At 35.9% G+C, this 266,106-nt stretch overlaps 4 protein-coding genes and 1 long non-coding RNA gene across 5 annotated transcripts; 2 read left to right on the top strand and 3 right to left on the bottom strand.

Moving 5' to 3' along the window:
• Positions 1 to 5,630: 5,630 nt before the first annotated feature.
• On the bottom strand, positions 5,631 to 10,549 carry LOC128998663 (uncharacterized). The gene is made up of 3 exons (XR_008491228.1): positions 10,318 to 10,549; positions 8,578 to 8,713; positions 5,631 to 5,827 (listed from the first exon to the last, which is right to left on the bottom strand). It is a non-coding gene; the product is annotated as an uncharacterized LOC128998663 (long non-coding RNA).
• A 2,208-nt stretch (positions 10,550 to 12,757) lies between these two features.
• LOC128998627 (uncharacterized) lies at positions 12,758 to 33,537 on the bottom strand. The gene is made up of 7 exons (XM_054424847.1): positions 33,425 to 33,537; positions 29,639 to 29,790; positions 19,467 to 19,628; positions 16,943 to 17,079; positions 15,858 to 15,931; positions 14,364 to 14,450; positions 12,758 to 13,090 (listed from the first exon to the last, which is right to left on the bottom strand). Exons 2-7 carry the CDS (start codon positions 29,786 to 29,788, stop codon positions 12,903 to 12,905), a joined length of 798 nt encoding a protein of 265 aa, XP_054280822.1. The 5' UTR covers positions 29,789 to 29,790; positions 33,425 to 33,537; the 3' UTR covers positions 12,758 to 12,902.
• Positions 33,538 to 39,463: 5,926 nt separating this feature from the next.
• LOC128997735 (endoribonuclease Dcr-1) lies at positions 39,464 to 149,415 on the top strand. Its single transcript, XM_054423384.1, is given in 36 exon segments — positions 39,464 to 39,589; positions 43,692 to 43,762; positions 44,209 to 44,324; positions 47,011 to 47,161; positions 48,335 to 48,460; positions 50,350 to 50,531; positions 53,447 to 53,682; positions 55,328 to 55,454; positions 70,062 to 70,707; positions 73,226 to 73,356; positions 75,406 to 75,637; positions 77,542 to 77,681; positions 84,626 to 84,767; positions 90,308 to 90,418; positions 93,138 to 93,248; positions 95,574 to 95,753; positions 108,443 to 108,656; positions 110,594 to 110,769; positions 111,281 to 111,331; positions 111,333 to 111,377; positions 111,380 to 111,462; positions 112,177 to 112,430; positions 113,706 to 114,010; positions 115,105 to 115,235; positions 116,856 to 117,009; positions 118,561 to 118,861; positions 120,418 to 120,653; positions 122,171 to 122,309; positions 122,965 to 123,053; positions 124,850 to 124,985; positions 126,547 to 126,665; positions 132,813 to 133,044; positions 135,472 to 135,692; positions 140,881 to 141,046; positions 143,399 to 143,474; positions 146,073 to 149,415. Coding segments are annotated over 36 exon segments (6,036 nt in total). The 5' UTR covers positions 39,464 to 39,570; the 3' UTR covers positions 146,260 to 149,415.
• Positions 149,416 to 161,789: 12,374 nt separating this feature from the next.
• Positions 161,790 to 170,537, bottom strand: LOC128997776 (uncharacterized). The gene is made up of 2 exons (XM_054423457.1): positions 170,449 to 170,537; positions 161,790 to 162,674 (listed from the first exon to the last, which is right to left on the bottom strand). The coding sequence occupies exon 2, from the start codon at positions 162,601 to 162,603 to the stop codon at positions 161,800 to 161,802; it is 804 nt and encodes a 267-aa protein (XP_054279432.1). The 5' UTR covers positions 162,604 to 162,674; positions 170,449 to 170,537; the 3' UTR covers positions 161,790 to 161,799.
• A 68,166-nt stretch (positions 170,538 to 238,703) lies between these two features.
• LOC128998445 (peroxisomal membrane protein 11C) lies at positions 238,704 to 260,291 on the top strand. Its single transcript, XM_054424574.1, has 4 exons — positions 238,704 to 239,238; positions 242,374 to 242,552; positions 252,192 to 252,260; positions 259,222 to 260,291. The coding sequence occupies exons 1-4, from the start codon at positions 239,023 to 239,025 to the stop codon at positions 259,427 to 259,429; spliced, it is 672 nt and encodes a 223-aa protein (XP_054280549.1). The 5' UTR covers positions 238,704 to 239,022; the 3' UTR covers positions 259,430 to 260,291.
• The last annotated feature ends 5,815 nt before the right edge of the window (positions 260,292 to 266,106 follow it).

The raw sequence follows: 266,106 nt of genomic DNA, 5'->3' as shown, positions 1-266,106 counted from the left end.
AAGACATCAGTTCCTCATACAGATCGACTTTTTGTCCAGCATATCACATCGACCGATAAGACAACAATTTCCGTGATGTAAATTTTACAAACGTGTCCGTGGTCACATTACCAAAGGCGCTAGTTTCCTTCACATAAAACTACAGTTGGTTTATTTTTTGTTGTTTTTTTATATTTAGTGATTGGCCCTTTTAAAGTGGGCCTTCTCAAATCAAATCAAATCAAATCAAAACATCCTTTATGCATTATGTACAAAATATACATGAATAGTGTCAATTCCTAAGAATACCAACATAAAAATAATATAAATAAATAAGCCGTACAACACTCAACGGAAAAAGTCATTGAGCTTAGCAACACTTGTTACATAAAAACTTAAATAAACTTTTTTTAAATTACCTGAGGGAAGATGCAGACTTAATGCAATCAGGCAGGTTGTTATAAAATTTAATACCAGAGTAGTGGGGCGAAAGTTCAAAGGTAGAAGATTTGTGTTTGGGATATGTAAGGCAGTCTTTGTGTCTTGTGTCATAATTGTGGTTGTCTGAACTAACAGAAAATTTAGAGATGTTTTGTTTCATAAAAAAAATTAGTAAATTATAGATGTTAAGACTAGGAAAAGTAAGAATGTTATTGATTTTAAATATATCTTCACATGAATCTCTACTTTTGAGAGAATAAATTATTCCAATGATTCATTTTTGCAATTTAAATACCTTTTTCTTTTTGTCAGAATTGCCCCAAAAAATGATTCCATAATTAAGAATAGGATAAACATACCCATAGTACACCATCATAAGAGTGGAGACATCTACTGCTCTAGATAAAATAAGGATTGAAAAATAAGCTTTGTTCAACTTTTTTATAACTTCTGCAACGTGAGTTTTCCAGTTTAATTTATTGTCTAAAGTTATCCCAAAAAATCTGGTACATTCAGAAAAACAGCATGGTATAGTGGTGTTATTATATTGGAAATTTTTTTGAAAGTTGATTAAAAGTGACTTAGAGTGATTCAATAATAGCCCATTAGCTTGAAACTAAATTTCTAGCTTATAGAATTCTTGTTTTATCAGTTGTGGAAACGTTGATTTGTCAGGATGGGTAAATATTGCAGAAGTGTCGTCAGCAAACATTACTAATTTGGAATCTAAGGCCATAGGCAAGTCATTTATATAAATCAAAAAGAGCAAGGGTCCAAGAATAGACCCTTGCGGAACACCTTCTGTGATGAATTCATAATCGGACTTAAGCCCCAGTGACTGCAGCCTTATACACTGTTTTCTATGTGATAAAAAAGAAACCAACAATTTAACAGTCCTACTCGATATACCATAAAACTGCAACTTACGGATCAGGATATCATGATTTACAGTTCCCTTCTCAGTTCCCTAGTATATATGAATAATGTTTTTGTGTTTTTTATTACTTTTGTAACTATAAACATAAAACGTGATCACAAAACATTTGTTAACTACTGTTTTAAATCATAATCACTAGCATACGTTTTGAGAAAACACAGATTCGTGTTTTAGGCATACAGTAATATGAATGCAAAACGCGTGTTGATTGAAGTAACACATGTGTCGGCTGTTCCTTTAGCTTTCAGCATTTACTAAAATCCCAGCGACCCAGAACAGCTACAAACCATTGAAAACTAGAGGAAAACGAACTTCAAGATCCTCTTCGTAGAACGTGCTCACTGCTAGAAGGGAATAAATCTGGAATGTTTTTGGAAATATTCGATTAAAATTCCAACCAGGCTAAGGGAAATTCGCCTAATTTGCAGATTTGCTGGTGTGGGGTTATAATCAATGCAGTTTTCCAATATAAACCACAGACTGCTTGACCTTACTGATTAATTGACTAAAGATAATACCTTGTATATTTAAAAGAGTTTCCCCTTTTGTCTAGTTTTAGATATTATATTGTTGGACCACCACAGATCAAGTATCAAAACGCCGCAGAAGTTGCCAAGGGATTAGAATGAAAATCTTTCATCGAAGCAAAACACACTTAACAGTGGTTTGACTCCAATTTATAAATCGCAATCCTAGAAAAAAATAAAATGCTCAGCATTTTAATTAATTTCTTCCACAAACACCCTTTAGACGACGTAGAAATTGAGTCGTCTAAACAAGTCAAGTTCCTTTGTTTAATATTGGACGAAACCCCTCGATTTCATGACCATATCGAGAGTATTTTGTATGCATGAGGTTGGGTCTGGAAACGTTATCTTAACACAACTTTTAATTTTGTCGATCAGAATGAAATTTTAATAGTAAATTATTATCATTTTCCCTAATTTGGTCCAAGCAATGTCCACTAGGGGATGCGAAAATAAAAGAACTCGTTTTTTCTTTAGATTTCAAAAGAGAGAAATCGCAACTGTCTTCAAAATCAGTGGAAAAACTTCTTGTAAAGGATTATTTTAGTTTGTGCACTTTAACTGGTCCTTGCCATCGATGTATAATCAATGGTCCTTGCATACACCCCTGAAACTCTTTTTAATAACTTCTCAATTTGTACAGGCTCCAGATCTTGCCCTATACCAAAGCATGCAACCACCTTAAAAGCATAACATATATCATAACAGAATAATACTCTTCAATGCTTTGCCAAATCATCGAAAAATTTAAAACATTATTACTAAAAACCCTTCAGAAAATTACCAGTATCTAAATGCTACTACCGTATCCATGAATTTATTGCTCTTGGCATTCACAGTCATAAGTGCATTTTATAGGAAGTTTTATTTAATGTAAGTTGGTTGAGAAAGATTTGTTAAGACACATTTGCTATGTAAGATGAGATAATTAATTTTCCAAAAATAATAATCACAATAGTACACAGTGGTTAAAGAAAAGGAATACAAATGAAAAAATACACACAAAGACTGCCCATCTGCGTGTGGGCACAGAAAACATATGTTTTCTGTGGTGTGGGGGAGTCTTCGTTGTCGCACACCACTTCGCAAAAGACACAATTGTGTTTGGTGAAAATAATAAATTAACTTAAACAGAAGTTAAAAGACTTAAGTAAATACATAAAATTACTAGTAAAAATTAGAAGAGAAGATAAGTGAGGGAAAGCTAATAATAGAACATGATGAAAAATGAAATACAATTTTATGAGGGTATCAGTACTGAAGTTATTTACAGAAAACGTCTGATAATATTATTAGACATAAAATTGTTCTTCGGCACCATCATCGCTCAGTTCGAGAAGCCAACGTCTTTCTGCTGAAAACTGTGACACTGTCTCCCTCCCATTATCTTAGTTGTAGTTGGTTAACTGACAAAGCCAATGCATTTATGTAAAATTCTGGCCTAATAAATAATTTATGAACTTATTATTGACCACCTGCGTACGAATCAAAAGTATTACTCACAAACACAAGCGTTGTCTTTTCTACAACCAAGTCATAACAACCTGTTCATTTAGCGCTGTTTAATACCCTGTAAAGATGTTTACCTACGACCGTTTTCAGTAGCCGTTTCAGTAGAGTTCTTAGAATTGAAAAGTATCTCATAACAGCATTGTTTACTTTCATAACCGCATAGTTTTACTCATAACAACACGGGTAACGGACCAATGAAGTCCAAGCATTGGGAGAGAAAAAGTAAAATTGTAATGATTCGAACTTCAACTAATCAGCTGTTCAGGCCAATTTAATTGTTGAGTGCTGCAATGTTTCGTTGCATCACAGTGGATAGCCTAGGGTTCACTACGATACTCGGACAGAATACGATTGAATCGATCTATCGAGAGTCTGCAATTACACTATCGATATTGAATTGTGTACACTATCGATATCGGAAAATCGGATTCGAGTTTGTTGTTGGATCTGAGTCTGAGTATTGAGTTTTCAATTTCAATCGGATTCAAATCATCTACTCAATCCTCCTCTACAAACTAACTGTATGCCTACGTACGTACAGTAGTTTCTGAGTTTCTGCTGACTTTATGTAAACTCAAAATGTGCTACCGGTATCTAAGACAATAAAACAATAATAATTATTGTTTCAAATTACTGTACAAGAATATACAGATTTTTGTCTGCTGTGCTTTTTAGGATTTGACAGGAGAAAATATTAGTATATTGGCTAGTACAGCATATTTTTTTCTCTAGCCCAGGATCCAGGGGGGGGGCAAATGCCCCCCCAAATGATGCCCCTGTACCTAGTGTTTTAAATTTTGAACAAAATGGTACAACTCCCACCTGTAAAAGTTACAATTACTTTCCCATTATATAACAAAAAATCAGATTTTTAAAAAACAACCGGTTCTAATTAAATTTGGTCTGTTATGGTCCTAAAAATATAAAAATAAGGTGTAGGCCTATAATAATTCTAAACAAAATAATAGAACCCCCATTGTTGGTTTGAATTTTAATTTGTAATTGCTGTAACAGTTGCAGTTCAAGTAAAAAGCCTTTAGCACCATCTGTTCATTCAATTCATATACAGTAGAACCTTGATAACAAGTCGACCTTGATAACAAGGGTTATTTTCAAATCCCCTTGAAATTATTTTACCCCTAATCATATGTTATTGCAAACCTCGATAAGAAGTCAACCTTGATAACAAGTCTTATTTTATAATCCTTATAAGAGTCTTGTTATCAAGGTTCTACTGTAAATTATAGCCTATACCGTAGATAAAACATACTCCCTTAGACTTGTGCTGCTTAGTTTAGTCTATGCCTATACACATGTAGGTAATTCAAAGTCAAAATTAAGAGTCAAAATAATCCAATTATGATGAAATTTTTAACAAACAAGTAAATCAACGTTTGTTGTAGCGTTCCGTTCGTGAACCAGCATGATCGGACTATGAGTAGAGGTAAAAATGGGGTTTCCTCATGTTTGACCTTATAAAAACTTCAAACATCTTTGTAAATAATTCATTGGATGTTAAGAAAAAAAATTATCAACCTATATTGCAGATAGCTAAATGGTTACCAGTAAGTTGAAAAATAAAAAAAACTTGAAAATAACTTGTTATTTTGACGAAGGTAATCAAGGTGAAGTGTGTTCTTCCCTGTATCTTATAACGCTATATCAGCAAACATACAAATTTTAAAACGAAAACAAATCTTACATTGATTGAAATGGGTGATGAGTATACTACACTTTTCAGTACCGGTACCTACCAAGCTTACATGGCAATTAAATATTCTTTAAAGATTTTATTGAAGGAAAGACTTATTTCAAATAATTATATTCCCACTTGGTGTGAACAATTTAAGCTTTGTTGACTGATAGGCCTACTATGATTAGTGCACTTTATAATCGAGCTTCAACTTTATACTTGACTGTGTGGTAATTTATAATAGAATATATATAAAAGATAAATAAAATATATAACTAAGATGTTTTTGTAAATAATTTAAATTATATATAGTTAACACAAAACAATAAGAGAGTGTTTTAGTATTTGTTTTGATAGAAGAAGTAAAATATCAATTGGGTTATCCCAATCGAGAGGGCTCTCAATTAATTATTTAGTTTTTATTATTATATAAAATTGTTTTTCTATCATTTGTGTTCACTTATTTACATTAAGTTTCTCTATAACCTCTACAGAGAGGACAAGAACACAAGAATGCAATACAAGAATACAAGAGTACTTTATTTTACAATTTTTAAGATTGAATAAGGCATCAATACAATATGTTATCGATTAAAAATCTTTGTTGATTGGAATCCTTGCAGTAGAAAGATGATTTAACTTGTAACGTAGTCACTCTAGTTGCTGCCAAGACAATTATTCATCAATGCTGTAGAAAGGTCTAAGTAACAGCCCCTGTGATGTTCCTTCTTCAGTCTTCTAGAACAGAGAAACTTTACATGTTATTTAAATAAGGAGGCTAGTCTAGGATGAATGAACAATAAATTCTCCTCGGCTAGAATGCAATGTTAAAACTTTAACGTGTCTATTTGGGTTGAATGGAGCATGTTCTCGAGAAATTAACATTTGCAGACAAACTAATGCTAAAATTCATTGAACATCCACAACATTTTATTTACTTGTATTTAAGTACGAGTTAGATAGCAGTTTAATAAATTAACATAATTTAATTAAAATGTACCTTTTGACCAGATTAATTTCTACCTCAAATCATGGTTTTCTCAGTAATTAACAGTTTCAACTTCATTTTTTTTATGAACAACGACAGCTTATGGTTTACAAAAAATATAACCCATACCTATTTTAAAATCAAGACTAATGCAGGTTTATTTTAGCAACAGCAATGGTTTATCTGTATTAACACGTTCGCTGCTGAGCACTAGATGCCGGGACGGCGCCAGTTGCTGAACTAACGCTCGGCCGCTGCGTGACATTGCCACCGATACACTGAATTACAATAAAAACAACAGTAGTTATACTGGATGGCAATGTTCTGCAATACAACTGGCTTTGGATATAGTACTAAGTGATTCTGATAGATAGCAGCACTACCCAGGTTACAGTCGTTAAAGTAGTATCGCTATCTAGCAGGAAAGAGGTAAAACAAAGCCCTGTTCCAAACGACCCTGGTGGTGATTTGGAAAAACTATATTTTTTATTGTCAGAAAAGTACGTCCCCACGAGCTGCAAAGAAATATAGAACGCTTGTGACGTGCTGGCTTATCCATAGCAACGTTAAACAACAATGAACGGTGACGTTCTGGAACGTTCTTAGCTCCTGGCGCCGTGGCCCGGCTGACGTTCCGGAACGTCCGTAGCAGCGAACGTGTTAAGGTCGATTCACTCACATCAGTCCAGTCACAGTTCCGTTACAGTCCAGTTACAGTCCAGTCACAGTTGCATCCGCGATTTCTCAGTCAATTGTCCGTCAGTTGGTTTCAGTCAGTCTTCCGTCTCTAAAATTCACAGTAATTTATAGTCAAAATTTTAAAGTTATAAACCTATATTCTATCAAATTATCATTGTCCATATTGTTGATTGTTACAAACAGTACTCAAAATACAAACGCAACCATTTAAATAACAATAACACTATTTTCTAACCTCAAACAGTTCCGTCAGGCGTCCGAACAATCTAAAAGTATCGTTGGAAAGAAATCCGAAATTGACTGACGGATGCCAGCAGAGTGACTGACGGGACTGCAACGGATGAGTGTAGATAGTGCAATAGAAAATCCATCAAAGAATATTTTTGTTAACTGTGACGTGCCTGAAGTGACTTTACTGTGACGTGCCGTAACTGATGTGTGTGAATCGACCTTTAGGCTTTTAGCAACAGCAATGGTTTATCTGTATTAGGCCTAAGCCTAATTTTAATTTTAAATAGTGGCAGATGCTTTTATTTATGATCACATTACCTTAATCAAATATATTTGCATGAAATTTGTTAAAGCTTATATATGCCTATTCTACCAATTTTGCTGTCCCGTTATATCTTATCTTCCAACTAAATTAATTCTCAATTTTTCCCACATTAAAATACTATAATGCAGTGGGCGGTTCCAAGGGGTGGAGGGCTATAGAAGCAAGAGCCCCTCCATTAGAATCTGACTCTGGAAATATAGGTTTAAACATAAATTTTGTCATAAATAGGTGACAGAGGTTTTGGAACACAGTTCTAGACGTAAAAACAGTTAAAAATACCCCCGCCGCAGCAAACCTGCAGACTAAGCGAATTTCCATTTGACTGATTGGATTTACACTGAAATGTCTACTTAAAAATATAACATTTATTCCAGATTTAAATAGAACTAGTTTAACAAGTACTTAGGTTTGCTGCATCAGGGAGGGTAAAACTGTTTTTTGTCAAATGTGAATAGTTAGTAAGAAATAAAAACATTTTCCAAATTTGATCAAAATATGTTCACAAACAAGCAAAAACTACAACAGTTTAAACTTATTCTCCATAAGAATAACATGGGAATTTTAAATTTACAATTTTTTGGAATTTTCTCTGTAACCATTAGGCGCATAATAACGCTTCAATATACTAAATTATTTGTTTTTTTAAGCTCTACAAAATGGTTTGGAAAGAAATTGCTAAATTTGATGTTTTTTGGGTCAAAAATGGGAAAAACCTTTTTTTACCCCATAAAACCCCCCATAAACCCCCGTTCTCATGGTCCGATCATGCTGGATCGCGAACTCGTTCGAATAAACGTACGTTTACACGTTTGTACCAAATTTCGTCAAAATCGGATCATTTTTGCTGGAGTTATCGTGCTGACGGACACACATATATATATATAAATATATAAATATATATATATTATATATATATATATATATATATATGAATTTGAACGGATGGTGTTTTTGGCCTCTAGGGACCTCAAAACGAAAAAAAAATCGGTCCCGCGTCCAGGTCTTACCATGAGTACTACGGTAATAGCTTATTCCCTATATGGGAAATTCGCTAAAAAATAAAAATAGCAGATTTTCTTAAGGGGAACCCCTGAAACCCCCTCCTAATGTTAATCACCCCTGTTAGCCCTTCACAACGTTCTAATCTAGAACCACCACTAATATGACAACCCCTACATGGGATCAGAGGCTGTATAGAAAATGTTACTACTATAAATAAACAATTTAAACAAATAAATGTCTTACCTGTTCACCGCTGGATTTATTTATTACGTAATAGAGAGATCTGTGACCACACTCCAATGCATTTTACGAATGTTGGTTAGAGGTACGCAAACTTGAAATCTGACTAGGCCTAGAGTCGGTTGATCAGGGTATGAACCTGCAAAAACATTAAAAAGCATTAAGTCAATCAATTTCAAAACATCAATCTACAATTCCAAAGAGAAAAGCTAAGATATTATCGATGGAATAACTTATTAAGTTACTTACAGTATTACATAATGGAATAAACTTATTACATAATATAGCCTAAGCTATCGAATAAACTTAAAATATAGTAAGTTTAATCAATAGCCCATTAAGTTATGTAGGCCTATAAGTTATTGAATTTCAATATTGATTTTACATGTTAGCTTATGAGGATTCTTAAGTAGATTATCGCCATTACAGGTAACTTATATATAGTAGGTCCTAAGTAGCTAATAAAACTTACAAAAAAAGGATAAGTTTACAATTACAAATTGAGGTCCAAGTGTAAATTTATTTGTTTAAAAACAATTACTAGATATAGCCTACTTATCAACTCTTGTGTATACAATTTACATACAGTAGGCCTTGTTTGTAATTATCTTTAACTACCATACCGGTAACTTAAAAAGCTAAGCCAAAGTGAAATGTTAGGGTACTTTGGTATTATGCGGAGGCCAATTATTTTAGAGTGATATTTTACTGGAGAGTCCAAAAATAACTACATACTGTAATAGGAAAAAACCTGCTTTAATTGACTGACTGTCCAGATTTGACATGATTACAATTAGCGGCCTTTGAGTTCTGTCTCCCAGAAAAAAAGGCAGCGATGTCGGGGAGGATTGAGTTAAATGCGTCGCTGCCGCTATACTCCGCCAAGTAACTTAGGTATACAGCACGCTGCGTCATGTTAGGTTGGATTATCAAATATGTTTATAAAACTTTCCTCGTTTCGTTATGAATTGAACTATACCAATTGAGTCATACTTTCGCCCGCCAAATACCCCAGATACAGGTGGTAACAGGTGATGCATGCTCCGGTCAATGACCTGGCTAAGTACTTGAGGGGATATGGCGTGCAAAAGTAATTTATGACTCATCTGGTATTGTAAGAAAACCCAACCTAACATAACTGCGCTGTGTAAGGGTGGCCTCCGGATAATACTAAAGTACCGTACCCAAGTTAACCCCACAGCACGTGTATACGAGTCTTTTTGAAAAGCATAAGTAACTTAAATAAATAAGTTATTTAAGTCATAAGTTATCAAGTGAAAACTTCTACTGATAGGCCAATGATAGAAATATCAAACTAAATTTTCATCTGATAGCAAGTTAGGCCTAGGCTATAAGTTAGGTTCTCTACAGACTTGTAGGCTACCTATCAATTCAATCGCTCTAACAACTGCAAAAAATTTCAACTAACCAGCATCTTAGGAAGCGACTTAAGCTTTCATAACTTTAATGTTCTTAAGAAACCAATTAACTCTTACTGATTATCGGATAATCCTAAAAATGTTTTCAAACTTCATCAAGTCCCTACGTTAACCTTATTAGGTACAATTACCTTACCGCCACCCCTCAGAATCTTCTGATTAATACTTTCTAGGCTTAGAGGTTAATAATCTAATCTATTTAATTGTAGTCAATTATCAAATCAAGGAGACAATAACATGAATGGATTTATTAGGTAATAGCCACGAATACTTTAAAGTATTCGTGGTAATAACATATTTCTACCTGTACTTCTCGTGGAAAAAGCAAATCCATTTGATCTTGATGCCAGACAAACATAAGTTACCTAATTGGTCAAATTCTTCCTTTGACCTTACATAGCCCGAAATTTCCTTGACGTATAACAATTTAAATCTGTTAAGCTTCCATCTCTTTTAAAATTAATTCCATTTTAAAATCTAATTTACGTGTATCGTGTACCTGGCCACCTCCAACAACTATTAACTAAGTCACACAAGACAATGTCAACAATAAACAACGTAACGTACATAACACACGTAAACGTAAACAAACACAAACATAGGAAGGATAAGGATACGATTATTCCGTCGTCATAGAACCGATTCGATTTCAGTAAGAAAGAAATATCGCAGAATCACGATAGATCGATTCAATCGTATTCTGTCCGAGTATCGTAGTGAACCCTAGGCTATCCCATCACAGTCGGTGGTAATGAGAGGTTATAAACAAAAACATAACCTCTCTTAGAAAATAATGGAAAGTAAATTTTAGTAATAAAACACCGTCATAGGTAAAGTAGTGTACGCAACTTGCGTAAATAGTGTTAACGACACAAGTAGAAAATTTAAGGTACAAGCCTTACTATTTTGTAATTGAGACATCCTTAATTATTTAGTATAATGTAGATTAATAAATGTACACAGATAATTTGTGTCTTGAAACGTATTAATTATTTTCGTATTATTTTTGTCGTATCACACACTCATTATTTTACTTCAACAATAAATAACGCACCATAACAACCCGGTATCGAGTACACTGTAATACATTTTCGTCCAATGACAGTGTTTTTTCTATCTAAAGACACTAAATCTAGAACAGTCATATGCTATGTAACTCGTCCAGACAATTATTTTCCGATAAAAAAATTACATTAAATTAGGAAGCCGATTCTGTTGAGGCACCACTCTTATGTAATCCTGAAACTTATTTAATTTAACATAATAAATAATACTGTTTGAATATAATGAACTATACAGGGTGTTCAAAAAGGTAGGGACATAATTTACATAGTGATATATTGGGTCAAAATAAAGATTAAAACTTTTTCTAAAATAAATTCGTTAACCAGATATCCACTATTTAGATTTTTTATATGCACATTTTTATCTTTGGATTGATCCAACCGATCTTTATGAAACTTGGTATATATGTTAAGGTATAAGCGAATTTTTGAACACCCTGTATAATTCAAAATATTCTCATTCAGGGAATCAGGATACATTCAATAGCAAGAGCCAGATTTGGCTCTTTTGAAAGCGATTTCACTTAGAAATAGCGCTGGTATTCCATGATGTATTAATTATTGTACAAACATACATCTTATAATATATTTTTTAACCTGATGGTCCATCAGTGTCAGTTCCCATAGGTACAGTACCAACAGATTGCGATGACGTTGGCATTTTTCGTCGTGTACAATGTTTTTGTTTAAAGTTCTTTTTTGATGATCAATAGTTTATGGTATTAAATAAATTATTGCAGACACTTAGTTGCAGACACTATTGTTTCACGATTAGTAAAAAGGAAGTATTTACAAGGTTCACTCCGCCATGTATTCTCCCCTGAGTCAAAAGATGGCAATCGTGTTTGTAACTCAGATTGCAGCTATGGGAAATCACACATTATTAGGTACTGATCAAGGATATTAGAACCGAAACGGCATGGGTCATAAACACAAACAAATAACGTCACTGACCCGAATATTGATAATCTTAACATCTGGTTTGGCATTTTTTACAGTTCCATCTAAACAATAATACAAACGTGTTATCTTTCGGGCCAGTTACTTCATTTCTTAATGTTTACGATAAATCTCTTTCCTATCAGAATTATTTAAGCCAATATTTTAAGTAAGATTAACTGAGTAAAAGTATCTACTTACTCCTGTAAAGCCAATAACGTGCTATTACCAAAAAATTATCCAATACTATTTTCGATTGTTAATAAACATGTTGTAGAACATAAAACGGTTGGTAAACGTGTAGTTATCCCGTTCAGGGAGGTCCTCGTTAATCTTGGTCACCACTCCCTTTCGTCCAAAAGAGATATTCAAGATGCACTTTTTCTTTTTAAGCTTATAAACAATCATCTTGACTCTCATCTCCTAGTGCTCTCTTATTTCGCAGTTTCCTTGGAACACGGTTGTGGGACCTCTTTTGAGTCCCATACAGTTGAGGACCTGCTGAATTCCACCCTCAAACTCCTAGATATTTTTAAGACCTCTTTGCCACTGCCCTTAAGAATTGTGCATGAACTAGTAACGCCCCAATCCCCCATAAAAGATTTAGCCATCTTTATACTTGTTTGTAATTTTAAATGGCCTGTCCTATAAAATCGATAAAATAAAATAAACATCTTGCTACCAAGGTGTCACTATAATCCAATCAAAAACCACTAAAAAGGGTGAATTAAACAACGTACATAGTGTTTAAATATTTTATTTATCTAAAAATGTTACCTCATAACTTAATCACAGACGATATAAAATTAAACTGTCTTTGTGGTATGGAAACACATTTTCGAACATTTATTCACTTGATGGTGGATGGAGTTGTGTGGGATCAGGATTATTGGTTGTTAGGTACAAGTGTGTTACCCAGTACAGTACACAAACTGGCATTCTCTTGTGGTAGTTCGATGAACTTCTTGCAGGGGTAGAGGTTCTGGACGAACTCCAGGGCTGAGCTCAAACACTGCTGGGCCGCTGGGAGGAGGTTGGACACGACGTGGATGGGACCACTGTCAACCTGGCAACCTGGAGAAATATACATTATCAATTCACTTCTTTCATATAAAAATAATAATTTTGTATGAAAGTGATTAAGTGATTTTTTAGGAACAGCTGTCAAAATTCCTGAAACTATTGTGGATTTGCTAGGGATTGAACCCGTATCTCCTGCATGACATTCCGAAACACAAAACTCTTAAGAAACACAACCCAAATCGAAGCGTTGAATACAAAAGGTTTAATGGGCTACATAGCTTATTTATTTGAGTTTTTACTTGTTGGTAGATTGGTAGATTGGTTTATATCGTTGGTTGTATGTAATAAAATACGACTCCACTTCCCGCAATAATTGATATCAGCAAACTGACACGGAAATTCTCCCATTTGCAAGCTTCTGTTACCATAAAATTGAACATCCTACTACTTTTATGAACAACAAAATTTGAAAACTATTATACTAGGTAAACAGAGTTTTTACTATGTGTTTTTAACGGCGAAAATAAAGGCATTGCAGTAACTTTGGAACCGTATTTTTTTGCGTTCGGGGTTGTGTAATTTTGTTTCAGTTTAAACGCACTCCAACATACTAAATTCCAATCAAAATCGTCTTTAAAAATTGAATAAAAAATCCATCAATTCATGGAGAAACCATGGTTTAGTATCCACATATCAAATTTCATCAAAATCCGACCCCAGGAGTCTGTAGTTTTGTTGCTCTGTACACATCCACACACCCAGAGGCACACAGGCATCACTTCGAAAACCACCCATTGAGTTCAGTTGACCCAAAAAATGCATTACCATAAAGCAAGGTTTCTAATCACACAAATCCAGTATTTTCATCAATTATTTATGGCCGAAAATTAAGACGTAAACATAAATACAGCAGTTTCATTGTTAGACATTTCTCATTGTTTTTAGAAATGGTATACTGGTTCAACATTTTATCTATAATTTAAATAGGCCTATAGTTTTACAAGATATTTTAAGTATATTTTTTAGCTCGAACACTGAGCCATAAGAGTGCTACCCCTGCTCATTGATGTTTTAAAGTACTTCTGTGATATAGGTTGAAGATAGATTGGCATGTAAAAAAGAGAGGACCTAGATGTTATGGATGTGATGCATAATTGATTAAAAAATGAATTATATTGAATATCCATTCGAAGAAATACTATCACAATTGACAAATAGTAAAATAATAAATAAACAAAAGTTTAAAAATCGATGTTGATAATCATGTCATAAAAGATATTCAAGAACCTTGCTACTAAATAGGTAATATGTACAAAATACTTACATGGGTTTTCGAAACACCTCTGGAAAACATAAACACCGCAGAGGATGTCAGCGTAAATGATCTCGAACTTGAATCTGCATCCAGATCCTATTGCAGAAATGTTAAATATAAGTAATATTTATATATGAACATAAAATTGGTATCTTAGAAGGACACCATTGATTTGTTTATACATCAGATCAATTAAATTAAATTTATCATCATAATAATTGGGTGGACTTCCGTATCTGTTGGCACAAACAACCGAATGAAAATATCGATTATTCGATTGTTTCATTCGATATATCGTTTGGACGCTAACTAACCAAACGATATATCGAATAATCGATATATTGATCGATATTTTCATTCGGTTGTTTGTGTCAACCGATACAGAAGTCTGCCCTCATAATTTAATAAGTGCAATGGCATTCAGACATTCAACTTAATTTCAGTGTTTAACAAAAATAGTAAGCGGAATTTATTGGAGAAAATTAAAAATAGCATCATTTAGAAGTAATTTTCAGTTTGATTTTAGAATAAAATATGAAACACACTTTCTTGAAACTTGGTATATGAATCTTAACTTGCTTATGGAACTAGTATTGCCCTAATTTATTGTTCTTAATCGAGATGTAAAATTTGACAAAACCGTTATAATTGGTTGTGTAACCCTAGAATGCAGAATGTCACGGTAAGGAAAATCAGATTGCACTCAAATGGCATTTCTATTTCCTCAACAATTTCCACAGGTTTTTGAGGTTTTATTTTAGGCTCAAATTTACCATTAGTAATGAGGGATTTTATCTTGGGCATTTTAAGCTTTATTGTTATCTTATGATAAAATTTTGCCTACACCTTTTTTGTAACGTTTAACTACGGTGCAAAGTATGTTATGCAAGCTAGTATCCATATAAAGATTTGATGATTTTATAAAGTGCTACAAGTCTCAAAATAAACAATTTTGAAACTCATAGGTAAACTAACTCTTAGGACACTTGGTGTATTGAACTGTTTTACAATACGAATAATAAAATACGTTGTATAACAAGTCCAAAATGACAAATATCTTTGTTGAGTATATTTTGTGGTAAAGTTTTGACTAATTGACTAACTGTTAAGTGTTTAAAAGCCTAGGAACAAAAATTTGGGATGTACGACTTTTTGAAAGATTCACATTCAAAATTTGAAAACAATGATGGGTTTGATACAAGACTAATAATTTAATGTTAACTTACTAATTGTCATGCGTAATAAATTAGTTTTCACCTATGAATAAATCGTATTGGTTTTATGAGGGTCTACCATTTGACCGACATGTCAATTGGTCGACGAGCCAGTTGACCGACATTTCAAATAGATAGCTTACTCTAGTCTAAACGTACATGCCAAAAGTATACACTCTATTTTCTTTTGTTCATTATGGTGGTTTATGTTTCTTACACTTTTGTCTTTACATAAACTTGTGCGTTATGTTAAACACTTATAATACATGTTATTGAACAAAAATCTCACCAATGGCTGTGAACTGGTAAGCATCGTTGATGCATTCGATCTCATACTGCCTCTGTTCTACAGTTCCATCTTGGCTAGAACACACCAGATCTAACACTAATAACGTTAAAATTATATTTAGTATTACATAGCTAAATAATAATTGGCAAAATGTTATCATTTATCCGATCAACGTTCAAAGAAGACAGGGCTTAAAATTCTATAGAGTTGCTTTTTTGAATGATTTTTTGTCTCAACACCTAGCAACAACTAGGTGGATAGCTGAGTTATTGTGCTCTCCTAGTATTCAGAAGGTCACTGGTTCGATCCTGAGAAAAGCCGGAAGTTTTTTAAGGTTCGAAACTAGACCCAGCTGGCCTTAATCATTCGGCTTTTAATAAATAATCCTGACTGATGAAGGCTACTCTTAGTCTTCTTAGACACTGTTCAATGTACTGTAAATATGTACTAAAAGAATAATGAGTGTTTGAAATGAAATGAAATGAAATTAGCACTCTTTATATTTTTTATCAAAGTAAATTCCATGTCTATAAGATTGATCGGTTCTTGTTTAATGTGTTATGTTGAAATCATCATAGCTATATATACAAGTTAAAATAATTAAGTCATAATCTATAATGTATCATGTACTAGTACGTTACTAGTCCAGACAAGAGGACGAATGTAAGTTGAAGTTGAGTGCGGGATTACCATACGAGTCCGTTAAACACATTTTGGACGAATAACGTACGAGATTTTTCACCACACTACTCTAAACTAACCTAACAGTAAAAATAAACTGTACAAATCTGTCATATATTCCCAAAGACTAAATGACTAACAATTACTACTCGTAACATAAGAAATTATGTTTTTTCATAACCACTCATTGTCAAATATAATCAGCTGGTTTCCGGTAAAAACTCATTACAGTACAACAGTACGTAATGAAACCTAGTTGACTAAGCAGGTGGTAAACAGCTGTTTTTCGGTCTAAATACCTGTGTGGAAAGTTCGTTAAAACAGCATAGTGTATAGGGAAAACACATTTTTCATAAGTTGAAATGATATTTTTTGGCGATACAGTTGAATAAAATGTAACTTACTATGTTATGATCTGGCCGAATGTGAAGAGAGAGGCCAGATCCAGAAGAGGAACGAAGAGGAAACATACGTTGTCGATGTACGCTCCCTGTGGGCAGTCCTCTACGTACTGGACGTAGAAGAAGGGGTTGAGCGCCAGCTGGAGACAACAACGGAACAATGTTAGTAAATAATACACACTCAAAAACAATCGATTGTCACTGGGAGCGAATTGTTGTTGTTGGCGATTGTCAGGACACCATATTATAGTACACACACAGAAATAAAACATGGAACAATAAGAACAAAAACGCATTAGCATTCTTCCAGGTAGAGAACGAAGAGAAATAGGTTGAGCACATCCTTAAGAGAATAATGGCACAGAAAATATAGTTTAGTGCTTAGACAGCTGAAGAAAATAATGGGACAGTGATACAGTATTCAGAAGAAAATCAAAGAAAATTATTTACAAAAGAAATTTTGAACAACCCTTCATATACTGGATGAGGATGAAGATGTAATCACCTTCTGAAGATAATAATGTCATAAACTTAATGTAAAAGAATATTCAAAGATGATTCTTTCGGGTGAAAAATGGGAACAGTCTTCGAAACATTGGAAGTAGAAGAAGGGGTTAAGCGCCAGCTGGAGACAACAACGGAGCAATGTCAGTAACACACACAAAAATAAATCATATGGAACAATAAATCCCTTAAACTGGTGACAAGTTGAAGGGGAGATACAACTAGCCGTAGGTACAACTAGACGTAGGTACAAGTAGGCGTAGGTACAACTAGTCGTAGGTACAAGTAGTCGTAGGTACAAGTAATCGTAGGTACAACTAGTCGTAGGTACAAATAGACGCAGCCGTATGAGGTACAAGTAGACGGTGGCGTACCCGACTGGTTGTACCTGCAGATTTTTAAGAGGTACAACTAGACGTAGAGACAACTAGACGTCCGCACCATCATCAAGTTGTACCTACAGCTTTGGACGAGGTACAACTAGACGCCTGTCACCAAAATGCAGCAGGTACAACTAGACGCCGGTACAAGTAGACATCGCCCCAACAATAAGAACGAAAACTCATTCAGTGACAACCCGTCCAACAGCATTCAATCAGCTAAAGGATGAAGTGAAATAGGTTGAGCGGTGTTCTTCTCTCCTTAAGAGAATAATGGCACAGTGTCGATGTACACATGAAAACAAGATATAACCATTTATAAAATAACTGTACTACATGTACTTGGTGACGATAAATGGCTTAGACAGCTGAAGAAAATAATAGGACAATGATATTCACAAGAAAAAACAAAGATAATTATTTACAACAAAATTGGATCTCTTGATATTACCGGACGAGGATGAAGAGGATGTCACCTTCTGAAGATAATAATTTCGTGAAGTTAATGGATAAGAATATTCAAAGATAATTCTTTTGGGTGAAAAATGGAAACAATCTTCGAAATTTTGGAAGTAGATGAAGGGTTTGAGTGCCAACTGTTGTTATTGTACAAGGAAATCAAACAGTAGAAATAACCTTCCTCGAGCTAGATCAAGAAGAATATGCTGAGTGCGTTCTGGTTATATTCATTAATGACACATTGTTAATGTTGAAGAAAGGGGTTCAGTGTAGGTGTTGTAGCCTGAATTCAGTACTAGTTTGAGATCAAAATAACTCCACATGAGACGGTACGTTTGACTACAACAAAACCATTCTTTGCGTTGGCACATTTTAATCATCTATGGAACATTCATGATACACAGATACGTAATACTTCGTCTATTCCACGAACTACTTCTTCTTGTTCTTGAGGCTGCTTAGGCATGTTCATAAGGTTGACCTTAAGGTTAAGCAGGCTCATGTCCCCCCTGACGTATCAGCTGTAGAACTAAGTTTAATTTATGACCACGAAAATTCATATAAGAGAGGGACCAATACAACGTACGAAACGATTTTGTTGTAGGTACAAGAAAATCTAAGATGATTATTTCGAGTTGTAAATGTGAACATTCCTCCTGGTTTTAGACTAATAGACTTAATAGAATGATTGTTGTACCAGCCAAAAGTGCATGGTAGTTTTGTCATAAAATAACTAACACACAGCCATTCAATTTAGTACATTTGATTTGATAAAAAATGGCTTATTTATCATTGAAGTTAACTTAATTCTCTACATTTAATTAATAAACTAACTAACTCAACAATGAACAAACTATATTTTACATAACATTTTCAAGTTATTGCGGAATATGCTGATGATTAAAATTAATCTTGTTGGTTATGTTAAGTATTATAAACTGTTATCTCAACTAAATGAGCCCATGGATCCGTAGAATAGTAGAACCCAGAGTAGAACCACTGTTTCAATTCACCCGCCATCAATATGTGAAAAAATAAATGCGATATCAAATGATCCGATAGATATATTATTTAATTATAATTATAAAATATTATTTTACTAACACATCAGAAGTAAGCAAAGTCATAAAAATAATCTAAGAGCTTAAGTTTATGTTTACTGTTTACATTATTGGAAAACTTACCTCTAAAATAGAGAGATCTTCCGGCACTGCGCAACTTCTCTCGACGCAGAGTTCGCAGCATTCGGGGCCCTCACAAACGGGGCATTTCTGGCCCGGGGGAGGGGCAGGGGGCCCTGGCAGTGGGGGCCCAGAAATGTACTGCTGTACGGGCTGTTCTACCACCTGCAGCATTTGATATATTGAAAATCACACATCTTTAATAAACAATAAATGCTGAATTGTATTGATTTCGTCCAAATGAACAGCTGATTGAAGCTTGCCTAGTATTATTAATAAAAGGTTAAATACCTGTAGTACTGTCAGTGATCCTGGATTGAGGTCAGTGACCCAGGTATCGAACCTAAAGGTTCATTTTTCCGTCTCTTACCATCAGTTAAAACCATCCAGTAATGTGTTTTAACTGATTACAACAGCTTGAAAATGAACCTTTAGGTTCGAAACCTGGGTCACTGACCTAAATCCAGGATCACTCACAGTACTACAGGTATTTAACCTTTTATTAGTACAATACGTGATCCAGAGGCTAAACATGTCTTAATATTATTGTTTTATTATTGTTTGGGAAGTTTCTACACCAGTATAAAGTGTTAAGGAAAACCAACTACTTTTAAAGAACGTAGCTTAAACCCATTAGTTTGAAGAGAGGTCAGGGGTCGAACTCGTCATCCTTTTATCTAATTCCGAACCACCAACCTCTAAAAGCGTCACCAAAACATGATTTCAGCTGATTACAGTTTGAGGTTGTTACATACCTCCATATTTCACAGACAGCTCTTGTGTTTTTAGTTATTCAGCATTTGGAAATAAGGTAAACAGTGTATCAAGATATCAACGAGGCAAAGTTTTGTTCAGGATCATAAAAGAAAGAAATACCACATAAATTTGGGAAAAGTAGACAAAAGGCAGTCAATAACGCTTCAGGATTTGGAACCATCCATTTTGGACTATTTTATATGTAATCAAGTGTGATGTAATTAATAAATTAACGATGCAGGATTATACCTAGCTGAGGATAGTAATGTTTACAAAATTTTACAGGTACCCTACAGGTGGATGTTTCAACATAATTACATTACAACCAATATAGACATCGTTTTATATTTTTTCCTAATGCCTGAAATATTTGTAACAATCTTGATTTTTTTAAATGCGTGCATAATTATCTAACTTTAGCTCTCTATTTTCCACATTTTATTTAGATTTATGCAAATCTCCCTGGTAGGTCCAATTACTTATATAAATTTTATTTTTGGAATGTCAAAACACATAAAATTGTCATGTTGTATTTATTCATTGTAATGGATTTTCATGATAAAAGTGATGGTAATTTATTTATAACATCTTGTAGCCCCTTGGACATAGTAGCATTGATTTATATAGTCAATGATAGTAGTGCATTCGGATAAATATGCATTGGATGTGGGATCAACGTATTTTTCTCAGTTTCAAATTGTCAGGGAATCTGGGTATCCGAGGGATTGTATAATGCTTGACATCAAATCTGAAGGCTGCTAGTTCGATTCCAAGCGAGATCATAACTTGATTCAGATGCCATTTTCGTAATTGGGTTACCAATTAATGATTTTATCTAACATAGGTCTACGTTAGATAGTGACATGTCCTGGGTTTGGACCGTTTCCTTGCAAAACATTTAAAATGCCACTGGCCTACAAACTGTCCGCGAGAGTAAAGAAGTCCCTTGAGCCAGAGCGAACGCAGCTATGTTTGGAGGTTATCGCACACTATTTGCAGGCGCTAAGCATCTGCGCGCCTCGCCTCGATGTCTGTAAACAACTGTTGTAAACATAATTACTCATATCATATCTTTGTTTTGGTAAGTGGATTATCATCATGTGGTCACGTCATTTGATTCAGTGCAGTCTCGTGTGTTCGCGTAGTGAGTTCGTTTTGTTTTGGACGGTCCTTGTAGCTATGGATTTAAGAAAACGTGGTGCTACTATACATAGTGGAGAGAGGGATTTAATTAGACGGGTGATCGAGTGTTGTGACAACGAATGTAAAGACAAAAGGTTATTAGTGCCGATAGAAAAGGCAACAGAACGTGCCGCAAACTATTGTAAAGTGTCAGAAAAAACTATTAAACGAATTAGAAAAGCCGGCAAACAAACACCGGATGAAAAACTCTGTACACCCGGGAAAAAACGCAAGAAGGCTGACCACCATAAAGTACAAATAGATAGCTTTGATAGGCGTGTAATCGTAGATGTAATACGCGATTTTTACACGAACAAAACAATTGTCCCTACATGTAAAAAACTATTACCTGTTTTGAGAGAAAGAATAAATTTTAAATGGAGCGAATGGACACTTCGACGTCTCTTAAAAGATATGGGGTTCAAGTGGAAGAAATGTGGTTCCAAAAGAAAATGTTTGATTGAAAGGCCCGACATTGTAAGTAAGACAAAATATACAGTGTCCCACGAAGAGGTTCACACGTTTGATTTTACAAAACTAACCTATTCATTCACCAAAATACAGAGCAGTTTCATAATTTTAAGTTTACAATAATTGTATAAATAAATGTTTGAAATATTTTTAACAATTCCCTATTCGTACCATATGTAAAACATGGCAGCATATTAAATATTTTACCAATTTTCTTCCTATACAAATTACTTTCTTAAATTATTAACTGATTTGTTTTCTGCATTGTAGATTGGCCACTAATTGTTGAACAGCTGTTTTGTTGAATAATATTGCTCAAGTCCTGAAAATATAACATACCCAACGAATTAAAGTTATACCGTTGAACTTACCCTCTCACGTGCAGTTTTTCTAAAACTGTTATCGAGGAATAACTTCTAACTTCTAAACTAACTGTTGAACAAAAGGTAAGGTGTTGTGCGATCATTTAGTAAAGTTACAGAAGCAGTTAGAAAAATTTAGGTTGATTACACATGAGTTAGTCCACATCTAGCAATAACGAAGTGGACAAATATTTTGTTAGAAAATGGTACTGTCGTAAAAACATTTGTTTAATTGTTTCTGGAACGACACCTAAAGCAATATTATTTGCACAACTCTTTAACTTTTTCTTGTACATTAAAACTAATTCCTCGATCTTTAGTTTAATTTAAACTGCACTTGAGAGGGTTAAGTTAAACTTTTATGGTTCAAGCGATATTCTTCAATCAGCTGTTCAACAATATGTGTCAAAACTGCAACGCAGTACATAAACAAATAGAATAAAAACTCAGGAAAGTAATTTTACAAGAATAAAATTGGTAAATGTTTAATATGCCACCATATTGTTTCTACGAATGACAAAAAGCTGAAATTTTCACAAAATATTTTCAAACCATATTTAATAAGATTGTCTACAGTTTAAAAGTGTATAGTTCATAAATGGATAGAAATCGAAAAACTTCTAGTTTTCGTGGGACACCCTGTACACAGACTGCAAAAACATGCACAATCTGTATCATTGGTGTAAATATTATAAACAATGTCTCTCTATGAACATAGTGACAAAAAGATGGTCCATTTATTTTACTTATCTACAAATAAGTTCTTGACTACACCATTAAACATCTCCGCTTGTCTTTTTGACTCTACCATCTTCGACTAGATACAATACCATATCAAGCAAAATAGAATTTAAAAATCAACACAATCTATGGGTAATTTAACCATAAGATCCTTGAGCAATACGCACTTCAGCGGGTTAAAATATATGGCATACTTCTGCATCAACCGGACTACAAGGTAACTATAGACCGAGACAGGGTAGTAATTCAATGTTGTTTGCAAAGGAAAATTTATTGAGTAGGTGTTGTCATAGACAAAAAGAATTAAATATAGTCTGTCAGCCGTGCTTTGGTTACCATGGTTACCATAGGTTCTAGCGCACACCACTGGGAGCACCATGTAGTTACGGCCTACGCACTACGTAACTACACGGCGCTCCCAGCGGTGTGCGCCAGAACCTATGGTAACCATGGTAACCAAAGCACGGCTGACAGTCTATATTTAATTCTTTTTGTCTATGGTATTGTTACTATAACAAATTATTTGTTCGGATGCAAGCGTATATCATTTTTTGAATGATATAGCCTTAAAATTTGCCATATTCATTTGAGAATAGATGTTAGTGAAGCTCATTTAATAAGGTGTAGACTGTAATACTTTTATTAGAAAATTCTGGCAAAGTGACTACCTACTTAAGAGGTTCGTCAGATTCTTTGTTGCAAGGGAGGTGCCCACCTAGGAACATAAATATCACGAGGAACCACCCTCAGTGTACAACCATGCCATGGTGTCCCGGTATATCCGAGCCCCATTAGCTTCGAATTACCAAATGGCCCAATTATCCCCCGGAGGAGTCCTCCAATGTATGAATATGATATCGAGTGCCTAAATACACCAGCTCGTAAGACGGTTAGTCCTTCTAAATCCGTATTTCTATGACTAACAAGATACATGTTTCCTACCTGTGTGTCATGTACAATGGAGAAAACATTCTCGGAGAAACATTGTAAAAGGTTTGATAAAAATGTTCTCTTTTCAATAAAGTGACTGTATCATGCGGGCAACTAGTATGATCATTTCGATAAGCCTGGCCTGGCTGTATGGATTTTAGCCTTAAATCCATCGCTATTAGGATGCTATTTTTTACTTAGAAATGTTAAACTCCTGAAAGGAGTATTGTTGCACTGGAACAATGTAGCGCATCGATCGAAAAAACAACATTTATGCGGGTGGTTTTGATTAAACAAAAAAGAATTACAGCAATAACATCTGTAATAATACAGGGTGATTTGTACTCAGTGTGACAAAATTTTTTTGATGTAAGTACAAAGTAAATGAAGTGTGATGATGCATATCACATGTTCCAAGTCTCAAAATTAGCGTCCCAAAAAATTATTTTATGTTTTTCAAAAATAACCATGCTTTTAAACTTAATACAGCGATTTCTCAATTACCTGTATATGGATTTGAGTAGATAATGTCATTTTCGTGTTCTACATTAAATTTTGAACAAGAATAATGGAAAATGACGGAGGATCAGTTGTAAAAACTCCATTGTAAATAGATTCAAAGATAAAAATTAAGATATTTGATAAAAATTGTAAAAACAATGGTCTATTGCATTTTTCACACCCTGTATACAAGAAAGTGTCGGAATATGTTAAAAACTGCGCCATTTTATAAGCTTTCCAACCATATGCTACACTATTGAGGTTTAGATATTTTTTTGTTTGTTTAGTGGTTTGAATACCAGAAAACAGGGAACTTTTAGCGAATTTCCCTATAGGGAAGTAGCTATTACCGTAGGTGGCATGGTAAGACCTAAGCCCGGGAGCGATTTACTTTTTCATTTTGATGTCCCCAGAGTTCAAAAACACCATTCGTTCAAATTTTTATATATGTATATATATATATATATATATATAGATTTATATATATATATATGTGTCCGTGAACGCGATAACTTGAGTAATTTTTGTCCGATTTTGATGAAATTTGGTTTAAAGGTGTAAAGCGGGATAAACTTGAATGAGTTCGCGAACCAGCATGATCGGACAATGGGAACAGGGCTTTACGGGGGGTTTTATGGGGTAAAAATTGGTTTTTCTCACTTATGACCCTCAAAACACAAAGTTTCCCAATTTCTCTTTATACCTTTTTAAAGAGCTTAAAAAACAAATAATTTAATATATAAAAGTATTTTTGTACGGTTATTGGTAACGGAGAAATTTTAAAAAGTTGTAAATTTAAAATTCCCATGTTATTCTTATGGAGAATATTGTAAAATGTTGTAGTTTGGTTGTTTATGGAAATATTTTGATCAAACTTGGCAAACTTATTTATTTTGTACTAAGCTATTAATATTTTACTAAAAAAAACACTTTATTAGTTTCCTTGTAGCAGCAAACCTAGGTACTCGACCTATAATGTCATTTAAATATATTTAATTGAAAATCAATTCAGACAAATGGAAATTCGCATAGTTGTCAGGTTTGCTGCGACGGGGGTATTTTACTGTTTTTACTGTTCAAGCTGAATCAAAAATACAACTTTTGCTTAATACATGCCGACTTTCGATGTTTTAAATGTTAAAGACACCATGCTTTGTAGTCTTCAAACCATTAAAGCGTACATAAGCAGACATAAACCTCAATAGTGTAGCATATCGTTGGAAAGCTTATAAAATGGCGCAGTTTTTAACATATTCCGACACTTTCTTGTATACAGGGTGTGAAAAATGCAATAGACTATTGTTTTTAAAATTTTTATCAAACATTTTAATTTTTATCTTTGAATCTATTTACAATGGAGTTTTTACAACTGATCCTCCGTCATTTTCTATTATTCTTGTTCAAAATTTAATGTAGAACACGAAAATTACATTATCTACTCAAATCCATATATACAGGTAATTGAGAAATCGCTGTATTAAGTTTAAAAACATGGTTATTTTTGAAAAACATAAAATAATTTTTTGGGAAGCTAATTTTTAGACTTGGAACATTTGATATGCATCATCACACTTCATTTACTTTGTACTTACACCAAAAAAATTTTGTCACACTGAGTACAAATCACCCTGTATAAGTATTTAACAAAAACAGACAAACTGGTATGTCACTAGTTAGTTTGCGTGGCTGACCTTGCTGTCTCTAAAGCAAAGATAAGGATGCAGCTGCGAATGAGTCATGTGCAGGGAACGAAAGATTTGTCTACTTTACTGGTTATTTCACAGCCTTTCAGCAACGATAAGTACACTTAACATTTGCAATAGCATTTGCAATAGCAAAGCTTAACACATTTAGAACGTAATAAAATGTTAAATTATAATTACTATCTACTATTGACCTTATACCATGTTAGGGTTTCTACATCAGCCAATACTGTATACGGTTATTTATTCTGTTTCCTTGTTCAACCAGCTAGGCACGTAATTTTCTTTTTTCTACTGTACTAGAATTTAATGAATCTTTTTGAGCAAATTCGTGCTATAAAAAATAATATGTTTTTAAAATAAAAAGCATGTGAGTATTATAGTGTCCATTACAAATTTTTACCAGTTATTTTAACAACTTTAATAGTGGCATTTTGAGCGTGGGTTGGGATGACTATTGGAGGAGATCTTCTTGAAATTATCCGTAGACACTTCGAGACTCTGTATAAGTTAGCATACTAGTCACAATATTTCATATTTTGGAAATGGAATGTTATATGGATCAAATGAATTCTTCACATGAATGTATAACATAATATGCGTAACGAAATCATTGCATATGCGACAGTTTGGATTTTATCGTTCTATCTAGGGACAGTTAAAACGGCTCTTAGCACACACCTGAAGGTCGATACACACACAGTTCACGTCACAGTTCAGTCACATCAGGCAGGTCACAGTCACAAAAGTTTATTCGTTAATGGTTTTTATTTTGTGCTACCACAGTCATCCGGAGCAGTTCCGTCAGTCAATTTCAGATTTCCCACCGATACATTTGGATTGTTCGGACGCCTGACGGATGCTGACGGTCGTGTATATGTTTGATAATAAAAAAAACAATAATTTGTTATTTAAATAAGTGTGTGTATATTTTAAGTACTGTTTGTATCAATCATCACAATGGACGGTGAAAAATTGATAGAATATTGTGTGTTTATGAACAAATGTTTGACAATAACCTAACTTTGAATAGAATGATGGAACACTGACTGAAACCAACTGACGGACTGTTGGCTGGAATTGCGGATGCGTCTAAGACTGAACTGAGACTGAACTGTGACTGGACTGATGTGTGGTGGTGTGAATCGACCTTAATACTTCCGTTTATTTTTAAGCGTCCAGCTAAACAGTAATCACTATAGTAGAAAATACATGTTCGAGTATATCGGAAGGATATTAGTTCACTCGTCCTACATCACTAGACGTTCTGAATCCCTTTTAACTATAATATGTGGTCTACATTACGTATCACTTTCCTAAACGAATTTTGCCACGGATAAACAATTTTTTTACCAATCAAACAAATAAGCAACCCCTCCAACCCAGTTGGGATCATGATGGAAATCGGGATTTCGGGTGGGGGTGGGTAATTATCGAAAAGAAATGGTAATTTGTGGGAATGCGGGCTAATTCTTAACAGAAAACGGGACTTTCCCTGATGTGGGGAAATTTAGTCAATGTCAACTGAAATTCTAGAGGATTTTTAGAATTGGGTGGATTTGATTATTAAACTCGGAATTAAGTGGGGTCTTTATGATAGAGGATATTTCATTAGAAAACAAATGTCGATTGGTAAATTTGTAACACGTGACTAAATGGAGCTTTGTCCTTTTATTATCGGTCACGGCACAGAGAACATTCTCTGTGGTGCCTGTGGTATGCATATACAGTTATAAAAGATAGCAATTACATGATAATAGTGTAATGAAGTGATTAGGAAGGCCAAGGAATTGAGAAAAAACACTTAAAACAAAAACTGAAGCACCGGAGACGGTGCTCTGTAAAATCCCCCAGAGAAATTAGTTATTCTCTATTAAAATTTTGAGACGCCAAGACATAATTGACACATTAACTTAAAAGACCATGTATTAGGTAATAAAGACATTTGGTCTGTCTTGACACATAAAATGCTGTTATTATAATTGTTCGATACATTAAAATTAATAAAATAAATCATGATTAAAAACGTATAGTCCAGTCAATGAATGATCCAAAAGTAGGTGTAGAGTGCGTGAGCAGGTAACTAAGCGATTCCTTCAGAAACTTGTTCAGGGGGCTTAGGGTGTTAACATACCAAAAGTCCTGACTCCTAGGTGGTGAGCCAGGGGGTGGAGGGGGAAAAAGGGGGGGAGAAAGGTACGCATTTTGGGTTTTTTGATTATATCTCAAAAACTATCAACTTTTTGTATACTATAGTAAATTATAAAATTGAAGAAGATTAAATTTTTTTACAAGAAAAGTATATAATGTGTTTATTTTGGTTCAACAGATTACGAGTTATAACTTATTTAATTAATATCTTATCAAAATACTCCTTCCATAAGAAATACATGTAAATTAGTATGCGAAATGGAGCGAATCCAATTACGCCCAAAGGAAATATAACTGATATTCTGGAAATCTTGACAAAATTTCCAGTAATTTGTCACTTTAATCATGAAATTTTGTCAAAGATTAAAGCGAGGGTGAGCGTTTAAAAACGGGATGATTTGAGGTTTTTTTTATATTTCCAATAAAAAAACACCAAAACTCGACATTTTGTTACCTCGCCCTCGCCTTAATTTTGGATCAATTTTAATGATTAAAGTGTCAAATTACTGGAAATTTTGTCAAGATTTCCAGAATATCAGTTATATTTCATTTGGGCGGATAGGATTCGCCCCATTTCGCATACTCATTTACATGTATTTCTTATGGAAGAAGATTTTAATAAGATATCAATTAAATAAGTTATAACTCGTAATCTGTTGAACCAAAATAAACACATTATATACTTTTCTTGTAGAAAATTTAATCTTCTTCAATTTTATAATTTACTATAGTATACAAAAAGTTGATAGTTTTCGAGATATAATCAAAAAACCCAAAATGCGTACCTTTCTCCCCCCCTTTTTCCCCCCTCCACCCACTGGCTCACCACCTAGGAGTCAGGACTTTTGGTATGTTAACACCCTAAGCCCCCTGAACAAGTTTCTGAAGGAATCGCTTAGTTACCAACTCACGCACTCTACACCTCATTCCTTGACTGGACTAGTAGGGAGAATATTTATTTATTTATTACTTTATTATTGCATGCTGAGACATACTACTATAACTAACTATTAACTATGTGCGTGCTTTTGGTGGGAAATGTTTTTACTCACAACCTGTAGTGTGAGAATCAAGAAGGGTGTGTGTAACTGCATTTTACACCTCCTAATCAAAAATAAATGAAAAGAAATTGTTTAAATTACTCCCCGCCCCCTATTCAGTTAAAAAACACACCCGTTTAAATTACTCCCCGCCCCCTATTCAGTTTAAAAACACCCCCTCTACTCAGTTGGACAGACACAGACCTGGGATTGGTTGTTACATTACTTCAGATCAAGTCAAGTGACCTAAGCCATTAGGGCTCGTGTCGTTTCAGCCATTCAATTATTTTTAGGACTTATTAATTAGGTGTTACCATATCTATATTTGGTTACATTACCTGTTCGACGACGACTTGGGGAGCGCTGACGACGTACGGTGACGGCTGTTGGTAGCTACGGTAGAAGGGGTAGCCAAATGGAGCCGGAATGCCGTAAGGGTCCGCTGTAGCGCTAACGGCCACTGCAGCGACCCACACCAACCAAATCATCCCTACAACAACGGATATCACAATAATGTAACCAGCATCCCATCTATGTAGACCAGATGTTGCCAATAGCCTTCTCTAATACAAGGCCGTGGCGAGACCGAAGTGGCAACGTCGCAATCCTGGCCTACCGAAACAGCTGTAACAATCGTCTGCTATTATCACGACAGTAGGCCGGCGAGTGCGACGTTGCCATATGTTCGCCACGGCCTTGTTTTAGAGGAGACGATGCAATTGTTCATTAAAATAGAGCCGAGTCGAAATAGTCGCCGTCGTGAAGTTCCAATCCCAGTGGTCCAGAGAGCTGAAACGCTGAAACCCTACTGGACTGAGGCTGTTTTAAGACTAACCTTTTCCCCCAAAGTGTGTTGTCACCTCAAATTCTATTTCCTCCCTAGTTTTTGTTACTAAGATAATTCACGTCACCCGAAAAATATATAGTTTACATTTACAATGTCGTCCATTCAGTTTGGCTTTGTTAAAAAGTTGGCATATTTGAAATCTATCTCAAACTTGGCAAATCTATTTATTTTATACTAAGCTATTATTATTTTACTAAAAAGAAAACACACTTAATTGCCCTCCCTGTAGGCAGCAAACCCAGGTACTAGTTTAAATGTTATTTGAATAGATTTAATTGAAAATCAAATCAGGCAAATGGGAATTCGCTTAGTCTGCAGGTTTGCTGCGGCGGTGGTATTATTTTTATGAATACGGCGTTTGGGTTTTTCTTAAGCGGTAAAATATGTAGAATACTTTGCCCATCTATAGAGCTTATACTGTGATTCTTTCTTCTCCAAATGTGATAGTATTGGGCCCGGCTCTTTTAACTGTTAATAAGAAACTAAGTGTGAGGATCCATTCTAAAATACAATACAAAATTCTAAAACCGTATTAAGTTGTTATAAATCATAGAGCATAGAGCTTTTCGTGTTAAATATATTTATAATGTGTGTTTAATTTATGACACTATTTCTGGTACTTACAGAAAAAGTTACTTGAAGGTTTACATCCCATTGTAAATCATTAAAAGGGTTCATAATAACTTTTTAACTCTTAAAAGGGTTAACGTCTAAATTTAGATAGACTACTTAAATGAAAGCTAAAATGACACATTAGTAAAATTAAAATTCATTATTATTTATAACTTGAAAACTAAGATTATCTTATGAACCTTATAAAAACAAGAAGGATTGGTGAAACTGTGAAAGACTAGCTGCAAAAAAGGTAAAAAATACATCTTCTAATAGTGGTACTATATCAGTAATGCATGATTTGATTGAAATGTCTTTACATATTAGCAAGATTGCTTCCCTTGCTACCAAAGCTCGTTCAAAATGTAATAAAATACATTCTAATGTACAAAATTCGTTGTTTTCACCTTCGACGTCTCTAAATCATTTACAACAACACAATTGTATTTCTTAATTCATCTTTCTGAATATTTGAAGTAACTAATTATTAGTCAGGTGAAATGGCTCAAACTATAAAATAGATACTCATATATTAAATAATCAATCAGAGGGGCGAAACCAAAATGTTATGTTTTACAAAAGCGTGGAAACGACAGACAAATCTACTTCCTTCAAAATCCTTTTTAATTTTCTTCCACTAAGAAAAAATAAAATTGATAAAAAAATATTTTTTCACTTAATATTTTTTTGAAATAGAAATAAACTTGGTTATGAAATTAAAAGATGGTAAAACTGTATAATTGCCTTTCTAAATTTCTAAATTTAACCCCGAAGTGGTTATTATGAATACGTTTTAAATTTATCAATCGTTTAACTCTTCTTTATCTGTTGCTGACAAGATATCCTAGACCCAGATTTTATTCATCCAGGACCCTCAGCAACAGAATCTCAAATCCCGAACCCCCCTTTAATTTTTGAAGAAGAAGAAATGCTCAAAAAGTTCTATTTCTTCTATTAAAGATGATCTAGTAATTATCAAGTAAAATTATCTAGTGTCCTTAAATGGAGGGTCAATGTCATTGCCTCTTTGGATTTATTATAATTCTGAGGAAGGAAATAAAATAGTATAGCTTTTTGGGGTATAGTTTTTTGTCTTTCCACCAAATTTTTATTTATACAGTTTGAACGAATGTCAACTACGCTACGCTTTTAAAAATTAGTTTACCTTTCATTAAATATATGCTTGGCTCAAAATAAGCCGGGTTTTAACATCCGTATTAAAAAAATACACACATTATTTATCTTCACGTTTGTTCATAATTAGTGAAAAGATTGTATTAAACATTTTTCCAACGTAATAAGAAAAATCTAGCACTTTTGTAGTGTACTAGGTAAGGACTTCATTTAGATTTAATCGTGATTAATGAATACTATAGTTTAAAGACCCTAGAGACGATGAAGAGCTGGTGTTTTAAAATATATATTACACAATCCAAACACAGACTGTTTAAAATTTAGATCGTCAAAAACTTTTAAGATTATGATGGCAATTTTAATTAGGCTACTGTCATACTTACGAAATAATTATAAATGTTTGGCGTTAGTGACGTAATTTCTCTGTCGGGATATTGGTAACCAACTACTTATCTTCAAGTAAAAATCACTGTTAGAACTACATTTTCGCAGATTGGAGCAAGAATCTAACACAAGTAAAATATCCAAGTCTACTAGAAATTAATAATATACGTATTTTGAATCACGATGTCTTTTTAAAGAACCAATCAAAATTAATAAAAATGAAATAAATAAGCGTTCCGAAAAAATATTAATTCCAATACATTGCACCTTAATTGTTTTGTTAAAAATATGACCTTACTTGTTAACTTTTGATATATTTTTAGAATTTTTTTAATTTAAATAATTCGATAATTTTACCTTGAAGCTGCATTTTATTACATCTTGAACGCGCTTTGGTTGCAAGCGAAGTAATCTTGATAATATTTAAAGACATTTCAATCAAATCATGAATTACAGTAGTACCACTATTAGAAAATGTATTTTTTACCATTACCATATATTTTTAACCGTTGTACCAATGTTTAAAATAATAAATCATGTTCAACATGTGGCAAGCTGGCTTCAAAATTGAAATTTACAATAATTATCGTGTTCCATAGATTCTTTCGTTTTGAAATCCTAATATGTTTATTGAGATAACAGTCAAATGTGGTTTCATTAATGTATATTCCATAAAGATTTTATGTCATCTCGATTTCCAATAAATATATTCACAATACTATTCAAGTAATGTTTTTTAATACTCGGTCGCTATTGACTATTTCTATTTGGCATTATATACATATAAATTACTAGATTGGTCTTTGGAAAGTTTATTGACCGAAAGCAGGTTAGGTTTGATATATCATTTAGAATTTCCAATTTCAACATTACTTCGAAACTTGCTTCCATTGCGTTATAATTTTATCATCACCAAAACTCTAAAACTAAAAAGTATTACTTACGTTGACAAAAACCCCACTGCATTTAACACAGGTTCAAAACATCAATGAAATGTAAACAAACCGGACGATTTGAATATCCACTATATTATGTGGATGAAGACCACCTGATCTATCAGGCTGATACCATAGTTCACCTTCGGATCTAATCCTTTCTTCTTCACCTTGATTACGATTTCACTATAGGGGTAAACATAAAGCCTTACCTTTATCTAATTTTGGCTGATCAACAGAAAATCCTCAACTTGCACCGTGACACGTTTCAGAAAACAGCAGCAAGAGTGTTAATTCCCAGGCAATAAATTGTGTAAACTACGATAGTGTTATTGATAAAGTGTGAAGCAAAAACCATAAATGGCCACAAAACTGTCAGATTGACGATAACACTAGCACAGCGGTACTCGACGGTGGTCGTGCAAGAACTGACTACGAGCTTGCTAATGTATTTACAATCGCAAAAATATTAGACCTTATACAGGGTGAATAAAAAGTCAAGACCCACCCTTATATTTTTCTAAGTAAATATACAGAGATGTCCTTTTGGTGGTCGTGCAATCTTAGCAGGAAGTTTCATTTTATGATTTTGAAATTTTTGAGTGCCTGGTTTTCACCATTCTTTAAGTTTTTGTAAACACTTCAAAATGAGGTGTCACTTAATGGGAGCTTAAATTTAAAATTTTTGAGTGGCCCTCCAAATCACCCCCAAAGTTGATCTTTAGTTGCCCCCAAAGTCTCCCCTTTTGGGGGGCACTCAAAATTTTGAAAACCATAAAATGAAACTTCCTGACAAGGCTGCATGACCATCCAAAGGATCCAAAGGATCTGCTCTCTTTGTGTTGTTATTTACTTAGGAACAAATTAGAGGGAGGGAAATTACTTTTTACTATACAAGAAAATAAATGTAGCAGTAACGTAATGAAACTTTTGACGGGCTACCATTTTGGATAGAAAAGAGATAGCAAACTCTGGTTTTCACAATTCTTTAAGTTTTGTCAACACTTCAAAATGAGGTGTCACTTAATGGGAGTTAAAATTTAAAATTTTTGAGTTGCCCTCCAAATCCCCCCCCCCCTTTTGGGGGACACTCAAAAATTTCAAATTCATAAAATGAAACTTCCTGCTAAGATTGCACGACCACTAAAAGGATATCAACGATACGTATAAAAATATTAGAGAGGGGGGCTTGACTTTTTATTCACCCTGTATATTGGATACAGTGAAAACAGTAATATAGAGGAAATTGAATCGCTTAAGGGGCCTGTATATTTTTATTTGTACAAAAGTAGACCTACATCGCAATTGGGCTTTGACCAACCGGTTAGCCTTATTACAAAGGTTTTAGGCAGGGGTGTTTGGTGAGATATTAAGCCTGAACTCCTGGTTAAAAGGTGCGCAGTTTGACCACTAAAGAGCTCAGTAGTGTAAAGATGTGCCAAGTAGCCAAAATTCATATGTATATTAAAACTATTAACTTTTTAATGGGTTACGCCAGGAAAACCAAACTTTGCACACCCCTATATAGCATAAAAGTGCACTTTTTTGTTGGCATCCCAATTTCGTCCGAAACACCTAAATTTGTTATTTTGGGAGCAGCTTCAAACATCTTTAACGTAATTCTCCATCAAGTGACACCTAATTTTAAAGGCCATCAGTTTAAAAGAATATCGGTGGACACCAGGGGTCCCTTTTACATCCCAACCCAATACAAAATGGCGGTAGTTTGTAGTTTTCAGGGATTACATTTAACAGTTTTGAGGTGCCCAAATATGCTCCATTTTGGTTTCCCAGGGGAAATTGTGATACCAACCAAAAAGTACACAGTTTTTTTTATGGAGTAATAAACTTTCCTGGTACAATTCAATAAAATCTTAATATGGGATATCATTGTATATTTTAAAGTGGGATATTTAAAGGTTGATGAAAATTTAAGCTGATGCCATTTTGTATTGGATTGAGATAAGGGACCTCTAGTTTTCACCGGTATTCTTTTAAACTAATGCCCTTCAAAATTAGGTGTCACTTGATGGGTCGTTACAACTAAAACTTTTGAGCTACCCCAAAAATAACCCATTTGGGTTTTCCGACGAAATTGGGATACAGTACCAACAAAAAAGCGCATTTTATTCTAAATAGACATTGGTTAGCACAGAGTTTGGTTTTCCCGGTGTAACCCATTAAAAAATTAATATGTCCAGAATTGTTATTAACCCTGTATTGAGTAGGAGGTAATGCCAGCTCTAGGCCACAAAAAGAGGAACCAAGTACAATAACAAAAATATTGAGTTGTGAAACGAAAACCACATAAATTTTTACAAAATTCCACTTTACAAAATGCTTTTTAAAAATTAGCGAAAGTTGTATATTTTCACGTGCATGGACTTGCGGAAAAGCAAGATCGGGTAATAAAAACGGGGTGTTATGGGTTTTTATTATTTCAATTTTTCATGTTTATCGCTAAAACATGAAAATGTCCGATTTATATTTGCCATTGAGTGGATATTTAATAGACAAATAATTTTGTATATTGAAGTGTTGTTGTTTAATAGTTACGGAGAAAATTCATAAAACCAATGTTCATTAAAATTGTCATTATATTCTTGTGGAAGTTAACTGATGTAGTTTAGTTGTTTCAGATATATTTTTATCAAAATCACCAAAATCAAAACTCTTCTTTCCTGTAGCAGCAAACCTAAGTACTCGTTAAATCTAGTGTTATTTGAGTATGGAATGTCCCTAACATATTTAAGGAAATATTTAATATAGATACAGTCAGGAAAATGGAGGCTTGCGGTGGCGGATGTGATTGTGTAAATAATTTCGTAAATGGTGCGTCAGTAACAACAACAACAACATTCAGGTTTGCCTGAAAAGTGCTCAAGTGTTGTCTTCCCCCAACATAAAAAGCCCATCTTGCTTGGCATCTCCATATAGCTCTTTGTGTCCGGCTTGGAAACCGCGTTGCATCGGACTGCGTCACACGACTATAACAATAATCCCGCTCACTGGGTCGAAAAATCCCGTTTTATCCCGCATCCTGTTTTAATCCCGCTCGTGGTCTAAACATCCCGTTTTCGGGAAAATAATTCCGCTTATGGAAACGCGTTCTACGACACATTCTCTCAAATAAGAAAATGTCCTCTTCACGCATTGTACCTGTATGTGCATAAACTACAGCTTGACGCTTATTGATCATCTATTTCATGCTGTATTTATATTGATCTCACTCTTGTATGCACTATTTTTTAAATATGTTTGTGTTAGTATTTATATTTATATTTTATGTCATTTTATTATATTCTATAATTTAACTGTAAATATTTTGTATTGTTAACCATATAGCTAGTTTTTCTTATAATTATTTTCTTATTGTTAATGTAAAAATTGTTAATGAAAGAATGTATTGTGTTATTCTTATTGTAAAGTGGCTATGCTGTTGTGAAATAAATAAATACATTAAATAACTTTTGGACCTAAATTTATATAGCATTGGGGGTTGTACTATTTTGTTTAGAGCTAAAAGAAACATAACATACTGAATTTTATATTAGATTTTCCTTTGTTGTTACCTGAGTTTTTGCAGATATAAAAGTTGTTATTTTATTGTTGTATACATAACTCGTGCAACAACGAAGGCGAATCAAATACCGGTATACAGGGTGTGTTAATAAAGTTCCAAGACTGGTCTCATGAAAAGAAATGTATTGGGAATTTGTGTGCACCGGATAAAAAAATCTTCAAAATAGTTTCCTTCTAAGTCGACACACCGCGGCCAACGAGTTCCCACTGTCGGAAAGGCTTCCTGGAAAGAATCTATTGGAATGATGTTCAGAATCTTCGTTGAGACCATTTGAACTGATATGATGGTGCATAACCGATTCCCTTTCAAGTCCTTCTTCATTCGGGAGAACAAAGGTAAGTCACTGGGGCCGAGGCCTAGGCGGTAGGGTGGCTGTGGAAGCGTTGCCATGTTGTTTTGGGATACAATTTAGGTGACTAAGCACGTTCGGTACAATTTGCTGGCACTGACCTTCCTCGTCACCAATTCTTCAGAAACAATTTTAAACACTGTACTATAGTTCAAATTCATTCCATCAGCGATTAATCTAATGCCAAGCGTTGGTCACTGTTCAAAACTTCTGCACTTTGGCCGTATTTTCTTGCTCGCAGGCCTTCCAGCAGGATCATCGTCTTAGAGTCCCTCTTTAAACCACTTGTGCCTCATGAAAAACATGGCACGTGACATTACGTCACTTTGTTGGCTTTTTGAAGCAACTGAAGAGTTTCCACTCCGTTATTGACACGGCATTTTGTGGAACAACACTGCTCCTGAAAAGGCTGAATTTTTAGTCTTACGATGTTTAGACGTCATCATTAAAACACACTCTAACTTTGAGCATAATGCATCCACTCTAGCGTCTCGATGGCGATCGGAGAGGGTTTGGTCTTTTACCTGAGACCCCCTTCAACCCAGCAAGGGCAACGTGAACGGTCGGGAAGATCACGGGAAAATAACTAGTCTTGAGATTTATTCAAACACCCTGTAATTCAAGGTCTTGAAACTGGGATAGCAAAATACAAATTTTTAATCAAAATTGTTCTAGTAGTTTTTTTTAAATCTAATTTTTCATTATTGTATTTTATAGAATACAAAAATAACCATTTAACATCATAATGACAAAATTAAAAAAAAGGCTTGAGATGCCATAGATTAGTGTTCACATACATATAGGGACCAAAGCTGAGATTTCCACCCACACATCAAGCTCAACAATTACAATACATACTGTAATATGAATGTAATAGCATACTACCACTATAATGGAATAATAGGAGACAATGGAGATATTCCATTCAGCAGACTCTATCAAACTAAAAGCTATCCTCCGAGCATTGATCAACAATAAGCAATCATGATCCATCAAGAGCCAATATGAAATATTAAAATAATTTTATCATTTTAAACTTAGCACTACTCTGAAATAATTTGCAGGGGAAAACGACTAAACCCAACCAGACCATGTAGACAAATGTGGATCAATGGTTACAAAAAAAAAGAATCACAGGACGCTTTCAACGGTACCCCTTTGCGATAAGACCCCTAAAAATATAGTGGTGCTTACAATAGAAAAGGCAGCGTGTTGTCTCGTCCTTGGTAATTCGAAAACGCTAAAACTGGTATTTCTATATATTCGGGAAAGTAAAACAAATCATCGCAAATGAAAGAGTATGAATGAGTGGCATGATAAATTCGCCATCATGTTAGTGAATTATGCCCGCAAAAGGAGCTTAGGTTTCCGTTCTATCAGAAACGATAACATATTTTACATCTATTTTATCACAAACTCTCCATCATTTTAAAATAATAAGAATGGTTTGTAACATCTAGTGGTGGTCCCAGGGAGGGATTGGTGGATGGATCCCCCCAAAATATCAGGATGGACCCTGATTTTTGGGACTGGACATTTTTAGGCATTACATTTTACCAGGTAGGATGGGGGCATCCCCCAAAACTGTATCCTGAAGCCGCAACTGGTAACATTTATCATTACCAATAATAGTGTTGGATAAAAATAGTACAGTTTAAAATAGTGTAACCGTTGAGAGAAATTGATAGATCCTCCCTCCTCAAACCTTCAAACTTAGGTTTCTTCAAACGTTTTTTTACGCAGCTTAGGTATCCAGTACAAACTATGGTCTCAAGCAAAGGAGGAGGTAGTAAGGTAGGTAACGTAATATATAATGACATTTAGGCTGTAGGTATAAAGAAGGGTAGAAAATAATTTCATACTGCAGTAACATGCGTTTAACAACAACATTATGGCAATTATTTTATTGTAATTCAATTTATTTGTCCAATCATACTGGAATAACAAATCCCGAAACCATTCATTGACAAGCTTAGTTGACTCTGTGTTAAAATGTTGGAGAATACAAACATCGATTTTTACGACGTTTTTAGTTTGGATATACTCGTTCATATACTACAATATGAATATGTAATTTTATGTCCTAAAAAAATTTGATTGAGTTCTAGGAATCGTATAATTTCCATACTTTTAAACCCACATAAATATATACTAAGTAGTAAAATAATGTTTGGATTTTAGCTTCCTGTTTACTGGTTCAAGCCTGCCTCTAAAAGAAAAAAAAATTAAGAAAAAAGTTTGCAGCGAGCGAAGAGCGAAGAAGAGATCAGATGAGAAAAAAAATCAAAATGGCTTGAAGCAAACACAATAACAACAAACACGATCGTCTAACGAACATTAAATCTTCTGTGAAGAATAGTTTAATTTTGTATTTCGTAATGAACAATAATTGTTATATTTTAAAAATTAACGATTGCTAAATTTGTATGTACTTATCTGCCAGAGGTATGTTTCCATAGAATTTTACAAGCTTCTTACTTGTGTATCAATCGCTGTCTGTCTACCGGTTTTAGTTTCAAACTCACCAATCGTGTATTTCGTTATTTTATTTATATTTAACAAGTTAGTTTTGATGAAACTGTTTTACTGTACCCTTTTGGTATCGAGGGGCTGTAAACAATTTACTAGATAAAGGTTTTGTGGGCTAGGTCAACTACTTTGAAAACGGGAGCCAAACTGCATCTAGGTTAAACTCACTTTCAGGTTAGGTTTTAAAGAGGTAGAACCTCGAAGTTAGTGAAGTCATGGTAATATTGTGATAGGCCTAGTCTAGATGGATTTATTCAATAGGTTAACCATTTTCCTCCTAACCGCAATGATAAAATAGCCCCTCACCCTGGTATTGTTTAGAACGTAGGCTTTATTAATCTTGGTAGGCCTAGGCCTAGCTTTTTAATGTAAGACTAAATTACTTAAGTAATTCCCGTCACAGCTCAATAAACAATAAACATTTATTGAGCTGTGACGGGAATTACGTAAGTAATTTAGTCTTACATTATGTCCAACAGCTCAGGGGCTACACACATGGATTTAAATTCTAGCTTTTTAATCAAGTAATTGTTCATAAGTTGGGTAAGCCTGCAGTATGTTTCAGCCGTTTTTGTTTTCTGGTAGAACTGGACGCCGAATGTCTGATTGTGTGTGATGGGCATGTCCCACTTTGCCCAAACAAGTAGAATTGGTAGCTCAATTAATTGTAGCCTATAGTCTAGCTAGTAGGCCTAAATGTCCAATGTGTTTTGTTTAACTTAATAACACAATTTCTGGTGCCTGTATAAGTTAACTAAGTCAGGAATATTATTTCTCCAAATGTCAAGTAGGCCTGCATTTGAAGTGAACTTTCTAAGTAGGTAGCCTACCGGTAACTTAATACATTGATTTTCATAGATGAAAGTGCTCCCTAATGTGTTTAATTAGGCCTACCATTCTTTAAATACCGCTGTGTCGCTAATAACCAGATGATCCTGATAGCCTGGGCTGTGTAAATGTATAAGCAGGCTGTAACATCTATCTTGGATTGGGAAAGGCTCGTCTCCAAGGTTCCCTCAGAAAATTGTCCACATCCAGAGCTTATTAAACGAGATAGCCTGGCGACGTCTTTAGCGAAGAAACTGGCTGCTCTGCTTGTCATGGGGCATTGATTCTTTTGGATTACTCAAGCGTAAGCCAAACTTTGGCTACTGAGCCCCGTCGCCACTGGCGGAAAGATTCTGGCTACTGGCCACTTGGTTTGGTAGCCAGTGTGTCGCCAGGCTACTCGTGTAATAAGGCTCTAACTAGGAGTTGGTTGCCAAGAGTCTCTGTTGTACTAATCTCTTAAACCAGGCATTGTTCGACTGCTTGATTTGTTGCTTGTGTCTTACTGGGAAACTGTTCAAGGATTTTGCAAGTCTGCGTCTCTGTAGACTACATCCAGATGGATAGGCTACTTTAACAACACTAGCCTCAAATGCTTAGGCACAATACTTACTACCCTATACCCGATTAATACACCCCGCTAGGAGTAAACTAGACATTGACCTGTTGATAAATGGTTTTAGGTTCTCAGACACGTGCGATTATCATAGCAGAGGTCCTCAATACAACATGTGATAGAATTTGACATCTGGGTACGATTCTCAGTATGCATGTACTTACTTATTTGAATACTCGGTAGGCCTATCTTCATCCTTGACCAACATTGTTGGATAGTTTGTCTATTTAGTCTACACTCTTTTTTTAAAAAGTATATGCAACTAAGTTATAACCTATATTCACAATTTAAGCAGCACTGGCAGATGTGATGATTTAAATTACTTTTGATCAAGGTACACAGAGCATATATCAAGCCTAACAGCGAGCGATGAATAAGAGTTCAATGTGTGACCCAGCCTGCGGCGAGCCTACTCTATGAGTCCCATATGGCTCGTCACACACTGCCTCCGGTCCGGTTTATTCTGATCCGGCGTTTTTCGCCGGATCCGGCAAATTTCCACACACTGCATCAGGCGTTCCAGTTCCGGCGACCAGTCTGCGAGGACAGCGGATACTGTCAGTTGAAAAAGTGTTTAAATAATCAACAACTAGTCGGTTAGGCCTATAACCAAATTTAATTTTAACAATGAGTGACAGTGACGATGATATCATAGTAGGGTTAGTAGTAGGCCTATTAAATTGATCACTTATTTCTTCCCAAATATTTTCCTCAATAACTAATTGTAGTAGCCCTCGTGGCCCGGGTCGTATAGCATAGGGTGCTCCTGCACTTGCACAATCAATTTCTCTTCTAATGACATTTTGTAACAAAACTTACAGGGTATAAACAATCACCAAAAAACCACGTCTGCTGCTATGTGGTGAGTAAAAGTCACCTGCGCATGCGCGAGCCCTCCGGCGCCGGAAGCTTGCCTGAAGCCTAGATCGCTTCTCGACCGAAATAATTTTACCGGAGAGCACCTGACGCACCGGACCTAATGCAAAGTGGTCACTTCCATTTGAATTAATGGTTTTTGAATTTACCTGATCCGGCATGCCTGATCCGATTTCACCGGACCGGACGCAGTGTGTGACGAGCCTAATTGTACTGCATGCTTCTCACATTGTTTTTCAAGATGGTTGAAGTGCTTAGTACGTATTGGCTGTAAATTGTGGGAATGCCAAGCTCCATTAAAATAGTCCTTCAGTGGTCAGTTATGCCTGAGAATGAAATTATTAAAGCCTTCTTCTGTAGCAGCAGCACATTCTAGGTTATGTGGCTATGTCCCCACCTCACCAAACCATAGTTGATGTGAATATGGAAAAATGAGTGGTAAACCGTGAGCACGTAGGGATGAGTGATGTGGTGTTTTAACTTATCATTAGACATACGATCCTGCAAAGCCTCCTCAGGGTGAAAACAAAGTGTAGCAGCAAGGCTAGAGTGTAGTGGAGAGGGTGGCTGAGAGTTTTTTACCCCGATGGTAGCAGCGCTTCACATGCACATAAGAGCACTGCGTAGCGAGTTAAGAGGCTGGATTACAGTAATTTTGAATATATAGTACTGTTAAATAAAACCTAATTTATCCTAGTGGGGGAAATGTATAGATTTTCAAAAAAAAAATAAATAGGTGATGGCGAAAATTGTTAAATAGGCCTACAGCAAAATGGTCATTCATTATGCTATACAACTGCTTAAATATTTAAAATAATAAAGTTGCACAACATTTCTAAAAACAGCTTATCATGAAAAATAGTAATTAAATTGTTTACTGGATAAGTTCCATATTTTTAACTTATAGTCTCATTTGAGCGGAGATTAGATTGTAGTCAGTCCACCTTTTGACAGAAATAACTGCACGTTATCAATTTAAATATATTGTTATAGGGTTATTCATGGTCCCAAACAGAACGGATGTGATGAAATAAAACTACAATTCAAACCATATATGTTATGAGTTTGGCCACTGAAGCTCGATCCTCGACTAAACACTCAAAATCTCGGTAGAACATCCTAGAGAGGCTAGCTTGTCAGCGGAACCAGTTACGCTCTCCGTTTCACTATGTTCTGGTGCACCGACGATCGTGTATTATTTTATACCCACTCATCTAAGCCATACCCTCAATGTGATAGACCAGTTTAGCTTGGAATCGACCAAGCAGTTTGACTGCCTCAATATCTATACTTTGCTGGAGGGTTACGTCATGGATTGATTTTTTTTCTTTGTTGATTTTGAGACGGTTCCGTACAAATCGCTCCTTGATTTTATCCAGATAGGTTGCCTCTGCTTGTAGATCAAATAGGTTTCTGTGTCTTGTCAAAAATGTTATTTGGTCTTTGGTGCTTTAGGTTTTGTGTTCTCAAGTTTCTGCTGCTGCTTTGTTAAATTGTACTCCCCTGCAGACTTGGCCAAATAGCACTTTTGCATTAGGCTAATATATTAACAATAGTTGGATTAATACTCTAAAGAATATTAGTCTACTTGGTGGGTCTACTTGCTAAGCCTTACATGAAGCCAAATTGTAGGATTAAAGTGACCAACTGAAGAAATATATGAACAACTAATCATTACAGTACCTTCCTCTGTTTCAGACGAAAGAGTAATGGCGTATCACTATGCAGATAACGTACATACCAAATTCTTTACTCCCAAAGAATATCAGGTAAGATGAATGTTAATTGTGTAAATTAAATGGCATATAACCTTGATTGATAAAACCTCAAACCAATCAAAATTGGTGAAGACGTTTGTTACTGATCAGCGCATATTTGCGGGGTTGGTCAATTAGGCCTTGAATACAAACCAATAAAAAAATTTGACACTAATAGATTGTGGACGAACACTTGTTACCTCTGTCTTGGTCTGAGATATGTTATTATTTACAACTCATTCTGTGATCACTATATCATCTAGGCCTACATTGTTTTACATTCATAATCCGAAGGATTGGTTCATAAAAAATAAGTAATTAAGGTTTTAGTACACGATTAAGTTAGAAACTGTGCTGCACCTGCAGTTTTAATTTTGTGTACACCAATTTTAATTGTTTGAAGGTAAATTATTTCAAAATAAATTTCATTCAACAAACGTACTGCTTGTCATTTTCAGGTGGAGCTGCTGGCAGCTGCCAAAGAACGTAACATTATTGTCTGCCTCGGGAGTGGGCCTAACAAAGTGTTCATCTCCCTAAAACTAATCCAAGAACTTGCCAACACCATCAGAAGGTGAGTATTACCTTTGAATATTAATACAACTAGACATTCCATCTCCATGTTAAATTTGTAGCCAGCTTTTTGACCGAAATCGTCTTAGTTGATGTGAGCCACCGACAGATTGCGCTGATCTAAATTACTGATTTATGTTGACTACACAATATTTTTACCAAATCAAACCAATGGAATTACTTATTATGAGCTATAGCAACTGTTAAGACCCATCAACTTGGCCAGCACTAAAAAATAAGGTAGAAAATAGAGTTTTAGTCACTAGCGCATTCTGTGACTGGCTCACACAACTTCGTTAATTTTTAACAAAAAATTGGCTACAGCTGGTCCATATAGATGGGACGTCTACTTCAGTATCCAATAGTCAATGGTATCATCCTAACATGTTTTATTATCTCACCATTTTCGAATTATGTTGATACCGTACCTATTTAGTTGAAATTCACCTATAAATGTAAAATATCAAAGCCAATATCAATTCAAATCAAACTACCAGTATAACTTATTCATGCATTACACAATTTACATCATGGGGTCAATATATTTTCCATATAAAATATATACAAGTAATAATATAACGTAAATAATTATAATTAAATAGGTTTTTAAACACAATACTGTAAGAGATAGACCTACAGTAGACTTTGGACTGGATTCAGGAGTAGGCTAATCACGCTGCATATTAATTACAACCACAAAATAATTTAAGTAAAAGATATATTTTGTAAGTTAAATGTAGGCTTTGTTATACAGCGAGGACCCAAGTTCATGGTGTCTACTCTCCGGGAAATTCGGGAAAACCGGGAAACCTCCGGGAATTTTATCTTACCTTGAAATGTCCTGGAAAACTCCAGGAATCCACCCAAACCTTCGGGAATCCGGAGCCCAGTCATCGGAATCGTCGCCTAACCGAAACACTACCGCTTTTGTTGCCACGATCGCGGGAAACGATTATCGGTGTTGCCGAAACCGCAAGATATGCTCACGGGTATTGCCGCGATCGCGAGTGACGATTATCGGTGTCGCTGAAACCACGAGATATGCCTACGGGTGTTGCCGCGATCGCGGAACACGATTGTCGATGTTGCTAAAACCGCAAGATATGCTCACGGGTATTGCCGCGATTGCGGGAGACGATTATCGGTGTCGCCGAAACCACGTGAGATGCCTACGGGTGTTGCCGCGATCGCGGGAAACGATTATCGGTGTTGCTAAAACCGCAAGATATGCTCACGGGTATTGCCGCGATCGCCAGAGACGATTATCGGTGTCGCCGAAACCACGTGAGATGCCTACGGGTATTGCCGCGATCGCGAGAGACGATTATCGGTGTCGCCGAAACCACGTGAGATGCCTACGGGTGTTGCCGCGATCGCGGGAAACGATTATCGGTGTTGCTAAACCCGCAAGATATGCTCACGGGTATTTCCGCGATCGCGGGAGACGATTATCGGTGTCGCCGAAACCACGTGAGATGCCTACGGGTGTTGCTGCGATCGCGGGAAACGATTATCGGTGTTGCTAAAACCGCAAGATATGCTCACGGGTATTGCCGCGATCGCGGGAGACGATTATCGGTGTTGCCGAAACCGCAAGATATGCTCACGGGTATTGCCGCGATCGCGAGAGACGATTATCGGTGTCGCCGAAACCACGTGAGATGCCTACGGTGTTGCCGCGATCGCGGGAAACGATTATCGGTGTTGCTAAAACCGCAAGATATGCTCACGGGTATTGCCGCGATCGCCAGAGACGATTATCGGTGTCGCCGAAACCACGTGAGATGCCTACGGGTATTGCCGCGATCGCGAGAGACGATTATCGGTGTCGCCGAAACCACGTGAGATGCCTACGGGTGTTGCCGCGATCGTTGACGGTGTGACGTTTTGTCGCTGATGTTGAAGATACTGCAAGATATGCTCACTGATATTCCCACAATCGCGGGAGATGATAACTGGTGTCGCCTTACCTACCAGTTATACTGTTTTATTATGTTGTATAAAATATTATTCTTTGGAAATGTTTTGTTTCAAATAATAATAATCATTATTAATAATAATAATAGCTTAATAATAATCATTTTCATTTATTAGCTGGTTGCGATTAGTTAAACGGGTTCCGATAGTAGCTCCTTAAAATTCAGGAATTTGTCTTGAATTCTCCTGGAAAACTCCTTGAATTTTTCAAACCAGGTTTAGTAGACACCATGAAGTTGTTTAATATGAGGAGACCCATTATCTTGCAGGCACACTGTAGAGTTGCAGTTGCTTGCTTCACAGACCACAGATAAGGGACAACCAAAGAGTTTATAAGTTACATTTCCTGCATTTTAATTTTTGTCACTAATTGTTTTTTAAATATACATGTGTGAAAAAAAGTTCTATTTCTACACTATATTAAAGCTTACTATATTAAGAAAAATATGCCCATCCAAAGACATTGTTAGTTATTTTCCGGGAATTTTAGGTTAGGTTTGCATTATCCATGAGTTTGACTATCCACAATAACTCAATCACTCATTATCGTGGCATAGTTGGGAGTATACTGTAGTTTCTAAACTATTAACAACTTTAAAACTTGAATTTAAAATTATTCACATCACCTTAGATTTTATTAATCACTAGTAAAATCTGTAGCTTGTTTACAACTTATCCTGTATAATATATTTTATGTTCTATCCATCTAGACCAATTGACAGAGGGGGCAAGAGAACGGTTTTTATCACAAACACAGCGAGCTCTGTTGAACAGACAGCCCTAACGATCCGCCATCTAACCGACCTCTGTGTGGGAGAGTATGCCGACCACAGTGCGCTGATAGATCTAGCACACCACCAAGTGAGTTATACTTTTTCCCTGTAAATATTTTAAGTGATATTTAGATCATAGACACTATGCTCTAGCCTGTAACCGTTACATTAGACCTACTCCAGGCTAGGTTTTGAGGGTCTTGATGTTATCACATAGGCTAGCTAAAGGCAATCAGTGATTGGCAGGATTTTAACCCGGGATCTTGGGGACCAAAGCCCAACGCTCAATTTTTTTTGTATCCTAGGATGCTCAGCACGAGCCTGGGATTGTTTATCACATTACTTTAGGCTAGATCTAGGAGTTGCAGCATTATCTCTTAGATAAAATCCTTTGGGGATTTAGTGGGATTTGAACCCGGGACTTCGGAGACCGAAATCCCGCGCTCTAACCACTAGACCAGCTCGCCCCACGCTCTACTCTGAGACATTTTGTCACTTTTACATGTGTACATGCATATACATTTCATTTTATTCGTTAATACATTCAGTCTTAAGGGTAAATATATATATAATCTCAAGGAATAAATTACAGGCATTATAAATAAATAATAAGAATCGAGCGACGAGCAAATAGACCAGCTCACTCGCATGCGAGTTACAATATACCTGCAGGGGATGTTTTTGGAAGTGTGTGCTGGGTTATCTAGAATAAGGACAACACATTAAAACTAAAACAATGTTACATCTTACTCCTCTGTGATACTACCAAGTTGCACAGTTCACCTCCAGAGTCGCAAGAACACTAATGAAAGGCTCTAAATAATGAAACTTTGTAATCATCTCCATTATCCCTTTCCTTGCTGTAACAATAAACTCTGTACTAATAATAGAATTCAGTAGGAAACCACCCAAGCTGCATTTGAGCAACAGCATTTCATCAATTCTTGCCAAAACGAATGAAAACCATTTACTGTAGTGAATATGTGTGGCGTTAGGCGTGTAGGTGTTAGGTATGTAGGTGTTAGGCATGTAGATGTTAGACTTTAAGTTCCGGCAAGGAACTCGTTTAGTAATTGAGTAACACAGTGAAACACTGATTTAAAAGACTACAATCAGTATATATTTCTTCCTCTCAATAAAATTACTCAACTCATGTCAAAGACCTATAATACATAAATCATTGGATTTCCTCGAGAAAAGCTAAATAACTTAAGTGACATTTTGTGAAAGCCAAAATCGATTCAAATTTTATTTATTTCAGGTGCTTGTGATGACTAGTGAGGTTGCGCTTGAACACCTGTCCAGCCATAGTTTGAAGGTGTCGGACATAAACTTGTTGGTGTTGGATGACTGCCACCATGCAATTGGGGACCACCCTATGAGAAATGTAAGTAAAATAGAAATTTATTTTGCATAATTTTATGATTTTGATTGAACCTAATTTTATTTTAATCAAAATTATTAGCCACATAGCTGTAGTTATGTAAGACTGTATTAATTACACATGTATTCCCTCTAAAAAGTTAAATATCAGTTGAATTCTGTAGGCCTTGTGTAAGTCATCATAAGCAGGTACTGTTTAAGTTTTACAGTTGGTGGTAGGCCTGTTATATGTTAAAGCAATGGCTAACTAGCCTGAATGTATGTAGCCTACAGTGGAAGACACTCTATAACAAGCCGCCCTTGATAGCAAGAGTCATTTTCAAATACTATTAATTTCATATGACCCTTAAATACATGTTATTGCTAACCTCGATAAGAAGTCAATCTTTAAAAGTCTTACATAATCATCCCCATGAAAGAGTTGTTATCGAGGTTCTACTGTAATAGTTATAATAGAAACTCTCAGCGTCAAAATCTAACAGCGACACTAAAAAAGTGATTAACCTCACAGAACAAATCAGGTGTACACCGCTCACTTGATGAGTAGTCCGGTTGGAGACGGTGTGCAATGCACCGTTACAACAGCTGGTGAATCTAGCTCACTGGTCGTCCTACCCAGGTCCAACCATTGGGCTGCATTTCGCCTATTGTATGCTGTTTAACTTATGTTTCTCGTAAAACTGACTATGCATCAGGCCGTGGTCGGGCTTCTGCACTGTTGTCCTTAACCTTTAAGGCGTGGTCGTGAATGTATCAACTTGTCTTTCATGTATTATTATTATTGTAATTTTCATTACGGTACCATAACGCCTGAGTGTTCAAATATGTTTATTTTGTTAAAACTATCTGACAATGTCATTGACTAAAAAACTCATCTTGTACAGGCTGATTGTGACGTTAAACATCCAAAAGTGTGCATATTTCAACTTATATAAGTAATAAACTGTTACATCTGAGGTACTCATCTGTAATTATTGTGTACCGGTATTCCATAACTAGCTACAGGCTTAAGTATATAATTATAGTATCTTCGTTAAAGTGCCAAGAGCTTTGGAAATTCGGTGGTACCCTGTATGTTGATAGACTGCACGCCGCTTCTATAAACAGATTTAGTGTAAAAAATTGGTACTTAAATTGTATTTACACATTTACACACAGCTATTTTAGCTTCAAAGGCCAACCGCTTCAGCCCAGTTCCAAGGAAAGAAACTGACTGCATTTTGATCATAACTTGATCATTTGTACAACTCAAGATTTTATTGATTCTTCCGTACACTGGGGTTTAGTTTTCTTACAAACGAGTTTAAATCCAAACAAAAATTTCATTTTAATTTCCTGCAGCTACCACCCCTGTCTGTACTCTTATGGTGCACACCAAGCCTTTGGAAGCTGAACTTTTTTTAGTTGTGTTTAGCTTTAGGAAAGATAGATAAATAAATAAATATTGTCTTTATTTAGCCAGTATAAATCACATAAAGTTATTTTTACATAAAAACTCTTGTAAAATACATACAAATAAAAGTAAAATACATGTTCCATTAGAAAAATTGTAGTCACAGAAATATTTCTTTCACATTTTCCTTTGAATGCTTTACAGATATTTTGTTTTATCTCTATTCTCAAAAAATTCCAAACCAAAATGAACTTTGTTTAAATGCGCTCAGGCTTTAGGTTGTGTTCACCAGTATCAGTTTATCTTATATACAGTTGTTACAGTATTTTTGTGTTATATCTATTATTTATGACCATAGCTTAGAAACGGAAAAAGTTAATGGTTTTAATAATAGTCTTAAAGTTTTGAACATGGTTAACAACTAAGAAAACTTATTAAGGCTTTTTAATTCAGGAAAAAATATTTTCTGTGGTGGTTGTAATTGATTTCCTCTGTTCCAGGTGATGAGACTGTTCGGCCAAAAGGATGAGTTCGGCAGTGTCAAGGTTCTGGGCCTCACATCGCCTCTTATGCCAGGACCCGGCGGAGCCGAGCCAGGGAGACTAGAGGCGGAAATCAAAATACTAGAGGCCACTCTTCACAGCAGTGTTGAAACTGCTAGTGATTTAATCTCCATCATTAGGTAACAAACTACATCCAGAGTTCCGACTGATTTAATTGTCAACTCTTTGACGGCCACGACCCTCTATAGTGTTGAGTGCCATGTGATTGTTGGATACCATGAGCCAATTTGACTGTTTTGCATTAACTGACTTATTTTCTTGTATTTTATTTTGATGAAACTCACACCATTATGTTTGTGGTGGATTCTGCTGTTATAGAAGAATATTCTTTTTGGTTTAAACTTTTATATAGTATACACTGAATCTCACATAATTTTGCAATGAATATTTCACAAACTTTTGGCTAGGATAGCTCAGCCTACAATGTATGGGTAAAATTCCAGGGTCTGTGATAAGGCAACCATTATGCCAGAAGCCGGGTCTAACCGGTATAGGGCTGGCTCAAGACAAGGGCACCGCAAACGTAATGTAGCCATTTTAGGGAAAATCATTTTTTGCAGCAAAGACTCAGTAACACAATTTAAGTAAAAACAAGTCACCAAACAAACGTGTAATAATCATCACCAGACCTACGCCGATTCTCCTCTCTCCTAGGGGGTCTTTGCTGACTACGCAACTTGTGTTTAGTACTAATTATCCAATAGTTAGGCCCAGAGTTCCTAAAAGAATGTGGGTGACACGACAACTTGCTAAATTAAACCACAACACCCGTTATTACCAGGTGGGGTCTAATCGGCCACTATAATCCAATACACAACTCTAATGCCCAAGCTAACAATCAAACAGTTCACTCAATATACAATAATACCATATAATAATGTAAGTATACTCAGTGCCGTATTTAGGGTACTTGCGGCCCTGGGCCAAATTACTTGAGCTGCCCTCCCTCCCCTGTGGTGGAAATTCCTTGAAATCGCGGAAGTAATCGAGAATATCTCTTATGCATCAAGGGGACATCATCAATGACACCCGTGATCGTGAATGAAATCGTGGACATCTCTCCTAAATCAAGTCAAAGCTATCATAGGTATCCGTGAGCGCGGCAAAATCATGAACATTCCCCCAAAAAAGGGACATTATCACCGTCACCCTTGACCGCAGTAAAATCGTGAACATCTCCCGCGGGCCGCAATCACGGGGACATCATCATCGACACTCGCGGTCGCGGAAATGTCGTGTTAAAACATCCACCGTGGACTGCGATCATGAGTGTATCATTGTCACCCACGGCCGTGCTGAAATCGTAAACATCCCCCTCGGGAAGCCATTACAGGGACATCCTCATTGGCACCCCCAGCCACGGCAAAATCGAGAACATCTCCAGTGGCCCGTGGGCCGCAATCATGGAAACATTATTATGGTCACCTGTGATCGTGGCAAACTGATGGTTAAGAAAATTATTTTTTTATTTAAAAAAAGTTTTTTTTAATCCTCTGCGGCCCCCTTTTGCTTGCGGCCCTAGGCCGTGGCTAGTGGTAAATCCGGCACTGAGTATACTATATGCAGAGTGACTAAACTACTAAACACCTAGTAGCTGGTCCCAATAAATACCAAGTGAAAGTAAATAAATACTAAATGCCACTTGCACTATTATTAAATCATTGAGCTACTTAGTAGCAGTGTGATAAATATAATATGTTCCAAACACTAACTAAATATATCCAATATCTGCTACTACAATATCCAAGCTACCAAGATAACATTTTGGATGAACAAAGAAGCTGTTCAGGTTAAATTAAGACAATAATAAATTTAACCAATAAAAACACTACTACTACTAATTAATCAACATGCCATTGATCAGCTGGGCTTCTATTTAATAGGCTAATAAAATATCTACAAGCCTACAGGCCACTTGCGGTCAACTATACATGCCAAATCCGGTAGCCTAGGTTTGTCGGGCCTCAGAGCTACCAGTAAAACATTTAACTCGTGGCACAACACAACGCAAAATAATCCTCAAAGACAATAAAATACAATATATGCGCGTCGGTACTTGCCAAGAACCATCAGGAATATACTTTAATATTATTCCTGACACCTGAAAATCCTAGCTACCGTCAGGCTTAGACCAGCAAACAGCATGGTTACAACTGTAACCCTTGTAATAAAATCAGGTAAAATTCTCTAGATATTATTGTACGACACTGATGCCAAAATATTAGGGAAAGTCATCAATCACCACCAGCGGGTCTCTACCTAACTTAAACTCAAACCACTCTGTACGGTTGGTTACACCACCGACGTCACTATAATGTCCACTGTCCACCAGCACTTGTCGACGTCTCCACCAGACACAAACTCACTGCCCCAAATCCACGACTCGGGGGTCTCGACCCAACTTAAACTCCAACCACTCTGTACGGTTGGTTACCCCACTGACGTCACTATAATGTCCACTGTCCATTAGCAACAGGCTCCCCAAAATATTTCAAATACAATTTTAAATTTGTGTCTCAGGATAGTTCACAAAAAATGTCTCGTTCTTCTTCGATCACATTGCGTATACCTCATCATGTGACCACAGGTTATGGCAGGGCTTTTGTTGTTACCGCTTGTTGTCTGTGGAACGGCCTACCCCTGCACATTAATACACTTGAAAAACATTCCCAGTTTGTGGTAGCACAGAAGAAGCTCTGCTTTGAGCTGATGGTCTCAGCTGGCGTGTCCTAGGGCTACTGTTTCTTTGCGCATTTGATGATGCCTGCATGCGAGAGTGTGTAAATGTGTTTTTTTGGTAAATTTGCATGTTTTTTCCTTCTTTTTTTCTGAGAAATGTACTTAAATTGTTAAATATGTTTATGTTTAGATAGATGTTTAAGTAATCCAATTGTATTATTATTTCTATATACTTATGAATGTCAGGTTAAGTGTAAGAAAGGGCCATGTGGCCCTAACTTTGCCTGAAAAATAAACAATTTTTCGTTTAATTTTTTTCATCATACAATGAATAAGGAATCATAATTTTGTTCAGGTACTGTGCGAAACCCAAAGAAATCATTTTGGAATGTGGAGATTATGAGCTCACAGACCTAGGCCTCATCCTCCAAGAGCATCTGGTTGAAATAAAAGAATTTCTGGACGACCATCGCTATGACCCGTCTGAAATCTATGAAGATCTTTTCGAAGAGTGTTGGTTGGAACAACCAAACCCAAAAGATGATCCAATGAAAATCCTCGCAGACTATCAATACATCCTCACCACAATGGGTAAGGTGATGTTTTCTAGAAGATAATGTTCAAAAACCATCCACCCTGTATGGTTGCCATTAGTTTGATAAACCTTTGTTAGGCCCAGTGATTGATTTATAAAATTTTAGGTAATGGAACTTTTGCAGTACAACCTCAATATAACACTGTACCATAAACTCCCTGAAATACAGAATTTTTGAACTTAGACTACTTATTGGTGACAAGTCAAAGTCAATGATGTATGTACGTAATATATGATTGACACTGTTAAATATGAGACTGTGTACTGATCACGATTGAAAAGTATTTGATTCGATAACTTCATTTGTTAATATTTCATAGAGAATCTATTTTAGACTTTTGGTTGGATTTAGGTTTTGGTCTTTTACACTTTTTTAATCTGAGGGAGGGGGTCACTGTATTTAACCTAAACTTGTTCTCATCCATCAAAAGAAGGCATTCAGGTGCCTAGTTGGCATTAGGCAATAAGACTGCTGCCTGTAAGGAATAAAAAATGGACAATAGCGTCCTAACAAACCAGTGATAGGGACCTACACAATCAAAACACCAAACTTGCTTCATATTTCACCATTTCATTCCATAAGTAAACAGAGAAAAAAAACCATCCAGTAAAGGAGCTGCATACTTTAAATTCATCCCAGAACACCTCAAGCAAGAGACCTATTCAACAAGCTTCAAGAAAAAACTTACAGACTAACTGTTGGAAATACCCTCCTACACCGAGACAAAGCTATTTAAAAGATAAAGCAGGAAAAATTTTTGTAAAATGTAACCAACAAATTACTTGTAAATATCTTATGACACTTGTACTGTTCTCTTTGAGAAATGAATAATAATATTATCGTTTAAATTAGTAGTTCATTTTTAAACTTTGACTGAATTTTTTATTTTCTCCAGTATATCTAATCAATACCGGTAACTTTTATTCGCTCCCTCTGACATTAAGAATATATAAAATATTCTCAACTATAACAACTTTAAGTTGACTTTGTGTAGCGGTTAGCTACAACTTGTGATGATTTGGTCGATTGATTGGGTGTTACGACATTATCATTCACATTGAAACCCCCCCCCCAAATTCCCCTTAAATTCCCAAATCCCTTAAATTTAACCATAGGATACAGCTTACCACAAATCATAGTCCCAACGAGCCAGCTTTGATGATTACCAACACTATTTAAATAATTTTTACTATGGAAATACTATTACATTTCAATGAATATACCAAATTACAGACCAAGGTGACTGGACACAATGAGAAGCATTAATTAAAAAAATATTTCTATGGAAATGCTGACACTAGAAATTAAATTGGACATTGTTAATAATTGAACCTGAAAAAGAATAATTGATTAAATTTACAGTAACTTAGGATTTAAGCACCCTACCTCACATTATAGTTACTCCATCGTCTAGTAGTGTGTCATGTTCACTGTGCTGAGGTTCCCCCAAGACTCAGACTTCGTCCCTTGACTCACCTGATGTGCTCCCGCGCATGCAAGCACATTGTCTTGTCTTGGATTGAACAATGGCTTGGCTTAGAACTTAAACTATTGATACCTTTTTGGCGGGACATTGGAGTGGTTTAGGAGGTTGAGCTCCACATTTGTTAGAGATATTACAATTCTATTATTGTTTACAGGTCCGTGGTGTGCTGATAAAGCCGCCTTAGTTCTGCTCATACAAATAGAGAAGTTAAAGCCCAAAGTGGGACAAGAGCGGAATTTCCTTCTGCTTTGCATGGTGTCGACATTTCTAGTCAAAATCAGGTATGCCAATCATGTCAGTTTGTAAAGGTTGAGGTTATAATAGGGTTGAACACCATTTAAGACAATTTAGGGAAATACAACTGTGCCAATTAGTTATAACACAACTGTTATATTATCATTACTATAGGATGACCACATATTCCCAAACTATATCTTTAAAGCCGTATCTATTTATTTTATTTATTTATTTATTTACAGAATGCCATTACATCATAATATGACAGGACATTTGTCAATGCATTATAATACTTAAATCTAAATAGTAAAAAATCTAAATAAAATAATTTCAACACTTAACACTCCCAATTTCCACTAAAAAATTAATTTAAAGAATACAATGTTTTTGTCAGTAACCATTCTTTACATTTTTGTTTGAACTTTTTTGGATTTGTGATGTTTTTTAAATGATCAGGAATCAAGTTATACAATTTTGGTCTAATATTGAGGTGGTGCTTCAAATAGTGATAATCTATGGCTAGTCGGCTTAATTAGGTTCTTATGTCTAGTGTTATACCTATGGTTTGTGTGACCCTCCCTGAAAATGGACAAATTGTTGAATACCCAAAATAATGCTTCTAAAATATACAGGTCTTAAAATGTCAAAACACTAAAAGCCTGAAGGATGATTTTGCATGGACTTCTTAGGGGTACTTTAGCTATGATTCTAAGTGCCTTCTTTTTGAAGGCTAAATATCTTCTTACCATGGCAAGAATTTCCCCAGACAAGTATCCCGTGGGACATTAAAGATGAAAAATATGAATGATAAACTGTTAATTGAGTTTTAGTATCTGTAACTTGAGAAATTGTTTTGAGAGAAAATATTGCTGAAGAAAGTTTTTTCCGTAGTTTGTCAATGTGAGGAAGCCAGTCAAGAATTTTGTTAATATGAATACCCAAAAAATTGACTGTCTCCTCAGGCATTAACTGATGATTTGTAAAAGTGGTCTGTTTTAAACTATTTCTATGATCTGATCGAAAATTAACTACTTGAGTCTTGTCCATGTTCAAGGAGAGCCCATTTACTCTAAACCAGTCACTTAACCCTCTATCTGGCGCTGGTCGATTTTCGACCACTAAAACGTGAGTTCTCAGTGGCGCTGGTCTATTATAGACCAAGAGGACATGGGTCGGGTTTTTCTATTATTAAAATATGAAAGCCGTTTTAAAACACAATAAATCTTATACCATTAGAAAGATGAGATTCTGAGGATTCATTTTCATGCATAAAACATTATTGAGTGAGTATTATGTAGCGAGAAACATAGTTTGAAAAACTAGAGAGTTCAAAATAGATTTTGGCGGTGGAAAGTTTTGGTCACCTGACTACAAAAACAGCTGTTTTTGGTGATTGTCAATTAAATTGTATACAATATTAGTACATATTCTGAAACTAAAATAAATTCCCTACAATTCCCTCTGAATCTATAAGGTTGATTGTACAAATTTTACTTGTTTTTAAAAATGTCATAAAAACTATGTTTTTGTAAAAAAATCTTCAAAATTTTACATTCCAACGTCAATTTCTCTGAAATTTTAGAATTCAACTAAATATAACTATATATTTTCAAAAAGATCTTTTATTACCTATTGTACAGTATCATCTTATTTTTTGTTGATGAATTCTATTATTTCCTACGTGACCAAAAGAAATTTGGTAGTTTTTCAAAAAAGAAAATATGTATGTAGAATTTATTTTTTTATAATTTTATTTTTATGAGTATTTAAAATAGCCTACATTGGTATTTCTACGTAGGGAAACATATTTCACACAACCTTTACATTTAGATAAAATGTGTAAAAAAATTATTTTGTAGTTTTCTTGTGGGTTGCTTTTGAAATTTATAATTTGCATAATCCAAAAATTAGCAAACCTTTTGCTACTACGCCTAAACGCATTGCTAAGAAAAAAATATTTTTATATTCTAAATATACCACTGAAACAGAAAATATATATATGTGTGTACTTATATTCACAAATAAATGTTCTGTGGCAAAATATATGATACCACTACAAAAGCGCCAAAATATACCCGCCACTGGCCAATAAAATGACCGCCAGATCTAGGGTTAAAGCGGCCAATTCTGTATCTACTGTGTGCTGAATGGATTCAACATTGGGTCCCTTACATAACAGCATTGTGTCATCAGCATATTAAAATATGTATATCAATCTTTGACACGTTTGGTAGGTCATTTACATAAATAAGAAATAGACAGGGGCCCAATATTGATCCCTGAGGCACCCCTACTTCAACTTTTTCCCAATTAGAATTTATAGTATGTCCAAATTTGATAATTTTAATCCTTTGATATCTATCCCTCAAGTATGTAGAAAACCAATTTAGTAACATGTTCTTTTATCAAAATATGTCTATTATTAATTTTATTTTGTATACCAAGAAGACATCTCACTTATAAGAATCAGCTGTAATTTTCTAAACTCAAATGGAACACAGTTGTATGAGCTATTTACAGAGTGTGTTCCGGTCTAAACTTAATGTTCTCCTTTACTGGATAAGAATAGGGAATAGGGGATAGGAGATTAATAAAACACAAAGACAAAAAGACAGAGTTTGTTAAACTACACTTAGCTCCCGTTAAACTCAAGTATTTATTTAAAAAAAAAATACAACATTTAACGAAAGTATGTGTAATAAATTGTCGGTAGCACACATAGAAACTGGTTGATGGATAGAAATGTACTTAGTCCTCAGTCAGTCCTTTTAACAACTTTTGACTTCCTTGTTTCTGGTTTAAGTCTTCACTAATTACTTCTATTTTACTAGTAACATTGAGTATACATGTATAATAGGGGTCCTATAATGCTGATACAGTAAAACCTCGTTAACAAGACTCTCATGGGTATTATTAAATAAGACTTAGACTTGTTATCAAGTTTGATTTCTTATCAAGGTTTTTAATAACATGTGATTAGGGGTAGAATAAATTGTTGGGGGTTTAAAAATGAACACTTGTTAACATGGTTTACTTGTTATCAAGGGTCTTGTTATCGAGGTTCCAATGTAAGGCTTTGTTGACGTTCTAAGTATTACAATTTTACTTATTTTCTCTCAATTCTTGGACCTCATTGTTCCAAACTTGTACTGTAAAGTAACAAAACAATACTGTAACATAAGTAAATAATACTGTGAAGTGAATCTTTTCAATTTGGAGAACTGAATTAATAAGGCTAGGTTTAAAAACAGTCGGTAATTATTCCGTATAGGTGCCTCCAAATGAATTTTTAATTTTGATATCCTACTTTATAGTTTTTTACCTCCTGAATCCAAATATACCATTATTTTTCACAGCTGATGAATATTTCTCAAGATATCGCCGTAATAATATACAACATTACAATAAACAAGCTAGGATTTACAAGTGGAATGAACTAGGCCTATGTGTTAAGTAAACCAACCAGCTGATTGTTTTCAATCATAGTCAAGCAAATGGAAGTGACAAATTAGCTAACTCTGATTCTGCAATATGAAAATCACCTGATAAAGTTACACTTACACTTTCTAAGACCAATAAGTTAATAATGTATTAATGTTACCAGTATTTTATCCTTATTAATGATTTATTAATTTATATTTCGCCGTTTAGAAATTACATGATAAAATGGTGCTATTCTAACATAACATAACCTAACCAAACCTCTAGAATGTGTAAGCAAACTCCTTTTGATGCCAGAAAAGGCATGTCAGGGTGATAGGTCGTGCTTTATGTGAATTGGTGACTGCATTAAGTCTTTTGAAGGTAGGTTAGATTAGGAAGGTAAAGTTTAGGTTATAATGTATCGAGTTGTTAGTTTATGTTGCCTGCAGACTGTTTTTGTAAAATTAAAATCCTGAGAAAAACACTTCAAATTGCATTTTTGAAATAGTAATTTGGAGTGTTTTTTCTACATGTAATTAGTCCACCAGTCAATCTATATCTCCATAATGTGACAAAATTCCTATTATAGTGAACATTAAGTTATTTGACTACAGAATCACTTGAAATGTTATCCATCCTATCTTGTTTATTGTAATGTTAAGTATGTTTCTACGGCGATATCTTGAGAAATATTCATCAGCGGTGAAAAATAATGGTATATTTGGATTCAGGAGGTAAAAAACTATAAAGTAGGATATCAAAATTAAAAATTTGTTTGGAGGCACCTATACAGAATAAATACCAAACAGTCTTATCACTGAGGATGTGCATTGTGAATTTTAAATCCTGTGTATATCTGTTGGGTCTGAACCCACTTTGAAACTCTTCCATTTTGTATTCCATCTGCCTTCTAAGTCTTGATTCTGGAATACACTTTCCCTGACACTGAAAGGAGCGATATCCCCCGGTGATTACTGCACTGCCTGTTATCCCCTTTTACTACAGTAATGGTTATCATTATTTTATTCCATTTCACAAATCCCAAGCCCAAAACCCCACACTACACTAAATTTGGAACAATACCTTCCACCGATAATATACTGGATTGAAGCATAAAACTGGCACAATACGCGGCAATCAGACACAATGTTCCCCGTGCATGGCTGAGCTCCTAGTGCTCAGAAATACACTTGTATCGGTCTGGCGCTCCTCCACCACCTAACGCGTGGACCTTGCCCACACCCTTTATTTGGGACAAACGTGTTTTTTTATTGATAAAAACTGTTGTATCTTTGTTGATACTTGCTCGATTCAAATGCGGGGTTCACCGTTGCACTTGTCATGAAATTACGGAAGTTTTGATATAGTTTAGGGTCATTTAAAACCTCATTGTAACATTCTTAAAACAAGAAAAGGATCTAACTTATTTTATTGTTACCTTTTAATTTTGAAACACCATTTTTGTTACAATTGTTTGAATTCACTTTATTTACTAAATTCAAACCACTCTGTACCAAAAATAAATCCTTATTCAGGAGAATTAAAATTGAGTTAATGCCAAATGGGTTTTAAAAGTTTAAATGGAATAAAATATTAGTTAGAATAAAGAAATGGCTTTTTTGAATGAATTAATTTGAATGCACTATGTGAATCATTTTATTAAAAACGGAATAAAAAATAGGTTACAGAAAAACCGGAACGTCAATATGGGAGGTTTGTTTTACCCTTCATAAGATTAATCCAAATTAGTTAGGTTTTCCATTATAATTTTAATAATAATATTACAAAGGAAACATTTTGTTGATCCTGTTGTAAACATGGCAGGCCAGAAGAATTCCAAAACTATTTTCAGAGGTCATGAAGATGTAGTCCAGCTGGGGGAACCCCCACTTGAAGTTTTGATCAAAGTTATTGAATGTCTATTCTTTAAAATAAATCCACACCAAAAGGCAAAATTTAAAACTCTCAACAAAAATCTAAGCTCTACTGGCCTTGGGCAAAAACTACTTAAATTAATACTTAAAAAATCACTAGAACTATTTCTTAAATTAGTATTATAACAAAATACATTTTTTATGATTAAATGGTTTTATTTGTATAAAACACGTTTTTTCCATAACCTATTCTAAGCCTTATAATGCTTGTTTGGTACTTAACCCTTTTACCGCCACGGACGAATGCAACATTGCGCGTGAAGGCCGCCGAGCGCTAAGTCAGCTGACCGCGCGAAGGTCGCCGACCCGTCAGCTGGCGCGACGCCTAAAAACCGCCGCTGTAAAATCGACTGATTTGATGACATCTGTTAAAACGGTCATAACTCAGCTGAAACAATAGCTAGAGCTATGATCTTTTTTTTATTTTGTTCGTATTTATTTGTTCTTTATGTCTATGTATAATTTGTAAACCATATACATTGTTTTTTTATTGTTACTGTAAGAAAAATCTAAAATTTAAAAAATATTTATATAAAATTTTGATTTTAAAATTTTAAAACGAACATTTGTATTATGTTTCCACACAATAACTATAACTTTTCTTAAACCTTATTATCTTATGAGAGTACAGTTAAAATTTTAAGCCAAAATATTTACAAATAAAAAAAATATAACAGAAAAAGAAAAACTTGTTTATTTTTGACAAAACTTGAATTTTGTAAAACATTGGTAGTTTCGTATTGTTGGGTGACAATAATACCATTTAGGTTCTTACAGTGCAATTATTAGTGTTCAAAATAACATTTAAATTAAATTACATATAAAAAACACTGTTTATAACAATTACTTGTAACTGTAACCCAGAAAAAACATTAAAAAATAAAGTTATATCGTAAGCCTACCTTTATTGCTGCTGTCCCAATGATCCAATGTGCACAGAAAATTAGTTTTTGGTTACACAGTCAAAACATTAAAAATATACAATAGTTAAAAATAACACTTTTATATAATATTTACACATATTTACAACACGGTGTTTTGTTTTTGTTTACGGTTTACACTTGTGGCGTGGGAGGCAAGCCACGTGACATCCGGCTTTGCAGTTCACACACACCGTTTTGCTACGCCTTCTCTTCCCTTCTGGGTCGTTCTTCCCGCTACAGACCGAACATATCTTCTCCTTTGCACCATCGAGCCTTTCTACCCCAAATCCTTTCTTATTCATAGGTCCATCACCACCCCCGCCTAAATTTACCCCAGCATTTTTAACAGAGAGCCATTCTTCAGCTAATTGGTCGATTACTGCAATTTGGAACTGCAGGCGGTCCACTGGTCTGTCAGTATTCAATTTATATAGGACGTATGCATTTAGCATCATTCGGCCGAAAATGTTAAAAATCACCTTTTTCCAGTGCTTCATGCATCGTCTTTCGTCAAGGTAAGTATAAAGCATCTGGTCTGTTCCATCAATGCCGCCCATGCCATGATTATACTCATGTACAATTTGGGGTTTGTTCTTTATTAATATCCTCCCACTTCTACGGATTGTGTATCGTACATTTCTTGCCACTGATTTAGTTGAAAGGACAATAAACTGAGATTTGTTTGTTGCCTTTTCTCTGTAGGCCATTAGCAAAAGGGGTCCTTTCCGTACGTATACCTTTTTCCCAACTGGGTATTTCCCACGCAATTGATTGGGGATTCCTTTGCGATCAATTCGAACTGTGCCAGTTACATTAGTTGAGTTTGAAAAAAGGTATCTTGCAAGTTTTTTCGTTACGAAAAAATTGTCCAAAAACATGTGGAAGCCCTTATGTAACAAGTTGGCCATTTCTAGGAGTTTTACAACGACAGTGTATCCTAACCCAAACTGGTCAATCCTAGCCCGTTCAGTTTCATATCTGGCCCCCTTGTAACAATAAAATTGGTAGCAGTACTTGGTGTCGGCGTCACAAAGGACCCAAAGTTTGATACCCCATTTATGGTGTTTTTTTTTGGGATGTACTGCGTTAATGAGATCCTCTTTTTAGTTCCCACCAAAGATTCGTCAATTGATAGTTTTTCATATGGTGTGAAATGCGTTCGGAAAACTCTGTTACAATGGTCTATTAAACACTGAAACCGACCACATGGGTCGTAGTTTGGGTCCCCAAGCTTTGGTAAGGTGTTTTTGTCAACAATGTGGAAGAACTTGAGCAAAATTTCAAACCTGTTCCGGCTAAACATCTTACTAAACCATGGGGTACTTGATGATGATGCGGTAAACCAGTACGATTCTATTGTTGGTTTTCGAATGACGCCCATGTTTAAGATCACAGCAATAAATCCTTTCATCTCCTCTAGTGTAACATTTACCCAGGATCTTAGGCGGCTTTTAGGGGACAGGTTGCCTTGTTGAGACCTTAAAAATTCGTTTGCATATTTGTTAGTTTCCAAAACAAAAGTGTTTAGTAAGACATTTGTAAAGAACAAATAAAAATATGACAAAGGACGTGAGTTACGGGGTGGACAGTGTTTTGGTCCAGACAACTCAGCAAAGTTGAAAGTTGCGGGAAATTCATGATCGTTACCGTCTTCAACCTCCTCCCATTCACTACTGTCAGAATCGTGATTATTCCTGGGCCCTACAGGCTGGGGCCTTCGAACACGACCCCTCCCCTGACTACGTCTGCCCCTCGGTTCCCGATTTACGTGTCCGTTAAGCATTTGTGGAGTATTATTAGGTCTGGGCATTGGGGGATCATCAGGATCGCTATCATCAGAACTACTATAACTCACAGTAGGCTCGTGAACATCAGTTTGGTTGAAATTATGTTGTACAACCGTTTCTCTGGTTGAAGGCCCTGGAGCATTTATATCTAAATCTAAAACCCTAGGCCTATTCCTATCTGTTAAAAATCTAAAAGGATTGGGTCTTTCAGCTGGATCGTAGGTTGGGTCCTCGTCTGTGTCGTCAAAGATTTCATCTGAGGAAGAGGACAGGTCATCTAATGAGTTCACCTCACCATCGTCACTAGCGACGTCGTATCCACTTGCTAGAATTTCGTTTACTATAGCGTTTTCACTAAGTGGTGACGGCGGACACGGTCTTTTACTCATTTTACACCAAAAACGTACACAAAACTAGACTCTAAATAATGTTTTCCGCACTAAATAAAGTAAACTAACATCACAACATGTAATAGTAAACAAAACCTCATTGCAGACTGTTTGGCGCCAGTAAAAGCCGCGACAGACTGCGTGGCGCCAATCGCCAGTCTGCTCATGGCACGGCCCACTTGATCGATGTCATTTGTGTTGTTGGGATACTATAATAAAAGCTTTAGATAATTTACGCTGCGGAACCAACTAGAATGGTCCTTAGGTTTTATAGTAATATGAAGTTTACGAGTATATTAGTAAAAATAACAGCGCAATATCAAAAATACGCCGAGCCGATCTGATCGGCCGGTGGCGGGGTTCGCTCGACATTGCAGAGCCGATGAGATCGGCCCGTGGCGGACTTCGAATACAATGTTTAGGCCGATGAGATCGGCCCTTGGCGGTCTTCACAACATATCGTAAGGCCGATCTAATCGGCCCGTGGCGGTAAAAGGGTTAATCGGAATAAATATGACAATGGTCAAGTTTGCTGATAGTAGCCTATTTTATTAGTTAAATAATTAACTCCTGTTAAATCTGAATAACCTAACTTCAGACTCCTATACAACAATAAGTGTGTATGCTAAATTAAACTAATTAATCATTAGCGAAGATAACAGATTTATAAATTAAAAAAGTGACAGCAACAAACCCTGTTTAGTATAGTATAGAATATAATCTACAACCGAAACATTTTGGCATAAAAAATCCATACCATGATCTCCTCCGCAGTTTCATGGAGATTACTACTATGTAAATTAATTGAAAACCAACCAACTGTAAACAGAGATATAGCACGTTTTAGAAGTAATTTGTAAGAGACACCTCAGACGTTAGGTGGTGGGGGGAGAGCCGGGCGGCTGGACCAAAAACCCAGCACATAGCACCCCCCATTTGTAGTACAGTCCAACCTCAGTATAACAAATCTGAAGGGACCAAACTGAAAATTCGTTATATCAAGGATTTCGTTAAAACGAGGTTCGTTATATAGAGGTTAGGTTTGCAGGAATTTCGCTAAGTCGAGGTTCAGAACCAGCGTCGGTCAATATAGGTCGGGATTTGACCTCATTAAAATACAGCACAATTAAAGTAGCATAGGCTACAATACTTTACAGTACAGTGTTTACGTTGTACAGTAGAACCTAAATTATCCGGCATAATAAAGGGGAGGGATCTTGAATATTGCGCAATCATGACAATGGCATTGACCTTGGTACAGTTAAAAACTGTAAGTTTAAAATCACAGCTTGTTCTAACCCTCCTAAAACCTAGCCAAACACTGTATTGCGTAGTCATAAACCATGTATAGAACAAAACAAAACAGTAGAAAGTTTTGTAAGCTACTGCTCGCGATAGGCCGGTAGGCTACTTAAGCACGGGTCACACTAGGCTGGCATCAGCGGCGAATTGAAAGAAGCCGCGACTGTCAGCTTAATGTGACCACAAAATTCGCAGCTGACACTGAGCTGACTCAGCCTGGATTGGTGAGCCGGAGATGCTGGTGCCAGCTGCTGATCACCATCGGCTGGCGAACAGCCTAGTGTGACCCGTGCTTTACAGTACAGTACTGATTTATCACAAAAGAGGAATGTCAATAATAATCATTAACTATAGCATTGGTGTTGCTAGTTGAAACAAATCGTATTGAAAACAATAAATTATTAGATAAGTCATTATAAAAGTGTATAATCATAGCCAACTTAAGGATAATAAAAACACTCGTAAAAGGAATGTTAAAATAACGATGTTGCTATTATTTCTCTTTGGTTTTGTTTTTATATTCTTTCTTAGGTTTCTCTTTATCCAAAAATTGTACAATTCACCATAGTTATCCCATATCGCCCAATCAGAGCTGACTAAACATTTCGTCGTCATCAGTCCTCAGTGAATGAAATCAGTTCTCAGTTCTCAGTTGCAACATAGCGCGCGCAGCGACAGCAGACAAAGATGTAAAACGGAGCAGACGAATGTTAGCGCAAGCGATGACGTGACCTTTCCATTTCATTTGATAAAGAAACAGATTTTCCCAAAACAATAATTGGGTGGGGGATTTGTTATATCGAGGGAAAGACGTAGACAATTCGTTATGCAGAGGTTAAATTAGCAATGTAGAGGTTCTGACAATGATAAATTTGTTATATTGAGGTGTCTTATTTTAGCCAAAATCACGAAAAATTTGTTAAATCAAGGTCGTTGTTATGGTTTGTTCGTTATGTAGAGGTAAAATATACATTGTGTCTTATGGAGAGTTCTAGGGGATTAAAAAACATTCGTTATATCAAGGAATTCGTTATATCGAGGTTCGTTATATCAAGGTTAGACTGTAATGGAGATCGATGTACTGAGCTCACACTGAAGCATGGCTGTTGTTATGGGAGGAGGACGACATTTCCAGCCCCGCGCCAGTGGTGCAAGAACGGCGGAACGAGAATTCCCGTCCCCCGCACTCAACGTGTTACTATGCAATTTTAAAAATTTTGTTGGATAATGAGGTTACGTAACGTTATTTTAGGGATATCTGTTGACCAAGCTTGATCCGCCTCCTGGTTTATCAAAGTTCTACTGTGCTTAAACATTAAAATGTTTCAAATTCATCTCTTTTAGATGCTTTACTATACATAGAAAATATACGTACTCTATAATAGAAAATATACAATTTTTAAAAACTTGTTTAGTCAGCGAGTGTGTTAGCTCTTTTTTAATGTAATTTCGGTAATCCCGATAATTTGATCATCCGAATGTGGTCCGTTCCAAAATAATCCGGATTATTGACGTTCTACTGTAGATTGATAATTTCTAAAAGTAATAGGGTAGGTCTGATTCTGTCAATTTGCCTGCTAAATGCTAACATAACCATGTGCTTGCTAAGCTTGCTTCATATTACTTTTTGAAACAAATCGTGAGCTTATCTAAGCCCTTGAAACAAATCGTGAGCTTATCTAAGCCCTTGAAACAAATCATGAGCTTATCTAAGCCCATTTTAGACCTTTGTTTATCAAAACTAGGATATTGACTGTCATTAACCCGTACATATATGTATGTTTATTTGATGTTAAATTAAAATTAGGAGACTTGGATGTTAGAAAAGATTTCCATTCTCATTACACTAGATCTAACTCTCTACTTGAAATTCCGTCCATAGATGAAGTAAATGTGCCAGTAACCATATAATCATGAGCTTAAGGCCCAGCGCAAACGGTGTGACTGTTTTACAAACTGTCGTTGCAAACCAGTTGCGCGTGCAACCGTTTTGTGACCTCGGCAATGTATTGCAGTGGGGAGGCGCACACGACGCAATTGGTTGTATGCGATTTCAAAAAAAGTTTGAAACCAGTCACATACAACCGTAGGCCTGACGTTGCAGTTGCGTTGCAGAGTTCAGTTGCACGAGACCACGGGGTGTTTTTGTGGTATTTGGTGGTGTTTTGACGGCCGTATAGTGTTTTTAGTGTTTATAATTTCCTATCCGACTAGCTGTAGCTGCTACACACAGCCTAGTACTAACATTCTTGCTCAAATAAGGGTGAACCCAATGCTCTCTCAGTACCGCTGTCTTCTGTATTGATTATAGCTAATAACGTCTTCTAAGTCTATGTCTGACGTAGTAAGCGCATTTAAGGCCTTAAAACAACGTTAACTGCACTAAATTGACACTCCAATAATTACACAATAGACGCGACTGTAGTTGTAAAACAGTCACACCGTGTGTGGACAGAAGTTTTGTTTCAGTTGCAAACTGGTTTCAGACACAACTGGTTTGCAACAATTGTTGTAAAACAGTCACACCGTGTGCGCTGGGCCTAAAGGTTATAAACATATGGAAATTTTAAATTTAATTTATTAAATTATTTCTCTTTACGAACAATAGAAAACGTTCGCTGACCCCTCATAGAAATAAAAAGTAAAGATGATCGCAAGATCCCAGGTTAAAGTCACGTTCTCATGGGCAAAGACCTGGCTGAGAACAAGCCAGGCATAGATTGAATTTCGATCTGGAATGCATCGTAGAAGAAATTGTAACCGATGGGAACAATCGACGAGAAACAATATTGTTCCCATCGATTCCAAGAAATTATACATGCATAGAGAAATTATTTTACTTACGGTCAGCACCACGCCCTCTGGAGGCTGGACATGAGGGGAGAAGCCAATGAGGACGATGATCGGAGATATTCCACCGATGATTGGAGGGTAGGCGTTTCCCGAAGTCATCGGGGGAAGAACCAAACATTGAAGGAGGGAAAGGAGGTCTTGGAGACGAAAATTGTGAATCAGTCTTGGAGAGGTCTGAAGAAGTAGAACTTCAAAGAAGAAACCGTCGGGAGTCCCGGATCGAGTAGGGACAGTGACTTAGCAGGTTAGTCTGAAGCGCCTGTTAAGATACCGACCAGACTCGAGACCACGAGGACACAACAACCCCACGGCTATCTTCAAGACCCAAGGCCACCAGGACACTACCACGCTACCAAGGACCAAAGCGAGGACCCGAAGAGGACGGCCCAGGACGAGCGACCGACGATGAGAGGAAGGACTACGCTTGGATCAACCCTTGTGCCCGGGCGAGCAACCCCGGAGTCTACGCCCGCACCAAAGGAACGCCCCGGGGAACCTTTCAATTGTCGCCCAACTGCCTCGTCTTGTGGTATGTCAAAATATCTTCACTCATTTGGTCCTAGTGTGCACAACGTAAATGTGAGGGAAAAACTCCATAAAATATAACAAAACCTATATATAAATGAAATAAATAAACTATAAGAAAGATAAAGTAAATTTAAGTAAACATATATAATTAGAGTAAATGAAGTAGAATTACGTTAAAGTTCATATAAATATTAACCCTTAATTAAACTAAAAGGGGTCAACCTAAACTAGAGCCATTTGAAGTTTGAATAAACAGGATTCAAATCGAATCCAAATTAAATAAACCTATTAGTTGGACTACATATAGACGTGTATATAATAAAAGAGACAATTTCAAATATGTATAAATAATTAAAAATCAGGGTGTTAAACACGTATTTTAAATGTTTGTTTAGTTTGTATATAATATCAGAAGGATGAACTAACTTGTATGTAAATATCGGTTTGATTTAGGATAGGACATTGCAAGTGTTTACAACTTATATTTTAAATACATTTAAGTGTCAAGGGAAATATTTCATTTCATATCATTATACAGATAATAAACTCATAACATAGGGTGTAAATATTCAATCATATAATTTCAATTGTATTTGTGTTTTTGCTATTCTCAATTATTATTATATCGCTGTGTAACAATTATTTACTCTTTATTAACTCTTTATATTATGTCCTTATTTTATGTGTGCACATTTAGTTAGACTTATTAAATCATAGTATCATACTGCACTGGTGTTCACTTATTCCACGATCCTAGAGGTCCTCCATTTAGAGAGTACTCTACCCTAGCTACATTTTTCCCCCTTTGAAGTAAGTTTTGTTTGGTGAAAGTTTTTCGTAAGTTTCTTTTACCTCTACAGAGGAGTAGAGGCCAGAGAGCTTTACAAGGTATTCAATGTGTTGCACTCTGAGTCAAGAGCATTGCCTGAGTTGGTTTTTAAAGATAGGCTATACAACTGGTTTTTTGAACATCCTTTTTATGTCATTAAAGAGTTTTTTTTTTTTATAAAAGTTGTTAAGTTTTGATATTTTAATAGTTTATTTAGTATATTCTCCACCCAGTCTATAGCCTTCTTTTTACTTTTAAATTTTTACCTGTTGTTGTCTGTGATATTAGCTTAAATCTAGTCAGACTGGTTACCATAATATGTGACCATGTCTATTGCAAAATTGTTTTACTTAAGGACAATAAAGAATTTATGATTTATGATTTCTGATCTCTCGGCACCTGTGGTGTTCTAGTTTTTTTTTATAGAAACAGTAATATTTTCAGTAAAATTGCATTTAGTCTGCAGGCAGTAGCTTTACAATTCTACCTCGTGATAGTACAATTCTACCTCGTGATAGAACAATTCAAACACTGTATGATATTTGTTCCACAATTTAGTTTGTTCATCATTTCAAAAGAATGTGTAGTGGAAAGATTTTAGCCAGGTAAAGTAGGATAAGTCTACCGATGGTTTTGTAAATCCTCAGTTTTTCTACGGGTAACTTAATTTTCTTTGATTTCAGGGCCCTTTTTGATTCCATGCAAGAAGATATTGATGAAAAGGATAAAATTCATAAGTATTCCTCACCGAAGATTTTAAGATTAATAGAAATTGTGAAGAACTTTAAACCAAAAGAAAATGTAAATGTGGCCAATTCTGATGATGTAAATAAGCAGCTGTGTGATGAAAGTAATGCTAAAACCAAAGAAAACACAACTAACGAAGAATCCAGTGATATCAAAAACTTGGCTGAATCGTCAATTGTTAGTAAAGAAGCTGAAAGTAGGACTCTAAACTGTGATCTTATTAGTGTAGATAATGTAGGCAGCATAAAGAATTTAGAGATAAATAGTGAAAGAGTTGACAATAAAATTGACACTCAGAGTAAAGAGTTGACAAATGGAATAAGCTCTACAGAAGAACTGAATAATGGACCAATCTGTAGATCAGAATTGAAAGACAAGAATAAAGTGAATCAGGATGAACCGGAGTCAGTTTTCAAGGGTGGACGCTGGAGAGGAAAAGGAAGGGGATGGAAGTTCCAGAAAAGGAGTAACGCTGGAAATCGGAACAATAAAACTAATTCTCAAGAAGATGCTGAAAACATGTGTGCTATTATTTTTGTAGAAGATTCGTTTACAGCAAAAATTCTCTTCTATCTGTTTAACGTAAGTACTTATTTGAAAGGTCTGAATTTAATATGTGGAGTTGAGGTTAACATTCTTAGAGCCGCTTTCCCCAAATTTATTTCAACTCGGATCTTGGTTTTAGCTCTAGATGCACACCCAAGATTCACTTTCTCAAAAATACTTTCTCAGTTTAAACTAAGTTCAAGTTGACCCTCCAGGTGAAGTTGGTTACCTGGCGATCTATGGTTGAACCAGGAGAGAAGAATAATAACTTAAACTTTCATTGGCTGACTCTTCATTCTCATCTTTGTATGTTTACAAACAACCTAAAATGAATCAAAAATTTCAACTGAAACAAAATTGTGAATGAGAAGCTAGATTGATACTGTATTTTGCTATGGAATGTCTTAAAGTTTTGATAAATGTCTAGTAGGCCTATAGGATTTGTTTTAGATCAGTATCGTGGCCTCACAAAAAACTGTTAGCCACAGGCTTGCAACTAGGGGTCTCAATCCCAGGCCTTCAATCCAATCCCGGGATTTCGGGATTCGTCTCAGCCAATCCCGGGATATATAATATAAAATTTTTTAACTTTTTAGCCATTTTAAATGAGCGAGAAGTCTACTCGTTGAGTACTTTAATGTTTTAAACTGGCCTTACCAGTGTTACACTGCGCAATGTTTCCGTTTTCTAAGTAAATAAATATTACCACGCTGAACTTTCATCGCCCGTATTTCTTATTTACAGTGTATAAATGTTGATATGTCACTCAAAGAATATAATAAATACATTTGAAAAAATCACGAGCAACCGCACTCGCACGTAGCCTAGATACGTCACGCTAATAGATAGATTAAAGATAGCTAAGAGAAAAAGATAAAATGGGAAGAATCACGAGTAGCAGCGTTAAAATGTTATTTTGACTGACAGCAATAAAACAATATAAGATACTGTAAAACAATAAACCATCTGCTTATGTAGTAGCGTGTGTATGAAAAACGTAATTTTAGATTGTAAGAAATTTAATCACCACACTTATAACCAAATACGAAGATAAAGCTATAGACCCTAAATATAAGCAATCTTAATACTGTAATGAGATGATAATCGTGTGTTAATAGTTATATTTTATGGCATCAATGAAAATAATACTTAAATTTCCGATTGCAATGTTATGTTTGCTACACGCATTGCGTTGTTTACGTTTAATGTCAACAGTAAAACTAAAAATAACTTGTAGGCCTACTGTAATTAAGTTCTAACTAATGTAATAACATTTACAGAAAGTAAATCCAAATCGTCTAAAAACTTAAACATATATTTAGGCCTACATTCGTTCGCCTATTGATTTTAATGATAATTAAATTTTCCAATCAAAAAGATCATTAGGCCTACTTATCCCATTTTGTATAATCGTCCTAAAAATAAAGAGTATATGTGTTTCAGGTGTTATTGGACAATTTTTATTAGTTTTCCTCAAGAAAAAAGTCCTCAAATTCACAAAAAAATCAATATAAACATAGGATTTGCAATCCCGTTAATCCCGGGATTAAAAGTCACCAATCCCGGGATTTCTAGGTATCAAAAATCGGCCGGGATCGCGGGATTGAGACCCCAACTTGCAACTGTAGAAAAAACCAGGCATTATAAGTGTTAATTTGTTTTGATTTAATCAGCAAATGTAAAGTAGGAAAGAAATACAAATTAATGTTGAGGCCTATAACCATCAACTTATTTTTATGGTCATATTGTGTCATTTTCAGTTGCATTAGAATTAACGTACCTGTAGTTTTAGTAACTTATGAGTCTATTGAGTAGTGATATTAATTTTTGCTTGCAAATAAAATGGAATTGGCTGGATTTTGAACTCATAAAAGAACCATCAAGGTAGTCTTGGTGTCTTGGATATAATTAGACATTGAATATCAACAAAACATTTAGGCCTACTTCTTTTTCCTTAACTAGTTTAGCCTTTGATTCCCTAATATTTTATTTTAAGTGATTTCAAAGACTTTGGGCCTAAAGTATAAGTTAGAACTTAACACAAGTTGTTAAATTGACAGTAGCCTACGAGTGTGTATTTCAATGTCAGCATTATTGTGTGACTGAGACAAAATAAACTAAATAAATAACAGTCAAAACATCCAAAACACAGAAAAATAACCAGATAACTTCAAAGTAGAGCTAACATTTCACAAAAATGGCACAAATCAGCGTTGCCAACACAGTTGCTTGCAAAGAGAATCCAGGTTAAACTAAACACAACACAAATCAGTGGGGAATGCCATCCTTGGTTTAAACTGCAGTTTACAGCTAACTGAGATTACACTCATCTATGTTTGGGCCGTTTGGGGAAAGCCCCATCATTCATTAACAATATATTTGATTTATTGGCATTGTAATAATACAATCAATACAAAACAGGAAATTATTGCCTCCTTTCTATTGCATTAGGTTTATCTCTAAGTAAAATTTACTGCTGTAATTAATACTGGGAAGATTTTGCATTACTGACGATTCTGTAATTTTAACTCGAGATTTCATATGAACTTTTCAGGAATTGAAGAAATGTGATCCTGATTTTTCATTCGTCTCACCACAGTTCACTGTATGCAAGGTTTTGGACCCTGTCAAAGAACAGAAGGAGGCAGAAATAGAACATCGCAAACAAGAAGAAGTGTTAAAAAGGTTAGTTATCATAACATTCAGTACTGTAAGTAGAATTTATATTTAGGATTTGTATTATTCAACCGTTCTGTTAATGTCATTATCTTCTCTGAGGTATAAAAGTCTGTACCTTTAGAGTCTTCTTTTGTATGACTTGCCTACACTGTGCCGTAACTGAAAACATTCGGTTAATTAATATAAAATCACATCACTACTACATACATTGCCGCCTTATCTTCGTGGAGCTGCAATTTCTAAGTGCTAAGATCACACTTAAACAGCATTAGCTTAGCACAGAATAAAACATTAAAGTACCGGTACGGTACTGTAGCGGATCGCTACAATAGCGCAAGTCACGTGACGACGATGCGCGCGCAGTCGGCCCGGGTAGGCACGCACAGCGAGCCAAGAGACCAGTAGTGTAGTGTCGACCGCCTCGAGCTGTACATCTAATCCGGATAAGTACCTAAGTTAGAATGTGTCTAGATAGCTTCGTAGGGGTTGGGGAAGGGTGTAGGCTAGGGTAGGTAGTAATTAAATTATGTAATTTATTAGGTTCTCGAATGGTCGTGGTCTGGCAATGAATTTCACAAATTTAGAATTCAATTTGCTAAATCTAGTTACCTTTTTTCACGAATTAGAATAAGTCCATATATATATTTCTCTGTTCATTATATTATAATTAGATACATTAAGAACATAAAAGCTGGGTGTGATAGGCAGCTAAGGTAATATTGTGCACTTTGACGAGTTAAATCAATTCCTTGCAATAATTTATTAGGTTCTCGAATGGTCGTGGTCTGGCAATGAATTTCACAAATTTAGAATTCAATTTGCTAAATCTAGTTACCTTTTTTCACGAATTAGAATAAGTCCATATATATATTTCTCTGTTCATTATATTATAATTAGATACATTAAGAACTTAAAAGCTGGCTGTGATAGGCAGCTAAGGTAATATTGTGCACTTTGACGAGTTAAATCAATTCCTTGCAATAGAGTTGGGTTACGACAGGAAATGTGCGTGATTTGGCAGTGGTTAGAGGAAGATATATAGGGCCCAGGTATCTTCATTTACACTCATACTACACCACATCATCACAGTACTCTAATAACACATATGTGACTAAAAATAAAATTTAAGCTTAGAAAATAGTAGTTTACACAATCACCTAAATATAATCTTTATAACACAAGTTAGGCAAGTTGCTGACACTACTTTACCTACGGCTCTTTAATTATGGTAGTAAAACTTCAACCCCATTGCTCCGTTACTTTACCACACTAGTGCAGTAAAGTAAGTTAAGAGTGTTGAAAGTGAATAATTTTGATAATACAAATTTAATTGAAAATGCTGGTTTAGTTTAAAAACAGTTGTAAGTCAAGTTTATTTTTAAATCAAGCATAAAACAATTGATCAAAATCCACATGATTCATTCTTGGTGAGATAATAAGTAACTTCTCTCTGATCATAAATTTACTTGAACGTGTATCTTTATTTTCTCCTGTATGGTTTTATTTTTATTTTTTCAAAGACAAGTATGATTATCCGTTATATCATAGTGTTCCAGATACAGTAGACTCCCTCTTATCCGGACACCTTTTAACCGGACATTGGTTTAACCGGACTACACTCGGCGGAAATGACATCTTCCACCGAACAATTTTTTTTGTTTGTTACCAGACAATTTTTATTAGCACATTGGTTTAACCGGACTAGATCGGCAGGAAGTGGGCGGTACTGAAACGACTGTTCTCTTGGGAAAGATTTGAGACCAGTGATCACGTGTCTAAATACAATGCTCTCCTAAATTTGAGTTGAATATCACAGTAAACGGTCCGTTTTAACGAGTTTTTGGGGACGTCGGTTTAACCGGAAAACCCATTAACCGGACTGGCCTCAGTCCTGGAGTCAGGATAAGAGGGAGTCTACTGTAAGAGGAAGTGTATTATATCCACAATTACCCAGTCTTTGGGTAAAGAAACCTATAGTAATGAAATATTTTATGTAACATCCTTTAAACAACAATAACATTACTTGATATTTCATCTTTAATGCTATATTTACAGATTTAGAATGAGAGAGTGTAACATGATGATATCCACATCAATCCTTGAGGAAGGAATCGACCTGCCAAAGTGTAACCTGGTGATACGCTACGACGTGCCAAAACATTACAGATCCTACGCTCAGTCCAGGGGACGAGCGAGAGCGCAGGACGCTCAGTTTATCATGACTATTGAGAAACAAAGCCGCAGCACATTCATCTCCAACCTTGCCCAGTTTATTGAGATTGAGAGGGTAAGTTAGTTGTACTTGGTGATTATTGAGATTTACATACCTCTGTTTAAGTTTTTATCAAACAATAATACTACTTACTCTTACTCCCATGGTCATTTGTACCCTAAGTGGTACTTGGCCTCGCTAACACACTGCCTCCACGCCGTCTCTTGCGGTGTCTTCATTGACTTCCATTCTGGCCATATCTTTCTTCACTTCATCCCTCCATCTTTTGTTCGGTCGTCCCCGTGGTCTTCTCCCCATCAGACCACAATTCCACACTTGATGTATTGTGTTTGTTACGTCTCTTCTAATGATGAGGCCCGTCCATCAAAGCCTGCTTTAGCTTCTGTGATTATACCAAGCTTCTTGAAAAGGTCTCTTAGTTCTCAATTATGTTCAGTCCTCCATGTACTGAATCCCCGCTTTAGTAGAGCGAACGATTTTGCGCAGGGCTTTATTTTCAACAGTAGCTTAACTCCTAAATATTTAAAGGAACCAACCTGTTCATATTTTTGTTGTTCTATTTCTGTTATGTTTTTCTGCTTTCTGCTCCTCTTCCAAATCTAACAATTTTGGTTTCATTGTCATGCGTTTTCAGGCATTATCAAACTATAGTCTTTTTTGTGATATTATGTTTAGAAACGTTCAGTTGTATTGAAAAACAAGCAAAATAACTTAAAGATTGAGTTAAATGAACACAAATTTATACTTAATTTTTTACAGTTTTAGATTTGTATTTAGCCTACTTTTAACTCATTGTTATTGTCCAAGTTTCCACCCCACAGTAACATGACTTATCTGTAGCACTCTGCGGGCCAGACTTTTTTACTTCACATCTCAAGCCAAAATCAGGCTGGTTTTAGAAAATCATGAGTTTTGAAAGTGTTAAAGGGTTTCCACGGACCGGGAAGGTCAGAAAAACAGGTATAGGGTCAGGGAAGGTCATGGGAAGTTTTTAAAAAGGGCCAGAAGTCAGGAATTTTTTAAAAAAATAATGTAAAGTCAGGGAAATTAAATACTACTTTAAACTAGATTGTGTTAAAATATTTTTTTTTATGATCAGTTATGTTGAAATGAAATAGTTGCTGAAAAGGTTACTTAGGTTCTAAAAAATCAATTGTATATGCAATTTCTATTACCCTTTTTTTTTAGAGCTGTTAGTTTTTAGAATTTGATTTCTTATACTCCCAACCGCAACAAAACTGCAGGCTATGATAATTTCCATTTAGGCTAAGGCCAGGTAGCCTACAAAGTTAAATAGGATGCTGAATATTCTTCAAGCACTACAGTATAGGTGATGGAAGGTTAAATAATAAATAATAAAATAAAACAAATTCTTTATTTATCAAGCGTTTCACAGTACAACTTTTTTTTTAAATAACAACTTTCGTCAATAACAATAACAAAACTAACAAATAAATAAATAGAACAATAACAAAACAGAAACAAGACAGTATAAATAACAATAATCAACTATCAGCGTACAATTCTTTTATCTTAATTCTAAAGGATGACAAGGCATACTTTTTTATGCCAGAGGGGAGGTTGTGGTACTGCTTTGGGCTAAAGTACGAGAAGCTTCTCCTTCCAAACTCAAACCTCACTCTTGGAAAGTGAAGCAGGAGACTTCAGTAGGATTAAATGTATCCTACAAAACCTGTATACACTTTGTTCGCTACCATAACCTCTTGCTATCTGCTCAAAACAACTTAGAGGTTAAGATTAGATAGCCTGTATAGCTAAATAGGATATAGAATATTCTTTAATTACCAACCATACCAAGGATAGGAGTCAATAAACAATAGTTATTTGTGTAACTAGTGGGCGAAGTGGCAATTTGCTACACTTGAGAGAAACATTTACGCCCAAGCCGTTTATTATTGTGTAAACAAAATTTCACATAAACTTTCCTGTTTTTATAGATGCTGCTGGCTCGTTGCACAAATTGCGAGCCGTCTGACGGAGAAGAAATAGAGGCAGACAAATTCAACAACTGCGTTCCAACCTTCTGTCCGGGAACCACTCCTGTTACGATGAATTCAGCCATTGGTCTTGTGAATAGGTAACTTTATAAAGATTTTACATTTCATACAAGACCTATTACATTTCAATTTTAATAATGTTCCTCCTAAGGATGAGATAAGGTAGTACAGTGCTTGAATCAAACTTGTATAACGTAAAACATGTATTTTTATATTCTACCATTAGTTTCCAGTATATTTAAATACTAGCTAGACACAAGACCAAATATAAATTGCTAAAATGTATAGTGAGTATATAAGATAGATCTCAAGGGTCTAAGTTTTAAGGATTTTTCTGTTATAGCAAGCTAATGGGAAGGAGAAAGAGTCAATTAAAAACAAGTACACAACACAAAATGCTTGTAAAATTTCTTGTAGTATTTAGCACATGTAGCAAAAATGCTACAAGCTTTCAGAGAAATGTAGCAAAAGTACTGTGGTAATGCAAAGATGTCAGCTAGTATCGGCATAATGAACGGTTCTATCCAATATTCATTCTGATGACATCATGTGGGGTTAAATTTCATGTTTCAGTACACATGAGTATGATGAAAAAAGGTTCTGAGTTGAAATTTTTGTTATCCAATCTTCAATAAGTCACCATCTCCAACGACTGCTGCAAAATCGTCATTGTCTCAGCCGAACTGTACATAGTGTTTGTAGGGCTTGCCTGAAAATTTTCAACCAGCTCAGGAACTTCGTCATCCTCTTCGATGGCAGTTTTACCACCAGCGCCACTGCTTGCAACACTTGTAGCCAATCGCTTTGTCAATCCAACTGACTAAGAATTCCTGGTAACATTTATGTGATTTGCTTGTTTTCTCCATGTCCTGTAATGGCAAATGTGTTGGCGGCCAATGAGGCTTGGGCCTTGGGATTGTTGAAGTGAATAACACTTCCATTTTCTTTAATCATATTAACCTCTTCAATACCTGGTATACTATTTGCTGAAAGCTTCTTTAAAGAGCTCTGAAGTTTCTTATCGTCTGCTGCAGCAGTAGCATGAACAACCTTCTTCTTTCTTCTCGGTGTACCTTTCCCTCCGATCCTCACTTGGTCCTGAAGTTTCTTCAACTTTTCTTGATTCATGGCGATTTGTTTAGGTTTGATAAGGAAAAACGAAAACTCTACTTTTACAGAAAGCAAGAACTAAGTATATAATAAATAGCATATAAATAATAATAAATAAATAAATAAATAAATAAATAATAAATAATAAATAGCGAATAGCATATAACAAACAACACATTTATGAATAAGGTATGCACTAAAGTATCAACACACACGTGCTTAGTTTCTTGCACACAGAGAGAACGTTTTAATTGTTTACGGACCTCGCATAAACTAAATGAGTGTACTTAAAAAACTAGCTGTTTTAAATGTGGAGCAAGACACAACAGTTTACTACATAATGATGATATTGGCCTAACCAACAAGGCTCAGGTTAGGGTAGGGCAGAATAATAAAGTAGGTCCTAATGAAAATTCCATTCAACCAGCTGAAAAATTTAAGTCAAGTCCCTTGCATGCATGCAGCAGTGTTAGGTCTTCTTTAGTTTTGTTAGGAACTGCTTTAATTCATATAAAGGATAGATCAGGTCAATTCCAACCAGTTAGAACTTTGTTTGATTCTGGATCTCAGACTTCTTTATAACTAAAGATTGTTGTCAGCGCCTGTGCCTTCCTCTAAAGAAATTCAATAAACATGTATCTGGTATTGCAGAATCTACTGTTTTATCTACTAAAGGAGTTGTATCGTGCCTTTTACCTTCCTTCCATAATGTATCAAAGACGAATACAAACATTTACAACTTGCAGATCCTACTTTTGACGCACCAGGAAAAATTGAATTTTTGTTGGATGCAGACTTGTACACTAAGGTAATGAATGGCGGGCGGATGCCTGCTCCCAAAGGTTACCCCGTTCCTTACCACAGTAGTTTCGGATATATTTTGATGGGTCCAATTGATCTTAATGGCAAAACACAACCATATGACCAGATTTCATCTATTGTTTCCAATGTTGCAACCATTGAACATCCTCTAGACGATCAACTTAGATGTTTTTGCGAATTAAAAAAGTTCCCAGTCCATGCATCAGTTAACCCTGAAAAATAAAAATGTGAGATGACCTATTGTAATGCTGTAAAACGGGATCAGGAAGGAAGATACATAGTTCCGCTCCCGTTTTAAAACGAAGATCCCAAGATTGGAGAGTCTTATGGGAACATGAATTCGTCGATCAAAGCTATGAAAAGAATGAACAACTACGAAGTCTACCCAAAAAATGGTGTAGCTCAAACTATTATGTATCAGAATATTTCCAGTCACTATCGCCGGATCTATAATGCTAAACCTCGCATAGACACTAGCCCACCTTTTTCTCGCAGACCTAAGCTACACAATACATCTAAACATCATACTTGGAATAAAAAAGGTAGTGAATTTTTCATACAGAAGCAGAACAAGTCATCAGTTTCCTCGAGCTCAAGCAAATGCAGTAACTACTTAATCACACAGTTTTGTGATTTTTTTCTGTTAGTGTTCTGTTTATTTAACTAATCGAAAAAATTGGTGTTACCCTTTACCATAGACTTCTTAATTGTTCCTTATTGAAAAGAAAATGTTTCTTTTGGTGGGCGGTATGTTAAGGCCCAATCCATATATATAATCAACCCTAATACACTTTCATATTATACTGTACAGACACAAAGATTAAATTAGAAACATATGTTAAAAGAACAAAAACAATTAGTACAAGAATTTTAATGTAAAATAAAGAACATAAATGAAGTGAGTGAATGTTATTTTACAAGTATTACTTTCAACAAATCTTTATTTTATCAACTTATCAAAAACAGTGGTTGTAAGTGTATCCCATAAACATGCAGGTCACCAATGGCCGTTTTGCTACTTTTTGTAAAAATAACCTTCCTCTCTATATCCCTTAGAGATTTGAGTAAGCAACGATATATCGTTGCATGGCACTTAAAGGGTTAAAGTCACATATTTTTCATTAATTTGATTTAGCTGCAGCAGTCCTTCAGTGTTGATTTAAGCCTTTTCCATCCTAATTCTCTGCATAAAGCTTCATCACTTCCTTTCAGACATTTTCCTTTATAATTAATTCATATTTATGACAACTGATTAACTTATAAGAATGCTACACTGGTTTACATGCATGGCACAGTCAAGGAAATGTCTAACATCTTTATGAAGTATATTTCTCAGTTGTGACGTAATTTTCCACACTGAAACATATAACACTAGTTTACATGCCAGGTTTAAGTACCACGTGCTATACAGCACATTTAGTTTCCGGATAGGCCTCAGTACGGAGATTTGGGTTGGCCTTCCAGGGTTCGCGTCAAGATGTTACTTTCACGCTCAGCCGTGCCGTCGCCCTGGCTGAGGTTAACAGCGTCGGAGATCTCGAGCATCTGGTTCATCACACAGATGTCGCCGTAGTCCGGATCAATCCTCACGGACCGGTCACTGCCCCTTCCACCGCAGTGAGACGTGGTGGCCTTCCATGGAAGCTAGTCGCCACCCCCGAAATCGTCTTCGTGTTCAGCACACGACATCCAGCCAGGCACTTGGGTTGTGCACACCAAGTATGGGTTGGCTCAATCTGCTGTTGTAGCCTAGGGTCCACGGTCGCCCTCCTGTCGTCACAGCTGCAGGCTGAGGCTCATTCCGCCCCCCCCCCACTCTTCGTAGTAGGCTGGGGCTCATCCGGCCTCACCTGGCCGTCGTTGCAGGCGGGGTCTGTTGTGACCACCGTCGATGCTACTGCAGACTCGGGTCATACTTCCCATCCGTCGCCGCTGTCGTCTGGGCATCTGGTTTCTCACACAGATCCCTGTCGGTGCTGTCGTCTGGGAATCCGGCTCATCGCACAGACCCCTGTCTCTGCCGCTGTATGAGTGTCCCGCTCATTGCAGGGACATCCGTAATTCCTGTCGTATACGTGTCCTGTGCGTTGCTCAGAACTTGTCGATATTATCGTATGGGAATCCGGCTCATCACACGGACCCCTGTCGTTCTCGTCGTTGTATGGGAATTCGGCTCACCGCACGGACCCCTGTCACTGCCCCTTCCACCGCAGTGAGACGTGAAGACCTTCCATTGTCGTTAGTCGTCATCCCCGAATCGTTTACATGTCCACATGTAGCCCCAGGAGAATCTGGCTCAACACACAGATCCCAGCGTCGTAGCGGTACCTGGGGAGCTCCGCCTGCCGCTGTAGTCGGGGTTCGGATCACCCACCTAGCGTCGCAGCTACTACGCCTTCACTGCAGGCTGGGCGTCCATCGTGGCCCCAATCGAGACTACAGCCGGTAGTCCTCGGTCCCGTCGGTCTCCGTCAACGTCCTGGGTGTCTGTCTGGTTCTGCACACAGACTCGTGATGTCGCGGTACCTTTAACTTAGCCAACTCAACCCGCCACTGTAGCATAGGGTTCGAGCTCACCCGTTGACTACGGCTACAGGCTGAGGTGCATTCCACCCCCCCACTCGTCGTAGGCTGGGGCTCAGCCCTCCTCACCTGGTCTTCACCACGGCCTGGGTTTTCCAGCCCGCGCGCCCTATATCGGTACTACAGCCGGGGAACCTACTCGTACGTTTTCGTCGCTGACGTCCTGAGTATCCGGTTTCTCACACGGACATGTGTCACTGCCCCGTCCGCCGCAGTGAGCTGCGTGGTGGCCGTCCGTTCGTAGTTGTCGTTTGCCACCCCCGATGTGGATAGTCATTTACACCACGCCAAGATCCACCACAACGGTTCAACACTCGTTGGGTACACGTTGACCAAGCCCCGGTTGTCTCGCTGACCGTTGTTCTCCGTTGCAATGGTTGGTTTATCACGCAACAACTGCCGCTGGAAAATCAATCGAAGAACACCGAAGCTGGCCAACAGCGTGATGTGAGTTCCTCTGGTTGGTTTATCACACAACCCCAGCCGTTCGAGACTCGTAGTAGGCTAGCTGACTGCTCCACGTCAATCTTCCGTCCGCTAACGAGTCGCTGGTTCCAGTGTCGTGAGTTGCTCGTCAGTCCAGGTAGGTTTAACACGCTACCGCAGCTGCTGAAGCGTCGATGAACTCCATGGTCGTCACCAAAGGTAGGTTCAACACGCTACCACAGCTGCCGAAGACACGCTGAGTCCACGCCGACTCGCCAGTCCCAGACCATAGGCCAACTATCCAATTCGCACCAAAACAATCTCATCACCTGTCGTAAACTCATAACACAAAATATTAAAACACATTTAAATCGTTAAGCATGAAATAATACTCAAAGGGTTAGTCACGGATTATCTCACATGACACTAACCAAACATCGTTAAATAATCAGAGATTAAATTACCAGACAGAAGGAAATATAAAAATGCCTTGTTACTTAAGACGAAAATTAAAACGAGTAACCAAGGCCGAAACGAACTATCCACTTCTGGTTTCCATTAATCTCTAACATCTTTATGGCAAACACGTAGTTTGAAACCATAAAACAACGTAAAACTCAGGCCTAAGGCCACTACTACCAACACGCCATGCGTGCCGATCGGGACGTGCTGAACTAGCACAACTAGTCACTGGCTACTACTAATAGATTTGTATGATGAGATTAAATTGTTTTGGGCTTACTAAAAATGGATTAAAAATACACTGGCCTCGTAATATTGTATTCGTTATGTTATGGGTTTAACACACCATCGTGATCAAGTCAACTTTGCCTAAGTCCATTGGTTTAACAGGAGTGAAAATATAAAATCTAGTAAAACTGATTTTAAAAACTAGTATCATAGACTAACCAACACAAGTAGACTTCTCATCGCATTGTAAATTTTGAAGCACGTTTTTCGTGTCTAGTTCATGTACGTGACACAAAGGCGCTAGTGTCGACGAAACTTTGTTTCTATTATTTTAGGGTTAATTTCTTGATTTGTGCTTTACTGTTTGGTTATATAACTAGGGGACAAGTTATTGTTTATGATTAGATCGTATTATTTGGTTAAACGAGGTTTTAAATGGCTGTAATAACAGGAAACAAATTGTAAACAAAACACGACCTCTACTTAAACCGTACAGAACTAACAATAAAATTGTCTTCAGCTGTTCCATAAGGATGAGAAATCTACTAAGGGAGTATGTTTTATCTATGCTAGTATTTTACACCCTGGCAATAGTTAACTCGGTTTACCTTATGCCTTATATCTATTGAAATACAAGACTTACAATTTTACTTGAAGTATCTCGCGAGCTAACTAATGCTTCACCAATAACGATGTCGGGACTAACTCGAACTTGTCGTGGTAGTTGCTGGTGAGGAACTAACTTCCTTACTTGCCGTCTGAGGGTTCCTCGGTTCATCCCTCTCGCTCCCCTCTCTAGCAAAGTAGGGGGCTCAGCTGATCAGGAACGTCTGCTGTTTCTTAACCCGAAAAAAGCTAGCCGGCCGCCGTCGTCTGCAGCCGCCAACACTCGAGCTTGTTGTTGTTGTTGACTGTAGGTTATGTTGTGTTTGTTTCACACGACAATGAGATTTAACTTCAAGTTGTCGGTTTATATTATTCACTCCGCATTTCCTCACGTCTTAGAGACGGATTATAGGCCTAAGGCCATGATCTGCGGGTTTACTAAGTGTAGAAAGTTTCTTCAAAGTACCAAGCCGGGTTGAGCCCTAGCTTGTGAAACACATCGCTGGTGAGTCAATAAGCTATAAAACACTGTATAAGGTTTATATCACGCTCATACAGTATTAATAACTCTCGTTCTACACTTAGTTATTACCAAACACAACAGTGTATCATGCCTTTAGTTACTATGGAAGTTATAACTAAGGTTAGCCTTCTAACCTATAACCTTAGTTAGGACTGGTAGGCTATGCCTAGGGATAGGCTAGACATAGGAGTAGGCTAGTTTGACCCCCCTCAAAATAGGCACGTTACACAGTACAATTTGATTGACTGTATAATATGATTTCAGGTATTGTGCCAAACTACCTAGTGACACCTTTACCCGACTGACACCCTTATGGTCAGTTCATGAGATGGACTATCATGGCATACCAACATACTACTGCACAGTCAGACTGCCAATCAACTCACCTGTCAAACAGGACATAACTGTAAGTATCGTGTAATTTATATCAGAGCCCTCTAATTCGTCACTTTAAAACAAATTACGATAGTCTCAATGAAATAAAGGTCTTATTATCAGAAAATGTCTACTTTGGATACAACAATAGCTTGAACATACTCATAAATTTATCATTTTCGTGAATAAGCTGATGACAATTTTGAGGTTAGTTCTATCCTATTTACAGCAGAACCTCGATCAACTGTCCCCTTTTAAATGTTACTCCTTGCTACAGTATATGTTGTAATTGACGCTGTGCAAGGCAGAAAGTATATGCACTATTGTGATTGAACATGACCGTCCGCAGTTGACGACGTTGAGCTTAGTGACCAGGGTTAAATTTCTTCCTTAACCTTTTAAATCTACTTACTGTACAGGTTTATAACAGGATATCTGTTATCCGTCTATTCGCTTAACTGTCATGCTCACAGTGCCAATGGTCGGTTAATAGAGGTTCTACTGTACTTAGAGAAGTTTTGTTGTGTTATTTTTTTTCTTGCCAACACTGCAGTATAACAATCCATTGTCAATCATCTCAATCAGTGAAATTTTTATGTTCAGCCATAAAACTAAGTGCACTTAACTGTATTTACTCAGGTGCCTGCAGTTAATAATAACTCATATCCTGATGATTCATGTTCATTCTGATCATTTGGTATTCTAGAAAGATTATTTAACTTTGAATAAGTGTAGAGTACCTTAACGTTGCAGGTTTGTTACAATACGTTAACGTCACAGTTTGACACATATCTAGTTGAAAGCAGTGTTATTCTAAGCTTACTTTTATTAGTATACAGTACTACTTTAAGACCAAGATAAAAGTGGAAACGAAAGAGGATTATAAATGTAAATATACTTTAGAGCTGTTTAATGCACAATATTTTTTGTCATAATGCTCAAACTATTTAGATAACGTTTATACAAAATTAAAGCTCTATTACATTTAAACCATTTTGTCTTTGATCACTGATTTATACAATTTTTGTTAGTAGGTTGGACCTTCGACGGAAAATTATAAAAAGGCTGTAGGCTAGTACTGTATATTTAATACACAAACTATTTGAACATTTGACTGATTGTGTCGTACAACACTGTTCATTATCAGTGTAGACATGTCCGGTTTATTGTGTCAGCTGTGGACGATAGACAATACACAATAAATTCTCTTCATTTGTGATTCTTTAACACGTTGACTGCGGCCTATGTTATTTAACATAGAGCAGGACTGGCGCACACGACAGACTACGTTGCACTCCCAACTCTAAGGTATTGATCCAGTGTGGAGGTGGTTGTGCAATTGCCGTGAGACATTGTGTCGCTTGCCACTTATTGTGCCAGTTTTAAATTCAATCTGGTATAATTTGTTTTTAGATCCGACTATTTTATCAGTGGTGGGGACTGTTCCAAAATGTTGTGTCTAGTGTGGGGTTAGGCTTAGGTTTAGTGACATAAAATAGAATAACCACAATTTGACAAAAGTCAAACATTGGGGAAGGAACCTAACCTCAAAATTGTGCTTGATGCCTCTTTTGTAGTATTTTTTTATTGTATATCCGGGTACTTTGTCCCTGCTTTTCCCCTCCATTTGGCAATACTGAGGGCCTGCTAGCATTTTTTTTAGTGCTTCGCTATCTGTTGGGTTCTTGTAAAATTATGTCCACAACAAAATGCAGTACTTGCCATGACATTCCTCTCATTTAAATACAACTAAATTTAAACGTTTTCACACACTAATCCACACAGCACATTTACTGTTCCAGCCACCGGCCGCAGCCAGGGCCGATTTACCGAATAGGCATTATAGGCATGTGCCTAGGGCTCAAGACGATTGGTTTTTCTGGGGGTGCCAAAAAATTGGAAAAATAAATTTGGTGGTTGTATTTGCATGAGATCGCAGTTAACTTCTGATAATCCCTCGCGGCTGTGACATCATTGACTCCCGCGATTGCGGCAAAATGTTAACTATTTAATTACCACGGTAGTTTTTGTCATGAATTTTGTAGAAATATGCCATGATCGCGGAAGAATACTGACTATTTCCCATGGTTGTGTAGACATAATTATCGTCTTCCATGATCGCGTCAATATATGAACACATCTCACGGTCGTGAGGAGATTTTCATTGTCTAACACGAATGAGGCAAAACTCTGATCTTTTCCTGCGGTTGTGTGGATATTATCATCGTCTTGCGCGATCGTGGTCAAATTCTGAACATCTCTCGTGGCCGTGAAGACATCATTATATTGTCTCCCGCTGGCTTGTGGACATATTAATCATCTCCCGCGATTGCGACAAAGCGGCAAAATGTTAACCATCTCCCACGGTCGTGTGGCGATTATCATCGTCTTCCGCGAATAAGGCAAAATTCTGATCTTTTCCTGCGGTCGTGTGGGCATTATCATCGTCTCCAGCGATTGCGTAAATTTTTTTATCATAACCCACAGTCGTGTGGAGATCATAATCTTTTTCCAACGATTGCGGCAAAATTCTGACTGTTTCATGCGGTCCAGGAAATTATCGTCGTCTTCCGTAATCGCAGCAATATTCTGATCTCCCTCGTGGCTCTGTAGATATCATCATCGCTTTGCAAGATCGTGACAAATTGTGATCAAATCCCACGCTTGTGTAGACATTATCATCGTATTCTGCAATCGCGGCAAAATATTCTGATCATCCCTTGCGGCCGTGTGTATCTCTTCCGCGGTCAGGGATACGCCACTGTTGGTATGCACAATCGCGGTGAATTAATTATTCCTGGTAGGAATACAAAATTCACGCATAATTCCCGGTTCAAAAACTCAAGCATAACTCACGGAATTCCTGTTATTGCAAAGGGGTGCTACTATTAGTTTTACCTAGGGCGCTGGCAGGTAAAAAAACGGGCGTGGCCGCAGCCGGCCATCGCTCAACTGCAGCGAATGTGTTAAAGGAATGAAAATGTGTCACAAAAATATAAGAAGTTCTTGCATTACAGAGGTGACAGATTTTTCATGTGCCACTCTGCCAACCAGTCCAGTTGTTGGTTAAGTTTGTTTCCTGTTTCATTCTTGAGGATGTTTGGCAATGTATTTATGATTCTTCGTCCAATGAAGGAGGGGTTTTTTGGTTGCGTTGTGATGTATGGCAGACCGGAAGACTGAAACAAGTAGATCTTGTGTTGTATTAGGAGTGGAAATCGTAATTCCTGGGGAAGTTCAGGTTATGTGTGTACATGACAACTGCAAGGATGTATAGGGCCATAACTGTTTAAAGCTTTAACTGGAGAGTGCCCTAATAGTCTTTATTTTGGATTGCTAGGATTTTACTTAGGTTTGTTTTAGAGGTTCCCCCCAATATAATCAATCCATATCTTATCATGTGATTCAATTATAGGGTGGTATGCTGTCTTAACAGTTTCTGGCCCTAAGCATTATTTAAGCAGTCCATATGCATTTGCCCCTACACATAGACTAACTGCCCGTGGTGGATCGTATACAGCAAAGCAAGGAGTGAGCCGGTACAGTACAAAGGTGATCTGTACTGATAAAATGTTTTCGGCAGTGACCAGGATCCGAACCCATGACATCGCTGCCTTGAGCCGAAGTCCGTGACGCTACCGACTCACTAATAATTATTATTATATATTTTAACTAGGCCTAACTTCATTCTTAACCAAATAAACCCCAGATGAAAGCTTCTTAGTCAGGTTGTAAGAGTGGTCATTCCAAGAGAAGTCGTCATCAAATGTCATATCCAGCAGCTTTGCATTTCTTTCTACTAAGATGATGTGAATTTCTGATATTTTCTCCTTTTTCCAGTCCTAATCAAATTTATCTCTGCCGTTTTTGATGGATTGATAGCTTAATCATCTTGTTGGGCATTATCATAGTTCTTACCCCACTATGATTACCTGAAATCTCTCCATCATTTACTAGGTCAGGATATCTACTTTGACTCTGAGAGAGGCTTGTTATCAGTTACAGGCTGAAAGAGTATTGCTGCACCCTGGAATTTTGTATGAACTCATAAAGTTTTAGGTTAGTCGGTGGCTCATTCGTAGTGTGACAAGACAGCGATGTCGTACCCCACTAATACTTATCCGTACAGTTCATCCTCGTACTGTATCGGCGCTCTGCTTGATTTGCTTGACTTTTCACGTACAAGTTGTTAGAATCTTTTGAGGACAGGCAAATACTAGCTTAAAAGGCGCTGCCACCTCTTACACAAATCTAGTAAGATTATTGATCAATGGTTAGATTAATCGATACTTGTCAATAATAAGAATAAGAATAAGAAATATTTATTTCCATTGATCTTTACAAAAGAAATAGGTCACTGTAGACTATTAATAATCAAAGGAAAGCCTTGTTTTGGATTAACCATGGTGGTATTTGTATATATTCAGAAAAAAAATAAGCTTAACACTTTCAATGCGACTTGGCAATGGCAGACCCCAACAGATAGCAGCACTAACCAAAACTACCAGCCGGCTTTCAGTACTGTCAAATGGAGGGGAAATGTAGGGATGAATTACCCGGATACACCATAAAAAAACACAAAAAAGTGGTCAAGCCCAATTTTGAGGTTATGTTCCTTCCACAATGCTATATTACATTCATTAACGTTATTCTATTGCATGTCATTAGATCCAAGCCTAAACCCCACACTACAATAAATTTGTAACCGTCCCTACCACCAATCAATATAATAGTCGGATCAGAAAACGAACTATACCATATTGAATTATAACACTGGCACAATAAGCGGTAAGCAAAACAACGTCTCACGCCAGTGGCTAACCTCTCATTGGAACAACGGCGCCACTGGAAAGCGCTAACGGTTACGAGATTACTTGTCATCCACAGTGAACGTGTTAACAGAACAGATTTTGGGATTAGGGTTATTGTAATGATTTACCTATACCTAGTTATAATAGTTCAGAACAATATAGGTATGGCTTGCCTTTCATTTGTCGGTACTTAAGTCCTTGGAGGAAAAGAAACCACTTATGCAGCGCAATGATTATGTGACAGTGGTAAACCTCCGGCCTAACTGGAGGCTTACCTCCCTCCACTACTACTTTGAGCTACTTTGGGTGACGTGATTCAGGAATCAAACTCAGCACTCGCTTACAAAACCTTTATTTCAGCCCGCAATACATACAAATATTAATAACAAACAGCAGGTAGATTACACAGTGTTTGAAACATAAACCCCGAATTTGAAAACCCTTAACATTGTCTTACCTGAACCCGGTACTCTAGTACACGACACTACTACTCCACACAAAACTGACCCCCTGATCACACCGACCTACTTAATAAAGCCATAGCCTTCTGTCAGTAAGCAAAACAAATTAGGCCTATTGTTTAATAAAACAAGTTTTGTTGCAGTATAACTTTATATTATTTAAGAACTGTTATATGTATAAAAATATGTTTTCCTGTATAAGATTTTGTTAGTTATGAAGGGATTTTTTTCATTGTTTATTATTTTATTTGCTGAAGACACTCTTTTTACCATAATAATGTGAAATAAATTATGTTTAGGGACATCCAATGCCCAGTAAAGTGATGGCCAAGAGAATAGCTGCATTTGAGACTTGTCGAGTGCTCCACCAAGCTAAAGAATTGGATGATAATATGCAGCCCATTGGAAAGGTAAGTCAATACACTAACTTAGTGCTTTAGTAATAATCCCCCTCTCCCCATGCCTCTATCATAACATTTCCCAATTTACGTCAGTCCCTACCATTCTTGTATTCTAAGTATCCTTCCCAGTTCAGCTTTTGTTTTCATGACTGAAGGCCTGCACACACTGGAGCGGTGAGAGCGGTGGTGGTATCAGCATGTCTTTTCATCTCCCCCATCCACCATCATCGCCACGGCCGTATCGCTGAGGCATTCATACCGAAGCAATTCCTCACCACAGTGGTGACGGCAGCCACAGTAATTTTTCATCCTCATTTATAAGTGCGCAGTCAACAAGAGTGTGGTGTGTTGTTAGTTATAAATATGTTTACCGTACATCAGACGATGAAGAAGAAATTTTGCCCACATCCAATCTTTCTTCTTTATGTTCTTGAACTCACGGTGATCTAGTTGGTAAAGCACTGAGTGCCAATAAACATTTTCGATCAGGAGCTCAGTTGTCATATTGATTGTTGGAGTCCTGGATACAAATGCCAGGCTCGTCACATCAGCACCGCTGTCCCTGGTGGGTGGTGAAATGGATCATGCTGCATCTCGGCGGTGCAGTGGTACGGGCGGGGGTATACGGCTACCACTCCAGTGTGACAGCCTGCATTTGCTTTCGTTGTACTAAATCACGCCACGAAGATCGCACCACTACTGCTCCGCCATACCGCTCCATTGTGTGTACCCCTTAATACTCCCTAATTTAACCAAATTGCAAATGACAACAAAATGAAAAGTGGTGTTAATTTCCCACAAATTGCACAAACTACGAAAATGATTTTTATTCCGAACTCTTAGTTTATAATTCAGATCAACAAGCTCTGCTTAGGCCTTAAAGGCCCTTAGGTAAAACCCACATTGTTGTTATCTGTGGGAAAACTCTTGGGCCCTAGGTCAAGGTCGACGGCAACATGTGATTGGTGACATTGGGATATGCCCTGCCAACCAGATCAATTCCCCAGGTATACCTTTCTGCCTTAATTTTTTTCCACCAATCACCCAAATACATCTTCTGTTCCAAAATCAATATTCCAAACCATGTTCCGCCCTTAACATTTTCACACTTTGGCCCAAAAAACTTTTTCCAATTACAGATTCATCAGTAACTTTCGGTAAGCGAAATACTGGGAAATTAGAAAATGTTAAAAATTTAAGGTGCATTAATTTGTTAATTAAAGCATAACTTCTCAAAACGAATACAGGGTTAGGATATAATTAGGAGTGATGTTCAGCAACATCTTTTTTATAAGATTTTTATGAGCAATTTCTAACAGAGCACAGTAATGTAAAATACTTCTGAAAACAGCTTCGATAAATATTATTTACATTTTCAGAGTAACGTCATCTACCAGCCTTAGAAGCGTGTTACTATAATTTATAGTAATGGTACAGGACCCATAGGATCGTTAAGGCTCAATATAATCAATCTAGTGTTGCGAGAGACATTCTGAATTGAATAATAATGATCTTAAATTAATTACTGAGCCACAAACCACATCCATATCACAGCCATTTTGATGATCTAATATTAATAATGCATCTATTATTAATTTAATAAGTAAAAGAACAATGAAAACTTCTGCTCGTACCTTAAGGGTACGAGTGTGCTCAAAAGTATAAATTACATATTAAGCTGAAATAAATTTTAGTTTCCTAAGCCCTTAATCCCCCCTTTTCTGAAAAGTTATAACATATTCGTAAATCTCTTAGACTAAGGATAAATTCAAAAATAAACTTAAGGGGTTTTTAATTGATAGCGAATTTTATAGTTTAGAAAGTTTTGAACACTGTAACAAAAAAACTGTATGACTAAGCAAGTAGGGAAGTAGGTGAAATCATGTGAAGTAGTTTTAGGTTGATGACACATTCATGTACACTTGTTGTATGTATTGAATAAAGATTTATTGATTGATTGATTGATTGATTGATAACTTGTCAATTCAGCGATGGAGTCCAGCCTTGACCATTGAAGTCCGTCCACACCCTCTTGAATCCGGAACACGACTCAGATGCCCTCCCCGCGCTTCATATCCCCTCCCCCAAGTTCTCCAGCGATCAGCTGATTGACCGCGAGCGTCACACCCTTACCATGCTAAATTAGTTGCCTAATTGTTTAGCTTCTTCTCTGTAAAATGTTTTCCCATAACATTGTCGTAGTAAATATTTAAATATTTATAACTGTTCACCTCTTCAATCTGATTGCCCTTATACCACCTTTATCATAACCGAATAATTTAATCCCCTTTTCTGAAAACTATTATTCTGAATTCTGACAGATTTACTGTATGTTTCAAACTGCACTGCAACACCACAAGTTTCTAATCATTTGTAACATTGTTGCTGTGGTGGCCAGCAGTACAATGTCGTCTGCATTCATCAATACATTTACTCGTTTGTCACTGAAATTGCAGCCCCCTTTCTTCACCCCTGGTAAATCGTTTTTGAACAATCTGAACAGGAGAGGACTTACTATATAGCCTTGCCTTAAGCCAGTTTTTGTTCCAAACCCTTTTGAAATATCACCCAACCTAACAGCAGCATGTTACAATAGTAACTACTCAAAACATTAAATTATGTGTGTTGAGATGCCAACTAATAAGAGTTTTATTATAAGTGAATGAATGTTTTTGTAACCCTTTGGTAGACTAGACCCACCTTTTTACCTTTAAATTTAATTTTCCAGGAAAGCTTGACAAGTCTAGAAGAAGACGATGACGAAGAGGAAATCATCCCAGTTGACTCTTTAGAACCTCGTCCTGGGACAACCAAGAGGAGGCAGTATTATTACAAAAGAGTAAGCAATTCTCCAAGAGAGTTTGAACCACCAGCATAGAAACATAGGCAACCCAGTAAAGCTCCACAGTCCAATTTATTAGCCCTCAGGATTGATGTTCCTCAAACATAACTAAAATTAAGTAAAAACCATACTTCAATGAATGTGGAACCCTATCAGACATGCTCTAAACCCTAAATCGAAAACAATTAGAAATATATTTAGTCTGTAGGTTTGCTGTGACAGATATATTTAATCTGCAACCCCAAAAACGTTATTGAAAATACTCAAGGTATTTTTTATAAATACAGTAGTTGTTCAAATCGGTAATTTAGAACCCCCTGTAGATTAAATTCCACCTCAAGTAGCAAGTAAAAAAAATCATTAGCAAGTATAAATATTGTACTGGAGATTTCCCTTCACAAAGAAACGTAGTGTAAATATTAAGGTAAATGTCAAAATCATTGTTATTTTTATAAAATTTATTCTTCTAACTCACTAGAAGTGCTCTTACATGAATAACACACCAAAGCAAGCTTAATTTTCTACAATAGAATGAGCTACGGTACACCAAAGGTATTTGTTTTTTTTCGAAGTTAAAATAAAAATTTTATGGTTTGTTCAAGTGTTAAAAAACAATCGTTTAAGGGAGTGTTAAAAATTTAGTGAAACCATACCTAAACACAAAATCTTTATATGAGCATCTTGATCTTGATTGCATGGACAACTTTTAAAAATCTGCTATAAGATTTCTTCTGAACTGTTGAAAATATCTAAGTTTTATTCAAAAACAATAATCATGATGGACCCTGTTTAGGAAAATTAGATATTTCATCACTAGGACGTAACTCTTTTTGACACGAGCTAAAATTTCACTTGAGAAAATGAGCGATAATTGAAAAAAACTCTTTTTGCCCAAGTGATGAACTACATTTTTCGTCATATCGCAACATTATTCACAGATTCAGCCACTTTCAACAACTTTTTTGCATCCACTTTTTCAACAAACTGATTTAGAAAACTAAAATACTTTTCATGCAAATATAACCTCTCAAAATGACTTCCAACTTGTTTTAATTTTGCTAGTGCAAACAAGCAGCTGTTTAGTAAGTGATTCAATCATTTTGTTTATTACAATTGTGTTAGCGTGCATTATACAACTCAAACAATCGACAAGAAAATAAGCTACTACAGATTAAATCAATCGATACATAATTTCTATACAAGGGATTGTTTATAATCAAAGTTTACAACCGAGTTTGCAACAGCTGACTTGTACTCCCTAACTACTACAAAAGTTATACAGCTTTGTGGAACAATACAAGTTGTAAACTGTAAAATTCAACACTACCTTTGACCAAACCACATGCTTGACTCACCGAATAGTTAGGTTAGTTCTTGAATTCTAAAAACGACCTGCACAACTCAACATCACCCCTCGATAAATCCATGTTATGTGGACTGAGTTAATCTTGAATGGTAAAAAATTCGGATTATTCAGAATTTACTGTGTGTCCTTAAGTGTGAATTCAATGTGATAAAAGGAGGGAACAAAATAATAACATGACCTATAGTGTCACAAATTGATACATTAACAGTGTTGCAATAGTTACTTCAGTTAGTTATTATAAAGGGTGATCGGAAAAGACCGGAAGTTAAAAAAAACATCACTCGTTTTGTTTTTGTGTCAATTGTAACTTTAATTACGTTAAATATTTGTAAACTCTTCCCATTCAAGAAATACACTACTTACTTAAAATAGTTGGCTACACTTGTCACATTTCCATTACATATGGAACTGTCAGCCAGGTTAAGTCCACTTTCTTTCATGCGGGTTTCAATCCTTTACAAGTGTTTCATTACTTGTCCCAGCAACTCATGGCACCATTAATTATTGTTGCTACTTCCTCGTTAATCGTCCCTAATTGCATTAGGGTTCTGGAATTTGTAAACCTCCTCAGAATTGTATTAAAGATGGGAATGATACGATGGGGTCGAAGTTGAAAGTGGACCTGAAAAATTCGCCATGGTAGACTTCTCTTCTCACCTATGCATCAAAGGAAAACATACGGTGTTGGACCTTCCCCTTCTTCATGAATTCTCAAATGGCAATCATAGTCGAAAATCGGTGACCTCTCTCTCCCTTCGCAACAATTAAAGTCGCGTCTATACTCGCCATTTAAAAAACCTCTTGTTCCAGTCGGCCACAGTGTACTTAAACATTGATGATTATAAAAATAATGTATTTCCTAAACTATTTGTTTTCTTTTAAAACGCACAATTCAACATTTGTTGTAAAACCCAATTGTTAGAGCTCAGATGACTATATTGGATATTTGATTGCAGATCGCCAGCTCCCTGAGCAACTGTAGGCCTGTGGTAGGTCAGGGAGCGCGCCTCTACCAGCTGCAGATGCTGCTCACATGTCCTCTTCCAGAAGAACAAAACACAAGAGGGCGAAAGCTGCACCCTCCGGAAGATTCTCCTCAAGGCTTTGGGATCCTAACCATGAAGCCAATACCCAAGGTATACTCCCTGTATTGCAGAACAATTTTTTCATGTCATTTGGGGGTTTTCTACATCAATATCGGTTGTTTTAGAACCAAATTTACATCAAATCTATAGTTATAAATAAAATGAAAGTGGAACTCAAATAGTTATGTCTAAAAGCCTGAAAGTGGTCAATTCCTCTTAGGGCAAAATACGTGAGTTCTTCTGAATCAGTGATATTATTATTATACGGTTATTATTAGCTCAATTTATCAGCAATATGACACGACTTTAACCTGAATATCATAATAAGATGGAACCTTGGTAATACGACACATGGAGATTATAGCCTGTGACGTGTAAGCTGGCACTTGGACCTAGCACGTGCAGTGTAGGCGGGGGAGGGTGGAGGTAAGGAAAAGAGCGGACTGCATACAGTTCCGTTGACTCACAGGGTTGACTCATGTAATTGAGCACCTTCAAGTGGGTCGCGAGGACAGTTGACACAACCTGCGTGAGGGCACATTATCGTTGTGAACTAGAGGCTAGTAGCGATGGTTCAAGAGCCAGCTTATGAGGGACTATATAAAATAAGACTTATTATCAAGGTTGACTTCTGATCGAGGTTTGTAACAACATGTGATTAGAGGTAAAGTACATTCAAGGGGGTTTGAAAATGATACTTGTTATTGAGGGTTTTGTTATCAAGGTTCCACTGTAATGTAAAACGTTTACTCTTGAATTAGGGTTACTACAATACCCCGGTATCAAAGATTGTATCTCCAAAGGATTATTTAGTTTGTTCTTTCAAGTTTGCTAATTTGATGTTAGATGAACTATTGTTTAACTAAATGCTTAATACAATAAGGGTTTTCTGTAAAATCTCTTCCTCTTGCCTTACTAAACCGATTTTTACGATTAACGTGTAATTTTAAAGCTTATGATCCATCAGAGGGATAAATGGTAACTGAAGAGGTCATTTCCTTTAAGGCTTCACTTCCCTAGTGTTTGATTTATTTGAAGGATTTGCTTCCAAAGATCCAATTATGCTGACCAACTGTTATCTTGATTGAGGTAGTTAGCCAAAATAACTATTTATGGTTTAGATCAAATAACCAACTAGTTTAATTTATTATAAAGTAGAAGCTTTATCGCCTAATAACTGTCTTAAACAGCACAACCTTTAGAAAGTAAACTGCATTATTCAGGGAATGTTGCTGGAAGTCAACAGTCCCGGAAGATCAAATAATTTATACCTGTGCCGCTAGGTCAAAAACTACAATGTTTGCAGTGTCTGTAGATCAAAAGTCCCAGTAAGTCAAATAATACAGTCCGAGCTAAAAACGTGGTCTATGTTAAAGCAATTGACTTATTGGGAATTTGACCTAATGCAACAGCAGTTTGAATATAACGAAATACGGTAAAATACAAGTTCAGTTTCGCTGAGTCAACAGTGCCGGAAGATCAAAAGCAATAAAAGTGAACATCGATTCAGTGTAAAGTAGACCTCCTGCAACGCTTACTACACCAACAAAACTCGCTTTTAGTTACTTCGTGTTTTGTCATAATTAGAATAGAGCTAAAATTATCATATTTGGTACATAGCTTATCTATTAATGCTTCTTGCCAACTGTTTGGTCAACACTGTTAATAGGTATAGCCTTTCGTCAAAATTTGTGGCATAAAATACCCGCAAGGACGATCTGAAAATTTCTGGTTATTATATACGTTTGTAAAAGGAGATCCATTTAATTGTAGAACTATTTTATGAGTTATAATGTAGTCTACATATAAACTGTGTAAATGTATTACGCCTCGGAAGGGTTGAAACCTGTCCAAACTATCATATATATTATTAAAACGTAAATGGGGTTTTTTCACGATTCTGAATCAACCAGACGATGGATTTTCATTAGCTTTGTGTTGAAAGAAAGACAATTTTGAGAACTAGGGAATTTCAAAGCTATAATTTAAAATTAGTGTCCCAGTTTTTTATAAATTAAGTTTTAGTTTTTAAAAAGTCTAGCAGCCGATGCTAACCTTCTCCAATAAGTCAATGCTTCTAGCTAGCTTTTAGTACAATATAATTTGCTTAACATAACAGCTGTAACATTCAGCATTTGGAAGAAAATTCAAATACATACTTATGGTTGGCTTATTTATACTATGTGTAATGCTGACCATTGATATATTTAATTCTTCGGTACGAGGATGGCAGATTAATTAAATATGCATAGTAAAATACAGTAGTAGGATGTTCAAATTATTTTTTATCATCGATTTGTTTTAGTCCAATATAATTTGTTTTAACTAACAGCTGGTTGAATGTGCTATGTATACTTATAAAAGGCAAAGCCCTCACTGACACACTCACTCTCACTCACTCATCATCACTAATTCTCCCACTTCCCATTTACCTAGGAGGCTGAAATTCGATACACCGATTCTTTGAGCATTAAATAGGAAAACTGAGTAATTTTTATTATGATAGGGCATTCGAGCTTCGCCCCAGTGGCTCTGGAGTTTCCCATGTTAACCTTATGATTTTTCATATTTAAAAGGAATTAATGAATCTTAACAACTGTGTCAATTAAACAATTTATGACAACAGCTAATTTGCAACCAAAAGCTGAGTGAGCGTTTCAAACGAACTTCAACCTGGAGGCAAGTTAACCCCAAGGCAAGTGAGCTCAGCGAACTTAAACGGGGCAAAGCCAGCGGGTACAGTTAGTTATTCTATAGAATTATTAGGTTTTTAGCGAATTTCGCATATAGGGAATAAGCTATTACCGTAGTACTCATGGCAACACCTGGACCCGGGACCGATGTAATTTTTCGTTTTGAGACCCTAGAGGCCAAAAACACCATCCGTTCAAATTCATATATATTTAAGTGTATAAGACATTTTGGGGACTTGACTTTTTCGGGTATCAAGAATTTATACGAAAATACACTATTGCAATATTTTGAGGACTTGAATTTCTGTGTGTGTATAAGACATTCTGGGCACTTGACTTTTTCGGGTCTCGAGAATTTAGTACTTTTCGAGGACCTGTGCAAATTATTCCATTCCAAATGCAGCGCGTTATCGATCTTCACCCTTGTGTGGGCCTCCCATTCACTGACGGAATGTCTCGTGGCGTATGACGACCGGATATAAAGTCTTACACTCACTTATCTCGTTATTTTTTCAGCATATTCGTTGACCCGTCTGCAGGTCTTATGTTGACGGGCTGTCAGAGCGTCTGTTGCAATAGTTGGAATTCCTTATTTATGTTTGCTGCTGATTACGGTGAAGTATTGTTAGAAATTCCACCTAATCTTTAAAGTTACCCATTAAATTCATAGAAATAATAATATTTAACTGTTTGACGAGTACCGCCCTATTGTATTCAAAATACTAAACGGCCCAACCCAATATTTAATACAAGCCAAAGGTGTCTTATAGATTCCGAGTAAATTATTATAAACTATCAAATGGAGCATGTAAAGTGCATTATAAATAATCAACAAACACTAACATAATTGACTATTGATTCAGTTACTGATTCGGGAATTACAATTGCTGATGATAACTGAATGCTCTGACCTGAAGCAGTGTTCTTCTTTACTTCTTTACCAATAAAACACATGGGATACAGCCTTTCTTCACTGAACACGTAATGCGTGATTTTCTATAAAGTCTTGGAAAAATAAAAGGAAAAATAGATAGAATACAGGTGTACTGTATGTGGTTTACACACAAATATTCATCAAACTGTGTGATAGTTTGTTATAGCAATAAACAATTTGAGAGTATCGTATTGTTTAAGTCGATGGAAAATCTCTGTTGATCCTGTTTTACAAGCAAACCAAAAAGATACAGTAGTCACCACTCTATGCGACATATTCTAACCAGAAAATTTGTAATCGTATGATTCTATAAGCATTGGTAGGATTAGGATACTATTGGTAGGATACTACACAAACATTATTTCAAGGGTAATAACGGTCACAATTTCCGCTGACTTTAAAAGTCAACTAAACTATTATACTAATGGACACACAACTAAATGGAACAACTAATGGAAATTCTCACGATGTACATTCGTTCGATATAAGCATTGAGTATACACGTCAGTACATACGTGTATACCCAATGATATAAGCAACGGTTCTTGAAATTTATTGCTTATTGTTTTTTAGAGTTGTTTTCGGACTTACTCACATTCGTAAAGGTTTTCCACGTTTGTCATTGATAATGTAGCCATGTTGCTTTGAAATGGCGACCATACAAATGTATGCATTTTAAGCCAAGTATGAATGGAGATGAGTGTGGGATGAGTGGAGCGATCTTGTTGTCCTGTTTGTGACTAAGGCCGACAAAATCCTTAGACACAGCTGTTTAAGTTTGGTATCAAATTAAAGGTTTTATTCATAAAAATACATTGCCGCAAACCCAAACTCAAACGATGATGATAATAACGTTAATGATGTCGCTAAAACGTATCGTTTGAAATTTAACAGCTGAAAATAAGTGAAATAGAAAAGGTTTTGGTTAAATCCATCAAATTGTAATTGGACACTAGTAAATACTAGTGCACTTGTTGCTACCTCCCCCCTTCGGTTTCATGTATTCCTCTCAATCAGTTCAAACCTAGGAGGATTAAACATTAATGTTACCTTATTAATGTTAAATCCTCCTTACCTTATTAATGTTAAATCCTCCTAGATTCAAACCTGAAACACCCAGATCGAAACTCGCCTGTTGTTATTTTACCATCTCCTTTTTTTTAATATATTTTTCAAAAAAGAAAGATTATATTAATTTACTTTGGATTTTAAAAATGTTACCATTTTATTTTGTTAAAGATTTATCGTGATACGTAAATATTGTGGTGTAGTAAAGTATATTATATTGTAGTTAAGTGTTAAATTTTGAAATTTTAGGGTGAATCGAGATGAATCTTTTTTTATAAACAAAAACACCTTAATAAAATAAAACTGTTAATATCCCGTTTATATCCCGGACAGGACCATTTATTTGTAAAGAAAAAAAAGAAAAAAGGAAAAGGGTTTCCCCTTTCTACTACTTTTATATATTTAAATATTGTATTTAAATATATTTACTCCTTGCAATACTCTTTAATGAATTCTTTACAAATGTTGGTTGCCCCTAGGTTGGAAGAACTCTAGAAAATAAAAATATCAGACAGAGCTTTTGGCAGTGGAAGCTTGATGTTATAAAAAATATGTGTGGGCCCTGCAAAATATAAATATTCCCCAAAGGTCCTTAGGGGACGCCCTTGGTACTGTTATGGTTCTTCCAAAAATGTAATACCTTTAATGAGAGCAATTTACCAGTCTTAATTCTACACTGAATTTACTTGCTCACTACTACACTAGTGTTTAGTGTTGCACTTAAAAGGTGAATCTTTTGTAGTGGCTTATGATTTACTGAATTACCTTTTTGTTTACCAATTAGATACTATTGCATATACTGAATTACCAAGGTTATTGAGAACTAAAAAGTGAGTAACAATTTGATTTATTAAGCAGTATTTAAGATTTACAATGATTTCGGTTTGACAATTTCTGATTGTGTGATGTAATATAAAATATGACCGTGAGTGATACAATCAGACTGAAGTGTTTTGTTTGAGAACGTTGAATGGATTTATCAAAGGGGAATATTTGGCGCGGTTTCACACCGATCTCGAAGGTGTCAACGGAGGAGTGGTTTTTAATTTAATTTGAGATGACCAGTGCCAAGCAAGTCCTGTTCGTTGGCCAACGATGTAAATATGAAGGTCGATTCTCGAAGGTCAACTGATTAAACAGTATTGCGTTTAATCGTAATAATATTTACTGGAACGTCGCTTATTGTTTTATGGCTAATTTGGCACTTTGGCGGTTCATCTATATGCAAACTGGCACAGCCTCCGATAACACTTCCGGATTCAGCCGAACCAGCTACCTAATCCCTCCTTTGATATTAATTGATTCCCCCAAATTTAAATACTGATTGTGACAATCTTTGACGAATTGTACCTTTAATAATGACTCTGTGCAAAATTCAAATACTGTATAAAAATATTACAAAGCAACTCTGAATTACCCTATAAAAACATTTTCATCTATTTATTCTTAATGCTATTGTATTACCACAGTCTAATAAATAAAGAGGATTGTTACAATATGAATGGATATGAAAATCAGCGAACTGGGATCGAACCGGGGAACATGTGCTTATTCTACATGAATTAACAAAACAAGACAGGAAAATTTACAAAGTATGCGACTCACTGAAATTTAAATATATAACAAATAAATAACACAAATTACGTACAGTTTGGACGTCCACAAATATAACACAAACAAAGGGACCAGGATGAGGAAATGTAACTAGTCGGTATTCTACAAGACGCGAGCAATTGAAACTCGTGTGAACGTTTGAGAAATTTTCAAATGGCGGACCGCGTCACCCCGCCTCACCTACCATCAGCTGTTGGGCCGCTGACCTACTAGAGCCAATGCACTCACCACAACAATGCCACTCACCGTAACAATGGACTACTACGAGCCCAGCTGTTCTCCGCTTCTGACATCACGCTCTGCTGATTATCACATGGTGGTACATCATAGTGTCTTTTTTGTGCGCGAAACGCCGTTGCGTGGTGTTAAGGTGTGGTGAATACTGGCCCTTTGTCACAAGAGTCCATTTCAAAAATTGTTGTTACCATTGTTTAAATTGTTGTTGCCTTATTGTTGATTGTAAATTGTAATTGTGTTTATGTGTATCGTCGTGGTCCACCGGCTAGACCAAAAATGCTCCGAGGTAGTACGATAGGTTGGACTGTCCTAGGCCGATCACGGATCATTTTTTTCTGCTAGGGGGCATTTTGTACCGATTTTGTTGCAAAAGGCAACAAATCAATACAAGTTAACGCGAAGAACAGTCAGCTGTTTTGAACAATAGATCAGTATAGACCAGAATGCACCACGCACTAAAGGAGTAGAGGGGATAAGGTCTAGTCGGATGGTCATTTGGTTCCAGCAGTATCAGTTCCTCTCCAAATCTCAACGTAACTAGTTCGGTAAAACTTTCGCTTGTGCAAATTAAATTCATCTCGCGGCGTTTGGTCGGGCAATCTCAAATTTCCTTAAAGTCGTTCAGCCTATATCCCTAAGGGATATAATTGCCTCGCGATCGGAAATTAGAATTTGTGTTGTTGTCAAAAAGTGCAAAAGTTCGTTACCGGCCAAACGCGGTCCGCCATTTGAAAATTTCTCAAACGTTCACACGAGTTTCAATTGATCGCATCTTGTAGAATACCGACTAGTTACATTTCCTCATCCTGATCCCTTTGTTTGTGTTATATTTGTGGACGTCCAAACTGTAAGTAATTTGTGTTATTTATTTGTTATATATTTAAATTTCAGTGAGTCGCATACTTTGTAAATTTTCCTGTCTTGTTTAGTTAATTCATGTAGAATAAGCACATGTTCCCCGGTTCGATCCCAATTCGCTGATTTTCATATCCATTCATATTGTAACAATCCTCTTTATTTATTAGACTGTGGTAATACAATAGCATTAAGAATAAATAGATGAAAATGTTTTTATAGGGTAATTCAGAGTTGCTTTGTAATATTTTTATATAGTATTTGAATTTTGCACAGAGTCATTATTAAAGGTACAATTCGTCAAAGAGTGTCACAATCAGTATTTAAATTTGGGAAATCAATTAATATCAAAGGAGGGATTAGGTAGCTGGTCCGGCTGAATCCGGAAGTGTTATCGGAGGCTGTGCCAGTTTGCATATAGATGAACCGCCAAAGTGCCAAATTAGCCATAAAACAATAAGCGACGTTCCAGTAAATATTATTACGATTAAACGCAATACTGTTTAATCAGTTGACCTTCGAGAATCGACCTTCATATTTACATCGTTGGCCAACGAACAGGACTTGCTTGGCACTGGTCATCTCAAATTAAATTAAAAACCACTCCTCCGTTGACACCTTCGAGATCGGTGTGAAACCGCGCCAAATATTCCCCTTTGATAAATCCATTCAACGTTCTCAAACAAAACAATTCAGTCTGATTGTATCACTCACGGTCATATTTTATATTACATCACACAATCAGAAATTGTCAAACCGAAATCATTGTAAATCTTAAATACTGCTTAATAAATCAAATTGTTACTCACTTTTTAGTTCTCAATAACCTTGGTAATTCAGTATATGCAATAGTATCTAATTGGTAAACAAAAGGTAATTCAGTAAATCATAAGCCACTACAAAAGATTCACCTTTTAAGTGCAACACTAAACACTAGTGTAGTAGTGAGCAAGTAAATTCAGTGTAGAATTAAGACTGATAAATTGCTCTCATTAAAGGTATTACATTTTTGGAAGAACCATAACAGTACCAAGGGCGTCCCCTAAGGACCTTTGGGGAATATTTATATTTTGCAGGGCCCACACATATTTTTTATAACATCAAGCTTCCACTGCCAAAAGCTCTGTCTGATATTTTTATTTTCTAGAGTTCTTCCAACCTAGGGGCAACCAACATTTGTAAAGAATTCATTAAAGAGCATTGCAAGGAGTAAATATATTTAAATACAATATTTAAATATATAAAAGTAGTAGAAAGGGGAAACCCTTTTCTTTTTTTCTTTTTTTCTTTACAGAGGCACAAATCTTGTTGAGGATCCCATATTAATTTCAAATATCTTCAATGAATATTTTTTAAATGTGGTGGAAGATCTAGATCCTAATAACAGCCAATGGGATTCAAATGTAACACATGAAATCCCATCCAGTTTTCAACAAGATGTCTTTCTGAAACCTAAGTTTAGTCTTAAGAGTGTTTGTGAGAAGGAGGTGGAAAACGTATTGAAATCGCTAAAGAACAAAAAGTCTAGCGGCCATGATGATGTACCTATTAATTTACTTAAGAAAGTAGGTCATAATATCAGTAAAGTTTTGGCTCACCTGATAAACTCTTCCTTCATTTCTGGTTTGTTTCCAGCTCAATTAAAAAAGGCAAAAATTATCCCTCTGCATAAAAAAGACGATGAGACAGATGTAATAAACTACAGACCCATTTCACTTCTTCCAACTGTTTCCAAAATTTATGAAAAAATTGTTTACAATCAGTTGAGTGATTATCTTGAAAAGTTTAACTTACTTGATGATTACCAGTATGGTTTTAGGCCTGGAAGGTCGGTAGTCACTGCAGCAGTATGATTTTTAGAGTCAGTTATTGAATCGGTTGATAGAGGTGAAACAACAATTGGCATATTCATGGATCTATCTAAAGCTTTTGATAGTGTAAAACATCCAATATTATTGAATAAATTGAAATTGCTTGGAATAACTAAAAATGCATTGCAATGGTTTAATTCCTATCTGAGTAATAGAACACAATATGTTGAAATTACTCAATTAAAAAATAATAAAATTATTCAAACTGCCTCAGAAATTAAAACAATAAAATATGGAGTGCCTCAAGGGTCTATTTTAGGACCATTGCTATTTTTGTGCTATTTAAAGGACATAAGCAGTGTCCTAGTATGTAGACCTAGAAGTGAATTGTGCCTGTATGCTGACGATGCTAATTTAATTATTTCCTCTCCTACACTGGAACAAACGGAAATTTCTGCTTTTCTAGAACTTGGAAATTTGGGCAGTTATCTGGTGTGCCAAAACCTAAAATTAAATAACAAAAAAACTAATTTTATCACATTTAAAACATCACAAAATAAAAATTCCAATCACCCAATAATAATGTATGACTCGCAACTTATTGAGCAAAAGACCAGCACAAACTTTTTGGGTCTAACAATAGATCAAAATTTGAATTGGAATGATCATACAAAAAAAATAGTTTCAAAAATCAACTCTGGAATTTTTGCCCTTTCAAAAATGTCTGTGTATTGTGATGTCAAAACTTTGAAAAACATTTACTTTGCATATATCCATTCACATATTTCCTTTGGTATCTGTCTATATGGAGCAACAACTCAAATCAATCTAGATAAAATATTAAAACATCAAAAAAGAGCAGTGAGAGTAATGCTCAGACTAAATTCTGATGTCTCGGCAAAAGAGCACTTTAAACAGCTAAACATACTAACTGTTTATGGGCAGTATATTTATGATTCAATTTTAATTTTTAAAAATAAAACCTCATCCGATGTATCCAATCTACCGGTTCACCGATATGAAACGAGAAAAAAAATCAGATTTTGCAAAATAGGCACAGATTAAAGTTTTATGAAAAAAAGCCATCATTTGCTGGTAAAAGTTTTTTTTAAACATATCCCTGGAGGAATTAGAAATGAAAAAGATCCAAAAAAGATTAAAACAAAACTAAAAAATTTCTTAATAAACATGGCAATTTATTCTCAAGAAGAATTTTTCCACCTCCCTCAAGAATACTAGAAGAAGGCATCTGTATGGGGAGATGTATTTTTTAATTTAAGATTTATTTTTAATTTGTATTTTATATTTTAATAATTGTAATCTTTGACACTATTCAAATGCTGTATTATGTATACTTCTCAATGAATAAAGAAATTGAAAATTGAAAAATTATAACATGGGTCTCTCCTACCTTAACATACATACCAAGTTTCATAATAATCGGTTGGAAAAGTGCAAAGATAAATATTTGTTTGTAAAAAATACAAAATGGTGGATATCTGGTTAACGAAACGAAAAAATGTTATCCTTGATTTTCTGTTTATTTTGACCCAAGGAATTACTAGGTAAAGGCATATATTTAGACAGCAGATTAAGTTGGGATAGTCACTTAGAGCAATTGTGTAAGAAACTGGCCAGGGTGGTTTGTCTTCTCAGAAAACTAAGACACTGTGTTACTGCAGATATGCTGATTACTGCATACTATGCTTTTTTTCATTCCCATCTAAGATATGGTATAACCTTATGGGGCAACTCTTGCAGTGCACAGACTGCTCTTGGATGGCAAAAAAAGGCACTGAGAGCAATCAAGAATATACCACAAAGACAGTCTTGTAAACCAATATTCAAAGAATTACAAATAATGACTTTGCCTAATCTATATATTTACTGTTGTCTAATAGATGTTAAGGAGTCTTTGAAAAATTTTACAACTAGAAACGAAACTCATCAGTACTATACTAGGAATAACTATCAATTAGATTTAGCTTTTGTAAGATTAGAAAAAACAAAGAGCAGCCACATGTGTATGAAGATACAACTATTCAATAAATTGCCAAAAAAGGCATGGATTGTACCCTTTAAACAATTTGTTTCTATTATAAAACAATGGCTTAAGGAAAATGTTTTTTACTCCATAGACGATTATCTGGCCTGTGATATTAGTTCCCTATGTTTTTAGAACATCAATGTTAGTATTAATATATTTAATTATTTAACTGTTATTATATTTAAATATTTTATTGTTATTATATTTACAGATTTTATTTTTGATCATTGACATGTAAATTGTTAATTTATTTATTTTAGAGTTAATTATGTTTAACTGTTATATTTTAAAGAGTGATTGCTACTCACTTGGTGCATTCTTGCTATTAGGCCTACTCTAACAGGAAATAACTGTATGTATTATTAAAAAAAAAAAAAAAAAAAAAAAAACAACTTTGACGATGTCTATTGTAATACTTGTATTGCTTAATGACAAATAAAGATCTTGAATCTTGAATCTTGAAAAGTATCTCCCCGCTTATTTTTAACACCCTGTTTATGATGTATTCTTATAAGTGAAAAATGTAAGCTGGTAATACAAAAAGATGTTTTATAAATAATATGAATGTACTGGTGATCTGTTCATCTTTTTCTTGTTCTTAGAACAGAACTGTAAATTTAAAGTCCACTCAGCAGTCGCATCGTACGATGTAGTTCTTTCCATGCGTTGCGAAATGCTAAATTTGCCGTCCTCTTCAACCCAAGTTATCTATTGAACCACTGATTGTAAAAAATTCAAAAAAAAATTATTTTACGCATCACACTTTTGGCTACAACTTTGCCACAGACGAAACCTCTCTAACCCAAAAACAACAAAAAATCTCGCATGCTAACTTTTTCATGTTAGAAATCACAATTTAAAACTATTTCACCATACATATCAATTTGTATTAATTAGATCGGTAAATAGTTTAAAGTTCCAACAACAAAATAGCCATCGAGTAGGACTAACCAAGAAGCTCTGTGCCAATTTTCAAAATTTTAGCACAACTTTAAGTACACCAAAACACGAAATTATTGAAGTCATGCGTCGAGAGGACTATCGTTGTTTTTAACAGATTATACTTTTGACCTTCCGGCACTGTTGACTCAGCGAAACTGAACTTATATTTTATCTTATTTCGTTATATTAAAACTGCTGTTGCATTAGGTCAAATTCCCAATAAGTCAATTGCTTTAACATAGACCACGTTTTTAGCTCGGACTGTACTATTTGACTTACTGGGATTTTTGATCTACAGACACTGCAAACATTGTAGTTTTTGACCTAGCGGCACAGGTATAAATTATTTGATCTTCCGGGACTGTTGACTTTCTGCAACGCGTCCCATTATTCATTTTGCCTTTGAAATAATTAATTTGCTCTCTTCACTTGATTTAAAACATGAGATTATGACAAAATGCAAGTTTGTATTTATTTACTGTTACAAATGAACTGCTGAAGATGATTTGTATTTTTTCACCAATTTGTTCTCCCTTCAGATTTGTCCGTTCCCAATCTTCACAAGGTCAGGAGAAGTGCGTGTTAGCCTTGAGTTGAGACAGGAAGATCTTCGTCTCTCTCAAGAACAGTTGGAGATGATCGCTACTTTTCTCAACTATACATTCACCAGTGTGCTGAGGTTGCAGAAATACCTCATGCTGTTTGACCCAAATGCATCTGAGAACTCGTACATGATTGTACCCACGAGAAAGGGTAAGTGACGTTTGTATTGTCTAATTACTTAGATGACAAAAGGCTGCTTGATGAAACATCAACATGAGATATATGGGAGTATTGGGAGTAATAGAAAATGTTTTGATGTTAAAGTTGAGGGAATGTTCAAGTTTTATTGAGCGCTTCAGTAAATTACAATTGGCCAAGTCAGTAAAACTAGCAAAAACATAGTTGCATTTACTCCTGACTCACAATCTTAAGTCCAGAAAGTCCAAAAAGCACTACATGGAAAATAAATGGATAAAACTCTAAAACATGCTAAGGAACAAAAATTAAAATTTTACAAAATAGGAAAAAAGTACAAAACTCAAAAAACAAAATACACTCATAGCTGCAGGCAGTGTTAACATTTAATAAACCTCTTCTCATTTTTTGTTTACTTCATTGTGTTACATTTTGAGATGAAAAACTCCTGCAAGGAATAAAATGGGTCTGCAACCAACCAATCCTTAACACTTTGACTTGCAGAGGTTAAGTGTTAAAAAAATCTTATACCTGCAACAGGAAAAGAATTTAAAGTTTTGGTCAGCCCAACCCTATCTATGTACATTAGAAGAGCTCCTGGTTCAGGGGCTTTGTAAGGGGCATTACCCCAGAGTCAAGTAATTATCAAGCTAGGTGTTATGTTAGCCTAGTGGATAGCATTTTGGACTTTGTGTGAGAATGCCAGGTTCAATCCATAACATATCCATAATCCATAAATTTTTTTTTGTTTCGAATCACTTTCCCGTAAAAGCGTTTTTGATTTCTTTATCGGAAATGATTTTTTGTTTCTTTACCAACCTTGTGTAATTATTAAATTAAATACATGAGTCTAAATAGACAAGTTAGCACATTCATTAGTTATTAAAGTTTTTAATAACTATAATAAATGCTAAAAATCTTTATTTGTTAAAATCCTAACTTTTAAGTCTAAATGTCGGGAACCACTGGTAAAAGTCATAACCAAGACTCCAATTGTTGATTTTTGAAGGTCAAAGTTTATCAGTCACTGGTGGACCTCCCACACCTCGAGCAAAATAAAAATAGCATAGGCTTGCCGCTGCCGTAGCGTTTTAATCTGCCACGCCGCTAGCCGCTTACAGCGCATCGTGCGATACAAGTCCATTTCACAGAGTCCATTTTAGAATTTAAAAAACAAAGATATATACATACAAATATTTATATATGTAGTCAAAATACAAAAATAATAACGTGAACTTAGGGTACATAGGTGGACCTTTCCGCACCCGCCAAGGCGCAAACAAACTGCATTGTGGAATATGTACAGTCTCTCGGAACAATGCAGCAACGAACCAACCATATTGTACAAGTGGCTGAACCACACCAAGCATCCAAAGTCCAAACAATCAAAGGCACTCTCCCCCACTGGTGGACCCTCCGCTCTTTAGTGAAGTCGCGCGGAATCCACCGGTGGAGGGTGGACCCACTGCAGCGAATGTGTTAAATCAATAAACAATACGCAGGATCAATTGTCTTGTGACACAGCCAAATTTAGCTCTATAATCTAAGTAGGTGCTGCATCATCTGGTGTGTGGAATCAAGCTAATGCTCTTGGTAATGCACGTAAGGGGCTATCATTCACATATGACCTTTGAACTCGTAAAACAAAATTTTCCTAGTGGACATTGTTTTTGCACAATATTTCAGGTAAATTTTAAAGAATCAAGCATTAGAGTTGAATCTCAATTCAATTATCAATTATTTGAGATGGGGACGCGACCTTGGTGCGTATTTTAACCCAAAATGAGTAAAAGATGAGTGCAGGATGGTGTGAGATGATCTGTGTAGCTTTGTTACTGAATAAGATCAGCTTACAAATTGCCATTACACAATAGACTACATCGAATACACTCTTTCTTTTAGTACATTAGGCCTACTGTATACTTATGAATATATCGCTTTGTTTCTTTCAGGCAAAGACAACATGACCGTTGAAGTAGATTGGGAATTTCTCAAACTAATCTATTCTCGACGAGGAGAAATGCCCCACAACATCTCGGACGAGGAACGTCAAATGTTTGTCTTTGATGCAGTGAAGTACCACGATGCTGTTGTGATGCCATGGTATCGAAACCAAGATCAGCCTCAGGTACGTTTGGCTAGATAAGATATGGAAAATACTGTTACTTTACAACAATAGTCAAGAATTTTTCTTTAACCAATTCCCGACTCTTGTTCTAAATTGCCCAGTGGGAAGGATCTTGACTAGTTGAGGCAGAGCATTTAACATCTTGAGGGGTTGCTATCTTTTGTCAAACTTAGGCGACATCAAGTCTCTCTAATTTTAATCCACATCCCTCTAATTTTAATCCACACCTGACAACTAATTTTGGTGCTAATTATTGTTGTTTTGCCATCCTGAGGTTAAACATGTATATATATATATATCGGTTCTTGTCTCCACCGTTACTGGAAAAAGAAAAACGCACATTGGTGTATACGCATGCTTAACTTGTCAACTCTATAATTGTAGACAGCTGATTTTTAAAGATGCAAACCCTACTGCATCTTAAACAGTCTCCCTTCTCCTCTCCCCCCACACACAGATCCTTTTATTTGGTTGCTATTACAGTGTTTAACTATTGCTTTATATTTTTCAGTATTTCTATGTGGCTGAGATCTGTAGCCAGCTGAACCCAAAATCTTCATTCCGCAGGCTCAGACTACCAGACGTTTGAAGAGTATTATCAGAAGAAGTAGCGGGCATCACAGTGCAGAACAGTGAACAGCCATTGCTAGATGTAGATCACACCTCGGCAAGATTAAATTTCTTGACTCCAAGGTAGCTACTACTGGGTAGTTACTATAGCTACTAAGTACTAAGTACTAAGTAGTTTATTAGTTTAATCAATGCTTGACACCTTGATTCTGAGACGAGTAGATTTTTGATGGTTGGAAACTTGACACAACTGTCCTCGATCATTGTGCTTCTAATATATGGCAGTCTTAATCAGTTACCAAGTTACAAAAGACCCCGCTCATCTATAGTCATTGTTAATTTTCCTTCGTATTTGGGTTGAAATAGGCCCACACCTTATTTTGTCCTCGTCCCAAATAGTAATCTAGAAATTTTTTACCAAAAACTTAAGATAATGAAAGTATTTTAATAATTTAGTATTTGAAGTGACCATTAGATAAAAAATGAGTTAATTAAATTTTGCCTAAACTGTTACCTCTTAAATCAGTTGTAACCCAGAGTACTATGGATGGATTTAAAAATAAATTTCTTTTGAGATTTTGTTCCAGACTTGTGTGTTTGCATAACTTGTGACTTGAATTGGAAATACATGCACTGGAAAGCTATATTTATTGAATAGTGACTGAAAGTAAACTCCTTTATATAGTTTCTAATGAACAACTGAATAATGTAAACAGTAAACAATAACATCTGTCTTGACCATTATTTGAAAATTACATATTTTATACAGAGATGTTATCAAATATTCACTCAGGGATATGACAATAACCATTTTATCACTGATGATTTTCTTACTAGATACGTAAATCGCAAGGGTGTTGCTCTCCCAACGAGCAGCGAAGAAACCAAACGAGCCAAAAGGGAGAATCTGGAGCAGAAGCAGATCCTAGTTCCAGAACTGTGTATGATCCATCCGTTCCCAGCCAGTCTGTGGCGTCAGGCAGTGTGTCTGCCATGTATCTTGTACCGCATCAACGCTCTCTTGCTGGCAGACGAGATACGGACGACAGTCGCTCGTGAAGTTGGACTTGGCCAGCTCACACTAGACAGTGGTAAGTAATAACATGTACATACAGTTGAGTCGGTTATCTGACCTAAATTGGAATGTAACAAAAATATAAAAAAACTACATTACTGTTCCAAATCATTCGGTTAATTATGTTTCTTAATTTTTAAACCTGTTCAAAGCTGTTCAACATGTGAAACTAGGTTTTTGTATCTCAAGTGAACAGTTTAAATTCAGCAAAACAAGAGTATTTGGCCATCTCCCATCTCTTTTCTTCCCAACAAACATGCAACTAGTGATGTGTCAAAACCGAATCTCAAATCTCAAAACCATCAAAACTTAGGAAAGTTTCGGTTTCGAGATTCGATCACCAAGTTTCGAGATTCAAAAGTTTTGAAATTGAAGATTTTGGTAGTTTTATTTTTGAAACTGCTGACATTTTTTTGTGCCATTGTTATTGTTTTTAACACTGTTTCCAAACAAGCTGGTAGCAACAGAGCAAACATCACCATTAACAGTAGTGAAACAAGTAAATTTTATCCTGAACTTCAAAAGGTATCTTAAATACTATAACTGGTACAATTCAGTTTCACATCAATATTTTCTAAACACAAAGAAATATTGACCACTAAATGTTCTAATTAATCTAATATTCATGTTTATGTTGGTGTTAGAAGTTTAATTTATTTTTTTTGTTGGTTGTTTATGAAAAATTATGTCACATTCACATATTTATGTTATGTCACGGTCAGGAGTCGATCTCTTTCAGTTTTGATTGCATACTTAACATTTTATGATTATGTGTATTTTTTGTAACCTTGACCTTTGTAACCAGCTAAGTAAAAAAGTTTCGCGTTTAGGTTTTGAGATTCGAGATTCGGGATTCGATTTTTAAAGTTTTGGTTTCGGTTTTGAGATTCAAAATTTCTGGTTTTGACCATCACTACATGCAACTAATCGGTTTAAAATAATACTAATCTGTCCAGACATTAAACATTTTTAAAATAGTTACAGTAATTACCTTTCAGTAAGTAAAAGTAGGCTATGTCACTTTGCTTAGGTTAGGTCAAATAAATGTTTTGACCACAAATCTATCTTTTTTTCTTGTAAAACCCTCAAGTAACTGAAACCTAAATGCACTGATTTGTTGTCATGTTTATTTTGTTGGCAATAGCCCTAACAACCAAAATCTTTATTTTGAAAAAACCCTTGACATTTTCTTTTGGGCTGGTATTGTGATAATTCAATATTTTTATATTAATTTAATATTGATTACAATTTCAAGATCATTGTTCACTATCTCTAATAAATATTATTTCAGAATATGAATGGAGTCCTTTGGATTTTGGATGGAGTCTGGCTGATGTCTTGAAAAAATCCAAAGAAGAAAATCAGAAGAATACCTTGTCTAAGTCCAAACCGAGTCCCAAACCGGTAGTGCTGAAAGAAATAGAAGACGAACCAGAGAATGATGATCCAGCTGACAAAGATAAAACTGATGAAAGCGACGCTGATAGTTGTGAGCAAGATGGAGGCTGGTTGGAAATTGGCACTTGGTCCAATGAAATGGCTGAAATTAGTGATGAATTCGACCCTAATGCCAAACTTCCTGATAATTTGCAAATGGTAAGTTTTTGTTTTGTTTTTGTCTGTCACTTTGAGTAAAAGTTTGTTTTCAAATACTGTACTATATATTTTATAATATCGGATACAATGTTTCTTTTGTTTACCTGTAAAGAAAAATAATATACTTAAGCCCTATATTTAGTTAGCTACTGTCACAAAAAATACAGATAATGCTTTTTAAAGAATAAATCAACAAGTTTGCCAACCGACTAAACAATGCATTGTAATTCAGTTAAAATGTTGCTGAATGACATGGCAAAACTATCTGTTGGGAACAAAAAATACTCATGGAACTACACCAGTAATGATGATACAATGACTTAGGAATCATAGGAAAGCATGATCGTCCGATGACTACTAGACTAGCTATTCTTAACAAATTCTCTTACACATCAAAGACCACCTTCTCACTAGGTCGAAGCCACTTGTCAGCCACTAGATCCGTAAATTGCATTGAGTCTTATGGAGCCCTTCACACAATCAGATCGAAGCTACCCACCCCGGTGGCAACCACCCAGTTGCCAAAGAACTGCTAGCTTTTTAAGTGACCAAACTCGTAGCAGGCCATTTTAATATACCTGGCCCTTCACATCAGGTAGCTGCGACCTAGCTCTTGGAGATGCACACAGCTTGTTTTGTCGTCTGATTGGCTTCCCCGTACACCCTTCTGTCACTGATGTCAAATTGTTTGAAGCTACTCACACACGATACTTTCTTAGTTCGCAGCTGTTTTTTAGTATAACATTATTTATGTTGCTTTGTTTGGTTTACATTTTAATGCCTCTTTACGATATGGATGAATAGGGCAATACATTTCTGGATAGAAGTGAAAATTTATTAGTAGAAGTAGGTAGGTCTACCGAATGTGTTGGTAAACCAAAAAAGAAAGGAAAAGTCTCTGACGAGGAAAAAAGCTAGAAAATCAATTCCACCTTGATAAATGAATCATACGACAACAAACAGAGTACTTTTTATCAAGAATGTCTCAGCCACGGGTTGGCAGTCACCTTGTGTGAAGGGGTAAAAGTGGTTGCGACCTAGTGAGAAGGCTCAAGGGTAATTCAAACTCGTAAGTTAAATATTTTTCTCCTCAGGTGAGGTACTGCTCCCCTACCAGTTGGGATTGTGCAGAAGGTCCTGGTGGAACCGAACTGTGTCTCTACGATTCAGATGTAGAGTCAGACCTCAGCAGCGAAATCTTAATGACGGAACATTCCTCTGAAAGGTGTGTTCTGCTAGTTTTTTTTTTTTATTTGTTTGACATTTTTAAATTAAACATGATTGTCAGAGTAAATTATACCACGGAGTAGTAAGCAACAGAGGAAACATGCTTATATAACAACCTTACACTTTTAGTACTGGAGTAGTGGGGCGGAAATATTCTAGTACTGAGCAAGGAAGAGCCTGAACGGCAGTTGTAGCGCACAGGCTCTTCCTGCAGCTTGAGCTCTGTAGTATGTGATGGTGAGAGAGGAGAGGAGAGTGGAAGGGGATGACCAATCGAATTTGCACTAAACACAAGTGACTTGCTATACAAAACTTAAGTGTACCATTTAATGTTTCCTCTGGATCTTACGTCTCTGTGGGCATATGAAAAAACTAGAACTAATTGTAATCATAGAATTACTGGATTGTGCGGAGATCTAAAGGTAGGTAGGGATATAAGTCACATGGGTAAGCCAAGCCTGTGGTGACCGTAATAAGATACAGTAGAGCGTTGATTATAATCCCTCAATCTAGGCATAAAGTGGATGATAGGAGCTACAAACAACATTAACAATCATTGTAGAGACGTTTATATACTGTAATGCTACTATGATCGTCAGCACAAGTAAATAATATATATTATATAAATATAAATATATAAATAAGATATATTATATCACCGAGATCTTTGGCATATCCTACCACATCACCGTGATTGTCTTTAGTTACTGTAAATAGAGCAATAAAGCATAGCACACTCAGCATTACATATAGTTAGCCATTGATCAAAGTTTACTTAATCTACCACAATGTTTGATTGGTGGATTTTGAATAAAACATCGTTTTTGAGAGATCAGTGTAGAGGAATGTTTAAACACAGTATTATGTACAAATTAGAAATCGCAAATTGTCAAAAGTCCTTGGATCACCGACTTAAATGTAACCACTTACTCAGTTTTTTAGGCTATCTAATATTTTAAGTTTGTCAGACTAGGTAAAACATGCATTTTTGCTTACATTTTTAAGTCAAAAAAGCAAACAAAAAATGACACGTTCTCGCTACAACGATCACTGATGTAACTGTCACTGACACAAAGTGAGGTTATGTGTGTACGTGTAGGGCCTGCGTGACGGCACTTAATCACCATGTCACTGTGTGCGTTACTGCCAGCCGATATTGGCGGGAGTAGATTTGAATTTGACCATTTTGGTGGTGATCGTTAACCGACATTTCGGATTTGACATTTGGATAACCGGTGCTCTACTGTAGTTCAGGCGCTTGGTTTGAAACCTACAATGTCTATCCGCCCAAGACGCCACCGAACTACTGTTATTTATACTTGATGACTTATAAACTTTACTATGTTAAAACACTGGATGATTCTGGTTTTAATTTCAAGGGCAAATATAGATTGAACATATGTGCTTTACAATGGCTCAGAGTAGTGTTGTAGTCCATTAAGAAATCATATTGTTGTCAGAAAATGATTCAAGTTGATTAATCACTTTGGTAATTATTCATTGGGGAGAAGTTTTGTCCCACCAATCAATTGCCTGCCACACTATTAACCCTATTGTTGTTGTCTTAGCTGTTAGTAACCATAGAAGTGTTTTCTGACTTGTGTTATGTCTGTGACAGTAATGAGAAAGGACCTAGTACAGGACGAGGGTTGAGAATCACATTCAAGAGTGACTATCTGGCGGAGGCAGAAGATGATGATTTTGGGGAAGAAGAAGAGCAGCCTGAAGACTGGAAATGGCAAGACACCAACGCCACAAGCACAGTCATGGAGGTTAGTAAAAGACTAGGTCTCAGCCTGTATGACGGTTAGTCAGAAAAACCTTATTTAACCCTCCGAGTGTCCCTAGTTTTGGCCTTAATGTCTGCCTATTTTTTGCGCATTTGCAAGGTTTTATTAAAACGGATCTGAGAAGCTTAAAAACAATGTTAATTATACTGTTCTATATACCATTTTGTTTGGAAAATCACGGGCTTCAATATTATACATAAAGCATAAGGAACATTTGTTTCAAAAAAATCTTTTAAGTAAAAACAAATTTTTTGGAAAATTTTCAAAAAAAAAAATAAGTTCGCGCTCAATGAAATTGTATAAATTATAGGCCTATAAATATTTGAAAATAGCCACTTAGTTCTAAATTTTATGAGGATTACAAATATATAATAATATAAGGAAGTAGATTTGCAAATAAATAAGTTATGGGCAAAAAACAGATTTCAATACATAGCGTTTAGCTAAGAATGCATAGCCTAACCATAGCTAGGAATCTGGCTGATAATTTACATCAATATCACTACCTAATTCTTCAGGATCATCAACCAGCCCTTCAAAATCACTTAAATCTTCTTATTATGCACCACGTATATCACTACTATTGATTTTTAACACTAAAACTATGATAAACGTAATAAAACACATCAGTCATCGGTGCGAGGTTAACCAAGCTGTTTACAAATACGCACGTCAGCTGTCTGCTACAATTATGATCCGCTCAAAAAAAAAAAACGCTTAGAGACAGACCTCGGGAGAAAGCTTAGAATCTGCCAAATAAAACGATACCTAACTCGATCCAGTTCAATCCGATTTTGTCAGTCATAGAGCCTTCACCGTAAACAGTGTTTGTGAGTCGAAATTTCGACAAATAACACTCGGAGGGTTAAATCTTGGGATTATTACAAAAATAAGACCTGATATTTGGAGTTCTCAATTCACAACATAGAGGAGTGTGTATGGTTTGATTTTCAAGCCAAGCCTGGCCTAAAAGCTAGATTGATCAATCACCAATCCGGAAAATAGAGCCCAAGGACCTTTAACTATTGTGATCGCAATACGCGTTTTCAAAGATTACACAATCAAAAAAGTAAAAAAAATCCTGACCTTATTCTGCAAAGGTAGATTCAATTTTTTTTTCATACACAGTGAAGTGTAAATACCATCTACAGAGCTGAAAATCGTAATTCTCTTTACAAACGATGCCAGTAAGCAGCGAGCCTTGTGGTCTACGCTCGAACTACGGAGCTATACTCATATTAAAAAAAATCGCCCTAATTTATCTATCTATTTATTGTATGTTTTATTTGAAAATGTATACTCATGGTAAATGGAAGATTCTTTGAATTATATATGTAAGTTTTTTTTGTACAAAATTAAATATTCCTACAGTTCAAAGTTTTGCCTTACTGATTCAAAAGGAAAGAAAAGACATTTAAGTGCTATAAAAATTTCTGCTGGCAAGCCTTTTTTATAAGGCTTACATTTGATATAGATTTTGTATATGCTGTACTAAGTTAGTTAATAAAAACTAAAAACCTCGGTAATTTTCAGAGTGAAATAAACATCGAGAGAGAAAGATTTGACAAAGCGACCAAAGAGATTGAGCAACAAATCGAGAACAGCGAGATGTTAGTGCGCCACGACGTACCCTTTGTCATCTGCAGAGATGAAGGGAAGGATAAGCTGACTAGTGTGGCGGAGGAGAAAACGCTGGAGTTTGAGCTGACAGGTTATGCAATGCCATCTGAAATGCTTAGTCAGCTGCAAATAAACTCTCCTGTAAATCATGTGAAGAAAATCAACAAAACTCCCAAAGCAGACTCAAATATTTCATTAGAGGATTTTGATACAGGTAAGTACTATTTTTAATGTGTTTGAGTGTCATAAAATACTGTGTAACAAAACTAGACAATAATCATTTTAATTTGTGGTATTCACAGGTTTTATATATTATTCTTAGGATCAAATTATGTTTTGAATATTAACTAGTGAAACTGTTACCATACACTTAAAGTTTTTATAAGTAAAATTTGAAAAAAGACTTGCTTTCAAAACTATTCAATGATTTGTTTTGAAGTTAATATGTAGACAAAAATGTAATCACACTTAGCAACCTATTTTTTTTTTCAAAGTGCTGCAGTCTAGTGGTAGACTTTGTAACTATTCTAGCCAAGACTCTTGGCCCAAGAGGGTAAACCCACTTTATTTTTTCCTTTCCAACAATATATTGTAAGTTGAATGTCTTCTAAAGCTGGGTTTTCCTAGACGCGGAGTCGGCCAGCGGAGAGAGGAACGCGGAGAGCGGAATTGAAATTAACATGGCATTCCGCTCCGCTGCTAGGAAAACAGTAACATTAAATTACCTAAGACAAGCTGAGTCCGCTCTCCGCGTTCCTCTCTCCGCTGGCCGACTCCGCGCCTAGGAAAACCCGGCTTAACCTTTCAAATTTTAGATAGCATTTTAATACATGGTGTTCTTTTTCCAAACGCAACACAAATAATTACAACTACTGTGGGATACTTTTTAGGAACAAAACTAGCTCATATTTTGTATCCCAGTTTCCTTTACTTTGTTGCCGATCAGCTAAAATGCTTTGTTCCAGTTATCTGTGGGGTTTATTGTTATTGATAATTTATTGTAAATAAGACCTAATATGGTTTTTTTTTGCATGCTGCAACAGAGCTTTCGAAAACGCCAGGTTGATGCTAATTCACAATGAAAATTCCCAATAACACTTAAACTCATAGATAACTATGCAAAAATGCATATCAGCGGATTGGCAATGAAATAAAAAAAATAAAGCGATACCAAAATACGAGCTTGTTTTGTCGTTAAACAGTGACTTATGGTACTTGTAATTTGGGTTGCATCGGGGGAGCGAGCTGGCGTAGTGGTTAGAGCGCGGGACTTCAGTCCCTGAGGTCCCGGGTTCGATCCCCGCCAAGTCACCAATGGATTCTATCCAAGTGATAATGCCGCAACCCCTAGGTCTAGCCTGAAGTAATGTGAAAAACAATCCCAGGCTCGTGCCTAGCGTCCTTAGGACAAAAAAAAAAAGAAGAAAAAAAAAATATTGGGTTGCATAAAAAAACACCTTGTATGGATTCACTAGTGTTAGTTAAGTCTCTGTCTGAAAGTGGGTAAGGTCTCGTAATTTTTTGTGTTTGTGATAACTACAAATTTAATTCACAAAGTGTGTAGTCCTACCCAATACCAAAAGTCTTCATCTTTCAATATAGAATAAGTCTTATCTAAAGTCAGACAGGAATGTTTAGATGTTTCAATTTTTTTCTGATCCCTTTTTTTACCTGTCAAGTTTTATTGTATAGTAATCCAGTTTTGTGTGAGAAAAGTTTAACCTAGGTTTTAGGGCAGTGACTCAACCTTTGAAGATTGTTTTGTTACAGAGGAAGCATGTGGTGGGTTCAGTTTCGACAGTCAGCCTGACTTGGAACACCACCCGGGTCCTAGTCCTAGTGTGCTGCTACAGGCTCTCACCATGTCAAACGCCAACGACGGGATAAACCTAGAGCGACTGGAGACCATCGGGGACTCATTCCTCAAATACGCCATCACCACCTACCTCTACTGTGCTCATGAGGCAGTGCACGAGGGCAAACTGAGTCATCTACGTTCCAAACAGGTACAGTAAAAGCATTTATAAAACATACTCCCTTAGTAGATTTCCCATCCTTATGGAACTGCTGAAACCAATTTTACTGTTAGTTCTGTACTGTAGAGTCGTGTTTTGTTTACAATTTGTTTCTTGCTATTTCAGTAATTTAAAACCCCAATTATCCAAATACAACTATTTAATCATAAACAATAACTTGTCCACTAGCTATATAACCAAATTGTGAGGCACAAATCGTGAGAAACTAACCCCAAAATAATATAAACAAATTGTAAACAAAACACGACATCTACAGTACACCGGACAGAACTAACAATAAAATTGGCTTCAGCTGTTCCATAAGGATGGGAAATCTACTAAGGAGTATGTTTTATCTATGGTAAAAGTCTACTAATCCAGAATCCAATGCTTCAGAACTTTAAACAATCCAAAATTGGTCTAAAGGTTTAAAAAATGTGTTATGCTCTTTTAAGCCCATTGACGGATGACAGGATCGATTATCAAAGTCAGAAGCGATTGGTAGACATCAGAAGCAATCAGTAGAGTTAGGAGGAATTGGCTTTGACTGTTCTTATTTAGATATAAGAAGTAAATTATTAGGTACCTGTAGTCAGAATTAGCAATATGTGATAGTTTAACCTTTAGTTAGGGGTTGCCGGGGGGGGGAAACCAAGGGGCTTCAGAATGTAGTTTTACAACTTAATATCGGTTTCTCCTTAAAAGGAACCGGCATTCAGCTTGTTGAAACAATGTCACAAATTCACATGGTTTTACAATTGTTCAATTATTCTATGCTGTCAATCCGAGTAATTTATTCCCAAATTACATTACTTCAATAAGGGTTTCATATTCCACAGTTAGTTCATTATTAGTTATTCACGTCAACGCAATTCTTACATTTTCAGGTAGTGGTTTAGTTATAAGGTTTTCATGTTATAAATTACTAAATCACAGCACATCAAAATCTGGCTTAGGGTATTTACGGCAATGGGCGCGATCAACCTCAGGGTAAATATTTCCTTTAAAATAGACAGTTACACCCCTTCCTAATTCCTTTATCATACAATTATTTTATTTAATATTTCCATGTCTCAACCCTCATCTATCCACCCAACTGTTCCATTATTCTACAGACGCACCCCACTAGTTTCAATCAGTAACAACCAGTACCAAACCCCATCAACCGTTTCAAATTGATAGCAATTGCCACAACTGTACTCATAACAGATTCAGCCAGCCTCGAAACGGTAGTGAGGCAACGTATTAAACATTGAACGTTGTACGTCAGTCAATGGTTAAACTCTTCTTGCTTCCTATATCTGTCTTCTTGTTCTATTAAAGTTTCCTATTCAGTTGATCTTACAACAAAAATTCACGGTCCACAAACCAGGAAACCCTTAGGACAACTAAAATTTTATCAATTTGTATTTTAAAAGAAGAGGAACTATAAGATTGTATTGATTTGGAGCCCAATGTGACAAAGCCACTGTAATGCTATGATTAATATTTGAACTTGAATGTGTCAGGTGAGCAACCTCAACCTCTATAGACTGGGCCGTAGGAAGCAGTTTGGAGAAAGCATGATTGCCACCAAGTTCGAGCCTCACGACAACTGGCTACCTCCTTGCTACTTAGTACCTCGAGAACTGGAGAAGGCGCTTATTGGTAATAGATCAGTACCAACTCAAAACATAGCTTTTGTTTTCATTCTTGGATATATAATTTTTGTGCTATGATAGCTGGAAAGTTAGTTTTAGTGTAATATTCAAAACCATTGATTCTCAAACTATTGGTTGTAAATACACTCAAGTGATTTTAGTTATTGGTTAACTTTGATGTCAATTAATTGGAGTTTTCTCCGCTAAAATCTATATGAAAATGCCTCGTGACATATGTTGTGTTTTAACTTCTTACTACAGAATTACAAATGTTTAATTTAAAATATAGCCATTTAAAATCAAGTGGAAAGAGTGGTGCACTAGTAAAATTAAAACTTGGAACAGGATTTTCTTTGATTCATATAAATAATGTAGAAATACACTTTCTGTGGAAATTACCTGTAGTTAGAGTTGTCCACATTCATTCAAAATATAGGTTTTTCTTGTGAAATTTTAGCTTAACGATTTTAATTAACATTTAGCCATATCTCCCTAACCATTTTCATTCCCCAGAGCATTTACGTAATAATATCAATTTAAAAGATTAATTACTAATTTGATTGAATATGGTCCCCAAAACAAAAGAGTGGATGAACAGTTTGCAACAGAAGCAGAAAATCTTAGGGGGAAACTCTGTACTGAATCTGATATGTCATTTTCAGAGGCTGGTCTTCCAGCAGCCCTTTGGAACCAGGCAGAGTTGCCTGCAATGAAAGACTTGACTCGAGAAGAGATCATCGCGCTTGTTCAGGTAGATTTAAAGTGACTTTTGTTACTGTGAAAGCCCCTTTGTTTAAATTAGGTTTATAATTGTTTGTGTCTTGAGAAGAGTGAGTTAGTTTCATTTCAATTATAAATAAGTCCTCAACACATTTCACTAGAAAATATTAAATTTGAATATGTTATAGAATGTTTCTGAAAAGGGGTTAAATTAAGCTACCTTATCTGATAAAATTAAGAGTTCAGGACTTAGTTGATGCTCTTAAATTTGTTGTCACTTCAGTTGACTCCCGAAGAAGTCATAATTAGGATGAAGTATCATTTTTTGAAACTATCCTTTTATCATTTAGTTATTAGCTCCTGGACTCGTGTTTTCCCAGGTAGGCTTTACAGATACCAGTGTTATGACGTAGCTAACCTCCTTTGGTGATTGACTGGATTCTAACCCTGGCATTCAGAACAAAAGTGCTCGTTCCAACCATTAGATCAGCCCCTTCCGCAACAGTAAATAATGTAACTCAAAAATGTAGTCAGTTGGAGGCTATGTAAGGGATATGATATCCAGGGTAAATGCAGAGACGTGTAGGTTTGAATCTTTAAACCACTGTACAATTTTTAACAGGTCAGAACTCAGAAGACTCTTTCATTCAGGATAGGAGGATCCATCAGAAGTCAGTGCTAAAATGAATGGAATTATGTTATCAAAACCAACACGTTTGTTATGTGTAGAAAATTACAGTATTATACCAAACAATAAAGGAATGAAAAAATGAATCCTGTTTGTATCTAATAGATCTAGACAAAAAAGTTTTGATTTGTTTGTTTATGTAAATATCAATGAATACTGAATAGTTTCCAAGCAAGAACCAGAGGCTTAAAAGATACTTTTTTGTGTGGCCCTCTCTCTTAAACTAGCCCTTTTAAAAACAAAATCAAGTCTTATCCTCTTTTAATGTAAGACGCCATTTTAATTGCATTAGACGCTATGTCCAGACAGAAACAAAGGTTGATTGATCTATCATGAAATTTAATTGGGCAGTTAAACTGAACTATTCTAGGGATCTATAGACTTCTGTTTCCATCCTTGTCACCGTAATAAATTAAAGTTGTGTCCACAAACGTCTAGCTTTGTTTAATAACGTTTGTGGACACGACTCTATTATATTCTGGTTAATACCTGACTTGGTGTGGTAAAATTTGTATTGTGATGTTCTGCTTTGACGTGGGTTCATGTCTGGCTGCTCTCCACTAAATATATTCAATTCACTCCCGTACTGTACCAGCTCATCCCATGTTTTTTGGGTATGTTTTACGTACACGTCCAAGTCCTATCTATACGGGCAAATGCAAGGTCAAGAAAGGCTAAAAACATGTTTATAATTTAAGCATTTAAGCATAATTTTATTGTAACTTAAGTACAGTAGGCCTATGTCCTTTAATTATATAAAGAGGTTGGTGACCTCTTTTAACCTAGCATTTGTCTGTATACATAAACTAAAAATCTGCGTGTGGAATGTATCCAGTAAAGCTGATATTGTATTGAACTGTATTTACAAAATGTAGTGGCACACACTATAAGAAACATTGCAAAACTAGTATTGATATATACATTCGAGCAATTCAATTGTGTAATATCTATAATACATTTAGTTTTACATTTTTCATGATTACATAATTTTTTTGGTTTTAATCTACCTTTTAGGTTATCTGACCTAATGTTGGTCGTTTGAGGATTGGTTGAAAAAGGGTATAATTGTAACTGTTATAGGAAATCAGTAATTTAGTAGTTGATTGACTATTGCAACTCAATTTGGATGATGTTTTCAGGAACGTCTAGCCGCAATGGGTGATGAAGAAGGGATGGACGGTTTAGAAGACGTACCTTGCTTTGTGCCTTATAACCTGATAACTCAACACAGCATTCCAGACAAGAGTATTGCAGACTGTGTGGAAGCACTTATAGGTACAATCATCGCTCATGTACAAAATAATGCCGTAGACTCCCGATTATCCATAAATCCTGATAATGAGTAGGATTATTCAAACTTAACCCAAAATGCCTTTGTTATCTATAAAATAACTTTTACTATTACTCGCGCAGTACTGAATTTTTACTTGCCAGCGAGTGCTAGTCGCCCCTACTTACTACGTCACACCTAGCGATTAGTACCTACGTGTGACACGGCCTTTAGGACCCCCCCAGAATTAAAGCCAATTTCATTTTGTCAAAGAGGTACCAGAATCAAAATTTTGTAAAAAACTAAAACTTCTCAAGCCTCCATCATCTGTAATGGTGAAAACCCTCATGGCTACCCACTATGGTTTACCCACTGTTACTTTGGTTTGGGTGATGTAGCTCAAGAGTTAAACCTAGCTCTTACTTACATAACTCAACTTTATTGTTAGCCCACAAAACATACAAAAAACGTAAACATCAATATCAACCAAAAGGTAGAGTAGACTGGAACAGTGTAAATAATTTAGTAAGAAACAGAAACCCTAATTTTTAAAACAAAAGGCTAAGGCTATGGGCTCCAGTTCCCCCTGTGGACCCTGTCTTACAACTCACAACTCAACAGCTACACACAAAACTGACCCTTTTTAATTAAGTCAACCGATCTTTCTTATCGGCAACACAGGCTTCTGTAGATCAAACAATATTTCCAGCCTACCGACACAACAATGACAAACAGTTAGTCTTCACAATATTTGACACCTCATATTGTGATCATTTTGAATTAATACAGGATGGCGCAAAAAGGATGGTCAGTTTTGAAATGAATGTAACGCAAATGATTTTACACATAAATTGTTTTTATTGACCTGCGTTTCTGAACACTTTCAAATGCCCCATTACCAAAAATAACCTTGTACTACAAAGTTGCTAGTTGGCTATGTCAATAAAGCCATAAAAATTAAAAAAATTAAAAACAGTAAAAAGAACGTAGCGGACTTTGATGCACTGATGCTCTTATGGTCACTATGTTTTTTGGAGAAACTGCCATTGGTGGAAGTCCAGTAGATTTACCACTCATGCTGGACACTGTTGTCTGAAATGCAGTCACCCAACTTGATATTATTGATCTACGATCAGTAACCACTAACCAGTCCATTACGGGCTACACCAAAATGTTGTTGAAACGTGTACAGTTGCACCGTAATAAAAGATTCACTGTTTCCAAAAAATGTTCGACAGCAAAAACTTGGTGCTCAACCGTCCACTGCACCATCTCACGACAAATTGGATACTATGATCGACTTACAGACGGCCGGCAGTGGACCTGACCCTTCCCCCTTAATAGTGCTATGCAGTTCAAATCTTACCTTCCTTTTTGCATCACCCTGTCTATTGTACAACTGCTTGTTCAAATATTTCTAAGTATAACTTTGATATGAAGTGTTAAGTTTTGAATCAAAGTCGTTTAGTCTGGCTTCGTCTTATCTTTTTCTGTTAACCTTGTTAGGTGTGGGTGATGGTTTTACTGTAACCAGGATTTTGGTAACATTTAATTATTCTGTTCCAGGTGCCTACCTCATAGCTTGCGGACCACGGGGCGCACTTTTGTTCATGTCTTGGCTCGGGATAAGAGTTTTGCCTTCCGAGGAGGAAATCACTTCATCCACCAGTGCACAGAATGTTCAGGTACATGTCAAGTGTATTTTAAGAGCAGATATCTTACACCTCTATTTCTTGTTTAACTTCACTCAAAATCTTAAGAATAAGTTTTTAGTTGGTCAACTCCTTATACCTGTATACCTCCCTGCTACCCTTCACGTTTTCCCCCTGCGGTTTCGGGGTTAGAATAGAACCGCAGCCTTCCCGGGCTTGTCGTAAGAGGTGACTAAAAGGGTGACCGACGCTCTCACTGGGAGTCCTTGGGAGTGCCCCTGTTGTGTTTGCAGGGGTTGATGTGTGCTCTGCACTGCCGATGGGTATTCTCAGTGAGTCGTGAGAAACCAGCTACTTCGGTCCTTGGTCAGGGAGTGCGGCATGGATGTAGAGGTCGGGCTCTACATTGTGACGGGTGACCCCCGGCACGTCAGGTATCCGGTGCTGGGAAAACGGAGGTTGGGCCTCGGGGAACTGGGGTAGGGGCGCTGTCCCCGAGGGTATACCCATTCCTGACTATTCCGGGCCGCCCCTTGCCGCACGATGCGCTGGTAAACACAAGATGGCTTTTATAACAAATACCCTGAACACATCTTTAATAAGTAGCTCGAATGAGCAAGAAAAGAAGTCGGAAGTAGAGCGAGACCCTTTCGGGCGAAGCTCCAAGGTCCAGAGATCGCCAACATTGAAAGGCGTGAAGACGTCCCCTCCACCTGCATCTTTCAGGTGTACAAAAGACTTGACTTTGGGATCTCCCTTGACAAGTGGAGAAGGAAACGGTGGACCACCCTCTAAGTCTGGTGAAGGGATGCCGGAGGAATCCCTAACAACAGCGTTAGATTTGGAAGTGTCGGGAATGGTACTTCTGCGTCAGCAATATCTCGACGCAGAAAATGACATTGAAAACCGGCTTCGAAACATGGAGCAGACCATAAAGGCAATGCTTGAAACCTTTAAGACGCAGAGAGGAGTTAACCAAGTGGTTAAAAATGGTATGGCTAAGCTCGAGGACGACCTTGGTTTTGTCTTCGCCTGCCGGCTGGTGAGCAAGGCGGCCATGGAAAGGATCGCCGAGAAGGTGGTGTCCCTACCTGACGACAATGCGCGACCTTCCAAGAAACGCAGGAGGCCTACATCAGAAAGCCCTCCAAAAAGAGAAGAGGTTGTTCAGACAGCAAAGCCTAAAGTTAAGGTCAAGGCGACCCAGACTTCTAGGTCCTTCTCTGACGTAGTTGCCGCTCCAGCGAAACCTCAACAGCCACAGCAACCTGCGACACCCATTGAGGGTAGCTCCCGAAAGGGGTCAGTCGTAGAAACACCATCTGGGACTGTGTGGGAAAAGCGCCTTACGAAAAAGGAGAAGAGGAAATTGAGGCACGCGGAAGTCGGCTCCAAGACATATGTGGCAGTGAGGGCGCAGTCGACCGGCGTGGCCCAAGCTGTGCCTGGCTCGGCACTCGCTAAAAAGTCGCGGCCCAAAAAGCCCAGGACTGAGGCAATTTTGGTCAAGCCTTTGGAGGGAAGATCTTTCGCCGAAGTCTTGGGTGTTATCAAGGCCAAGGCTAAGCCAGAGCAAACTGACACGGTTGTACGGTCAATTAGACAAACACGGGACGGGGACGTCCTCCTCGAGCTGGGTAAGTCTAAAGATAAAGCCGCCTTTGCTGCCGAACTAAAGGCAGCTGTGGAAGGTCAGGGCACCGTTCGTGCTCTCGAACCCAAGACGTCCGTCGAGGTTCGGGATATGGATTGTGTGTCAACGGAGGATGACGTCATTGATGCCCTAAAAAAAGCTGTCCCCGAGCTTGCCGGACAAACGGCTAGTCTGAGGGTGTGGCTCACGAAACCAAACCGGAGTCAACAGCGGATGGCGGTCGCCGAAATGGCAGACGCAAACGCCAGTAAGGTTTTGGCACTCCAGCATTTGAGGGTTGGATGGGTTAATTGCAGGTTGAGACGGAGGGTGGAAGTAACGAGGTGTTTTAAATGCCTTGATTTCGGCCATTCCTCCCGAAACTGCGAAGGGCCCGACCGAGGCAAGAACTGCCTTCGATGCGGGGAGGTGGGTCACACTCGTAGGGACTGTAAAGTTGAGACCTGTTTCCTCTGTAAGGAGAAAGGCCTCAATGATAAAAACGCTAAACATATAGCTGGGTCTGGGCAGTGCAGTGCATTTAAAGGCGCACTACAACAAGCGAAAGCCCAACCACGAAGATAAGGATCCTCCAGTGCAATGTAGATCGATCCAGGACGGCTGACGCGCTTCTCAGTCAGCTTGCCCTCGAACACGGTGTTGACGCGCTCTTGGTCAGCGAACAGTACCAGTACCGGGACAGGGACCCATCTCTTTGGTTTCCCGATACACTTGGTACTGCTGCGTTCTGGGTTCGTAATACAGCTAAAGTGCAGGTAAGGAGTCACGCGAAGGGCCGAGGATTCGTTTGGGTCCGGTGCGGGGATGTCACTTACTTTAGTGTATACCTCACCCCCAACGAGGCTATCCGTGACTTTCGTGGAAAGATAGACCGCCTGGAAGAGAGCGTGCGCGATACCGCCGGGCACGTTGTCGTGGCGGGGGATTTCAATGCTAGGGCTGTCGAGTGGGGAATGACTCTCACTAATTCCCGGGGGAAGTACATCCTGGACTTTGCTGCCAGGGCTGGACTTGTTGTCATAAACGAGGGCAACACGCCAACTTTCCAGCGTCCCGGAATGAGGGGAACGATCCCAGACATCACGCTTGCATCTGAGTCCCTCTTGCCGAGGATACGAGCCTGGAGAGTCCTAGAGGATTATACGGCCAGTGACCACCAGTACATCATTTTTAATGTCATGGATAGTCATCAGAGACAAGCTACCGTGTCTCGGCAGGTGCCCGTTCGGTGGAACACCAAAAAGCTGGACGTGGCCAAATTCACCGAAGTCATACTACGGGGAGAGCCAGTGGTACCTGCTGCATCTGGCGTGGCTCACGAAGAGACATCAGTTACATCATTGATGAGGCTGATAGTCTCGGCCTGCGAAGAGTCAATGCCTCGCAGGAGATCCCGGTGCGATAAGCGACCTGTGTACTGGTGGACAACCGAGATCGCAGAACTACGACGGGCAGCATTGAGAGCCAGACGTCTTGCTACCAGGGCCAGAGAACCTGAAGATAGACGTCTTAAGTCTGACGCTTACAAGGTGGCTAGGAAGTCTCTTCGCCGGGCCATTAACCGGAGCAAACGCAGTTGCTGGGAGAAATTAAGGGACGATGTCGATTCCGATCCGTGGGGCCTTGGTTACAAGATAGTAACCAAGAAGCTTGGCACCCGCTCTCCACCTTCCGTTATGGACGGGGCCTCTATGGAGAGGATCGTAAAGTCCCTTTTCCCGACTCACACACTGCGCCCATTGCGGGAGTTCGGAAGGGTGGACGACGTACCGCTTTTCAGTCTCGAGGAGTTGGAGGCGGCTGTTCTGTCCCTGAAGCACAACAAGGCTCCTGGACCGGATGGGGTACCTGGTGAGGCCCTGAAGAAAGTCTTTTCAATAAACCCACAAATCCTTTTGAGCACGTACAATGCCTGTCTGGCCGAGGGGAAGTTTCCCTTCTGCTGGAAAACAGCTAGGCTTGTGCTCGTGGGGAAGGGAAAAGGAAACCCAGACCTACCCTCTTCTTACAGACCTCTCTGTATGTTGGACACTGCTGGGAAAGTCTTGGAAAAGTTGATCCGTTCCCGACTGAATTCAGCCGTGGTTGCTGCAGGGAATCTATCCCCTCGTCAGTACGGTTTCAGGAAGGGACGGTCAACGGTTGACGCTATTGAGGAGGTAAAGCGAGCCGTAATGAGAGCTGAGGAGTTTAACAACTATTCTCGTCGGGTTGTGCTGCTTGTAACACTTGATGTGCGAAACGCATTTAATTCCGCGAGGTGGTGCGATATGCTTGACGCACTGGAGAACACTTTCCACGTCCCGGCATACCTCATGCGCATGATAGAGGACTACCTCCGGTACCGCCTCATCATTTACGACACTACAGAAGGCTCCAGGACGATGGATGTAACTTCTGGTGCTGCTCAAGGATCCATACTGGGCCCGGACCTCTGGAACGTCGCCTACGACAGCCTCTTGAGATCCGAGATGCCTGAGGAAACTGTCCTAGTTGGGTATGCAGATGACGTTGCGGCTTTAATAGCTGCACGTAGCATTGAGCTTGCCCAGCTGAAACTAAATCGAGTCATGCGAACCATTAACGCATGGATGGCAGAACATGGTCTCTCGCTCGCTCTGAGCAAAACTGAGATTGTCATTCTGACTAAAAAGAGGATTGACACCATCGTGCCTTTGATGGTGGGGAACGTTGAAGTCCAAACCACTCGTGCCGCAAAGTACCTTGGGGTCATGGTGGACAGCAAGCTCAGCTGGCGAGACCAGATCACCCGTACGGCGGACAAGGCCGCTAAAATGGTTTCTTCCCTTAGTCGGTTAATGGCCAATGTCGGAGGTCCACGGTCCAGCCGCAGAAGGCTGTTGATGTCTGCGGTCCAGTCAGTGCTCCTGTACGGTGCGGAGGTCTGGGCAGACGCTCTCAATAAGGAGGTATATAGGATGCGGCTCGCCCGAGTGCAGCGTCAGGCAGCACTAAGGGTAGCATCTGCCTATCGAACAGTGTCCGAACCCGCCGTCCTGGTGGTTGCTGGAGTCATCCCCGTCAAACTTTTGGCGGCGGAGAGGAAGGCAATTTATCAGCGCCGTGGGGAGGACCAGGCAAGTATTGAGGAACGCACCCGGACCTTCCAGCTGTGGCAGGAGAGCTGGGAACAGGAGACAAGGGGGCTCTGGACCAGGCGACTGATACAACAGGTCCAACCTTGGGTTAATCGGCGGTGCGGAGAGGTGAACTTCTACCTCACCCAATTTCTGACGGGTCACGGCTTTTTCCGGTCGTACTTGTTCAGGATGGGCAAAGCCGTGTCACCCGATTGCATATACTGCCCAGGCATTCCCGATGACGTGGAACACACTTTCTTCCACTGCCAGCATTGGGAAAGGCCCCGCCTAGAGGCTCAACAGTTCGTAGGACTGCTGTCGGTGGACACGGTCATACCGATGATGATGGAGGGTGAGGACAATTGGACCTGTGTGTCACTTTACATCCAGGGTGTTCTCCGCGCCAAGAAGCTTGACCTCGACCGGGATGCGGTGTAGGTCAAAAAATAAATAATGCCAGAAACGGTGCGAGCCCTGTGGGCTTAGGTCACATGTTGGCCTGACTTGAAGTAATGTGACAAACAATTCCAGGTCTGTGTCCAACAGAGTAGAGGGGGTTTTTTAGTGAGTAGTCTGTGATAATCTCAGGAGTCTCACACTACAGGCTGGCTACCTGTGTGCGTAAAAGCATTTTCCCTCCTCACCCTAAAAAAAAACAAAAAAAAAAAAACCCTTCACGTTTAACTTGTAGTTTGAAAGGAGACCTATGCTACCACTTACCTTATTTACCAGTTATTTCACATTAATCCGTTCACAAAGTAAGTTGCAGCTGATTGACTTTTTTACAAATCTCAGCTGTTAAACTATGTTTGGATGGTAGGATCAGGACGTGGAGGGGTTAGATTTCATCCTTAAAACCGCCTAAATTTTGTGAACAGAGTATAGTATTTGCTAAAGGCTTCAAAACAGAAAAACGGTGTATTTTTGTAGGAGGAACTTAAAACTTAAAGCCTTTAATAGCTTTAACTTGAAAATGTTATAAACTTATAACTTGTAGCATGTTTTCATCAGTTTCTGTATTTTCCTACCTTGCCTTGGCGAGACGCTGATGTAATTGTAATGTTGCCAGTGAGATATCTTAACAAACTAGTATGTCGGTAAATGAAATAGACTTTGGTTACATCGTAGAAAGCTTGTGATAGCACCTAGGCCGTGTAAGGTGAACCCTTATACCCCTTATAGGTAGAGTAAGAGTTTGGTCAAATGGAAGGCGAATTAGGTGATCCAGGACTGGGCTGTGAATGGTTGATGGAATATCGTATGATCAACAGCCACTTAACTACAACATGTGTTGCCAAAATGAGATTATTAAATTACTGAATTGCATGAGGTCCAATAAAAGACAAATTATGTGTAATTGTGTGTATCTTCGTAAAAGTTGCTTTCTGAAATGTGAACCTCAGTTAAAACTATAAATATCAACAGATCAAATATGGACATCTGCGACCTCCGAAGTCCCCACTGTTACGGCATGTGCCGAACCCAGAAGGAGAACTAGAGTTGCTGCTGGACGGCTACGATGTACTGGAGCGCCAACTGGGCTATCGGTTCCGTGACCAGAGCTATCTGTTACAAGCCATGACTCACGCCAGCTACTCTCCTAACCGACTGACCGACTGCTACCAACGGCTAGAGTTTCTTGGAGACGCTGTTCTTGGTGAGAGAAAGTAGTGTATACATATTACTGAGTTGAGATTTTTTAGATTTTCTTTCAGCTTGCCAATATGTAATGTAATAAGTGTTAAGGTCCATAGTAGTGGCCTCAATGTAAAGTGAAATATTATTTCCATCCCTTACTTACTTACCCATCAGAATGAGGATATATAAGAGAACTATGTATCAATAAGTTTATGAACTTTGTAGTTCATGAAACTTACTACTTAAAACAAGGACACAAGTTGCACAACCTCAATTTATTACAGAAACAAAACTCAACAAATGAATAAATGATTGAATGGAAATGTGCTTTATTGTATAATTTAGATCATACATAATTTTTTCCCCGTAAACATACATAAACAATGGTTAATAAAACCGTCTGTTTAGTTGGCATGTCTGTTCCTCTGCACTCATGCTTACAAAAACTAAACTAATTTCGCAAGGGAGATGGTCAAACCACAAAAGATGGTACAACTTAAAAATTGCTATCTAGGAGTAAACAGATTACAGACACTGCTTAATGGCTGAAGAGCCCAGTCCCTCCGTCCTTATCACTTCTGGATCTCCTGTTCAAAATAATAAATTCCATGTTCATCCATAATATCTAGTATCGTATGCCCTCCCCCCATTAACTGTCTTATCTTTTGATCTTATACTATCTTCAAGGTTTGATGTTATAACTCAATTGCATCTCTTAGTTTTATATTTTTTACAGTTACATTGGAAAAAGCTTTTCATCTATGGTTTAACCATTTGTTTAGAAACAATAATTCTAGTATTTAAGACAAAATACAGCCATTTCGCAGTTGTTTGATAGGCTTATCTTCCTTTTGTTTTACCTTGATTTCATATCATTTGATTCTACACTCATCCTTAATTTATTTTAGGGGTAAATTGCGCACCTAGGCAACACTTTCTTAGTTGGTAATGGTAATAACAATAATATCCAATGCTTGATTTTTATAAATGATCTATTGTGAACTATGATCTTTATGCTTCATTATCCCTCTTATTCCTTTATTCGGTAGACAATGTTGCAACACAAAAAAATGTCTAAACAATATGTAACATAAATTTTTTTTGTGGATTAAAAAAATAGTTTAAAGCTTAAAAAATATCTTCTAGAGAGAGGGGTTTTTAAATGAAGTTCCACTGTGTCCCACCATAAATTTAGACCAGAGCAATCACATGTTTTTGTTTTAGACGTATTTGATGCAAATTGTCTATGGCTTGTGTATTTTTGCTTGTATTTTGTTCTCAATTGTATTCATTATATGATGCCGGGAAGGTGTAAACCAAATTAACCATAGAAACATTTTAAATCTCATAGCTTTAGGTGAGTCGGTGGCTCAGTTGGTAGCGTCACAGACTTCAGTCCCAAGGCAGCGATGTCTTGGGTTCGGATCCTGGTCACTGCCACCACATTTTATCAGTACAGATCATCTTTGGCTTTGCTGGATACATTCCATACAAAGACCCAAGGCCAGGCAAATGTGAGCTTAAAATGAGGCTGCCAACCTCTGAAAAAATATTAACTCCCTAATTAAATTATATTAGGTTTAATGAGTTGAGGTTTGCAGCTACAGGGAACTCAATAAATTGTATTTGTTTGTGAAATGTCATAGCTTAGTGTGAAATATATAGATTTGGCAAATTTGATCAAAATATATCCATAAACAAGCACACTACAACTGTTAAGTTATTCTCATTAAAAACATCATGGCAATTTTATATGTAAACTTTTTTTGGAATTTAACCTGTTACCACCAAGCGCACAACAATGCTATTCAATTCAGTATACCGGTACTAAATTATTTGGTTTTTTTAAGGTTCAATAAATGGCTTGGATTAAAATTTTTATTATTATTTTTTTTATGGCCAAAAGTGGAAAAAATTTCACCCCATAAATCCCTGTTTCATGTTTGTACATAATTTCATCAAAATCGTAAATTTTTACACGCCCTTACGTAAACAAATATAACATTTTTACTAAATGCCTCTGGAAACATCAAAACAAAACAGTAAAGCGGTTGTGGGTCCAAGCAAGCCGATTCACGAATTCTTAAAAAAAGACTTAGGTTTACGCCTATATGTTTGCACTGAATTTCATTAAAATCAGACATTTTTTAATTGAGTTATCATACTAACAGACTTTAAACGGATGGTATTTTTGGTCTTTAGGGGAAATCACAACAACAAAATAAAGGGGTCTCAGGTTTAGGTCTTACTACTCTATAATAAAAAAATGCTAAAACAATTTAGGTTCTCCCTATTCATTTACTTTATTTGAACTATATATAAGTGGACCCTCTGTATAAAGCCTGTAATGATAAGGTTTTAATGTTTAAGTTTAAGGTGTGTGATTTTCTGATCTAGGTAAATATAAAACACTTGAAGTTTAATCCATGACTTGATGTGTTTACAGACTACCTCATAACAAGGCATTTGTATGAAGATGCCAGACAACACTGTCCTGGAGCTTTGACCGACCTTCGCTCCGCGTTAGTCAATAATACCATCTTCGCCTCGCTGGCCGTTCGTCACGGCTTCCATAAGTACTTTCGTCATCTCAGCCCAGGACTGGCTGAAGTTGTCGAGAGATTTGTGCGAATCCAAGAGGAGAACAGCCACGCCATAAGCGAAGAGGTATACACATAACAATTAAAAACACAATGATTTCATTGTTTGAATTTCACAGGGTGTCCACTTACTGGGGAAAACGGGAATTATACAGGAATTTTCTGTATCGGGAAAACCCCTTGAGTTATATGTGAATTTCGTCTGAAATACGTGAACATTGGTTTTTGACGCTATCAGGTAATACAATAGAGGAACTATTACATTTGGCAACGATTTTCCTCTGTCTGATAAAATAACCACAAGATAACGCTCGAAGGATGAATTGTTTGAGTAGGTTGGCGTGACCTACATTGGAAGCAGATTTTTTCTGATCAGCCAACCTGACCAGACCACACCTGACTTTTCAGACTGAGCCGGTTGGACACTCCTACACTGCAGCCAGTCTAGTCTCACGGCCTTTGGGTCTTCACTCACAAACACTGCACAGTCACAGTGCACACAGCGAGCAGACTTGATAGCCAAGCAATTATGTTGTTATTATAAAGTTGTAGAGAATGAAGATGCTATGAATCTACGTTATGTTATTACTTGTTGTTTTGTTATAGAACTTTTTTGTTAATTAGGGTTGTTTATAATTTTGTGATTTTAGGCAACTTTACCCTAATTTTTGTTGTTTAGTTTTTTGTTATTGTTTTTGGTTTGAAAAATGGGTGAGGAACTTTTTGATTAAATGTAATTCGACAGCAATTTAGGTTGTGGTATTATTTGTCTTTCTGGTTCCACAAAGCCACTTTCTCACGCACTAATTCCATCAACTTTCCTTGGTCAATCATTTTAGCACAATCTCACAAACAGACAAAATAAATAACCTCAACTATGCACCAACCTCGGTCAAAGTTTCAAAATTCAAAGCGATTGGGTCTCTGGGTCTGGTCTGACCCAGGGTGAAAAAAACAAACTATTTTGATTCCTTTCTGACAAGCTCTGACCCGTTCCTCCTTCCCGACACTACTATCAATGTCAGTGTAGGAGGGGAGACAGCGCTACATGTGTTTGTTTCTGGCAGACTTGGTCAGTCCCGCCCAGACCGTCAAATGCCGCTTCCAATGTAGGTCGCGCCTTAGTTTTGATTCTAGGACTACTCTAGGAAATCCACTTCAAAACATGGGCCTGAGCGCCCGGCGTGATCTAATATTTAGGAGGTAAAATTCCCTTACTACAAATTACAAAAACACAACCAATTGTCATAAAACATTAAAGGACGTCTCATATCTTTTGCCTAATTTTCACAAATAAAATGAGACATCAATAAAAGCTATATGATATTCTATCCCCAAGATAAGGATACTTTGAATACAGTAGGCTTGGATCGTATTGCCAACACTCACGTTCGGTCGGCTAAATACAGCAATACAGCCCAGTCTCAAAATTACTTACTTCCTAGAAATCTTATTTCTTGATACCTGCAAACATTATTTCCTTATCAGTTAATGGAATTTTGTTTTTATGTTATTTTAACAGGAAGTAATCGTATTCTTGTAATCTTCAAACCGAACCAACAAAAAGTTAAGCTTTTCTGGTCCTTGTAATTGAAAATAGATTGTGGCGATTTATAATTTTTTATGATACACCGATCATTGAATACCACTATGTATTTAGTTTCTTATTTGTAACTAAATTGAAATTTTACCTTTGTCATCCAGCTCCTGATATTATTATCAACTTGTTACGGCCGTTTCAGCATCACTGTGCCATCGTCGGACTGTTCAGCCAAAAGGCGTCGTTAAAACACAAAAACATATACACGAAACACACACATATTTGTCAAAACGGGGTTTTGAAAACAGGCCAGTTGAGGATAGTACATTCCCGAACTGATGCTGAAACGGCCGTAACAAGTTGATAATAATATCAGGAGCTGGATGACAAAGGTAAAATTTCAATTTAGTTATAGAACCAGCTCAGGGGCTAGAAAATATGGATTATAATCTTATTTGTAACTTGTAGGCTACACATATTTTCAATTTATTTATTTTTAAAAAAATACAAATTTACAAAACACATACAATTTAACTATAAAAGCCATTTGTGGCTTGTCTGGAGCAATTATTATAATTTTTGTTATTTCCCAGTGCTTTTTTATTCAATCAGTCTTTTGTTTCGGACCTTGTTTTTTAAAGTATACCATGACACAGAATTCAATAATATACCAAACCTATCATAGAATTAAAAGTAGTCAGATTTTAACAATTATTGATAAACAATGAAAAAATGTTACATTAATAAACATTTGGAACAGCGAACAACAATGATAAAATATAATGAAACACAGCTAACCAATGTGTTTGTAATTTTGTGACGTGATTGGGAGAGGGAGCGATGAGTCAAAGCGAAGACATGGTGTGGCGGGGTACAAATGACCTTGACTGCTCCAACCACCTGCTTGCCGAGCGACGTGACGTGTGCTAAGTTAGGATAGGAGAGGGAAGGGTAGACTCGGCGCTAAAGCCTATGGAACGAATTACATGTGCATATCTTGGGGGCCAGAGACCAATACTTATTTCTGTGCTGTGTCATTTTACTCCTGCCTACTAACATTTTGATGATCTTAATCTCAAATCTATAATTTCATATATATATATATATAGTACTATTTATACGTTAAAAAATACGTTGTACGTTGTTAACATAAGGTTAAACTAATCTTTTTTTATTAAGTTAAATTTTTATGTTTTTGTTTAGATTGCTGCTGTTTTGTAAGTTTTGATTTATTAGTCATCTTCCGCCCCGGGAAGTATATGTTCTTATTTTAATTTTGTTGGAAATTTTTTTCATTCCGTTGAATTATAAAGATCTAAAACTTTTATCCGTGTTGCACTGCGACGGTACCGCTTGAACAGTTGGGTCACAGCGACCAAGGAATAATCGAGACTGGCCTTCTCTTTACCCAATACACAGTAGTTCTTGAAGCCACTTCTTCACTAATCATAGGTCCCACCGGCCAAACCGCCGCGTGCAACGAGTGCATATATTAATTAGCATTTCAAGCCCACCGCAAAATAAATAGAGTTGAGATAAAATTCTGAAACTTTGTTGTTCATTAACAAAACAATATTTTCACGGCGATGAATTCATAGTTGAGTGAAAAAGCCAATGATAAATAGGTTAGAAAATTTTTAAAAAATAAGCACTTAAATTTTCTGTTTTGTTTCTTGATATGACATTTTTATTTGTGTATGGAATCCTTAATTTTTTTGATCAGTTGCGATTTCATCAGCAACTATTCTCCAAAGTTGTCGGGAAGGATAAAAATTAACTGGTTTGGCCTACATTTGGAAGTTTTTCATAAACAGCTTCGTTTAGCCTACAGCTTACCTCAAAAGTTAGCGGATCGATTTCTCAAATTCCGGCCAGCCACTGACACTGCTTCGCAGAACTCTTGAGTATGCTACCGCTCAATAAAGTAGCTGTTACAAAATATATATGTTTTCCTTTTGTAATTTTAAATCGTTCATAGTTTTGCAATGAATTGGTGATTGTTTTATAGTATTTTAAAAATGCTCGATAACATGTTTTTACTAAGACTTTGTTGTACAATTAAGTTTTTGCCGATACTATTTATAAAACGAAAAAAAAATTAATAGTGTTAGTATAATATATTATATATCTTAAGATTATATTATAATCCTAGATTATAATATAAGATTATATTATGATCATGCAGAATGTTATGGTATTATTTATTAACTTGGTAAAATCTTAATGTAAAATTTCTTTTATCAATTAGAGAATAAAACGGCTTTTTGTTTTAAGATTGGGTTTGGTAAATTACTAGATTCGTCATTAAAACTTAATTCATTGCTTTTAAACTGTTGCCACCACATGTAGATATTCTTACTTGTTCTTGAGATAAAAAATGTATGAGTCTATTTTACTGTGACATATGACTTGAAGAACTTAACTTTACCATACTTTAGATTATTGATAGTGTAAGCGGTTACTCGCCAAAAGTCGGCATAATTACATTTTAAACCCCAGGAAAAATGTGAAAAATCGGCCGGGAAATACAGGGATTTCAAAATTGAACTTCTATGGACACCCTGATTTCAGTAGAGGGAGGCTTATTATATTCAGAGTAATTTAATGTTTTGAAATTATTTAATGTAGTGTAAAGCATAGTAAAGCATTTGATAGTAATCATTTTTGTTTTCTAGTTGATGGATCTTTAGTCATGGTAACTCTAATCAACTCGGCATTGTCATAATTGTTGGTAATGAGTTAGATTTGAACCCTGGTTTTTCAAGATAGAAGCCATGCTCTTTTATTGACTTAAATATTTCGCCATATATGTAAACATTTATATAACTTCATAACAAGATTGAATAAGGGGAAAACTGATTTATGTATTCACGTCAATTATTGTGATGTGACATGCTTAGAAATACTATGCTTTTCTAGACCTTAAAAACGTTCCTTTTGAAATTTACAGTAGTATACCTATCAATTATGTCCTTTAATACTTGGTAGTAATGAATTTAAAGTGATATTGTTAAGTATTTTCGAACCAAGATTTTATTGCAGCTATAAAATTTTCTATCATTGTCCTCCTGAGGTTTTAAAAAATCAAAATAGAAGTTTAATTTTACCTGTGCTACAATAATTTCCTTGTACCTACAGTAAATTGTTATAAAGAGTAAAGTGTGGCTAGTCCCTCCATGTTGAGGGATATAAGTTAGAAGTTTAAACACAACTTGTGATGAATAGAAACAAAAATATGGAGATGGACGCCAAAAAACATTTGAGCAAATCTAACAATTAAAATCTATGGTTTTAGCCCCTGAGCTACCAGACATAATTAAAACTAAATTACTGACACAATTCCTATTAGAAAGCTCAAATGCATTAGATGTACCTGAAGCTGACGATGGTGATCTTATATCGAAACATGTCCTGAACAAACAATTGTTTTTGAGCTTGAAATGTGTAAGTATAACTTAGATAGATTTAGTCCCTTGTCAAATCAACAACCGCAGAAACTCAGTCAAATACAAAGAATGCATGATACGAATCTATGCCGACACTTTTTAAGCATTAAATGTTCAGAGTAACTTAACTACTAAGCTATTTTTGTAATCTTTTTGAATCTGGACCCGTTCACTGTGCGCAGAGCACTTTTTGAGTCACAGGGACATTTTCTGCAAAACAGAAATGTATAACAATATTTGTGTAATCATATGATTGATGAATTTTGCAGTACTACCTCACAGCAGAGGAAGAGTGCGAGGAAGCTGAAGATGTGGAGGTGCCGAAAGCTCTTGGGGATGTATTCGAGTCAGTAGCTGGTGCGATATTCTTAGATAGCGGCATGTCGCTAGACGCTGTATGGCATGTGTACTATCGGATGATGAAGACAGAGATAGGTAAATATGGTTAAAATATATTAAAAATATTGTAAATATTGTTCTTATCTAACATAAGAATTTTAGGAATTAGAATCAATACCGGTAGGCCTAATATATTTTTTACCTACGACCGTTTTTTAAAGTAGCCATTTCAGTTCAGTTCCTAGAATTGAAAAGTTTCACTTAACATCTGTTTACTTTCATAACAGCATAGTTTAATTTCATAACAGCATAGTTTTTCTCATAACAACACGGGTAACGGACCAATGAGGTTCAAGGATTCAGAGAAAAGAAGTAAAATTGTAATACTTTGAACGTCAACTTATCAGCTGATCAGCTGATCAGTTGACAATTTTAATTGTTGATCCGACTTGTTCCTGTTAATACTCGCGTATTCTTAACCTAAGTTGGTGTAAGTTAAAGGAAGTTTGATTAATCTGATTTAAAAATGTCAGTTAATGAAAGTGAAGTTGATGAGATGGAAATGAGAGCACAAACTTTTTGTGCTAATCTTTTGCCACCAAAATCGAAACAAAGGTATTTTCATACCAACCTACATACCAACAACTAATTGTTTCACTATACTGTATTATTCAGTTGTCCAAACAAATATACAATATTTCCGTAATTGTACCTGATACAGCATTTATGGTAAGAATGCTACTAGCAGAAACTATTCCCTGAAAAAGGTAAGGTAATATTTAATGAAGTTTTACAAACACGTAATTACATGAAATCAGCTGATTGTACAATAATTCGTTGCTGTACTACACTTTCAGTGGCAATGACAATAAACGATAACATAACCTCCCTCAGAAGTTATGAGTAGCGATTGTTAGTAATTAAAAACCAGATTGTTAGTAATAAAAAAACGGTCGTAGGTAAAGTAGTGTACGCAACTCGCGTTAATAGTCTTTACGACACTCGTAGAAGTTTTTAAGGCACTCGCCAAGGCTCGTGCCTGAAATTTTCTACTTGTGTTGTAAAGACTAACTTAACGCAATCGTTGCGTAAACTACTATTCCAGCTTAGCTTCAGAGTTCGGTATGTTTAGTCAAGCATTTTCACTTCAATTAAGTTTCTGTTAATTTTATACAATCTATTCGCCTATGAATTTGTAAGAAATAATATCCCCTTGGAAATCTTTTTAAATCAGCCAAGTTCGCTTACAATCATAAACTTTTCAGCGATAATTTTGTCCTGTTATTTTTATCATCACTCAATAAATATCCATCATGAAGTAGATTATAATATGATGCATTTCACTAAGTATACAATTGCATCCACGTCTTTTCAAATTCAAAAACAAACACAACTCGCTAGTTGTTAAAATAAATGTTCCCGTACAATGTAAAGACTACTAACTTTTAAAACAAAATGTGAAAGACTGTTTTGACTAGCGATAGCAGTTTGCAATGTTGTGTGATTAATTACCATACAAGGCGAACATTCGTAACTAATAGTGTATGGTTAGCCAGTTACACTATTGCCACTACATTCCTTCCCCTATAATTCCTCTTATAATTTTATAATTTCTGTATTTATAGCCCTTCCTTCACATCTTAGGACTGTAAAAATCTTGCTCTCTAGCCAGGAACCGCTGTACACATTACTTCAGGCTAGGCTAGAGCATTGGGGCAGCTAGTCATTGGTGATTGATGGCATTTAAACCCTCAAACCCAGGAATCAAAGCCCTGTACTTTACCCCCAGACCACTATCTCACCTTTAAATATTACACTTTTTTTTTATCTGTCTTAGCTAATCCATCCCCTTTAATCCTGTGACAAGGCCAATATTCTAATCTCAAAATATCCTTTTTCCTTTCATGTGAAACCTCTTCAACCATTTGTATTTAAAAAAGATCAGTTTTGTTCAAGAAAATGCTCTAGGTCAAGATTTTGAATTGTATAATAAGGAGGATAGCATCTAGCTTATCTTGAAGAAGTGTAAGTAGGCCATCGGACATGCTACACTTAAAAAGTTCCCCAGTGTATGAAATATTGTGTGCACTCTTTTCTTCTATGTTCTATGGCTTACCTATACTTCTTCAAGTTAAGCCTAGCTGCTATCCTTCTTATTCTTAAGTAAAGATCAGCCTATCTAACCTCTTTTATCTAGTTCTACTTTCAAGGACCCTTATAAATCACATCTTACTATCATGTACTCTATTGAATTTTTTTATATATTTCATGAATCAAAAAATTTGTATTGTTTGATAAGTGGAATAGTATTTCTAATTGACTGGGCAGATTAAGTTGTATTGTATAGAGTGTAAAATATAGATTTATTAAGGAGAAAAATAAATATTAGTTTTTAGTTTTGTATCATTTTAAAAATGACAATAAACTCATGAAACTTTTTTTCCTTAGAGCAATTTAGCACGAACGTCCCCAAATCTCCGATTCGAGAACTTCTTGAACTCGAACCTGAAACTGCCAAGTTTGGGTAAGATAATCTAGTTTATAGTATGTTAGTAAAAAACCTATTAGACAATGAATGCAATGTTTCCCAACCATTGCAGGTAGGTGGTGAATGTAGGTAGATCTTATAATGTACACACTATATTTCAAGATTGTTTGGGCTGGTGCATTTGTTCACTGTGTAAAATCAGCAAGATGTAAGATCGAGGAGGGGTTTATTTTGTTAGATAAAGTAACAAACCTAAGTTTTTGACTTGAAATAATATCACTCTAGAGTATATACACAGCCAGGATCTTAGCTTATTTGCTTACTAGATGAGTACCTGGCCGGAATGAAGGGGCACAAAACGACGCTATGTGCTTACTCCCTTAGTTGATTGTTGGCATTCAATATGGAAGGACTTAGTAAAATGTTGTTGTTCAATGGAATGGCCTAACGGCCATCGCGTCTCAACTATCATTGAGGTCAGGAAGAGGTTTTTGTTATTTAATGGAAGACCATGTGTTCACCCTGTGAACAAGGAAAAGAAAAATTATTTTGCGTTATTTCGTTCCCCATCTCAAACATCACGAATTCGAATATCAGAGTGGGCCTGGTTCCAGATTTGGATGATAAACCCTACCTCTGATACAAACCCATATCCAACACCATCAATATGACAGAAACGGATCACTTTCCCAACAATAAATGTGCAGAACACTTTCACAAAATAAATGTACCACATGATGCCAGTAGCTACGTTGATCATTGCTGTACTGACTGAATGAAAGAGGCAAATGGCGGCTGCAAACTGTGCCCGTGCGCTAACCGGTTACCTAGCTTCCAGCTATGCAACAATTGGGGTAGCAATTATATTTCAAACCATCTAGGCTCCCTGGGCCCATCGGGGTAACCAGCTAGGCCCCGTTGTGTGCGGGTAGGTCGTCAAGCTTGAGATTATTTTCACATAGTAGTAAGCGAGTAAGCTACCATCTCGGCAAACAACATACATCCCGGCCCTCCTGTGTATGTACCCTAATGTACTCCCAGTGCTCAGGAGGCGTACTTCACCCCTAAGGTATATAAGAATACCTTAGGGTTTCATGTTTCTAGTAGTCAAGAAAAACAGGAATGGCTATTGAATTTCCAAATCGTCTTGAAACGTTGGGATTTATTCTTTATTTTGACATTAAAGTCGGGAATTTTCATGATTTTGCTGCGATCGGGACCGCGGGAGATGACTATGATGAACTATGTTGTACGGCCACGGGGGATATTCATGAGTTTGCCGCAATTACGCTTGACGGCGATCATGTTTTTTGTGACTGAAGGAGAAACAGATTTTTGCCTTGATCACGCTAGATGACGATTACCTTTGCGACCGTGGTAGATATTCATGATTTTGCCGCGATCGCGCTAGACTTTTGACTTTTGACTTTAACTGTAATTTGACTTTTAGAATTGTATCATAAAAATCATTTTTTATAAGTATAAAATGCTTAGTACAGTTATACTCAAGCTTAGGGTTTGCAATGAGGGAGGACAAGTATGATAAAATTTGCTTCTTTAAATTTACAGTATACTATAGTATTACACATCTACCATAGCCATAATGTTCTACCACTTCACCCAAACAATAGGAAAAAATAAATTATTAAAGATTCACAAAATATCTCAAATTATTCGTGAAATTAAAAACATAAACATAACTGTAAACAGACAGTTCTCATTGTGTATCACAGTTTTTGTTGCTGCATCCTGTTGGTAAATCTTATAACTTTTAATGCCTTTGCATATCATAGAACCAACCATTTTAGTTGAAACAGCTGACTAAATTCTTTAAATCTATTTAAATATGAGTACTCATAAGGTTAACATGGGAAACTCTAGAGCTACTGGGGCGGAGCCCGAAAGGATTTAAATGGAGATTTAATAAAACACACAAATTAAACGTAAGCTATTTATTCGTATAAAATTAAATTAAATTACATAATTCACAATTGTACAACATCTTACTTAGACAGAGGCCATGAAAAGAAGGAGCTAAGCTTCTATTTTCAGTAAGAAGAAAACCACAGAGTAACATGATTTAGTTGACAAGTACTGTACATGATATGTTGAGATGAATGAGCTTATACTATATCAACACCAATCCATCCAGTAATTAATGCGTGATTGAACTTCAAACACACAAACTTTCACATTTATAATATTAGTAAGATTACATGTGTTGAGTATTTCTAAGCCAGTGTTCTGATCATTCATATTGAGTTGGGATTTGATCAATGGCCAAGAAGACTTTTAGACTTTACTTTAGATAGAGAGCATGAATCCTGTCTTGATCAGGTCCTTGAGCTATCATAGGTTGGTGGACGGATTCACCTCTGATCAAGCTATCTGCTACTCATACATATACTGTATTCTTACTGTGTGGGTGTCAAAGAATATCGGTTTTTTCGTAAGAAACTGGATGTTTTAGTTCATATCTTCATATATTATAAAATCATTAAACAATCCCTGAAGCTGGTAAAACATGAATAACAGGAACAAAAACTAGTAGTTTGTCCATTAAAAGTTGACTTAGAAACCTAAAATTCCTACCTTCATATATCTAAAAAATCATAATGTTGTTATTACTTGCAGGAAACCTGAAAAACTTGCAGATGGCAGGAGGGTTCGGGTGACTGTAGAAGTATTTAGCAAAGGGGTTTTCAAAGGCATCGGTCGGAACTATCGCATCGCCAAGTGTACTGCAGCAAAATGTGCTCTGAAACAACTCAAGAAACGAGGCCTAGTGACCAGGAGAGTCAACAATGCTACCCAGTGGTGAACGGAGAATCGTTACATTCCAAGTGAAAATGTATTGTTTATTTGAAACAGCCTTGCCACATTGATTGTAAAAGGAGTCTACAATGTTGTTTTTATAGTATAAGATAGCTGCTGCGACAGCTGAAATAATTGGAAGTAGTTTTTGTTTTTTTATACGATGTTTGTTGAAAATGAATTGTACATCAAGCAAGCCTTGCCACTCAACTTTACCATTTTTTGTAGATTTTATAATGTTGCTTTATGTGGCAAAAGATTTTCATGCATTTAAAAAGTATATGTCAACAGTGTGACATAACACAATGTAAAAGTGACATAATATTTTAGTAGGTTAACAAATCTATTTAACAGTAACATTTGAGATTGTATTTTACGCAACAATGAGTATTAAGGGTTTTATTAGTAACAATGTTTGACGTTCTGGCAAAAGATGTCTTAAACAAACGTGCATTTAAGAATTTTGATAGGTTAATATTGCTACATAATAACAGTGTGATATTTATTATGAGGGGGTACCTGAAAATACCAGAATTATTTGAAAGAGTATATTTTTAAACAAAACAGTTGTACCTTCTTCAAAATATTCCCCATTACAACTTGTCCCAATTGTTCTACCACTACTATATTTTTTTTATTGATCTGCAGAAATGGGAGATCATTCCTCTCTTAATTCTGCCTGTTCGCTGATTCCAGACAGTCTGCAATGCAAGCTCTTGAATTTTTCAATAATTTTGTCAATCCAATTTATGAACTTTCAGTTTGAGATCCGTTGACATTTTGTCGTAAAAAAAAAAGAATTGTACACTTGAGTTAATCCCATAGTGTCACCATTGTAAGTGCTTTTCAACATTAGATCTGTTTCAGCAGTTTTTTTACAGAACAAAAGTTAAGCTCAACAGCCAAGCCTGAAACTTTTGGGTACTCCCTCGTACGTTAGGTTAACAAAGCGTAAGAAAAATACAAAATAATATTGAGAGATTGTTTATTTAAGCGACGTGTATAGTCATTGTACATATATTGTTCAAATATGTATCTTTTGTATTAAGGTTTAACTCCAACATTTCTCGTATTTAAGTATTATTATAAGTAAACCAAATCGTTCTTAATTTTAATATTCTTGGCTGTGTACTTATAGAGTTACAGAAACTTAAATCGTCGATGAATAAGTGAAGCTTTTTCACCGAGGCTGAACTTAAGCTTCAGTCGTGAAATGGCTGCATTTTTCATCCCTCGAACGTTCAAGTTGTACCGATTTACAAATATCTGAACGGTAGTTTTCAGTTGTGCATCGGTAACAACTGTACCCGAGTTTTTCTAAGATAAGCGGGATTTACCGATGACTCAGGTTCACATTGGGTGAAAGGGTGTCATCGGTTATCTATGTTCTTTGAGAAACTGTGATAGTATTTTTAAATCGTTCAACTATTAAGTACTAACCATTAATTGTTGTACGTTAGTAAATTTACAGTTACTTTCACTAGTGTGTTCAATAGTTTGTTATTTTTTGTTTTCAATTTTGTGAAGTCTCTTTAATTTTGCTACGTTATTTAGATAGGTCGTTTTCCATGTTCTTTAGTATGTTTTTTTATATATATTTACTAGACTTAATGTACTGTGAAGCTCAAGTTTCTATGGTAGATTTAACAAATTAAACCGGTGAAACTTGTTCGCAATGATAATTCTTTACAAATTATCATAGTTAAGTTAACAATACAGCAATGTGTCTTTCAAAACAGCAATTCTGGTTTGTGGTTTAGTGGTTTACTGCCACCCACCTAGCTATAGAAGAGCCCCTATTTGTAGACAGATTTTCAACTTTATTGAGCAATGATAACTCACAACTTAGTTTTTAATTTTTTTTCATGTCTGAAACAGAAAATGGCCCCCAGCCAAAACATATTTGTAAAACAGTAACAAAATTGTTAATTCAAAGTCAGTGGTAGATTTAGATGTTCGCCCAACCAATTACAACAATCACTTGGTCCCCTTTTTTGTCTCCAAGTCTAAAATTTACTTTCATTATATAATATATTTACCTTCAAATAACCATTCATATAAGTGGGCCTAAGTGTATTTCAATATAGTGCAGAGTTTCAGATCCTTTTCACGTTAGGATGTAAATAATGTTCTGAAGTTAATCTATAAAGTAAAATTTGTCCTGTCCTCGATTCTAATAGTGATATTTTTATAAAAACATCTTGTCCAATAACATTTTCGCCTAAACTTGATTGCCAAAGTGTGTTAATAGAAAATCATTTTTGTACCTAAACAAATACAACAATATTTTCCCCCTATTTAAACTAATTTAGTTTCTATTAGTTTGAGTTACTTTGTGTAGAATTTTCCCTTACCTAATATAAATTAATATTCATAACTTTCTTTATACTTTTTGACATTTGCTAATACAGTCTAGGTAGAAAAGTTACTCATCCGAAGCCATAAAAATAGATATTATAAGAAAGAAATTAAATCAGAAAAATTCACAGTAAACTCAAATGGAATAGTGGTTATGTGAAATTTAAGGGTTTTTTCTTTGATCAAAGGGACATTGTACAGCTAGCTCAACTTTTTGTTCAAAAGGCTCATATATAAAATAACACAACAAGAAACTTAACATTTTTCCTAGTGTAGGATTGCTTTGAAAAACAACAGTTAAATGCTGTGACATCTATTTATCCCTAGATTTGATTATTTCAAATAAATTTCTCTACCGGTTCAAAATCATCTCGACTACATTGGTTTCCCAGAAATTATAATCTCATGTAAATAGCTTAAATTTATGTTCCTAAACTATTAGAATTCAAATGTTTATTCAGTTGAAATGTTTCTCCCAACCATTGTTTATTACAAATTAGTTTTTATTGATAGTTTTGTTAATTGTATTTCAATGTTGTCTTAGTTAAGTGTGTATTGTGTCACAAATAATGACTTTTTACTCATAGCAGGATAAATTTAATTTGGATTCTTTTTAACATGATCAAATTGATTGCCATTCAACAGAGCAATAAAGATATAATTTACTTGATATGATAATTTTATCATTTAAAAACTAAGACACATTGCAAAAGTATAATTTGTGTCAAGTTTGTTTCTGAGATCAGGTGTTTTTTCAAACATTAAACTTATAGTTATATCTATTCGCCTTGATTCGTGTTTTTAAGTACAGTACAATAATTTTGTTCATAATCTGCAATAAAATGCAATTTCAGTTACGGTTTGTGTTTGTGTTTTCTTTCCTTAATGTAGATCTTACAACTACCTATGTAGAAATCAGAAGTCCTCATTGGCCTATGATCATCTGTGTTACATGAAATAGGCTTTGTCAATCATCCCAGGCAGCAAAAATTTACAGTATTTACAGTAAAAGAAGTAATTTCTTCTTTTTTTAATTCTTCTATTTATTAAAACCGTTATTGTAACAAATGTATGTGTTCTATATTGGTTTTTGGAAAGCTTATAAAACTTTTGTGACCGAGCTAAAAACTACTGGTCCATTATTCCCTGGAAATTGCATAAGTCTATGGTTTCCCTAAAGATTCTTTGATGCCCAAAAAGTAACAAATTACTAACTGAGATTAAGAACATTGCTTCCTCATCTAAATTCATAATTATCTCTGAAAGTGTTATCTTCTAGAGAGGGTCTTTTACTCTTTAAAAGAATATCTGGAAGATGTAAAAATTAATTATTACCTTAGAGATGGTCTTACCCTTTTTGTTTAGTGATTGGAGTGGTAGTTTTGGTGTTATAGTCAAAGTCAATAGTTATTTGTGTAACTAGTAGTGATGTGTCAAAACTGAATCTCAAATCTCAAAACCATCAAAACTTTGGAAAAGTTTCGGTTTCGAGATTCGATCACCGAGTTTCGAGATTCAAAAGTTTCGAAATTGAAGATTTTGGCAGTTTTATTCTTGAAACTGCTGACATATTTTGCGTCATTATTATTGTGTCTAACACTGTTTACACTTTCCACACAAGCTGGTAGCAATATCAAACAGATAACAGTAAATTGTATTCTGATTCTGAACTTCAAAAGGCATCTTAAGGCTACGGCCACACGGGCGTTTTTTTCACGCACAAACGCAGCGTGAAAACACGCGAATAAATTAGAGTAGCTGAAACAAATAGACACCCGCTACTGCGGGGAAACACACTGCGTGTGGCATACCTCATTACATTTAATGCTGCTCATATTTCTTGCGTTTTTTCACGCTGCGTTCTTGCGTGAAAAAACGCCCGTGTGGCCGTAGCCTAAATAATATAACTGGAACAACATACAACTCAGTTTCATGGCGATATTTAATAAACACAAATAAAATTTGACCACTAAATGTTTATATTAAAATCTAATATTCATGTTTATGTCAGGGGCATAATTTAATTTTATGTTAAAAAAATTATGTTGTTTTGGGTTTTTCAGTTACATATATTTATGTTATTATGTCAGTGTCAGGAGTCGGCCTCTTTCAATTTCATTGCATAACATCTTATCATTAACTGTATTTTTTTGTAACCTTAACCCTTGTAACCAGCTAAGTAAAAAAGTTTCGCGTCTAGGATTTGAGATTCGGGATTCGACTTTTTAAAGTTTCGGTTTCGGTTTTGAGATTTGAAATTTCTGGTTTTGACCATCACTAGTAACTTTGTACGAACTGGAACTTTGCGCTCGTGTTACACATATTTTTCCTACAATTACTTCTTTTAAACACTCAAAAACTCGTTTTAGGTTAGTTTAAATCCAAGCGTTAATCAAAATAGGAAACACTACACCAGCTGATTGCAGTCGTAGTATATATTTAAGTGTTGCCAACTTATTTTCAAACGTCCACGTATTAAATGTCTAATAAAAGCACACTGTTTTGTGTTGTTGTGTTGGAATATTTGAGTGTAGCAAAAGTAAGTAAATGCAGCAATTAGCTACTTCTCATGCTATAATCAGTGCAAGAAAGCCCACTTTGTCAGGTTACCATGGGAAAAATATGTTTCTTGTACATTCATGAAGAATTACAATGGTGTAAAAAAATATGCTGTTTTACGTCTAAAAAGTTCTAAGAAACTTCATATTATCTCAAATTTAACCATTGAAATATTTTATAGTCATAAGGGGCCAAACACATATTACGCAACACACTTTTTCGTAATTTTAACCCACCTCCCTTCCCCATGTAATGTACCGTAGCGTTTGAGCAAACCCCCCTTGCGTTACATAACTCGATTGTAATAGACTTTACGCCACACTATGCATGATTTTGACGAACTTCAACTTCCCACGCAAGGATTTAGTCCAGAAAACAGCTGTTTACCGCCAGCTTATACAAATGGGGACACCAACCAGCTGATTATACTGTATTTGGGTGCCAGTGAGTGATTATAACAAAAACATAACCTCTCTTAGAGGTTACGACTAGTGATTTTTAGTCCTTTAGTTGGTGGTAATATACAAGGAAATGAATGGATTTAATATACTATAAGATCAACCTTTTGAAGTGCAGTTTGCGGCATTGTATTCTACTAAAAAAGACCTTTAATTTGATGTGCATAATGACCTATGCTTCCATTTAAGATTTTCTTCTGACTCCTTGTGGGCCGTCCCGCTGATGAGTTATTGGATCACTGAATACAGTATGTGTTAAAATAGAGTTTTATGCCCTGTAGTAACTTTGTGCCAAGTATTGTAGCTTTATCTACATTATTTTTAAAATGTTTAATTGTCCTGGGACTTTTTTACCACTCTGTATTTTTAACTATATAGATAAAACTGTTTTTTTTAGGGTGAGGAGGGAAATGCTTCTAGCACACAGGTAGTGATGGGCGATACGGGTCAATGTATCGATACTGCGTATCGATTCGTATCGGAACGTGGTGTATCGTATCGTATCATCATGTATCGATTTTTATCTGTATCGGATAAAATATCGTATCGTTTATTTATAATTTTTTTAAACATTTAAATATCTCAAATATTCAAGCTGCATAGACAAATACTATGTAACTTACAAGCTTGAAAAGAGGAACGTGCTTGTAATCTTACCTCAGAAAAGCCGTTTCCTTCCTGTGTCTTTTTATTTGTGTCAAACATACTTACATAACCTCCAAATTCCGGTAAACCCTCAAATTTTGAAAACATTTTGTTATTGTTTTCCTAGATTTTACACAGGGATAATTAATTGAACCAAAAAGTACTAATAATGATGGTGGGTATGCCACTTGCACATTAAATAGTATAATATGGATAATGAGGGTCCCCACTTCCATTAATGGTGACCCTAGTCACGGCCGCCTTTAACTACAGGCTGCGGCCTAGTAGAATTGGCAACATCGCAAGTGGTATGTTGTTTAGTGACAGACGTCCCATAAGATAACATGGCAGACAGGTGACATCAGCTCATTAATTCGCACTTTAATGATTTAAATTTAAATTTATGAACATAAATTTATTAAAATATTGAAAATAAAACATACAGAATTGAAACCCGAAACAATATGAATTAAAATCTATATCTGTACATTTTTAAGCGGAGTCAATATTGTCATAGTTCAGTAACCAATCTTTTTTCGTAAATACACAAATACCTTAGCTACTTCCAAACAAAAACAGCTGTTACAACACCACTTGCGACGTTGCCAGTTCGAAGGCCGCGGCCTGGGGCCCATTTCATAATAAACTACAAGTTACAAGTTACAACTTGTAACTTGTAATTTCAATAAGATTTGCATTAGGTGATCAGCTGATTTACTAATAATATTAGTTTGTACTTTATTATGAAATAGGCCCCTGGAGTTAAAGGCGGCTGTGCCCTAGTTTTGAGGTTTTTTGCAAAACATAGCTGAAAATACAGTGTTTTATCAGTGTTTTTGAAGATGCTAGGGTAAAATATCAAATTTCCACTACTACTTTTGAGGGGAGGAAGATGGGAAGACAAATTTCTTACCATAAAAATAAGATTTATATTAATAAATAAACAATACGATATTCGATACAATATTGGCTATAGGTGTATCGATACGGGCATATCGATACACTCCCACGTATCGATACAAAATATCGATAATTTGAGGTCCTTGTATCGATACGCACATCACTACACACAGGTAGTCAGCCTGTAGTGTGAGACTCCTGAATCTATCACAGACTACTCACTAAAAAACCCCCTCTGCTCTGTTGGACACCTCTGTTCTGTCAGGCCAACATGTGACCTAAGCCCACAGGGCTCGCACTGTTACTGGCATTATTATAATTATTTTTTTAAGAACTACACCGCATCCCGGTCAAGGTCGAGCTTCTTGGCGCGGAGAAGCTTTGGACACAGCTGTTAATTAATAGCCCATACAGTCAATTAATAGCAGCAGAGGTCAAGTTTGGTATCAAATTAAAGGTTTTATTCATAAAAGTACATTGCCGCAAACCCAAACTCAAACGATGACGATGATAATAATGTTAATGATGTAGCTAAACGTATTGTTTGAAATTTAACAGCTGAAAAGAAGTGCAATAGAAAAAGTATTGGTTAAATCCATCAAATTGTAATTGAACTCTACTAAGTACTAGTGCACTTGTGATTTTATTGAATCAATAATAAATTCAGTAGATAATGGTGATAATGAAGTAGTTGGAATATTTTTAGACCTTAGTAGAGCTTATGACAGCGTTTCACATTGTAAACTATTAAATATCTTAAATGAATTAGGAATAATTGGAAAAGAATTACAGTGGTTCACTTCATATTTAGAAAACAGAGAACAGTTTGTTGAAGTGGACTACATAATAGAGCAAAAAAATACTAAATATATTGAAAAGTTTAGATCTCAGCGGCAGACACTACGATATGGAGTACCCCAGGGATCGATCTTGGGGCCTCTTTTGTTCCTCTGTTACATTAAGGGGTTGCCAGAGTTAATCCCGGTCAGTGATGGATCTATGTGTCTGTATGCCGATGACTCTAATGTTTTGTTTTCAGGAAAATCCAATTCAACTATTGAAAAATCCTTAAACAGGAGTCTTCTCTCTATAAAAAAGTTTTTGGATGAAAGAAATCTGCTTATCAGCACAACAAAATCAAATCTAATATCCTTTTCAACTAAACAGTCAAAAACAGCATTTGAACCTAATATTTTTATAAAAACAGACAAAATTTATCAGGTAAACCAAACAAAGTTTCTGGGACTGGTCATCGATGAAAATCTATCTTGGGATAATCACATAAACTATGTAGTAAATAAATTATCATCTGGCGTTCATGCCTTGCGGCTGATGTCCAAGGTTTGCAACTTGGAAACTCTTATGATAATCTATTATTCTTTATTTCATTCCCACATATCTTATGGAATCGCCATTTACGGAGCAACAACTAAGGAAAATTTGGATAGAATACTTATAAAACAGGAAAAAGCTATTAGAGTGATCATGAAATTAAAAAGAACAGATTCAGTTAAAAATATCTTTCCTGAATTGGGCGTGTTAACAGTTTACAGTTTGTATATTTATGAGACAATTGTTTTTGCAAAACAATTTCATTTATTATCCTCTGCAAGTAAATATAACACACGCTTTCAAATTAACCTTCCTAGACATAATTTAGAATTCTAAACCAAAAAACCTTCATATACAGGATTAAAATTTCTTCAAAAATTACCCATTTCACTTAAAAAAGGAAATAATACAAACAGATTCAAAAGCCAACTAAAAGACTTATTGATAAGAAACCCATTTTATTCTATCAAAGAATTTTTAAATTGTAATTTCGAAACGTTAATTTGAATTCCAGATACTAACTAGTTTTACTCTGACGTAATCGATTTTATAATTTGTTTAAGTAATAACACTCATTTTTAGTTTTACTGTATAGATCCTTTGTAATGAATTACTTTAATTATTTAGTTTATATTTTTTTCTTTATGTTAGTTTAATGACGCTATTTAAGACATATTGTCTAAACTTGAATAAAGAATATTTGATTGATTGATTGATTGATTGATTGATCCCTTCCCCTTCGGTTTCATGTATAACTCAATCAATTCAAACCTGAAACACCCAGATCGAAACTCGCCTGTTGTTATTTTAACATCTCCTTAAATTTTTTTAACTTCAATTTTCAAAAAAGAATCGGTTGGAAAAGTCTAAAGATAAATATTTGTATGTAAAAAATACAAAATGGTGGATATCTGGTTAACGAAGCGATTTTGGAAAAAATGTTATTCTTGATTTTCTGTTTATTTTTACCCAAGGAATCACTAGGTAAAATATCTACTCTATAAACACCCAAATCTATCTCTTGTTTTAACACCCTGTATGTGATGTATTCTTATTAATTTAAGTGAAAAATGTAAGCTGGTAAAGGTATTTTATAAATAGGTCTAATATGAATGTACTGGTGATACGAATCTTTTTCTTGTCTTTAGAACTGTAAAGTAAAAGTCCACTCAGTAGGCGCATCGTACGATGTACACTAGTTTCTTTCCATGCGTTGCGAAATCCTAAATTTGCCGTCCTCTTCAACCCAAGTTATCTATTGAACCACTGATTGTAAAAAATAAAAAAATATATATTTTACGCATCAAACTTTTGGCTATAACTTTGCCACAGACAAAACCTCTCCAACCCAAAAATATAAAAAATTCTCGCATGCAAATTTTTTCATGTTACAAATCACGATTTAAAACTATTTCACCATACATATCAATTTTTATCAATTAGATCGGTAAATAGTTTGAAGTTCCAACAAAATAGTCATCGAGTAGGACTAGCCAAGAAGCTATGTGCCAATTTTCAAAATTTTAGTACAACTTTAATTACACCAAAACACAAGATTATTGAAGTCTTGCGTCAAGAGGACTATCGTTGTTTTTAACAGAATATACTTTTGACCTTCCGGCACTGTTGACTCAGCGAAACTGAACTTATATTTTATCGTATTTCATTATATTAAAACTGCTGTTTCATTAGGTCAAATTCCCAATGTGTCAATCACTTTAACATAGACTACGTTTTTAGCACTGACTATTATTTGACTACCTGGGATTTTTGATCTACAGACACTGCAAACATTGTAGTTTATGACCTATCGGCATAAGTATAAATTATTTGACCATCTGGCACTGTTGACATTCTTTAACACGTCCATCTGTGATTATTGATATTTGATGTTTTTAAGCGGTCAAAGAGGAGCCAACAGTTGCAACAGTTGCAATACTTAAAATAGTTTTACTATAATTCTGTTTAGGAATCAAGTTGTAGCATTGTTTTTCTCCGAGTTGGAGAGGATACTGGTATTTGAATATATAGATTAATTGATTACCATTAGTAATGTTAATGTTATTATAGTTAATTGTTGTATGATTAACTCATCGTTCCCCTTAAATTGTTCAACTATCATAAATTCTCTCAAATAAGTTAAAAAATCTTAGCAAAAAAAACATTTTCATTATTATTATTAATAAATGTTAAGCAGGTTTTCCACCACTGTATCTAGTAACGCAACTATCACAAGACTACATAGAAATTGTAATATAAGGATTAGTTTTAAGAAGTGACGCATGTTCAATGTACTTACGCTACAAAACAATGAATAAAGAATGTTTTGACTTTGACTTTGACAACATCATCTGACTACAATTATTATAGATCCAATTTTCTCCAAAATCGTCTAATATTAAGCTGTCATAGCATTAATTTTCTTAAAAAATCAATCAATTTGTTAAAGTGTGTTTTAGTATGTTTTATACTTAAATCCAACAAAGTCCCAACCACTCTTTCCTTTGTAGGAAAAACGAATACAAGTTTGATACGTTGGCAAGGCGTTAAAATTTCCACCCACCATTTCCCAATGATGGTTGGGCCAACAATTTGTGCTACTTGGGAACTTTGTCTTGGTATGGCAATACATTACCGTTCACAGTGATGTTGGGTAAAAATTGTTTATCAAGTCTGTTGAGTTGATGGCGTGGACAATGATGATTATTGGTTTGGTTATGTCAAGGTTTAGTTTGAGTCCATTCTTTGCTGTCCACTCCACAATTCTGTTGATGTCGTCATTCATCGAAGTAATTGTTTCATTGGCCACACTGATTTAAAATGAGCGTACACTTGTAAGACATCAGCGTAAGAATAAAACTTGGTGTCTTGTAAGACTGAGCTGATGTCATTTATGTAGATATCAAGAATTAAGAATCAAGAAGTTTATTCAGCAAGTAATACATGATTACAATAGGCTTCATCAGTTATTCATTGAAAGACAGTACCAAGATAATAATAATAACATTAGAGTAAAATCAATATAGATTAAAATTAGTAACAACAAAATAATTAAACAAGTCAATAAAACCCTTACAACAACAACAAGACATTCGAATACTCATAGTAAATAAAGGACCCAACACTTAGTTTACACTATACTTATATCACATTCTAAAAATTCCTTTATAGAAAAAAATTTGTGACTAATAAGCCAACCATGAATCTTATTTTGAAATGATTTTAAATCTAACAACTTAAATGATTCTGGAATTTTATAAAAAAATTATTTGTTGATAATTGTGATTCTTTGCATACTTTTCTAGCCTTGGTATTGGTAAAAAAGTTAAATTGGGAATAAAAAAGTAATTGGGATAGTAAAAAGTAAAGGGCCAATTGATCCTTGAGGAAAAACACAATTGGTACCTGCCTCTAGTCAGACATAGTTTTGTCATGAGACACACACTGCTTTTGGCCATGAGGATATGATCTCATCCAGGATAATGAACTATTAGAAAAAACCTATTATTTTGAGTTTGGTAAGAAGAATTTCATGATTCACTGTATCGAAAGCCTTGCTAAAATCAAATTATGTTATTACTGTACATTGACTACGAAACATAGCAAGGCGTATGATATCAGTGATCTTCAACAGAGTAGTTTCAGTAAGATTGATGGAAACCTGATTGAAATTTGTTTAAAATACTGTTTTCATGTGGAATGTGTGCATTACCTAATGTTGAGCCAAACCGGCCATTAAACTGATTTTTTATGAGGAACAAAATGTAACCCCATTGAAGTGTAAAAATCATAACAAAATAATAAGAATAAGACTCAATAAGAATTTATTAATGCCATTAAACTTAGTACAGTAATAGGCAACGTCAAACAGTAAAACACATAGGGTTGTATGTAGCATTTTTGAGTGTTTCAACTTAGATACTACTTTGAAATATCATGTCATAATTTAAAAATAATAAGTTTATTGTTAATGTTTTTCTAGCTCTTAAATCATTGAACTTCATCATTATTTTATAAGAAGCCTGGTATTAATATTATGGCACCTCTTTACTATCGTCATAAATGATTTATCCTTAAACAATCAAACCTTACAATTTGCAGACAACACCACTCTGATCAAGAGAGGCAGGGACATAAGCCAACTACGCACTGATGCGGAATGTCTTCTTGCTAGTGCAAAGGAGTGGTTCAACCAGAATTTGCTAAAGATAAATGACCAGAAGACTCAATCACTGCTGTGCACACTCAAGCCAAACTATCTGGGTGAGGAAGCTGTTAAACTCCTTGGCTTCTGCATTGAATCCAGGTTAGATAGGAAACACCACATTAGCCAGGTATGTGTCAAGCTTGCCAGAGTGGTGTATCTCCTAAAGAAACTTGTGTTGGTCAGTGGCGTAACAAAAGGGCCCGCAATGCGAGGGGCCCGGGAGCTGAGGGGGCCCGCGAACCGGTGAGCGGGATTCGGGAAACGGTGAGTAGAGAGGCCCGTGAGACAAGTGGGTCTGAAAAATTTGGGTTCATTCTTATTCAAATGTATTACCATAGATAAAACATAGTTCCTTAGTAGATTTCCCATCCTTATGGAACAGCTGAGCCAATTTTATTGTTAGTTCTAGTTCTGTCCGGTTTTCTTTAGATGTCGTGTTTTGTTTACAATTTGTTTCTATTATTTTAGGGTTACTTTATCATTATTTGTGTCTCGCTGTTTGGTTATATAGCTAGTGGACGAGTTATTGTTTATTATGATTAGATTAGTTTTATTTGGTTAAACAAGGTATTAAATTAATGAAATAACAATAAACAAATTTTAACAAAATACGACATCTACAGAACACCGGACAGAACTAATGATAAAATTGCCTTCAACTGTTCCATAAGGATGGGAAATTTACCAAGGGAGTATGTTTTATCCATGGTATTACCTATCAATCATTCAATAATTGTATTGAACAAGTAATAACATAAAGTTATTAATAATTTGATGTTATCGTTTAATTTCCTTAGGCCTCTTTCTTACTTTAGGCCTCTTAGTCTTTAGTGATAACGAACTAAAGTAACAAATTTAACTTTTTATAACGTGGGTCATTGATTATTATGCAATCTTACTTTCGTCACCGGGAAAATCACTTCTCAGTGATTTCGTACACTGCTTATGTCGTCTGCAAACATTTTGAAACATTAATTTACCTGGAGCTGGAGTCATGAACTGCTCTGAAAAGCTTCTGGTCATGAGATGGGGCTATTAATATTGTATTATTTTATATTTTAGTTTTGCCCCGATATTGATTGTATTTCGTTAAATACAATATTGCTACTCTGCTGACTTTGTTAGCTTATATCTTATTTTACGTCACAATTAACCAATACTATAGACATATATGTTTAAACACCTGAAATCCATACAAAGATAAAATTAAAAAATGCAATAGGCTATTTTAGCCTGTGATAAAAGTACGTCAATCTTTTAAATTAACCAACTTTTAGTGTATGTGTTAATTATAATCAAAGATTAAACTAACCTATTAAATAAATACTTTAATACTTTATTTTGAAATGGCGTCCATACGAATGAAGGTATTTCAAGCCAAGTATGAATGGAGATGAGTGTAGGATGAGTGGCGCAACCTTGTAGTCTTGATAGTGAAAAAGGCAGACATATTCTTTAGACACAGCTGTTCAAGGGGCCTACAGTTTATAGAGGAATCCGAACCACATTTTTGCCTTGTAATTAACAAATTAGTCTAGTTATCAGGATAGCAAAAATGGATAACATGTGTGATAAATTAAATGTAAAACCTCCTTGATATAATCATTCTGATACGGATGGTAAAATAGAAATTTTTATTTTATTTCAAAACTATTTACAAACGCTATAATGATGTAGTGATGTAACTTTTTGATAAAACCATGAGTTAAATACTTAACACTCCCTTTTATGGAACATAATCCATAATTTATTTACTACTCTATTTATGACTAATCTGTTTGATAATTGTAAAGGTGGTCCAAAAATAACTCTGTGGGGAGGGGGAGGGTGTTTGATTATGTTGTATCGGTGGTCTAAAATAGCTCATGAGAGGGGGCCCAAAAAATAAGTTTGCACGGGGTGTCCGTAAAAATCTGTTACGCCACTGGTGTTGGTCATCACTAAACCGTACTTGTCACAGTGTACCATGCTCTCTTTTAAAGCCACGTAAGCTATGGCATCACAATCTGGGGTCATGCAGCTGCAGCGCACGACATCTTGAAGATTCTTCAGAAGATGGCTTTGAGGTTGATTACGTCTGCTGGGCTCCGTCTGCAGGCCTATCTTTAAATACCTAAAGGTTCTGACCATCTACAGCCAGTACATATTAAATAGCATGGTACTAATTAAAGAAAATTCAGCAAAACTTCCTCGACGTGAGGACCAGCATTCCTATCAAACTCGACATGGCCATCTCCTTGACCTACCTAGATGCCGACTAGCCTGGACTCAAAATGGCTACCCCTTCTACACAAGTAAGCTCTATAACACACTACCAATTTAAGTGCGCAAGCTGAACATTAGGGCCTTCAAGGACACCCTGAGAGACTATCTGGAGGGCAGACCTCTATACTCACTAAGTGAGCTGGCCGACCCACCACTTTTTGTTGGCAACCCGCCGCCATCTTAGTATAGTAATAAAAAATAGTATTATTGTGACAAAATCTATTCCGACTTTGTCGGTCACCGATGCAGTGTTCAAGTATCAAGTATGGATTATGGTTGTGAGTCTACTTTGTTTGTATTTTCTCATTAATAGAACCAGGCAAGTTTAAGTACCCGTTGACTGCAGGTTTTCTGCAAGGGGCAAGTTATTATTATTTATGGTTTCTTACACACTGGGTGAAGGAATCTTAAAAGTCTTTTTTTATAATTCAAACAAAAATCTTAGTGGTATTTTCTTTCATGTTTAGCAAGACCAGTTAAAAATAAAGCTTTGAAGAACAAGTTTTTAAAAACAATCTTTAATTCTGTTATGTTTTTTACAATTATCACAAGATCCTTAGAAGAGGTAGTTTAGTTGAAAAAAATTTTCAAACATAGTATTTTCAAAGTTTAACATTAAACTAACAATTAAAATTAAAACTTTTAAAAAATTAACAATTATAAATTCTTGAACAATTAACCTATAAAACTTTTTTTTTACAATCACAGTTTATCCATACGATAATTATTTCATAATTACCGTATGCTCTTTGGTTGCGGTATGCCTAACATAGTTTAAAACATCAATACAATGTTAGATAGAGATAGGGCAGTGACTAGTAAGTTAGAGATAGGAGTAGTTCTTACAATATAAGTGATCTCGGACGATGCTATCAACTTCATTTCTAGGCCTATCAGTGCTCTTCCTGGTTTTGCAACACTTTTTTGGTTTGGATTTTACGTTTCTTCCTGATTTTTCCTCTAGCGAAACATGCTTTGCTTTCTTAGGGTTTCCAATTCCAGATTGATTGGTGCTAGTTATGGTTTCGTCAACCATTTTTTGTACTGACCTTTTGTTTCCTCCTGATCTCGCCTCTATTGAAACATTTTCTTTCATTTCCCTAATATTTTGATTTCTTGGATCGTTAGTGCTGGTTTTAGTTTGGCCATTCTTTTTTTGTTGACAATTTATGTTGCCTACCGATCGTGCCTCTACTAGAACATTTTCTTTTACATCCTTAATATATTCAAGTTTGATTGTATAAGTAGCAGTATTAGTTACACCAATCTTTTTTGGTCGAAACATTGGTTGACTTTGAAGAATAGATTCTTCCCAAGCATTGAGTTGTTTCGACTGCAACAATGAATATTTGTAAGGCAAGAAATAATCATCATTTTCATTGTACGATTTTTCATATTCCTCCATCATAGTGAATACGCTCTTATTCTGGTCATCTCCAGCTCTTTCAACGTCTCCCTCATTGGTTACGAGAGGCTCCTGACTAGCAGTGGGCGTACACACTCCTTGGCTTATGTCCGATTTGAAAATCTCGGATAGGAAGGTGTCCATAAACTCACCCTGAGCTTGTGGTAGGAGCTTATCTTGTTTAACGCAAACTTGAAAAAATTTTTTAGAAATGTTATCCATTTCAGACAATGAAGTTGGTTATTCTTGCTGTTGATTTTTCATCCAATGAAGGTGTGGCAAAGGTTTTAAATCTGAAACAAATTATTAAAAACTAATATATTTTTTTACTTTAAATTAATAATTGTTTTTAGGAACTACAAGGGAACAAAGAACATGATTTACATAATAGTTGTGTATCCGATACAATATCTAAAGTTTGTTGTATGTTAAGTGTAAACTAGATGTGCCAAAGATCATTGTTAGCCTCAGCAGCATCGGTTGGTGCCGGGACCCTGAATCCACCCTTCCTATAATGCAATATCGCCTCAGCATACAGTTCCCCAGGCTCTTCCAGTGTTGTGGGATACTCTCTGTCCACAAGAAAAGGTAAATGAGATTAATATGTGTAAAATGATGGTTTTATGGGAATTTAAGCCAAATGTTCTCCATTGTCTGAACTCAATTATAATATCGCTTCACCAGTTATAACATAATGTTTGTGCTCGTAAGGATGAGAAATTTTAAGACATAAGACAACATTAGAATAATTTAAAAATATATGTGATTTGTAATTTACAACTGAGAATTTATGTCATTAGTTACAAAAGTAAACATTAATTAACTTAACTCTTTATTGTGCATTGGTACGTGAACAAATAAAGGAACAAATCAATATTTAGTATTTTAGATGTATAGGGAGTGGCAAAATGATCTGACGGTTTTCTTTGACGCAATGTCGAGAGGTGGAGGGTGGTGGGAATAGGGTTAGTCCAAAGCCTACATGCGGACATTTTTAGTAGCCATTGAGCTGTGGACAGCAGAGCACTAGTGATGGGACAAACGACCGATTTCAACCATCAGATGTTTAAATGTCGCATGATTGAAATCAGTCGTTTGAATTCATCCGACGATGGTTTCGCTTTCATCCGATAGTCTTCAGTTGGATTATTCATTCTTTGGTTTTATAGAGTAGTGGGGTGGGGAGCTGCCGGAGACAGATAAAACTACTTGTGAATGAATGGATAGATAGACCCTCTGTTTGCGCGCCTGATCAGATAGATAGTTTTGGTAGTGTGGCGTTTGGTGTTTCTATCCAGCCCAGCTCCATAATTCGGAGAATTTACCCCTGCATGAATAAACAGATAAATCATCCCATCTGTTTGAGTGTTTTAGATTTTTTGCCTGATTAAAGAACTAACATGTATTGTAAGAAAATTACTTCCCTCTTCTATGTTTTATTTTTATAATAAATACTCTATATTTAACTTATTTTCCATTTGATTCAAATTATTTAACAATTTCATGTTACTTGTTTACAAGGTTTGTTATTTATTATTTAAGGAGACAATATCCATTTTTAAAGTTTCTTGTTCATGTAATTACAGTTAATCTTTAGATGTCTCCAATGATTTATGACCACTCAGTATATTAGCAATTTACTCACGTCTTACAGCCATGTAATATAATTATATGCCATTAATTAAGTATCACGGCTGTTAGTACAAATAATAGTAGCCTATTAATAATTTAAACTATAAGTAATTAATAATATCCACATGAATGCATAAGTTAATGTTGAGCTGAGCAAATAATTTACCTGTTAAGAAATTAATAACATATTTAATACTCTAAACATTAAGATCAGGGGTGCCCAGAGGGGGGGTACTGTGGCGTGTTTGCGCCACAGGAATTTTTGGGGGTTCTTATTTTGAGATTTTTGGGGAGGATTTTTTTTGCTAGCTGTCATAATGAATGTATAATTTTGTATAAGCAGCCCGAAAAAGTGTTTCTAAGTAGCTCACTATCACCACCAACAACATTTTGCCTTTCATAATTAAGATAGCTTCTAAGACTGGTAAAAACGGACCTTGCCAGACAATCCTTAATATACCAGTGTCAAATTTTACTTGCTACATATGTTTTGGTGGTTCTTTAACTCCACCATCGTCAGGATTTAAAAAAGATCCACTTCTGGAGGTGTCGTCAGAATACGACAAACATTTAATACAAAACACGAAATGATTACAGATAGGCCTGTCAATTCCTACATTGCCGTCGGCAGGACTGGAAGTACGTAAAGTAAACTGAATCAGGTTCAGGTTATGACGGACCGACGTGGTCTCTTGATTGTCGTCTGCATTTTCAACAGCTGATATTGGACTATTGTAGTGACTGAGAAGAGTATTGAAAATATAATGGGATTCATAATTAATTGAGTGTTTTCACTAAAATATTTTGTACTGCCAATAGTTTTATGTATATTTCAAACTCCTCAAAGTATTTAATAAATTTCCTTTTCTGTAGTAATGTAGAATATCGAGACCGAGACCATCATTTATATCCAGCATATAAATTGGTTATTATTGTCAATAATTTTGAATGGAAAAATCAATTATGAATCCCATTATATTTTCAACACTCTCCTCCGTCACTAGAATTAGTCCAATATCAGTTTTTAATAACACAAACACCAATCCAGAGACCACGTCTTTCCATCATTACTTGATTCAGTTTACTTTCAGTCCTGCCCGCGGCAATATATACACGCGTGAATTGATAGGCCTATCTGTTATTGTTTCGTGTTTTGTGTAAAAACGGATTGTCTGACAAGATGCGTTTCTACCATTATTAGTCATAAAAGGCAATCCTGGGGCTATCAAAAAGAATTATAAGATTACTTCGTCACAAAAACCTTTTGTACTGGTGGCAATTAAGAGCTATTGAGGGTATTTTGCCCGGCGACTTTTTTAGAAGGCAGCCTGGGAGTGGCGAACAACAAGTCTGTTTTATTTCATGACTCTGCCTATAATTGTGAAACAATATACTTTTTGCCAAAGTATTATTAATGCACTTAAAGCTGTTTGAATTCTTAAGCCCGGTTAAAATTAATGCCACCTAATATATTGTACAGTTACAGTACTGTTTTGGAGTAGAGTAAATCACCGAGTGGCCCATATTGTACGTTTTGAAGACATTGTCTATTGCAATACTGAGCACACATATTGGCTGACAATACAGATTCTGAATTGTGAATTAAAAACTTTTATTTCGTCCATTAGTTAGATTTATATTGATGTATTATTAACGACAGCGATTGATGTATGAGCGTGTGTGTTGTGTGTGTGTGTGTGTATTGATTGTGTTGTGTGTGATTGATGTATTATATGATGCGTGTAAATGACGTTTCATATTAAACATTTAATTTTGATTATCAGCAAGTTTGTTTTTCGTACCTCAAGTTTACTAAATACTTTAAATGCTTGTTTTATGAGGTAAAGGGAAAATTGTCAGATAAATTGGTGAGGAGAGGGTAGGTTTAAATAGACGGCAGCATACATTGGGGGGGACTACTCCTTTTGCTTGGGGGGGGGGATTGCACCTCTGGGTTTGGGGGGGATGGGCACCTCTGATTAAGATAATTGGATGATATCTTATAAACCAAAATTAACACCATGTCTACTTCATCGAATGACTACGTACGGTCATGGACACACCAAAATTACAAAAAACACAATCTTTCCTTTATTAATCTTGTAATTCCTCCTTTCAACTCGAAACGACCGGCACTACAATCCTGACGTACACCCTGAACTAGTCTCTAAAACCAACTGGCTCCATCGAAGCCAGGCTTGCCACCGTCGTGCTCCATAGTTGAAAATTTCTCCCAAATGGTCGTGACACCAAATCGAGGGACAGACTTATTTTGTCATGGTAGTCAGTTTGCAATGACAATAAAATTATAATATGCTCCTTTTTTGTAAGTTTAATAACCATTGATGACATTAAAATATGGCTTTATATATTTCGGCATGAATAATTAGTCTAAAAACAGCGTGAAAGTTGAAAAATGTACCCTAGGGACACGTCATGGTCGTGAATTTTGAGACTTTAAAAATTTGAAAAAAATACCTAGAACCTATTTAAAACCAAATAAATGTGTGTAACATGTTGCCACCGTCCCAAAAAATATTAAAACACATAATTATAAACTACAAATCCAGTATATACAAAGTAAAAGGCCAGGGACATGAAAACGTACGTTTTTAAATTTTCACTCACACACTAACAGTAGCCTACCATTGAAATGTTGAATACCCTGACCGCAGCAAACCTGCTGATTAAGCAAATTTCCATTTGCATGTTTAGATTTTAGACTAAAATATCTCCTTACAAATGTCATATTTATTCCCTATTTAAATAACATTAGTTTATCGAGTACTTAGGTTTGCTTCTAAAAGAAAAGTAATTGTAAGTGTTTTTTATAGTTAAATGTTAATAGTAGCCTATAGTATGAAATAAATAGTTTTTCCAAATTTGATCAAAATATGTTCATAAACAAGTAAACGTTACACGATTTACTTTTCTCCATAAGAATAACATGATATAGGAATTTAAAATTTACAGTTTTTTTTCCTCCTTAATCCTTAAGTCCATGACAACCCTTCAATACACTAAACTATTTATTTTTTTAAGCTCTACAATGTAGTTTAGAAATAAATTGCAAAATTTTATGTTTTTTGGGTCAAAAATGGGAAAAACTCAATTTTTACTCCCTAAAACCTTCTAAGGGAGTTTGTAAAATATCAATAAGTTTATAAGAATAAGTTTATAAATAGCAAGTTTATAAATAATTTTTGTTATATGCAATAGTTTAACAATATTGTGATTAACTTTATTTGAATGTAAACTATAGGCTACACACACTGACTTAAATGCTACATGAGGTAAATTACCTGTTTATTTAAGCGTGGTTACAAATACCTGGGTATTTTACATCTTTCTCTTGTAATGGTTTAGTTTCAAGCAAATTTCCCATTATAGGGAATAGGTCTCATATTAAAAAACACAGGACTATTTTACTTTTCACTATAACTTAAATGTTTCAGAGGTAAAAAAAAACCATCCGTTAAAATTCATATAAGGCAGAACCTCGATAGTCAAAACTTTGTGGAGGGTGTTAAACTAGATACTATAATGTCAAACTACTTATAAGTAAGGGATTGTAGTGGATTTTTACACAGAGGTAAATTCAAAACACGAGAAAAAGCAAACAAATTGAATGAATAGTATTTAACTCTACAAAAATTAAAAAAATCCCCACCGCAACAAACCTGCAGACTAGGCCTAAGCGAATTTCCATTTGCCTGAAATGATTTTCAATTACATCTATTTAAATAACATTAGGTTTAACAAGGTTTGCTGCCTATAGGGAGGGTAATAAAGTTAGTTTTTTAGTAAAATATTAATAGTTTAGTATAAAATAAATAAATTTGCCAGGTTTGATCCAAATATATCCATAAACAAGCAAACTACAACAGTTTGCTTATTCTCCATAAGCATGGGAATTTGGGAACATGGGAATTTATAATCTACAATTTTCTCTGTAACCAATAATCATACAGGAACACCTCAATACTATAGGCCTATTATTTGCTTTTTTAAGCTCTTCAAAATGGTCTAGAGAAAATTTGGGAAATGTTATTGTTAAGCTTTGAGGGTCAAAATTGAGAAAAAATAATTTTTACCCCATAAAACCCCGTTCTCATGGTCCGATCATGTTGGTTTGTGAACTCGTTGAATAAATGTAGGTTTACAAGTTTGTGCCAATTTTTTTGAGATCGGATAATTTTTTATCGAGTTAAATTGCTAACGGGCACATATATTTAAATATAATATATTATATATACAGGGTGGTAAAAAAGTCCCAGGACAGTTAAATATTTTAAAAAATAATGCAGATAGAGCTACAATAATTGGTACAAAGTTACAGGGCATAAAACTCCATTTTAACACATATTCAGTGATCCAATAACTCTTCAGGGGGACGGCCCACAAGGAGTCGGAAGAAAATCTTAAATGGGAGCATAGGTCAATATGCACATAAAATTAAAGGTCTTTTTTTAGTAAAATACAATGCCGCAAACCACACTTCAAAAGGTTGATCCTGCGCTAAATGACAGCTGTTCAAAGATTCATTTAATTTACATTGCTATCATACCCTTACTCCACAGGGGGCACAGCCCAAGGAATCGGAAGAAAATTGTTAACGTAATCATAGGTTGATATGCACATCAAATTAAAGATCTTCACTAGTAGATTACGATACCGTAAATTCATGCTCAAAAGAATGTCTGAGTAAAAAATGGCAGTCGTTCAAAGATTCAAAATGGCGGATTCAAGAAATCTTTGAACATATGCCATTTTGCCCAGGATCAACCTTTTGAAGTGCGGTTTGCGGCATTGTATTCTACTAAAAAAGACCTTTAATTTGATGTGCATATTGACCTATGCTTCCATTTAAGATTTTCTTCCGACTCCTTGTGGGCCGTCCCCCTGAAGAGTTATTGGATCACTGAATAGTGAATATGTGTTAAAATAGAGTTTTATGCCCTGTAATTTTTTACCAAGTATTGTAGCTATATATCTACATTATTTTTTAAAAATATTTAACTGTCCTGGGACTTTTTTACCACCCTGTATAGATAGATACATGTGAATTTGAACGGATGGTCTTTTTGGCTTCTAGGGACATCAAAATTAAAAAACAAATCGGTCCCGGGTCCAAGTCTTACCATGAGTAGGCCTAATAGCTATTCCCTGGGAAATTCGGTAATATTCCCCATATGGAAAATTTGCTTATATTCCCTATATGGGAAATTCGGTACTTACTTACTTACTGCTAAAAACTTATCACCTTAAGCTACGGCCACAGGGCCGTTTTCATGCTTATGTGGAAACACGCAAAATATTTAGGCGGCATTAAAAAGAACACACGCTCCCTACTGCGGAAAAACACACTGTGTGTGCCCCATTAAAATAACAAATAATTAATACTGCTCATATTATGTGTTTTTTCACGCTGCGTTAGTGCACAAAAAAAACCGCCTGTGTGGCCGTAGCCTAACATCTCTACTATAGGCTACATTCTTTGTCTTCTTATAGTATAAAATTGTTTTAATATTCAACTGCATTTTACTTTGGATGTTAGGAAAAAAAGTTAATGAGATGCTCGAGTATTGAGTTTTTGCGAGTACGAAAACAATAAGTAGGCCTATGCTAAAGTTTTTTTTCTTCGTGAACCCGTCATCGGCTGCTACCTACATTCACGACATCACAGCCCGTGTCGAACTATCGAGGTCCTACCGTATGTATATATATATATTTATATTTAAAGTGTTTTCCCGTTAACTTAACACAATACCAGTAGGCCTAACTAGAGCAAAAATCCGCGTATTTCAATAAGCTAATATTTAGTATAATTCTCGGTAGGCCTACATTAATTCAAACCAGTTCATGAACCCATTAGGCCTACTTATTTTGTAAGTTACATTTTTAAACTATCAAAATCATGTAAAAGTTGTTAACCCTATCTGTTGTACACAATGCTTCTCGTCACGTTAGGCTATTAGGCCTAGTTGTAGCCTAATCCATCTTTGCAGAAACCAAATTAAGTGGTAGCCCTTATTTAAAGAAGATCCATATAAAAATGGCCCTCAAAAGGCCCGTAGCTCATGATGTAGGGTAACTTAAATTTGATTCTGGCCTAACTTAGCTAAACCTAGGTAGGCTATTTCAGTTAGATAAGAATAATTTTGTATATGCCTATAGCCTGCTATAATAGTTTGATCATAATTTAAGTAGGTTTTGTCATTCAGATCGGTAGACCATAGCTAAATAGGCATACAACTTAAGATAATCTCCAAAATCCAAACTTCTGAGTTATAGCATTACATACGAATAATTAACATTAGGGTGATTAGGAGGTTTAGGACGCCCGAGATTTAGGACGCTGAAAATGATAAAGAAGTACCAACAAACTATTCTTATCAAATATGATTGATAGGACCAAATTAACTTTAATATTACCTTTATTAGTAGTTTTGTGGTTTTTGAAAAGGGCATAGAAACTATTCACAAAAAATTTCAAACAAACTCGAGATTAAAAAATTGGCGCACTATTTTCAACTTTCAATTTCAACTTCTCAACAACGAAAGTAGGCTATTCATTCTTCTAGCTGTTCATTCTGTTCAAAGAAGAAGAAACCCGGATTCGAAACTTCGGGATAGTAGGCTAAGTTTCGGCGATGGCTGATATTTATTTATTTATTGCTCTTGAAAATTTTTACATTGTGTGGCATATAATAGTTATTCTAATATTTATAGTTACAAGAGGTTATTTTAAAATTACTCTTTAAATTAAATTTAACTCTAATATCATTAGAGTTACCTTAAGTCATTATTACTTTAGTATCATTGACTATAAAACACTAGTGGTATATAGTCGATGCTGAAATTCAATGAGCGTTAATGACGTCAGTACCTATATTTATTTATAAAAAAATTGTAATTTCCATTGTAATAATGACTTAAAACTACGCAACCCTTACGCATAATGTTCAATGATATCTCGTAAATTAATCATTCTCAAGGATCAGCTTAAAGCAATCTTAATTATATTTCGGTCCGAAAGTAAATAGTTAAGTACAAACAAATCATGAAAATTACATTCGAATGAGAAAGAAACATTTATTATTACCCATCGACGCAGTCTCTCGTCAGCCGTAGACATTGCAAAAATAAGTACCCCCATCACAGCAAACCTGCAGACTAAGCGAATTTCAACTTGTCTGATTACATTTTTACCAAAATATTTCCATAAATAAGACATACTTATTCCCAATTTAAATAACATTAGATTTAACGAGCTTTTAGGTTTGCTACGGGGAAGGTAAAACAGGTTTTTGACCATAGGTCAATAGTATAGGATGAAATAAATAAATTTGCCAAATTTTATCAACATACATTCATAAACAAGTAAACGACAACAAATTTCATTTACTCCATAAGAATAACATGGGAATTTTTAATTGCGTTTTTTTTTTAATTTTCTCTGTGACCGTTAGGTGTTCAACAGCGCTTCAATTAATATACTAAATTATTTCATTTTTAAGGTCTAGGCCTACAAAATGGTTTAGAAAGAAATTGCAAAATCTTTTGTTTTTATGGTAAAAAATGGGGAAACCCCATTTTACCCCCATAACCCCCCCCCCCCCCAAGGTCTTAAGCCCCTAAAGTCCCGGGTCTAGGTCTTACCATGAGGCCTACGGTAATAGCTTATCCCCAATATGGGAAATTCACTAAAACATATTTTAGATTTTAAAATAAGAATGAAAATGTGATTACTAGTATAATCCGTAGTCAATGTAATCAGCCATCCTGAGTTTTATACTTATTTTATTTGTATATTGTAAAATGAAGATGTCCATTTGAAATAAAATAAATAAATAATATCATAGGTAAATTAATATAATTCACTTTGAAAAGTGCTGACACTCATGTTATTCTATCTTACAAATCCATATGATTTTTTCATAGAGATTTCGTGTTGCTCATTCTTGATGTAGAGTAAATGCTTATTATTTCTTCCTTGGGATAGCTTTAAATATTGTGTTTTATGATACCCTGAGGCAAGCAATATATGTAACAAAAACCATATATAACAAACTATATTAAAGGTGGCCGTAGTGGTGGGTCCACGCTTCCGGTCACCATCACAATGAGTCACCACGTCAAATTGCCAATTCCAATCCAACATTATCGTCTTATTGGTTGTCGTAGTGGCACTTTGACGCGCCCCCGCATATTGTAGTTCGTATGCTGTTGCTTGGGAATGGGAAGCCACCCAAATTTTGCGTGTAGCGTGTGAAATTTACAGCGTGATATGTTACAGCCTGAATGGAAGTAAAGGCAGTTAAGTTACAGCTCTCGAGTATTTTCTTTCAGACAGTAAAAAATATTATACATCGATGTAAAAAATAAGATCTCAAAATGATAGGTCAATTAGTTCTCTGTGTTGTAAAATTAATAATATGCTTTTAATGCTAGCAACATCCATGTATTTATCTAGATTTATCATAGAGTATGTTTAATCTATGGACTTAGACTTACTTTATCCAATGCGTTTATCGAATTGGATGTCTATGGCTGAATAAATATCATTTTTTTATTCCAGACGATTTTGGTTTTAAGACTTTGATCAAACTCGACCAATCCAAAGCGTCTTGGAGTAAAAAACGTCCCATGGTCCCATTGGCTGATTCCTGTTTGGCTCCAATTAGCTAGCTCAAAATGTAACAATTAATTATTAATTATTTTTATATTTTAGTTCTCTTCTCTGTTCCTTTCCTATCCTAGTGCAAATTTGTGGTTTTGGTCCGGGTTTAGTAAGTTTTAGTATACATTTTTTGTGCTTAATTTTAAAAATATACTTTGTTTATAAGGGTAAATTAGTATAATTAGCTTATAATAAGTTGGTGTTGATTAGTTATATAGATTTTCTGTAATACCTAAGCAATATAACTTAATTAACATTGGTGGCATTATCCTGTGTCCATTGCCCAATCTTACCTAGGCCTACAGTAGCGAATTTCCCAAAGGAAGCTATTACAATAGGTCTCATTGTAAGACTTGGACCGATTTACTCTTTAATTTTGATGTCCCCAGAGGTCAAAAACATTAATTTAACATAAGTTAACCTTACCCTTAAAATTCATAATTATTTATAGATTTATAAACTTAGGCCTAGCCTATAGGCTAGGGCCTAAATGTTCGTAAGCACGATAACTCACGCAAAAATCATCTGATTTTGATTAAATTTGGTACTAACGTGTTAAAATATGTAACTTATTCAAACGAGTTGAATTAGCTTTTTTAGGACCATAAAAGTGTGGTTTTATCGGGTGAAAATAGGTTTTTTTTTCTATTTTTTACCCTAAAAACATAAAATTTCCCAAATTCTCTCTTAAACCATTTTAAAGAGCTTAAAAATGTTTTGTAGGGTGAGAATGGTTATTCGTTAGGCCTACGGAGAAACTGTTTCAAGTTATAGTAGTTTGCTTGTTAAGTTAAACATTTTAGTGCTATACGACGATATATCGTTTCGTGTATTTTTCTCGTAATGTGCAATGGAACGACATAAGTTATCGTTGTTCACGTTTCATCCGAATAGTGCTAAGTGACGATATATTGTGCTAGCACGACTTTCAATCGTGTGAGTTGAAATGGGCATATCATCGGTTGACTCGGTTGTTTGGAAACAGCGATGGTTTCTTTTGATTCCTCATAGGTACGATCGAGGCCCAATGTATCGTTCCTTATGTAGCACTTTTGAGATGAATAGTTTTATTTTTACCGACTTTTTTCTCGCACACTAAGTTAGACTTTGTCCCCGTTGCAAGCCTATTGATGTTCTGACAAAATAAGTAACTTAGGGTAAGTTTAAAAACTCTAGCATTTTTTCGATCAATTACAAAATAAATTCTAGCATCGTAATTGTTAGCGCTTAATGATTTTGATAAATCTTGGAAAATTTATTTATTTTAAACTAAGCTATTAAGTGCAGTTATGCGTAAGTTTGGGAAAAATGGCCACTGTATTCCAGGCAGAAGTGGTGGCCCTGTCTGAGTGTGCGAGAGTGTGTTTGAAGCGCGGTCTTATAGGCCACACTATATACATGAACTCAGACAGCAAAGCAGCACTAATGGCACTTGACAGTTTCGACTTTACCTCTAAGGCTGTATGGGACTGTCATCAAGCCATGAAAGCCCTGGGAAAGACCAACAGGATCATCCTTAGTTGGGTTCCAGGGCACAAAGGTATTGCTGGCAATGAGGGAGCTGACAAGTGGGCAAACAAAGGAGCTGAAAGCCCGCTCATGGGTCCAGAGCCGACGTGTGGTATTGCTTACAACACAGCACGGAGAGCTGTTCGCCAGTGGATGGGCATAGAACATCAAAGGAACTGGGAAAGAACAGAAGGAAATGTACAGTCAAAGAGAATGCTGAAGGCACCTACAGGTGCGATAGCGGCAGAAGCCCTTGGGCTGAGTAGGAAGACCCTGCGGAAGGTGGTTGGCTTTATTAGCGGCCATTGGGTATTCCGTGGACATTTACACAAGATGGGAATTCAAGTTGAAAGCCTCTTATGTAGGAAATGTGGAGAGGAGGAGGAGACAGCATTCCACGTGATATTTATGTGCCCAGCCCTACAAGGTCTGCGCATGAGATCCCTTGGCCTATCGACTGGAGATCAAAGGGAAGAACGGATCACCATTGTCAAAAGGATCTCACGGTTCACAAAGGACCTGGGATTTGACAAAGAATGAGGACCTGTGAATGAGGGTGCACAATAAGCTGTTCTAGCTGCGTTGCAATCCCATGGTTACTTGAAACCTGGCCCTCTATTAAAAAAAAAAAAAAAAAAAAAGCTATTAAGTTAATATTTTTAAAAAATCACTCTTTATTGCCCTCCTTGTGGCAGCAAACCCAGGTAGGCTACTCGTTAAACCTAACGTTATATAATTACATTTAAGTGAAAATCAAATCAGGCAAATGGAAATTCACCTAAGTTAGTCTGCAGATTTGCTACAGGGGTGAGGGGTACTGAAAAAAAAATTTAAGTAAACGTATAAGACGTTTTAGACTTACTTTAGGGCGCTTTCACCATTTTAACCCTAAAATGTTCCTGTGGCGTAAATTTTCTCTAGGCTTGTTTTTGATATGAGAGAAAGTAAGTTAGGCCATGTAAACAAGAACCCCAGTGCTTCCAGCCTTTACAGTAGTATTTTTTCCAGTTGACTCATGTACGACTCCATATTGAAGTCTAGGTTGATATTAGTGCACGTTTTGTAATCGTAGTACAAAGTCAGCGCTGTATGGTCCTACTGTTAGGAGACTTTTTGGTATTTCTAAGCTTTTCTTTTAAGCCTTCTTAAACAATTCCTACGATCCTAATAAACAATAAACCACCTTAAAAAAGGAAACTACCGTAGCCTAAATTGCGAACCTATACAGAACTACTTTCGCCAGACGAGGAGCACACCGCACATTAGGATGTGATGCGGATCTACATTGGTTGAAACAATGATCTTTTTGGGCATAAGGGGAAGGCAGATCGGGGTTTAGGCTGATTTGTGGCTACATTAAGTTTTTTGAAGTTAGGTTGGATTAGGTTAGATTGATGTTAGACCCATATTGTTTTTAATATTTTTTCCATTTTTTAACATGTAGGGTCTTGGTGTTTGCAAGTTAGGCCTACAGAAAGAGATCGCTCATACACATAACTGTTAATTGTTATTTCTGATTGATATCATTAACTTTCCAGCCTGTAGAACAACTTACCCAGAGGAGACTCCTGCCATGCCAGCCTAGTGACGATTTGAGCCAACTGTTTTTATTTTAGTGTTAAGTGTAATCTTTTCAATCTGAATAGCAAGTTGAGTTGATCTGCAGAAATGACTGGATCCTTATACGACTGACTGTGATTTTACCATTATTTTGTCTCATATTTCAATTGAAACCTCTAATTATTGATTTCAGGTCAACACTAGGTTCTAACATGTCTGACAAACCAGCCGATAACAGCAAAAATGTGCCTCGCTCAGAGAGCCCAACCAAACGTAAACAGGCACGACCGAGGCCATCAACTGGTCCGAATTATGAAGACCCGACAGCACCTTCTACCAGATATAGAATTGGAGAATGTCCCAAACTGCCTCCTAATTATTGGCCTATAGGAGGAAGGCGTCTTCTAACTGCTAAGAGAGCTAAGGCTCCAGAAAAGCCAGAAGCACAACCAAATAACCCATCAAGTCCAGAAGAGAAGGACGACACTAAAAAGTAGTGCCACTGTCATACTTTTACTATGTTGTTGTTTTTTTAATTTTGGTGTTTTAAAGGTTGATTCAATTTTTAATTTTGTGTTTGATTCAATTTGACAATGTACCGGCTAATGTTTTTTAAATTTTGTGTTTGATATTGAACTTGTTGTTGTAGTTAAATGTTTAAGTAAACCAAATAGTGCAATTATTGACCAAAGATGTAAGGTAATAAATGTTGTTTTATAAATTTGTCTTTTGATTTTTCAACTGTACCCACTTTTTTAATGTGAAGAAAGTATATTTATTAAGGGCCAGGTCACATTGTATAGTACTTCACAATTTTCTACTTAATAAATAATGGCTTCAAAGCCAATTACCAAATGCTAAGATGCCTGAATTTTAGTAGGCCTATTTAATTACTGAATAATCAAGTAATCCTTAAATGAAGACATTCAGGTATTAAAGGGAAAGACAATATGGACCCATTAATTTAAAAGACTAAACTAAAACGAATTTATAATTAATTAATGTGATTCTTTTGATTATGTTTAATATTCTGACTGGCTTAATAATCCCACCTGCGGGATCCATTTTTGTTTCAAAGACTTGAATGAACGTATTATAGAAGGCTACAATTAGTACTGCTAAAACAATAAGTTTTTTTTGTTAATTATTGTATAATTTATACATTCTCATCTACAGTACTCATGAAATAAATTTTCATGAAAATTTGTTCTTACCAAAGTTTGGATATTTTATAAATCCTATCTATGAAGCTGACTAGTGGCTAGGGACAACATCTCAAGAATGCCCGGCTCGCCCATGGATCGGATCTGATGGTATACCACTTTAGAGACACTGATTGACTGAAAGTTCCAGTGTACTACAACAGTAGTTCCAAAAGGCTCTCAAGTTGCACATTTAGATACTTGTATAAAAACCTCAGGTACCTCATAGATAGCAACTACTTTTAGAGTACCAGAATAAATATGTGACAAAGATTTATTATTATGTTTTTTTTTTTAGTTTTAGCAACTTCAAACAATGGTAAAAGTATAGAACTTCCTTTGCTAATAACTAAAAAAAATAAATACTAAGCTGTAAATTCCGAGGTAGTACTTAGTACTTGTGAAGTAATTTATAACAATTGAAAAATGCTCTTCAATCTCAATGATAAGATTGACAATGAGTTTCTAAGAACTCTTCTTTTCTTACCAAATTAGTATAGTTGAACCAACCTCGCCACATATTACTATTTTTATTATAATCTATCAACAACTCTATTTGTTTGGTAATTAACAATCAAAAACGATTTCTTCACTAGGGTCTAATGGCTCTTTTCGACACAATCTCAAATTTAGCAACAGAGACAAAGAAAGGACACATTTTGCCTGAGTGATGAACTGTTTTTAGCTCTTTCCCATATAGGGAATAAGCTATTACCGTAGGTTTCATGGTAAGACCAAGATCCGGGACAGAATTACTTTTTTGTTTTGAGGTCCCCAGACTCCAAAAAACACCCTCCATTCAAATTCATATATATATTTTTATATATGTGTCCGTTGGAGCCATAACTCATGCAAAATTGATCTGATTTTGATGAAATATGGTACAAACGTGTAAGCCTACATTTATTCAAACCAGTTCACGAACCAGCATGATCGAACTATGGGAACGTGGGTTTATAGGGGGTTTTTATGGGGTTAAAATTAGTTTTCCCATTTTTGGCTCTAATAACATAAAATTTCACAATTTTTTTTTCATACCATTTTGTAGGGATTAAAAAAAGAAATATTTTTGTATACTGAAGCATTGTTGTATGCCTAACGGTTACGGGAATATTTAAAAAACATAAAATTTAAAATTCCCATGTCATTCTTTTGGAGAATAAATAAACCCTTGTATTTTGCTTGTTTATTGATATACTTTAATCCAAATGTTTATTTCATACTAAGCTATCAAAATTTCAACAAAAACACACCTCAATACCTTCCCTGTAGCAGCAAACCTAGGTACTCATTGAAATATTTTTTTATAGGAAATAAATCTGATAATTTTCAGGGAATATTTTAGTAGAAATCCAGCCAGGTAAATTGAAATACGCTTAATTGAAGGTTTGCTGCGGCGGGGGATAGAAGGGAATGAGGTGGCTGACAGGCTAGCAAATGTCGCGTCAGCCTCAGACTTCGTGGGACCACAGCCTTTCTGCGGAATCTCTCGTGGGCATGCATGTCACTCAGTCATGTCATGGGCTCAGGAGGAACACAGGAAAATATGGGTTAGGCTTCAGCACCATAGGGTAAGTAAGCTCACCCTCTTCTCCCCTTCCCAGACGGTCGCCTCCAATGCTTTACGTTTAGACGGGAGGCAACTCAGACAGATCACAGGAATGATTACTGGACATGGCTTCCTGAAATTGCACCTGCATCGCTTGATGATCCACAATGGAGACACTGCGTGTAGGAAATGTCAGAGGAGACTGCTGATCACCTACTCTACGACTGCACAGCTCTGAACGAGGTAAGCGACAGTACTCTTGGTGCAATGACAAGGGGCAGACACCTTTGTCAGGAGCTCATAGTCAGGATACTGAATTTCATTAAGCAACTCAGGTTTGACAGACTCTAAAGTACCATGTGGGGAGCACAAAAAGCCCATCAGTGGCTGATGTGCAACAGGACAAGGTCCGCCCCTACAGAATCAATCAATCAACTCACTCGTTTTCTAGTTATACTTAAAAATTTTTTTTTTTTTAGGTTTTAAGCGTATCTGTTGAACATTTTGCCCTCTAGATTGAAAAATTGACAAGATATTTTGATAAAATTTGCATTGATAGATAGAATATTAAACATCTTTGCCACCAAGACTGAATTCGAATATATAATAGGTTACGTACCTTGGTCCGTCTTCAGTCTTATTTTAGTCAATGGATGACTAGTTTCGGGTACAAAGACCCATTGTCAAATCCTTTTTCAAAACATCATGTAGAAGCTGGTCAAAAATCTGACGAAAGTCTTCATCATTATATAAATACAGGTTAACACATAAAGTTTATTATTTAAAAAACACAAGTTACGGAACATATAAGACGATTGATAGGCCGGCCTCATTTAACACGGGACAAACCGACGCAGGTTACACGGCGGACACGACAGAAGCAGAAGCATTTCTGTCATGTCCGCCGTGTAACCTGCGTCGGTTTGTCTCGTGTTAAATGTGCATAAATATTGTTTAAAAATAAGCTAAATATAAAATTTTGATTATTTCACTTATTTTAATTAATTTTTAATATATTACAATAGGTATTTTAGATTTTGACAAAAAATCACATTAAAAGGTATACATAAATTCACATTTCCTTGTTCTCCCTTAAATTCTACAACTTTTGGTAAAGTTGCAAGCCAAAAGCTTGAATGTTTACTACATGAAGAGAACCCTGTATAAGAATCACAGTATTTCAATATCTCTTGGAACAAATACTAATCTCCTGTACTATTTGACCAACAGTATTTTATACTTGTATAACTGCCTATAAAGTTGAATTAATTGTTTATTTTGTTTCAGTGGCAATGTGATCATAGAAACAGAAACCAAATTCTTCGATGACCAGACCCTCATTTCAACCTCCAGAGTCAGATTGTTTTATGTACTTTGTTTGTAAGTTATCAAATGTCTGATCACCAAAAGTGGCCTCGGAAGATGATGGCTTTTGTTTTTAATGATTTGAAGGATTTCAAAACTAAATAAGACAAAGCTACTTTTTTCAAAACTACATGACACAACTATTGAACATTTACAATTTAAAGGCTGGTTTCATGCTTGGGCATAATTACTGCCGCTTGCATCAGTCACTGAATTTGGGTTTAGGAAAACCAAGACATCAAATGATCTCTTGCATCTTCATTGAGGATAGGTTTGAGAAGAAATTTAAAAACTAGATGCAGAAATATCTGCTACAAAAACCAGGTAGTTGCCAAACATAAGGCTCATCAGCTTAGTATTGGCTTGTGATAGTTTTTAACATAATACTGGAAACAGGTGATCTGCTCGTTATTTTAAAAGATCAAAAGTAGTTGCTGTTATGAAACCAGAAAAAGATCTCATCTGAACCATGGCCATATTTTGATAACTCTTCCACAGTCCGCTTCTGTCTACTAGGGAGGTTATAAGCAATTAAATTCTCCCTATCCTTAATGACAGCAACCCAGTCAAGCAAGCTAGATATTGATTTTTACGCAAACACACCTGCTTAAGTAGCAGTAGATTTAATAAGTTCTTAGGTTTGCTGCTACAGGAAAGGAAATAAGGTGTTGTTAGTAAAATGCTACAGCTTACTTCTTCTCCATAACAATAACACAGGACTTAAATGTAGAGACTTTTGAAACTTTCTCTGTAACCATTACAACAACGCTTCAAAATGTCTAATTTTTTGTGTTGACAAAATTTTAAAAGATCATGAATAATTAACTATGAAAAATGTATAATTAACTATCATCAATTACTAATTATTGTTTTTTGTTAAGATATGTGACAATTTTATATGCAATGACATTGTCATTCGACAATAATACAAATCTGGATCCTCAGCATGAATTGATAATATTTATTGAATAAAAAATATCCCCGCCGCAGCGAACCTGTTGACTAAGCGAATTTCCACTTGTCTGAATTATTTCCAATTAAATTGATTTAAATAACCTTAGGTTTAACAAAAAGGCCTACCTAGGTTTGCAGCTATAAGGAAACTAATAAAGTGTGTTTTTTTGTTAAATAATAATAGTTTCAATACTATAAAATAAATAAATTTGCCAAGTTTGATCAAAATATATCCATAAACAAGCAAACTACAACCTTTTACAATATTCTCGATAAGAATAACATGGGAATTGTAAATTAAATTTTTTTTAGATTACTCCGTTACCAATAACCGTACAAAAACACTTTGAATAAATGATTTGTTTTTTTTTAAGTTCTTTCAAAAGGTTTAGAGAGAAATTGGGAAATTTTATCTTATGAGGGTCAAAAATGAGAAAAAACCAATTTCTACCGTACCCCATAAAACCCTCCCGTAACACCCCGTTCCCATCATGCTGGTTCGTGAACTCAATCAAGTTTATCCCGCCTTACACCTTTAAACCAAATTTCATCAAAATATCTGACAAAAATTACCCAAGTTATCGTGTTCATGGACACACATATATATAAAAATATGCTAATGGTGTTTTTGGCCTCCGGAGACATCAAAATGAAAAAGTAAAACAGTCCCGGGCCTAGGTCTTACAGTGCCACCTACGGTAATAGCTACTTCCCTATAGGAAAATTCGCTATCAATGAAATAATTTGGCTGAATTTAAGAAAATATGAAGTCTTTTATTTGTAATGCACAATCATATAGTTAAGTAGCTTAATAGGTTATTTTACTTATAATTGTTTATACATAAAATGCAGTTTAATTATACCGATTTCATTGTACTGTTGCTTAAAAAACTCTGTATTTTTGGTTTTCCAAAATAAATCAGATACAAAATTAAATTATCATACCCATTTATAAATATGCTGCGGTTGTAAACTATGTCAATATTTGTATTTATGTGTTAAATCTTAATAAAAAAAAATAGATATTTATGTTGTAAATCATAATATCTAGGTGACAGTTATTTATTACTTTCACTTTGTATATTTATTTCTCTAAGATTTATGTCATGACTTTGATTATTATAGATCATATACATATTTATTGATGCATTATCTTGTGAAATTGTTCTTTGCAATAAAGGTATTGTTATTATAATTATCTTTATTCACAAATAAATTTGATGTTACTTAATGAAACAGTGTTTCTATTATGGATACCATTATCCTTTCATCAGATTGTTGTGTTCTGTGTGACACATAGAATCTCAAGAGAGGTTTGAGAGCTTCATTTCCAAGCGACTTTTCACGAGATAAAAACTATTGGAGTGATCTTATACAAAGAAGTTTTTTAGACCAAATATCACATAATATTAAGCGAACAATTGCCAGGTTGAGGGGTCTATGGATTTTGAAGATTATATATAGAAGCAGTGAATTTTTAAGCAAATGCAGGTTTTTATAGTTTATTTTTTTACTGTTGCAAACTCCCTGGAAACAGCATTTCAATAGAACTGCAGAAAAGAAAAATCCAAAATAAAATATGATATTTAGGGTTGAGTAAGTAGCATAGCCAAGACTATGTAAGGTGGAGGGGGGTGTTGCAGGCCAGGAAGGTATGGTGACTAGTAATTGCAAAGTAGGAGTCAAAGGTGTACAATGAAGCTGAACAGGAAACCTGTAATCGTAAATGAATTTTCTATACATTAGAGAAATTTAAAGACTGATAAAATCAGATTAAAACATTTTCCTTTTCCCCTTCCACACCTAAAAAGCAGGCTTAGACTAAGTATAAATAAAAATCAATAACTCATTTAACCTGTAAATATTCATTTGCAAATTCATAGTGTGTTGGCAACACTGCATCCTTACCAGTGAAAGACTAAATATGTAATGTGACTCTCCATGTTGAGAAAGGGGCCAGTGGCCTCGAAATATCCAGTATTTATTTTGTTTTGTGTTTTCTTCTGTGTTCTGTAGTGAATGAAGTGGGATGCCTACATTACTTAAGGTAAGCCTGCTTATCCTATCCTTTCTCACACCTAAAATCAGATTAGAGGTATTGTATCCCGCTAATAAAAACCTTTAATTTGATATGCATATCAAGCCATGCCTACAATTTATTATTTCCTTCTGACCTTTAGTGGGCGCAAAAATTGTAACATCAATAAATCTTTCAACGACTGCCATTTTTGACTCAGTTGCCTGTGTGAGTTCAGGTTTGCGGCATTGTATTTTACGAACAAAGACCTTTAATTTGATGTACATATCAAATCAATCTATGCTTACCTTAAAGGTTTTCTTCTGAATCCTAGCGAGCCGCCCCCTTGAGAAGGCAGCGTATTATGAAAAATGAATTAATATTATTTTTGTATCCAATGACTTTGTTCCAAGTTTTGTAGCACTATCTTTATTATTTGTTGAAATATTTTGCTACCTCCTGGACTTTAAAAGCGTTAAAGATGGCCAAAAAATGACCATATTTAAGCTTCTGTAACCATTCACTACAAGTAATGAAGAGGCCAATTCTTGTTTAGAATTTTTTGTAGATTATTTTTGTAAAGGAAGCTTTTTTTCCTAAAATGCATAGTTTCTGAGATATTCAATAAAAACAAAAAAGTGACATTTTCCAACTTTGACCTCTCCCCAAACCTGATGCTCAAATAGGTGTAACTTCTTTTTACCGAACATTATATGCATTGTACTGAATAATGTGGAGTCAAAAGTTTGCATCTCAAATAAAAATCAAGTAGTGTTTGTTAAGAGTTCAACTTCCCTTTCATTGATTTATCATAAGTAGGCTACATCCAAATCTCTTAGGTTGTTTGATTTATACGACACAAGAAATCAAAGAAATATTTCTTTTTGATTTAAGATATGCTGAAAATAACTTTATAACTGAAAAACAACAAACTTTATCCAATACTCAAAACTTTTTGTTGTAGATCCTTTAAAAGCAGGGGCTGCCTATTTTTTGTAAAACAATATACAACAAAGTGTAATCCAAAATTATAAAAAAGAGCTTTAAAAATTTAAGTTTAAGGTTAAAAGAGTAATACATAAATACATAGACAGTTTTCCTACCCAGCAGAATTTTAAATTTCTGTAAGATCAAATAAAACTTGGGATGTAATGGAACTTTCATCCCATACATGCAATTCATAAATTCTTGTGAAAACCTGTATTACACTCAAGCAAAAACAAGTGTAGAAGATAATAAATGGAGAATAAAATTAACAACCGTGGCCACAACATAAAAAATAAGTTTTATTTTTACATATATACGTATTTACATATTTTTACATATATACGTATTTACATATTTTTACATATATATGTTTAACATGTATTATTTCCAGTCTTGTAAAATACACACATTATCAGTAGTATGCTGAGATCACTGATTAAATAACTAACTCTATAGTAATATAGATATAATGTAATATCATTTTGCAATACAAAATTTAGTGTAACTTAAGTGAATAGAAAAAATTCAATCAAAATTGTGTTACACAATTTTTACACAAAAAAACTAATAAAAGTCAGTGTTTGTTTCTTGTTGTTATATAATTTTCTTAGCATAAAAAAAATTTACTTTCACCATTGAATGTTTCACACAGTCTTCATTCACTTTACCATTGTTTGTCACAGCACAGCACTGTTTTTCAATACTGTTGTTATTACATAAAGACACATGTTCACTGCCCGCAGCTCTTGCTCAAGTGCCAAAGGCTCCATTTTACATCCCTGAGCATGTGATTTGTTATATCACCTGGTCGAATTAATAACCATCAGTTCGTGGCAGATCACGGACGAATTATCGAAGTTGTTGGAGTCCATCGACATTATAGCGTAACCTGGAGTCTACACTACGATTTAGATGAAAGCACTGACTTATTCAAATTCACATTTTTATATTGATTTAATACCAACTAATATTGAGAGACAACTTTGAATTTAAAAACACATTAATGTATCTTACAAATTGTTACCTTATGGGTAAAGATTGATACTAGTCTAATGCAAACGTCAAAGTACAACTGATGTAAGAGACTATTGTTTTTTCATCTTGTCTTGAAAGTCTTTGTTTGAGAGAGGTTTACTCTGATTGCTCGTCCCTGGCTGAGACTCATTGTGAACTAATTCCTCTTCTGACGGAGCTGGGGTGCTGTAAAAAATTAATGGACTTTAAAAATTGCTCACATAATGTTCACAGTTTAGCATTGAACAAAAAACTGTCAATGTAACAAAATACAATATTTTGGAGAAAAATCAATACTGTAATCAAATAGTACTCACGTCTCAAACTAATACTTTGACCTTTAATGCTTGGAATTAGAAGTAAGAATTAAAATCATGATAAGCCTGGATCTCATATATAATACATTGTACTTGATAACTATACATTTATTGACTCTATAACAACAATGATGGACATACAGTAGACCCTCGATAACAAGTCTCCCTTGATAACAAGTCTTAGTTTTTAATCTCTATAAGAGTTTTGTTGTCAAGGTTGTACTGTACTACTCAATAGCATTGTAACAAGTGATAAAAACTGCATACTTCTGATTCAAATCGTCAAAAATATACCTATATTATATAAGAACAAAATTTGGATGTGCAGACAAACCATTTATGGTATGCACTTTTGTAAACTATCTATTGAAAATTATTGTGTTATTTTTTTGATTGATTTGATTAAAGAACCATGGGTTAGGCATGTGAACCGACTTAAGTTAATTTGGTGGAATGGGGGCACTCAAATACCTTTCAAAAGACCATACAATTTTTTAAGCGATGTCGGCAAGGAAGGTTATGGCAACCGTTTTGGGATAGGAAAGGTGTGATTTTTGTGAATTACCTGGAACAAGACATAACAATCATCTCAGTAAGGTATTGCAAAACAATTGCCGACAACGCTTGACCCCACACTAGAAGTTCTGGAATAATTTAACTGGGTGTATCTGAGTCCTCGAAATGTGTCATCAATACGGATTACATAGGTTCACTCTGGCAGTACTCAGGTCATTTTATACTTTTTATGAAAACTGTGTTGATTCATTTACGATTAGAGCAATAAAGCTATGAATTTCAGATGTGCCCTTAGTGGCAACAGTTTAACTTTAGTTAATTGTTAAAATCTGACTACTTTAAATTCTATGATTGGTTTGGTATATTATTGAGTTCTGTGTCATAGTATAGTTTACTTACAAATCCCAAACGGCTTTCAACTTCGTTCCCAAATATAACACCATCTTTAACTTTTTGATGGACAGTATGTGCATCTTCCTAGAAAAAAAATAGTTTTCTGTTAAAGCTACATTATAGTACAAATTATTAGTTATAGCTTTGACAATGTCTATTGCAATTCTGTGTCTAATGACAATTGAGGATTATAATTCAGTTCAAAATACTGATTTTTTTTTTTTTTTTATAAGGGAGAGGAGGTAAAAATGCTTTTACGCACACAGGTAGCCAGCCTGTAGTGTGAGACTCCTGAGCTTGTCAGACTACTCACTAAAAAACCCCCTCTACTCTGTTGGACACAGACCTGGGATTGTTTGTCACATTACTTCAGGTCAGGTCAACGTGTGACCTAAGCCCTAGGGGCTCGCGCCGTTTCTGGCATTCAATTTCTTTATGACCTAGACCGCATCTCGGTCAAGCTCTAGCTTCTTTGTGCGGAGAATATCCTGGACGAAATGTGACATACAGGTCCAATTGTCCTCACCCTCCGTCATCATCGGAATGACCGTGTCCACCAACAACTGCCCTACATGTTGTTCAGCCTCCAGGCGGGAACCTTCCCAACGCTGGCAGCGGAAGAAGGAGTGCTCTCCTCTCCGCCGCCAAAAGTTTGACGGGGATTACTCCAGCAACCACCAAGATGGCAGGTTCAGACACTGTTCGGTAGGCGGATGCTACCCTGAGTGCTGCCTGACGCTGCACTCTGGCAAGCCGCATCCTATACACCTCCTTATTGAGCGCGTCTGCCCACACCTCCGCACCATACAGGAGCACAGACTGAACTGTAGACATCAACAGCCTTCTGCGACTGGAACGAGGACCTCCGACATTGGCCATTAACCGGCTAAGAGAAGAGATCACCTTAGCGGCCTTGTCCGCCGTTCGGAATATCTGGTCCCGCCAGCTAAGGTTAGAGTCCACCATGACACCAAGATACTTGGCGGCACGAACGGACTGGACTTCAACGTCCCCCACCCTCAACGGCACAATGGTGTCAATCCGCTTTTTGGTCAGAATCACGATCTCAGTTTTGTTCAGCGCGAGTGAGAGACCGTGATCTGCCATCCATGCGTTTATAGTTCGCATGACTCGGTTTAATTTTAGCTGGGCCAGCTCAACACTACGAGCAGCTATTAAAGCTGCAATGTCATCTGCGTACCCAACTAAAACGGTTTCTTCAGGCATTTCAGACCTAAGGAGGCTGTCGTAGGCAACGTTCCAGAGGTCCGGGCCGAGTATGGAACCTTGGGCAGCACCAGAAGTGACACTCATCGTCCGCGGGCCTTCTGTAGTATCATACATGAGGAGGCGGAACCGGAGGTAATCCTCTATAATGCGCATGAGGTATGCCGGGACGTGGAAGTTGTTCTCCAGAGCGTCCAGCATATCGCACCATCTTGCAGAATTAAATGCGTTTCGCACATCGAGTGTAACGAGCAGCACAACCCTACGAGAGTAGTGATTAAAATCCTCAGCTCTCATCACGGCTTGCTTCACCTCCTCAATAGCGTCGACCGTTGATCGCCCCTTCCTGAAGCCGTATTGGCGAGGGCTCAGGTCCCCCGCAGCAACCACGGCTGAATTCAGTCGGGAACGGATCAACTTCTCTAGGACTTTCCCAGCCGTATCCAACATGCAAAGGAGTCTGTAAGAGGACGGCAATTCTGGGTCTCCTTTCCCCTTCCCTACGAGCACGAGCCTAGCTTTTTTCCAGCACAACGGAAATACCCCCTCTGCTAGGCAGGCGTTGTACATGCTCAGAAGAATCAGGGGATTGATTGAAAAAACCTTCTTAAGAGCCTCGCCAGGTACCCCATCAGGTCCAGGAGCCTGGTTGTTTTTTAGGGATAAAACGGCAGTCTCCAGCTCCTCATGAGTGAAGAGTGGGACATCGTCCATCATCTCAAACTCACGCAGTGGGCGCAGAATATGATCCGGAAAAAGGGATTTGACGACCCTCTCCATAGCGGCCCCCTCCATGACGGAAGGTGGAGAGCGAGTGGTGAGTTTTTGGGTTACTAGTTTGTAACCCAGGCCCCACGGGTCGGAATCGACATCATCCCTTAGTGTTTTCCAGCAATTGTGTTTGCTTCGGTTGATGGCCCGGCGGAGAGACTTCCTCGCCACCTTGTAGCTCTCCAGCTTACGGCGTCTATCCAAGGGTACCCTGGCCCTGGTAGCGAGTCGTCTAGCTCTCAAAGCAGCTCGGCGCAAATCCGCGATCTCTGCAGTCCACCAGTATACGGGTCTCCTATCGCAACGGAGTCTCTTGCGGGGCATTGACTCATCACAAGCCGAGGCAATCAGCCCCATCATCGATGTAACTATAGCCTCTGCATGAGCCATGCCAGGTGCGGCAGGCACCGCTGGCACTCCCCGCAGGATGGCCTCGGTGAATTTAGCCACGTCCAGTTTTTTGGTGTTCCACCGAACGGGCACTTCCCGAGATGCAGCAACTTGTCTCGGGATGCGATCTAAGACATTGAAAATAATGTATTGATGGTCGCTGGCCGTATAATCCTCCAAGACTCTCCAGGCTGTGATCCTTGGCAGAAGAGACTCAGATGCGAGGGTTATGTCTGGGATCGTTCCCCTCATCCCGGGTCGCCGGAACGTTGGCGTGTTGCCCTCGTTGATTACAACGAGTCCGGCCCTGGCAGCAAAGTCCAGGATGTACTTCCCCCGGGAATTAGTGAGGGTCAGTCCCCACTCGACGGCCCTAGCATTGAAATCACCAGCCACGACTACATGCCCTGTGGTGTCCTGCACGCTCTCTTCCAAGCGGTCTATCTTCTCGCGGAAGTCATGGATAGCCTCGTTAGGGGTGAGGTAGACACTGTAATAGGTGACGTCCTTGCACCGAACCCAAACAAATCCACGGCCCTTTCCATGACCCCGCACTTGCACTTGAGCTGTATTACGCACCCAGAAAAATATCAAAATACTGATGCATTTATTTATAATAAAACAAAATTAGGCTAAATACGGAAAAGTTTAAAGATCATTTAACATCTTTGGGGGAAATATTTTATGAATATTTTAAGATTGTATTTTTCAAATACTTTTATTGTACATTATTTTATTATTCACAGCTTGTTGGTTGCTTGTTTTATAAGAGGTAAAATAACCATTGATATTTTAATTGTATATGAATTACAAAAATAGAACTTGTTGTAGTTAGAATTTGAAAAGTTAAAGGTACCATGACAATAATAGTCAAAAGTAAGATGATTTGTAATTACTAAACAAAAAATAATACAAATGCTAATTGGGAGAAAATACAAAAAATACTCTTAACTACAACACATTAAACAATACTAGAATACATTTCATCAATAATCTATGAGTTGTTTATATCAAAATCCATTGAACATTTAATTTTCCCTTGATAAAAATGTGTATTGTGTTAGCAGTCAGATTCCAGTTAATAAAATAAAAAGTAGCTACTTATATAAGACTTTAGTAACTACACATATATAAGTGCTATACATATTCAATTCAACTTACCGTGAAATGAAATTCAACTTGAACATTAAAATTTGAGTAGGTATCGTTAATCACTACATCTTTTACATGGGCATAGGCAGAAACCTTGGACACAACAGTTTTTTTGTTCTTATACTTTGGACCCAGGCCTGGAACATTCATTACAACATTTTACATGGAATAATCAAATACCGTACCCAAGTCACATATTATAATTTTGGTATATTCTTTCAAGTGTGTTTCTTGAACCAGGATGCAGACTTAACCATAAATTCAGGCATGTGTGCAGTTAGGATTAACAGGTTGGGACTAACCTAACCTAACAAAAAATCTTTTACCTACGACCGTTTTTTAAAGTAGCCATTTCAGTTCAGTTCTTAGAATTGAAAAGTTTCACTTTACAGCTGTTTACTTTCATATCCGCATAGTTTCATTTCATATCCGCATAGTTTTCTCATATCCACACAGGTAACGGACCAATGAGGTTCAAGTATTGAGAGAAAAGAATTAAAATTGTAATGCTTCGAACGTCAACTTATCAGCTGATCAGCTGATCAGTTGACCAATTTAATTGTTGATCCGACTTGTTCATGTTGATACTCGCGTATTCTTAATTATGTTGGTCGAAGTCCAAAAATAAATGAAATATTTGCCGAATTGTACCTGATACAATATTATTTATGGTAAGAATGCTGCTAGCAATGTAATATTTAACGAAGTTTAACAAACACGTAATTACAGGAAATCAGCTGATTATACAACAAGTCGTTGCATAACTTTCAGTGGCAATGACAATACACGAAAACATAACCTCTCTAAAAAGTTATCAGTAGTGATTGTTAGCCTAGTAATTAAATCCAGATTGATAGTAATTAAAAAACGGTCGTAGGTAAAGTAGTGTACGCAACTCGCGTTAATAGTCTTTACGACACTCGTAGAAGTTTTTAAATTTTCTACTCGTGTCGTAAAGACTCACTTAACGCAATCGTTGCGTAAACTACTATAAAACCTTTGTGTCCTATATTAGAACGTTTTTTAGTCAAAAGGTATTCTAATAAAAAAACAAACAATAAGCTTACCAAATATAGTGACTGTAGTAGGTTTTCCTTTTTGATATTCTTGTGTCCTAGTATTATAAGTTTTCAGAATTATTGACTGTTCTCTTATAATGTAATGAAACATTTTCACAGGCCTTCTACCAACTAGTGTGTGGTCAAAGTATTTAATAGCCAATTCAGCGAGTTCCTGCAATCAGATCAAACAAATTTGTATCAAAGTCCACAATAAAACGACAATAGACAAAGCTTTATGTACAAAAGCTTTTTGTACATGACGCCTGATACAATAATTACAAAAAGTAATTCCCAAGCTGGTACATGGTCAATTTATATATAATTTATATCTAGGTTCTCTAATTATACCCTAACAAGAGTAAAAACTATTAAAATTTAGCCTACCTTAAAAAAATGTCTGAATTTTGCAATACGCTTTCTGGCTCAAAGTCTCTTTCAGCTTATATGTAAATTTTGATTTTGATAAAGTTCTGTATGAATTAGGTAAATGATTGTAGATTTTTAACCCCATGTAAAGAGGCCCAGTTTCAAATTTTGTGTGTGAATGTTTGGGATATTGAAAATTTGTGTTATTATTTCTCGTTTGATAGTTATGATTGATTTTATATTTTTCATAAAGAAAGGATTTGCATGAACATACATTGCTATTTCAAATATATAAAGAGATGGTAATGTTAAAATGGAATGTTTTTTTTTAAAAAGGTTTACAGCTTTTTTTTAGACTTCTGGTGAAAAATAGTTCTGAGAATGGACTTTTGGCAAGTGAGCACTTTCTTGGCCTCTACATAGTTACCCCAGGGAGTAACTCCATAAGCCAACAAAGAGTGAAAATAAGCATGATATGCTGTCAAGCAGACTTCTATCGGTGTGACCTTGGATAGTACACTCAGTGAATACCTTGTTGACCTTAATTTTTTATTTAGATGTTGTCGATCCAACTTAATTTTGAGTCTAAATTTAGACCTAAAAACGTAACAGTTTTTGTATTACTGATTGTGGTATCTTTAACTCAGTTTCTGAGTTTAAATTGAAGAATATTAGTTTTACATTCATTTAATTTCAGACCATGGCTCTCAAACCACTCATTGATTTTTTAAAATTGTGCTGTCAAAAGTTAGTTTAAATTCACTTAGTGTTTTTCTTTTTAAAAGAGCAGTTGTGTCATCAGCATACAAATGAAACCTTAATGTTTACTTTATTTAATGAATTTGAAACCCAGAAAACTGAGAACGTATACAGGAAAGTTTAATTCTAGTTGTTTTTATTTTTTAGGACAGAAATCCATTAAAAAGCCTTTATTGTGAATGCGGAAGATGTTTGCAATTCAAGTTAAAACTCCAGAAAGGTGTGATATCATGATTTCATATGAAAATAAAGCACAATTATATCATTACTGGGGGAGTAAAGCATGAAGAAGGCAAGTAAACCACTATGACTTCATATTTGTAGGTGGATGCACACTTAAGTGATAATTGTGGGAGAAAATCACGACAATATTGTATGCGTAGAATTCCGTAGATCATTCCCCTAAAGACACAATATTATGCTTTGTACAACAGGAAGCAGTCGAACAATACAGTAATTTATAGAATCAATTTGTTAGGAAATATCTCTTATGAAAACTATTATTAGATATGTTATTCACTGTGACCCTTGGTTTGAATATACAATTGATAAAATAGAAGGATTACCTTATCCAGTATTGACTTATCCAACTACAGTTGTTTAAAGAACCTTTTGACATACCACAATGTATTAATACATTGATGATGTGGTTGCATACAATGACCTGACGATGTTCTAAGGAGCGAAACTAGTTGTCATACCAGCAACTGCAGTTGGATAAGGTAATTCATCTATTTGATCTATTATCTATATATATAAAATCCAATGTATGTTTGTTTGTTTCTTTGTCCTTTATGGACACCGAAACCACTCGACAGATTGTAATGAAACTTTCAGGCATTATTAAGCATTATTCAAGGATGGTTTGTGTGAAGTTTGGTGCAGATCTGTCAAAAGGGCTTCGCCCCAGTGGCTCTGAAGTTTCCCATGTTAACATTATGAGTACTTATATTTTAAATGTAATTTAAGAATCTTAACACAGCTGGTTCAACTAATCAATTTGATTCTGTGATGTTCAATAGTATTAAAAAGTTAATAGGTTTACCAACAGGGTGCAGCACTATTATTTTTTTTTTTTATTTATGACAACAGCTAAATTGCAACTAAAAGGTTAGTGAGCGTAGCAAACAAACTTCAACCTGGAGGCGAGTTAGTGTAGCGAACGAGCTAAGCTGTAGGCAAGTGAGCGCAGCAAACGAGCTCCAACCTAAAGGTGAGTGAGCATAGCGAACGTACTTCAACCAGGACGTGATTGAGCTATGCGAACGAGCTCATCTTGAAAATGAACAAGCTTTTGACATAAAACCACATTAGGATTAGGATCTGTCGGGTCAGCTAGTTAGATATGAGGTTGACACCAAAAGTCATGGATTATAAACATTTCAATTTGTAATGGTTTGTACTTACTGCAGATGGAAACTCCAAGATAGCTTGGCCTCGGTTTTGGCCAAACTTATCTTTCAAGATTTTTGTAGAGGTCGGAAAAACCCCTTCACTGTTCAGTGCGGCTACTAAGTCTTCTTCTTTGGCCTTGTAGTCTAAGTTTTTGACAAAAACCTTCAACTCCTCATTCTCAAAAATTTCTGCAACAAATTGAAATTCTGATACAAAGGTGGAACCATATATTATAAAAAGTTGTAGCTTTTAAGTTAATTGTTCAAACTTTATTTGTATTGTTTGTAACTGAATTGAGTTAATTCTTTTATTCATATAGTATACGTTAAAATCAAATTAAAATAATGAGGGTTCCGGCCGCAACCTTACAAATAAAATACATCCAAGACCTATTTATTATGTGATTTCAAGAGAATATCTCTCAAAATTAGACCCAACACAGGTGATTATTGCGTTTAAGAAAATCTTACACTTTTTTGGCGGACTCTAAAAATGTTTACAAAGATGTATAAACCATAGACCACTACTGTTTATTCTCAATATCCATTGGGAAAAAAGGCCTATTATCAAACCTGAATGCTGATTGTATAGTAAACATATTCAAATTATCAAAAGGAATGTATGTATAATATTTTGGATATCTAATGCATATGATTCTAAACTTATTTACTGCATTCTTCATTTTACAGACTTGCTTTTGTGACCTATTTGTCACTGAAGTGTAGCTATTTGAAAGTCAGTGATTGAAGCTTTGAGTTACGAATAATCTATAACACTACAACTTCATGTTATAGCAAGAATACATCACAACCAGAGTATATATCACAATTAACTATTATGACAAGCATACTAATAGTTGCAACTCATACAAATTTTCTTGAAGAACTTGAGACTCAAGTTGAATGTTGAACTAGATCACTTCAGTAAACCTCTAGGAAATACTGATATTTTACAATACCAAAGCAGCCTCCTTAATTTTGAAAAAAAACTAAGTAGAAGAAGAATATTGAGTCAATGATCTCAGGATCACTTACCCAAATCATTGTGTTCTGTCTCTGAAGGTCTATATTGTCCACCATTAGCTACAGACAGAGAATTGGAGTCACACTTGAGGTTGGCACTTCCGGATTCCTAGAACAGCAAATCAAACGTTGGAATTCACAGTCTTTTCAGTAGAAAAACAATATCATCAATAAGAAGATAGAAAGAATATTGCAAGTTTCCAAATTCAATTCAAGAAAGTATTTGGTATGGTTCTTATGGATTTTTAACCTCGACCAACCATCCTAAAAGTTCATATGCATGTATATTGATATTAATTATTTTGAATTTAAAAATTGGAAAATGACTTTTATATGTAATCACATTTTGCTGATATTACCACAATGAGTAACTAGTTAAATAAGTAAACAATTAATTGCATTTTTTATGTAAACTCTGTGACACTTCAACTCACCTGAAATTCCATCGACTTCAATGGCTTTTTATGTGATCTTTTAGAGAATCTATTAGGAAAAAATCCATTGATCATAGATGATGAGATCAGATCATCAAAATTGCCGGGATATTTGTAGTTGTACTTGGCAAGCCTGAAAATACCTGCTATGTTATTAAAAAGCCAAAACACCAACAAATACAGCACATATTGGGGCATAACACCCTAAATTAATTTATCAATGTAGACTTCTTAATACTTTTATCTAGTTGTTTTTGAAAATAATAAAAGTGTCACCATCAGCACTCTGTACAGAAAGTAGCTATTTTCCATGACAGCTGTTGTCAATCGGCTATCCATTTGTCCACTACGCACACTAGTACACACATGCACTATTTTTATAATTAAAATCAGCTTATTCTACTGTTTAATATATGTAAACAAAAATAGATATTTATGTTGTGATGAAAAGTATCGTTCATAGCTACTGCAGTACGGTAAGTGAATTTCAGACCCTTGCCCCAATTGTTCCTTTCCTTATTGTCTTCGCTTTGTAGGTAAAATTCACTCTTACATGCTCGACGAGTTCCTATATCTGACTTTGCCTCACACGTAAAACTTGAATGCACACTAAAAATGTTACCTTAGGCACTTGTAATGAAATATGTGACGTGGAAAGCGAAAAAGGACATTTTGTCGGAGATGCAAAATTTTAAGTACGGCTGATATAAGTAATTTAAGGTCGAAAATATTGAATTTCAGGTTTTTATCGATTATTATACCTCATTTAACATAGAACATGGCAGTATCGGTTAAAATCTCGAATCGAGGATGCAAAACATGGAAATATATCGTTTTGTTAGCCTATGCACGGTCTGAGAAAAGGTACCTCTTGTCGCTCAATGTTATTTCGCCATAACGACTAGAGGTCCAATTTCTAATATTCACTTTTTAAACAGATTTTCCAAAAAATGTATTGTCCTGCATTTTAGTGGAAATTTAGAGAACTACAACAAAGTTCAGTTCACAAAGAACAAAATATCTCACAAATTTTGTGGTCCCGATAAGAGGTACCTTTTCTTATCTTATGGCGAAATAACATAAGGCCAACAAGGGGTCTCTTTTCTGAAATGCGATTTTTACGACATGCTTCAATAAAACAATTATTTAAATAAAACCTACAGTGAATCAAGAAGAAAAATTGCATTTCTTTCAACGAGGACATTATAAGCTTTCTTTTGATACCAAAATCGTTTCTTAAATACAAAAAACACTGTTTTTATGCGTATTTGAAATTTTCTAAACAGTTTTTCTCAAAATGCCCCTTTTCCATAGTAAAATTTCAAAGTCCTATAACTTCAATAAAAAAAATCATACATGCGTGGGACTTGCACCAATCGATTCGGAATTTAATAAGGAATTCAAATATATATACAACACAAAATCGAAAATTGCTGACAAGAGGTCCCCTATTCACTTTCCACATCACATATACTATTATCGTATAGAGGTATACACATATATATATATATATAAATAGTAGGGATGGACGAGATTGGGTTTTTTCAAGATGAGACGAGACGGGATTTTTTATTTCTCATAACATTCTGAGACGAGATCGAGACAGGATTTTTCTTCTCATACATGACGGGAAATACATGCATAAATGCAACATTTTTAAATACCCACTGATTTATGACAGACTGGTTAAATACAAAAACAATATAATAGACAAAAATATTAAAAATATTTTATTAAAAAAACATTTAAAAAAACATTAGTATAAAAACAATATTAATAATAATAAATATACAGTCGAGCATTTTTCAAAACCTGATCAAAACTTCGGTTAACTTAACGGAAGAAAGTAACTAAAATATATAAATTGAATAAAACACAAAGCACAAGTTTCCGCAACTCAATTGCTGCTTTAGTGACTCAACTCTCGTTCTCCATAGCACTGCCACTGAGTTACTCAGTGGCAGTTTGTACAGATTAGCTGGTTCAACCAAATGTAAACGCATACCCTAGTGCTTAGGTGCTTAGTGTTCTTGATAAACTTAAGATAGCCTATTGGAGTTTAAAGTGGATTGAGATCAGCAAGAATATGGAGTTGGAAATGCAATGATATCTGATATAAAAAAAACTGAACTCTACATTAAAAAACTATAAAAAATACTGAAAATGAGGACTTGAGACACCGACACCACAGTGTACACATCGGTTATGCAGGTGCGTTGGCATGAAACCAATCATGGACCTTTGATTTGTGAAAAATCCCTTGAAATGAATATCAAACTTCCTAGCAACACTGACTATAAGGTGTCAATTGGCTCGCTGAAACTTATAAAATTTTGACATGAAATGAGAAGTTTGCTACCCAAAGTGAAAAGATCTGTACTGACAGATTCTGGAGGAATGTTCATCTTAATAATATACAAGTTGATCATACCTAATGATGAAATATGTAAAATCCAAATATTCTCCATTCTTTCAAATGTGTATATAGTCATTATGAGAACAGAGATCACTGTCCCGACCGTAGCGTCAAGATGAGTTTTACCTCATCTCAAGCTGCCAAAAACTGTATGTTAAGCATATTAGTTACAAACTTTGTACTGGCAAAACGTCTCTGACAAAAAAAAAAAACATTTTGACAAAAAATTTTCTACACATATTACTATATATTCAAAAAATGAACAACCTACTTACAGCCAAAAAGTCAACAAGGAGCATTAAAAAATAAGCTCTTTATTGAATTGGGTAATTTGTAGAGGTGTGTGGATATTCAAAAAATCAGGTCGGATTCTGATTGTATATCTGAATCCCCTTAAATATCCTTTTGAAATCTTCATTAACATCATTAGTTTCCAAGGACGTAATTTTTATATTACGTTTCCATCGACGTTACAGTGTTCAACAACTAATTGTCTAAGACAAATATCAAAACATTCATATGACTACTTTTTTTCTGAAAATACCCTACTTTTTTACCTAAGTTTGACTTATTATGACCGAAGTTGTATTTAATGGTTTTTAATATTAAATAATCGTACAAAAGCTGCAGTTTCATAATGTCAAACGCTTTAACAGAGAATATTTTTACCATGGTTTCAGTCAACCTGTGTGTGCTTAAAGGAGATTTATATTCTAACGTATTTATTTATTTCATATGGTGTACACCATTTTTACAATTATCATCATGCAAATTGTAATGCATTTAATTTCTATGACATACCACTTATGAAGTGCATCTGATGCCTCAATCTGTTGACTTGCAGTGCCTGTTGATCCCAAAATATCAAACTTGTCTTTTAGCAGTTTGATGTGAAATCTCATCAAAGGTAGTGAGTACCTGTTAAGTGGTTCGACTTTTTGCAGAGCAAAATTTACAGCTTCAAGAGCTTGTTCTGAGGACCCACGGTTCCTGAAAGTAATAATGCTGTTTTATTCAAATAACGTAAATACATAGGTTTAGACCGTTCTCAGTTTTAAGAGCGTGGTTTTAAAATTAATTATTTAATATATTTAACACACCACCGCTTACACTAAGAAACAAAATAAATACTCTCGCCGCAGCAACCCTGCAAACTAAGAGAATTTCCTTTGACCTATTTGGATTTCCACTAAAAGGCAATTATTTCATCGGCCGATTTTAAAATCTGCATTTTGCTGCAGATTTGTAGGCGAGGCCATTGTAGCCCGGAAATCTGTAACGTACAAGTTGTTATCAGTCGGCGCACACGGTTGACTAAAAAAATCGGCCAGTCGCTTGTTGTTCTCCTCAGGAATCAGTAAGTCTCAGCGTGAGTTGTGTTGTCATAGTATTTCATTACTAGTTTTTCTTGCTTTTTACCATGGCAGTGGCAGAGTTTGATACTTAACTATTTATAAATGAAATGGAAAAAAGGTCGCATATTTACTCTATAGTAAATATGTTAAAGAACATAGTGACAGGAATTTGAAGGTTAACAAATTCCCCACGTAAACAAGTGTACAGTTTATAAAACTGTCCATTTGAAAGTGTCTGACTTACTATGGGATGAACGCAATATTTATGCTGTCTCCTTTTTTTCTTAGACCTAATTAGAAGAGCACAAACACAGGGTAGTTCTACAAAGTGCATTTTTTTTAGGAACTCGAAAACATCCATTTCTCATAAAAAAAATCGCCGTGTGTGCGCCTAGATTTAAACCAAGAGTGATTTTTTTTGGACGATTTTTTAATTGGTTTATAAAAAAATCGACCGTGAGCGCCAGGCCTTAGTCTGCAGGTTTGATACATCGGAGGTTTAGTTAGTAGTATTAGTACATATCATACACAGATTGTACCCCCAGTATCACACACCATATCAGTAGTTTAATCCCTTAAATTCACAATACATACTTGACATATTCAACGTAGCCTGCTAAGAGGGTTGGGTTGGAGCAACCAATAAAAATTTCAGTCCACTCTCTTAAGAAATCTTCCCTGTTGTAGAGCTCTTCAAGTAATGACATGCGCAGATGCAGCAGCTCTACAAGCCATATCTCATGATAGGGGATTTCATACTCTAATGGAGGCTTATTATTTGCACTGAAGTACTCCCACGAGACTGAAAAAGAGCAAAATGTTATAATACTTAAACAATGCATTAATTATGAAATTATGTGATTAATTATTATGTTATGCAAGTTAGTTTATATTATATGGCTTTGATTTCCCTTAAGCATATATCGTATGTTTTTCATGGTGCCATTTGTCCTTTTTCTCTTTCTCCTCATTTCTTTGTTTCTGTTAGTTGTAAAATGAGGTTTTGTAATTTTTTTTTTTAAATGGGGGTTGTAGAATGACTAAATTGTTTGATCTTAAACCAACATGTTCAGAAATTTATTACCTGTGTTAAGATCTATTTGGCAATTTGTTTTCGTTGGACGGATTAATAAGTGATTTTAAAATCAATGTTTAGGTTGCAATCTAATTTGAATTCCAATTCAAAGCCTAAACCAGTTCCAATGTCTGCTACTGATAAAAAAAAAACAAGAGCGATACGCCAACCAAGCCTCACACATCATTGTGTGACAGAGCAAAGACAGTTGTTATAAAACATATCCTCGGGTGTTTTTGACCCTGCGTTCATCAAGGACTGTGGGACCAAGTATCTTAGACAACCTTATCATCAAACTATCAGACAAGATGAAGGAGGTAGTGGAGTCTGCAGTCAAGATTGCCATGACAGTCGCTAGTGAGGAACTGGCTAGTCAGCTGACGGAGCTGTCAGGAAGACTACAAGAGGTGGAAGCTGCGTTAGCGGACAGGACAGACCAGCTGTAGCAGTACCAGTGACGCAACAACCTGTAGATATTCAGTTGTCAGAGAGGCAGGGAATACCGACCTACTGGTTATCAAGGTGTGCCCGTTCCAGACTGACAATGGCACTGAAAGCGTACTACCTCGATCGGATGGCCATGGCTTGATGGGATGGCAAGCGTTAGGCCTAGCCTTCCCATGCGAGTGTGCCCGACAATTCTTCAAGCAGAGGTCACTGCTATCTTGGTTTGTGCTTGAGAAAATCTTAACAAAGAGTTAAGACAAAACAATTAATATCTACCCTGAGAGTCAAGCTATCTTAAATTCATATAACTCATAGGAATTCAACTCAAACCTCATTTGGGATTGTCTTGCTTCTGCGACCGACTGAATTGGGTGGGAGGAATGATCTTATGCTTTGTTGGATTACTCTTGGTAATTTGGTAAGAGGAGATACCTTCCTGAGGAGGAATTAACTGGAAGACTACAGGCTTTCATCAGATGCCTGAATCTGTAGGGTGTATCATTAATTCAACTTTTCGGATGAAGTGCTTCATGGTCTCGGCCTGCACTGGTTAGAAAAGACAAGATAAATATAGGCCTAGGTGTTGTACCGATTTTGTTGTAAAAGGCAACAAATCAATACAGGTTAATGCGAAGAACAGTCAGCTGGTTTCAACAATAGATCAGTATAGACCAGAATGCACCACGCACTAAAGACGGAGAGGGGATAAGGTTTAGCCGGGCGGCCATCTGTTAAAATCAGTTCTCAGTCCTTACCCAAGTCTCATCGTAGCTAGTTCGGTAAAATTGTTTATCGTTCGTGGAAATTAAATTCATTTCGCGGCGTTTGGTCGGCCAATCTTAAATTTCCTTAAAGTCGTTCAGCCTATATCCCTAAGGGATATAATTGCCTCGCGATCGGAAATTAGAATCAGTGTTTTTGTCAAAAAGTGCAAAAGTTCGTTACCGGCCAAACGCAGTCCGCCATTTGAAAATTTCTCAAACGATTCACGAGTTCAATTGATCGCGTGTTGTAGTATACCGGCTAGTTACGTTTTCCCATCCTTTCCCCTTTGTGTTATATTTGTGGACGTCCAAACTGTAAGTAATTTTGTGTATTTATTTGTTAAATTGAGATTTTCAGTGAGTCGCACTTTGGTAAATTTTCCTGTCTTGTTTTGTCAATTCATGTAGAATAAGCACATGTTCATAGGTTCGATCACAATTTGTTGATTTTTAAATCCATTCATATTGTTGCAATCCGCTTTATTTATTAGACTGTGATATTTCTATAGTATTAAGAATAAATATATGAAAATGTTTTTATAGGGTAATTCAGAGTTGCTTTGTAATATTTTTATATAGTATTTGAATTTTGCACAGAGTCATTATTAAAAGTACAATTCGTTACAGAGTGTCACAATCAGCATTTTAATTTGGGGGAATCATTTAATATCAAAGGAGGGATTAGGTTGCTGGTTCGGCTGAATCGGGAAGTGTTATCGGAGGCTGTGCCAGTTTGCATATAGACGAACCGCCAAAGTGCCAAATTAGCTATAAAACAATAAGCAACGTTCCAGTAAATATTATTACGATTAAACGCAATACTGTTTAATCAGTTGACCTTCGAGAATCGACCTTCATATTTACATCGTTGGCCAACGAACAGGACTTGTTTGGCACTGGTCGTCTCAAATTAAATTAAATACCACTCCTCCGTTGACACCTTCGAGATCGGTGTGAAACCGCGCCAAATATTCCCCTTTGAATAAATCCGTTCAACATTCTCAGACAGATCAATTCCGTCTGATTGTGTCACTCAAGGTCATATTTTTATATTGCACCACACAATCAGAAACTGTCAAACTGGAATCATTGTAAATCTTAAATAATGCTTAATAAATCAAATTGTACTCACTTTTAGTTCTCAATAACCTGGTAGTTCTTTATTATATGCTATAGTATCAAATTGGTAAACAAAAGGTAATTCAGTAAATAATAGGCCACTACAAAAGATTCACCTTTTAAGTGCAACACTAAACACTAGTGTAGTAGTGAGCAAGTAAATTCGGTGTAGAATTAAGACTGGTAAATTGCTCTCATTAAAGGTATTACTTTTTTGGAAGAACTACAAACAGTGCCAAGGGCGTCCCCTAAGGACCTTTTGGGAATATTTATATTTTGCAGGGCCCACTCATATTTTTTCAATAACATCAAGCTTCCACTGCCAAAAAGCTCTGTCTGATATTTTTATTTTCTGGAGTTCTTCCAACCCAGGGGCAACCAACATTTGTAAAGATTCATTTGAGAGCATTGCAAGGAGCAAATATATTTAAATACAATATTTAAATATATAAAAGTAGTAGGAGGGAGTTGTTTTTATTTTTCTTTACAGTGTGGTGAAGAGTGAATCTGTGTCTGATTGCGTATATCAGGGATTAAGATTTTTATTTCAATTTATGGTTATTAATTTGAATAAAAATTTTAAAATGTTTCTAAAATAAATCATTGTTTAGTTAATATTTCATTCACGAGATTAACTGTAAGAAAGGACCATGTGGTCATAATACTTGCCTCAATATAGAAGTATTTTCATTTTCAATGCTTATGCTCTATACAGTATAAATTGCAGTGTATTTATTTGTACAAATCGGGATTATGTTATACGAAAACTAGATTTACTATTCAAGAACCTGACAAAATAGATTTCACATTAATGAATTCAAAAAGTTCTTTTAATATATGCCTTATTGAGTATCAATACCTATTTTTAAGAAAAAGCCAGACACTGAAGAGGCCACAATTAAAAATTCACAATGTTGCTGCAGTCACAGAAGATGATCAAGATGTCCACGACAGTAGATGATCACGACTTTACCACAGATCCAAAGTCACTAATTATCAAGAATCAAAGTTTTTAGGTTTTAATTAATCCACCAACTCCACAGTTTTTTGGATTTTTTTGTAGCCATCATACTGTATATCATGTACAATTTCCAGTTTTCGGGTTGAACAGAAACTCTAGTTAGTATTTCAGAATGCATAACTTTGTTCTGAATATAAATCCAGTAACATTTATCCGCAACGGGGTGTTCAAATTACAAGAGTTTGGTTTTACAATAAATGATATACTTCAGTAGTTAATAATTTGAAGTTAAAATTGTGTGTGATGTAAATCGCATAGTAGTAGTACTTACATGGTTTGATAAGTTCAGTAAAATATGCATCTATATTTACTTCTTCCCCTGTCCGTATTTTATTTCCAAGGGCTTTTAGACATCCTCGAGATACACCAAGCCATTTTGTGGGGTTCGTTGTTATATTTACGACCCTCACTATGCCAAAGATCAAATCTGCAATCAATAATTAAATAACATAAAACTGAACATGGAGGATATCATTCCAAAATGAACATTCAATATAGCCTAAAAACAATAACATATGACAGAGCAAAGACAACTGTAATAAAACACATCCTTATTAAATTGTTTTGTAGAATATTATCAAGCATTAGTACATCTATTGAATTTTTTACATTTAGTTACCTATACAAATATCAAATCACATTTGTTCCACTCAACTGGCTTTTACCTCTCTGAAAGCAACCCTAGTTAATAACATGTATGCTTATACGTATCATGTATGCTTGATTTTGTGTTATCAATTTTAAAGTATACACTGGGTCAGATTTTATTTTATTTGCAGTCATAGATTCTAGTTTTATGATTGAGTGGCTGCTCTTCCAAGTGACAGCATTAAACCTCACATTTGCCAATCCACATGGGCCTTGTCCTGTAAGTGGAAAGTTCCAGCAGAACAAGGAAATTAAAACAAGAATGAGCCTTTGTTGATTAATTTTTAGTGGTGTCAATGACTGAACCGTGGACTCACAAATCCCCTGTTAATTCATGTTTACTTCTATCTTGGAATAAAATATATTTAGAAACAGAGGAATTAAATTACATAAGCTCTAAATGAATGATAAAATAAATTAATCAACTATGAAATAGAGATATTTACCTTTGAACCTCCCCATGCTAAAGTGTAGGCCAGCAATTACAATTGCCTGCTCACAAAAGCTCTCTTTCGTCATTGGACAGCATGGGTCAGTGTCTGTGTCCGATTTGACCTCGAGACGTATAAAATAATCCATGATACGTATCAAATCATCCATTTTGTCTGGTATTAGTTCTATCTTGTTCTGAGTGATGGCAGTAGAAAGGGCACTTAAAAATTTAAGATCAAAGCATGGACAATCAGGCCTCAATTCAAGCACCCATGAAGCAAGTGAGATTAATGTGGGAAAAAGATTGATAGACGAGTTTGACAAAATGTCGTCCACCAATTGAAGAAAGATGTAATGAATTTTATCCGTCCCAGCCTGTAAAAAAATAAAATACAAATAAATTTGTTAAAGATATAAAAAATATGGAAAGTATGCCGCAGCAAACCTGCAGAATAAATAATCGAATTTCCATTCATCTGATTAGATTATCAATTAAATCTATTTAATTAACATTATGTTTTACATGTACCTAGGTTTGCTGCTACAGGGAGGGTAATAGTGTGTTTAAAAAATATTAATAGCTTAGTATAAAATAAATAAAATTGCCAAATTTGATAAAAATATATCCATAAACAATCAAACTACAATAGTTTACATATTCTCCATAAGAATAACGTGGGTATTTTAAATAACCAATTGTGATTTGATCTGCGATAAGGAACCAGTCTCTTACGTACGGGCTACACCAAAATGTTGTAGAAACAGCCGTTGCACAATAATAAAAGATTCATTGTTGCTAAAAAAAAAAAAAAAAACTGTTCAATATCAAAAACACTGGGCTCGACCGTCCACTGCTTCATCTCGCTGCAAATTGGATACTATGGTCGACTTACAGACAGCAGATGTCAGTGGCAGGGTGCCCTGCGACACCCTGAACTAAATTATATGTTTTTTTAAGCACTTTAAAGTGGTTTAGAGAGAAATTGGCAAAACTTATGTTATGAGGGTCAAAAATGAGAAAACCCAGATTTTACCCCATAAAACCTATCATCAGCAATCTGAATATTCTGACTAGTAAGAGGCCAAGGGAGATATGTGACTTTTTAAAATGTTGTCATGGTAACGGGTTTTGTTAAAAAAGGGTGGAATTTCAACAAACAATTCACTTATATCCCTTGGCCTCCAAACTAAACACCTAAGTGTTGGAAGCCAAGGGGTGTAAGTGAATTTATTTTTATTTATTTTTTTATGACCATGAAAAAATACAATGACATTTTTTAAAAAGTCACATATCTCCCTTGGCCTCTCGACGCCTCTAGTGATGTGTCAAAACCGAATCTCAAATCTCAAAACCATCAAAACTTAGGAAAAGTTTCGGTTTCGAGACTCGATCACCAAGTTTGGAGATTAAAAAGTTTCGAAATTGAATCAGAATCAGAATCAAGAATTTTATTGTCGTTAGGCACATGGCAATAGACAAAGTCAAATACAGTATTATAAGACATCAAATGTGCAATATGGACAAATATAAAATAATAAATCAAACAGACATATAGATATAGACACTGAAAAAACAGCTACGAGTACAAAATCACTATCTAATTAAGTTAAAATCTTAATGTACTAATAGCACAGGCCAAATATTCGTTAACAGAATAAAAAACATTCTCTTTTAACCACTTTGACAGAGTTATTTTGAATCTGCTTAGGTTCACAGTCCAGGCTTCTTTTGGCAGCTTGTTAAAAAGCTTGACTTTCATAAACAAATGGCTTTTTTAGATTTTTCTAGTTTTATAGATATGCAATCAAGTAAATAGTTCCGTCTAGTATTATATTTGTGAAATTCACTTCTAAAACTATAGCTATTTAAGTTTCCCTTAACACTAACTAAGCTAAAATATACATAAAAACACGGAAGAGTCATTATTTGGAATTCTTTAAAATGTGGAACACATGACTCTCCGTCAGGAATGTTTGCCATTATCCTAATTGCTTTTTTTTGCCATATAAATGCTTTTTCAGAATCTGAGCTATTACCCCAAAGTGTTATTCCATGCATTAAATGGGAATTAAAAAAAGCATAGTAGGCTGTAACTAACATTGAGGAACTAACACAATTTTTTAATTTTCTAAGTAAACAAGTAACTCTAGATAGTTTTCTACACAGCTGATTTATTTCAGATTTCCAGTCAAGTCTGCTATCTAGGTATAATCCTAATAGTTTTACTGGTTTAATGCCTTCATTTATAGATTTATTTAAAGAGAATACAATGTTTTCTGTTTTACTATTATTAACAAGTAACCCATTAACTTTGAACCATTCCTCAGCTGCTATCATTGAATAATTTTCTTCAATTAATAAACCATTTAAATCATTGCTTTGATTCAGAAGAGTGGTGTCATCGGCATATAATACTGCTTTACATGGCATATTGTAGGCAAAATCATTTACTGCAACTATAAATAGGAAAGGGCCCAATACTGATCCTTGAGGGACCCCTACCTGAATTGTTTTGAAATCAGAATGTTCTCGATCTTTTACAACCATTTGCTTTCTGTTACTTAAGTAAGAAGATATCAACTGTAGTTCAGAGTTCCTTATTCCATAACTACACAATTCACTTACAATTAATTCATGGGAGATTGTGTCAAAAGCTTTTGTGAGATCTATTAAAGTTGCAGATGATAAATATTTATTTTCAAAGTTTTCCAAAACATTCTCTACTATTGTTTCTATGGCTTTGGTTGTGTTCAAGTCTTTAAGGAACCCAAATTGATCCTTACATAGCAAACCATTACTACTAAAAAATAAACTAAGTTGGTCCTTCACACAACTTTCAAAAACCTTACTAAATATAGGAATTAGAGAGATTGGCCAATAACTAGATGGATGTGATCTCTCCCCTTTTTTATAAACTGGAACTATTTTTGTAACTTTTAATGCCTGAGGAAATACACCATGATCCAACATCATATTGAACAAGAATGTCAAAGGGTCTACAAGTACCCCAATCACTTCTTTTAACAATTTGTTGGAAAACCCGTAATAATCTTCACTTTGGGATGAACTTAACTTAGAGACACTCTTTAACACTTTGCTATGATCAATGCTTTGCCACTTGAAACAATTGATTCCTCCATTACAACTAGAAATATAATTATCTACTAAGTCAATGGCTGCAGTATTATTTATCGTTGTATGTGAAACAGAGCTTATGAAATAGTCATTAAAAGCATTAGTGCTCACAGGCACTTCTTGTTTAACTTTAGAACGATTAGACTCAACCTTTATTATATCCCAAGCAGCTTTACAGCTATTCTTAGAATGTTTTATGTAATTGTCATTTGCAGATATTTTGGCTTCTTTAATTTTGGCCCTATATTTTCTTTTTGCTTCATTATAGATATGTTTATGCCTTTGTTCATTTTCAACACCTATTGACAACTTATACCTATCATATAAAGTAACAATGAAGTCTCTAATGTTCTTTAACTCTGGTGTAAACCATGTTATTTTTGACCTTTTAGATTTATTATTTTTTATTTTCCTAATTTTACAGCATTCTTCTAAAGAAGTAGTCAAAACAAATAAAAAGTGAAGATTTTGGCAGTTTTATTTTTTAAACTGCTGACATTTTTTTGTGCCATTGTTATTGTGTTCAATGCTGTTTCCAAACAAGCTGGTAGAAACAGAGCAAACATCACCATTAACAGCAATGAAATAAGTAAATTTTATTCTGAACTTCAAAAGGTATCTTAAATTAAATACTATAACAGGTACAATTCAGTTTCACATCAATATTTACTAAACACAAAGATATATTGACCACTAAATGTTCTAATTAATCTAATACCTAATCATGTTTATGTTGGTGATATAAGTTTAATTTATTTTTGTTGGTTGTTTTTGTTTATGAAAAATTATGTATTATGTTGTATGCACAATTCATGTATAGAAATGTACTTTTTGAATAAAGGATTTTTTGATTTGATTTGATATTGGGTTTTAAGATTATCAGTCACATTCACATATTTACCTAGTTATGTCACGGTCAGGAGTCTATCTCTTTCAGTTTTGATTGCATACTTAACATTTTATGATTATGAGTATTTTTTGTAACCTTGACCTATGTAGCCAGCTAAGTAAAAAAGTTACGCGTTCAGGTTTTGAGATTCGAGATTCGGGATTCGATTTTTTAAAGTTTCGGTTTCGGTTTTGAGATTCAAAATTTCTGGTTTTGACCATCACTAATTCTGACACTTACTTTCTCCCATAAGCTTGTCATCAACCTTTATCATAGATAAGCGGCAGGAGTGACTATGGCATTTCATAATGGAAAATCACAAAAGTTGCAATAACTTCTGAACCATAATTATTACAGCAATGGGAAACTAGGAGTCTGTGGTGCAGCAAAAAAGTTTGCTTAATCTGGCTTAATTACTGTTATCGGTACAGTACAGCCTATTATTAGTCAACAGTTAGTAGTTGGTCCTGACCACACAATATCATATTATGATTATGACAACCGATTAACATGGCACGACCATATTGAAAATCTGGACAGTAAACTATCCCAAGTTGTATATGCTCTAAGGAGAATCAGGAAAATCACAAACAAAGAGATCTGCAAAACGGCATACCACGCTCTCTTCTCCTCACACATTAGATATGGCATAATTGCATGGGGCTCTGCCAATGAAACCGACCTGAAAAAATTACTAGTACAACAGAAAAAAGCCATCAGAATCCTGGAACAAGTTGATCGGGAAGAACACTGTAAACCTCTCTTTGTCAAAAACCAGATCCTCACCTTAACATCCTTATATCTTTACGAAACCATCCTCTTTATCAAATCAAACCCACCTCAACTCAGAATAAACTGTCACGAACACAACCTCAGAGTAAAATCAAACTTTAATCTAAACCAACACAGACTAACGAAAACCAGCAAAACACCAAATTACATGGGAATAAAACTATACAACATCTTACCCAACAAACTTAGAGACATAAACTTGCTCTCTAACTTCAAAAAACAGCTGAAACAATACCTCATAAATCGACCTTATTACACAATTACAGAATATCTAGAAGAACATAAATTTCCTACAAAATAACACTCATAATACAAATCACACATTCACCCACACTACAACACTACACACAATCAAGAAGCTAGCAAGAAGAAAGATGAAAAAGAATTGACAATTCCCCGGTCTCCAAGGACTGCGGCGAAGACTTCGATGGTAAATGGTAAATGGTAAATGTTTGTTTGGGTGATGTATGGATAATGCAATAAAAACCCCATTAGCAAATCCAAATGGATTTGCAAATTCTAATCCATTAATATTTTATCACGACAATAATTGTTGTACTCAAGTACTTCCAAGAGCTGTTGATTTTTATAACTTTTATTCCTTTACGAATTTCCCAAATTTTATTTTATTTATCATAAAAATAATAGTTTTATGATGACTATTAAATTTTATCTCTAACTCAGTCAGCTGGACATTGCCTACTGCCATAAAACTGTTTATGGCTTCACATTAAACTTCTACAATTTTATAGGTTAAAATATTTAACCTTCAATATGAGAAATTGCCTGACATAACAATATCTTTTCAAATCCCCTGGAGAACTCTCCACAAGACTCTACTCTACAGAATTTTGTTAGCTACAGAATTGCTTCCCAATATTAGTTTTCTAATCACAAAATTCATGTGACAACATAGAAAATGTTTCACCTACCGAATAAAAAAAAAATTAAAACGTAACAATGTTTACATGGAGATTTAACATAAATCGTTCAAAACATAAGTTAAATGTGCAATACAGGTAGGCCTATGGTACATAACTAAAACACACAAAAAAACCTACTGAAATTTGTTGAAATTCAACTGAAAACTAAGTTTTTAGAGATTATTCACAGTTAGTTATCAATAAGAAATACTGACCTGTTCTATTAAATAGCCAATTTCATTTCGAATCGGCTGTGTTTTGTAGAATACATCACGTAATTTTTCGGCTGGTTCAAATCCTCTAGTCGAATTGTTGAATATTTCAAAGATTGTATTGCTGTCTTGGGCCAGGTAAGGAAATGAAAAACATTTCTGAAATGTTTCGATCATGTTGGTCCGTATGTGATGGTCCAGGTCCACGTTCTGAAAAGGACAATAACAAATTGAATAGATTTTAGCAAATTTCCCATAAAAGCATATATATTCAATGATTAGACCTACTGAGAAAATAAAAATACCCCCACTGCAGAAAACCTGCAGAGTAAGCTAATTTCAATTTGTCTGATTGGATTTTTGTTTAAATATTTCCTTAAACAAGACAAATTTAATATTGAAATAAATAGCATAAGATTTAAAAAGTGTCTTGGTTTGCTTGAGCCTTGATTTTACCATTGACTTGACTTTGACCTTGACATTGACAGCACACCCTAGCCCTCTCTCTCTGACACTTCTATTGTTGGATGATAATTGCATGTTTCTTTTCGTTGTAGAGTACTGTCACTTATTGCATTACTATTTCTTAACTGCTGAAAGTTATTTAAATATACTTTCCACTCATACAAATATAATAAAACTAAATTGCACCACTTAATTTCATCTTTATAGCAACTTAGCAGACGCACAGGCACAGCCTATGTCTGCTAATTCCAGGACTAAATAGATAGGAACAACCTTTGACACATGTATAGTTTTTAGTTTTGCGTAAAACTCTTTTTTTTTATATTTGGTTTTGTAATTTTATATATGTGGTGAAATAAATTCATTCATTCATTCATTGCTGCTAAGGGGAAGTTAAAAAGTGTTTTCATACTAAGCTATTATAATTTCACTCAAAACACCTTAGTATTATCTACTGTCAAAAGTAGTACTGTATACAATAATAACAATATTAACATATTGGTATTAAAAATAAAAGAGCCCCCAAATTATAAAGGAGCTTATGTTATAAAAAGCCTTGGATTACACTTTTGGTTTGGAGATGTATTTGAAGGATTGGGTTTGGACTAATTGAAGGATTGCTACCAATAATGTCAAACCGCTTGGAACTGATTCAGAAAGTGAAAAGACGAGGAAATATCCTATACCAGAAAATTTTAAAAGGTCATCGAGGATCTTCAAAAGCTAAAAACACATGCATGCATATTTGTTCTTTTTACTTATTTACCAGAATATTTCATTCTCCACTACATACAGATTCAGTTTATGGTAAGGGGGTCCCATTTTTTCTTCTTTGCATTTAATGATAGAAAGGGTTGTAAATTAATAAATAATCCATGGAGAATTCTCTAAGGGATGTTGTTGAACAATAGAAAAATATGACATGGCCCTCATTTTATCTGAAAAAAATTTACTGTATGAAGTCAAAAATGAACTCTTTTTCAGATACACGGCAGGGGAGTGTTAAATTTGGATTCATAATTAAAACAAAAACAAACAAAATTTTATTATTTTAAGTTAGAATGAGTAAATCAATAATGGCCGTTGCTGATACAAACAGATTCTATACAAAGAGTCACTGTGAGAGGCAAAAGCTTCATCTGTATGAAGTCAAAAATGAACTCTTTTTCAGATACACGGCAGGGGAGTGTTAAATTTGGATTCATAATTAAAACAAAAACAAACAAAATTTTATTATTTTAAGTTAGAATGAGTAAATCAATAATGGCCGTTGCTGATACAAACAGATTCTATACAAAGAGTCACTGCGAGAGGCAAAAGCTTCATCTGTTTCAAGGTAAAAAGAAACTCTTTTGCACAGCAACTTTGATACATTTCAGAGATGTTTTACCTGCCGTTTATATTACCATTGAATGCTTGGAAATCCAAATTGAGCTACTATGAAATTAAAATCATTCCAATATGGTGGGAAGAAGTTAAGCATTATTGTAATGTATAAACTAACGTTTTATCATAGCAACGACAGTTGAGCTAAGCTTCAGATGAGATCTTACAAACTGTATCCAATGATTGGGCAATAGAGAGGTGACACAAATAACTTCTGAGTTATAGTACTCTTACCTGATCTTTGGCAACAAGCAGTTCGCCCTTGATCATCACAAGATAGAATGTCCCTCCATGGTGAAAGCTCTTGGCGAACTTTTTCTCACAAGTTGAGAGTAGGGCAACTTTATCATTGTCTTCAATATCCCCACATATGATGTGGGCATACATGCTTTGTATGAGGTACTTCCATGTTGTGTCCTTTCCATGTAGTTTAACTACAAAAACAAATTGTTTAAAATCATGGGCAATATAGTGTCAGTGGAGTGAGAGTTCTGAGTTGTGATTTAAACTAAATAATCATGACAAAGAATAAGATTCTGCATGTACACAACGCTTTTTAGTTAATACTAAAAAGAGCAACACTCAAACAACTTTAAAAATACTACATCAGAATGTTCAACATCTGTTCTCTTGTTTAAATATAATAAAAATTAATTTGGAAGAAATACAGCGTGATATAGTAGCAATATCAGAACACAAAATGATTGAACCCGAAATTTTGTCCCTACATATCCAAAACTATAAACAATGTTCATTTTTCATGAGAAAAAATTTTCTGGGAGGAGGAGTTTTAATTTTAGTTAAAGATAGCATAAAACATAAAAGAATTAAAATTCCTGCTATACAAGCTCTTATTGTTGAAAAGGAGTTTGAGTGTTGCATGTCTGAAATTATTGTAAATACCTATAAATTTGTATTAGTTTGTTTGTATAGATCCCCAATTACTTGCTTCAGTCGCACTTTCTTAAATAAACTGGATTTAATGGGTAATCTGTTGAGTAAAAATTCAAAAATATTGTTATACATGGAGATATTAATATTAATGTTTTAAACAAAGATAAAACCTACAAATCCTTTGTGAATGTTCTATATGGAATACAAAGTAGATTTCCCCACTAGAATGACCTCAGAAACAGAAACTGCCATAGACAACTTTATAACTAATATTAAGGATAAGAAATTAAAAATAATCTGGTATTATAGCATGCATTTCTGACCATGATGCACAGTTGTTTGAAATAGTTTATGTAAATAGTTGTAAGAACTGTGTAAACAAAGTTTATACAAGAAGCTTTTCGAATACTACAGTAATACAAACGTATTCCTTAAACTATTGGAAAAAGTTAACTGGCATGAAGTTTACCAAGCAACAGTAGAAACAAAGTATGCCACTTTCCATTTAATTTTTCTACACACCTTTGAAAATAGCTTTCCTAAAACGTTTAAAACTCAAAAGATTAACAACAACAATCCATGGATATTTCTTGACAATAAAAGAAAACAAAAACTGAAAATTGTGGAGCTTGAAAAACAATACAGATTTTTTCAAAATTATGACACTGAACACAAAATTAAACAGTTAAAAAAAGATTTAAAGTTTGATTTAATAAATGAGAAAAAAAATATTTTGATAAAAAGATTTCAGAAGCTACAAACATAGTTAGATCAATTTTTCTTTTTTTTAAGGGAAAGGAGGGAAAATGCTCTTACGCACACAGGTAGCCAGCCTGTAGTGTGAGACTCCTGAATCCATCACAGACAACTCACTAAAAAACCCCCTCTACTCTGTTGGACACAGACCTGGAATTGTTTGTCACATTACTTCAAGTCAGGCCAACATGTGACCTAAGCCCTCAGGGCTCTCGCCGTTTTTGGCATTTAGATACTTTATGACCTACACCGCATCCCTGTCAAGGTCGAGCTTCTTGTTCGAGAATACCCTGGATGTAATGTGACACACAGGTCCAATCGTCCTCACCCTCCGTCATCATCGGTATGACCGTGTCCACTGACAGCAGTCCTACTAACTGTTGAGCCTCCAGGCGGGGCCTTTCCCAACGCTGGCAGTGGAAAAAGGTATGTTCCACGTCATCGGGAATGCCTGGGCAGTATATGCAATCGGGTGACACGGCTTTGCCCATCTTGAACAGATACGACCGGAAAAAGCCGTGACCCGTCAGAAATTGGGTGAGGTAGTAGTCCACCTCTCCGCACCATCGATTAACCCAAGGTTGGACTTGCTGTATCAGTCGCCTGGTCCAGTGTCCCCGAGTCTCCTGTTCCCAGCTCTCCTGCCACAGCTGGTAGGTGCGAGTGCGTTCCTCTGTTCGTGCCTGGTCCTCCCCACGGCGCTGATAACTTGCCTATCCCTCCGCCGCCAAAAGTTTGACAGGGATGACTCCAGCAACCACCAGGACGGTGGGTTTGGACACTATTCGGTAGGCGGATGCAACTCTTAGTGCTGCCTGACGCTGCACTCGGGCGAGCCGCATCCTATATACCTCCTTATTGAGAGCGTCTGCCAACACCTCAGCACCGTACAAGAGTACGGACTGGACAGAAGACATTAACAGCCTTCTACGGCTGGACCGAGGCCCTCCGACATTGGCCATCAACCGGCTAAGAGAGGAGACCACCCTAGCGGCCTTGTCCGCCGTACGGAAAATCTGATCCCGCCAGCTAAGCTTGCTGTCCACCATAACCCCAAGGTACTTGGCAGAACGAACGGTCTGGACTTCGACGGCCCCTACCCTCAACGGCACGATGGTGTCAATCCGTTTTTTTTGTTAATATCATGATCTCAATTATTTTGCTCAAAGCAAGTGAGAGACCGTGGTCTGTCATCCATGTGTTTATAGTACGCATAACTCGGTTCAGCTTTAGCTGAGCCAGCTCAACGCTACGAGCAGCTATCAAAACTGCAACGTCGTCCGCGTACCCAACCAAAACAGTTTCCTCAGGCATTTCAGACCTCAGGAGGCTGTCATTCGCAACATTCCAGAGGTCTGGGCCGAGTATGGAACCTTGGGCAGCACTGGAAGTGACACTCATCGTCCGTGGGCCCTCTGTAGTGTCATACATGAGGAGGCGGAACTGGAGATAATCCTCTATGATACACATGAGGTCAGTTAGATCAACTTGGAAAATAATCAATTCTGAGATTAACAACAAAACAAAACCAAAAAGTAGCCATGCAAATCAGATCTAATGGTAAGCCTGAGTCGGATCCTGTTTTGGTTGGAAATGTAATAAATGATTATTTTATAAATGTAATTAATAGCTTAGTTCTTCCAAACATCAACAACAATAAACTTCAACAATTGAACTTGGATGATCCACCTGAACCCACAAGCTACTTTAAATTCAAGCAGGTTGATGAAAGGGATGTTGAAAAAATAATAGGGTCCTTAAAACATAAATTCTCAACAGGTATATATGAAATTCCAGTTGATGTAGTTAAACAGGCTTTCCCACTTATCTCAAAACCATTAACCCATATTATTAATTCTTCTTTAATTTCCGGCCATTTTCCTTGTAAATTAAAAGTTGCTGAAATTGTGCCAGTCTATAAAAAGGGGGATGCATTTGAACCTTCGAGTAATAGACCAGTATTATTACCGGATTTTTCAAAGATTTTATAAAAAGTGTTGTACAACCAACTGCTAAACATTTTAGAAAGTAATCTGTTGTTTGACAATGAAGCAACACCAGACAATGCTTATAGGCTTGGTTTGTGGAGAGACCATTCCACACAGTTGAGGAGTTCATGAACTGGAGAACTTCACCGATGTTCCAGTGAGGACTAAACAACCAGTAATAACCATCACTACCAACAGCGCCTCAAAGCCGAAAAGCTTTATGCTATTTTATAATTAAATCTTTGTAATGGTCGACGCCTATTCTGTACTCTATGTTCAAGAATAAAGTATTCTGATTCTGATTCTGAACAACATGGTTTTTGCCCTGGTAAATCTACGATTACTGCGGGAATAAACTTTATTGAATTGATTATAAACTTAATCAACAAAAATGAAAAAGTAATTGGGATCTTCCTTGATTTTTCAAAGGCATTCGACAGTGTGACTCATGATAAGCTACTTGAAGCTCCTTCTAGTTTGAATATTGATAATAAGGGGTACAAGTGGTTTTCTTCTTATTTAAAAAATCGGCAACAATGTGTCCAAATTCAACATAAATTCAATTATCCCAACAGTAAATACACTTATACTCAAAACTATTACTATTCTGATTTTAAAACAATAAAACACTGGGCTCCTCAGGGATTCATCCTAGGCCCTCTATTATTCCTTTGTTACATGAGAGGATTGCCAAAAGCTATAAATGCAGGAGGTTCTGTATGCCTGTATGCTGATGGTACCAGTATCATAGTTACAGGGAAATCCCAGGAAGAAATAGAGCTTTAAACATTTTTAAATCTTGTATCAGTCAGTGAATTTTCAAACAGTAAAAATCTTTTGATTAATTCAAATAAATCAATTTTTTATTGTTCAATACAAAACAGGCTAGATTAAAATTACAACCAAACGTTCAGCTAAATGGATAAAAAATTATTCAAGTAAGCTATACAAAATTCCTTGGATTAATTATAGACAAGAATTTGAGTTGGGATAAGCATGTTGATTATGTAGTAAATAAAATGTCAACTGGCATACATGCTTTGAGACACTCATCTATGCAATATTCACACTTTTAAATAAATCTCTTGTGCTCTGATCAACTTGCATATGGCTTACGGTATTGCTATATATGGCGGGACTAGCAATAAAAACCTTAAAAAAATTCTGAAGCAGCAAAAGAAAGCATTACAAATTACCTTTAATATAAAGAATAGAAAATCCACAAAACCATATTTTTCCAGACTAAGCATCATGACGGTTTGAGCTATATGTATTTGAAACCATTTTACAAGTAAAGAAATTTAACACACAAAAATACAGTCAAAAATCACGAAGGCTACATACAACTTGAGAAATAACAGATATGTAGAACCACATAAATTACAGATTTTTGAAAATAAAACAACTTTTATTGGTACTAAATTTCTTTATAATCTGCCTATGAATATTATTTGTGAAGAAAAATATATATGGAACGCTACAATGAGGTCAATCAAAGAGTGAAAAAAAGACTGAGGCGTGACAAGAGGGATTTTACCAATAGATTGGCAACAGAAGCTCAAACTGCAGCCGACTGTGGTAATTCCAGAGAGCTATACAGAATCACAAAACAACTAGCAGGCAAACATTTTAGACGTGACAAGCCAGTCAAAGATAAAGAGGGGAACATCTTGACCTCAGAACAAGATCAAATCAAACATTTCCAGGAAGTGTTGAATGTGAGAGGGAATTTAGAGATAAATAGAAATGAAGGAGCTGAACACCACTTACAAAATGAAAGACCCGATCCCAGAATATCAGAAGCACCACCAAGCTTGGATGAAATTGAGGAAGCGGTAGGAAAATTGAAATCTGGTAAGGGTCCTGGCATTGATAATATTCCTGCAGAAGCCTTGAAAGCTGATCCAGGCCTAACAGCTCATATTCTACATCCTCTTTTAGTAATTATTTGGAAAACAGAAAGGATTCCAGAGGAGTGGAGTAAAGGAGTACTGGTAAAACTACCAAAGAAGGGTGATCTCTCAAACTGTAAAAATTGGAGGGGCATAACTTTGCTTCCTGTTTGTAGCAAAATTCTTGCTAGAATTATCTTAAATAGAATTAAAATCCCTGTGAATGAAAAAATCAGGAAAGAACAAGTGGGATTCCGACAAAATAAATCGACCATCGACCACATAAGTACCCTGCGGAAAATACTCGAGCAGTTTGCCGAACACCAAGCAGCATTGTATTTAGTATTCGTCGATTTTGTGAAAGCCTTCGACTCAATTAACAGACAAAGCATTTGGAAGGCAATGAAATCTTTTGGTATACCTCCAATGATTATTATACTGGTAAAAGCCATGTATGAAGAGTTTTCATGCCAGGTAGTGCACAATAAGTCTTTCTTAGATCCAATAAAAACCAATTCAGGAGTCAAGCAGGGATGCCTATTGTCAGTGTTCACCTATCCTCTTTCTTATGGTCCTTGATCTTGTTATGAGGGAAGCGATGAATCGGAACAGAGGAATCCAGTGGGGAATTAATTCAAGGCTGGAAGATCTGGATTTTGCAGACGATCTATGCATCATGGCCCAAAGTTTCAGAGATATTGAAACTAAGCTGAACGATTTAAAAGTGGAAACGCAACAGGTGGGCTTAAAGAAAAATGCCAGGATAACCAAGGAAATGAGGTTGAATAACCGGAACAACACCCCCTTAGAACTCGAGAGGATGAGGTAGAAACAACCAATGAGTTCTGCTATCTGGGTAGCTTGGTGGCCAGGGATGGAGGAGCTGACCAGGACATAACAAACAGGGTCAACAAAGCAAAGGCGCCATTCGCCCAGCTGAGACCAGTTTGGAGGAGCTCCGAGATTAGAAGGAAAACAAAGCTCCGAATCTTCAACTCGAATGTCAAATCTGTCCTTCTCTATGGTTGTGGGACGTGGAAAATAACAGCTGTTGCCACAAGAAAACTCCAAACCTTCAAACCATTTATACTAAACATACATATAGTAAGAAACTCTTACTTACTTGGTAGATAATTGATTGCATCATTATAGCATGATGCTAAGGTTGTCCGATCCCGAAAAAGTTGTTGTTCTAATCCACTTTTCAAGAGGGTTGTCCATTTATCTTAAAAGAAAACAAATAAAAAAGTGATGTTAGAATGACACATATAGTATAGCCTAGCAAGGCCCCACTAGAAAAAACAGGCCATGCTGCAGCACGGGCAGTGCAACACTACGTCACAGTGGTGGATAGTTGTACTAAATACTCTTACTGTCCGCGAGAGTAAAGAAGTCCCCTGAGCTCCGGCCTATTCGTAGTTTGAAGGCGTTACGCTTGAACGTTTCACGGGACAATTAGAGCCGTGTTCACTCTTCACGCGGTATGACACGTTCATATCAGGTTACACACCATAGACGTCTACACTTTGCCAACATTTCTGAAACGATAAATTATTGCTCATCCAAGTTTCGTCCAGATAGAAAATTTTCTTATTTTGTTCCCTTAGCTTCCTCATCTCTCGCAAATACTTAAGCCTCCAATTAATAATGTCAGGCCTTTCAATCAAACATTTTCTTTTGGAATCGCATTTCTTCCACTTTAACCCCTTATCTTTGAAAAGATGCAGAAGAGCCCATTCGTACCATTTAAAATTAATCCTTACTCTCAAAACAGATAATAGTTTTTTTTTTCTCGTTACACTACTGTGAAATAACCTGTTTTCGTTCCATGTTTATCAACTGCGAAAATCCATCATTACATTATTTACCACGGCAAAAGAGAATGTTAACTATGTTTTTTAGATTTTGCCGACATAAACAAACAAATATTTGGTATTGCTTTATCAACTGTTTAAATTTTGTGAAAAGTAACGTTCAAAACACGAGTGAAAGTGGGTCTATAAATAATGATCAGCCTTCTTGCGTTTTTTCCCGAGTGTACAGAGTTTTACATCCAGAGTTTGTTTGCAGGTTTTTCTAATTCGTTTAATAGTTTTTATGACATTTTACAATAGTTTGTGGCACGTTCAGTTGCCATTTCTATCGGCACTGATCACTTTTTGTTTTACATTTTACATTTTACACTTTTACATTCATTGTCACAACACTCAATTGGGTGTCTAATTAAATCCCTCTCTCCACTATATATATAGTAGCACCACATTTTGATAAATCCATAGCTGCAAGGACTGTCCAAAACAAAACAGAACTCAAATACGCAATCATACGAGACTGCACTGAATCAAATGACTTGACCACATGAAGATAATCCACTTACCAAAACAAAGATTTAAGTAATTATGTTTAGAACAGTTGTTTACAGACAGACATCGAGGCGAGGCGCTCAGATGCTTAGCGCCTGCAAATAGTGCGTGATACCCTCCAAACATAACTGCGTATCGCTCTGGCTAGAGGGACTTCTTTACTCTCGCGGACAGTACCATTAAAATCTTACAAACTGACAGCTTGTTTATTTACCCAAATCATATGGGAATGGTGATGGCAATTAATTTATCAATGAAATCTACCCACTAGTGTGACGTCATGGATCCTGCAGCATGGCCTGTTTTTCTAGTGGGGCCTTGAGCCTAGTCATTTATTCAAAGATCTTTTAATCTAACAAATTAATGTTCTCATGTTGGTAATATATATGGCATGGTCATCAGGGACGTATTTAAATAAGTATCTGCTGCCTCTAGGCAACAAAGTTTGCCACCCCCCCCCCCCCCCCCCACTGTTTAGTGCACTCCCCAAACCCACTAATATCACCCCAATGGCCAATACATGCCCTGTGAGCTGATTTTGAAGAAAATAATCGGTAATAATGCATATTACATCAACAAATTTAATAACTTTTTTGACCCCTTTTAACGGACGTTTTTTGCACTGTTTTTATGCAAAACGTTCTGACTTGGATAGGCCGACACGGAAACGGAATGCAACTTTTTTTTAACCAATCAGTATTTTTACAATCCTGTTTTGCGGCGTGACACGGCACACAAAATCGTCCATATACAATGGTTCTTATAAGTTTTTTATCGAACACTTTTAGTCAGATCCACTATTAGATGCCACTACGTAGCGGCCGGCTCGGCAACCCGCTCCCACGGCGCGCTTGTCCGCCTCCGCCGGACCGATGGGGCAGCACGGAAAACTCAGCACAGCTGTGTAATTAACTATTGACGTTTGTTTGACTTTAATGCGTTTTGAAATAATTTTATACTTAATCAAAATATTTCAAATGACTGTTTTGCCGTTCCCAGAATTATTTGCTATTATTTTTTTTAGATTAAATCCTCGTTTTGTTTTTCAACCCTCCAAGTTTTTCCGCCCCTAAAATTTGTCAGTGCCTAGTTTGCCTATTCGGAAATATGTCCCTGATGGTCATAAAGTTTCAAAATAAACTGTAGCCATTGATCCTATGACATTTCATCAACCAATCACATCACATTCCTGGATCGCCATAATCAAAATATTAATAGCCACAAAATGCAATAGCAAGCCTATTGTTTTTACAATAGCCCGCGTAGTAATTCTGTTATTCTATCAGGATGAAAGGGCAGAACTTTACAAAACCAGCTTCAAACACCCTGCTTCACAAAGAAACATACAAGCTCAACCACATGATTGTTACAGTTTCCTGACCGCCGCACACAATGTGTAAATAACCAAAAACCATACCTTCTAAATAAAATAGCTTGTTTCAATTTTGTGGTATAACTAAATACCATAACAAGATGCAATGAAATATCACATATTTACCGTACTACAAAACTTTCATATTTACCAAGATTGAGATGACAATATAGGTATTTAATTAGTCAGAATTCCACCAATTCCAATACCGTAACCAATCTAGGCTACTTTCACTGCAAATTCATTTTCACATTCAAATTACTGTAAATAACTTATAGCCTATAGTATTAAGTAATAGTAGCCTATGCCAAAATATGCAAATTCAATCGAGTAACTTACTGTAGGGCCTATGGTGATACTAATAGATTCCATCTGAATATATTAGATCTTTTACTTACAGAGGTAGGTGAAGTATCCTATTCTTTTCTCTGTCGTTTCCAAAATGGTTTTTGTCCTTTCTTCAAGCCAGTCTGACTTGTTGTTGATGACCACTTCTGGCACTGGAATTTTTGTTTTTAACTTTTCTAGACAGCATTCTAGGGCTCTGGTCCACTCGTGCTAAACAAAATTTAATTTATCATTTACGTGTTTAAGGAAATATTCTAGGAAACATCTCATACAAGTAGTCTAGGCATGTTTGCTGCGACGGTGCTATTTTCAGTTGTGAGTTGTATCAAACCTACTGAGTATAGATAGCCAAAATTGTTGGAGCACTTGAACTGTTTATTTATGTTATTTTTCATCATTTAAATATTATGTCATGAAATAAGTTAGGCCTGCATCATTGAAATGTATTGTAACTAAATTCTCATTATATAAACAAAATTAATTGAAGGGAAATTAACAGAAAAAAAATATTATTTTACTAAGCACCTGGATTTTTAGGCCTACATTATGGTCTACTGTACTTGTATTAAGTTACACAAATGTCGAATCTTATGTGTCAGCAATATTAGTAGGTAATGTAATTTGTTAACATAAAGGAAAAGGAATTAAAGCAGCTATGGTTGTCTGTGTCAATGTAAATTACCATAAACATATAATACCCCGGCCACAGCAAACCTGCAGACTAAGCGAATTTCCATTTGCCTGATTGGATTTACACTAAAATGTCTCCTTTGAAATATAACATTTATTCCCTATTTAAATAACATTAGTTTAACGAGTACTTAGGTTTGCTGCAACAGGGAGGGTAAAAGGTGTTTTTTTGTAAAATGTAATAGTTTAGTATGAAATTAATGCATTTTCCAAATTTGATCAAAATATGTTTATAAACAAGCAAACTACAACAGTTTACTTTTTCTCCATAAGAATAACATGGGAATTTTAAATTTACAGATTTTTGGAATTTTCTCTGTAACCTTAAGGCGCATACTAAACGCTTCAATATGCTAAATTATTTGTTTTTTAAGCTCTACAAAATGGTTTGGAAAGAAATTGCTAAATATTAAGTTTTAGGGTGAAAATTGGGAAAACCAATTTTTACCCCATAATACCCCCCATAAACCCCTGTTCGCATAGTCCGATCATGCTGGTTCGTGAACTCCTTTGAATAAACGTAGGTTTAAACGTTTGTACCAAATTTCATCAAAATCGGATGATTTTTGCTCGAGTTATCGCGCTAACGGACATATATATTTATGAATTTGAATGTATGGTGTTTTTGGTCACTAGGGATATCAAAACGAAAAAGTAAATCGGTCCTGGGTCCAGGTCTTAGGGCCTACCATGAGTACTACGGTAATAGCTTATTCCCTATAGGGGAAATTCGCTAATATTCCCTAGAGGGGAAATTTGCTAAAAACTATTAAGTTAGGCCAACTCAAAACATTTGCGAACACTGTGTTCATATTAAGTTTGGCATTCTAGTCAGTGAGACTAGAGTATATGGTGCAAAGGTGTGAGGGTAATTGTACAAAACTGGGTCATCAAAAGGTAGCAGGATGACAAATATAAATATGGCAGAATGGTAGACTAACCAACATAAGAACTTCTCATCCCATTGCAAATTTTGAGCTACAGTAATGTTTCAAGTCTAGTTCATGTACGTCGACACTGATTGCTAAAGTTGAGAAGATTTTGTTTCTATAATTTTAGGGTTAATGTCATAATTTGTGCTTAACTGTTTGGTTATATAACTTTTGGACAAGTTATTGTTTATGGTTTGATCGGATTAAGTATTTGGTTAAACGAGGTTTAAATGACTGCAATAACAAGAAACAAATTGTAAGCAAAACACGACCTCTACAGTGCATCATACACAACTAACAATAAGAATGGCTTCAGGTGTTCCATAAGGATGAGAAATCTACTAAAGGGAGTATGTTTTATCGGTAGAATCTCAATAATCTGGCTTAAACGGGCTGACGATGGGCTGGTATTGAAATTAGTGAATTAAAGTTACTATTGAATCACCAAAGTTCCTGCAGCAAAAACAGAACAATGATAAATATCAATCCAGGAGTGATGAACTTTTTTATGAATGAGCTTTTCATGAGAGGGTGATGATTACGGTACAGAATTCAGATTTTAAGTACAGTAATTAATGTTAAGTGATTACATATTGATTACAGTAAGCCCAGGCCCGGTCTGGCCAGGGCGGCTGGTCGGCGATCGCCGAGGGGCTCCGGGTCAAGGGGGCCTCCAAAAGCAAAAAAAAATCAAGTCAACAAAATGTTTTATAATAAAACATATTTAGTTTTACTGATTCACAGCGACGTAGGCCTAGTCTTGCAGAAACAATTTTTAATCAAGAATAACATTTTTTATTGATTATTACAGTTAAGGGTAGCCCCTAAGTACAGTGATAGTCACTCGGTACTAGAGAATAGTCGCCAATTTGGGCTGGTTAAATCTGTGTTGTTTTTCAGTTAGGAGGTTATTTTAATTTCAAATGGTTTATTATCTGGTTAAAAATTACTTTCTCTATGCGTTTTGAGAAAGTGGGTAGATTAGAAATTGACCTGTAGTTGGTTTTTAAAGTTCTTTCTCCTTTTTAATGCTTTGGATATATTGTTGATATTTTCATTTTGTCAGGTACATGTGAATTTAGAATTGAACTGTTTATGATGTCTAAGAGGGTGTTAGTTAGAGGGTGATTAGCTCTACCATATTTTATAACTGGAGTTGGGACTTCATCAAAGCCGCACACATTTTTAGGATCAAAATTTTTAAATTTGTTGTTTAATTCAGTTTTGTTTATTGTTTAGAATTTTGATAGAATTCCTGGTGAAGGTTCTTGAGGGGTTGAGAGTTTTGCATTTCTTCTTGTTCTTGCGATATTTATTGTAAGGGATTTCAGCAGAGCTTCCAATTGAGATCAAGTATTTGTACTCACCTACTGTCACAGTCCTATAGATAAGCGAGCAGATCATGAGTGTGAGTTGAGTTCCGAGATGGCTCCCAATCCACTGGGTATAATAGCCAAATGAAAGGACTAACCATATAAGTTTACTGTTAATTTAATTTTAATTTTATTTTATTTCAACTGTCATTCCATTTGTTTTGCTGTAGTAGGCTACTATTTGTTTACTAACATTATCTGTATCAATATAATAGTTATGCAATGTGTAAAGTTGCAAGATGGCTATATTAAAAAACAACTACAACATTTTTGATAATTAGACATAGGCAACAAAAACAAATAACAATGATATAATAATTAACAACAATAACTAGCAAAATCAATAAGAATGACGATCGCCCTATGTACTAACCATAAATAACAAGGAAAACATGCATGTTCAAACTAACTGTTAATTGACTAACTGTCTGTTAACTCTTTAGAGACCGACCCTATAGTATGACACCCTGCATAGGACCAGGGTACTTTGAACAGTTTCTGCAACGTTATAGAAAAAAAATGCTATAACTTTTGAATAGCAGCCCTCAGTGACATTTCTTGTATGCTGTTATTAATTTTTTAATTTTTAATTTTATAGATTTTTTTTAAAATTGTTTAGGTCACTGCGGATATCAGAAGTTCGTCTTTTTAGAAAAAAAAAATATATACTGACTATATACAGGGTGTTTATAAATTAATGACGGGATTTTAAACGGTCGTTGCTCGGGGGACTATTCAAGATAATTTAATTATTTAAACGTCCAATTGAAGGGAAAAGAACAAAGTTTTTTCTCATAACTTCGACCTACTTTGATGCGAATGGGAATAATTTAATAAAATTCAGATTTTCATCAATCTCATATGAGCTTAAAAGTACACACTTAGGGCGATTGGCGGTCTGATGACCTGCGGGCTGATCTGGTGTCTTAACTGAATCTTTTTAGGCACAAAGACTCTACCTTTTACAAATAACATCATGAAGTTTTTTGACAGAGGTACAGGCTTTCAAGTAACAATGGGATTGCATCGCAGTTGGAACAGCTTATTCTGCACATCATGAAGTTTTGATTTAAGTATGTTCAACTGAAGACTTCATCAGGCAATCGATTTTTCGGGGGCTTTTGATGCAGAATTGTCGGATTTCTTCAACTGTGTCATCGTTTGTTTTTAGCGGGTCCCCGGAAGACTGCCCCACGGAAAACTACCCCCCCAAGCAGGGTCCTACGTCATATTGACGTCAGAGACCGGGGGGCAGTTTTCCAGTCACGGACACTCAAATTTAGTCATCAAACAGTTTTAATCTAACCTAACCTAACCAACCAAACTTGCTGTAACATTTAGAAAATCTGTTTTATATTCACCACATGCATTTTCTATTATCCAACGGAGTTACTCGAATTAAAATTAAAAATACATAGCATGATTTGTCAAGGGGGGGTAGTATTCCAGTCGCGGACACGGCTTCCATATTGGTTAGTTAGCAGATTTTGTGACGTCACGTTTCACCTGGGAGGGTAGTTTTCCGGGGGATAGTATTCCGCATCCCCTTTTTAGCCAACCAGGTGAATGTCTTTGATTAAAACGGCCACCCACCATGCAGAGGTGCAAGTTATTAGTGAATGGACTGGACTCAGACTGAACTGCATTGTTTCATGTCACTGACTAGTGGTCGTCGTGGTGTGAAACGAAAATGGTAGGTAACTTATAATGAATGTCTGTGTAGAATCAAGAAGTTTATTGGTCATTAAATACAATGTATACAAGAATGTTGGGAAAAGATGTGATTAGTGTGATGTGTTGACTTCCTCTAACATTGACTAAGAGCTCAGACAATTTATTTTCATTTCAAGAACTGTAGGTCTGAAAAAAAGGAGAAAAGCGGGTTGGCAAAATCTTGTTATTCACTTTCCCCAACTCACCTAAAACGTCCTAACTTATAAGACATTTTTTAACTGTTCCTAGACACCAAAACAAAACTTTCTCAAATGACTTTTTGGTCACCGAGACTTCCTATAGACACAACACCTAGATTACTAGACAGCACACCTGAAAAACTCGCTCAAACGTCGTGACAAGGCAGTTTACTAGGCTATACTAGACACCTCACCAAGATTAATACACTCCATGCCCAGATTACTAGACACCATCCCAGATTACTAGACTAGACAGTATACCTAGATTACTAAACACTACCTAGATTAAGTTTAAGTTACTAGACACCAAGCCTAATTTTATTTGCTAGACATCATACCCAGATTACTAGACACCACCACACTCAGATTACGGTTAGGTTAATCTAGGTAATGGTGTCTAGTATTCTTGGTTTGGTGTCTAGTACAGGAAACTACCCTGTCACGATGTTTAAGCGAGTTTTTTAGGCATGGTGTCTACAGGAAGCCTCGGCGACAAAAAAGCCATACTTATAAGAAAGTTGTAGTGTTGGTGTCTAGGAACAGTTTAAACACGTCTTATAGAACGTTAAAAAGGTGAGTTGGGGAAAGTGAACTAACTTTTGCCGATAAAACTTACAGCTTTTGAATAACTTGGCTTTTTTGGCACTGATGTTCATGGGTTAACCTAAGAAATACCGGCTAACCTAGTCGATTATCTGGATATCAACGTCTGAGTTGTTAATAACTAATTAAATATAACTTACGTGATCCTCTTCCATACTAGGGTCGTGTGGCAGTGGCACGTGTGGACTGTGGATACACTGCTATCTAGGCCCTAGTATCGAAACCACGTTCACGAGGGAAGATCGGGAGGGTAAGGGAGGGTGATAGGGCGGAAACAGCAAAGCACCATGAGGTGAGGGAGGAGGACAACGGCAGTGTTGCCAGATTCGCCGGCAAAAATTATCGTACAAGCAGGCCAAAATTATCGTTTTTGGGGCAAAATTATCGTACACACAATTTTCTTTTATAATAATATTATTATAATGTAAAACAAGCAAGTCGATGATGAAATGGCCGAAATTTTACTCTATTTGTCTCTGCCACCCACCGTTTTTGCTCTACTAGCCTACCACTGAGCTAGAATAATGAAAAATATAAATTCTACCAAAGGCAGCACACTATCACACACACACACACACACACACGGAATCTGCATCTCTGCTACAACAAAATTGAAACGCTGTAAAATGATGGTATTTTCGTTCTCAACTGGAAAATCAACCAGCTCATTGCTTTATTTCATTCCCCTACTGCCAATGTACTGTACTGAGTACAATAATTAATTGAAGGTACAACGTAATCTACCCCTAGTACAAATAAATGGCGACCAACTTCTCTCAAAATTCTCCTATAAACACTTAAGTTGGTAGCCAATGGGCCCTCTCTAACACAGCTGATGGCTTTGCAAGGTTGCCAGATCGAACAGCAACGAAGTGATGTTACCGTTTTTCCATATATTAAAAGTGGGAAACGTGTTTAAATGTATAATAATCAATATGAAATAGTTTATTTTCCAGCCCCCAAAAAATAATCGTACATTATGACAAAAAATCGTACACAACATCGAAATTATCGTACAATTTTTCAAAATTATTTTTTATGGGGAATTAGCAAAATAATCGTACAAATACGATAATTATCGTACACCTGGCAACACTGGACAACGGCAACAGCACTGAGCCAGAGCCACAATCACAAATGGAGCGACAGCGACAGTGAGATTGAGATTGGACTGGACTCAGACTGAACTGTTAAAATAAAACGGAGTTGATTGTGAAACAGCGCCAGAGGGTTAATATTTTTAAGGGAATATGTAAACTGTTGCAGTTTGTTTACTTATGGATATGTACATTTTTGTATCTAATTTGACCAATTATTTAGGCCTATTTCATACCTAACTCTCGAACGTACCAAAATTTAGTTTAAAGGTACCCGGAGACCAGTGGTGATGCTTGGGTAAATTCTAGGGGGGGAGAAGCCTCAAATTTCCCAACTGCTTAACATAGATTTCCCAACTATTTTTTATTTTAAGAAACCAATTACTGTACTATTTTTAAAAATCTACAAATTATTATATACTACACTGCAGTCACACTCAATTCAGTATTTATTATCTTGCATTCACAAAACATAGCAAGTTTTACATATATATACAAACTTACTCAATTCAAAAAACGTCTAAATCTTCTACCAACCAAATAATCTTTCGTTAAATTTAGCTTTCTGCAAGATTTTCGTTTTATTTTGAACAACAGAAAACTGAAAAAAAGTTTGATCAAATATACTTTGAGAGTAATGAAAATGTTCGGAATTTAATAACGAATTCAATATAACATTCTTTTAGTTAATATGTAAACAATTAACGTGCTAATTGATGAGCTAATACCGGCATGATGTCGACTTAGACCTGCCCCCTGGCAGGACTAAAGTTGGGGACTAAACTCACTGATTTTTATGACGAAAACATATCTCTTAGTCCCAAAATTGATCTCCCAAACCCACCGAGACTATCTCTTAGGCTGGCGCCTAAGTCTACTTGACTCCCAAACCAACAATATTTAGGCGCGAGATTATCCCTGCACAAGTTAGGCGCGCGCCTTACTGATCCCGAGCTCACAAACCCGTTTTCGAGGCGGCAGCCTAAAATAACGGAAATATCAGGATTTAGTCGCGGACTAGCGCTAATACCGAGCTCCCAAACCGCCCCTCAATTTTTGAACTGCTGCATAAATATTCAAACTAGCTTCGATGCACGCTAGGAGGATTAAACATTAATTCTCCTAGGACACGTTACTAGGATAATGTAAAGTGCTTTTTGGTGGTATTTTGAAATTCACCCCACCCCCAAATAGGGGTTGCTGGGGGTAATTTAAAATTGTTAAATTGCAACCCCTGTCAAGTAGCATATCATTTTAAAGAACTTTGAAAAAGGAAAATAATGATGCAAATCCGACTTTGATAAGAGGAATTTTCAAAAAGTTAATTATGGCATCAAATTTAAGAATTTAATTTGACTGGAACTTTACATTCAAACACTTTTATTTTTTTCATGGCTGTAAAATTTCAAATAACCTTCAGAATACATGACCGATGGCAGGCACTTTTTAACATTATTTTGAATTTCATCGCCCACCTCCAAATAGTGGTTGCTAGTGGGGTTTTGATTTTTTCTAAATACCAACCTATACCAAATTTGATGAAAATGTATCCATAAACAAGACAATGACAGCAGTTTTCTTTTATTTGACTCCACAAGAATAACATGTAAACATTAAGGACTTACAAATCTTTAAAACCTTTTCCTCAAGAGCGAAGGCATCAAAATTGGGTAATTAATTTTATTTTATTCAAATAGACATTCTATTTTGATGTAAAGTAACTTAATATTTGTTACAAACATCTCATAAATATATTTAATTATGCATGTAAAGGTTACAAGATGACTCGCCTACAGCTCGTGCGTAAACATTTCTCGAATGCAGCAAAGGCAGTATGCACTCGCGTTGCACATTATTTTTTCATATAGTTACTATACTATAGTATACCACGGCCGCCTTTGAGTGTATAAATGGGAAAATAACATTTCTGATCTAGAACTAGAAGGCCGTGGATTTTGACCCGACCCGACGAATGACTGACTTGACGACGAAGATCGAGGATTCCCTCCCTTCGCTTCGGTGTCAAGTTTTCGTTCTTTGTCAAGGTCAAGTAGCAGTGGCAAAACTTGTAATAAGTTACTTGTAGTTTCCGTCCGTAACTTAGCCCAGCCAGGGCAGGAATTGGACAGGTCAATAGGTTAAGGTATAATAATGTAATAAAAATTAACTTATAATAAGAAAATCACATCCTATGCCAAAGGGCTCTGTTTTGTGAAATTTAGAAATTCTTCCAAATCATAAAAAAACATTTTTTGTCAGGAAAAATGTGATTTCTGTTTTGAATTTTGAGATTTTTTGAATGTTTTGAATTTGTTTTGGCAGTGCCTGAAAAAGTTTTAAACCGGAATAATATGAGGTTTTTGTTCAAACAGTTTTAGTATGTGTTGTTGAGCATGGATTCCTTTGTTTCTAGTGTTGTATTTGTGATCTATGAAATGAGGTTGAATGTTTTGTGATTTTATGTATAGCCTACTACTGCTTCGTAGATGAATATGCAAGGGACATTCAAGAGTCCAAGCTGGATGAATGCATCTCTGCAGCTGGCATCTGGTGGCAAGCCTAGGATGGTCCTTATTGCTTTTTTTGCCAGACAAAAACTGTTTCCAAATTCTTTTTAGTGGAAGAACCCCACAAAATGATAGAATATGAAATGTAGGCCTACTGCTCGAATAGTCCGTGATAGGTGAGCCTGGACAGAGCATCGCTGCCTTATGGCCTCATCCTACGTAGAATGAATAGTCCTCGAGCAAGCGACCTCTCTAATCCATAAGTTTTCTCCCCTTATCCGAGTCCATCATCCAGCCTCACCCCTAAGAAGTCAGCTGTTTTTGATTGTTCAATTTGATTCAGACGGGATTTCCCTTCTCATACATAACGGCAAATACACGTTTTTATTAAAAAACATCAGCATAAAAAATTATATATTAACTATGCCTTACTTATTAAAAATGCTTACAATAAGGAAACATGGTGATATTAGCTTAATACCTTAATACCTCCTTCTTCGTCTTTTACCCACAATGTGGGATTGACAGCGTCACTTTAAACACGATTACTAATACAAAATACCCCCGCCGCAGCAAACCTGCCGACTAAGCGAATTTCCATTTGTCTGAATTGATTTTCAATTAAATATATTTTAATAACATTAGGTTTAACGAGTACCTAGGTTTGCTGCTACAAGAAAACTAATAAAGTGTGTTTTTTAGTAAAATATTGATAGCTTAGTACAAAATAAATAAATTTGCCAAGTTTGATCAAAATATACAGGGTGTTTCAGTAAAGCGTAGCGGGCTATGCAGATTGAGATTCTACATACAAAAATAAGTCGAAAATGTAGAATAACTTTTTTTCGATTTCGGCTTAGTTTGGCCGTAATCCGCCATTTAGTATTTTTTTGAAAATAATTAATAACTCAAAAACCCTTGGAGATATTTTGATGAAACTTGGTACAAACTTTAATTCTACAGGTATAAACATTCTCCGAAAATATCTTTGATCAGGCTCATCGAGTTTCAAAATGGCGACCATTTAAAATGTTTGTTTTAATGGCCGGTTTTCATTGAATTTTACTTAAAAAAATTTAAATGGCCGCCATTTTGAAATTTGATGAGCCTGATCAAAGATATTTTCGGAGAATGTTTATAACTGTAGACTTGAAGTGTATACACAGTTTCATAAAAATATCTCCAAGAGTTTTTGAGTAATTAATTATTTTCAAAAAAATACAAAATGGCGGATTACGGCTAAACTAAGCCGAAATAAAAAAAAAGTTATTCTACATTTTCGACTTATTTTTGCATGTAGAATCTGAATCTCTATAGCCCGCTACGCTTTACTGAAACACCCTGTATCCATAAACAAGCAAACTACAACATTTGACAATATGCTCCATAAGAATAACATGGGAATTTTAAATTTACAATTTTTTTAATTTTTTCCGTTACTAATAATCAAACAAAAATACTTTTATATACTAAATTATTTGTTTTTTTTTAAGCTCTTTAAAAAGGTCTAAAGAGAAATTGGGAAATTTTGTGTTTTGAGGGTCAAAAGTGAGAAAAACCAATTCTTACCCCATAAAACCCCCCGTAAAGCCCCGTTCCCATGGTCCGATCGTGCTGGTTTGCGAACTCATTCAAGTTTATCCCGCTTTACACCTTTAAACCAAATTTCATCAAAATCGGACAAAAATTACTCAAGTTATCGCGTTCACGGACGTATATATATATACATATATAAAAATTTGAACGAATAGTGTTTTTGGCCTCTGGGGACATCAAAATGAAAAAGTAAATCGGTCCCGGGTCTAGGTCTTACCGTGCCACCTACGGTAATAGCTACTTCCCTATAGGGAAATTCGCTAAAAAAACAAAACAATATTTACAACTATTTACATACTTCCGGCAGGCTACAGGCTTCTTAAATCATCCCCTAAATACTCTGAAATATCGTAATAGGCCCGGCTCTTGATGAAAGTGGTTAACACTGCCTCAAATGTTCTCAAGTCCAACAAATGGATGTCGTGGCAGCTTATTGAACAGACTTATGGCTGACACACTATAACTAGCCTGGGTCCTAGATAGTCGCACCCTTGGTACATCAAGCTGATGGCGCTGCCTGGTGTTATACTGGTGGACGTCAACACGAGTGGTGAAGGTTGTTATATTAGCCCTAACGTGCACCAGACAGAGAAGTATGTAGTGGCCAACTACAGTAAGCACACCAAGTCGTGCAAAGAGGGGTTTGCAATGAGCACGATACTCACTCCCAGTAATAATCCTTAATGCACGCTTCTGGAGCCTAAGCACTTCAACAACCTTTGGCGAGTGTCCCCAGAGAAGAAGACCATAGCTGACATGGCAGTGAAAGAGGGCATGGTACACCATCACCAAATATGCCTCCGTTACACAAAATTTAAGCTTGAAGAGGAGGAAACAGATCCCTGAGAGTCTGTTGGTGGTCTGGTCAATGTGATGTATCCAGCTGAACTTCCCATCAAGAACAAATCCAAGCAATTTGACTGGATCTTGAACACCAGGCTGATCTCTGGAGAGGCTGCAGATGATGTGCTGCGTCTTGTCCTCGTTTAGTTGGAAGCGGTTTGCCAGAAACCAGGCAGTTGTATCTTCAAGACGCTGTCTGGAGATGGCCAAAGCTTGATCGATGTTCGTACCAGCTGACAGGAGAGAAGTGTCGTCTGCAAACATGAGGGTAGTGCCAAGGTTGTCGAGATCGTTGATCATGATGAGAAAAAGGGTAGGCCCAAGCACTGAACCCTGGGGGACACCAAAATCAACTGGCAAAGTGCCGGAGACAGCTCCACTAACTGCAACGACCTGCGAGCGCCGTTCGAGGTAAGTACTCAGGATGGCAAGAGCGGCATCCCTGATCCCATATAAGTGGAGTTTCCTTTTCATTTGGGATAGAGTTAAACTTATCCTAAAATAAAATAAATTATAAAATAAAAGCAATATCAATTTGTATAAAATAATTACTTGTTTTTACTTTGTTTATAGTAGTAAAACATACCTCACTCTGGTTAAACTTCAAAATGACAAAAAGCAAAACTTCTCAAATTATAAAATAATTAAAGTAATATTTACATGTAAAGAATAAATTAAATAAGAACGCCTTCGCAAAGGAAACGCAACTACAACGCGCTCCTGTATTGCGGATATTGCATTGACTTTCTGTAGGCGTTTAAATTGTTTTTCTTCCTCGAAAAAATCTTGATCAAAAAGAAATCTTGTTTGTATAATGAGATTTAAAATTTCCCAAAATTTCGAGACTTGACCATCCCTACTACCAAGTCAAATCAAAATCTCTGTATTCAATTGTACATACATTCAAGAATAGTGTCATAAAATGCAAGTGAAAATCATTAAATAAATTAAACCAAGAATACCAAGATTTCTTATGACTCCTGTAAAATATCCTATTCAACATAACCCATTTTAATGAGTTGCTGGCTCAAAGCTGTGCTTATATACAAAGTATTCTTTAAAAGATTGCCAGTTTTACTAAAAAAACTTTTTAACTACAATATTTCTGAAATATCTTGACCTATATTGGCTTTAAGTGATAACTGGTTTAAAAACATATCCCATGCTTGAAAAAATGAAATGTTGGTGTTGTTCAAAGGTTTATTGCGGACATTTTCTATCACGAATGTAAAAAACAATACACAATGTTTCGGGATCTGGAATCTGATCCCGTGGAAACCGAACGTGGAAAGACCGTTGAACATTAGAATCAAAGAACACAGAGAAAACACCAAAAAAGGTTTAGTGGAAAAATCTAAGATCGCTCATCATTGCTGGTCCGAAAATCATCGTATGAATTTTGAAGAGGCAAAAATTGTCCATAAGGAACCTCATTTTTTCAAACGTAAACTCATTGAAGCCTCATACATTAAATTAGCAGACCAACCAATCAGTCAGTCATCGGTTGAAATAAGACCACTTTGGCTACCCATTTTGAACAAGGAACTAAAGGATAGGGAACTTAATTGTTCAATAAATAGGGAAATAACGAGTTCTCCTCAAAATTCGCACGTTATGTTAACTCGTAGTAAAACTCGTGATAGGAATAAACAGAATTAACATCCATCTTCCGGCATCGTACATCGCTCCGCCATTTTGTTGGTTATTTTACTTTTCCAGGGGCCGGAAGTCATTTCTGTTTGTCTCCGTGTTTCCGATTGGTCAGCCATGTTGTTTCAGTCTCATTGGTGGAGTCATTGCGTACGGTGCTATTAGTGTTCCATTGTGTGAGTTTTTTACGTTAAACCTTTTATAGATCATAGTGTTGTGTGATTTTTTATTAATTGCATGTTGTATCATGATTTGACTGCTATACAGTGCATATTTTTTGACTGCTACCTTCTGTAGTGTATTCCAACTTAGGTTGGGCGTTTGTGTATTGTTAGTTGTAATGTGTTAGTTAAGTTTTTTCACCTGAAGACGGGATCAGATTCCAGATCCCCATTTAATGTCATATTAAAAGTTCACTTCTGTGTAAAAATATGTTACGTTTCTTTACCAATTTATTTGTAACTGTAGGAAAAATATAATGTGCAGCTTCAGTGCAAAGTGCAATTGCCTCATTCGAGAAACCATTCCTCACTTGCCTACGGCTTGTGAGTAAGGATTTCTCTCGAGTGAGGCAATTGGTCACTTTGCTCACTAGTTGCAAGACATCACAGACATAGGATGATGTACACACACACACATTATTACATTTCATACAAATATGATAAGGCTCTTGAAGTAAAATATTTCAAATGTAAAACCTTTTTTAGCAAGAAAGATCTATCTCCATACTTAATATTCAAAGGAGATTTCTGCAAATTATACTCTTCTGTTAGTAATGGACTGATAAAAAAAGATGTTTAAAAAGGTAGAGTCTATTTAGACTCACTCTTTCTAGATTTTCAAAATCTAGACGGCCTAACTCGCGCCCCCCTTTCATCTCAGGTTAATATTTTTTTGTGCACTAAAAAACATCAAAGTTAAATAATACCCAGGTATGGTCGTGAATACACGCCAAACGACAGGCAAAAGAGAGGATGTTGACGTTGGTCAACTCTCGACTTCCCCCTTTCTCTTACGCCTTGCCTCGATTCTAATTATAGACTCGCCCCTCCCCCTCCCTCCTTTATACTTACCGCTTATCCCTTGTTTACTTTCTAGCAGTAGGCCTACGAATTGCACAATAATGAATAGTGTTATGGCTTCTGTTTAAGTTACAAGATATGTAAAATGTATGACGTGAATTTCTAACAACATGTACTGTTGAGAGATCATTCAGCACACTTTGGCGTAAAAACCTTGTTGTGTGTAGAACATTGGGAGAAGCCTGACTGTCTAGTCTTTGTTTGTTAAGTTTGCACAGGAACAGAATCAATGTAAAGAAAGGAAAACATTTTGTTGATGAAGTTTTAGATGCGTTTGCTCAAAATAAATAAATTTACAGTTACAGATTGCTTTATCTGACAAGTTCTAGATGGTAATACTAATATAATGTTTTTGCAAACATGTTAGAATATTAAACTATAGCTAGAGTGCCACTGCTACAGGATTACCAATAACTTTTTTGTCTAGTTACCACTGTGTATATGTACACTACAGGTACCGATTTTGTTTGAATTTAAAAAAATATTATTGTTAAAAGTTTTGAAATACCTTTCTGATGTTTTTTGCCCTTCACTTCTCTAATAATATATTAATATTTATTAGTTTATTGGTTTATTAAAGACAAAATTTGAGTAGTGTTTAAAACATGAAGTCTAATAAAAATAATAGTTCCAAACCTCTGGTATGGAGGACAATTACCCAGGCACAGGCTATCTAAACATAATACGTTAAATAGATCTCTTGTAATGGATAGAGAAAAAATTCAGGTGGATTTATCATTGTTCAATAGTGGGACAAAACAGAAGGATATTCTCAACCCGGTAACAACGGTGGTCAGATCAGCAGATGGTCAGGATCCTGAACAGCCCCACACAAGACGTTTTCTTCGTCTGGTAAGAGAACACATTATTTCTGCATGTTTGACTTGCATTTTGGTACCTCAACCCTGATTCGATTTAGGGTCTTCTACACCGTGTAATGCAGGCATCCACCAGGAGCCAGTTCCTCCCTGGCTGGTATGGGAGGGTTAATCAACGTGACCTCCCACCTTGCCACCCGATTGTTTAAGAGTGATCCATCCAGGACTTGTGTCTGTGATAAAAAGCTCTTTCTGGACTGAAGCCGTCGTTTTGAAGGTTGGTGGCCGTGTAATGGGTGACGAGGGTCTGTCTCTTGCTTATTAGTCCTTTCTGCATCGGCAGCAACCTCACTTTGGATTGATGGAGGGGCGATCCCTATGATAGGATAGAGTTTGTGTACTGGGGTTGGTTTCAAACACCCAGTTACAATCCGAGCCCTGTCATTGACTGCCATGTCAACCTTTTTTGCATGTGACGATGCATTCCATACTGGTGCAGCGTACTCTGCAGCCGACACACTGAGCGCTAAAGCTGAGGTTCTGAGGAAATTTAGGGTTAGCACCCCAGCATCTGCTGGTGAGCTTCCTGATGATATTATTCCTCGCTGAGACTTTACCCCTTGTCGCAATACTGTGGGCTTTTAATGTCAGTGTGCGGTCCAGTATGGCACCAAGATATTTGGGTGCAGGACAATGCTGAAGCCGGTCTCTTTCATGTCACATTCAACTCATGGCCTGCTTCTCTATTATTTAGGTGAAAGGCACAAACTTGGGGACGTGTGGATTGGATGGATGGATACACTGCAAAGTGTTTCCATATGCGGGATCACTTTTGCAAGAAACAGGATTTATTATCATGAGCGAGATACAGGAAAGACGGGAATTTGTCTCTGACCTTATTTTCCTTTTTTTCTCATTCTTAGATAAACATATACCAAGTAATTGAATAGTTCGTACAAAAGCAAGATTTAAAGAAATATTTTTACATGATAAAAAAAGATCACGTGAGATGGATTGGGATTTTTTTTACGATATTCGGGCTGGATAAAAACACGGGATTTTTTTATTACACTAAAGTGGGATCAAATGGGATTTCTTTTGGGATCACTTTTGCAAGAAACAGGATTTATTATCATGAGCGGGATGCAGGAAAAACGGGAATTTGTCTCTGACCTTATTTTCCTTTTTTCTCATACTTAGATAAACATATACACCAAGTAATTAAATATTTCGTACAAAAGAAAGATTTAAAGAGATATTAAGAGATATTTTTACATGATAAAAAAAGATCACGTGGGATGGATTGGGATTTTTTACGATATTCGGGCGGGATAAAACACGGGATTTTTTATTACACTAAAGTGGGATCAAACGGGATTTCTTTTTGCTGTGTGCATATACTCGACATTTGTATCCCGAAACTGGATTTTAGACCATGAGTGGGACTAAAACGGGATTTCCTGGCTCTGACATGTATTTTTATTTGTAAACTACTATACTTAATACATGAGAGAATCACTAACAATTGATTAACTTACTGTTTATTTGTTAACTATACTTAATACATGAGAGAAAAACTAACCAATTGATTAAGCTACTGAAGCAAAAAGAACAGTATAATAGCAATGGTTAGACAACTATTTATACATGATACTTTAATATAACACTCGGGATTGAACGATAAAATTCAAACGGGCAACGGGATTTTTCACTATTCAAAAGTGGGATAAGACGGGATTTTCTCGACCTAGTAAGCGGGATCAATACACAGACTGGACAGGACCAGGACTGAGTGAGAACTAGAACTGAGACTGACACAGGTCAAGGTTAGTACTATATGAATATAGTAGTCAGATCCAGTTTCCATAGCGGGATTATTATCCCGAGAACGGGACTTTTAGACCAGGAGCGGGATTAAACGGGATTTTCAGCTATGACGTATATTTTTTTCTACTTAACCTCAGAGAAGTGTTAACTTTAGAGGAAAACTAACTCCAATTGATTAAACTATTGTAGTAAAATATAATAGCAATGTTTAAACAACTATTTTAACATGATACGTCAAATATTACATTTTACATTGGGGCTCACACGATAAAAAATCATGCGGGATAAAACGGGATTTTTCATAATTCAAAAGCGGGATTAAACCGGATTTCTAGATCCAGTTCCCCAGTAAGCGGGATTATTTTTTTGGTCTGTGGAAAGTGGACTGGAATGGAATGGAGGAAGTTTCCACTGATCAGTTCCAGAGATCAGCTGATCAGCTGTGTTGTGTTGTGTGTTCTGTTCGTGTTGTCGTTGTCGATTGACTCTTAACTCTTACTACACTACTTACTTGGTGTGTCCGTTGTATGGTTATTACATTTCAGTACTTATTCAAGTGGCATATAGTTAAACCTACCCTATCAGACGGATAAAAAAGATAAGTCGTCGGTGATCATTGAATAGGCTATGTAGTTTTTATGGCCGAGCTTGAGAATTCGTGCCGTCTTTTCTGACCTAACCTCAAAACTCCGTAGGTTCCCACTGTTTCCAGTGTTGTATGAGGTAATATTATAAAATCAAAATGCTGAAAGGCATTAACAATCAATTAGAATCTTACGACGGAAGGGATAAAATACTGAGGCTCATTGGCTACACATCATACTTAGTATCTGGTCTTACCAAAAATAGGGCTCTGTCTCGATTTGGTGATTCCGTGAGTGAATGTAGAACAATTTTAAGATTATTAGACGACTTACCAATGCTTACTCATACCCTGGCTTATGGCCTAGGAAGAAAGGTAAGTTTTTTTTGTTACTAGCAAAATGTGATGTTTTTAGGCTATAACTTGTGCATGTTTTAAGCAGTGGTGGCGATAAGAGCCCGCGGGCCCCCCTCTCCCAATAATCTTTAAAATCATTATTACATACAGTAGACTCCCTCTTATCCGGACTCCTCAGGACCTAGGCCAGTCCGGATAACGGTTTTCCGGTTAAGCCGACGTCCCCAAAAACTCATTAAAATGAACCATTTACGGTGATATTCGACTTCAATTTAGGAGAGCATTGTATTTAGACATGTGATCACTGGTCTCAAATCTTTCCTACGAGAACAGTCCTTACAGTACCGCCCACTTCCTGCCGATCTAGTACGGTGAAACCAATGTACTGATAAAAATTGTCCGGTTAAAGAGATGTCATTTCCATCGAGTGTAGTCCGGTTAAACCGATGTCCGGTTAAAAGGTGTCCGGATAAGAGGGAGTCTACTGTACCGCCTAAACTTGCACTTTAGCTTGGCACGGCATCTCCCGATGCACCAAGGCGTCACCCATCGTCATCTTCCATGATCACGTCAAAATCGTGAATATTTTCCATAGTCATGGTAGAAACATTAGCCTATCATAGTCTACCGTGATAGCAACCAATTCTATGACATTATCAGATAACAACATCATTGAATCCCGCGTTCACGGCCCAATCCCTAATATCTGCCACGACCCGTGGTGACTGGGATACCTATCATTTGTTTCGCAATCGCGGCATAAGAAACGTCATTATCGTCTTCCGCAATCACGGAAAAATATTGAACATCTCCTGCGGTCGCTGAGACATGGTCATTGTCACCCGTGGAGAAATGTTCTCGTAAATATCCGCGATCGCGGTAAAATGGTAGGCCTAATTTTTCAATTTCGTGAGCATGATCCTCGCTGACATAAAAAGCTTACTTTTATTTGGGCAGTTGTATTGAGTACTGAGAAAATTGGCTCTAGCTTGATTTTCTGACTTTGTGCTTGATCTCTCAAGCTTGTAGGCCAGGCTCTGTTTGGCTCGAAAATCATCATTATATAAAAATCAGCAGTTTTCAAAGCCTCCCGATTTGTCGGCCCATAGTGAAGCCTTTGAAGTTAATAACGAGAAATTAAATGAAATGAAAATCCTTCTTTAGCATCAGTGAAAGGATGGAATTTTATTCATTAGCTATAGTTAATAACGAGAAATTAAATGAAATGAAAATCCTTCTTTAGCATCAGTGAAAGGATGGAATTTTATTCATTAGCTATAGAGCTCTACTAGCCACCTAGGCTAATTTGCCGATTTGTTCGTTAAAAAATTTTCAAGTTCGTTTAGTTGAATCACCATTGATAGAGGGCCCTCTCTGGTGTGACCTGCCAGGGACTAGGAGGATTAACATTAATGTTTTATCCTCTTAGGCAGGGAACATTGGTTCTTCACCCAGTCCATGAGGAGAGTTGATATAACCTGCATGACCGATGACAATTCTTACTGGAGAATTTATAGTGATCGGTCAAGTAATAGTGTTGTAAACTACTTCTTCTAGTGCTCTTACAGGTTTTATCAAATTTTCTTCATAAAAACGTACGGTAATTCTCATGCTATGATAACTTAGGTAAATATTGTCATGATAGGGGGCCTGTGTGGCTGAGCCTGTCGCACATTCACGGGCCCGTGTCCCAGTAAAATTTCCCGAAAAATCCCGATCAAGGCTCACAGGCCCCCCTAGCTCACAGGCCACCTCGCACCGCGGGACCTGCGGGCCCACTATCGCCACCTCTGGTTTTAAGACCGTTATATCTTAAGCCTACCTTAAACTTATTTGGCAATTGCAACACTGAAGCTTGTGACCGGTAATGCATGGTATGTTAATTAGTATTGGGTTAATTGGTCAGGCCTTGGTTTCATTATAAGATATTTTTGTTAGGCTATCTTGGTTTCACCACAATCTGTTGATTGGGGAACTGTCATGCTTTTTGACTTTGGTCCATGAGCCTCAATTCAATCCACGGTAACACCATTTTACAAAGACATACGAACATAGACTAAGCTATAAGTTAGTAAGTGCCAGCGATTCTTCTTCAGGATAGTCTGGGATCATTGCTGTTATGTTAGTAGCACACATATCATTGCAACAAATCATTAAGAAAATTGGCCTCCACTCTTATTGCAAGCCATCCCATCCACGGTAAAATAAAACTGATTACCTAACCAAAATTAAGGGCACAAAGCCATTTTGAATAGGCCCAACGTATTTTAGGTTAGTGAGCAGTAGGAATTATAAAGCGGTGTCCAGTCAAGGAGAGCTAGAACAGTAGCTTTTGTATGTTTTTAAGCTGTAATCTTAAAATAATTGTCAGTTATTTCTGTAAGATGTATCTATTTCACAGTACCGTACTTACCCATGAGATCCATGTTGTCGTCCGCTCCATTACATTCCATTGGTCAAACCGAGCCAGCTACTTGAGCCATAGCGGACAATGCCTGTTGCTCAGCTAAATCTTTTGATTTATTGGTCTTTTTCTGATGGTTTTAGTTAACCCGGGTCCGGTTTAACAGAGTGCTGTTGAATGGGGTTTCACTGTACGCTTACTAAGTACTAGGTCTATGATGTAGGCTATGTTTATTATGATCAACTTACTGGTACCGTACTTCAAAATGCCTTTGAACCGTACCGGTAAGGTACTTAAGTTAGTACCGTAAGTGTTAGGTTAAAACGCCTAAGTATTTAAATTTTGTATATGTAGGTTTATACTGCGAGCAGTTTTGTCAATAATGCTGATTGTGTACTGGTACACAGCTTAACTAGGTGAAGTTTTTAGAAGGTCTGTTTGTCTTTAGCCTAACTTTTGTAATGCAATATTAGGCCTAATTATTTATTGCTCTTTAAAAAGTCTATAGGTCTACCGGCACTTGCCTAATATCAAGGGTTATTCTTTTAGTTTTGAATTGCAAAATATGTTAAACATGATTAATGGACACATGGTTGTTAAACATGGTGCCCTTTATCTATACAATTTAGTAGCAGAGATAGAGCTTATATTAATCATAGCAAACAAAAATTTTAAAAATCAATATGTACCCTAATTATTGTAAAAAAATCATTCCCAAAAATGTCAACAAAAATGTTTAATTATTCCAGGAACCTGATATGCACATGCAAGTGTGTGGGGTAGTCGTGAACATACTAGACCAGTTGTACTATCCACTGGAACATGTCGCTTGGGCTGCGGACAGAGGACTCATATCTCTACGCAGCGACCACTGGTGGACTGCTAGCAACGCTTGTTGGGCATTCTCTCTCTACTTCAGCATAGCAAGGTAGCCGCTGTTGATGTTTAAAATCAGGCAAAATCATATTATGCTTTTAGCGTTTCACTCGATAAAATAAATGTAGGTCTAAGAAGTATGAATAGCCTAGCTTAATTTAACATTACTGAAATCAAATAGGAAGTCATCTTATGTTTAATATGCAAACTCCTATATTATGATACGAGTAAGGTTTGTGCACACAATTCTGTCAAAACAGTTATAACAATTTCCTCTAAAATTTTAAAAATTTCTTAGTGTCAGGCTAAAACTAATATTTACAAGTAAGTGCTAGGGTCTGTTTTGGGAAAATTCGTGTTTTGTCAAAAGCTTTATAATATGAAGCATTAATAGTTTTAACATTAACCAATGGATTGCCAAGTAGCCATAGTGATTTTACAAAAATATAAACAATGAAATTGTTACATAACAAACCATCTAGAGACAGTAAACTAGCAAATAACCAAAAACTAGTACGAAGTAATAGACCTTTTCAGATGAATACCATTGAGCATATAATATACTCAATGTGTATTTTTATGGTATTGATGTGTTTTTTGTTGGCTCTGTCAGTTGTGCGTACATGTTTGTTTACAACCGTTTTTTATGGCTTAAGATGTAAAATTGTGAACAAACTGTTGTATAAACAGCACCAACACTTGTGTATGATAGAATGTTTTTGTATGATTTGTTCTATTACATATTTTAGATAGTATGTAATACTGATCATGGCTTTGCTCAGAAAGTGGTAAAAGAATCATTATAGATGTGATCTGAAAACAAACTGATATTTAAGCCGACTAACCTATTTTTAATAGTGGCTAATGACCAATATAAAATATGTTTACATACCGGTACCTTAATTACGTCATCAATCCTAAATTTTTAGTCTGGGCGACTAGTTTTGAAACAACGGTTGCATCATCAAGCCAACGCTTCATTAAATTATTGGAGCACAATGTCGTTGTCAATACAAAAATAGTCAACACATAGCACACACGAACACGGGTACAATACGAATACAATTACATAAAATAATGAGCGGCCAGCCATAAAACGCACGGTGACGGACGGTAGTAGCCGACCATGGTAGTTGTAGTCAACGGCTAGTGACCATTGACCCCCCCCTCCTTCCCCAAAAAAGATTGTTTCTTTGGAAACATAAATAAATATGAAAGCATTTACACCTGAAATTTTGATATATAAATAATTTTTTCCCTTTTTTATAAATCTAACATTGGAAAACAAAACCTAAGAAAACTATATACAGTAGACCCTCTCAATTTCATCTAGTTTTATCATTTTGAAAGTATATTAATTTTATGCCAAATATCAGTAGCCAAGTTGAAAAGAGTTCTCATAATACAGTAGACCCCCTCTTAACCGACCCTAATGAGACCGGACCTAGGTCGGATAACTCAAACTTTCGGTTAAAACGGGCAATCCCTAAAATCATAACATAATGAAGTGCTATTCATTTGGAATTATATAATCTTTATTTTGAAGTCATACTTGTATTATTTATAAAATAAACTACTCTTATCTCCTTTTTCGTATTGATAGAAAAGTAAAAATAAACACAAAACATGATTAAGCCAAATAGGCCTACTTTCAGTGGAATATACAGGGTGATTACTGGGAAACGCATGTTTTTGACTTTCGTAGTACACAAGGAATATCGTTCGGCGACGGCCAGAAGTTGTTGCGATGTGTAGGGGGAAGTGTGCAGTTTCAATTTTTGCCAAGATGTGGGACCTTGAGCATCGTATGTTTGTCATGCGACGATATTACGCAAATGGTGAATCAGTCACTCAGACTCGGCGAGACTTTCATACACATTTTAACATTGCACGGCTTGGCGCTACCCCTGATCGTAACACGATATTGCGTTGGATACATAATGTAAAACTCAATTAGATCTCTGCTTAAGAGAAAACCTCCTGGACTGGCAAGGACAGTTAGTACCCCTGAGACAGTTGAAAGAGTGCGCCTTGCAACAGCTCAGAGAGTCCTAGCCGCAAAGCAGTGACTCCAGTGATTCCACAACTGTACCTAGACATGTTGGAAGAATATTTCTTGCCGGAACTGCGCCATCAACGTGTCGAGATACGTAATGACATATGGTTCCAACAAGATGGGGCAACAGTCCATACAGCTCGCATTAGAATGGAATTCCTTCGGCGAACATTACCTAAAAGAGTTATCCCACGTTTTGGTGGTGTCACTTGGCCGAGCACTTGTCACTCACCAGGTCTTAAAATTCCAGATTTCTTTCTATGGGTATTTTTTAAATCTGGAGTTTACATAAACAAACCAAAAACAATACAGGCACTTTAAGAAGCTATTCGCCAGGAAATCAACGCCATTCCTAGAGATATGTTAGTAAAATTCCGTAGAAAGTTTTAAGGAACACCTTCAACGCTGTATCAAAGCAGAAGGCGACCCGTAAAATTATCAATGTTCTCTAACCACCACGTTAGAAATGTAATTTTTTGAATGCTAAATTGCAAGTAATTTTATTCTGAAATTGCATATTATGTACACTGTTTTTCCACTCATAAATACATTTTTTGCTCTGAATTACCTGAGTACTCGTTATTTGAAAAACATGCGTTTCTCGGTAATCACCCTGTATTATAGTACTAGGCAAGAGTCAATAAAAATTCCTATTTTAATAACTTTAGTACTGTAATGTATTATAGATGCTTTCCAAATCCATCGTAATATAGTACAGAACCTTTTGTCGAAATTAAAGATACAAGCAACCATTTTGTTACAAGACAGGATGTTTATTTATAGCCTCTCATTGGAGGCTCGAGGCACAAAAACTATCTTGACCTTGGAGTTGTTAACCCCCCTTCTCTGCCCTCTTACAAGTTGCTTTGTTTGTTTACTCCAGCGATAAGATAATCAGTTCTCAAAATGAACACACTTTACGATGCTATAAATTTCTTGCAAAGATAACAAACTGACAATATCGTATGCTATATTTTTGTGATCAATACAAAATAACTTATTCTTAGTCCTATCCTGTGGAGATAAGCGTATGGTTCAGTTCTCATAGCCCAGCATGGGTGGCGGTTAAAGCGAACTGCTCTCAAAGCAAGGTCGCTTAAAACAAACTGTAATTATTTTACGATCGAAGGTGGATAATCCGATTATCGGTTAATACGAGGTTGGTTAAGAGGGGGTCTACTGTAATAACTACACGTTGGTAGTTATTTATAAAACACTGATTGGTAGTTATATAACTTAGCAGGTTTTACTGAAAATGAAATTCGTGAATCAACTCCCATCTATAAAACCCAGCCTCCCTTAAAAATTTTTCAAAGTCGTCCGGTTGTAGAAGGATTTGCCGCTGACATGTCAGCGTTGCCCGGGGTGTGCCCGATTGTGATGTCGTTCATAGCGTGTAATGGTCACAATCTTCGGGGAGGCTCCTTCTGTGCACCCCACCTTGTTGTGCCTTTCACCTAAACAATAGAGAAGCAGGCTGTGAGTTGAATGTGAGGTGGCGGGGAGACCGTCTTCAGCATTGTCCTACACCCAAATATCTTGGTGTCATACTGGACGCACACTGACATTTAAGGTACATTGTATTGCGACAAGAGGTAAAGTCTCAGCGAAGAATAATATCATCAGGAAGCTCACCAGCAGATGCTGGGGTGCTAACCCTAACGTCCTCATAACCTCAGCTTTAGCGCTCAGTGTGTCGGCTGCGGAGTACGCTGCACCAGTATGGAATGCATCGTCACATGCAAAAAAGGTTGACATTGAAGTCAATGACATGGCTCGTATTGTAACTGGGTATTTGAAACCAACCCCAGTAAACAAACTCTATCCTATCATAGGGATTGCCCCTTCATCAATCCAATGTGATGTCGCTGCCGACGCAGAAAGCACTAAGCAAGAGACGGACCCTCGTCACCCATTACACGGCCACCAACCTGCAGAGCGACGGCTTCGGTCCAGAAAGAGCTTTATATCACGGACGGACGCGAGTCCTGGATGGATCACTCTCAAGCAATCGGGTGGCAAGGTGGGCGGCCACGTTGACTAACCCTCCCATACCAGCCAGGGAGGAACTGGCTCCTGGTCGAGGCCTTAATTACACGGTGTGGAAGACCCTAAATCGAATTAGGGCCGAGGTACCAAAATGCAAGAGAAACATGCAGAAATGGGGTCTCTTATCAGACGAAGAAAATATGTTTTGCGCGTGTGGTGCTGTTCAGGATCCTGGCCATCTGCTGATCTGCCCACGCCTAGACCAGTCTTGAACATTAAATGATCTTTTACATGTGAATGACAAAGCCATATCGGTAGCTAATTTTTGGAAAAGCGAAGTCTGATTTCCGGACATGGAAAGTAAGTCCCTTAAAAATTAGCCCCTACTAAAATAACTCCAATCCTCCCAGTTTGAATACAAAATAAATTCCTCTCGAGCAAAAAGAACCTAACAATTAGAATCTAATGTTGTTTAAAATTGGACATTCTGCCACAAAATAGAACACTTTTGCCTTTATTTAAATTACAAAGGGAGCAAATCCCATTTCCATCCCTCCATGGTGTAATATATGGATATTTTAACCCCGGTCTTACAAGTGCTTTAAGTAGTGTTAAGAAATAGTTCAGTGAGTACGAACATTTCTCATTGCTTATAATTTAAGTCAATCAGCTGAGCACTAGCTTTACTCAGTCAGCAATGACCTGTCACCATCAAGCTCGTGGAGCACGTACCGGTTTTGATATCACGCTTCTTTTTTTTTATTTAACAGGGTTAAGCCAAAACCATGAAGCACTACATAAGTCTAATTATTGTACACCCCAGACAGTTGTTTTATTGATATAACCTACAAAATCAGGCATCCGATGAATGCCAATAGTCAGCAAGGTGTCCTCAGACTTGTGTTTATCAAAACCGATTTTAAAATCTCAAAACCGTTGGAGATTCGGTTCGCCATCAAACAAGCCCATCCAATGGAAATGTTTCCTGAATCGTCCATGACCAGTTATCAGCTATATTGTTAATTTGATTCTCCATTATTGTCACAGGGGCAGAATTTGCAGATCTCTCCATTGCTTCATTTCCTTCAATGCCTGAGTGTCCGGGCACCCAGTAAAGCATAATCATTCCTCCTACCTAATTCAGACACATAGGCAATACAGTCTCACATGAGCTTTGAATTGAATTTGTATGAATTGAGTGCTTTTAAGGTAGCTTGACTATAAATGTAGATTTTAATTGTTTTGTTCCTAATCTCTTTGCTAAGATTTTCTCAAGCGCAAACTTTAGATAGCAGTGACCTCCGCCTGAAAAGCTGTCTTGTGAACTCTCATAGCAAGGCTTACACTAGTACCTTCTCTTTTCCAAAGCACACCTGCACTGGTGCCCCCTTGTTTAATCATAAAACCATCAGTAAAGCATTCTAAATCGTTTGCGGGGATAGGCCTCTTTCCATCAGTCAGCATTGACCTACTGTGGTCAAGGTCGAAGAGCAAGTACTGGTCTCAATCTCGCGCTTTCAACGCTTGTCCTACACAAAAATTCTGCCTCTATCATGTTCAACCACTGTTGTAAGCTGCACCACCTCACGCTCCCCCTGCGGTTCCCACGAATTAAAATATATCTCATACCAAGTAATTTCTAAAGTGTAATACAACCAACAGTTTTAAAATAATTTCTCTCAACAAAATTTTAGGCAAACAATTGGTTACATTGAAGACATTATTTTATTTAAATATATTTTGACCTAATGTGAATAAATGCAATTTTCCAAAATTTGTATCTAAATACTAAACGTAGTTTTCTGCGTTTGCAGGCAATTTAAGCAACTTTTAAAAGGACCTTGTTGAACAGCTCCTAACTGTGCACTTTCATAGCAACCCCATACCTGTGCACTGTAACAAAAAATCGATCTAATGATAGAATTAAAACAAATATATTTTGAACTAAAATAATCTGTCTTACAATTAAATAATCTTAACCATTGATTACTTCATAGCAAATTTTTCTATCCTTGGTTCCTCCTTAAAATGTGCTTCTCAGGGCCCCGCGCTTTCCAGGTTTGTATGTCATAAACACATTCCAAATGTGTTATCTTCTTCATAGAAGCTTAAGCAGTGTGGGTGCTTCCTCTTGTATCATAACCCAGTGCCATCCCTATGAATTAAGTTATTTTGATTGGTTGATGATATGTTTGAGTTTTCCCCTGTCCTACTATAGAAATGAGCTGCTATAATTGAGAGAGAGAGAGTGATAATAAAGAGTCTGCTGAACATCCTGAGTCAGTCACCATGACACCATCAACCTACACAGTAAAATTGGCTTACTCTTCAAATAAGTCACTTAAAAGCTGAGGGTCTAACTATTTAGGCTGACCAAATCAGGCCTGTCATGTTCTTCAACAAGTCTCTCTTCTGTTGTGGATGTCTAGTTAGGATGCTTTCCCTCTCTGATAGCTTAGTGGTTCAGATGCAGATCTGTTGAGTACCCAAGAAACCATGCCGTGGGCAAGCTCTCTAAAACAAAGCGGTGAAATTCATGCAGAGGTCCAGTTAGTAGTTCTGTTGTCATTTGATTATGCCCATGAACAAGGCACTTCAACAAAACATTTCTCCAGCACTCATATGATAAGAAGGGGCCACTAAACAGGGGGGGGGGTTACAGTGATCCAAGCAGTGACTGCCAGCTGTTCCAAGATGCTGGTACACAAATCTCTGCTAGAGAAATCACTGAAATCAGCTCTAAGGCAGTTTATTGACTGCTATGTGTAGACTTGCTGCATTTGGTTATTACTCTAGTTAGGGTTCTCGCATGTGAAGTTATAAGGTAGAGGTACTTCTACGTAAAAAAAATCATTCTGTCCTAAGGGCATGCTGATTGTGAGGAAGTCATAGTGGATGATTACCGGACTTATATTTATGGTGTCCGTTCAATTCCATAAAAATCCCTCCCTTCCCTCCTTCCCCATTACATTTCGGCAGTAGTATTATAACACTGTAAATCTCCGAATGTTAAAAACAAAAACGAATATTATCAATAAGATTCAGATGCAAAGTTCGAACTTATTCATAGTTCAGATAAACACATTTTTATTATTAATTAAAATTACAAATTAGGTACTCATGATATTTAGATTACATCTCAACATTGCCATGACAAGAGGTTATTGGATCTTAGTTGGAATTTGTAAGGAAGTGTGTGGTCTAGGCGTGTGCGTCTTGGTGACAGTTAGGGTTGCCACTTTTGGTTTGGGAAAAATCGGGACGCCCCCCCCTCCCCTGATTAACATGGGCGAAATCGGGACTGTCCCTACACAATCAGGACGTTTGGCAATCCTGGTCCCCAATGTGATAGTGAATCCTGTGCTGTAGAGGTTTGTAAAACAGCTGGCTTTAAGTGTAAAGTGGCCCAGATCATTTATTTATTTATTTATTTATTTCCCAACGGTTTACACCAGTTTACAAGAATGTATACAATATTGAAAGATGGCAAAATACATGCAACAGTGAGTGGTAACAGCAAGAACATAAAATTAATGAACAACAATTAACAAGTAACACGTAAATGATTCTATATAATAACAATCTTGAATAACAATAACAATAGCAATAACAAAAATAACAAAATAGACAAGGAAATACGATCATTGTATTTGTCTTGAGAAATATATGGTCAAGGCGTATTGATGTGTTGTGAATCACTCGTGTAGGTTTGTCGATGCGTCGTGATGCCTCAGTTAGAATGTTTAAATATGTTTTTATAAATAAATCTATGTTGAGTATGTCAATGTTAGATTCCCCAAGATAACATTTAGGTCTATAATCCTTTTTAATATTAAATAAAAATTCTCCAAGATCATGTAGGAACGTTACAGTCAAATGTTTTGTGAATTACAAATAGGTTGAAGTGTTGAAAAGTGTAGTGAAATACCGTAAACATCTCCAATAGTAATTTCAGTAGCCGTAGCAGACAAACGAAATGTTTGTTTTCATAAACAATAACCCCATCGTTCTGTTTGCGATAAGTAGAAGTTTGATAAAGGTCAAAGCCCTCCAGGGCAGCCGCCCCCTCCCCTCCAGACAGCCAGCATTCTGTAAAGACCATAAGGTCAGTAGCCTATCTGAAATGTACTTGTTTAAGTGAGAAATCATTTCTTCAGAGTGTTTGTTGTAACTCCTTATATATTTGGTGAGTTGGTGGTTCAGTCGGTAGCGTAACGGACTTCAGGCCCAAGGTAGCAATGTTGTAGGTTCGGATCCTGGTCACTGCTGCGACTTTTTTTTCCAGTACAGTTCACCCTTGTACTGCACTGGCTCACCCCTTGCTTTGCTGGATACATTCCACGCACAGATCCGTAGTCCTGTACGTGTGCAATCCGTGTTAAGCTTACTATCTGTCTACTATTCTACCTTAAGCGTCTAGTCTACTTTAAGGTTATCAAGATTTCATAAAGTTCCTTACTTGTGAAATGTAGTCCTATGATGAGGCTTTCGTAATGAGCGCAAACTGTGTGTTTTCTTCTGCTTTATTAACCTGAAATCTGTTGCAAAATATTTAGGACTTATTTCAAAGATTGGGTAAGCTACAGGCCACACACACAAGTGCCACACACACTTCAAGTGCCATATGTGCAGTGAAGTGAGTGTTTTTGGTGGTGCCTCTAAAGGGCCACACAACCAGTGGGAGGAAGTGCCAACTGCCAAGCAATATTATCTCGTCAATTTACGTTTTTCTTTTGGTCTAGAGTATTTATCACTGTATCGTTTTCATTTAAAAATATTTTATCCTTGTTATTAATTTATAAAATCTTTATCAATTGTTGTTACTCTTTGTTCTTGTTTTTGGATAGTTCTTAATAATATATTTCTTTCAATTAATTGTGTTCTTTGTTATTGATTCTTGAATATTGATTGATCATCTTTTTAAATACAGTAGAGTCCCGCAAATTGGCGTAATTTGGACTGGAAGGGTGCCGAGTTTGTGAAATGCCAGGTTATCAGGAACTAGGGTTAAAAATAAGGACAATACAATTTTTAAGCTTTTTAACCTCCTTTTTTTATATTACAAGTCAGTAAAAAGTCATCAGATATAGTACAAAAAGTCCTTGGTACGAGTTGTGAATGATTTTACTTGAGCTGGCTTGAGTCCATGTTTAGCTCGACTCAAATAATCACTAATTTTCTGAGCCAGGTGATGGCCGAGTTATCCAGACTGCCGGGTTATCGAGTCCCGAGTTTGCGGGACTCTACTGTATTAATTGTCTTGTTAAACCCACTTGTAAAGTGGTGTCTGCCGTTTAATAAAATGAAATGAAGGCCCAAAATATTTAAAGTAGCTTTACACAAGTATTTTATTTTAATTTTAGAGCAATTTTCTTCATACCAAATCACAACAATTGGTGAGGAGTAACATAAAAATAAGTATTGACGTCGCTAAAGATGTCAACTGATTGTAATAAATTCACTAACAGCTGATAGTCTTGCAAAATTAGCAAACTTCAAAGTTAGTTTTGCATGTTAACAAACTTTGTATGGAAATTTAATTCAAAGTTTTTAGTAGACTATTCTCCACTTTTTTAATTCAAATAAAATTGTCTAATATTCAATTTTTGTCAGATAATATACTAAAATGTGTTTGTGATTTTTTAGGTCACTGAGGTACCTGAGTCTACTACATAATCACTCAAAACATTTTGATTTATCAGATGCCAACATGAGGTTAGTAGTCAACTAATTAACTCTATTCAAACGTTTGTATTGACTCACATTCATAAAGTAATGCACTAGAATTCTATTTTGTATTTTGAATCTTTTTTTGTTTTTGGCTTGAATGTTTTTATTTTATGTGCAATGTTTCAACCAAGTATTCAATGCAATGTAAATTATTATCATTGAACAGTATGATGGTTCATAGAGTAGTTTATTTGGACTTTATAATTCTGGTTATTATTTTTCATATATCTTGTCTATGAGTATTAGCCATACTTTTTTTACCGTTTTTATCCTCATCATTGGCAGCAGGTGGGTTAAAGTAATGGGAAAACACATAACATTTTTGGGAGGTTATTGATTCCCCTGATACTGAGGGAAAGTTAAAAATTTAAAAAATGAGTTATTTAAACGTTGGTTTATGCCACTTTTTTATATGAACTGTTTTATTCATAATGTAAATTGTCTTAATTGTCCCTTTGTTCATATTAATTGTCCTCAACACTTGCATACTTTGCAGAAATATTTTAAACAGAATTTATAATTCATTAGCATCACTGAACAACAACACTTTAGAGAAACAATAGTATATTAATTAAGTAACACCTCGAATACGAGCTGCACGACCAGCCGGATGAACATAAACTCAATCAATCAATCAATCAAATCTTTTCTTTTAGTCAGACAATATACATTGTATTACAAACGTCAACTTCAAATACTTCTAAATATAAACAATAAAATAATGCAAATGAAAGTACAAAACTGGTACTATAACACTGATAACACATGAAAGTAATAAATACAGAGCAGGTGGAGTATAAAACTTTTTTTTTAAATTGGGCTGTTCAAAAATTTCAGCAACAGAGTAACATGCGCGTTCTAAAAGGTATTCTTTTAACTTAGTTTTGAATTTTGCTTCTGACGTTAAGGATTGTAGATTGGCTGGACGTTTGTTAAGCAGTTTTGGCCCGAGATTTTGAGGTAATGATGCAGCTAATTCCAATCTATGAGAGGTTTGTCTTTTTTTCCAATTCAAAACTTCTTTATTCCGTAACATGTAAATTGTTTACAAAGAATAGAGTCAGACCTAACCTAAATTATACATATTATTAATATCTAAAAATACATCCCACAGTTGAGTTTTCAGCTCTTAGAATTTGATTTCATTTAAATGATTTAGTATTTCATCTTCTAGGAATATTGTTGGACTTATTCTATTTTTTGCTTTTTTTGTTGAAAAAGATACAAAATTTGATTTCCTGGAGTTAAATAGCAGATTTTTACTATTTAAAAAGTCTTTAATCAGAGATAAGCCAACGTAGGATGATATTTCTATGTGCTGGCTGAGAAAATGACGTTGGTATCATCTGCATAAAGACACACTTTTCTATTTGTCCCCCATCATTCTAGGTAGCCCCTTTAGGTACGGTAACGGTAACATGGAAACAGTAAAAGTCCCTATGATGGTGTCTTTGCCTGGTATTAAATTATGAACATCTGCACCGGTTACTATTGTTGTTGATTCAAAACTATAATAACTTCTTGATCACGTCATTCGCCTATTGGGTCTGATGATGATTGGAGTGTCCAATCAAAATCGATCACCACTTACCATCTTTTGTATATTTACCGTCTTGTGAGTAACAGTATAAGCGTAAATATATGTTTTAAGTGTTATAAGACGTATCTTTATTTACTTTCTGTAAAACTATAATGTAATAAAATTTCAATGATATATACCTATCGAAGGTAACGTTAGAATTTCAAAAGATTTTAAAAAAATTTGGCAAGATGTTCTTCTGTACACATCTGCCATAATACGAACGGCTCTTTTTTGCAATCTAAAAACGCGTAAAAATGTGTCGCAGACCCCCAGAGAATAATTCCGTACCTTAATCTTGACTCGATGGGTGAAAAATAAATTAATCGCATAAGTAATAGATTTTGATATTTTGCGAATCTATTCATTAAAAATCACAGCGTATCAACATAAACGGGTATTTGGTGAGTCGGTGGCTCAGTCGGTAGGGTCACAGACTTTGGGTCCAAGGCAGTGATGTCGTGGGTTCGAATCCTGGTCATTGCCGAAAACATTTTATCAGTACAGTTCACCTTTGTACTGTACCGGCTCACCCCTTGCTTTGCTGGATACGTTCCACGCACGGGCAGTAAGTCTACGTGGACGGACAAATTCAAGGTTAAAAGAGGCCACCAACCTCTATTTAATAAAACCAAAACAAACAAACAATGTGAGGTGTCCAAGAAAAAGTGTTATCAAATTCAATCCTAGATATTTAACTTCTGTTTCTAAAAGGGTAACTCAAATTCGTTCATAAACATTACTGGGCTGGCCTCAGAATGGTTGGCTTTTGAAAAATGTATACAGCTTGATTTGCTTGGATTTACGTGTACATTATTGCTATTAAAGTATTTATAAAGTATATAGTATTAAATTAGTAAAGTATATATACTTTGTATTTATAAAGTTTATATTAAATTATTATTAAACTCTACAAATCACTAGATAGATACTGTAATCACTTATTTGACTGATTATATTGTGTTAATAGTCAACAAATCCGACTCAGCGCTTGTTGTGGCAATAGTTAAACAACTGTTTGGACAGAGTCCCAAACACCCTATATCTATTTATTGCATTAGAACCTGACTGGCTGTGATTGGTAGAATTGTTCCATGCAGTTTATATGGGAGTTTGGACTCATATCTACCGAGCCCCTGTGTACTACCCGTTGCAAGTACATGCTGCATCCATTATCACATTGACCCTGCTAATGTTGATGTATATTAAAATTCATGAATCACATTTATATTCATTATTATTATTTTTACTATTGTCTTGAAAATGGTCGCCACTGATCCTCACTTCATGACTATAGAAACATGGTTATAAATAGTAATATTTGTGGATGTGAGTTTAACCCTTAAACGTATTTTGACGTATCTAGTATGCCATAGTATTTCATGGCACCGTAGCCACGCCTCTGGTGCAACGGTAGTTCGTTGAATCACACGTGAAGTAGTAAGCCCATAGAACAGTTCCACTCAAAACTGTTACATTATGATTCCATTGGAACAGTCAAGAACAGCTCGAACTTTGGTATCCCATAGTGCTGGTATACAAGTGGTGGCAGACGACTCCCAAGGTTACTGTTCTGCCACTTACTCTAAACTTTTCTGGAACAGTTAGGTTGTAGTGTGAGTTGCAAGTACAATACGACGTACCTTTTCTCAACTTGCACTGAAACAGCCGCTCTGTTCTGGTTTCTAAGAAATGTTACTAATAGTCTGGGCGTCAACTAGGGGGACCTGGAAATTTGGTTGGAAAAGGTTTTTTGACTGATTCTGACTCAGTCTTTTGCACGCGGCTGTGCCATTCCCCTAGTCTTCTGCTCAGGGGCACATTTTTTCCCACGCTCAAACGTAGCAATATAGAATTCAGGAATGCCAAATATAAACTATCAATTACATGTAACTGGCAGAGACCCAGTAACACTTCTAATACACATTAGAACATAACACATTTGTACAGCAATTGTAGCACACTATGGGTCTTCCTACTGCATGAGCACTGTAGTTCGTGATGGCGAGGGAGGAAAGGAGAGAGGAAGGGGACGAGAAATTGAATTTGCTCTAGACACAAGCGACTGGTGCTAGACACCACATAAGTGTACCATTAAATATATCCTCTGTTTCTTACTTATCTGTGGTATCAAATCAAAACAAAATAGATAGTCGGTATGGTAATTCATTAAGTTTAATTACTTATCCAAACTGATTGATACATTGAACATTGCCTCCAAGCTTCCTTTGTAAATAAATAGAATTTAGAATTAACTATTAATATATGGTTTGATAAAATATATTTTACTCCAATTATCATTAATAGATTCTTAGACACTTATTAAACAGTTTTTTTTCAACTTCTTGAAATTTGATCTATTGATAATTACAGTTTTCTCAGTAAAATATTCTCAAGAAAAGAATTCAATTGTTTTAGTTATAACCTAATTTGATGTTAATATAACTGACACCATTCTGTACATTTATAAATGCACATTTTAAGTAAAATAATTTTGATTCATCGATTGAAATAGTAGTTTACACAACGATTGCGTAAAGATAGTGTTAACACTAGTAGAAAATTAAAAAATAATAAAATAAATAAAATAAAAAACTTCTACGAGTGTCGTTAACACTATTTACGGAAAGTAAATAAAAGAAACGTCTTATAACACTTAAAACACTATTTACGTGAGTTGAATGCACTACTTTACCTACCACAGTGTTTTATTTACTAAAAATCAATTCTCATAACTTCCAAGAGAGGTCATTTCGTTTTCGTTTATAACCTCTCATGGCCACTGGCAGTGATGCAATGAAACATTGTACCGAACAACATTGCAGCGCTCAACAATTAAATTGGCCTGAACAGCTGATTAGTTGAAGTTTGAATCATTACACTTTTACTTCTTCTCTCTCAATCCTTGAACCTCATTGGTCGGTTACCTGTGTTGTTATAAGTAAAACTATGCTGTTATGAAAGTAAACAATGCTGTTATGAGAAACCTTTCAATTCTAAGAACTGAACTGAAACGGCTACTTAAAAAAACAGTCGTAGGTAATAGTATATTTCGTACCGTACCTAGGGCCGAAAATGAGGTTTTGTCGGCTTGAGATAGTTTTTAAGTTCGAGACGAAGTCGAGAACTTAAATCGATCGAGAGCTGCAAAACCATTTCGGTTCCTGGTACGAACACTATTTTTCACCACACTATACCCCATTACCACTATTCACCACTATAATAATGCACACTGATAGTCAACACAACTACAACTATAAGGTTATGTGAAGAAATAATTTGAGGAATCAGCAAAAATAAAAAAATAAATAGTTGCTAGGCAACGGTGACAATAACACAATTCTATTGCAATGCTATGGATTTTGATTGTGTATTTAAAATGCATTCATGTTTTAAGTAAGTAAGCGGACAGCTGATTTTGCGGCCCCGGGCTGTAAAAACCTGCTCGGTCCCCAAATTACTATGACAGCTGGCATGGCCAGCAAAACTTAACTTTCAGCCACAAATTAACGTATGTAATACAGCCAAAAACATCACAGTGTGGTGAAAATTATATTACATTGTTACAACAACAAGAAACAGACATTCGTAAAGACATTGTAACAAGTTTAAATGTCTAAGGGTTTAGTCAAATGAAAAATTTGTTTGTTTAAACTTTTCACTATCTGTTATGGTTGTCATAGTTAGCAGTCAGTAATAACTAAAAATTAAAGATATAGTGTACCAAGGTCAAAACTAACATTACAAAGACCTTACCTCCCTTGTGTTGTGTGATGATGTTATGCATACTAACCAATTATCCTGGAAAAGCATTAAAAACTCATAGGTGCTCGGTAATTTGAAACTTTCCTTTAAAATGGAAGATCAATTTACAGACTCACTGACTTATGCTTAAAACGTGCAAAAGTAAGCTTCTTAACACAATCTTTATATTAAATAGAAACACTCATAAAAATTTTCTTAAATCCATATGGGAGGATTTTTATACTAAACTGTGGTCTACAAAGTGACTAACTCTGGGTTGGGTGACTGCTTATGAAGGAATGTATTGTTGTAAGGATTTGAATGGATTTTACTAACATTTTATATAAAAATCTTAATTTACTTATGAAATTTATTGTAACTTAGGGAAAAAATATATTTAGTGCTTGCAGTTTATATTTCTATGTTAAAAATGTTTCACAACATTTGTGTATTAAGATATAAACTAATTGTATATAAACTGTACAAATTTCCATAGAGAAAAACAAATATATCAACACTTTATCATTTTCACGGGATAATTTTAGAAGGATAAGATACTACACATACCAGGTATATTTCATACATTTTTAACTGCATAAAATATTACAAGATATAACTGTTTCCACAGGTGAAAAAAATCATAGATTTCATGCAAAGAGTGAAAGAATATATTATTTTTTACCCAGTAATACAAATTTATTGTATATGAGAATAAATAGTTGAAGCAAAAACACTACTTATGCTAGGAATTAGTAAATTAGCATGTTTTACCATACTGCAGCAAAAACTACTGTGGGGCTACAGTAACAGTTCAGTGTCAGTGGCTACAGTTCAGGGGCTACAGTGTCAGTTTATTTTTAGTGAGTCGGTGGCTCAGTCGGTAGCGTCACGGCCCAAGGCAGCGATGTCGTGGATTCGGATCCTGGTCACTGCCACTAAAATTTATCAGTACAGTTCTAGTTCACCTTTGTACTGTACCGGCTCACTCCTTGCTTTGCTGTAAACGATCCACGCTCGGGCGCTTAGTCTATGTGGACGGGCAAAAACAAGGTTAAAAGAGGCCGCCAACCTCTAAAAAAAACCTATTTTTCTCCCTAGGGGAAAACAATCAAATGGAGACGATGTTGTTCCTATAGCTGTCAAATTTTTCCGTTTATTTTGCCAAAGGAAAAAGTCACTATTGATAAAAAATATTATTGCATCGTAACAAAATGTTTTTGTTCAATTCTTATGTAATATTGTATGTCTCACTACAATTACCTCAACATTCACCCTTTATTGCATTCAGTAAAATTTGAGTTATTATTCTGTTGGTGAAGCAATACATGTTCCTTCTACATAATAATAACAGCTGTTTGTATACACTACCAAAAAAGACGTAAATGATTTTGTGAGCTAATTTATAAAGGTAAAATAATTTATAAAATATAATTTTAAATTATTTAGTTTAATGAATGGTACAGTATGACAAAAAATTTAGTTCATGACCAAAGTGTACTTTTGACCGTTGTTAATTGTTGAGCTATTGTCGAAAAAAATCACTTTAGCACTTAATGATGAAATATACTATCACTATCTACTAAATATCACTATACTATCACTACTAAATAACGTTATTTCCAGAGAGGAATTCAAAAAGAACCAAAGACTACAGCTGAGAGAGTTGATGTCTGGAGTCAGATCAGCATGTGACTTAGCAATGGCAATACACTGGATGCCCGACGGATTCTTGTGGGCTGGCACATTGAAGGAATGGCACATCGGAGCTCTAGGAACGCTGTCTACCGTCCTGAGCTTAGTTCAAAGCTGCAAGTCCTTACAGGAGTTGTGATTACTTATACCAAGAGTAAGAAACAGTCACTAGTTGTTTAACCCTAAGTAATATGCAGTTCTTGTGTAAGGATTGTTGACAAGAGTTATCCTGTAAAGCAGTATCTACTGAGGAACATTTGCTAAGTAAAGGCATTTTTGATTTGATATGAAGGAGTGTAAGGAACAAGGCCACTTCCTTGAAGAACAATTAGTTGTTTAAAGTTTAGTTTACTTTAGTTATACCTCTCCATTTTGGGACCTGTTGGTAGCCTGTTTTTGGGATACAATTGTACCCATTTTGTGATATCCTCACTAACTTCACAGCAGACAAAAAAGTGATAAGATATATTTATATGTTTATATTAATAATGTAAGACTAAATTACTTAAGATGTTGTCAAATTAGTAGTGCAAGTTTCGGTGTTAAAACACCATTGTCAGCTTCAGATACTTGATATAATGTTGACCCCTTTTAACTTCCTCAGTGATAAACACAATATGAACCAATTAAAAAGACCAAAAAACATATTAAACATTTTAAAAACAGACCTATTCTGACAAAAGAAAGACTGACCGCACAGGTAGTATAGCAGACAGAATAATTTGACAACATTTTTTTGAGCTGTGACGGGATCACGCAAGTCATTTAGTCTTATTTTATGTCTAACAGCTCAGGCGCTACAAAGATGGATTCTAATTTATGTCTATATTTATTCACAAGACATTTTTATTTGGGTTTTGTATGTGTATTTTGCCCTGTTTACCATTTATGTAATTTTATAACTGCATTTTTGCTATACCACAATGATGCTATTTAAAGCTGATAATTTTATACCTACTATTGTTATTGAGGTGAATCAATAAATATATATTTTACATTAATTGATTGTTATTTTTGTTTATTTGTGCCAACGTCAATCACACCAGTCTTACTGTAGCGTACATAATTCTCAACACAGGCTACAGTGGCTGATGATATATGTCAGTAACTTCTATTTATTTCAACATCCTAAGAACCTATTGCTACCTTTGTCACCGTATAACAACTATTTACTATATTTTCTTCTCAATCCTAGGGTGGTTTTGACGTTATATATTTTAGAGAACCCTCAAACTTAGGTTACATAAATGGTGAAATAAGTTTTATGAGGAAAAAGCAATTTGCTTAGAATACATTTAGGTAGGAGGAATGTATACACAACTAAATTACCTAAGAAAAGATTTCCAGGCAGTTAAAAGAACACAAAATAAGTTCACAACACAATAAACTTGACATTTTGCCCCTACAAGGGGCTTGTATTTAATTTACATTATGCCTTTTTTATGCTTGTTATTTTGGAAATTATATTGTTTTCTTGTGTTGTAACTATGCTTATCTATGTTTCTAGTAAATGTTGAAATTACTTTTTACATGGAACACTGACGAAGAAGAACTGACATTGTTTCGTTGCATCAATGTCAGTGGCAATTAGAGGTTATAAACAAAAACATAACCTCTCTTAGAAGTTATTAATAGTGATTTTTAGTAATTAAAACACCGTCGTAGCGTAGGTAAAGTAGTGTACGCAACTCGCGTAAATAGTGTTAACGACACTCGTAGAAGTTTTTAAGGCACTCGCCAAGGCTCGTACCTTAAATTTTCTACTTGAGTTGTTAACACTATCTTTACGCAATCGTTGCATAAACTACTATTACAGTAACCATCACACACAAATTTAAGCATTGATCTTATTGAATTTTTTTGAAAATGTGAAATTTTTTGGAGGTTGACATTTGTTGTTCCTCTATATACTTCAAGACAATACCCAATATGTGGGTATGGACCATTGAAAAATAAATTGACTGCAATGTTTTGATGTCACAAAAAGAGGACAATCCCTTCAGAACAAAGACTCCTGATCTTTTGAACAGACCTCATTTACATGACCAAGATCCAGTAGAATATCAAGGAACTTTGACTTTTCAGCAAGATCAACAGTTTTGAGACAGTGTGTTGGTCCTGTATTATTCCTTGAATTAACATTTTTACAAGAGAATTTGATCATTTTGGTTTTATTTTTGTTAGGTAAAAAGTTCAAGTTACTCATCCTTTCATTAACATCACACAAGGTTCACACGAGCGACATATCTAGCGTACTAGGTAAGCAGGACTAGAAAGCGGACCACAGGATCAAATGGAGCCGTTCACACGAGCGTACGGCAATGGAGCCGCGATCAAGCTTGGCGTTGCACACCATTGCCAGACTCCGCTTCCCAGCCAAGTGTCGCAACTGTCGCGGCTAGCTAGTCAATAGCTCTAGCGGCATTGCAGTTAACAATATGAGAACGTTCACACGAGCGGTCGGTCGTCGCGCTGCAGCTCGCATACTTGCCTTTGCTTTCATTGTGCGCCAGTGATGGATCCGAGTTGGTTTGATATCGATATTTTCATCGAATCGGTGAAGAAACAGCTGTGCCTTTGGAACACAGCTCTTTCGGAACATCAAGATAAAATGAATAAGACATTAAGATAAATAAATCGCTTATAGACTGGTACAAGTACGCAAGTAATAGAAACAGTTATCATGGTTAAAGTAATAAAATATTACCTTGTGGTTTCAATTTTATATTTTTTTGGCTTCCATTTGAATTGACTTCCATTGCAATAGCTTTATTGATTGAAATAAAATTAGCAATGTTCAAATTGCATACAACTTTTAGGTAAATTGTATTACATGACCAACAATAAACTGTTTCTTAAAATAATTTTTAATTGCCCTATATCCTCTTAACAATAATGTTTTTTTACCAAACTTTTATAATAGTTTAATAGATGATTTGTTACCTGAATTTTATTATCTAATGCAAATTTAGTTAATGTTTTTTACAAAACTTTGATAATAGTTTAATAGATGATTTGTTACCTGAATTTCATTATTCTAATGCAAATTTAGTTAAGAAAAACTTTGATAATTGTTTAAAATATCATTACAACAAAAACATTGGTCACTTACCATCGATACAAGAACATCATTTATTGATAGCAAAACATCGATGTATCGAAAAAATCGTTTATCAAAGTAAATTTATTTACGTCACACTTGCAATATAGTCGGTTGACTCGTCGCTCGTGTGAACTTGTGTGTCGCGAGGAAGGCTAGTCAATGTCAGTCAGCTAGATGAACCGCTCGTGTGAACCCTGCCTTACTTCATACTAGAGATCATTGTTCAAAAACATTACACATTGTACTGCTACTAGCTATGCAGAAATACCTATGGGACGTATAGTCTGGTCATGGTATTTATGGTACGTTGTGAAAGAAAAGAAAATTGACGCTCCCGCGAGAATCATGTTCTGTAGTCAGATCCAAGGCTGTAAATATTCGCACAATGCGGCAGAGGGTGTTCATCAGTTTCCATAGTAATAATGACTGAATTTGAAGAAACATAGCTTGCAAAACAGTGTGTTTCAGACTTACAGCACTGAACGTAGTCCTTGATAGTCTCATAAAGACTTCTATTAATTCGATGATCTATCTCGTTTAGTCACAATAGTCAATCATTATTTTCACAAAACGTTTACAAAACCAGCAGAGGTGAAAATAGTCATACGGTGAAATAGTCATAAACAATTAAAATACATTACAACTAAAAAAACAATATACTAAGCTAAGAAATTCTATTGATTTGATACTATTAGGTAGTTTGTTATACATCTTTTTCCCTAAGTACTGTGGAAAGGTTTCAATTGAGGCAATTCTATGAATGGGCAGCTGTAAATCGTTTCGATGTGTTAAATAATTGACTACAGTTTTCATTCAAATAAAAGTCTAGACTTTTTTAAATTAAAAGTAAAGTTTGCAGAATATAAATTGATGGGAGTGTTAGTATTTTTTATTCTTTGAATAATGATTTACACGATTGTTTCGGTTGTGGAAATGTCATAATTCTTAGGATCCTTTTTTGAATTTTGAATATGGTTTTGGCGTTTGAGCAACTGCCCCAGAACTCTATTCCGTACATGTTTGACTCAATCAAAGCATTGTAAACAATCATCCTTGTCTTGAGGTCAGTAACATGTTGCAGGACAGACATCTGAAAACATTAAGTTTTTTAGAAAGAATCAATATATTGGTCCCTATTTAATGTTTTTTTGTACCTGAATGTCTAAAAATGTTGTCAACAATGTTTCATTTATAATAGTTCTCCCTTGAAGTAAATATTTATTTCAACATTTTACCAATCATGAGTAGTTTTAAACCTAATAATTTGAGTCTTAGAATAGTTAAGACTCAAGTAATTTGCTTTAAACCATTTGTTTAGATCTCCAAAAGTATGGTTTATCAAATTTTGTAAATTGTTGTCAACTTGGCATTGTTTGATTTTAATATTGCTGTTGTGTCATCAACATTGATCATCACACCATGATCCTTTCAAGTATCTCTTTGTTCAAATGAGATTGCTGAACAACAGCAGTAGGCTTACACCATGGAAAACAAAACATTGTGTAAATGTTTAAGACCACCTTTAAACTCCCACTTCCCCTTGAGCACATTTTATAGTCCAAACACTTCTCCATTTACATCTGGTAATGATAGTCTACACAGTGTCATCTGGTGGGTGATGGTACAGTGGTTGACGACTGTGACCACAGAACGCTTGGCAGGAGCGTAAATTTTATATCACAACGTATGTTATATAAAATTATCTAAAATTAGTCGATGACAAGAAATCAATCACACAGTTTCTGACGGATCAAAGTGGATGGAAACAAATAAGGAAAATAACACCAGATCATTGGAGGGCTGGACTACTGCAGTGCCGGATTCCAGAGATCTACTGCAATGCTTCCCCACCTGCGGTAGAGGCCACTGGCGTGGTCAGTGGTGACGTATCAATTGTATCAATTATTTAAGATGATGTGCACTCTGTGCGTATTTTAACCCAAATATGAGTGAAGGATGAGTGGCGCGATCTTGTAGTCTTGTTAGTGACTAAGCCGGCATGTTCCATAGACTAGACACACTGTTAATTCATGGTAACTTACCTAATTCATACAGAACTTTATCAAAATCAAACTTTACAGCATATTATAAAATTCAGACTTTTTTAAAGATAAATTTTAATGGTTTTCACAACTGCGTTAGGTTTTTTAATAGGCTCCCCCAAACTGCAAATCTCATCTCATTTAATCACTTTAAAACAACTATAAAAAATTGGCTAGTTGAAAACCCTTTTAATTCGTTTGATGAATTTAAAATGTCAGAGTTTAATGTTAAGTTTTAAAATGTTGTACATAGTTTTTAGTTAATTTTAATTTAATGTATTAGCATTTAGTAAGAATATTTGACTGTTCCTATTTCTGTATTGTTATAGATCAATGGAATAAATACTCTTGACTCTTGACTTGTTATGGTATAATTATATTAAGGAACCTAGATATAAATTGAACTTATACCAGCTTGGGAATTACTTTTCTAATTATTGTATCAAGCGTTATGTACAATAAAGCTTTGTCTATTGTCTAATTAATAGTCCATACAGCCAATGGAAACTAAGGGTCCTACAGTTTATAGTAGAATCCGACCCACATTTTTCCTTATAATTAACGAATTGGTCTAATTATCAGGATAGTACTGCAGATAGACGTAGTGTTCACTAGTGTGGACGTTAATCCACACCAGGGAGCATCGCATCCACAGTGCGTGCCTATAAATATCAACTATTCGTGACCTCCGAGTAGCTGGATTGCAGGACGACACCACCGTCCCAGACGTAGGTATGAGTATTATGTCAGGATTAATTGATTAGGTAAATTAAATTAGCATTAGTTCACACCCCAACAGCATTTGTGTACATTCAACAAGACGTTAAAACAAGGATGAGATTATTTTCTTAATTTAATGTTTTAAAAAATCAAGTAACTTACTTGAAATAATAGCTCTCAAGAAGTAATATGAACTACGGTAAATTCAAACTCTTGGGTCTAGTGCTCATTATTACTGATGTATTCATCGGTTCTCTAAATACAACCTTCTTGAGAAAGGTTCGTAATTGTGATTGGAAAATGGATTAGGTTGGAAAAAATATTAATTTTTTATCCATAATTCTCCATGTGACTAACTAACATATTTTTCTTGTTTGCAGTGGTATGCTAGGCCAAAGGTAATAACAAATAACATGATTAAATAGGTAATTTAAGATTACATACAATTAAAAAGCATTTTCATAGTACAGTTAAAAAAGTTGCACAGACTATTTGTAGAAGATAACCTCTCTTCGTAGCCATTGCTTAATTGTTGGTACAGTTAGTCCTTCATGTAGATAGGATAGCGATTTGTCAACACAGTTATAACCTCTTGTTACTACTGGTGCATCACTATGAATGTGTTGTTTCAAATGTTATCGTTAGCTATAGAATTTAATATATTGGAATTCTTTAGGATTAATTAAGAACAATTCAGAAGAGGCTGGGTCTGGTTCGAAGTTTCACTTGTGTTCTTATTTTCTTCCATTAGTTTGTGAATGGGAAATATATTGATTTATATCTCAGTATGGTGTTTTGAATTTGAAATTTGTTAAACAATTTTTAACTTGTTTTTGTGAGGCTAGCCAAATGAGAAAGAATAAGGTTACTTACAAGTCATAGATCAGTTGTACTATTAATGAACTGAGGAAAAATTTTAATCAATGTTTGTAGACTAATGTCTGATGAAGT

The sequence above is a fragment of the Macrosteles quadrilineatus genome, unplaced genomic scaffold (genome assembly GCF_028750875.1).
Source record: "Macrosteles quadrilineatus isolate MER2022 unplaced genomic scaffold, UCM_ALF_1.0 Scaffold_7__1_contigs__length_78375512, whole genome shotgun sequence".
NCBI classification, from domain to species: domain Eukaryota; kingdom Metazoa; phylum Arthropoda; class Insecta; order Hemiptera; family Cicadellidae; genus Macrosteles; species Macrosteles quadrilineatus.
This window is presented reverse-complemented; position numbering and strand designations above follow the sequence as displayed.

Bases quoted from the DNA above. Each gene is read 5' to 3' on its own strand.
- LOC128998627 (XM_054424847.1), bottom strand. From the start codon at position 29,788: ATGATTTGGTTGGTGTGGGTCGCTGCAGTGGCCGTTAGCGCTACAGCG. The intron at 14,451-15,857 runs GTGAGATTTTTG...TTTCTGCAATAG, and splicing joins TTACCAGTTCACAGCCATTG to GATCTGGATGCAGATTCAAG. The intron at 13,091-14,363 runs GTAAGTATTTTG...ATATTTCTCCAG, and splicing joins GAGGTGTTTCGAAAACCCAT to GTTGCCAGGTTGACAGTGGT.
- LOC128997776 (XM_054423457.1), bottom strand. From the start codon at position 162,603: ATGGATAACATTTCTAAAAAATTTTTTCAAGTTTGCGTTAAACAAGAT.
- LOC128998445 (XM_054424574.1), top strand. From the start codon at position 239,023: ATGCTGAAAGGCATTAACAATCAATTAGAATCTTACGACGGAAGGGAT. The intron at 239,239-242,373 runs GTAAGTTTTTTT...TAATTATTCCAG, and splicing joins CTTATGGCCTAGGAAGAAAG to GAACCTGATATGCACATGCA. The intron at 252,261-259,221 runs GTTAGTAGTCAA...CGTTATTTCCAG, and splicing joins TTATCAGATGCCAACATGAG to AGAGGAATTCAAAAAGAACC.